This window comes from Oncorhynchus keta, chromosome 14 (assembly GCF_023373465.1).
Source record: "Oncorhynchus keta strain PuntledgeMale-10-30-2019 chromosome 14, Oket_V2, whole genome shotgun sequence".
Lineage (NCBI taxonomy): Eukaryota > Metazoa > Chordata > Actinopteri > Salmoniformes > Salmonidae > Oncorhynchus > Oncorhynchus keta.
The window spans coordinates 13,586,156-13,847,993 of NC_068434.1; the positions used below are offsets into that span (position 1 = coordinate 13,586,156).

At 42.9% G+C, this 261,838-nt stretch overlaps 7 protein-coding genes across 19 annotated transcripts in view; 4 read left to right on the forward strand and 3 right to left on the reverse strand.

Moving 5' to 3' along the window:
* LOC118370864 (semaphorin-6A-like) overlaps positions 1-2,792 on the reverse strand; it is a 115,683-nt gene extending 112,891 nt beyond the window's left edge. The window contains exon 1 of the mRNA XM_052461123.1: positions 2,430-2,792. The gene's annotated coding sequence lies outside the window, so the exon portion shown is untranslated. The remainder of the gene's footprint in view (positions 1-2,429) is intronic.
* Positions 2,793-34,791: 31,999 nt separating this feature from the next.
* Positions 34,792-87,601, forward strand: LOC118370862 (dmX-like protein 1). Of its 7 annotated transcripts, none has more exons than XM_035756066.2 (45): positions 34,792-35,104; positions 36,022-36,224; positions 36,630-36,755; positions 45,610-45,687; positions 45,856-45,934; positions 46,227-46,362; positions 46,500-46,566; positions 46,709-46,887; positions 46,970-47,177; positions 47,716-47,887; positions 49,670-49,849; positions 50,601-50,836; positions 53,380-54,067; positions 54,170-54,291; positions 54,417-54,506; positions 55,073-55,172; positions 55,282-55,401; positions 55,515-55,736; positions 56,252-57,940; positions 58,109-58,219; positions 58,502-58,671; positions 60,371-60,468; positions 60,580-60,745; positions 61,020-61,296; positions 61,404-62,416; positions 66,068-66,259; positions 66,580-66,656; positions 67,844-67,965; positions 68,693-68,944; positions 69,240-69,424; positions 71,121-71,269; positions 71,371-71,456; positions 71,684-71,885; positions 75,641-75,758; positions 76,127-76,189; positions 81,550-81,636; positions 82,263-82,384; positions 82,659-82,797; positions 82,923-82,983; positions 83,206-83,333; positions 83,611-83,688; positions 84,276-84,367; positions 84,656-84,708; positions 85,172-85,389; positions 85,688-87,601. In XM_035756066.2, exons 2-45 carry the CDS (start codon positions 36,138-36,140, stop codon positions 85,910-85,912), a joined length of 9,063 nt encoding a protein of 3,020 aa, XP_035611959.1. In that variant the 5' UTR covers positions 34,792-35,104; positions 36,022-36,137; the 3' UTR covers positions 85,913-87,601. The 7 variants fall into 7 exon arrangements, with proteins under 7 accessions (XP_035611959.1, XP_035611960.1, XP_035611962.1 ...); XM_035756067.2 differs by having other exon boundaries at positions 68,693-68,923; positions 69,237-69,424; XM_035756069.2 differs by having other exon boundaries at positions 68,693-68,923.
* A 64-nt stretch (positions 87,602-87,665) lies between these two features.
* Positions 87,666-101,380, reverse strand: hsd17b4 (hydroxysteroid (17-beta) dehydrogenase 4). Its single transcript, XM_035756074.2, has 24 exons — positions 101,175-101,380; positions 100,626-100,679; positions 100,396-100,503; positions 99,899-99,958; positions 98,349-98,370; positions 98,129-98,175; positions 97,640-97,724; positions 95,934-96,121; positions 94,675-94,766; positions 94,548-94,572; positions 94,342-94,470; positions 93,658-93,764; positions 93,149-93,385; positions 92,829-92,880; positions 92,662-92,733; positions 92,138-92,241; positions 91,942-92,007; positions 91,704-91,773; positions 91,378-91,484; positions 90,717-90,803; positions 90,486-90,572; positions 90,258-90,396; positions 89,899-90,026; positions 87,666-88,358 (listed from the first exon to the last, which is right to left on the reverse strand). Exons 1-24 carry the CDS (start codon positions 101,230-101,232, stop codon positions 88,269-88,271), a joined length of 2,214 nt encoding a protein of 737 aa, XP_035611967.1. The 5' UTR covers positions 101,233-101,380; the 3' UTR covers positions 87,666-88,268.
* A 2,163-nt stretch (positions 101,381-103,543) lies between these two features.
* Positions 103,544-119,053, forward strand: LOC118370865 (protein Largen-like). 2 transcript variants are annotated; one of them, XM_035756076.2, is made up of 3 exons: positions 103,544-103,827; positions 109,969-110,871; positions 118,083-119,053. In XM_035756076.2, exons 1-2 carry the CDS (start codon positions 103,690-103,692, stop codon positions 110,701-110,703), a joined length of 873 nt encoding a protein of 290 aa, XP_035611969.1. In that variant the 5' UTR covers positions 103,544-103,689; the 3' UTR covers positions 110,704-110,871; positions 118,083-119,053. The 2 variants fall into 2 exon arrangements, with proteins under 2 accessions (XP_035611969.1, XP_035611970.1); XM_035756077.2 differs by having other exon boundaries at positions 109,969-110,866.
* Positions 119,054-134,932: 15,879 nt separating this feature from the next.
* pheta1 (PH domain containing endocytic trafficking adaptor 1) lies at positions 134,933-138,085 on the forward strand. Its single transcript, XM_035756061.2, has 2 exons — positions 134,933-135,061; positions 135,719-138,085. Exon 2 carries the CDS (start codon positions 135,742-135,744, stop codon positions 136,582-136,584), a length of 843 nt encoding a protein of 280 aa, XP_035611954.1. The 5' UTR covers positions 134,933-135,061; positions 135,719-135,741; the 3' UTR covers positions 136,585-138,085.
* A 35,122-nt stretch (positions 138,086-173,207) lies between these two features.
* sh2b3 (SH2B adaptor protein 3) lies at positions 173,208-227,906 on the forward strand. 2 transcript variants are annotated; one of them, XM_052461129.1, is made up of 8 exons: positions 173,208-173,360; positions 188,234-189,211; positions 209,990-210,091; positions 215,127-215,221; positions 221,268-221,359; positions 221,678-221,892; positions 222,047-222,218; positions 222,607-227,906. In XM_052461129.1, the coding sequence occupies exons 2-8, from the start codon at positions 188,261-188,263 to the stop codon at positions 222,924-222,926; spliced, it is 1,947 nt and encodes a 648-aa protein (XP_052317089.1). In that variant the 5' UTR covers positions 173,208-173,360; positions 188,234-188,260; the 3' UTR covers positions 222,927-227,906. The 2 variants fall into 2 exon arrangements, with proteins under 2 accessions (XP_052317089.1, XP_052317090.1); XM_052461130.1 differs by lacking the exon at positions 173,208-173,360 and adding an exon at positions 173,361-173,507.
* Positions 227,907-229,184: 1,278 nt separating this feature from the next.
* Positions 229,185-254,298, reverse strand: LOC118370859 (ataxin-2-like). Of its 5 annotated transcripts, none has more exons than XM_035756053.2 (24): positions 253,643-254,297; positions 251,632-251,665; positions 251,292-251,351; positions 250,537-250,608; positions 249,841-249,991; positions 246,979-247,109; positions 246,430-246,521; positions 246,053-246,241; positions 245,604-245,767; positions 242,055-242,246; positions 241,333-241,512; positions 238,691-238,855; positions 238,413-238,520; positions 238,227-238,297; positions 237,811-238,118; positions 237,553-237,619; positions 237,304-237,435; positions 232,679-232,696; positions 232,042-232,108; positions 231,402-231,580; positions 231,047-231,173; positions 230,318-230,736; positions 230,030-230,204; positions 229,185-229,769 (listed from the first exon to the last, which is right to left on the reverse strand). In XM_035756053.2, the coding sequence occupies exons 1-24, from the start codon at positions 253,732-253,734 to the stop codon at positions 229,741-229,743; spliced, it is 3,222 nt and encodes a 1,073-aa protein (XP_035611946.1). In that variant the 5' UTR covers positions 253,735-254,297; the 3' UTR covers positions 229,185-229,740. The 5 variants fall into 5 exon arrangements, with proteins under 5 accessions (XP_035611946.1, XP_052317087.1, XP_052317088.1 ...); XM_052461127.1 differs by having other exon boundaries at positions 230,375-230,736; positions 253,643-254,295; XM_052461128.1 differs by lacking the exon at positions 242,055-242,246 and having other exon boundaries at positions 253,643-254,298.
* Between the last annotated feature and the right edge of the window lie 7,540 nt (positions 254,299-261,838).

Consider the following 261,838-nt stretch of genomic DNA (forward strand, 5'->3'; position numbering starts at 1 on the left):
GCGCACCACTGTAGCAATACTGGATTGTATTCCACACACGGATAGCCCACCTACAGTATCTCATCTCATCTTAACTGTTAGACCTTATCTCCATGGGCTAGTGAAGAGGATGGAAATGCATCAAATATTTTTTAGAGTGATTTCATGAAATAATGTATTGTATACTTTTTTCCTATCAATGTGTTTTTACAAGACACTCTCATCTTAAAAGTAATTCCCTCAAATATCATATATTACTGTAAAAAAAAAAAAAAAAAAAATATATATATATATATATATATATATATATATATATATATTTGTTCACAGGCATTTAGCCCTATTCCTTATGGTTTTGATGTTATCAACACAGGCCATGGAGCATCTATACACATTGAGAAACATCCCTTGACTAGAGTCCTTTTGCAAGTACAGCAAGCCAGACGTCTTCAAACTGGTTGAAGAGAGGGAGAAATGGCTGAGAGAGCCGAGGTGTTAGCAGCCCTGGGTGTTGCATGGGGCCTCTGTACTGCACCTAAACACAGCTTTCAGTATATCACTGTAAAAAGTGAGATGGCACTGTTGTTCATCTGAGGTGCTTTTATTGAATGGTGTGATCTAACGTTATGTTTTGGTCATTTTTTTTAATTTAATGAATGCTTCTAAATTGCTTTCGACACCTCATGCGCATGCCCATTGTATAGCGGTTGGGGCAATATAGCATTGGGGGCAATCAGAAGAGTTAGAGGCATGGCTTATTGGGGGCGTGGCTTTCAATTTGTTCTTTTTGGCCATCCCTGAGAGTGAATGTCATTCCAGTTAATGTGTTCTGTTGTATTCATCATACAAGATTAAACGCAAGGTTTCCATTGATACAATGATCATCATTTGGTTACAATATTGTGGTCAATAAATGTGACTGACTGGCTCAAATTGGTCTTATATAGCAAAATTTGAAATGACTAAGCTTGTAATTTATGTGAAGTAGTGACCTGTGACATATGCCTAGTTTCCTGAAATGCGTCACAAATATGAATGTTTTTTGTAAAGATTGTGTTTGGAGGTATTATTTAATGTTAATGAACAAACTTTTATGATTTACAGGGAATTTATTTATTTGCTTGTAACCCAATTTAAGAATTTTGGAAACGTCAAAGAGAAATTTCAACATGGAGCAAAATGAAAAAAAAAAAGTGTTATATTAACATGAAATATTCTGTTATATTTATGTTATATATTAGGTTGAACAAAGGGGGAAAAGTCATTATGTTGCACCAGCCATATCCCTTTCTAAAGGAAATACATTACATGTAAAACATATTTGATAACACGTGTGCCCAATGGAGCAATTACAGCAGTGACCCGCCCTGAAATGGCCTTTAAAGCCTGGAGTCACTCAACAAACCCTGTGTGGACAATCCTCACTCCTCTTCACTCTCTCTCTCTCTCTCTCTCTCTCTCTCTCTCTCTCTCTCTCTCTCTCTCTCTCTCTCTCTCTCTCTCTCTCTCTCTCTCTCTCTCTCTCTCTCTCTCTCTCTCTCTCTCTCTCTCTCTCTCTCTCTCTCTCTCTCTCTCTCTCTCTCTCTCTCTGTGCTAGCGAGTGTGTGAGAGAGAAGTGATGTAACTACAACCATATTACACCAGTTAAGACATTTCAGTCTCTGAATTGTGGGTAGATAAAAATGAAACGAAATTAATGAAATAGCTACAATTAACTCCACAGCCATAAATAATGTATGATTCGTGTTGAAGACAGATAAAAGCCTATAGATTGAAATAGCGTATTTTCCACCTGGAAAGACACAGGTGAAATATTCGTTTTGCCAACACTGAACATTGAAATGCCTGTCTGTCTTCTCACACATGAGAATTGCATCTCTACATTACGCTACCATGGAGGGGCCAACAACGAAGGGCAGTGCAAATTATCCAAGTAGTTTATAATGCTGAGTCCTGTAGCCTATCAGTTCACAGCACACTAAAAGCAACGGAGAGTTAGTCTCCATAAAGTCTCCATTCAGACGTTGAAATTATAAACGCTTTCATCACCTGGGGAAATTGTCGAAGAGTTGTCTATAATAACATATAGGCTAATTTCTGAAGCTTTGCAAGCACGCAGTAATTCTAAATGCAATGGAATGGACCTGATCCAGCTTGGATAAATACGCGTAAATACGTATTTACGCACAAACATCTCATATTTAAATTGCCAAAATAACTATTATCTTTACGAAATAATTGTACATTTCTCCAATGAATTGTTATTCATTAACTGCAACAGAAATAAATAATTATAAAGTTACTGAAGTGACGTATAGTTAGTTACCTTGTTGCAGGCGCCTAGGTGTGCACTTGTCCTAGTAGTGATTGGGAAAACATTATAGCCATAGGTTCCAAATAAATAGATTACTATTATGCACATACAAAGTTAGAGAATAAAAATACAATACCTTCAGCTCATGAATGGAAATGCCTTGGGGTAAATGTATCGTTCGTCCTTTTATTAATCCATTCAAAATAATGTTCCTAAAGCAGCTCAGACAATGATCATTTCGAAAAAACAATGCGAAACGCTACTTTTCTAAACCTCTTGAGATTTTTTTTTGTTACATGCCGCGCTTGTAGCCTACACAACTCTTCAAATCGGAATATCCATCGGAAATCCACTTGAAACCCAGCGGTTTTAAAAACTCCTTTGAGAAAACTGAGCAAGGCAAACTGGAATCCAATAACTAACAATTGAGGGTTCCGAACCATTCGTGGAAAGCCAACTCAGTCCCGCTACAAAAGCTGCAGGTCATCCTATTTCGAGATGAAGCCTTCTTACTAGTGCACAGCGATCCCAGCTGTCACCCGCTACACACAGGGAGGAGCTATACGCCCTAGACTGGAGTGTGCTAGTGAAACAGGATCTTTTGTTTCATGGGTGCCACTTTATGGACGACTGTATTTTTAGAATTTACATTGGTATGTAAATACACAATTCGAAAATACACAATTCCAAAAATAAACCACTATAGGCTAAATGGCTAAATATAATGATTGTGTAAGCTGTATTATTAGTTTAAAAGAGAAACAACAACATTTAATCCATATGGAAAAGTGAACCCTTTCTGGCTCACACACAAAGTGTCAGAAACAATATTGGGGTGACAATGATGATGCCCACAGTTACGCATTGGTACCCCTATTGCTTTGAGCCCAGCCAATGCGAAAGGGAATGAATGCAACCAGGTTCAAAGCCTCTCTTGTCTTCATCAATGGGAGACCCCACTCCGGTGGTCCCATCCTCTCCAGCCACTGCACAGTGTTTATAATCGCCCTTCAGTCGGTTCCACATAACACAGAAGCCGATCAGTTTTGGGCCCCTTATCAGAATAACAGCAAATCTTGCTGAAGTTGCAGCTACTTTTGTTTGGAGTCTTCTACACATAAAAAAAACAGGTTATACTCTGGATGGAAGCAAGGCACATTGAAATCAGGCTGACCATCTGCAACCAGAGGCTTACACTCTAAGAAGGACAAGGATTCATAATGGCTCATGCTCAGCATGGGAGTTGTTTGCTTTATGTAGGCTAATAACAGACCACCTGTGATGACAATGTTAATTGTGTCCCAGATAGCCACTAGTCCAGATGCTTACTGTAACAAATTGTATTATAGGCGTGCTATTATAATTCATAAACTGGGTACTTTGAACCCTGAATGCTGACAGCCGTGATATATCGTATGACAAAACATCCGTTTTTACTGTTTTAATTACGTCGGTAACCAGTTTATAATAGCAATAAGTCACCTGAGGGGTTTGTGGTATGGCCAATATTTGTAAACTATGTTGTACATAATGTTGCTGCTTCTGTCTCTTATGATGGAAAATAACTGTTTGACATCAAAACAGCGATTACTCACCACAAACTGGCAGAAGCTTTTTTTTTCCTTTAACGAGTCCGATGAGCCTGACGTGAATTACATACTGCTTTCCCGGGAACAGGCCCAAATCCCTGTCATTTGCGCGAAGAGACAACGGAGAAAAAGAGGACGGAGGTTGGGCTGCCTTCTGAGAATTCGTAGGCGATCAAATAAACCCCCCCTGCCCTCGTCCCCACAGTTCTACTAGCTAACGTGCAATCATTGGAAAATAAAATCGACAACTTATGAGGAAGATTAAACTACCAACAGGACATTAAAAACTGTAATATCTTATGCTTCATGAAGTCGTGGCTGAACTATGACATTATCAACATACAGCTGGCTGGTTATACACCGTCTCGGCAGGATAGAACAGCAGAGTCTGGTAAGACAAGGGGTGGCGGACTATGCATATATGTACACAACAGCTGGTGCACGATATCTAAGGAAGTCTCAAGGTTTTGCTCACCTGAGGTAGAGTAGCTCATGATAAGCAGTAGACCACACTATCTACCTAGAGAGTTTTTATCCGTATTTTTCGTAGCTGTCTACATACCACCACAGACTGATGCTGGCACTAAGACCGCACTCAATGAGCTGTGCACTGCCATAAGCAAACAGCAAAACGCTTATCCAGAGGTGGTGCTCCTAGTGGCCAGGGACTTTAATGTTTTACCAAAATTCTATCAGCTTATTAAACGTGCAACCAGAGGGAAAAAAACTCTAGACCGCCTTTACTCCAGACACAGAGACGCATACAAAGCTCTCTCTCACCCTCCATTTGGCAAATCTGACCATAATTCTATCCTCCTGATTCCTGCTTACAAGCAAAAATGTAAGCAGGAAGCACCAGTGACTCGGTCAATAAAAAAGTGGTTAGATGAAGCAGATACTAAGCTACAGGACTGTTTTGCAAGCACAAACTGGAATATGTTCCGGGATTCATCCTATAGCAGTGAGGAGTACACTATGTCAGTCATTGGCTTCATCAACAAGTGCATCGATGATGTCGTGGCCGAGACCTGGCCGTGTGGTGCCAGGACAACAACCTCTCCCTCAACGTGATCAAGACAAAGGAGTTGATTGTTGATTGCAGGAAAAGGAGGATCGAGCACACCCCCATTTTCATTGACGGGGCTGTAGTGGAGCAGGTTGAGAGCTTCAAATTCCTTGGTGTCCACATCACGAACAAACTAACATGGTCCAAGCACACCAAGACAGTCATGAAGACAGAAAAGATTTGGCATGGGTCCTCAGATCCTCAAAAGGTTCTACAGCTGCACTATCGAGAGCGTCCTGACTGGTTGCATCATTGCCTGGTATGGCAACTGCTCGGCCTCTGATCGCAAGGCACTACAGAGGGTAGTCCATACGGCCCAGTACATCACTGGGGCTAAGCTTTCTGCCATCCAGGACCTCTATACCAGGCGGTGTCAGAGGAAGGCCCTAAAAATTGTCAAAGACTCCAGCCACCCTACTCATAGACTGTTCTCTCTGCTACCGCACGGCAAGCAGTACTGGAGCGTCAAGTCTAGGTCCAAGAGGCTTCTAAACAGCTTCTACCCCCAAGCCATAAGACTCCTGTACATCTACTCAAATGGCTACCCAGACTATTTGCATTGCCCCCCTTTTAAGCCGCTGCTGCTCTCTGTAATGATCTGTGCATAGACACTTTAATAACCTACATGTACATATTGCCTCAATTGCCTCGACTATCCGTTGCCCCGCACATTGACTCTGTACCTGTACCCCCTGTATATAGTCTCACTATTGTTTTTTTTACTGCTGCTCTATAACTGCTTGTTACTTTTATTTCTTATTCTTATTCATATTTTTTAAACTGCAATGTTGGTTAGGGGCTTGAAAGTAAGCATTTCGCAACACCTGTTGTGTTCGGCGCATATGACTAATAACATTTGATTTGATTCGATTCGATATACCACGGCTGTATGCAAGCACTCCATGTTGCGTCGTATAAAACCACAACCACACTGGTGCTCAGGCAAGATTAATCAAACCCCTTCAATCTTTGGCTCTAGCCAAACGCTCGCAGGTACAGTGTTCGGATAGGCAAGCCTACATGATGAGATTATTATGGATAAAAACTAGATTATTTTTATTTGTCAAATGGTTGCCAGGGATCGATCTTCATGTCACCAGAGTAAGACCCTCAATATTCAATGGAAAAGGCGCATCTCATTACCGTGCACGTTCACCACCCTGTGATGTTCATCATAACATATTTAATCTACCTATATCTATCTATTTCATCTACAGTACATTTTGCAGTGTTAAACCAACTATGTAACTTAAAATCATAGAACGCTGATTCAATCAATCAATCGCATTTATAAAACCCTTTTTACATCAGCAGATGTTACAAAGTGCTCTAATGGTCAAATCCATTTGGAACAAATCTACATTATGCAAGTTGATAAACCTGTTATTATGTATGGTAATATTATTCATTCCATGTGACATAGCCATACCGTGTGACATAGCCATACCGTGTGACATAGCCATACCGTGTGACATAGCCATAAGGTGTGACAACCATGTGACATAGCCATACCATGTGACATAGCCATACCATGTGACATAGCCATACCGTGTGACATAGCCATAACGTGTGACAACCATGTGACATAGCCATACCATGTGACATAGCCATACCATGTGACATAGCCATAGCTTGTGACAACCATGTGACATAGCCATACCATGTGACATAGCCATAACGTGTGACAACCATGTGACATAGCCATACCATGTGACATAGCCATACCATGTGACATAGCCATACCGGTGGCATTAATCCAATATAAATAACATGCCAAATAATCCTCCAACCAAAACAAAACATTCGGGTGCCTTCAGAAAGTATTTACACCCCTTGACTTATTCCAGATTTTGTCTGAATTCTAAATTGATTAAATAAATAATAGTCTCACCCATAATGACAAATGATGAATACTCTATAATGACAAAGTGAAAACATGTTTTTAGAAATTTTTGCAAATGTTTTATAAATTAAATACAGAAATATCAATACTTTGTATAAGCACCTTTGGCAGCGATTACAGTTGCGAGTATTTGTGGGTAAGTCTCTAAGAGCCTTCTACACCTGGATTGTGCAACATTTGCCTGTTATTTTTTCATTTTAATTCTTCAAGCTCTGTCAAATTGGTTGTTAATCATTGCTGAACAACCATTTTCAGGTCTTGCCATAGATTCTCATGTAGATTTAAGTCCAAATGGTAACTCGGCCACTCAAGAACATTCACTGTCTTCTTGGTGTACTCCATTGTAGATTAGGACTTGTGATTTAGGTTATTGTCCTGCTGAAAGGTGAATTCATCTCCCAGTGTCTGGTGGAAAGAAGACTGAACCAGGTTCTCCTCTAGGATATTGCCTGTGCTTTGCTTTCTGTTTATTTCTGATCCTGAAAACTCCCCAGTCGTTAATGATTACACACATAGCCAAAACACATGATGCAGCCATCATTATGCTTGAAAATATGGAGAGTAGTACTCAGTAATGTGTTGTATTGGATTTACCCCAAACATAACACTTTGTATTCAGGACCAAAATCTATTGCTTTGACACATTATTTGCAGTATTACTTTAACGCCTTGTTGCTAACAGGATTCATGTTTTGTAATATTTGTATTCTGTACAGGCTTCCTTCTTTTCACTCTGTCAATTAGGTTAATATTGTGGAGTAAGTACAATGCTGTTGATTCAAGTCACCTTTGGCCTCCTGGTGAAATCCCTGAGCGGTTTTCTTACTCTCCGACAACTGAGTTAGGAAGGACGCCTGTATCTTTGTAGTGACAGGGTGTATTCATTCATTCATATTGAAATTCCCCGCTTGACTGAGGGACCTTACAGATAATTGTATGTGTGGGGTACAGAGATGAGGTAGTCATTCAAAAATCCTGTTATTACACACAGAGTCCATGCAACTTATTATGTATCTTGTTAAGCACATTTATACTCCTGAATTTATTTAGGCTCCTCACCATAACAAAGGGGTTAAATACTTATTGACTCAAGACATTTCAGCTTTTAATTTTTTATAAATTTGTAAACATTTGTAAAAGCCTAATTCCACTTTGACATTATGGGGTATTGTGTGTCGGCCAGTGACACAAAATGTCAATTTAATCAATTTTACATTCAGGCTGTAACACAACAAAATGTGAAAAAATTAAAGGGGTGTGAATGCTTTCTGAAGTCACTGAATGTATGCTCCTACTAGCTTGACAACATTTGATATTCTATAAGTGTTTTGCGTGGGTATGAATACACCCGGGTTATAGACTTGGGCTAGCTTGATTAGCTATGTATCAAAGCTGATCTCGCTGTGAAGATACAGAACACACAAGATTAGATACACACTAATCTTGTGTGTTCAATGGCCTATTTTGGGAGGACACAGCCACTGATGCATTGACCTGGGGCGGCAGGTAGCCTAGTGGTTAGAGCATTGGGCCAGTAACCGAAAGGTTGCTAGATTGATTCCCTGAGCTGACAATGTAAAAATCTGTCGTTCTGCCCTGAACAAGGCAGTTAAACCACTGTTCCTAGGCTGTCATTGTAAATAAGAACTTGCCTGGTTAAATAAAGGTCAAATAAAAAACGTGTCAGGGGAAAGATCCCAGGATACTGGATTTGTCCATTGTTTCTCTAAGTGGTGACTGGTAACTGGTTGCCCAGGCTTGGGATTTAAGTCTGGTGGTTAATTCCTTTTTGTTAACAGGAACCCTTTGCTGTTGTTCACCTGCTGTGGCAATGAGACAGCTAGTATGGAAGGATTGGGGCCCTGCCACATGCAATCTCAGCTACTGTATGTTCTATAGGAAAGGTATGGGGTCCTGCCACATGCAGTCTCAGCTACTGTATGTTCTATAGGAAAGGTATGGGGTCCTGCCACATGCAGTCTCAGCTACTGTATGTTCTATAGGAAAGGTATGGGGTCCTGCCACATGCAGTCTTGAGAGAGAAGAGAAAAGGTCACCCATCCCAAGAGACAGTTATTAATTCATACTATTGTCTAAGTTAAAGACGGCACAATAATGTTTGATCATCAATTACAACTTTTATATATTTTAGTATCCACTACTGTTGAACAGTTTATAATACTCTTGTTTTATTTCATAAGGGGATGTGTCAGCTTCCAGTTGACATGTACAATAAAAAAACATTGGAGCGTGGATGACAAGTTGAAATGGGCTTGTTAAGCATTTCAAGTGGAGGATCCTTTGAAAAGTCAGACAGACAGACAGACAGACAGATGCGTAAGAATGGCACATGATGATGACCAGAGCTGTCACCTCTTTCCGGCAGGAACATTTTTTTTTATTCTGTGGCATTGGAGAGGGCATGCAGTCTTTAACACCTTCTCTCTGTCAGGGAACAGCTTCACACTACTTAATTGGTCTCAGAGAAAATTGCAGTGAAACGGTTTTCTCATCAACACATAGGCCACCATACTCTCCGTAACTGTCACGTTCGTTGAATGGAGGAGACCAAGGCGCAGCGTGATATGAATACATGTTCCTTTAATGACGACGAAGAAACACATAAACTACAAAACTAACGCTAAATATATAGTGCAGACACAGGCAACTAACACATAGACAAAGACAATAACCCACGAAATACCCAAAGATGGCTGCCTAAATATGGTTCCCAATCAGAGACAACGATAAACAGCTGCTTCTAATTGAGAACCAATCTAGGCAACCATAGACATACATAAACACCTAGATAGTAAACAACCCCATTAACATACAAAATACCTAGACAGTACAAAAACACATACATCACCCATGTCACACCCTGACCTAACCAAAACAATAAAGAAAACAAAGAATACTAAGGTCAGGGCGTGACAGTAACATGTTATCAATATATAAATAAATGTATATTCAGGTAATAAGCGTTCCCTTTATTATATATTCTACTTAATTCCAGCAGTATCCTCTTCTTCTCTGAATCATAACAGCTACCCACTGTGTTAAAGTGATGTGTTGTAAGTGATAAACAGTAGGCTACTAAAATGACTCTGGTAGATGATTATCCAGAATAGGTTTTTACAATTTTTCTTACTGACCATGGTTTTACTGTTTGTAGTTATGCCAACGATTATATTTTGTCCCATCATCACTGTTTTAGAATAGTGTTGCAGTTTGCACATCAGCTCTTTCAGAGATGAGCTCTGAGCTCTGACTGAAAGCTTCAGACATCTACCTCAGCATATTCAATTAAGGTAAGCCTGGTGACTTATAATGGCAAAATGTTGTAAATCTGGGGTCGAGATTCACTCAGAAACCTGCAACTTGAGTCTGAGCCAGAGCATGCACCAAGGCTTGCTTAAAAGCATGAATAAATCAGTGTTTCTGTCCTGAGTCCCTATAGTGACGAGTGACAGTTAAAGAGCCCAGTGTTTTGGGCTTCAGTAGGCATCCGCCGTCATGTGCCTTTCCAAATGGACCTGGTGCAGCAGAGAGGCATCTGCTTCAGGCACGGGGTAACTGGACCAGGAACCCGTCCTGCCTCGGCTCTGTGAGTCACATGTGCGTCTTTGAGTCCCTGGTTTAGGAGAGGGTCCCATTAGCCCCATCAGCCCCATCTCTAGCCAGCTGTGGGTAAACCAGATGTTTTAATGGCAACTGTGCTCAGGTCCTGCTGAATAAATAATCCTGCCAGTGCTAACACATGATAGTGCTCATACATTTTTTAGCCAATCCATCTCTGTCACTCTCTCAACGTGGATGCGTATGTACACGTAAGGCGGGCGTATTTTTCTGCATATTTTAGCATCACCTGAACTCTCTATTGAGTCATATGTTTTTTCTCAGTGGTTTTCGGAACTTGTTTTATTCCATTACCTGCAGATTTGCACGTGTTTCCCATGGTGAAGACTGTGTGGAAAGCAAGGGTTTCTGCTCTGAAATCAGTGTATCTCCACCATGTTGTATCTACATGTATTGTTTATGAACAATAACAATGTTTTGATTAACTGAAAGGAATCAAGAGTAGAGGTCTGCAGAAACTGATATCCACCCATGATTAAACATCACAATCAGGCTTTTGACTTTCTAGTGTAGGCAGATCTGAATTTGAACTGATACATGATTGATGTGTTAGATGAAAGCAATGTAGGTCATTGTGGATGAGGATCCACATGCACAGCATAAATCACCTGGGATAATAACCAACTACCATGAAAGATAATGGCCCATCAGACCATTTCAGGTGCATTCAAGGTCCATAACTCAAACAACCGGTCTTTACATAGTCACTTATGTCTGGCACAGGCACATTTGTGATCTACAGTATTTAGGATATTAAACGTACATGTAATTTTATAGTGGGCTATTGATGTCAAGATTTACGGTGATGGATCAATATTCAATAAACAGACAACAAACAGTATGGCGCCAAAGGAAATCAATTCATATTAACTATATTTTAGATATTTTTATTCCCTGACAACGGTTTGCTATATCAGAAAGTAATGCCAGTTAATGTTGCTATTAATCAAATCAAATGTATTTATATAGCCCTTCTTACATCAGCTGATATCGCAAAGTGCTGTACAGAAACCCAGCCTAAAACCCCAAACAGCAAGCAATGCAGGTGTAGAAGCAAGGTGGCAAGGAAAAACTCCCCAGAAAGGCCAAAACCTAGAAAGAAACTGAGATAGGAACCAGGCTATGAGGTTTAACCTTTCCTCTTCTGGCTGTGCCGGGTGGAGATTATAACAGAACATGGCCAAGATGTTCAAATGTTCAGAAATGACCAGCATGTTCAAATAATAGTAATCACAGTGAACAGGTCAGGGTTCCATAGCCGCAGGCAGAACAGTTGAAACTGGAGCAGCAGAACGGCCAGGTGGACTGGGGACAACAAGGTGTCATCATGCCAGATAGTCCTGAGGCATGATCCTAGGGCTCAGGTCCTCTGAGAGAGAGAAAGAAAGAAAGAGAGAGAGAGAGAGAGAGAGAGAGAGAGAGAGAGAGAATTAGAGAGAGCATACTTAAATTCACACAGGACACCGGAAAAGACAGGAGAAATACTCCAGATATAACAGACTGACCCTCGCCCACCGACACATAAACTACTACATAAATACTGGAGGCTGAGACAGGAAGGGTCAGGAGACATTGTGGCCCCGTCCGATGATGCCCCCAGACAGGGCCAAACAGGCAGGATATAACCCCAACCACTTTGCCAAAGCACAGCCCCCACACCACTAGAGGGATATCTTCAACCACCAACTTACCATCCTGAGGCAAGGCCGAGTATAGCCCACAAAGATCTCCGCCACGGCACATATTCCCAAGGGGGGGCGCCAACCCAGACAGGAAGATCACGTCAGTGACTCAACCTACTCAAGTGACGCACCCCTCCTAGGGACGGCATGGAAGAACACCAGTAAGCCAGTGACTCAGCCCCTGTAATAGGGTTAGAGGCAGAGAATCCCAGTGGAGAGAGGGGAACTGGACAGGCAGAGACAGCAAGGGCGGTTTGTTGCTCCAGTGCCATTCCGGTCACCTTCACACTCCTGGGCCAGACTACACTCAATCATAGGACCTTCTGAAGAGATGAGTCTTTAATAAAGACTTAAAGGTTGAGACCGGGTCTGCGTCTCTCACATGGGTAGGCAGATCATTCCATAAAAATGTCTCTATAGGAGAAAGCCTTGCCTCCAGCTGTTTGCTTAGAAATTCTAGGGACAATTAGGAGGCCTGCGTCTTGTGACCGTAGCGTACGTGTAGGTATGTACAGCAGGACCAAATCGGAAAGATAGGTAGGAGCAAGCTCGTGTAATGCTGTTTTTCTTTTCAATAAGTACATTTACAAAATCACATGTATTTTCCTCTTATATATAGTAGTTATAAACACGTTCAACAAAGAGTATCTACTGTATCTACTGTATGTGGAAAAGGACATGCATGACATCTCTGCATACCGGTCTTTCATTCTCAACTAGGTTTCAGATGCCTTGGTGAGAGTACTCTGAGTGAGAAGTGCTCAGAGCATCTGCTTATGTCCTATTGTTAAATCATGTAAAAAAATATATACTCCTTTCCTCATTAAGCCTAGTTCACTTAGCATTTTCAGAGACAAGAGAGGGGCTGCCAAACAATGAGTGATGCAAAGGCTATACTCAAAAGGCATAGACTGTCATCATGAAAAGTGCCGTGAAATTAAGCTGTGTAACATTTATAATTCAATATATATATTTTTTACCTTTTAGGAACCAAGTTTGTGCCAAAACAAAGGTGGAGACCGAAATACATTTGACATCACTTTGCATAATTGAAAATGACTAGTTAACAAATTGTCCTCTTGACAGTTGACCTTACACAACATGCATACATTATAATGCTTCATTATACTACATATTGTTGTTCATTACCAACATTCAATTGAATTCAAATGTCAATAGCCATTTTCAGCAGCAAAACAAATTCATCAAATCATATGATGAGTTATTTATTTAAGTCTCAGTATTTTCGAAACACAGCCACAAGCTACCCAAAATAACAAAAAGAGTACACAGCAGACACTCCCTGAGCTCTCCTCTGTGAGAGAGAAAGCCACAAGCTACCCAGAATAACAAAAAGAGTACACAGCAGACACTCCCTGAGCTCTCCTCTGTGAGAGAGAAAGTACTGTAGTTCTGTTGTTGTCAGCATAACAACGGCAGGCATGCAGGTGATGGAAGGATAATAACTGTGGGAGGAGGCTACTTGACCCCTGGCAACCTCTTCCTGGATGCTGCTGCTGGGACACGATTCAGGAAGTGGGTGCAGTTAATGTGATGGGATTTCCTGCTGCTGCCAGCCCTTCTTCCTCATACAGTAATTAATTGTTCCCACAGTCCGAGTCACCTTTGCAGGATGCTGCAGTTGAAGCGCACACAGACACCTCCAGGTTACTCAACAGACACAGCCGAGGACGCTTTCACTCAGACAGACAGCGTTGACACTGCAACAGAGAAAAGAGGAATTCAAAACTCACACAATCTAACAAAAATGGCGATAACAAAAGCAATGTGATCATCATGGTACAGTTGGACTAGGAATCCCCTGAACATGCAGTAGCTGCTAAGAGCACAAAGCTTTATCTAAGTACAGTTTCACACATTTATGCCAAGAACAAAGCTTAGTGTTGAAAAGGTGTTTAAAGTACACTAATTCACCAAAATGACATCATTTCCCATTTTATGATTACTGGGGCCAAATGATGATGGTTTCCTCTTCAAATAATTTGTTGTTTTATTTGTCATTATGTGTCATTAAGGTTTGGTGCGTATGGCCTTCTCAGATATTTCGGTGGGCATTCTCTTGTTTGAAGGCTTGCATTTTTGTTCCTTGAACATCAAAGGATGGGCACACTGAAACAAGCACATTTTGACATTGCCCTCCCTCCTGTCTCTTACGCAGTAATTACAGCTCAGAAAAGACAACATTATTACCCATCAGGTCTGGATATAATAACACTACAAAACACTTTAGAGGGGAGGGGAAAGCCATGGATTATGCATTAGGAATTGTTCGACCTCTCCAAAGCTAATGGGAGCATTTGTATGTCAACCATAAAGAAGATTAACAATACCTTTAATAATATATTCTAGCTTGCTGTACTTCTCATACAATCATACAATTGTTAATTGGGCCAATGGTCTTTGGGGAAACCCCATTATGAACAACTTCCATAAAAAAACATTTTTCCATGAGAGAGTTATGGTTGTTACAAAATGAATATTCCATTAAGCATTGCATTTGTTTAGAAAGCCTTGACTATTTTGTAAAGCTAGGAAGTTCTCCTCACTGAAGTACTTTCATGTTTCAACACTGCCCTCTTGTGCATGATGTTTAACATGCAAATGTACACAATATAAATGCTTTCAATGTGCTCTTCATTTTTTTGTTGTCAGACATGATAATTATACTGTTGGAACATTCATTTATATAACAAAATTAGATCTTTGCTCACAAATGTGCTTTGTGTACGAAGGTGTATTGTGACAAACGAAACCGAGCCAGATCAACAAGAGCCATGGTCAACAACCAGACGTGGTCAACAACCAGACGTGGTCAAAAACCAGACATGGTCAAAAACCAGACATGGTCAACAAACAGACAGACAAGGTCAACAATCAGACGTGGTCAACAAACAGACATGGTCAACAAACAGACAAGGTCAACAAACAGACAAGGTCAACAAACAGACATGGTCAACAAACAGACAAGGTCAACAAACAAACAGACAAGGTCAACAAACAGACGTGGTCAACAAACAGACATGGTCAACAAACAAACAGACATGGTCAACAAACAGACAAGGTCAACAAACAGACATGGTCAACAAACAAACAGACATGGTCAACAAACAAACAGACAAGGTCAACAAACAAACAGACATGGTCAACAAACAAACAGACATGGTCAACAAACAGACAAGGTCAACAAACAGACATGGTCAACAAACAGACAAGGTCAACAAACAGACGTGGTAAACAAACAGACATGGTCAACAAACAGACATGGTCAACAAACAGACGTGGTCAACAAACAGACATGGTCAACAAACAGACATGGTCAACAAACAGACAAGGTCAACAAACAGACAAGGTCAACAAACAGACAAGGTCAACAAACAGACAGACAAGGTCAACAAACAGACAGACAAGGTCAACAATCAGACGTGGTCAACAAACAGACATGGTCAACAAACAGACAGACAAGGTCAACAAACAGACAAGGTCAACAAACAGACATGGTCAACAAACAGACATGGTCAACAAACAGACAAGGTCAACAAACAGACAGACAAGGTCAACAATCAGACGTGGTCAACAAACAGACATGGTCAACAAACAGACAGACAAGGTCAACAAACAGACAAGGTCAACAAACAGACATGGTCAACAAACAGACATGGTCAACAAACAGACATGGTCAACAAACAGACATGGTCAACAAACAGACAAGGTCAACAAACAGACAAGGTCAACAAACAGACAAGGTCAACAAACAGACAGACAAGGTCAACAAACAGACAGACAAGGTCAACAATCAGACGTGGTCAACAAACAGACATGGTCAACAAACAGACAGACAAGGTCAACAAACAGACATGGTCAACAAACAGACATGGTCAACAAACAGACAAGGTCAACAAACAGACAGACAAGGTCAACAATCAGACGTGGTCAACAAACAGACATGGTCAACAAACAGACAGACAAGGTCAACAAACAGACATGGTCAACAAACAGACATGGTCAACAAACAGACATGGTCAACAAACAGACAAGGTCAACAAACAGACAAGGTCAACAAACAGACATGGTCAACAAACAGACAAGGTCAACAAACAGACAGACAAGGTCAACAATCAGACGTGGTCAACAAACAGACATGGTCAACAAACAGACAGACATGGTCAACAAACAGACAGACAAGGTCAACAAACAGACAAGGTCAACAAACAGACGTGGTCAACAAACAGACAAGGTCAACAAACAGACATGGTCAACAAACAAACAGACAAGGTCAACAAACAAACAGACATGGTCAACAAACAGACATGGTCAACAAACAAACAGACAAGGTCAACAAACAAACAGACATGGTCAACAAACAAACAGACGTGGTCAACAAACAGACATGGTCAACAAACAGACATGGTCAACAAACAGACATGGTCAACAAACAGACATGGTCAACAAACAAACAGACATGGTCAACAAACAGACATGGTCAACAAACAAACAGACATGGTCAACAAACAAACAGACATGGTCAACAAACAGACATGGTCAACAAACAGACATGGTCAACAAACAAACAGACATGGTCAACAAACAAACAGACATGGTCAACAAACAGACATGGTCAAACAAACAGACATGGTCAACAAACAAACAGACATGGTCAACAAACAAACAGACATGGTCAACAAACAGACATGGTCAACAAACAGACATGGTCAACAAACAGACAAGGTCAACAAACAGACAAGGTCAACAAACAAACAGACATGGTCAACAAACAGACAAGGTCAACAAACAGACATGGTCAACAAACAGACGTGGTCAACAAACAGACAAGGTCAACAAACAAACAGACATGGTCAACAAACAGACAAGGTCAACAAACAGACATGGTCAACAAACAGACATGGTCAACAAACAGACAAGGTCAACAAACAGACAGACATGGTCAACAAACAAACAGACATGGTCAACAAACAAACAGACATGGTCAACAAACAAACAGACAAGGTCAACAAACAAACAGACATGGTCAACAAACAGACATGGTCAACAAACAGACATGGTCAACAAACAGACATGGTCAACAAACAAACAGACATGGTCAACAAACAAACAGACATGGTCAACAAACAGACAAGGTCAACAAACAGACATGGTCAACAAACAGACGTGGTCAACAAACAGACAAGGTCAACAAACAGACAGACATGGTCAACAAACAGACAAGGTCAACAAACAGACAGACATGGTCAACAAACAGACAAGGTCAACAAACAGACAAGGTCAACAAACAGACGTGGTAAACAAACAGACATGGTCAACAAACAGACATGGTCAACAAACAGACGTGGTCAACAAACAGACATGGTCAACAAACAGACATGGTCAACAAACAGACAAGGTCAACAAACAGACAAGGTCAACAAACAGACATGGTCAACAAACAGACAAGGTCAACAAACAGACATGGTCAACAAACAGACAAGGTCAACAAACAGACAGACAAGGTCAACAATCAGACGTGGTCAACAAACAGACATGGTCAACAAACAGACAGACAAGGTCAACAAACAGACATGGTCAACAAACAGACAAGGTCAACAAACAGACAAGGTCAACAAACAGACAAGGTCAACAAACAGACAGACAAGGTCAACAAACAGACAGACAAGGTCAACAAACAGACATGGTCAACAAACAGACAAGGTCAACAAACAGACAGACAAGGTCAACAAACAGACAGACAAGGTCAACAAACAGACAGACATGGTCAACAAACAGACATGGTCAACAAACAGACATGGTCAACAAACAGACAGACAAGGTCAACAAACAGACAGACAAGGTCAACAAACAGACATGGTCAACAAACAGACAAGGTCAACAAACAGACAGACAAGGTCAACAAACAGACAGACAAGGTCAACAAACAGACAGACAAGGTCAACAAACAGACATGGTCAACAAACAGACAAGGTCAACAAACAGACAGACAAGGTCAACAAACAGACAGACAAGGTCAACAAACAGACATGGTCAACAAACAGACAAGGTCAACAAACAGACAAGGTCAACAAACAGACAAGGTCAACAAACAGACAGACAAGGTCAACAAACAGACAGACAAGGTCAACAAACAGACAAGGTCAACAAACAGACAAGGTCAACAAACAGACGTGGTCAACAAACAAACAGACATGGTCAACAAACAAACAGACATGGTCAACAAACAGACAAGGTCAACAAACAGACATGGTCAACAAACAGACGTGGTCAACAAACAGACAAGGTCAACAAACAGACAGACATGGTCAACAAACAGACAAGGTCAACAAACAGACGTGGTAAACAAACAGACGTGGTAAACAAACAGACATGGTCAACAAACAGACATGGTCAACAAACAGACGTGGTCAACAAACAGACATGGTCAACAAACAGACAAGGTCAACAAACAGACAAGGTCAACAAACAGACATGGTCAACAAACAGACAAGGTCAACAAACAGACATGGTCAACAAACAGACAAGGTCAACAAACAGACAGACAAGGTCAACAAACAGACGTGGTCAACAAACAGACATGGTCAACAAACAGACAGACAAGGTCAACAAACAGACATGGTCAACAAACAGACATGGTCAACAAACAGACAAGGTCAACAAACAGACAAGGTCAACAAACAGACAAGGTCAACAAACAGACAGACAAGGTCAACAAACAGACAGACAAGGTCAACAAACAGACAAGGTCAACAAACAGACATGGTCAACAAACAGACAAGGTCAACAAACAGACAGACAAGGTCAACAAACAGACGTGGTCAACAAACAGACATGGTCAACAAACAACAGACAAGGTCAACAAACAGACATGGTCAACAAACAGACAAGGTCAACAAACAGACAAGGTCAACAAACAGACAAGGTCAACAAAAACAGACAGACAAGGTCAACAAACAGACAGACAAGGTCAACAAACAGACATGGTCAACAAACAGACAAGGTCAACAAACAGACAGACAAGGTCAACAAACAGACAGACAAGGTCAACAAACAGACAGACATGGTCAACAAACAGACATGGTCAACAAACAGACATGGTCAACAAACAGACAGACATGGTCAACAAACAGACAGACAAGGTCAACAAACAGACATGGTCAACAAACAGACAAGGTCAACAAACAGACAGACAAGGTCAACAAACAGGCAGACAAGGTCAACAAACAGACAGACAAGGTCAACAAACAGACATGGTCAACAAACAGACAAGGTCAACAAACGGACAGACAAGGTCAACAAACAGACAGACAAGGTCAACAAACAGACATGGTCAACAAACAGACAAGGTCAACAAACAGACAAGGTCAACAAACAGACAAGGTCAACAAACAGACAGACAAGGTCAACAAACAGACAGACAAGGTCAACAAACAGACAAGGTCAACAAACAGACAAGGTCAACAAACAGACAAGGTCAACAAACAGACGTGGTCAACAAACAAACAGACATGGTCAACAAACAAACAGACATGGTCAACAAACAGACAAGGTCAACAAACAGACATGGTCAACAAACAGACGTGGTCAACAAACAGACAAGGTCAACAAACAGACAGACATGGTCAACAAACAGACAAGGTCAACAAACAGACGTGGTAAACAAACAGACGTGGTAAACAAACAGACATGGTCAACAAACAGACATGGTCAACAAACAGACGTGGTCAACAAACAGACATGGTCAACAAACAGACAGTCAACATGGACAAGGTCAACAAACAGACATGGTCAACAAACAGACAAGGTCAACAAACAGACATGGTCAACAAACAGACAAGGTCAACAAACAGACAGACATGGTCAACAAACAGACGTGGTCAACAAACAGACATGGTCAACAAACAGACAGACAAGGTCAACAAACAGACATGGTCAACAAACAGACATGGTCAACAAACAGACAAGGTCAACAAACAGACAAGGTCAACAAACAGAAAAGGTCAACAAACAGACAGACAAGGTCAACAAACAGACAGACAAGGTCAACAAACAGACATGGTCAACAAACAGACAAGGTCAACAAACAACAGACAAGGTCAACAAACAGACAGACATGGTCAACAAACAGACATGGTCAACAAACAGACATGGTCAACAAACAGACAGACAAGGTCAACAAACAGACAGACAAGGTCAACAAACAGACATGGTCAACAAACAGACAAGGTCAACAAACAGACAGACAAGGTCAACAAACAGACAGACAAGGTCAACAAACAGACATGGTCAACAAACAGACAAGGTCAACAAACAGACAGACAAGGTCAACAAACAGACAGACAAGGTCAACAAACAGACATGGTCAACAAACAGACAAGGTCAACAAACAGACAAGGTCAACAAACAGACAAGGTCAACAAACAGACAGACAAGGTCAACAAACAGACAGACAAGGTCAACAAACAGACAAGGTCAACAAACAGACATGGTCAACAAACAGACATGGTCAACAACCAGACGTGGTCAACAACCAGACGTGGTCAACAAACAGACATGGTCAACAAACAGACAGACATGGTCAACAAACAGACAAGGTCAACAAACAGACATGGTCAACAAACAGACAAGGTCAACAAACAGACAAGGTCAACAAACAGACGTGGTAAACAAACAGACATGGTCAACAAACAGACATGGTCAACAAACAGACATGGTCAACAAACAGACGTGGTCAACAAACAGACAAGGTCAACAAACAGACAGACAAGGTCAACAAACAGACAAGGTCAACAAACAGACATGGTCAACAAACAGACAAGGTCAACAAACAGACATGGTCAACAAACAGACAGACAAGGTCAACAAACAGACAAGGTCAACAAACAGACATGGTCAACAAACAGACAAGGTCAACAAACAGACATGGTCAACAAACAGACAAGGTCAACAAACAGACAAGGTCAACAAACAGACGTGGTCAACAAACAGACAGACATGGTCAACAAACAAACAGACATGGTCAACAAACAAACAGACATGGTCAACAAACAGACACACATGGTCAACAAACAGATATGGTCAACAAACAGACATGGTCAACAAACAAACAGACAGGGTCAACAAACAGACATGGTCAACAAACAGACAAGGTCAACAAACAGACATGGTCAACAAACAGACATGGTCAACAAACAGACATGGTCAACAAACAGACATGGTCAACAAACAGACAGACATGGTCAACAAACAGACATGGTCAACAAACAAACAGACATGGTCAACAAACAGACATGGTCAACAAACAGACATGGTCAACAAACAGACATGGTCAACAAACAGACATGGTCAACAAACAGACATGGTCAACAAACAGACATGGTCAACAAACAGACAGACATGGTCAACAAACAGACATGGTCAACAAACAGACAGACATGGTCAACAAGCAGACATGGTCAACAAGCAGACATGGTCAACAAGCAGACATGGTCAACAAACAGACAGACATGGTCAACAAACAGACAGACAAGGTCAACAAGCAGACATGGTCAACAAACAGACAGACATGGTCAACAAGCAGACATGGTCAACAAGCAGACATGGTCAACAAGCAGACATGGTCAACAAACAGACAGACAAGGTCAACAAGCAGACATGGTCAACAAACAGACAGACATGGTCAACAAGCAGACATGGTCAACAAACAGACAGACATGGTCAACAAGCAGACATGGTCAACAAGCAGACATGGTCAACAAGCAGACATGGTCAACAAGCAGACATGGTCAACAAACAGACATGGTCAACAAGCAGATAGCACAATACATCTAACACATCCTGCTACTTACTGCTTCCCCTACAAATACAAGGCTGTTACTTTCTGTTTTTTTTATGTATGTTCTTAATTAATACATTGCACATCCATGATCCCTGTACACTGCACACTCCAGAATAATGAATCACCATTCTTCTTATACAACCCTATATACCCCAACTGTCCTCCTTGATACTTGTTAAGCAGGTCAATTGAGTATGAGGTTTTAAATCTGTTGGACCTGAGGAACATGAAGAACAAAATGATGTCATGATTGATGGTCAACCCCATTTAGTCCTTGGTGTGCCATATGGAAAGTACAGGTGAGATAACTCATGCTGGTGCTACACAGTTTGTACACACAGACCAAGGTGGATTTGTGAGTGTTGTACTAGCTGAGCTCAATCAGCAAGGAACCAATGGTGCCAGTTAGATGACGGGTGGGTTAAATGTCCACTGTCCAGCTGTTGCATTTTGGCATGTAGGATGTAGGGTTGGATGGTGTTGAAAGCGAAGGAGAAATCTATAAAGAGACTCTGGCGTTAGTCTTTGATCGATCTGTCTGTTTGAGGATCAGGTGCTGGCTGAACTAATTTCTGTAAGCAAATTGGTATGGGTCCAGCTTCATTTCCACTGTGGCAAGTAAGTGATGTTGAATCACAAATCTCTCCAATGTTTTTATCAGCACTGAGGCTACTTGGACCATGTGTTTGGGATGGAGATGATGTGTGATCTTTTCAATGGATGATATCTGGCAGATGGGTTGCCAGACAGATGATAGACGCGTCAGCGGCAACTATGAAATATAGAAATAGATGTCTTTAAAAAAAGAACGAGTCTATTGACGCGCCGGTGCATCAATCTAAGGAACATAATTTTAAAAAATCCCCATCAAAATCTGTCAGTTTAAGCTACAGATATCTGGGCTGCGTCTCAACCCACTGCCTTCTGCATCTGCAGTGGAAGGTGGCCGAACTACAGAGATGTTTGTCTGTGGAAGGATGAGACTCTCACAAACACGATGGTCGTCTCCGTTTTGTTCTACGACCCCCACCAAGTGTCACGGGACTCGTCTGAAGGTAACCAGTAGTGGTTTATAAAATGAATGGAAGTACGGAGGTAGTTTAGTGGCAACAAAAACAAGGGGTTAAATATGTGAGCTTTCTTATATATCCTAGATACAGGACAGACACTTCCAACCCTTATTCCTCATGATTTATTTGTTGGATGTCTTCGCCATTTCTGAATGTGTTATTCAATGTGTTTCTATTGGCTATGGTAGTAAAGGACAAATTCAATATTTTATCAAATCATTTTTTTAATATCTTTTTTTTGTATACTAATAGGGGTCCTACAATTCTAAATCAAATTGCTAAATGATCCATGTTATGATCATCTTAAAACAATTCCATATGTTAGCTTATATGCTAAATGATCCATGTTATGACCATCTTAAAACAATTCCATATGTTAGCTTATATGCTAAATGATCCATGTTATGACCATCTTAAAACAATTCCATATGTTAGCTTATATGCTAAATGATCCATGTTATGACCATCTTAAAACAATTCCATATGTCAGCTTATATGCTAAATGATCCATGTTATGACCATCTTAAAACAATTCCATATGTCAGCTTAGAACCCCCACCCCACCACCCACCAACGGATTAGACTCTTAAGATATAAAATCATATTTAAAAAATATATATATATCTTATTGCAACTGCAATTCTTTGCCATGTCAAAATAGAATATCTATTTTTGCAGAAGTCTGATCCGTGCACTCACTAACAAATTTTATTCCCGAAAAACAAGTTCATATGCAGATTACCTGACATAAAACACTTGGGGCACAGCTTTTCTCTAGCATTTTCCAGTCAGCGTGTTTCTATTCAAAGCCGTATTCAATGGGGGGGGTACTATAATGTACACACAGATAATGTGACATGTTTATACTGAGGGAGACTAAACCTGTGGTGTGTGCAGGCCCGTAGCTACATATGAGGACACAGGTCGTTTCAAAATAAATACATTTAAACAAAGTTTTTTTTGGTAGGAATTCTTGCCGTGTGTGTGTGTGTTCTAAGCAATGTAATATTTAGTGTGAGGCATGGACTGCATCTTTAATGACGTTGTGACCTACTTCTGGTCAGCACAGTCAACAGTTTCACCAACTGCCGTAGGAAACAATATATCCCTAAACCATCTTAATGTCAATGACATGTCAGACTTTTAATTATTCAGGAGACTGTCTGTCCCACTTATCTCTGCACTATTTAGCTGACCTTGAAATGACGTTCGATGCACTTCCACTGTGACGTTAGCCTTGACAATGAAGGCAGGCATACTGTCATTATGACAATACACAGTGATTAATAAAGCGATTCTTGACCAAATATCCCTGCGGGGACACACGTGGTAATAACACCAGACGGCCTGATAATACCACAAACCCACAACCTAGAGGGCTTCCAGGTGGGGGGTGGGGGGGATTCACTGATATGATGTTAATATGAAGACTTAATTTGAGGGTATTTCCATCCATATCGGGTGAACCGTTAAGAAATTATAGTACTTTTTGTACATTGTCCCACTTTTTAGGGAACCAAAAGTATTGGGTCAAATTCACTTATATGTGTTTTGAAGTAGTCAAAAGTTGAGTATTTGGTCCCATATTCATAGCACACAATGATTACATCAAGCTTGTGACTCTCCATCTGTTGGATGGATTTGCTGTTTGTTTTGGTTGTGTTTCAGATTATTTCGTTCCCAATAGAAAATCATTGGTAAATAATGCATTATGTCATTTTTGAGTTTTATTTATTGTAAATAAGAACAGAATTTGTATCTAAACACTTCTAAATGAATGTGTATGCTACAATAATTAAGGATAGTCCTGAATGAGTCACAAGCTTGATGTAACCATTGTGTCAAGATGTCAATCATTGTTCCTGTACTCAAGAAAGCGAAGATAATTTAACTAAATTACCAAAGCACTCACTTCTGTCATCATGAAGTGCTTTGAGAGGCTAATTAAGGATCATATCACCTCCACCTTACCCGACACCCTAGACCCATTACAATTTGCATACCGCCCCAACAGATCCACAGATGACGCAATCGCCATTGATTGCACACTTCCCTATCCCATCTACATTTGTAAGAATGCTGTTCTTCCACTACAGCACAGCCTTCAACACCATAGTGGGAAGAGGTCTGTCCATGATAGGGCGTTGCTTTGCCTTCTTGACATTTCAGTTGACCAGACAGGTCCTACAGGCCCTGGTTTGTCGCACCTGGACTAATACCCAGCTGTGTGGTCATGTGCAGAAAAGACATAGGTAAATTGCAGTTGGTCCAGAACCAAGCAGCACGTATCACACATTTGAAATTACCTGGATTTCTGCATAAATTGGTCATCAAATTTGATCTGATCTTCATCTAAGTCACAACAATAGACAAACATAGTGTGCTTAGACTAATAACACAGAAATGATTGTAGGTTTCTTGTCTATATTGATACATCATTTAAACATTCACAGTGTAGTTTGGAAAAAAGTATGTGAACCCCTAGGCTAATGACTTCTCCAAAAGCTAATTGGAGTCAGCTAACCTGGAGTCCAATCAATGAGACGAGATTGGATTGGAGATGTTGGATAGAGCTGCCTTACCCTATAAAAAACACTCACAACATTTTTGTTTGCTATTCACAAGAAGAATTGCCTGATGTGAACCATGCCTCAAACAAAAGAGATCTCAGAAGACCTAAGATTAAGAATTGTTGACCTGCATAAAGCTGGAAAGGGTTACAAAAGTATCTCTAAAAGCCTTGACGATCATCAGTCCACAGTAAGACAAATTGTCTATAAATTGAAAAAGTTCAGCACTGTTGCTACTCTCCCCAGGAGTGGCCATCCTGCAAAGATGACTGCAAGAGCACAGTGCAGAATGCTCAATGAAGTTAAGAAGAATCCTTGAGAGTCACCTTGTGGACTCCTTGAGGACCTGTGGTCCTTCTGTAGCTCAGTTGGTAGAGCATGGCGCTTGTAACGCCAGGGTAGAGGGTTCGATTCCCGGGACCACCCATACGTAGAATGTATGCACACATGACTGTAAGTCGCTTTGGATAAAAGCGTCTGCTAAATGGCATATATTATATTACCTAAAGAATCTCTGGAACACGCTAACATCTCTGTTGACGAGTCTGCTGTCCATAGAAAACAATTGCTGTAAGCCTGAAGTTTGCAAAAGTGTACCGGGACAGAAAAAAGGAACACACAACATGTGTGGAGGAAAAAAGGCACGGCACACCAACATCAAAACCTCATCCCAACTGTAAAGTATGGTGGAGGGAGCATCATGGTTTGGGGCTGCTTTGCTGCCTCAGGGCCTGGACAGCTTACTATCATCGACTGAAAAATGTATTCCCAAGTTTATCAAGACATTTTGCAGGAGAATGTTAGGCTATCTGTCTGCGAATTGAAGCTCAGCGGAAGTTGGGTGACGCAACAGGACAACGACCCAAGACACAGAAGTAAATCAACAGAATGGCTTCAACAGAAGAAAATACGCCTTCTGGAGTGTCAGAGTCCTGACCTCAACCCGATTGAGATGCTGTGGCATGACCTCAAGAGAGCGGTTCACACCAGACATCCCAAGAATATTGCTGAACTGAAACAGTTTTGTAAAGAGGAATGGTCCAAAATTCCTATTGACCGTTGTGCAGGTCTGATCGGCAAATACAGAAAAAGTTTGGTTGATGTTATTGATGCCAAAGGAGGGTCAATCAGTTATTGAAACCAAAGGTTCACATACTTTTCCCACCCTGCACTGTGAATGTTTACACGGTGTGTTCAATAAAGACATGAAAATGTATAATTGTTTGTGTGTTATTAGTTTAAGCAGATTGTGGTTGTCTACTGTTGTGACCTAGATGAAGGTCATAACATTTTATGACCAATTTATGCAGAAATCCAGGTAATTCCAAATGTGTGATACGTGCTGCTTGGTTCTGGACCAACTGCAATTTCCAAAGGGTTCACATACTTTTTCTTGCCAATGTACATGAAGGGAAAGTGTCAGTGTAACGGATTTCTTCCGTCGAAGGACCAAAATGCAACGTGGTTAGAGTTCATGTTTTTTAATAAGAAAAACTAACCATGAATGGTGCAGGGAACACAAAGACAGGAAACAACCACCCACAAATCCCAACACAAAACAGGCTACCTAAATATGGTTCCCAATCAGAGACAATGACTAACACCTGCCTCTGATTGAGAACCATATCAGGCCAAACATAGAAATAGACAAACTAGACACACAACATAGAATGCCCACCCAGCTCACGTTCTGACCAACACTAAAACAAGGAAAACACACAAGAACTATGGTCAGAACGTGACAGTCAGTAACATGCATATCAGTCTCTGCTGGCTCAAACTTGAAGAGAGATTGACTGCATCGCTATTGGTCTTTGTGCGGGGTGTTGTGTTGAAGGTACCCGAACTTTCTGTTCAAGTAGTTGGCACAAGGTTCAGACACTCATCGGTAAAACACAAGACATGCAGCCAGTCTCTTCACAGTCCCCAGGTCCAGAACAGAGGCTGGGAAACGCAAAGTACTAAATAGAGCCATGCCCACAACAACATGTCACCCTAGGTAACTCAAGCTAGAAAAACAATCAGTTTAAAAAAACAGATAAAACAACACCTTACTGCAGAAATGGGTCTGTGAAGAGACACAGTCATTTTATATATACTGTATTGTAATTTGCACTGTACTATGTATTAGACATACATATTGTGTGTATGTACTGATATATAGGCTATGTGGGATGTTTTAAATTTATGTATTTCAGTCCTTGACTAATAATGTTCTGCACTAAGTATTATGTCATGTTTCATGTGGACCCCAGAAAGTGTAGCTGATGCTTGTGCAGCGGGGATCCTATTAAATACCAAATAGTACCCTCCAAGCTCATCACTAAGCTCGGGGCCCTGGAGCTGAACCCCGCCCTGTGCAACTGGGTCCTGGACTTTCTGATGGGCTGACCCCAGGTGGTGAAGGTAGGCAACAACCCGGGGGCCCCACAAGGGTGTGTGCTCAGCCCCCTCCTGTACTCCCTGTTTACCCATGACTGCCTGGCCACGCACATCTCCAACTCAATCATCAAGTTTGCTGACGGCACAACAGTGGTAGTCCCGATTACCAACAATGATGAGACAGCCTACAGGGAGGAGGTGAGGGCCCTGGCGGAGTGGTACAAGGAAAATAACCTCTCTGGACTTCAGGAAACAGCAGAGAGAGAACGCCACCATCCGCATTGACGGGGCCGCAGTGGAGAGGGTGAAAAGCTTCAAGTCCCTCGGCATGCACATCACTGACAACCTGAAATGGTCTATACACCCAGACAGTGTGGTGAAGAAGGCATAACAGTGCCTCTTCAACGTCAGGATGCTGTAGAAATTTGGCTTGGTCCCTAAGACCCTCACCAATTTCTACAGATGCACCATTGAGAGCATCCTGTCGGGCTGTATCACTGCCTGGTACGGTAATTGAACTGTCCGCAAATACAGGGCTCTCCAGAGGGTGGTGCGGTCACAGCCCAATGCATCATCGGGGGCACACTGCCTGCCCTCCAGGACATCTACACCCGGTGTCACAGGAATGCCAAGATGATCAACGACCTCAGCCACAGCCTGTTCACCCAGCTACCATATAGAAGGAAGAGACCGTACAGGTGCATCAAAGCTGGTACCGAGAGACTGAAAAACAGCTTCTATCTCCAGGCCATCGGTCTGTTAAATCGTCATGAATAGCTACTGAAAAACGACTTCTATCTCCAGGCCTTCAGACTACTCTACCCTGCACCTTAATCACTGTTTCTAGAAGGCTACCACCCAGTACTCTACCCTGCACCTTAATCACTGTTTCTAGCCGGCTACCACCCGGTACTCTACCCTGCACCTTAATCACTGTTTCTAGAAGGCTACCACCCGGTACTCTACCCTGCACCTTAATCACTGTTTCTAGCCAGCTACCACCCGGTACTCTACCCTGCACCTTAATCACTGTTTCTAGCCAGCTACCACCCGGTACTCTACCCTGCACATTTACATTTACATTTAAGTCATTTAGCAGACGCTCTTATCCAGAGCGACTGGCTACCACCCGGTACTCTACCCTGCACCTTAATCACTGTTTCTAGAAGGCTACCACCCGGTACTCTACCCTGCACCTTAATCACTGTTTCTAGAAGGCTACCACCCAGTACTCTACCCTGCACCTTAATCACTGTTTCTGGAAGGCTACCACCCGGTACTCTACCCTGCACCTTAATCACTGTTTCTAGAAGGCTACCACCCAGTACTCTACCCTGCACCTTAATCACTGTTTCTAGAAGGCTACCACCCAGTACTCTACCCTGCACCTTAATCACTGTTTCTAGAAGGCTACCACCCGGTACTCTACCCTGCACCTTAATCACTGTTTCTAGCCGGCTACCACCCGGTACTCTACCCTGCACCTTAATCACTGTTTCTAGAAGGCTACCACCCAGTACTCTACCCTGCACCTTAATCACTGTTTCTAGAAGGCTACCACCCAGTACTCTACCCTGCACCTTAATCACTGTTTCTGGAAGGCTACCACCCGGTACTCTACCCTGCACCTTAATCACTGTTTCTAGAAGGCTACCACCCAGTACTCTACCCTGCACCTTAATCACTGTTTCTAGAAGGCTACCACCCAGTACTCTACCCTGCACCTTAATCACTGTTTCTAGCCGGCTACCACCCGGTACTCTACCCTGCACCTTAATCACTGTTTCTAGCCGGCTACCACCCGGTACTCTACCCTGCACCTTAATCACTGTTTCTAGAAGGCTACCACCCGGTACTCTACCCTGCACCTTAATCACTGTTTCTAGAAGGCTACCACCCAGTACTCTACCCTGCACCTTAATCACTGTTTCTAGAAGGCTACCACCCGGTACTCTACCCTGCACCTTAATCACTGTTTCTAGCCGGCTACCACCCGGTACTCTACCCTGCACCTTAATCACTGTTTCTAGCCGGCTACCACCCGGTACTCTACCCTGCACCTTAATCACTGTTTCTAGAAGGCTACCACCCGGTACTCTACCCTGCACCTTAATCACTGTTTCTAGCCGGCTACCACCCGGTACTCTACCCTGCACCTTAATCACTGTTTCTAGCCGGCTACCACCCGGTACTCTACCCTGCACCTTAATCACTGTTTCTAGCCGGCTACCACCCGGTACTCTACCCTGCACCTTAATCACTGTTTCTAGCCGGCTACCACCCGGTACTCTACCCTGCACCTTAATCACTGTTTCTAGCCGGCTACCACCCGGTACTCTACCCTGCACCTTAATCACTGTTTCTAGCCGGCTACCACCCGGTACTCTACCCTGCACCTTAATCACTGTTTCTAGCCGGCTACCACCCGGTACTCTACCCTGCACCTTAATCACTGTTTCTAGCTGGCTACCACCCGGTACTCTACCCTGCACCTTAGAGACTGCTGCCCTATGTACATGGTCATTGAACGCTGGTCACTTGTTTACATACTGTTTTACCCACTTCATATGTACAGTTGAAGTCAGAAGTTTACATACACCTTAGCCAAATACATTTAAACTCAGTTTTTCACAATTCCTGATATTTAATCCTAGTAAAAATTCCCTGTCTTAGGTCAGTTAGGATCACCACTTTATTTTAAGAATGTGAAATGTCAGAATAATAGTAGAGAGAATGATTTATTTCAGCTTTTATTTCAGTCATCACATTCCCAGTGGGTCAGAAGTTTACATACATTCAATTAGTATTTGGTAGCATTGCCTTTAAATAGTTTAACTTGGGTCAAATGTTTCAGGTAGACTTCCACAAGCTTCCCATAATAAGTTGGGTGAATTTTGGCCCATTCCTCCTGACAGAGCTGGTGTAACAGTCAGGTTTGTAGGACTCCTTGCTCGCACACGCTTTTTCAGTTCTGCCCACAGATTTTCTAAAGGATGGAGGTCAGGGCTTTGACCACTCCAATACCTTGACTTTGTTGTATGCTTGGGATCATTGTCCATCTGGAAGACCCATTTGCGACCAAGCTTTAACTTCCTGACTGATGTCTTGAGATGTTGCTTCAATATATCCATATAATTTTCCGCCCTCATGCAGCCATCTATTTTGTGAAGTGCACTAGTCCCTCCTGCAGCAGAGCATCCCCACAACATGATGCTGCCACCCCCGTGCTGCACGGTTGGGATAGTGTTCTTTGGCTTGCAAGGCTCTCCCTTTTTCCTCCAAACATAACAATGGTCCTTATGGCCAAACAGTTCTATTTTTGTTTCATCAAACCAGAGGACATTTCTCCAAAAAGTATGATCTTTGTCCCCATGTGCAGTTGCAAACCGTAGACTGGCTTTTTTATGGCGGGTTTGTAGCAATGGCTTCTTCCTCGCTGAGCGGTCATTCAGGTTATGCCAATATAGGACTTGTTTCACTGTAGATATAGATACTTTTGTACCTGTTTCCTCCAGCATCTTCACAGGGTCCTTTGCTGTTGTTCTGGGATTGATTTGCACTTTTCGTACCAAAGTACATTCATCTCTAGGAGACAGAACGCAACTCCTTCCTGACCAGTATGTCAAGTTCTCCCTAGGATAGGTGGGTGTGGAGAAAGAGCTAATTGCAAGAAAGGGTGTTTATTTACATGTCCAAAGAACAGGAACAGGACCACAACAGTAGCTACAAAACGACAGGAACGCAAGTCCAGAAAAACAACTGTTCAACAGAACAAACAAAAACGCAACCCAAACAAAATGACAGCTACATGAACAATCCCGCACAAAACCAAGAGGGTAGGGCAAGATTAAATACCCCCACTAACAACCTAAACTAGACACAGGTGAACAACAAGACAGACAAAACCAAACAAAAAAGAAAAGGGATCGGTGGCAGCTAGTAGACCGGCGACGACGAGTGCCGAGCGCCGCCCGAACAGGGAGAGGAGCCACCTTCGGTGGAAGTCGTGACACAGTATGACGGCTGCGTGGTCCCATGGTGTTAAAACTTGTGTACTATTGTTTGTACAGATTAAAGTGGTACCTTCAGGCGTTTGGAAATTGCTCCCAAGAATGAAAAATACTTGTGGAGGTCTATAATTTCTTTTTCGGAGGTCTTGGTTGATTTCTTTTGATTTTCCTATGATGTCAAGCCAAGAGGCACTGAGTTTGAAGGTAGGCCTTGAAATACATCTACAGGTACACCTCCAATTGACTCAAATGATGTCAATTAGCCTATCAGAAGCTTCTAAAGCCATGACATTATTTTCTGGAATTTCCCAAGCTGTTTAAAGGCACAGTCAACTTAGAGTATGTAAACTTCTGACCCACTGGAATTGTGATACAGTGAATTATAAGTGAAATAATCTGTCTGTAAACAATTGGGGAAAAAATTACTTGTACTTTTGGCAAGTCGGTTAGGACATCTACTTTGTGCTAACAAGATATTTGTGGAGTGGTTGAAAAATGAGTTTTAATGACTCCAACCTAAGTGTATATAAACTTCTGACTTCAAACGTATATACTGTATTCTAGTCAAGGCTCATCCAATGTAACTACTGCTGTACACAGCTTTTCTATTCATATGCTGCCCAAACAGTCTATTTCACAGCATTACATACATACATAATATATATACATTTCACAGCATTATATACATTATATACATACATTCCGGACCCATTCTGATATTTATTCATTTCTTTATTTACATTTTTTGGATGTATCTGTATTGTTTTGCATTGTTAGGTATTACTGCACTGTCGGAGCTAGAAACATAAGCATTTTGCTGCCGTTGCGATAACATTTGCAAAATTGTATTTAATTTGAAAACTATAATTTTGATATAATGTATATTCAGTCCTTGCATGCATAGCTCTGTCTATGAATTTGAGAGTGGTTACATTTCTCCAGGCCCCTCAGCTTTTGACTAACAGAGGTGAGGTAAATGCTTTGTTATTATTTCAATGAACTCTTCTAGCTTTAAAGATATAATCTGCCATATTTACAATGGTCATTCCAACATACAGTACATGTACAGTACCAGTCAAACGTTTTGGACACACCTTCTCATTCAAGGGTTTTTCTAGATTTTTTTTACTATTTTCTACATTGGTTTCAACTGAATCATAACGCAAAATGGAGTTATGTTTTGTTTGTAAATAGTGTTTTTGTTAACAAACCATTTATATCCCTATTCCGCATTTGCAGCAAACCAAGTTGCAAGGCTGATGTTAAGAATGAAGGAGTGAAATATTTCCCTTAAAAAAGGTCCTACATGTAAAATTTGTTTCCTGCAAGAATTCTCTTTTTTAATTTTTTTATTTACTTCTGAAGGTTGTCCCACAGAAAAATGCACTCAAAATCCTGTAGGACTTGTTGTAAGGGTTGAAAGAGGTAAGAAAACATGATAAACTTACCCGGCATGTGAGATACCTTGATCACCCAGGACAAGGCTCGTCCATTGCACTCAGGCCGTGCTGACTTCTGTGAATTCTAAAAATGTGGGAATCTCGACTGCATAATTTTAAAAAACATTTAATGTTCATACAAATTATAGGCCCAGATCAGCATCATTGATTTACCCATCGCTGTCAGCAGTGAGGAGGAGAGTCCGAGGAAAAGAGAAAATTAAAGAACTGTACAGAATTCTTGCCTCTGGGGGTGCTCTTGAGCCAAAAGGGGTCTGTCCCCTAAATGGACAGAAATATTGTCCAGAAATGACCTTTTTGGACATAAAGAGTACAACTCCCTTGTTGTTTTTAATCATTATTGGGGAATGACTTGGGAATTGGGCCCAATACACTGCATGCTATTTTAGTTGACTGTGTTATTTTTAAAATTTAACTAGACAAGTCAGTTAAGAACACATTATTATTTACAATGAGAGCCTACACCGGCCAAACTCTGAAAACACTGGGCCAATTGTGCACTGCCCTATGGGTCTCCCAATCACAGGCGGTTGTGATACAGCCGGGAATCAAACCAGGGTGTCTAGTGATGCCTTGAACACTGAGACGCAGTGCCTTAGACTGCTGTGCCACTCGGGAGCCCCAAGTTATGAAGGCATGAGGATATTGAATGGTGTAGCAAGTAAGGAATTATAATTTAGAATACTGGACATGAACCTTCTTCTGATGGTCTAAAGGTCAGCTATTTTGGTCAGGGAGTTGGTCAACCACGGTTTGCCAGTTCTGCGATAAGAAATTGTGTAAAGTAATGCATTTTAAGAATGTATTTGCACCATATATTTGTTAGTATTAACTGACAATATGCCAACATTCCATTCAAACAATGCAGTCAATACACAGCCATACATTGGCTGAAATCAGTTGATGGTAAGACTGATATTGTATCATATAATAGCACTCACAGCTTTCCAAGACAACACAATTTGAGACATTTATGATCTGTTTCCATATATTTTAGAGACTACTTATACATACAATTTGTATAAAACTGTATTTATAATTATATGACACGATTTTAGGTTGACAATAATTCTATTACACAATTTCTGATAAATCACAGGCCTTACTTTTATTTTCCTGTGGAAGAAAAATCTGGATTATGTTGTACAACTGACTAGGTATCTCCCTTTCCCTGGACTGGTTAGGATTTCTCCCTGACCAATATGGCTGCCATTTTCAAACCATTCTGAAACTTCGAGAGTTTATCATAAACACCTCTCTCTGCGTATGTAGAGGGCATCCGTAAAGGGCAAACACATTCCGCAAACAGCATCGTCATTGATGAAATCAATTACTACAATGACCACAATCCATAGCACGGTTTCATGACCGTCACACGGGAGAGGAGCGCCACTAGCTAACTCTATACCACAGCTAGCTAAATGGTTTAACGTGTGTATTTAGCATATTATTTGAAATTGTCCGTTATCTTACAAGAAGAATAGCTAGCAACCAACGTGACTGAATGACAGACTGCTTGCTAGCAGTCATATGATAGCAGGTCGCAATGCATTCATGAGTCAAACCAAACGACGAGAAGTAAGTGCATTTTGACACTAGGCTAGCTAGCTGTAACGTTACATTTCGGATTTCGCCCAATAGTGTTCTATACTGTAACGTAATATTTTGTATCGAAACTGCAGCTAACTCGTTCATTTAGTTGACGATAACTAGCTAGTAAACCTGTAGAGACGCAACAACATGGCTAGCTAGGTAGCTTAGCTATGGGAAACATTTGTAATCTATGTATTAGTTACAGTGACTCCCGATGTGTCCCAAAGCTAGGTAGCATGCTCGTGTCTTTGCTAGCTAGCGAGTTGGTTGTTGCGTGAATTGATTTGATAGTTGACCACTTGCTTATTGATACCTATATCTTTAAAAAAAATCACAATAATGGACAATATGTTGCTTTTATTTAGCTAAATGGGTTGCTATCTGTCATCTATTTCCGAGTGATGGTGTCACGTGAGTTGGCACACGGAACTTGCTCACCTCTTTCCAGTTTAGAAACGATTGTTATGCCGGTGTCCGTTCTAGTTTGCGGGCCAAACACCTCTACATTCAGGTTGGTTTTCCATGTAGAAGCGAGGATTTCATGGGATTATGGGTGTAAATTATCCAATGCACTTATGTGCTAATGTCTCAACATTGTCATTAGCTAACTAACTAGCTGTAATCTTTAGCTACAGCTAGCTACCTGCTACTGCTAGTTTGCTGTCATTGGCTAGCTAGGTATGTAGTCATTTTTGTTTACTTGCTAATCTAGCAATGTTGTACTGTACCAAGTTATCAACCCAGCGTTAGTTGTCTCACTAACTGACATGTCTGGTGATGTTTGCCACTGAAGATTGTCTTGCTGAGAATATGACATTGAGTGCGATGGCTACAAGTTACCTAGCTAGTGTCTTAACTGTCAGTAGCACAACTAACAACGGACATGTTTCTCTTTCTCACAGGGGAACTGACTTTATGATTTGAAGCACAATGACCACGTCATTGCATTGGTTTCTCATGAATTTGTCCTGGATCAAGGCCACATTGTGAGGGCAGGAAGACAGCGTTACAAAGGACCATGAATCTTCACCAAGTCCTTACTGGGGCCGTCAACCCAGGGGACAATTGTTTTTCTGTAGGTAGCATAAACAACCAACCATTCACGGTAAGATATTTCAGGCAGTCAGTCTCCCTACATTTTAAGCATGCTTTGGGAGTGCTCCGTGCTAGTCCAGCATCACTGTTCAGAGAAGAGAATCTGATACTATACCCACAGTCTTTCACTGAGCCGATCAATATCAGACTATTTTTGTGTCTGTCCTCTAGTGCAAGCAAAAGTTACATTGTGCTGCTTATGCCGTGTTGACAGTCTGTATTTTGTCCGTATATTTATTCATGGAATTAGTATGCATACTACAGATATCATCTGCTTGTCAGTGTCATGCAATGCAAAGTCATACTAGAAGTTCAACTTTCATTAAATCACACTTGACAGTTCTTTGTGATTATTGTCCTAACTGAGTGACATTCCTCCCTCATCCCACCCTCATCCCACCCTCTCATGTGATAGGCATATGCCTCTGGCTGTGACGTTGTGATTTTGGGCAGTGACTTTGAAAGGCTACAGATCATCCCAGGAGCGAAGCATGGGAACATCCAGGTGGGCTGTGTGGACAGCTCACTACAGGGAGGCCAGGTAAGAGACATTGCTTCTTGTAATACTTGTCTGGTGTAGTTACTGCAACTTATAGACAATGCTGTTTGGCGAAGAACCGGTTGAGTTTGCATGCTACTATGACCCCATTTGTATATCCATGTCATATTGTTTTCATGGCCGTTGCTTTGTATCAATATTGACCATCAATTTGCTATAGGCTATATTGTAGCTAAACCTTGAGCAATATTGAACATTTATTTGCTATATTGTTTCTAAGCAGCAAAATGTGTGAATTATGATGCAATATTACAAATGCAATAGATATCACAATATTTCAGAAAAAGGAAATGAAGAAAGAGAAACAAACTTAGCCAGCCAATACACGGTGGGAAAATGTTGTATGTTGTGACTCAGACTCACGAGTCACTACCCATGACATGTAGCTCTCCTGACTGTTGGAATATTGTCATTATTAGACACAACCTGTATTATCTAAGGAAGTTAGCCTATAGTTATTTTTGTGCCTGACTATGGACTACCTTGTTTTAGATCAACCAGTAACTTTCAGAGTTAGAAAGAGGCCAATATACTTGATTCCTATGTGTTAATTATTGGGTCTGGTGCATATTTCAAATTATGCGAAGTAGACATTTAGCTTGTGGTTAAATGCTTAACCCTTTACACTCATGGGAATTGGTCTATATGATAAGTTGAAATGTTTCTTACAGAATAAATATGAAAAGCATATGCATAACCATGGTAGCAATTGACAGGGAACAGTTTGAAGATTGTGGGAAGATTATTCGACCTAAGTTGAGGACACAACTGTTCACCTGACACGAGACTGAATCCGAACATTACACTGTTGATTTTATGTGCATTTGACATTTAATGTACTTTTCGCCGCGTTTGTTGATAAATCATAAGGTACTCTGGTTACTTTCAGTAACATGATAAGAATATTTATGGAGAATGTGGGATAGATGCCACATAAAACCATAAAATTCTCTCTCCTTTCTCTTCTTTCTTCTCTCTATTTTGATTTATTTACTCCAAAGAAAAGTCTTCAACTATAAGGTCTTTTTTGTTGTTGTTTACTCTCCAAGCATGCCGTTGAACTAGAGCAAGCACACTTGTAGTTGTTTTGTTTGGAACTCGACCCTGCATCCCCGCCATCACAATTACTGTTTACGTAATCCATGAACGGCCCGTTATAAATCGCAATCTGGGTCAAGCGGGCATCGTTTTGAAAGCTTGTTCTGTTGTCAACAGGACTAGCATGACGGTGTTAGGCTTTCACATTGCCATTCATAGAAAGTAGTCATGAGTGCATTCAGGTGCTTGAGAGGATCAAGTCTGTATCAGCGCAGTCCCTTTTATAGTGCAAATAGCTTGCTCTACTTACTCATTCATCGCTAGAGCTGTCTGCGCTGCATTAGCTCCCTAGTCCCCACATGCTGCACAGAAGTTAACTTGAATAATGCAACACGTTATGTTGTTATGTTGAAATGTTGAAACTGTTCGTTACTGTCTGCAAAAACAATGTCCATACAGGCTAGAACACTTACAATGCAAGACGATGCAGGTAGCTTCCAGCTTTAATTGTAAGCTGACTTTCCTTGTTAGTTTACAGCTGAATTCACTACCCTAGTACTTTGTTTGTGATAATATGCAAACCATAACGCCTTGTTGACCCTCCAACATTTTATTTATTCACTTTGTCTCCTTGCCACCAAAAACGAATTCAGTTCTTCATCTTCCTTTACCAAATCAGATTCCACAACCACATTCTGCCTAACAAATTGTCATTCATTTCTTATACAGGCACACTTAGAAAATAAGAGATTGCTTATCCTATAGAAGGGTTGGTTGTCTAGCAACATTTGACGCGTGCGCAATTATGGGGCAAATCAGATGCGGTTGGCTTAGATTGATGACATGTAAACTGTATTTCGTCGCCAATGTTTATTGAACACGTAAATACATTTGCACAATGAGCACTTGTTGTCAAATACATCTTTACAGTTGTTGTTAGTTAGCGAATTTGACCCATATTAGCGTAGACCTGAGGTCAGTCAAAATAAGACATGATATGAAGAACAAGCTGAAACGATTCCCCACATGACAGTTTCTTGTCGTTCTCGCCATCCAGAATCACAACAACACCCGGACCTCTGCCCCATAGAAACGTGTGCATTGTTTCTGTGACGTTGGCAGCTAACCCATCTATGCAAATGTTGTTAATCAGCACAATAAAGTAGTAAGTTATCTTATCAGTTGCCAATAAAATAGTCCCAAATGGAAGGGATTGTCATTTGTAGCCCAATGGAATCAGCTAAAACAAGCTCAATCAAATCAAAGTTTATTCGTCACGTACGCCAAATACAACAGGTAAACCTTACAGTGAAATGCTTACTTACAGGCTCTAACCGATGGTGCCAAAAAAAAGGTATGTGTGTGTTTATTTTTTACCTTTATTTAACTAGGCAAGTCAGTTAAGAACAAATTCAGGGGCAGGATGACAGATTTGTACCTTGTCAGCTCAGGGATTTGAACTTGCAACCTTCCGGTTACTAGTCCAACGCTCTAACCACCAGGCTACCCTGCTGTGTGTAGGTAAGTAAAGAAATAAAACAGTAGAAAAAAAGAGTAGCAAGGCTATATACAGACACCTGTTGGTCAGGCTTATTGAGGTAGTATGTAGATGTAGGTATCGTTAAAGTGACTGCATATATGATGAACAGAGAGTAGCAGAAGGGTAAAAAGAGGGGTTGGCGGGTGGTGGGACACAATGCGGTTAGCCAATGTGCAGGAGCACTGGTAGGTCGGGCCAATTTAGGTAGTATGTACATGAATGTATAGTTAAAGTGACTATGCATATAAGATAAACAGAGAGTAGCAGCAGCGTAAAAGAAGGGTTGGGGAGGGGTGGCACACAATGCAAATAGTCCAGGTAACCATTTTGTTACATGTTCAGGAGTCTTATGGCTTGTGGGTAAAAACTGTTGAGAATCCTTTTTGTCCTAGACTTGGCACTCCGGTACCGCTTGCCATGCGGTAGTAGAGAGAACAGTCTATAACTGGGGTGGCTGGGTTCTTTGACAATTTTTAGGGCCTTCCTCTGACACCGCCTGGTGTTTAGGTCTGGGGTGACAGGCAGCTTTGCCCCAGTGATGTACTGGGCCGTACGCACTACCCTCTGAAGTTCATTGCGGTCAGAAGCCGAGCAATTGCCGTACCAGGCAGTGATGCAACCGGTCAGGATGCTCTCGATGTTGCAGCTGTAGAACCTTTTGAGTATCTCAGGACCCATGCCAAATCTTTTTAGTTTCCTGAGGGGGAATAGGATTTGTCGTGTCCTCTTCACGACTGTCTTGGTGTGTTTGGATCATTCTAGTTTGTTGTTGATGTGGACACCAAGGAATTTGAAGCTCTCAACCTGCTCCACTACAGCCCCGTCGATGAGAATGGGGACGTGCTCGGTACTCCTTTTCCTGTAGTCCACAATCATCTCCATAGTCTTTGTTACATTGAGGGATAGGTAGTTATTCTGGCACCACCTGGCCAGTTCTCTGACCTCCTCCCTATAGGCTGTCTCGTCGTTGTCGATGATCAGGCCTACCACTGTTGTCGTCAGCAAACTTAATGATGGTGTTGAAGTCGTGCCTGGCCATGCAGTAGTGGGTGAACAGGGAGTACAAGAGGGGACTGAGCACGCACCCCTGGGGAGATCCAGTGTTAAGGATCAGCGTGGCAGATGTGTTGCTACCTACCCTCACCACCTGGGGGCGGCCTGTCAGGAAGTCCAGGATCCAGTTGCAGAGGGAGGTGTTTAGTCCCAGGATCCTTAGCTTGATGATGAGCTTTGAGGGAACTAGTGTTGAACCAAAGGCAGGTTGCCTTTGTGTTCTTGGGCACAGGGACTATGGTGGTCTGCTTGAAGCATGTTGGTATTACAGACTCAATCAGGGACATGTTGAAAATGTCAGTGAAGACACCTGCCAGTTGGTCAGCACATGCCTGGAGCACACGTCCTGGTAATCCGTCTGGCCCCGCAGCCTTGTGTATGTTGACCTGTTTAAAGGTCTTACTCACGTCGGCTACGGAGAGCGTCATCTCACAGTCGTCCGGAACAGCTAATGCTCTCATGCATGCCTCAGTGTTGCTTGCCTCGAAGCGAGCATAGAAGTGATTTAGCTCGTCTGGTAGGCTCGTGTCACTGGGCAGCTCACGGCTGTGCTTCCCTTTGTAGTCTGTAATAGTTTGCAAGCCCTGCCACATCCGACAAGTGTCGGAGCCGGTGTAGTATGATTCATTCTTAGTCCTGTATTGCCGCTTTGCCTGTTTGATGGTTCGTCGCAGGGCATAGCAGGATTTCTTGTAAGCTTCCGGGTTAGACTCCCGCACCTTGAAAGCGGCAGCTCTACCCTTTTAGCTCAGTGCGAATGTTGCCTGTAACCCATGGCTTCTGGTTGGGGTATGTACGTACAGTCACTAGGGACGACGTCCTCAATGCACTTATTGATAAAGCCAGTGAATGATGTGGTGTATTCCTCAATGTCGCCGGAAGAATCCCGGAACATGTTCCAGTCTGTGATCGCAAAGCAGTCCAATAACTCAATGCATGCACACACTCCTACTGAATAATATGCATTCACCTGTATTGTGAATAGACCTAGGCTCCATCTTGATATACCCAGTTTATCAATAGATATTTTTGTCATTTAAATAAATGATTACCAATATATTGTTTTGAAGTTACAAAGTCAAATTGATTGTATCATGTACTCAATTTATGCATACATGGTTGTCTCCAAAAATTTGACAATGTTCAAATGTAATGATATTGAACTAACGATTTAACAGAGCTGTGGCTGAGTTTATCTGGCTGGATCAAGTGCCATTCTGTGACTGGCTAATATGTAGTCTTTTTTTTTCTGGTATCATTTTGATATTTAGTATCGTGATACTAAACCTGGTATTGATATGGAAGTCAAAATTCTGTTATCATGATAACACTAGCGTGTGCCATGGTGAATTTTCTTAATAATAGACAGCCTAATTCGGCTCAGAACAACCCTTGTAAATGTACATCAAACATCGTGATCACAATCTGACACTGCATATTACATGAGTTGTATCATGTGGAAATGTGCACTTTTGGACTCACAGGTATTTGGCTTGCTTGTATGACATCATCGGGGTATTTATTATAATCCTAAATGTCTCATTTTTCAAAATACACCGTTTACATAAGAAAACCAGGTAGCCTAGTGGCTAGAGCGTTGGGCCTGTAACCCAAAGGTTGCTAGATTGAAGCTGACAAGGTAAAAATCTGTCGTTCTGCCCCTGAACAAGGCAGTTACCCCACGGTTCCTAGGCCGTCATTGTAAATAAGAATTTGTTAACTGACTTGCCTAGTTAAATAAAATAATAATAAAATGTAAATAAATTCATTAGGCCCTAATCTATGGATTTCATGACTGGGAATATAGATATGTAAAAAGGTAGGTGCGTGGATCAGAAAACCAGTCAGTATCTGGTGTCACCACTATTCGCCTCCTGCAGCACAACATCTCCTTTGTAATTGTGTTCATTATCTGTAGCTTACAGTGCATTCGAAGTATTCAGCCGCCTTGACTTCTCCCACATTTTGTTACTTTACAGCCTTATTTCTCATCAATCTACACACAATACCCTATAATGACGAAGCAAGAACTGAAATATCGCATTTAAGTATTCAGACCCGTATTCAGACCCGTTGCCTTAATCGACATTCACCTCTTCGGCGCCTGGGGAACAGTGGGTTAACTGCCTTGCTCAGGAGCAGAACGGCAGATTTTTACCGTGTCAGCTCTGGGTTTCGATCCAGAACTCTTCTGGTTACTGGCCCAACACTCTAACCACTAGAAGGACCTTTTGCAGCGATTACAGCCTAGAGTCTTATGTATGAAACAACAAGCTTGGCACACCTGTATTTGGGGAGTTTCTCCCATTCTCTGCAGATCCTCTCAATCTCTGTCAGGTTGGATGGTGAGCGTCGCTGCACAGCAATTTGAGGCCTCTCCAGAGATGTTCGATCGGGTTCAATTTCCGGCTCTGGCTGGGCCTCTCAAGAACATTCAAAGACTTGTCCTAAAGCCTATCTGGCTTTGTCTTGGCTGTGTGCTTAGATTCATTGTCCTTTTCGAAGGTGAACCTTCACCCCAGCCTGATGTACTGAGCGCTCTAGAGCAGGTTTTCATCAAGGATCTCTCTGTACTTTGCTCTGTTCATCTTTCCCTTGATCCTGACTAGTCTCCCAGTCCCTGCCGCTGAAAAACATCCCCCATAGCATGATGCTGCCTCAACCATTTTTCACTTTAGGGATGGTGCCATGTTTCTTCCAGACGTGACTCTTGGCATTCAGGCCAAAGAGTGCAATCTTGGTTTCATCAGACCAGAGAATCTTGTTTCTCATGGTCTGGGAGTCTTTAGGTACCTTTTGGCAAACTCCAAAAGGGCTGTCATGTATTTTACTGAAGAGTGGCTTTCTTCAGGCCACTCCACCATAAAGGCATGATTTGGTGGAGTGCTACAGAGATGGGAGAACCTTCCAGAAGGAAAACCATCTCCACAGAGGAACTCGGTGACCTTCGGATTCTTGGTCACCTCCCTGACCAAGGTCCTTCTCCCCCGATTGCTCTAGGAAGAGTCTTGGTGGTTCCAAACTTCTTCCATTTAAGAATGATGGAGGCCACTGTCTTCTTGGGAACCTTCAATGCTGCAGACATTTTTGGGTACACTTCCCTAGGTCTGTGTCTCAAAATAATCCTGTCTCGGAGCTCTACTGGAAAATTCCTTCGACCTCATGGCTTGGTTTTTACACTGTCAACTGTGGGCCCTTTGTATGGGCAGGTGTGTGTGCCTTTCCAAATCATGTCCAATCAATTAAATTTACCACAGGTGGACTCTAATCAAGTTGTAGAAACATCTCAAGGATGATCAATGGAAACTAGATGTATCTGAGTTTAATTTCGAGTCATAGCAAAGGGTCTGAATACTTAAGATATTTGTTTTTTATTTTTAATAAGCAAACATTTCTAAACATGTTTTCACTTTGTCATTATGGGGTATTGTGTGTAGAGGGGGAAAAAATAATTGAATCCATTTTAGAGTAAGGCTATAATGTAGCAATGTGGAAAGAGTCAAGGGGTCTGAATAGTTTACAAATGCATTGTCTGCCCATACCATAACCCCACCGCCACCATGGGGCACTCTATTCACAACATTGACATCCGCAAACCGCTCACCCACATGATGCCATACACGCTGTCTGCCATCTGCCCGGTACAGTTCAAACCGAGATTCATCCGTGAAGAGCACACTTCTCCAGTGAAGTCGACTACGGAGCCAAACTGCAGTCAGGTCAAGACCCTGGTGAGGTTGACGAGCACGCAGATGAGCTTCCCTGAGACAGTTTGTGCAGAAATCCTTGGGTTGTGCAAACCCAGTTTCATCAAATCAAATGTATTTATATAGCCCTTCGTACATCAGCTGATATCTCAAAGTGCTGTACAGAAACCCAGCCTAAAACCCCAAACAGCAAGCAATGCAGGTGTAGAAGCACGGTGGCTAGGAAAAACTCTCTAGAAAGGCCAAAACCTAGGAAGAAACCTAGAGAGGAACCAATCTATGAGGGGTGGCCAGTCCTCTTCTGGCTGTGCTGGATGGAGAGTAATAACAGAACATGGCCAAGATGTTCAAATGTTCATAAATGACCAGCATGGTCAAATAATAATAATCACAGTAGTTGTCGAGGGTGCAGCATGTCAGGAGTAAATGTCAGTTGGCTTTTCATAGCCGATCATTAAGAGTATCTCTACCACTCATGCTGTCTCTAGAGAGTTGAAAACAGCAGGTCTGGGACAGGTAGCACGTCCGTCATCACAGGTGAAGAAGCCGGATGTGGAGGTCCTGGGCTTATGTGGTCTGCGGTTGTGAGGCTGGTTGGACGTACTGCCAAATTCTCTATAACGAAATCTGAGGCAGCTTTGGTTACAGAAATGAACGCTAAATTATTTGGCAACAGGTCTGGTGGACATTCCTGCAGTCAGCATGCCAATTGCAAAGTGCAGCTGTGTAATGATCGCGCTGTTTAATCAGCTTTTTGATATGCCATGCCTGTCAGGTGACTGGATTATCTTGGCAAAGGAGAACTGCTCACTCACAGGGATGTAAACAAATTTGTGCACAAAGTTTGAGCGAAATAATCTTTTTGGAACATTTCTGGGATCTTTTATTTCAGCTCATGAAATATGGGACCAACACTTTACATGTTGCGTTTTATATTTTTTGTTCAGTATGCATAGGCCTGTTAATTTACAGCATTTACCTCCTTCAGACAGCAAAACATTTGCAGAAGTTGCCCAATTAGTGGGAGGGATTGGCTTGTCACCCAAGTTCTGGACATCTGTCAGTCAAAACCCATACACCGATGTGAACCGCAGAGCCAGAGTTCTGGCGTCATATAAAGCATGTTACTGTACAGCCATTTCATTCCAATTTAAAAATGTATCAGTGTCTTTAATCTATTATATTCAACCCATATACAGGTATGAGTTTTAAGGGCTACAGTGAAATTACATTATGTTTCTAAGGTTGCCAAGAAATGTTTTATAATTCATGTGGTTATTTACAATTTGTGAGGATGCTATTACCACAACTATCTTGAAGTCATAATTGCAGTACTCACATCTTTTAATCTTCTTCACTCTAACCATTAGGCTGCAGCTCACAGTCCTTTCAAAAGTCACAAGTATTGTGCTTGGTACTTGTTACGGTATAATGAGAGTGAGAAGGTCAATCCTTCACATTGAATAAAATGTCCCTTCTCTTCAATTGCTGCGGACAGGTTGCAGCTTCCTATGGAAGTATTGTCTGTGTCTTTGAGCCGGTTCAGCTCCTGAACCAGAAGGACAGGACATCAGCAGTAAGTGCTAATTGTATTGATTCTCTAATAGTAATTGATGCTTACTGACTGCACTGCAGTGTAACTTTCTGATACAAATAATATGTGAGGAAATGATTAATTTATCGTTCCTAATGACTTGGTATTAACAATTTGGATTTGATCGTTTGAATGCTTGTGTTCTTACAGGAACTGAGCTACCAGTGGCAGAAGAGTGGACAGTTTGTTTTGCAGTCCATAGTGCGTAACCTGGCCTGGGACCCCACAGGTAAATCCATTATTCTATGTATATTTGGTATCTTTCCAAATTCAAAAGGCACTCGAACATCTGAGCTATCTTTTGTTACAGGTGCATAGTAACAGTTGAATAACGTGAGAAAAAACAAGAAACCCACACACTGCTCTTGATCGTATCACTGCTCTGTAATAAGCTTTATGGATCAACGTTAAGATTACACACGGCTCTTGATACTATCTTTGCAAATTAAAACGTCCTGTGTTCTTTAAAAATAATCTTCTCTCTCCATTTGTCTGATTTTTGTTTTATATTTTGCACACAGGCACTCGTCTCTTAACTGGGTCCGCTAGCCTGCAGCTGTGGTCCAATATCAGCGATGGTTTTGATGAGGCAGGGGAACAGACAGACATGACACTTGGTGACCCTCAGTGTCCCTGGAGGTGTATCTGGCACTGCAAGTAAGAACTGCACTATGAAATAGTCCTAATGTAGCCTGTTTAGAAGAAGACAAAATCAAAAAATATTCCCCCCAAAAAAAAAAAAACATTCTCATGGATCCATCTGATGTATTGTTGTGTCTCCCTCATCTTAATAGAACCGCCTCCCCAATTCAGCTCATGAAGTTCTCTCCAGATGGAGAATTCTTTGCTACTGCCGGACAGGTGGGTGGCCTTTGGTGTCCATTCATGCGCATAAAGATGTTCCTTTTTTTTTAAATAAGTAAAGGCCTTACAGAGAAACGCATTCTAACAACAGCCACATAACCCTTTGTGTGCTAACTCCCAGTGATGCCGTTGTTTTCAGGACGACTGTCTGGTCAAAGTGTGGTACGGCACGAGCAAATGGCAGTCTGGCGTGACCAAGCTGTTCACCCCACCGGAGCACAACGCTCAGGGCGAGCTCGACTTCTCTTTTGTCTACCTGGCACACCCACGCACTGTAACAGGCTTCTCCTGGAGGAAGACCAGCAAGTACATGCCACGGTAAGGCCCATCGTTAAGTCTTTAGAATATGTTTCTCCATACCTGACCTGATGGAGTTGTCCTCTTGTGTTTTTCCCTCCAGGGGTTCAGTGTGCAATGTTCTACTGACATGCTGTAAGGACAGCGTGTGTCGCCTGTGGGCCGAGACCCTGCTTCCCAGTGACAGCTTGCTGTCCGGACACACGCTCAGTCACGTTAATAATAACGGACAGAGCAGCGACTCACTGAAATCGTCAAGCAGCAAGAAGACTCCCTCTCGTATCAAAACACAGGACAGGAATTCCCTGGAGGTAGGAAGAATGTTTCCACCGCGTAGTCTATCAGGCTGGTGAGAAGTTAAGAGAGCGTAACAGGCTTAGAGCTAAAAGGATATCAGGCAGGAAGCTCGTTTTCTAGGCTTCGCAGCCCTTGACAAGATCACAAAAAAAAATCTATTGTTTCTATACAGTACATCCGTTGATTAAAGTACGTCTGTTCATTTTGCGGACATGTATTTAGTTTTTTGTTGAGGTGCTCTAGTAACTAATTATATGATCAGATGCATTGCTTTCACTTTAGTTGTGTGAAGAACCTTTCCTTATTGGACGACTGTCATTACATGGTTATGCATCTTGCCAGAAAATATTGAGGAGCAAGGGACAAATTACATTGCATGAAAAATAGATATGCAAATGTATATTCAATGCCCAGAGGAAAGTCTGCTAACATTGCTGAGTTATTCATTAACATCACTGACTGAGATATCAGAGGTACTATTTTAGTTCCGGTCTGGTTTTCCAAAGCATATGAGAGCGAGATCCCTACTTAGGAGCTATTTTGTTGCTTCAGTTGAATCTGCAGGAGTCGTGGAGAGCCCCCTTGAGAGGTGTGGCCCAGCCCTCCCTAACCGGCCGCCTCCCGACCCAGCAGAACAGTCACCACAACCACAAGACCAACAGCGTGCCCCATGCCAACTCTCTCTGCCACTTCCACATCGCTGCCAGCATCAACCCTGCCACAGGTACCGCACACAAACAGTGGTTCAGTGGCATTAATTCAAGGATGTTTACATTGCTTAACAGTTGATTTTAGGATAACAGAGCCTGTCGTAAACCCCTTCTGTACTTCATGCATAAGAATGACAATGCAGAGGTTATGCTTAAGAGTCAATATTATAAGCCCATCTAACTGACCGTTAGTGATGGAGGGTGGAGTTGATACAGTTACATATCAGGATATTATTTTTGGCAATATATTGTATCGTTTTGACAACATCGTGATATTATTAGGCTGTACCTGCACCAAAATACCAGTATTTTTCCTTCATAGCTTGTACTCCCATCTTTTTTTAAATGGGGAGCTAATTTGTTTCCCACACTTTTATTTCCATGACTGATCAAAACTCGTTTTCTCATGGCTCTCGCTTCCCTCTGCAGCTGACATATTGTGAGCAGTGTTTGGACCATGGAATCGCAATAAAATCACAGTATTGGACCGCAATACGTATACAATCGTATCGGCACCTAAGTATTGTGAAATCGGTTCCCTGACATTATCGGACGATATAGCAGTGTCGGACGATAATTCAACCGTTAAACGATATTCAATAAATGGAATGGAAAAAGGGAATCTCATGTTTATCTGAACAATTGCAGCCGTATTCATTATGTCATTGTCACAATGTATGAAATCAACATTTTTAAGCATAGTTAATGGACAATTGCTCTTTTGGATGCCAATTCAGGAGAATTCAGTATGGAAAAATGACTCTTTTTCATTTCCCCACTATGAAACAGCATATCGGCAGATATATTGGTAGGGGTACGATTTGTCCCCCCCAAAAAATCGGAATTGATATCGGACCAAAAATACCACATCGGTTGGGCTCTAGAAAATATTCTATCGTGAGGTCCCTGGCAATTCCCAACTCTACTGATCATCACACATATTTAGGGATAATGTGACCTGCCCAAGAACAACCAGGTAGAGGATTTCATACTGCGCCTGCCCCCGCAGGTTTTTTTGCTGACATCCCACCTGCTCCCGCCAAATATCTTCCAGCTCCTGTACCCAGTCCCACAATGTTAAAATTACATATCTTCAAAACCTCTATCTTATGCATTATAATGTGCAATGAATACATGATTTCATAAGACATTTGCTGGTTGGAAAGTCTCAGAAAGTCCCTGTTCACCTTGTAAACTTCCAATTCCAATAATCTCAATTCAAACAGTCAGTAAGCAGATGGAAAGGCAACAAATAGGCTATTGATAGGCTGACTAGTGCCCGATCATAATAGCCATTATTTCATTACCTGTAGAAAATGATTAACAACATACTTTCCAGTGAGAACTGCAAGCTGATAATTGCTTTTATAATTCATCACAAGTGGCCACAAACTCAATCACATCACATCAGATAAAAAAGATATATATATTTTCCACCACTGTTTGAAGCAGGCGTGAGCCGGTTGTGTAACGAGCCTCAGAGGAGAGGAGCCAGAATGACTGAGAGGGATTCGTATGATAAGTGGTTTTATAACGGATCGCAGTGCTTTTAAACGGCGACACGGCCATTATTAAATAATTTGCAGAAATAAAATAATATTTCATCCTGAATTTGTCTTTCTGATCGTCCGCTGCCCGCCCCGCAGCATGAAACATTCCGACCGCGCCGCACATTTTTCTGTCGTGCGATATGGGAGGCCCAGGGTAATGCAGGGCTCTGCAACCAGGACCAACTCTGTGCACAAATGACTGTACACCAGTTAAGTGATCCAGTATGGGTGTGTTGTTTGGAGCAGATATCCCCCTGCTGCCCTCTATCACGTCTCTGTGTGGGGGAGATGACGAGGAGCCTGGCGGGCCCTTCACCGTGCACTGGCTCAACAACAAGGAGCTGCTTCTCACCCTGGCCATGGAGGTGTTCCTGCAGCAGCTCAGAGGCAGTGTGGAGCAGAACCACTCGGAAAACTCCCAGGAGGGTAGGTACTAGGTAGAGAGCAGGGGTGGATTCATTAGGACACAATGTTTTGCAACGGAAAATGCTTTGTAAAGAAAACAAGCTTTTTTTAATTGGACAAGTTCATGTTAGTACCTCAGAGTTTTGTCTGTTTTCTTAGGTTTGGTTCTTAGTGAATACACCAGGGGTAGGCAACCCTTGTCCCGGAGATCCTTACTAATTAGTGACCTTAATTCATCCATCAAATAAGGGTGGAACAAAAACCTGTAATCACCCGGACCTCCATGGAATGGAGGGAATTGACACGTGACCTAAATTATTTCATTCTCACACTTTACCAGATTGCACAACATGTCATAAAATAAAAAGTCATAGAGCAATATAATATACTTTTTTTAAAGAGGCAATCTGCAGTTGCTTCATCCGGAGTTAATGAAACGTACCCACTGTTTCTTGAACAATATAACATATTGTTTAACTGCCTCATGAGCTTAGTTCAACTGTCGTACCTCATCAGAACCCAATATAAAAGCTTGTTTTACTCCACTGTTTGTAAACAAAGTAAATGTAAAGAAACACTATATAGTCACAAAACATGGTTAAAACTGTAATTTTGTCATGGATGGTCAGCCCTTGCATCCGTAGCTCTATGAATTTGAGTGGTTACATTTCTCCAGCCCTATCCCTCAGCTGTTTAACGAAATGGTTGGGGAGATCGCTTTGTTTCACTTGCAGTCTTTGGATATGAGCTCTCCTGTCGGTCTGTCTCCCAGAGCTTGACTATGAGGAGGTAGAGGAGGCTTCTAGGCGAGCGGCAGAGGGAGGACCCGATGTGGCGTCCACCCAGCTGCCTGCTGCAGCGGTGGAGCACCAGGTAGAGGTGCTACTGGAGGACTGGAACAGAGGGGCAGACATGCTGTTCAGTATCCACCCCATGGATGGCTCTCTGCTGGTGTGGCATGTAGACTGGCTGGATGAATACCAGCCCGGCATGTTCCGGCAGGTCCAGGTATGTTATCTTCATCAGTAAAGCAACCTAACTGACATTTCTGTTGTTTTGCATCACAATACAGTGCCTTCGGCAAGTATTCAGACCCCTTGACTTTTTCCACATTATGTTACATTAGTCTTATTCTAAAATGGATTCAATTGTTTTTGTCCCTCTTCAATTCCCCATAATGACAAAGTAAAAACACTTTTTTCAAGATACCTTATTTACATAAGTATGCAGACCCTTTGCTATGAGACTTAAAATTGAGCTCAGATGTATCTTGTTTCCATTGATCATCCTTGATGTTTCTGCAAGTTGCAGTCCACCTGTGGTAACTTGAGTTGATTGGACATGATTTGGAAAGGCACATACACCTGTCTATATAAGGTCCCACAGTTGACAGTGCAAAAAGCAAGCCATGAGGTCAAGGAATTGTCCGAAGAGCTCCGAGACAGGATTGTGTCAAGGCACAGATCGGGGGAAAGGTACCAAAAAATGTCTGCAGCATAGAAGGTCCCCAAGAACACAAGTATTTATCTCAACGTCAACAGTGAAGAGGTGACTCCGGGACGCCCTGGGAGTTCCTCTTTCCAGTTTCTGTGTTCTTTTGCCCATCTTAATCTTTTGTTTTTATTGGCCAGTCTGAGAGATGGCTTTTTCCGTGCAACTCTGCCTAGAAGGCCGGCATCCCGGAGTCGCCTCTTTACTATTGATGTTGAGACTGGTGTTTTGCTGGTACTATTTAATGAAGCTGCCAGTTGAAGACTTGTGAGGCGTCTTTCTCAAACTAGACACTAATGTACTTGTCCTCTTGATCAGTTGTGCACTGGGGCCTCCCACTCCTCTTTCTATTCTGGTTAGAGCCAGTTTGCACTGTTCTGTGAAGGGAGTAGTACACAGCGTTGTACGAGATATTCAGTTTCTTGGCAATTTCTCGCGTGGAATAGCCTTCATTTCTCAGAACAAGAATAGACTGACGAGTTTCAGAAGAACGTTCCTTGTTTCTGGCCATTTTGAGTCTGTAATCGAACCCATAAGTGCTGATGCTCCAGATATTCAACTAGTCTAAAGAAGGCCAGTTGTATTGCTTCTTTAATAATATAATAATAATATATATGCCATTTAGCAGACGCTTTTATCCAAAGCGACTTACAGTCATGTGTGCATACATTCTACGTATGGGTGGTCCCGGGGATCGAACCCACTACCCTGGCGTTACAAGCGCCATGCTCTACCAACTGAGCTACAGAAGGACCACAGAACAACAGTTTTCAGATGTGCTAACATAATTGCAAAAGGGTTTTCTAATGATCAATTAGCCTTTTTAAATGATAAACTTGGATTAGCTAACACAACGTGCCATCTGAACACAGGAGTGATGGTTGCTGATAATGGGCCTCTGTACGCCTATGTAGATATTCCATTAAAAATCATCCGTTTCCAGCTACAATAGTCGTTTACAACATTAACAATGTCTACACTGTATTTCTGATCAATTTTATGTTATTTTGATGGACAAAGATTTTTGCTTTTCTTTCAAAAACAAGGACATTTCTAAGTGAACCCAAACTTTTGAACAGTGGTGTATGTAAACGTGATATTTCAGTTTTTTATTTGTAATAAATGATCTGTTTTTGATATAACATTATGGGGTATTTTGTTTTTAAGATTGGTGAGGGGAAAATCTATTTCATCAATTTTAGAATAAGGGTGTAACGTAACAAAAAGTAATGTGGAAAAAGTCAAGGAGTCTGAATACTTTCCGTAGGCACTGTATGTGATCGAACTGCATGTGATCTCTGATGGATTGACCTACCCTGTCATAAAAGTATCAGTAAAGTTGCATAACTGACATTTCTATGGTTTCTGCTTCACAATAGAACAACCTTTTCTGAGTCAATATCACTTATGCAGTCAAAAGCAAGCCGTGAATTACCGCTCAGAATTTATTTTATTTCTGTATTTCATTTTCAACAAATGTGCAAACATAAAAAATAAAAAAATGTTTTCACTTTGTCATATTGTGTGGAGATGGGTGAGAACAGATTGATTTAACCCATTTTGAATTCAGGTTGTAGGACAACGAAATGTGGAATAAGTCAAGGGGTATGACTACTTTCTGTAGGCACTGTGTTATGTGGTCTGACTGATTTCATTTTCGTTTCTTTTTTGTGTATTTTAATACGTGGAATATTAACATAAATCAACGTGCTACTAGTTGAAAACAACATTAGCTGTCTCCAAGAAACTAATCATTTTCACAGTTGCGTTGTACAGCTTACATTTTAATGGATTCTCACTGACGTTGTGTTAATTATATTATAATTAAGTCTGACATGATTTGAAATTGGAAATGCGTTTATCTGCAGTATAATGGTTGGGCCTCTTTTGATCCGTCAGTCAACGATGCTGATGGAATCTCAATGACATTTATTAGGGCTGGCTGCCTTCATTTGATAAAAATGTCAGAAAGCGTAATGCATAATAATATGCTAATTATCTTTGGTGAAGAAGTGAAGCAGCACCAACTGACCAATCATGTCTCCATTGTCCCGTGACAGGTGTCCTTTGTGTCCCGAATTCCTGTGGCCTTCCCCACGGGCGACGCCAACTCCCTGAGCCGCAGCGTGGTCATGTACGCCTGTAACAAGAACGTGGACCTAGCCATCCAACATGGCCGCCAGCGGCCTGCCGGCCTGCCACATTCCTCGTCGGTGCTGATTCCCTACGGCCAGAGCAAGGCGACCTCCTACTCCAGCAGCCTCCGCCTCAGCATCTTCACCCCCAACGTGCTCATGATCTCCACGCACTCCGATGGCTCCCTCAACCAGTGGGCGGTCAGCTTCGCAGAGGAGTCGGCCTTCTCCACTGTGCTCAGCGTGTCCCACAAGTCACGCTACTGCGGCCACCGCTTCCACCTCAACGACCTGGCCTGCCACTCCCTGCTGCCCCTGTTGCTCACCACCTCACACCACAATGCTCTGCGCACCCCCGACGTGGACAGTGTCCCCGCCCCCTCGACCACCCTTTCTCAACCCTTTGGGGGCGGGCCCAGCCGGGTGTCCCTGGGCGCTGTGTCGCAGGACCCCAACGCCATCTACAGCGAGCTCATTCTGTGGAGGGTGGATCCGGTGGGACCTCTGTCCTTCTCTGGAGGGGTGTCTGAGCTGGCCAGGATCAACTCTCTCCACTCCTCCGCCTTCTCCAATGTAGCCTGGCTGCCCACACTTATCCCCAGCAACTGCCTTGGTAATGATGGAGACCGTCAGTGGGATTTACCTTTGAAAACTCTGGTAGCTACAATATCTGTCAGCAGATGGCTTGTTGCAATAGTTTTCTTCTCTACTGCAGGTGTCTACTGCAACTCTCCCAGTGCCTGCTTCGTGGCCAGTGACGGTCACTCGCTGAGGCTTTATCAGGCTGTTATTGAAGCCAAGAAACTACTCAGTGAGCTCTCCAACCCAGATATTTCAGTAAGTCGACCACCAGCACAATGTCTTTTTTTGATGTCTCAGATCAACATAATTTTTATTTACCCTCACTATTCTCGATATCTAAACATTTACAAATATATATTTTTTTTTTTACTTTGTCTCAGAAATATGTCGGGAAAGTTTTTAACATCATCAGCCAGCAATCGACTGCTAAACCAGGTTGTATCATCGAGCTAGATGCCATTACTGACTTCGTAAGTATACGTTTATGGGAGAAGGAAATATGTTCTATTGAGTGCACACAGATTTTCACTGACCTTTTTCAGCACCATGATTGGGGTTTGCTAGGCATAGTAAGCTCAATCCAATATCGAATACATGACTGAATTCTATTTAACACATTGTTTAATGGCTTCTTGCCATCTTAATGAAAAGGTCAGGCATGCCGTAGGTGTTTTACACTGTAGCCTAGCCAGTAGGCCTGAAATCATGCGGAGCTACCACCAAGTCACAGCCTGGCCTTGGCATGAAATAGTTCACTTTTTGTGTGTGTATTATGATGATGATTATGCATGGTTAGATTCTATGTATTTATGTATGGAAGCATGAGCACACTCTTTAGTTGTTCAAGACACTTTTCCCCTCGGTGACAAAGTATATCCTGTCCTATTGTGTGTCCTGTCTAGCTCATTATGTAGAGCATGGTGCTCTACCAACTGAAAAAGTATAAAAATGTATGCACTCACTACTATAAGTCGATCTGGATAAGAGCGTCTTGCTAAATGACAAAAAATATAACTGGAAAATGTGTGTTCTGCAGCAGGGAAAGGAGACTCAGCTGCTGCATGTGTTTGAAGAGGATCTGATTCTGGGCAGTGAGCGGAGAGAAGCCACTCAGGAAGCTCCCCCTATAGAGACTGGTAGGATTAGGGGAGACACTCACTAATATAACCTTCACTTTACTCTCCAGGCCATCTCATTCAGTGTGATGTACGTGTCCTTGTGTTTGTTTTGTATTTGCTCCTGCAGCCTCCAGCCAGCCAGGCTTCTCCGCCCGCTTCTTCCTGGTGGTGGTAGAGTTTACCCAGACTGGCAGGTCTTTCCTGCATATGTGGCACCTGCAACTGGCAGCTGGCCAAATCACTATGGGTGTGTGACCTCAAGGATCCATTTCTATGTTACAGCATTGTTGGGCATTTTGTGCCAGCCAGCCAGCTTTAACCTGGCTCTAAAAAAACATTTGTTTTCATGTGTCTTTACAGACGAGACCGGCGCTCCGCCTGAAAAGGAGAATATGACCTCGTCGCCAATGAACAGCTCCTTTAGCTTTGAGACGTTCAGCTCCCCCTCGGCCCAGAAGAACAAGCCTTGCACGTCCAACCTGCAGAGTGCCAGTCGCCTCACCCTGGCCACTCACAGGTTGTACAGCCAGGAGCTAGCTCTTCCAGATGGTGTTGAGGTGATCAGTGTCACGCCCTCAGCAGGTGAGAGGGAACTGAACCACAGTCACACTGCCCTCCTCTCCTGTATAATGGGACAATCCTGTTTGTTCTTCCACAGGAATGTAATCAACTCACAAAGTTGGCTAATTCTATAGAATGGAACCAGTTCAACTGAAATTGGATAAGAGATCATTAACAGCCCTTTGTTTGGAAAGGTTTTGGGGGGTGGATGCATCTTTGTTACTTTGCTGGCATCAAACTGTTATATTTCAGCATAGATATAGCTTAAGTCAATTGTATTGAGTTTGTGTCTTTAAAAAAACTTAAACTTAAAAAAAATAAAAAAAATAAATCTTATTGACAATGACGGCCTTGGAACAGTGCCTCGTTCAGGGGCAGAAGACAGATTTTTACCTTGTCAGCTCGGGGATTCGATCCACCATCCTTTCGGTTACTGGCCCAACGCTCTAACCACTAGGCTACCTGCCGCCGCAAGTGTACAAGCCTACCCAGGAAGTATGGCTAAACTAACTAACCAATGATTGTTCTTGTTCCAGGTCATCTGAGCGCGTCCTCCCTGCAGCCAGCAGGTGGCGCTCCCTATCTCCTGGCCACTTCCTGTTCAGACGGGAAGGTGAGGTTCTGGAGGTGCAGGGTGGCTGCAGTGGAGCCAGACACCAAGGAGCTGACGTACACCTGGGAGGAATGGCCTCTATTGGTGGAGGAGGGGCTGGGCAACAGCAGTGCCGTGACCGTGTCAGGCAGACCAGTCACGGTCAGCTGTTGTCACACCAGCCGCATTGCAGTGGCCTACCGACACAACCCTAGCCCTCACCTGAGCCCTAACCCTCAGCAGGGTGTCAGGGAACCACTGGTCCATGTAGGGTTATTCCAGTGTGAGTCCACAGGTGGCTCCCACTGGGTGCTAGAGCAGACCCTCGTCCTGGATGCCTCCACTCGCACTGGTAACAACAACAATAACATGGAGAGTGGCGTCAAGGACCTGAATGTGGAGAATAATAACCTGGACATCTATCTGCCCAATGACGACTGCCTGGGGACCTCTGGTAAGAGTCTGGTCCACCTGGACTGGGTCTCCAGGGAGGACGGCTCCCACATTCTTACTGTGGGGATTGGTTCCAAACTCTACATGTATGGCCTGCTCTCTGGCAAACCTCCTGAACTGGGCCTGTCTGAGGGCCCCAGGGAGCAGAGCTCTTCCCGCCTGGTCCTCCTGCGCTCCGTGGACCTGGTCTCCTCCGTGGAAGGCTCCCTGCCCATCCCCGTCTCCCTGTCCTGGGTGAGAGACGGCATCCTGGTGGTGGGCATGGACTGTGAGATGCACGTGTACTCCCAGTGGCAGCCCCCGGCCCTGGCAAAGTCCACGGCCTTGAACACCACCACCACAGACATGGGCAGCGTGTCATCTCTCCTGGCTGCAATGAAACAGAGCCATGAGGAGGGCCTGAACCCCGTTCCTCCCAAGAAGAGCTTGACCAGGTCCATGACCAGCCTGGCCCAGAAGCTGAGTGGGAAGAGGACAGTGTACGACCTGCCTGCGGAGATGGAGGACTATGGGCTGTTTGAGGCGGCACACCACCTGTTCCCCACCCTACCCCAGTACCACCCGGTACAGCTGCTGGAGCTCATGGACCTGGGGAAGGTCCGGCGGGCTAAGGCCATCCTCTCCCACCTCGTCAAATGCATTGCCGGGGAGATTGTGGCCCTCAAAGACAACGGCACCAACCAAGACAAGCGTCTCCGCTCGCGCACCATCAGCGCCGGCGGCAGCACCTCCAGAGACCCCAAGCTCTTCAGCAAGGGCGAGAGCTCGGACTACACAGAGATCGACTCCATCCCTCCCCTGCCCCTGTATGCGCTGCTGGCGGCCGACGAGGACTGCTCCCCCAAGCCCAAGGATAAGGTGACCAGCTTGAGTGGAGACAGTGGCCACGGGTCCAGTCAGACGGACGCCTACGATGAGCTCTTCCAGAGCAGCGGGGTGGGTGTGGACGACCTGGAGCATATGGACAGCGACCAGGAGGACGGCTGTGCTAAGGTCATAGACCTGTCTCAATATAGCCCCACCTTCTTTGGGCCAGAGCACGCCCAGGTTCTGTCCAGCCACCTGCTTCACTCCAGCCTGCCGGGCCTGACCCGCATGGAGCAGATGTCCCTCATGGCCCTGGCTGACACCATCGCCACCACAAGCACTGACATCCGGGAGAGCCAGAGCAGGGGTAAAGGTACTGTATCTCATTTAACCCAACACAAACTGTCCTTTTTATAGTCCTTCTCCTTACAAAATGTTGTTCAATGGACTACTATGAACAAAGGGGGTGTATTTGTTTTATTCTAGTAGAAGGCCTGTGAGGAGGAGTACTGCAGATGGTCATGTTCTTTCCATTGACTAGGTGGAGAGACTTTGGATGAGTGCGGTCTGAAGTTCCTGTTGGCTGTGAGGCTCCATACGTTCCTGCTGACCACCCTGCCTCCTGCCCATCGCGCTCAGCTGCTTCGCCAAGGTAGGCAGGGCTGAACTCAACACAACTGAGCACAGCAGCCCACTGAGGTTCAGATGGCTAGAACATGATTCTTGTTGCAACACTAGACTTGTGGGCTTAATTCCTGCATGGCTGACCTATGCTGATGAGCCTATTTATTTTTGTAAAAAATACGTAAATTAAATCAATGTGGGTAAATTAACATATCATTACATAGTCAAACAACTCTAGTTCCTCCAGCCTGGTGCTGTGTAGACTAGTGTGACGTTTGATTGTCTTGACAACCTGTGTTTGGTCCTCCAGGTCTGTCCACCTGTCACTACGCCTGGGCCTTCCACTCGGAGGCTGAGGACGAGCTGCTCCACATGTTACCTGCCTTGCAGAAAGGAGACCCCACCTGGCCCGAGCTCCGCGCCATGGGCTTGGGCTGGTGGCTCAGGAGCACCAATAAACTCCGGAGGTGTATAGAAAAAGTGAGCCCATGTGTCCCATATACCTATTGCCATCATTTTTCCTCCCTTTAAATAAATATATACATGCATGCATACATACAATGCATTCGGCAAGTATTCAGACCCCTTGACTTTTTCCACATTTTGTTATGTTACAACCTTAATCTAAAATTGATTTAAAAAAAAGAATAATACATCAATCTACACACAATACCCCATAAAGCGAAACATTTTTTTTTAAATGTTTGCGTATTTATAAAAAATGTCAAACTGAAATATGACATTTCCATCAATACTCAGACCCTTTGCTATGAGACTCAAAATCCACCTGTGGTAAATTAAATTGATTTGGACATGATTTGGAAAGGCACACACCTGTTTATATAAGGTCCCACAGTTGATAATGCATGTCGGAGCAAAAACCAAGCCGTGAGGTCGAAGGAATTGTCCGTAGAGCTCCGAGACAGGATTGTGTCAAGGCACAGATCTGGGTAAGGGTACCAACATTTCTACAGCATTGAAGGTCCCCCGAGAACACAGTGGCCTCCATCATTCTTAAATGGAAGAAGTTTGGAACCGCCAGGACTCTTATTAGAGCTGGCCATCCGGCCAAACTGAGCAATCGGGGGAGAAAGGCCTTGGTCAGGGAGTTGACCAACAACCCAATGGTCACACTGACACAGCTCCAGAGTCACTCTGTGAATATGGGATAACCTTCCAGAAGGACAACCATCTCTGCAGCACTTCACCAATCAGGCCTTTATGGTAGAGTGGCCAGACGGAAGCCACTCTTCAGTAAAAGGCACATGACAGCCTGCTTAGAGTTTGTCAAAAGGCATCTAAAGGACTCTCGGACCATGAGAAGCAAGATTCTCTGGTCTGATGAAACAAAGATTTTGCCTGAATGCCAAGCGTCATTGAGACTGGTGTTTTGTTGGTACTATTTAATGAAGCTGCCAGTTGAGGACTTCTGAGGGGTCTGTTTCTCAAACTAGACACACTAATGTAATTGTCCTCTTGCTCAGTTGTGCACCGGGGCCTCCCACTCCTCTTTCTATTCTGGTTAGAGCCCGTTTGCACTGTTCTGTGAAGGGAGTAGTACACAGCGTTGTACGAGATCTTCAGTTTCTTGGCAATTTCTCGCATGGAATAGCCTTCATTTCTCAGAACAAGAATAGACTGACGAGTTTCAGAACGTTCCTTGTTTCTGGCCATTTTGAGCCTGTAATTGAACCCACAAATGCTGATGCTCCAGATATTCAACTTGTCTAAAGAAGGCCAGTTTTAATTGCTTCTTTTATCAGGACAACAGTTTCCAGCTGTGCTAACATAATAGCAAAAGGGTTTTCTAATGATCAATTAGCCTTTTAAAATTATTAACTTGGATTAACTAACACAACGTGCCATTGGAACACAGGAGTGATGGTTTACAACATTAACAATGTCTACACTGTATTTCTGATCAATTCAATGTTATTTTAATGGACAAAAAATGTGCTTGTCTTTAAAAAAATAAAGACATTTCTAAGTGACCCTTAACTTTTGAACGTGTGTAGATAGATAGATAGATAGATAGATAGTTAAGAGTTATTGGTTGCCTTTGAAATACAAAAGGAGAACAGAGTCAGATTTTGCTGCAACACAGAATTCAGTAATATAAATCCGAGAATGTGGAATGACCTATATACAAATGTGTTTTTCTACCTCCGTTATTCATCAGGTCGCAAAAGCGTCTTTTCAAAGGCAGAACGATCCTCTGGACGCCGCCATCTTCTATCTCGCTATGAAAAAGAAAGCGGTGGTCTGGGGACTGTACAGGTAACGTCTTTGAGAAGTTCTTGAATGTAATTTCCCATATCCCCTGAAAAGATTGAAACAATTATTTCACATTACAGATAGTCTAATGCCAACGTGTGTTGTTCCATCAAGGTCTCAGAAGAATGCTAAAATGACTACGTTCTTCAGCAACAACTTCAGTGAGGAAAGGTGGAGGAGGGCTGCCTTGAAGAACGCCTTCTCGCTGCTGGGGAAGCAGCGCTTCCAGCACTCTGCAGCCTTCTTTCTTTTGGCAGGCTCCCTCAAGGACGCTGTGGAGGTAAAAAAAGAAAAATGTCCTAATTTCGCTGTCAGCAGCTACAGTAGATATGAGGTCCACCTTTTCCAAAGATTTTCAGGAGAGAGGTATCTCTCTCTTTAAAAAATATATATAACTAAATACAAAGTTGTATCTTTGAGCATTTATACAATTTACATCTGGCCATGCAAAGGGTAGAGGTGACCTTATTTGATATTCCTGTGAGGTATTTTTCTGTGTTGCTACTGCAAATGCTTTCAACACTGTTGGATGAGGTATGGCCTGCCTTGTACAGGTTTGCCTGGAGAAGATGCAGGACCTGCAGCTGGCCCTAGTGATCTCCCGGCTCTATGAGTCCGAGTTTGAGACGTCCTCCACCTACAAACGCATCCTGCAGAGGCACGTGCTGGGCCAAGACCGCCAGCTCCCCGCCCACCAGGACCCCTTCCTGCGTAGCACGGCTTACTGGGTGCTGGAGGACTACAGCCGGGCCCTGGATACTCTGTTGGAGCAGCCTGCTGCCCCAAACCTAGCGTCCTCTACTCAGGCTGGCCACACAACTCAACCAGGTAGTAGTAAGAGAACGATGCTTTTTCCCTTCTTAGATTTGACGTTTGATTATTTTAAGATAAATTGATGATGTGAATGCCTGGGGAAATGACAGAGCTGTGATTTGCAGGTACCTCGTCCACGTCCCTCTGTAGCCCGGAGGTCTTCAACTTCTACACCTACCTCCGCACACATCCCTTACTGCTGCGCCGCCATTTTGGCTCGTCTGAGAAGACCAGGGTGGGTCTGACAGCGGAGGGTCGCATGGCAAACTCAATCAGCCTGGTGGAGAGGAGGCTGTTCTTCACCGCAGCCTACGCTCACCTGCAGGCCGGCTGCCCCATGCTGGCCCTGGAGGTCCTCTCCAAAATGCCCAAAGTCGTCAAAAGATCCAAGCTCCCCCAGGACGATACCACCAACCCCGACCTGAGCGAGACGAAAAAGGAACAGGCGTCAGATTTGGACTGGTCTCAGCCCGCGTTGAACGGCTTCGAGTCTGTGTCAGACAGCTTGTCCAATAGCCAATCAGACTCTGTGCTGAGTTTTGACTGGGGCCAGCCCTCTGTGTCGGTTCAGGATGAAGCCCTGGAGTTGAAATGGGACAGCGACAAGGAGGAGGAAGAGGACGACGACGACGAACCACAGGGCTTGGCCATGAAGAGTGCCGACAACACCAGTAGCGTCTTTCAAGATGCCATCTCTCCATTCACGGAGACGCTGCTGGACGAGGGTGACTTCCTCATGCCCTCTGAGGACATCCTGGCCGCTCAACTCAAATTCAGCGCCTGCCTAAAGATCCTGACCACGGAGCTGCGGACTCTGTCCACGGGTTACGAGCTGGACGGGGGGAAGCTCCGCTACCAGCTGTGCCAGTGGCTGGAGAGGGAGGTGGTGGCCCTGCAGAGGTGCTGCAGCTACAAGCCCTGCCTGCCAGAGCTGGCCCTGGGAATGGCAGGGCCGGGTGGAGAGGAGGAGGCCCAGGCCCACCCTGGTGAGGCTCAGCGCACCCGCAGACACTGGCTCCAGAGCAACCAGCCTCTCCTGCGCATGTTCCTCAGCTACTGCAGCTTGCACGGCTCCCACGGAGGAGGCCTGGCCTCGGTGCGCATGGAACTCATCCTGCTGCTTCAGGAGTCCCAACAGGTACAGCACACACCAACGCACACGCTGTATGTTGTCAATCTTATTCAAATGAGTAACAAATGGATACAATAGCCATATATAATGTGTACAAAACATTAGGAACATTAGCACCCCCTTTTGCCTTCAGAACAGCCTCAATTGGTCGGGGAATGGACTCTACAAGGTGTTCCACGGGGATGCTGGCCCATGTTGACTTCAATGGTTCCCACAGTTGTGTTAAGTTGGCTGGATGTCCTTTGGGTGGTGGACCATTCTTGATAAACACGGGAAACTGTTAAGCGTGAAACACCCAGCAGCGTTGCAGTTTTTGACTCAAACCAGTATGCCTAGGAATCTACTACCATACCCTATAGAAACGTAAATATTTCTTCTTGCCCACCCTCTGAATGGCACACATACACAATCCATGTCTCAAGGCGTAAAAATCCTTCTTTAGCCCGTCTCCTCCCTTTCATCTACACTGATTTGAAGTGGATCTAACAAGTGACATCGTTAAGGATCATAGCTATATTGGCCATATCACAAACCCCCGAGTTGACTTAATGCTATATATAAACTGGTAACCAACGTAATTACATTTTGCCATACCTGTGGTATACTGTGTGATATACCACGGCTTTCAGCCAATCAGCATGCAGGGCTCCAACCACCCAGTTTTATAATTATACTGAAATATAGAAATATAATATATAATATATGCCATTTAGCGGACGCTTTTATCCAAAGCGACTTACAGTCAGTCATGTGTGCATACATTCTACGTATGGGTGGTCCCGGGAATCGAACCCACTACCCTGGCGTTACAAGCGCCATGCTCTACCAACTGAGCTACAGAAGGATAAATGCAGCATGCAACAATTTCACATATTTTACTGAGTTACAGTACATATAAGGAAATCAGTCAATTGAAATCAATTAATCCATGGATTTCACATGACTGGGATTACAGATATGCATCTGTTGGTCACAGATACCTTAAAAATAGAAGGTAGGGGCGTGGATCAGAAAACCAGTCAGTATCTGGTGTGACCACCATTTGCATCATGCAGGGTGACACATCTCTTTCGCATAGTTTCTCAGGTTGTTGATTGTGGCCTGTGGAATGTTGTCCCACTCCTCTTCAATGGCTGTGCAAAGTTGCTGGATATTGGCGGGAACTGGAACACTCAATCCAGACGATCCCAAATATGCCCAATTGCTAACATGTCTGGTTAGTATGCAGGCCATGGAAGAACTGGGACATTTTCTGCTTCCAGGAATTATGTACAGTTCCTTGCAATATGGGGCTGTGCATTATCATGCTGAAACATGAGGTGATGGCGGTGGATGAATGGCACGACTATGAAAATGTCCCCGTTCGTCCATGGCCTACATACTAACCAGACATGTTAGCAATTGGGCATGTTTGGGATGCTCTGGATTGATGTGTACGACAGAGTATTCCAGTTCAGGATCTTGTCACAGTATCTCTTTGCATTAAAATTGCCATCAATAAAATGCATTTGTGTTCATTGTCCGTAGCTTATGCCTGCCCATACCATAACCCCATCGCGACCATGGGGCACTCTGTTCACATCAGCAAACCACTCACCCACACAACGCCATACACGTGGTCTGCGGTTGTGAGGCCAGTTGGACCTCCTGACAAATTATCTAAAACAACTTTGGAGGCGACTTATGGTAGAGAAATTAATATTAAATTCTTTGGCAACAGCTCTGGTGGATATTCTTGCAGTCAGCATGCCAATTGCACGCTCCCTCAAGACATCTGTGGCATTGTGTTGTGTGACAAAACTGTACATTTTAGAGTGGCATTTTAATGTCACCAGCACAAGGTGCACCTATGTAATGATCATGCTGTTTAATCAGATTATTGATATACCACACCTGTCAGGTGTATGGATTAACTTGGCAAACGAGAAATGCTCACTAACAGGGATGTAAACACAAAATCTGAGAGAAATTAGCTTGTTGTGCGTATTAAACATTTCTGTGATACTTTATTTCATCTAACAAAACATGGGACCAACACTTTACACACTGCGTTTATATATATTTTTGTTCAGTGCAGCATTAAAACTCTTCTAACAAAAAAGTATCTTTGTTGTAAACAAGACTAAGAAAAAGGCTCTTGCATTTCAGTACTTGACAGCAAGTTCTCTGAGGGATACGAAGGAATGGCAACACAAAAACTGAAGCAAAGAAAGCGGAGCTTGCCATTTTGTTTCAGCCTCGCGTTTGCCGGGCTGGGGTTTTGCTGATGGTTGGAATCCGTGACTTCTGTAGTAAGTGGCTGGCTGTCTGACAGACAAGACTGATTCCAATTCTCTTCTGACGTCTCGTCCTGCTTCTAGGGAGACGAGCATCGAGTCTCCAAACCAGGAACACACAAACACTGCTCTCCTCTGGAGTGTTAGGAACATCAGATGCTCTTGTCATACCACATGACAGTAACGCCTCTGTCTGAGATGACTTACTTTAAGTTTGACATCAAAGCATCTGATCTGATGAGTGAACTGCAGAATAGTAGCCAGGATGCAATTCTGTTGCATTTTCTTATTAGGGATGTAAAAATTTGCCGATACGCATCGTTTACTGGTTGAAATGTTTAAGATGCGAATGCATCGGTCCGCGGATCCCAAACTGAATCGGTAATGAAACCCAATCGGCTGTTCGTTAACGTGTGTTGTTCCTTATTTGTCCTGCCTTATTACGAAAATACCTCATGTTGTGACTGAGTTGATGCGTCCTCTCCTTCAGCCTATTGAACTTTTATACCCGTAACTGCGTTTGACATTGATCTAAAATTCAGATAACTGCGCACAGTGCAGGAGAAGCAGCTTCTCGCTCCAACGAGAAGTAGGCCGTCCCCCATCCCTGCTTCAATGTGTGTAGGCTATATCTGCCTCACACCTTCAGCATTCAGATGTTTGGAAAATGGCTTTTGCAATAATAAATCATAGACAATTACATTGGTTGTCCCTAAAGCCTATGTCATTGTTACCAAATTCGCTGTAGAAAATGGTATTTTACCAGCATGGCTGTGTAGTCTACCATCGTGGACACAACTCTCATCTTGCTGCTGATTGCACATTTAACTGATGATTGGGGCTTTTCGATTGCCAGGTTCACTATACAAAATATTTTTGGTAGTTCTGCTTCAAACAATCAGTGCATTTGGTCATTTTTAACTGAACAGGGTAAAGATGAAATGTCTTAACAAGGACAGCAATCATTTTTGCAAGATGCACTGGTCAGAACGGGAGAAGAGAGCGGCTCTCTCTAAAGTTCCAAATGGGGGTGAAATTCCCTGTTTTTGAGAAGGGTGAAATCCAAAGCTGCATTACATAAATTTACATAAATTGTCTATGTATGTCATAGCTCATTTCTAAAGATAAATATTGACATTACTAGCTCAAAACATTTTAAACTGTTATATGAGAAGTTACTTAGTTTAGTTGGTGATGATAATTTCAGATAAAAAGTGTGGGGGGGGGGGTAAAAAACAATGTTATAGTGGTAGATGCTCAGTCTGCCATATGGCTCAGCACACACACACAGTTAGCTCAGACAGATCCAGCTCAGTTGTTTATGTATTTTGTCTGTTAGTCTTGGAGCCACACTTCACGCCACGCTACTCTATGTCCACAGGATGACGGTGTCCAGTCAGCCGTCGCCCCCTACCTGCACCACGCCTCCATTCCTCTTCTGCTGGCCTGCACTGCCAGTGCCAAGACAGTTGTGGCCAACCCCATCGTCCATCTGACCAACCTCACCCACGACATCCTGCACACCATCAACGCACTGGACTCCCCGCCACACCCAGACGTCGTCAACAACGAGGTCAGACACACGTGCACCAGCCAAGGCTATCGTCATGCTGTGTGCTCCAAACAAAGAGCATGTTGAGAGATTAGAGTGGTACTTGTGTTGGTTGTGCTGGGTGGTTGTGGGGGGGTAATGTGCTGTGAATTTGACAGGGGCGGTAATGAGCTGTGAATTTGACAGGGGCGGTAATGTGCTGTGAATTTGACAGGGGTCATATCTTATCAGAAGTGTTTTAGTGGAGATATTGTGATAGATGGATATCACTGGTAATATAAGGTGAGTTGATGGTGCTGTTCTGCTGCTCTTAATGTGTCTCATACCTCCTGCTCTCCCAGATCTATGTGATGCACACACTGGCAGCCTCGCTGTCCGCCTGCATATACCAGTGTCTCTGCGACGGCCATAACCACAGGTTAGTCTGAATCCTAACACCTCCAACTTTGATCTGTGCTCCTGATCTCTGTACTAGAACGGCTCACAACCAACAGCATGCTGGGAAATGCACATTAGGCAACAGTTCAGACATTTCAACTGCACCATGCATCTGATTTTGAGAATCTGCCTGTCAGTGTATGTGTATGATAATGTTGGGATAATGATCATTAAAACCTTGTCCTGTTTTTTGATTCTCTAACAGCTGTACTACTACAAGGGGAAAAATGTATGACGTTAAAAAGTAGAGAAGGCTTTTTTCTTTGTCTCATCTAATAGTTGAATGACCTTAAAATAGGAATCACGTGACTGCGCCCGGCCCTCCGCCTGACCTTGGCATTTCAAAGCTCACAGATCTGTAAATGAGTAAGGACTTTGTTTTGAGCCGTGCCCAACAGTTCCCCCTCTCGTGTGGAGAATGAAGCGGTGCAGTCCGACTAAATTAGCTTTTTCTAATTCAACACTCCCCTTTTGTTATGCTAATGAAAACCCACGCCGCAGTCGTGCTAGAGGTTTGTCGAAACGTTGACTCTAAATTCAACTCATGGTAGGTGATTCCATCTGGCGACCATGTGAAAGGCTTCGAACGCTGGCTTTTCATGTTGCAGTTTCACGGTCCTTTTCAACCTGCCCTGTCCACTAAAGAAGCACTTTATGTTCTAATATTGCAGATTTAGCCTGTACACTTCCAGTAACTCAATTCTGTGTTATGTGACAGGAATCAGCTCTTTCATGCAAGCTTAATAGAGGACTTAGTAGATATACAATGCACTCTAATATACCCGTCAGTATACTGAAATAGAACCATCATGTTGAGAGAGCTATATATCCCCCTTGTGAGAGATGGAACTCTGCCTCCCAACTCATTAAATATCTAGAGACGGCTCTTTGATGTCAGAATACACTTCTGCGCTTCATCTATAGATCTCCTGAATTCTTTATTGTAACCAGAGGGTGAGGAGCCACAGCAGTGTATTAGTGTTTTATGTGTTAAATGGGTCTGCTGTTTGGATTCAGAGAAGTTAAAACATTTACAGTCCGCTCCATATAGGCCTATGTACACGTCACCGTTTCCCCTGGTTGATAATCCCTTGTTTAATGGAACGTCCCCTTCCTTCTTGCTAAATGACTGAGTGGGTGTACTTCCTTGTCTTTCTCTCCTCCCAGCCATGTGAACCAGTTCACTGGGATAGTGTACCAGAGTATCCTCTCCTTCCAGCACCACTCGGTACGCACTGTGAGCATGGAGGAGACTGTACTGCCCAACACCCACCCAGCACAGTGGCCAGGTAATCCCACTTTACTTCCACCAGTTTTCACTTCATTCCACAGAAATTGTACCCTGTTTGGAGAACCATTTGCTTGATTGCTACATTAAAGGGGCAATCTGCAGTTCAAATAATAACAAAGTGTAGACCCTGCTGAGGGATGGGTCTGGACAAATGTAACCACTCTCAAATTCATAGACAGCTATGGGATGCAAGGAATGACCATCCATGACATCAACATGACAGTTTCAACCATGGCTTGAGGCGATAGTGTTTGTTTACAAACATTGGAATAAAAAAACATCTATTTTGGCTTCTGATCGGTTAAGATTGTTGAACTAATCTTATGAAGCATTTCTAAATAATATTCTTCAAAAATCAATGGGTACATAGTATTAATGTAGAAGTCAAATGTATGTAGCAATTGCAGATTGCCCCTTTAACACCACAGTCCTAAACAAACAACTTGTAAAGGATCACTTTAAACACAAACACATTTTTGTATTTTGTTAATTACTATTTTGTTAATTACAATTAGTTAATATTTTGTTAATTAGTATTTTGTTCTTTCATTAAAAAGCAAAAAAGTGTGATGCCTTTTACATCAGTAAAAAAAAAGCATTTGTTGGGACTATATCAACAGTGGACTAATGAACAACATACTGAAATAATGTTTTTTTAAATAAAGTGATTCTTTAATTCTAGTCAATTCATTCACTCGCACTCCCTCGCGGTCTCTGTGTGTCAGGTATCAGTACCCTGATCCGCCTGTTGAACTCTGCTGGTGAGGAGAGCCAGCCAGGCCTGGCCGTGTTACTGTGTGAGATCCTGACGGCCGTCTTCCTCAGCCTGTTTGTGCACGGCCTGGCCACTCACTCCAGCAACGAGCTGTTCCGCATCGTGGCCCACCCGCTCAACAGCAAGCTGTGGGTGGCTGTGTTCGGAGGGGGGGCGCGTACCCCCATCACAGAGAAGCCCTGTAAGGACAAGTCACCTCCAGGTGTGTGTGTGTGTGTGTGTGTGTGTGTGTGTGTGTGTGTGTGTGTGTGTGCTCGTCAGATGTAGAGGCTGATGTAACTGTAACGCAAGGGTGGGCAACTCGGAGCTGTGTGGGCAGCCTTCACCCCTGATTCAAAGATCTGTTGAAGATTGTGATTGGTTGAATCAGGCGTATTACAGCTGGGCTGGAACAACAGTCTACACACACTGCAGCTCTTGTTTGTCTCAATATTATCCGTAATATTATAAGTCCAGTATGTCCAATAAATATGGCATGTGTGTGGTTGTCTCAGCAGCCAATGAGGAGTTCGATAGGAAGCCCAGGCGCTTCAAGCTGCTGTCGTCGTCGCCACGCAGTGCCTCCAGAGAGGGGCCAGAGACCTCCAGCCCAACCAGCCCTGTGGTGGAGCAAGAGACCTCCATCTTCAAAGAGCACTTTGTCCCCCCGGAGCTCAGCATCTGGGACTACTTTATCGCAAAGGTACCGTAGTAGTGTACACTTCCATGTTCATAGTTCACTTAAACCATGCCCCTCTAAAATACCCAGTCATTCAGCTCATTCTAACATGTATGTACAGTTGAAGTCAGAAGTTTACATACACTTAGGTTGGAGTCATTTAAAGCTAGTTTTTCAACCACTCCACACATTTCTTGTTAATAACAAACTATAGTTTTGGCAAGTCTGTTGTTTACAGACAGATTATTTCACTTATAATTCACTGTATCACAATTCCAGTGGGTCAGAGGTTTACATGCACTAAGTTGACTGTGCCTTCAAACAGCTTGGAAAATTCCAGAAAATGATGTCATGGCTTTAGAAGCTTCTGATAGACTCATTGACATCATTTGAGTCAATTGGAGGCTTACCTGTGGATGTATTTCAAGGCCTACCTTCAAACCCAGTGCCTCTTTGCCTGACATCATGGGAAAATCTAAAGAAATCAGCCAAGACCTCCACAAGTCTGGTTCATCCTTGGGAGCAATTTTCGAACACCTGAAGGTACCACGTTCATCTGTAAAAAATAATAGAACACAAGTATAAACACCATGGGACCACGCAGCCATCATCCGCTCAGGAAGGAGATGTCTCCTAGAGATGAACATACTTTGGTGCGAAAAGTGAAAATCAATCCCAGAACAACAGCAAAGGACCTTGTGAAGATACAAAAGTATCTATATCCACAGTAAAACGAGTCCTATATCGACATAACCTGAAAGGCCGTGCAGAAAGGAAGAAGCCACTGCTCCAAAACCGCCATATAAAAAGCCAGACTACGGTTTGTAACTGCACATGGGGACAAAGATTGTACTTTTTGGAGAAATGTCCCCTGGTCTGATGAAACAAAAATAGAACTGTTTGGCTATCATGACCATCGTTATGTTTGGAGGAAAAAGGGAGAGGCTTACAAGCCGACGAACACCATCCCAACCGGGAAGCACGGGGGTGGCAGCATCATGTTGCAGGGGTGCATTGCTGCAGGTGGGACTGGTGCACTTCACAAAATAGATGGCATCATGAGGGAGGCAAATTATGGGGATATATTGAAGCAATATCTCAAAGACATCAGTCAGGAAGTTAAAGCTTGGTCGCAAATGGGTCTTCCAAATGGACAATGATCCCAAGCATCCTTCCAAAGTTTTGGCAAAATGGCTTAAGGACAACAAAGTCAAGTTTATTGGAGTGGCCATCACAAAGCCCAAACCTCAATCCTATAGAAAAAATTGTGGGCAGAACTGAAAAGGTGTGTGCGAGCAAAGAGGCCTACAAACCTGACTCGGTTACACCAGTTCAGGAGGAAGGAATGAGGAATGGGCCATAATTCACCCAACTTATTGTGGGAAGCTTGTGGAAGGCTACCCAAAATGTTTGATCCAAGTTAAACTATTTAAAGGCAATGCTACCAAACACTTATTGAGTGTATGTGAACTTCTGACCCGCTGGGAATGTGATGAAAGAAATAAAAGCTGAAATAAATCACTCTACTATTATTCTTACATTTCACATTCTTAAAATAAAGTGGTGATCCTAACTGACCTAAGACGGGGAATTTTTACTAGGATTAAATGTCAGGAATTGTGAAAAAGTTATTTTAAATGTACTTGGCTAAGGTGTATTTAAACTTCCAACTTCAACTGTATGTCTGTGTTTACAGTGTTTTCTCCTCCTCCTCCCACAGCCTTTCCTCCCTCCGTCAGAGAGCAGGGTGGAGTACGACTCGGAGGAGAGCCAGGGCAGTCAGGACGAGGATGATGATGATGATGACGAGTTTGGAGACTTTGACCCCAACTCTCCTAGCCGAGAACATTCCAATCCCAACTCCTACAGGTACAGTCGGTGGGCAGCACTATCAAAGCAAATAGACGTTACTCTTGTCAGTGATGGTTAGACATAACAATGGTGATGTGTGTGTGTGTGTGTGTGTCCAGTTGGTGTCTGATGCGTCTGGCCATGGTCCAGCTGGTCCTAGGCAACCTGAAGTCATTCTACCCCATGGCAGGACACGACCTACTAGGTACCGTACACTAATGACAACTAGCCTTCACAACCACTGGACTAATGTCTATTTGTGGAGACTATTTTAGTTGGAAGCATTAGTGCTTGTGAAGTCCAAACAAAGAGAGGGATTTTGTGATATTGAACCAGACTCCCTTTTAGATAACTGCCTGCCCTTTTTGTGAAGTCTCAGGTCTCTGAATGTACTGTTGTTAATGTCACCTAGTGTTTGTGTGTTTCTCTTAGATCTACCTGTGGGCTCTCCTCTGTGTCACGCGGTGCTGAAGACCCTCCAGCGTTGGGAGCAGGTGTTGCTGAAGAGGCTGGAGATCTTCGGGGGGCCGCCCTCCAAGTACATCTCCACACACCCTCTGGACGAGACGGCTGCCTCGGGCCCCGCCATCCTCAGACACAAAGCCCTGTTTGAGCCCTCCATCACACCCTTCAGGTGAGTGCCAAACAGGAATTCTCTGTATATTGATATGTTTGCCATAACATTCTGTAAATCAGTGATCACCAACCGGTCAATTGCATTCGACTGGTTGATCATCAGGGCGCATTCCTAGTCGATCATCAAGGCGCATTCCTAGTCGATCTTCAAGGCGCATTCCTAGTCGATCATCAAGGCGCGTTCCTAGTCGATCATCAGGGCGCATTCCTAGTCGATCATCAAGGCGCATTCCTAGTCGATCATCAAGGCGCATTCCTAGTCGATCATCAAGGCGCATTCCTAGTCGATCATCAAGGCGCATTCCTAGTCGATCATCAGGGCGCATTCCTAGTCGATCATCAGGGCGCATTCTAGTCGATCATCAGGGCGCATTCCTAGTCGATCATCAGGGCGCATTCAGGGCGCATTCCTAGTCGATCATCAGGGCGCATTCCTAGTCGATCATCAGGGCGCATTCTAGTCGATCATCAGGGCGCATTCCTAGTCGATCATCAGGGCGCATTCCTAGTCGATCATCAGGGCGCATTCCTAGTCGATCATCAGGGCGCATTCCTAGTCGATCATCAGGCGCATTCCTAGTCGATCATCAGGGCGCATTCCTAGTCGATCATCAGGGCGCATTCCTAGTCGATCATCAGGGCGCATTCCTAGTCGATCATCAGGGCGCATTCCTAGTCGATCATCAGGGCGCATTCCTAGTCGATCATCAGGCGCATTCCTAGTCGATCATCAGGGCGCATTCCTAGTCGATCATCAGGGCGCATTCCTAGTCGATCATCAGGGCGCATTCTAGTCGATCATCAGGCGCATTCCTAGTCGATCATCAGGGCGCATTCCTAGTCGATCATCAGGCGCATTCCTAGTCGATCATCAGGCGCATTCCTAGTCGATCATCAGGGCGCATTCCTAGTCGATCATCAGGGCGCATTCCTAGTCGATCATCAGGGCGCATTCAGTCGATCATCAGGGCGCATTCCTAGTCGATCATCAGGGCGCATTCCTAGTCGATCATCAGGGCGCATTCCTAGTCGATCATCAGGGCGCATTCCTAGTCGATCATCAGGGGCGCATTCCTAGTCGATCATCAGGGCGCATTCCTAGTCGATCATTCAGGGGGCGCATTCCTAGTCGATCATCAGGGCGCATTCCTAGTCGATCATCAGGCGCATTCCTAGTCGATCATCAGGGCGCATTCCTAGTCGATCATCAGGGCGCATTCCTAGTCGATCATCAGGGCGCATTCCTAGTCGATCATCAGTCGGGCGCATTCCTAGTCGATCATCAGGCGCATTCCTAGTCGATCATCAGGGCGCATTCCTAGTCGATCATCAGGGCGCATTCCTAGTCGATCATCAGGGCGCATTCCTAGTCGATCATCAGGGCGCATTCCTAGTCGATCATCATTCTAGTCGATCATCAGGGCGCATTCCTAGTCGATCATCAGGGCGCATTCCTAGTCGATCATCAGGGCGCATTCCTAGTCGATCATCAGGGCGCATTCAGGCGCCTAGTCGATCATCAGGGCGCATTCCTAGTCGATCATCAGGGCGCATTCTAGTCGATCATCAGGGCGCATTCCTAGTCGATCATCAGGGCGCATTCCTAGTCGATCATCAGGGCGCATTCCTAGTCGATCATCAGGGCGCATTCCTAGTCGATCATCAGGGCGCATTCCTAGTCGATCATCAGGGCGCATTCCTAGTCGATCATCAGGGCGCATTCCTAGTCGATCATCAGGGCGCATTCCTAGTCGATCATCAGGGCGCATTCCTAGTCGATCATCAGGGCGCATTCCTAGTCGATCATCAGGGCGCATTCCTAGTCGATCATCAGGGCGCATTCCTAGTCGATCATCAGGGCGCATTCCTAGTCGATCATCAGGGCGCATTCCTAGTCGATCATCAGGGCGCATTCCTAGTCGATCATCAGGGCGCATTCCTAGTCGATCATCAGGCGCATTCCTAGTCGATCATCAGGGCGCATTCCTAGTCGATCATCAGGGCGCATTCCTAGTCGATCATCAGGGCGCATTCGATCTAGCATTCGATCATCAGGGCGCATTCCTAGTCGATCATCAGGGCGCATTCCTAGTCGATCATCAGGGCGCATTCCTAGTCGATCATCAGGGCGCATTCTAGTCGATCATCAGGGCGCATTCCTAGTCGATCATCAGGGCGCATTCCTAGTCGATCATCAGGGCGCATTCCTAGTCGATCATCAGGGGCGCATTCCTAGTCGATCATCAGGCGCATTCCTAGTCGATCATCAGGCGCATTCCTAGTCGATCATCAGGCGCATTCGATCTAGTCGATCATCAGGGCGCATTCCTAGTCGATCATCAGGGCGCATTCCTAGTCGATCATCAGGCGGCGCATCAGGGCGCATCCCTAGTCGATCATCAGGGGGCGCATTCCTAGTCGATCATCAGGGCGCATTCCTAGTCGATCATCAGGGCGCATTCCTAGTCGATCATCAGGGCGCATTCCTAGTCGATCATCAGGGCGCATTCCTAGTCGATCATCAGGGCGCATTCCTAGTCGATCATCAGGGCGCATTTCTGTAGAAAAGCCAACGATGCTGTTCCCCAAAGCCTTGCGCGCTATTTTTTTTGTTCTATTCGTCTTGCGAGGTTGATGGTAGGTGCACTTGATTCAGAGGCCCTCCGTGCTAGTTAGGCGAAGTGTTCCCATTTTGAACCATTTAATTTGTCTGAAGGGACAAACTCCGCCTACCAGATGGACCAGGAGAGCTAAATCAAGTGTGCCTACTGCTCTGGCCAGTCGGATAGCTCAAAATACCATGCCTACAGCTTTCACGACCCAACAGTAGAGTTTGATACTAGCTTACGTGAGATCTCATCTTTTAAAACCACGACCGGAGAGAGACTGTCAAACAATACAGCAAAGAGCTGCTGTTTTTCTAAGTGACTTCATGTTTACGTTTTTATTCAACACTGTTAACACTGTTTTTATTCAGCACTTTTACAGAACATAAAACGTGTTTCTCGCTACTTCCACTCACGCTACAACTAGCACTGCAGCTGCAGTACATGAGTAGCCAAGTGTATCGATGGGCCAGTATTTGTATTATTAGCAGCTCGTCGTGTATATTTTAATATCAAGGGATATTTCACTTTCTCTGGTCATAGGAACAACATGAATTTGTGCATGAGACAGAAATAATGTGGTGTGTCTCAAGTTGGGCCGTCAGGAGGAAGACAGTGTCTCCTCTCTCTGGTCAGTTTCACCAGAGAAAACGAGAGGACAGTGAGGGGTGGACCCTCTGCTTCTCTCTCCCACCACTGAGACTGACCATCAGTCCAGTAAAATAAAAAAGCTAATTATTTCAATTTATTCTCAGCTGTGCCTCCCAACTGATACAACAAATTATCTAATTTGTTATAAAAGATTGAGTTTTAAAATATAATATGGTCTGATAAGAACAATATTGGCAGGCCAAGCATAGTCAATATGCTGTGATAATGTATCAGTCCTACTGCACAAAACTTTCCTACAGAACTGTTTTTATTAAGTTAATGTTGCATATGCGCATTTACAAGTCCTTTTCTAAATAAATCTGGGTGTCAGATCTAGGCTTGCTTTTTGACATCGAAAGTGATCTTGACTCCGAAAAGGTTAGTGACCACTGCTGTAAATGTAGGTTTTCGGTACACACTGATATGATCCACACAACGTCATAAATGCCTTTTGTAAGTGATCTGTATAACTGAAGGGAGTGTTGTGTGGCTACAGGTCCAGTCACCACTCTGCCCTGCCTGTGAAGAGGCTGTGGCAGTACCTGGTCAAACAGGAAGAGGTGCAGGAAACGTTCATCCGCAATATTTTCACCAAGAAACGAAACCAAAACGAGGTAGCTACCGCTCCACTTCACCCGACCCACCCACCCACCGCATGCAGACAGCTGAGCAGTCTGAGCACTGACACATTGCACACTGTCACTAAATAACATCTCCCATTGAATAATACCTAAAACATCATTTCTAGTCCCAGAGAGCGTCATTCACTTTTTCTATCCCTGTTGACGCATTTGTGCTTTTGTTTTGCATGGTTCCTGTATTTATATCCTAATTGCCTTTTACTTTGTGGATTTCTGGTGAATAATATTGTTCTTAAACCCTGATAATTAACCGTGTAATTCTAGATTGTGTTTCCTGTTGACTCTGCATGATTCATCACATTGTTTTGTCTGATGTCTTGGGGGCTTCTCAAATAATTAAGTCGGTTGAGGACCTCAATGAAAATGACAAATGTTCAGGGATGGAGGAGCCTAGCTGTAACCAGGTACTGCTTTGGATAATTTTGGTGGTGGGGGTTTATGGGTTGTAATTATCATGCTCATTGACCAGTAAAATTATTTCATTTTTTCTCCCTTGTTTTTAATTGACACCTGTGTTTTACGCTGGGAAAATGTCACCTATTTCCGCGTCCACTTCCATGTCCGATTTTTCTGTTTTTAACTCGACTTCAAGATTATATCATGAAATTCATAAAAAACACGGTCAAAGTTTTGATATCTTCACTATTATTCTACAATGTAGAAAATACCAGTCAAACATTTGGACACACCTACTCATTCAAGGGTTTTTATTTTTACTATTTTCTACATTGTAGAATAGTAGTGACGATATATCAAAACTATGAAATAACACATATGGAGTAACCAAAAAAAGTTTTCAGTCAAAATATATTTTATATAGCCACCCTTTGCCTTGATGACAGCTTTGCACACTCTAGGCACAACCAGCTTCACCTGGAATGCTTGAAGCAGTTCCCTGAAATGTTAAGCACTTGTTGGCTGCTTTGCCTTCACTCTGCTATCCAACTCATCCCAAACCATCTAGGGTGATTGTATAGGCCAAGTCATCTGATGCAGCACTCCATCACTCTCCTTCTTGGTTAAATAGCCCTTACACAGTCTGGAGGTGTGTTGGGTCATTGTCCTGTTGAAAAACAAATGACAGTCCCACTAAGCGCAAAGCAGATGGGATGGCGTATCACTGCAGACTGCTGTGGTAGCCATGCTGGTTAAGTGTGCCTTGAATTCTAAATTAATCAGACCGTGTCACCAGCAAAGCACCATCACACCTCCTCCATGCTTCACAGTGGGAACCACACATGCAGAGATCATCTGTTCACCTACACTGCGTCTCACAAAGACACGTTTGGAACCAAAAAACTCAAATTTGGACTCCTCAGACCAAAGGACAGATTTCCACCGGTCTAATATCCATTGCTCGTGTTTCTTGGCCCAAGCTAGTCTCTTCTTCGAATTGGTGTCTTTAGTAGTGGTTTCTTTGCAGAAATTTGACCACGAAGGCCTGATTCATGCAGACTCCTCTGAACAGTTGATGTTGAGATGTGTTGAACTCTGTGAAGCATTTATTTGAGCTGCAATTTCTGAGGCTGGTAACTCTAATGAACTTATCCTCTGCAGCAGAGATAATTCTGGATCTTCCTTCCCTGTGGTGGTCCTCATGAGAGCCGGTTTCATCATAACGCTTCATGGTTTTTGTGACTGCAAATTTTCCGGCATTGATTGATCTTGATGTCTTAAAGTAATGATGGACTGTCGTTTCTCTTTGCTTATTTGATATGTTCTCGCCATAATATGGAGTTGGTCTTTTACCAAATAGGGCTATCTTCTGTATACCAACCCTACCTACCTCACTACACAACTGATTGGCTCAAACACATTAAGAAGGAAAGAAATTCCACTAACATTTAACAAGGGCACACCTGTTAATTGAAATGCATTCCAGGTGACTACCTCATGAAGCTCGTTGAGTGGATGCAAAGAGTGTGCAAAGCTGTCCTCAATGCGAAGGGTGGCTACTTTAAAGAATCTTAAAACAATCTAAATATATTTTGTATTTGACATTTTTTTGGTTACTACATGATTCCATATGTGTTATTTCATATTTTTGATGTATTTACTATTATTATTATTCTACAATGTAGAAAATAGTACAAATAAAGAAAAACCTTGGAATGAGTAGGTGTGTCAACTTTTGACTGGCACTTTATTTATTTATATGTATGTATGTAAACTCAGCAAAAAAAGAAATGTCCTCGCTGTCAAATGTGTTTATTTTCAGCAAACTTAACATGTGAATGAACATAAGAGTCAATAACCGAAACATAAACTGAACAAGTTCCACAGACATGTGACTAACAGAAATGGAATAATGTGTTCCTGAAAAAGCAGGGGATCAAAAGCAACAGTCAGTATCTGGTGTGGCCACCAGCTGCATTAAGTACTGCAGTGCATCTCCTCCTCATGGACTGCACCAGATTTGCCAGTTCTTGCTGTGAGATGTTACCCCACTTTTCCACAAAGCACCTGCAAGTTCGCAGACATTTCTGGGGGGAATGGCCCTAGCCTCTGATCCAACAGGTCCCAGACGTGCTCAATGTGGTTCAGATCAGGGTCTTCTCTGGCTGTGGCAGAACACTGACATTCCTGTCTTGCAGGAAACACCTGTCCCGCAGGTGTGATGTTCGGATGTACCGATCCTGTGCAGATGTTGTTACACGTGGTCTGCCACTGCGAGGACGATCAGCTGTCCATCCTGTCTCCCTGTAGCGCTGTGGTATGCGTCTCACAGTACAGACATGGCAATTTATTGCTCTGGTCACATCTGCAGTCCTCATGCCTCCTTGCAGCATCTCTAAGGCACATTCACGCAGATGAGCAGGGACGCTGGGCATCTTTCTTTTGTTGTTTTCCAGAGTCAGTAGAAAGGCCTCTTTTAGTTTTCATAACTGTGACCTTAATTGCCTACCGCCTGTAAGCTGTTATGTGTCTTAACGACCATTCCGCGGGTACATGTTCATTAACTGTTTACGGTTCATTCAACAAGCATGGGAAAGTTTTACGAATTATCTTCGAAAGACAGGAAAAAGGGACGTTTCTTTTTTTGCTGAGTTTATGTATGTAACACACACACACACACACACACACACACACACACACACACAGTGCCTTCTGAAAGTATTCAGACCCATTGACTTTTTCCTCATTTTAAGTTACAGCCTTATTCTAAAATTGATTACATGTTTTATTTATTTTTATCAATCTACACACAATACTCCTTAAGAGTAAAGCAAAAACAGGTTTTTAGAATTGTTTGCTAATTTATTACAAATAAAAAAAAATGATCACATTTACATAACTATTCAGACCCTTTACTGAGTATTTTGTTTGGCAGTGATTACGGCCTCAAGTCTTCTTGGGTATGATGCTACTAGCTTTCCACACCTGTATTTGGGGACTTCCTCTCTGCAGAGCTTCTCAAGCTCTGCCAGGTTGGATGGGGAGCGTTGCTGCACAGCTATTTTCAGGTCTCTCCAGAGATGTTCAAGTCCGGCCTCTGGCTGGGCCACTCAAGGACATTCAGAGACTTGTCCCGTAGCCACTCCTGCGTTGTCTTGGCTGTGTGCTTAGGGTCATTGTCCTGTTGGAAGATGAACCTTCGCTCCAGTCTGAGGTCCTGAGTGCTATGGAGCAGATTTTCATCAACGATCTCTCTGTACTTTGCTCCGTTCATCTTTGCCTCAATCCTGACTAGTGTCACTGCCGCTGAAAAACATCCCCACAGCATGATGCTGCCACCACCATGCTTCACCATAGGGATGGTTTCCTCCAGACGTGACGCTTGGCATTCAGGCCAAAGAGTTTAATCTTGGTTTCATCAGACCAGAGAATCTTGAGTCTTGAGGTGCCTTTTGACAAACACCAAGTGGCCTGTCATGTGCATTTTACTGAGGAGTAGCTTCTGTCTGGCCACTCTACCATAAAGGCCTGATTGGTGGAGTGCTGCAGAGATGGTTGGCCTTCTGGAAGGTTCTCCCATCTCCACAGAGAAACTCTAGAGTTCTATCAGAGTGACCATCGGGTTAAAACAAAAATAATGATTACATTTAACCATCATATAACGAGGCAATCAGTTAAGGACAAATTCTTATTTACAATGACGGCCTACCCCGACCAAACCTGGTCAACGCTGGGCCAATTGGCACCACCCTATGGGACTCCCAATCATGGCCGGATGTGATACAGCCTGGATTCTAACCAGGGACTGTAGTGACACCTCTTGCACTGAGATGCAGTGCCTTAGATCGCTGTGCTACTTGGTCACCTACCTTACCAAGGCCCTTCTCCCTCGATTGCGCTGTTTTCCTAGAGCTGGCCCCCCGGTCAGTCTTGGTGGTTTAAGAATGATGGAGGCCACTGTGTTCTTGGGGACCTTTAATGCGGCACAATCCTGTCTCGGAGCTCTACGGACAATTCCTTTGACCTCATGGCTTGGTTTTTGCTCTGACATGCACTGTCAACTGTGGGACCTTATATAGACAGTTGTGTACACTTAAAAAAAATAATAAAAAAAATAAATAAAAAAATTGAATACATTTTAGAATAAGGCTGTAACGTAAAAAAAATGTGGAAAAAGTCAAGGGGTCTGAATACTTTCCAGACGCACTGTATATCAAATGAAATTAGTGAATTAATTTACTTCAACCTAATGCATTTTATGAAGGTTTTACATTGCATTTTGTGCTTTTTGCACTTGAAGACCATTTAAAAAGCGGAACAAATAAAACACGGAAGTGAATGTCACACTTTCCCAGCGCATTATTCATTTGGCAAATTTCCCAAGTTGTTTGAAATAATTGAACCAATTAGTTAAGCAATTTGGCTCATTTCAAAAAGCTGCATTGGTTTTATTGAAATCTTGTTAGCATGAGCTAACAAATGCATGTGCATTGCTTTCATTAGGCAATCTGAGATTTGTATGAATTTTGTAATGAACAGCTTCATAAAGAACCAAACCATGTTTATACTGTCATGGTATAGAGCTACATGAGACATTGCCATGCTTTTATCTGAATGTTATACAGTAGACTAGATCTAAGACAAAATTCACTATGTATATGGTGTGATTTTACACTTTCAGAGTTTTTGGATGGTAAAATTATGACATAAAACGCATGTTCTGTACTCTGTGATAAAGCCTTTTCCTAGTCTATACAGTGATTAGGTTGCCATAGTTCATCACAAACTAATTCCACAGAATGTGCAGAGGAGAATAAGACTGTCATGAAGTCCAATAGGTTCTGATTAGCAGGCCCAGAGTGTCACGTTGAATGTTCGTCGGGTTAAGATGAAGTACTATGTGAAAATGGCAAGTCACCCTATTTAGATCTCATAGTCAAGCCGAACACTCTCTGAGAGGAAATGTGGTATTTACCATTTAATTAATTGTGATGTAGAATGTAATTCAACCTAATGTTCTGTGAAAGCCTCCATTCGGCGTCTCGTGTCAATACACCCCTTTTATATTATACAATAAGACGCCCATCTCAGTGGGTTTGCAGAGCCTCGTGTGCTGAGCATTGTCTCAAGAGGTTGAAAATGGCACTAATCCTGATAACTGTGGGTTCTTGATGCTCTAGTCTCCCACCCTGTAGCCCTGAGGCAAGGCTCTGTTAGAGATACACACCCTCCTACTGCAAACAGGCATGCATCGTCCATTCATCTCCCACCACTTCCTTTAGGTCACACTGAAATGATTCAGACGGGCAGAGACTGTATAATGATTCAGACATGCAGAGACTGTAATGATTCATGCATTGCTCTACAGAGCGAGGCAGATCTGGGCTACCCCGGAGGCAAGGCCCGGATCATCCACAAGGACTCGGACATCATTACAGCCTTCGCCATCAACAAGGTACTACACATGTTCTTCACAGGAGATGTCTGTTCTACGCATGTTCTCCACAGGAGACGACTGTTCTACGCACGTTCTCCACACGAGACGTCTGTTCTACGCACGTTCTCCACACGAGACGTCTGTTCTACGCACGTTCTCCACACGAGACGTCTGTTCTACGCACGTTCTCCACACGAGACGTCTGTTCTACGCACGTTCTCCACACGAGACGTCTGTTCTACGCACGTTCTCCACACGAGACGTCTGTTCTACGCACGTTCTCCACACGAGACGTCTGTTCTACGCACGTTCTCCACACGAGACGTCTGTTCTACGCACGTTCTCCACACGAGACGTCTGTTCTACGCACGTTCTCCACACGAGACGTCTGTTCTACGCACGTTCTCCACACGAGACGTCTGTTCTACGCACGTTCTCCACACGAGACGTCTGTTCTACGCACGTTCTCCACACGAGACGTCTGTTCTACGCACGTTCTCCACACGAGACGTCTGTTCTCCGCACGAGACATCTGCGTCGTTATGTTAGACTAGCAAGGTGTCACATTGGCTCAATAGGCTGTGGGAAGTGGAAGGACTGATTTTGGATTTCTCTCCTCTTTCTCTATTCTCTCTGTGTCCCAGGCTAATCGGAACTGCTTAGTCATGGCCTCCACTCATGACATCCAGGAGCTGGACGTGTCCTCCATCTTGGCCACTCAGATTCTGACGTGGATCGATGACGATACGGAGGCCGAGGCCAAAGGGTGAGCCCGGATCTCAATTACCCAAACAAGAAAATAAAGTGTCTTCTAGAGTTGTGTAGGACCTTTGAGTGTCCCTCTGTGTCCCTACCTGTGATTTGGCTGCTGAATACCTCCTATTGACCATATCAGAGATGTTTAAATTGGCAAGAAGTAAAAGCCTGAAGCTCTTGGTTGCAGTCAGCACTGTGTTAATACTGTTCTGTCTGGGGAGTGTCCTCTCAAACTCTTCTCTCTCTCTCTCTCTCTCTCTCACACACACGCACTCTCACACTAGTGATGACTTCCTGGTGATCCAGGCCCGGGACGACTTCAACACCCTCCACGGCACCACCCCCTATACCCACAGCAGCCTAGGGACGCCCATCAACATGCCATGGCTCGGGGGCCTGCAGACGGGGAGAGGCGCTGCCGTGGTGAGGCCGATAGAGCTTTTACTGCGGTTCCTTTTTCTTTTTTTTGCCACTGATATTGAGCACAATGCAGTACATTCTACTCATGTGTCTTGTTGAGTATCTTGTCCTTTTATTTCCTGGTGCAGCTCATCAAAAGGAACATCAACAACGTGAGAAGGATGACCTCCCACCCAACCTTGCCTTACTGTAAGTAGATGTAACTTCTTTCCTGCTTGTATACAATGACTGAAACTGCCACACATGCTAGTTATGTGTACCATGTCTATTTTGTTTAGACCTTGATGTTATCATCCTTGCCTTGTGCTAATATTCCAAGAAGATACACACATCCTTTTATTGTCAAGACTACATTGGGATTGGAGAATCCTATTGTTGTGGTTTTGTTTACCAAGTCCCTTCCTCCCTCAGACTTAACAGGAGCGCAGGACGGAAGTGTCCGGATGTTTGAGTGGGGCCACTCTCAGCAGATCATCTGCTTCCGAAGTCCAGGCAATTCCAGAGTCACACGGATACGATTCAACCACCAAGGAAACAAGGTGACTACATTTTCCTTCCCCATTTGCACCCTATTCCCAATTTCCCTTTATAGTGCACTACTTTTGACCAGGGCTCATAAGAATCTGGTTAAAAGTACTGCGCTGAAACGCATATTTAGTTTACATTTAATTATTCACCAAGTAACGTTTTCCCCGCCCAACTCAGTCCCTCAACAACATGGCTACTGCTGAGGAATGATGTAGTTGCTGGACATTACTTTTACTCCTTATTTGAATGATCTTCCTAATATGGTCATCTCTTGGCTGTGTTGTCCAGTTTGGTATCGTTGACGCTGACGGAGCCCTACGTCTATGGCAGACCAATACGACTGGGAACACCCCTAAACCCTACCTGGTAGGAACAAAAAGCGCCTCTCTGTCTCTGTCTACATGTAACTGCCAAAATAAAGGAAACGCTTGAGTAAATGAAGGATATAACATATATTGAAAGCAGGTGCTTCAACACAGTTGTGGTTCCTGAGTTAATTAAGCAATTAACATCCCATCATGCTTAGGGTCATGTATAAAAATGGTCAGAATGACAAATCCCAAATCCACACAGCAAGGGTGGTCACTGAATGGTTTGATGAGCATAAAAACGATGTAAACCATATGCCCTGGCCGTTTCAGTCACCAGATCTCAATCCAATTGAACTCTTATGGGAGACTGGAGCGGCGCCTGAGACAGCGTTTTCCAACAACGTCAACAAAACACCAAATGATGGAATTTGTTGTGGAAGAATGGCAGTTCATCCCTCAAATAGAGTTCCAGACACTTATAGAATCTATCCGAAGATGCATTGAAGCTGTTCTGGCGGCTAGTGGTGGCCCAATGCCCTATTAGTACGCTCTATGTTGATGTACACTTTATTTTGGCAGTTAGCTGTGCCTCCTACTGTATGGTAGCGTTGTTGTTTATTGGTGATGGTCTTCCCTCCACAGACATTGCAGTGCCATAATAAGACGGCTCACGACTTTGTGTTCGTGGGCTCATCCTCCCTCATAGCCACAGCAGGGCTGTCAACAGACAACAGGTACACTGGGGACCAAATGGGCTGATGTTATAGAGCCCTAATGCGCTGTAAGTAAATGCTTTGTTTTGTCTCCATAGGAAGCCCACTATTAACAGTCTAGTCGTGAGTCCTCCACCCTAACAGTCTAGTGCACGGTGAGTCCTCCACCCTGCTACAGAGCCCTGCTACAGAGCCATGTGATCAAACCTCTCAATCACTTCACTGGGGACCAAATGGGCTGATGTTATAGAGTGCCTGTTTCAGTTGGTCTAATGCGCTGTAAGTAAATGCTTTGTTTTGTCTCCATAGGAATGTGTGTCTTTGGGATACATTGGTGAATCCAATGAACAGTCTAGTGCACGGTGAGTCCTCCACAACACTATTAACAGTCTAGTGCACGGTGAGTCCTCCACAACACTATTAACAGTCTAGTGCACGGTGAGTCCTCAACAACACTATTAACAGTCTAGTGCACGGTGAGTCCTCCACAACACTATTAACAGTCTAGTGCACGGTGAGTCCTCCACAACACTATTAACAGTCTAGTGCACGGTGAGTCCTCCACAACACTATTAACAGTCTAGTGCACGGTGAGTCCTCCACAACACTATTAACAGTCTAGTGCACGGTGAGTCCTCCACAACACTATTAACAGTCTAGTGCACGGTGAGTCCTCCACAACACTATTAACAGTCTAGTGCATGGTGAGTCCTCCAACACTGGCTCTTTCTATTCAAGCCAGTACATCATCATCAATAATACAGAGAGTAGCCAAGTTAAATGTAGCTAAGTTGTTCCTATTTGGCCCCTCTCCTCTCTCTGCAGCCTTTAGTTGTCATGAGTCGGGGGCCACGGTGCTGTCGCTGGCCCCCAGGCAGCAGCTGCTGATTACAGGTGGCAGGAAGGGCTGGATCAGCGTGCTGGAGCTCCCCCACAGGCACCAGCGCCAGAGCTTCCAGGCCCACGACTCCCCTGTCAAGGCCCTGGCTGTGGACCCCACCGAGGGCAGCTTCATCAGCGGCTCTGCCGAGGGCAACATCAAGGTGCCCTCCCTCCCTCACTGACCACATAGTCCCCCTCACTGCAGCTGTTGAGTGTTTATTCTTTCCAGGTGACTGGGTTAGGATGGGTCAAAAACAACAGTTGTGGATCGGTATAGGGTAGGTTTATGGGTGGATTTTGGGAGGTTCAAGGGGAGTCGGAGCAGCCTATTGCAAAATCAGGATTACAATAGATATTTGGTTTCCCCCCTGTATAGCATGTTAAAGATTTACATTCATAAATCGTATGCAAAAATAACAAAAAGGTTGCTCCAACCCTGACTGTGGTGTGATGTTGCAGGTGTGGAGCCTGTCCACGCAGTGCTTACTGCATCAGTTCCCCAACGAGCACGCTCGCCAGTCCCTGTTCCGGAATCTGGGCACGGGCGTGATGCAGATCGAGGTGGGCCCGGCCAACCACATCTTTTCGTGTGGCGCCGACGGTACCATGAAGATGAGGATTCTCCCTGACCGCTTCAGCGTCAACAATGGCAACCTGAAGAACGACGTCAAGTTCATCATTTAGCTAACTAAGCACAGCCTCAGCTTGTGGTTTACGTGACCAAGACTGCCTTTGTTTGCACAAGTTACTGCAAGATGAGTGTGGAGGGACTGACTGTCTGTCTGCACAAGGAGAGGACACTCAAAAACGGACGCAAGCTTCCTCCTCTCACCAGTGATCACTTTTCTAAGGCAATCATCATATTGGAATCTTACATGTCAAGATGAGATGATCTGTGCAGTGTATGATTTGGGATGTCAGATGTTTCTACAGTGCTCTGCATCCATTTTAAGACTGTAAAATACTGACATCCCTGCTTGCTTGAGTTGTTAAGGCCAGTTGATATAAAGCACATTATCGAATCATAAGGAATTTGCTTTGTTTGCTCATAAGGTAAAATGATATGCAGTGCATAGTTTAGATCCCAGAGAGCAAGCCAAGCCTTAAGTATAATATTCTGTTTAGTATTGTTGTGCCCTTATAAATCTAACTCATACTGGTACTACACCCATTTCCCCTAGGTATTGTTGAGTGGTATTTACTTCTGGTTGAACCTTGTGTGCAATTGACCAAGTGATCTTCATTTTATTGAGGTACACACATAGCTTTAAGGACCCACTTATCAGGGAAACCCAATATAATTGGTCTGTTCTTCCCCTTCATTATTTGCTGTAACTATCAAGTAGCTCACCACGTAAGCACCCTATTCTTTAGCCAATAAGAGAAAGAGCACTAATTTCAATGAGTGTCTTGAGTAAGAAACTGTTTTATTCCAACACAGCACTTTCCTCCTCCCATCCCCAAATCAACCACAAATGCATAGATACGTCACTTAAATTGTGGATTTACCTTTGCTAACATGAAATTGACTTTACAAACTGGTTAACTAGCTTGTCAGTGAGGATGCATTTAGACAAGCAGCCCAATTATCTTATCCACTAATTGGTCTTTTGACCAATCACATCTGATAGGTATAAAAGGAATGTGGGTACTTGTGTGGTTTGAACAATAGCTTTTTATTTTTCAAAATGCATTGCCTTCAGGAAATGACCTTGTAACTTATAGATTGAATCTAGGCCCATGTATATTGTGATATCAATTATTCCCAATAACTTTATCCCCTTGGCATATTGTCACAGCTGCTGTAGACAAATCTATATTTGGGGTATAAGCTGGAGAAAAGGCTTTCTTAATAAAATAGTTATTGCATTCTGTAAATAGAACAAACTACACCTCACAACTTTACTGTGATGTTTTAGCAAGTCCTGCTTTATGAAGACAATTCTGTGAAATACCAGTAATATTTAAGGATTGTGTTTAAACAATAGTGCCTGATCATGATGCAGATATAATGAAAGTACATTGATTTATGGTTAGAGCATTGGGCCAGTAACCGAAAGGTCGCTGTGCTCTTGAGCAAGGCACTTAACCCTAATTTCCTCCTGGGGTACAGTACAACTATGGCTGTCCCTGTAAAACATTTCACTGCATAGTAATTGAATAAAATCTTTAATCAACGATGCGTAGGAGATGTTAAATTGCTTAGTGTAATATGCTATCGCAGACAAGGGATGAGTATTTAACTAGAACCATCATATACAATAGGGGTTCCATGTTTTTCTTCCTTTACACTGTGAATAAGCTAATTTTATGAATATGTTGATTAAGTCAGATTTACAAGTGTAATATAATAAAGCAACTAATTGTAATGTACACTTGTGTGTTTGGAACCTTGATTAAAGGGTATTAAAGTTTATCCCCATAAGAAGCCACATGATGAAAGTGCGTAAGATTTATTAGAAATTAGTGTAGCATGTTACACCAAGCCAACACTTGTTAATGTGGGTTACATTGGATTTTAGGGAAGTCAGGACACTTAAACTATGCCTAATCTGGGAGCACAAATGCAATTTTAGTGAAAAGATGGATCACAGCAGACAAATTCTGCTAGCCTTTTCATTGCCCTGGAATACAGCAAGCATCCCCAGTTAACACTATAGTATATTGTTCATGTACAGTTTGTCCCAGTAATTTATTGGCCCCATCATCTGACTTGACATTCAGCACTATCTTAACCATCAAAGCTGTTTAATAAACGTCCCTATACATTTCATCAGCGTCAAAGTAAAAATCACGATCCCAGCTAACACTCAGTGTAATGTGGCTACTTGTTGAAATAACATTTTAACTCTCATTTAGGTTATTTCACCGGATATGATGCATTGAAATCCAGGTCGAAGAGGTGCAATTTGGAAAAAAAAGAAAATAACATTGTGCTGATTTATTGGCTCTGTGGATGGTGTTAAAACAATGACGTGACTTCTGCTACCTCAGGTGAAACAAACATGTTAGACAACAGTGTTTCTCCTTTCGCTCAACCTCACAGTTTAGCATAGTCTTTAAGGATCACCTCCAGCTTCTGGCTCAGCATGATGTTCCCTCGCACTTTCAGCTTGCCTGCAAAGAACGCCTGGAAGAACAAGTACAAGTCTCGGGTCACTGAAAAAAATATGCTCTTACAACCCCATATTAAAACTGTCATAAGCTAAGGGCTTCCTGGAGCTACACTGAACAAAAATATAAAATGAAAAATATGAGTTACAGTTCATAAGGAAATCAGTCAATTGAAAAAATAAATTAGGGCCTAATCTATGGATTTCACATGACTGGGAACACAGATATGAATAGGTTGGTCAGATTTGTTTTGGTAGGGTCAGATCAGAAAACCAGTCAGTATCTGGTGATACCATCTCCTTTGCATATTTGCTCAGGTTGTTGATTTGTGTGGCCTGAGGAATGTTGTCTCCTTCATTGGCATGTGTGAAGTTGATAGCTTTTGGTGGGAACAGGAACACTCTGTCGATCCAGAACATTCCAAATAGACTCAACGGTGACATGTCTGGGGAGTATGCAGGCCATGGAAGAACTGGGAAATTTTCAGCTTCCAGGAATTGCGATGCTGAACTGCAGTCAGGTCAACACCCTGGTGAGAACGACGAGCACGCAGCTGAACTTCCCAGAGACGGTTTCTGACAGTTCGTGCAGTAATTCGTTGGTTGTGCAAACCCATATTTAATCAGCTCTCCAGGTGGCTGGCACGTCTCAGAACAACCCGCAGGTGAAGAAGCCTGGCGTGGTTTACACGTGGTCTGCGGTTGTGACATACTGCCAAATTCTCTAAAAATTATGACGGCTTATGGTAGAGAAATGAGCAATTCTCTTGCAACAGCTCGGGTGGTCTTTCCTGTAGTCAGCATGCTAACTACACACTCCCTCAAGACATTGTGGCATTGTGTTGTGTGAAGAAGAAAAAAAGATTACATTTTAGAGTGGCCTTTTATTTTCATGCTGTTTCCTCAGCTTCTTGATATGTCACACCTGTCAGGTGGATGGATTATCTTAGCAAAGGAGACATGCTCACTAACAGGGATGTCAACAAATTTGTTGAGAGAAAAGCTTTTTGCGCATATGAAAAATGTCTGGGATATTATTTCAGCACATGAAACCAACATTTTTGTTCAGTATAAAAATCAGGGAGGGGCAACTTTGATTGGGGTGGGAGCCACAAAAAAAAATCTTTACTCATGATGGGCTGCAGTGGCACACAGGCAGTTAAAGGCTATCCTAGCCTTTTGGGGGCCCTGAGTGAAATTGTTGAAATTTGTTGTGCATCAGCAGTTTCTCAAAACTGCAACTTGTGTATTCTACCTCAATTCTACCTCATTAAGTTGTTCCCTCCACCCCTCATTTTATTTTACCGAAATTGATCCGCGGGTCTACAGAAAGGAGGGCCGCCAGTTATCTATCCCTGGTCTAAAGTCACAAAACAATGAAAGGTGAAATGTAGCTCATTCCTGCCAAGAAAACCCACTCTTACTAGGATGTACTTAGTTTAAAAAAACTTTGGTGTGAATGTGCTACACATTGGCAGTTCTCTGCTGAGTCACCTTGCAGCTTTCTACAGTGTCTCAGATTTTGCCAGGCATGTAGGCTAGGGGGGATGTCTGTACCTTCTGAGGGTTGAGTTTTCCCTGCACTACTTCCATGAAGTCATCATCAGATACAGTGATGGTCACATCGGTTTTGCCACTGTATGGGCCCTTGTGCAAGGCGCCAGCTCCAGTTTTCAAATCAATGGCTGGGGGAGAACATAATGAAATTATGGTTGAGGCATTAACACTATGGGCCAGTTTCCCAGATCCCGATTAAAGTTTAGTAGTAGACTAAAGTGCACAATGGTAATTCTCCATCGAGAATCATTTTTAGTCCAGGACTTGGCGTAATCAGGGCCCAGAAAGCAGGCCGCATAGGTTCAACATGACTGCATTGATTGACAGGAAGGCTTGAAAAGCAACAAGGGTTCACTTACTCCACTGGGCTGCAATGTTTCCCCCCTTGGTGATCTCCCAGCCAAACACTGCATTGACCTTCTTCACCATCTCAGCCCCTAGGTCCTTAATACGACGGCCAATCTCAGCAAACACCAGCTCACTCTTGAGTCCCCCTGCCTAGAAGGGTTCAAAATAGGAGAAACTAGTCAGAGGTCATTTCCACCTTTGGGATTTTGCATCACACATGAATAGTCTGACTGATGTACCTCAGGAAGAATTTGTGGGGAGCCATCTGCAGCAGCATGCAAGTCCACATAGGCACCTGACAAAACCACAGCACCGCTCTCTTTGACCTGAGGAATAAGACATACCGAATATCCATGTAAAATTGATTGGGTTATCACATGGAAAGAGGTTACTGGACTTAATTTGGGTAATTCTTTCAATCTTAATGGGTCACTATTAACCTCTAGCACAACCATGATAAAACTGCTTACTTTGCACTGAATGTGAATTCGGTTTCCTTCTTTCCACATCTCAGTCTGTAGAGACTGGCCTGGTAGCACTGGCTTTACAAAGCGAACCTGAAGGATACAGTAGGAACCAGGAAAAAGTGGTTTAAAAACAGCTTATTACATTTAATTCTAGACATTCAGCAGACTCTTATCCAGAGTGACTTACAGTTAGAGCACCCATCTTAAAAAGGTAGCTAGGTGAGACAACCACATCTCACAGTCATAAGTCAAACCTTCCTCAAAGCAGCTATCAAAGTCAGTGATAGTCAAGAGACAAGTGTAAGAAAAGTTAAGAGCAGCGGTAGGGTGTTCTTATTTTTCTTGATTAAGTGCCAAGCTCCAAAAATATATAGGGAACTGTTAACAGGCTTGGAACCTCTAACCCCGGCAATTTTACCGGTAAACTCAAGGGTACACTCGCAATGGCTGCCTGGTTTCCATGGTAATGTAGAAAGTTAACTGATGTCGCTCATGCAATTCAATATATTTTTTGTAATGTCAGTTGCGCTGACTCAAAATCACAGCACAGATTGATGGGTACACTCGCAACGTCCGCCAGTTGCCCCATAATGCCATCATTGACTTGGAATGGGAACGGCCGTTCTATTCAGTCTATGACGTTACTGCCAAGATCGTGCTTCACCTTGATGGACTTGAATCTGGAGGCATCGTTGTTGGCATACTGCTTCAGCACATGCCTAGCCGCAAACCCAAAGGAGCACAGGCCATGCAGAATAGGGGATTTGAATCCTGAACAATGGAGAGAAGAGGTCTTTATGATTCAACACAATATCCTGCATAACACCGTGCAGTGTTTTATTCATATAAAAGAGTCAAAGCTTGGTGCCAGATCTGTTGGTGCCAGATCTGTTGGTGCAATCATGTCAACTCCTTGGCACTCTTTTTTTGGCATGACAAGGAGTTGACACGATTGCCAAAACAGATCTGGTACCAGGTCAGAAGACTCACCTCCCATTGCTGCAAAGCTGGGGTCTATGTGGAGGGGGTTCCAGTCCCCACTCAGACGATACAAGGCAGCCTGAAAGCGTGGAATCAATGTCAAGTCACTCCTTTTAGAAATATCCTGAGTCGGGCACCCGTTGAGCCATTATGGCTACTTATTTGATGATTCAACCTTTGTAAAAAATCCTAACAGTTTGGGCACTAGTAGTAAAAATCAGTGTATACACTAGATGGCACAACAAACCTGGTCCCTTGTTGTGGTGTCAGTCATCACAGCATCAGGAGTTCGGTTTGGATGCGCTACTGTGCTCTGAAAGAGTGAGATTAAGGTACGTTGAATGAAAAATAGTAAGAGTCAACCATTTTGTTCTGGAAAAAAATAATGGTAGCACTTCTGAATAGTTTGAAAGCATTGGTGTTGTTAACAGACTTCTTGTTACCATTGCTTTATCAGATGTTCTCTTTCCTCCAAAGCCACCAGCCCCCACGATGAATAGAGAGTACTGGTTGTAACACAACAGCTCTTTACCACTGTACGTGTGGACTGTGGAGAAAGACAATGTTGTTATCTTCCAAATGGTCCTCTGTAGATCAGTTGGTACAGCGTGGTGCTTGCAATGCCAGGACAGTGGTCTTCAAAAATGTGTGCAGATGATGAAGTCGCTTTGCATAAAAAGTGCCTGCTAAACGGCTTCTTTTTTTTTTCACCAATAATGAAACTTTAAAAAAAAAAAAACACATTCCACAGGAGAAAATAAAATATTCTTTCAAGTTTCTCTGAAAGAATCTTTAGACTGCATGTGTTCAATTTCCTTCCTTTAATATCAAGTCCATAACTAACTGTTAAAGTTCCTCTGCTATTTCTTTGCTCATCTCATGCAACCCTGTGGAACGTCACCTATAAACCCTTTTACTCTACCACACCAATTCTCAGGGACAAGGAAGTAAGCTTAACAAAACTAACCATCCAGGAGAATGACTGCACCAGATCCTTTGTCCAACACATCTGCGATTCTAGCCTGAGACGTCAGTGTTCCTGCAAATGCAGACAAATTATTTTCAGTAACAGGCTTTTGTAAGCAGAAAATGTTGTTCTCAGAGATACTTAGGATCTGTAATGGGCACACATACCGGAGGTGGGTAATGGTTTGAAAAGCTCCAGATACTGCTCTCCATGCAACAACTGAGTGACAATATCAGAATGAACAAAGGTGAGTAAATTGGTTATGGTTACAATAGCGGTTTCAGTTAGTCTTTGCTCAAAGCAAAATAAAATGTATTATTTACCCACTAAATGACATGTGTGAGAACAGCAACAGTTGCTTGCCACTTCTGTATGGGATGAGTTCTGAGTTTACTGCATCTATTTTCTATATAATGTATATAAACTGTAAATTCTACTGTACTTGGGGAAATAAAGATGATTGGGATTTATTTCCTGGAGCTTTTACCCTGGTGAAGTCAAAGTTGAGTCCAGGCACGGAACCTAGCCCTCCGTCCATCATGGCTGCCTGGGAGGGGATGACCCCGAAGGTGGGCAGACAGCTAAAGTCCTCGTGGCCCTCGTACAGGAACTTGAGGTGGTCGTCATCCTTGGTGGACATGCCCACTCCTAGGGCGTACAGGATGCACTGAGTTTGGGAGTAGCTGAAGGTCGACTCCGGAAGCTTCTGTCCCACCGCCTCCAGCTGAAGGGGAAGCACAGAACGAAGTGGACACAAGCCACGTCGTTACTAAGCATGCCTTTAGGTAGAACCAGGCCCCGTAGGTCAGCTAGGGTACATTGACATCAGCCTGCCAGGGACTGTTTGATTTGGAGCCATGGCCCCTTGGTGTCAAAGACACTCCAAACAGACATCTTTGAAGACATGGCCCACAGAGCATCATTATGAGACCATCTGTCACCAACATGTATGACTTCACTTCATTCCAGCCTAGTACTGTTGACCTCTCCACTCACAGGACTGATCCCAGATGCAGCAGTGGCCATAGCGCTGGTGGGGTTGGGGGCAATACCCTCATCAGTCTCCACTCTTGACAGCACCTCCACCAATGTGGCCACGGACTCTAAAAAAAATAAAAATGGGATAAGAGGAGATTCATTATCTTCACTCAATAAGGGTGTTGTGGAACAAAGACGGCCAAAAGTCCTCTAATAAGGTACAAATGAGGAGCACTACAAAGTCATGGTAATGAGGCACTCCTCTGGAGGCTGCCACCCCCATGCTGCTGCTGCTGCACATCCAAGGGCAAGCCGAGGGAGAGAATAATGAACCCTTGTCATGTTCTCTTCTGTGTCTGACCCAAAGGCGCTCCGCTCGATACTGTACTGTGCTCGTCATTCAAAGACGAGGGGGAAATACCAGTGGTGGAATTGACATTGTGTCATAACAGCACAAGCAAATGAGTTTGTTCACTCCTCTTAGAGGTTTGATCCCTGGTCAGCCACTCTGTTTACACTGCAGACCTTGTCCCATGAAATTGGTTGTTATTACAACACCAAAATAGTTCCAGCATTTACTGCAGGTGGACTATTGAATGTGTCACTGACACCTACCTAGTCAGTAATTTTCTGTAATGTATCTGACAGAGGCAAAATATGCCAGCATAGATGTTCAGTCTAAGGGCTCCTTGACTTGGTTACCATTGATGTTGGCAGGTTTGGTGGCATTGGTGAAGTCACAAATGTTGTCCCACTGGTCTCGTACAGTCTCAGGAAACATGCCCTGGTTCTTCTTCCTCACAATGCGGCCCTGGGAACGCTCCCAGCGCACTACACAAAACACATTGATGGAAAATATTGTAGAACGGTGAAAATACTCCCAAATGAGAATAATAAATTCAACTCACATTTTCCAATCCAGCCAGCACCAACCTTAACAGGAAGAGAACATGAACAGAATAATCAGAAAGGATTGGGAGTAAGGAGACACAGTTTAAGGCATAAGTGAACATTTCATACAGTTCTCAAACAAACCTCGAACAGGCCTCCATTTTCCTGACACTGGTCATGAGACAGCCACAGAACTAGGGGCGCCACGTATTCTGCTTTCAAGGACTCACACAGAACTACGACAAAAAAGCTACATGTTAAGTTGCTAATAACATGAAAAGGTATGCACATTGTGGGGATATGCTGGTATATCCATATATATGTTTTAATCTTCATAAACCATAGGACAGGGGTGTCAAACTCATTCCAGAGGGCCGAGTGTCCACAGATCTGTTTTTTCCTCTCAATGAAGACCTAAACAACCAGGTGAGGCGAGTTCCTTACTAATTAGGGACCTTCATTCAGCAATCAAGTACAAGGGAGGAGTGAAAACGCGAGACACTCGGCCCTCCGTGGAATGAGTTTGACACCCACGTCCTACAGTTTAAGATACTTCTTTTTTTTAATACCAGCAGAGGGGACCGTATCACACGACTTTCATATGGGATATGAAAAGGACATCACGTGGCAGACACCAGAGAAGAAAATCACAGATGTCAGCCAAGCCCACCAAAGCAATCTACGACACCTCATTAAATGCCCAACCCATAAATAAACATCATTTGTCAGATCGCATGATTAATCTCAGTGTTTACTCAGTTTGTGAGTGCACTAGTTTGACAAACTTTAGTAACACATTTACATGTCAATATTACATGATGCAACAGTGCTCGACTTAGGCAGATCACTAGAGCAGAGTACTAGAGCAGAGTACCGGCATCTCAAATGTTTTCTCCTGCTTGAGTTCCTGTATTAAACTGGGTGGTTTGAGCCCTGAATGCTGATTGACTGAAAGCCATGGTATTTCAGGCCGTATACCACAGGTATGCCAAAAATATGTATTTTTACTGCTCTAATTACGTTGGTACCCAGTTTGTAATAGCAATAAGGCACCTCTGGGATTTGTGGTATATTGCCAATATACCACGGCTCTGGGCTGTATCCAGGCACACCATGTTCAGTCGCACATAAGAACAGCCCTTAGCCGTGGTATATGGCCAATATACCACAACCTATTGCTTTAATAGAATATTAGCTCAAAAGTATGTAGAGCTCCTGCATCTAAATGAAAACAATACCGGCACCCACAATGAGTACAGGCACCCATCAGTACATGCCAAGCACTGGTAACTCGTCGCAATATTACACAACAGATCAACTGAAATCATTGAGTCTTAATAAGATGACCCAGTAATGTGTGCTGCTCAGCCTGTTCAGAGCAGTTCCTCAGCGGCTCCTCTGACCTGGGGGCATAACAGTCTCTGTGAGTCGCGAGCCTGCGGTCGGGGCGATGGTGTTGCAGTGGATGTTGTACTTTTGGCCCTCGATGGCTAGGGTGTTGGCCAATCCCAGCAGACCCAGCTTCGCCGCGCTATAGTTCGCCTGCCCAAAATTGCCATAGATGCCAGCAGCCGATGAAGTCATGATGATCCTGGGAACAGACAGGGCACCGTGGCACGTTGATTCAACACTGTGCACTGAATTAGACTGAAGCGCCAAGGCTATTTAAGGCACGTGGCAATAACAATAGTTAAGAAACCCATCCGCTTCACTGCCTGTCAAAAGCTAACAACAACCTAAAAACTATTCTAGAACATTTGAAGAACGTTTTCTCACGTATTCTTGGTGCCGATGCTGCAAATCAAGGGGTATCATAAGGATGATTTCTCAACATTAATTTAAGACAGGGTCCACCTGTGCTCAAACCTGAAACAGCTCTATACTCCGCACCGGCCATTACCTAACTGAAACAGCTCTGTACTCCGCACCGGCCATTACCTAACTGAAACAGCTCTGTACTGATTTCTCAACATTAATTTAAGAGCTCTGTAGGGCCATTACCTAACTGAAACAGCTCTGTACTCCGCACCGGCCATTACCTAACTGAAACAGCTCTGTACTCCGCACCGGCCATTACCTAACTGAAACAGCTCTGTACTCCGCACCGGCCATTACCTAACTGAAACAGCTCTGTACTCCGCACCGGCCATTACCTAACTGAAACAGCTCTGTACTCCGCACCGGCCATTACCTAACTGAAACAGCTCTGTACTCCGCACCGGCCATTACCTAACTGAAACAGCTCTGTACTCCGCACCGGCCATTACCTAACTGAAACAGCTCTGTACTCCGCACCGGCCATTACCTAACTGTTTGGAGTGTGTTCAGTATGAGAGCTGGATTGATTGGATGTACAAAAGGAATTCTGAATCCCTAGGCACTGCTTATGAGCTGAAATTATTGAGTGGGTCAAGGGGTTCTCAAACTTTTTGGGCCCTTGGACCGAGTCATCAGGGACCCCCCTCATAATCAGAACAACTTGAGTGAGATAAAAAATAAAATAGCATGCAGGGAGTTTTACTAGGACTTTGGCAGTACATGTCCGGACAAACCAAGTCCAGAGCAGGAACATTTTAAAGGCCCATCTCTTGGCATGGGTTGCAAATTGCCATTTTCAAGCAAATTTCCTGCAATTCTGCCCAATTTGTCATTGTGAATGTTGTTTTATGGAGTTGGAGGGGAAAAAATAAAGAAAAAGTACAATTTGTGGAGTACTGTGGACACCAATATCCCTGTGAGCCAACCAGGCCCATGTAGGCCAGAGTTGAGAACAGAAATTGCAGATTAGATCAAATGTAAATATATATTTTTTAAATAAAATAATAATAATAATAAGTGTGTGTGTGTGGGGGGGTCTAGCCGCAACCCCTGAAGTACCTCCACGGACCCCACTTTAAGAACCCCTGGAAAAGATGACAGCAAAGCGGTGGTGAGAATTCCATCCAGGCTATCAGAAGGCAATTACCATGTTGCTTATTCCTATCCAATCCACACTGATCTACAGGACTGCAGAGCCTGCTCTAGGGTACGATTTGGGATTCAGCAGAACAGTCAGCACTACTTCCTTATACATAGGCAACATGGTGCTGGGTCTGACCCTTGACATCACCTCCCAAACTTCTGCTTCTTCATGTGGTTCCAGGCAGCTCTAGTGACCATGAAGGACCCTCTCAGGTGGACTCTATGGATGAGGTCTGAAATACAAGCAAATGTATTTATAAAGGCCTTTTTACATCAGCCATTGTCAAAGTGCTGTACAGAAACCCAGCCTAAAAACACAAACAGCAAACAATGCAAATGTAGAAGCACGGTGGCAAGGAAAAACTCCCTAGAAAAGACCAGAACCAGGAAGAAACCTAGAAAGGAACCAGGCTCAAATGATGCATTACAATAACTATGTAGAGGTTATCCTGTTCTTGCAAATTACTACTCAGACTGTATTTGTCATTAATTTCTCTACGCTGAAGTCGTTGGAATTAAAGCTCTCCTCCAGCCTGATAGACATTTACTATTCATTACATAGGACTGTTTAATATGCAATATTCTCCTTCCGTGATGATTGACAGAATGAATGTGTACTCAGAAATAAACTCCTTACCCCAATCCAAATCACTCGTTCTGCCAAAGGAACGATCCCGAAGTATCCTTGAAATCAATAAAACAGGTTGTTGTTCACTTTGGCCTCTATTCTATTATATACATTGAGTAAAATGGAATAGTTTTCCATGTCACATATCCATCTGAAACACTACAGTTTATTTTGTAAAGAAGTGGTCATCAAATCTGATTGAAAGGATTGAGATAAATCACATTCTTACCCAGCATTATTAACAACAATATCTGGAAAAGATAAGCAACAGGTCTGTTTAAATCAAAATTCTTATCACCAAATCATGTACTGTAAGATGCCAAAACAAACCATTTGCACAATCAAGCCTGAACATACAATGCAGTCGGAAAGTATTCAGACCCCTTGACTTTTGTTACAGCCTTTTTCAGACCCCCCCAAATGACAAAGCGAAAACAGGTTAAATTGTTTGCAAATTTATATAACATAACTGAAATACCTTATTTACATAAGTATTCAGACCCTTTGCTATGAGGCTTGAAATTGAGCTCAGGTGCATCCTGTTACCAGTCATCATCCTTGATGTTTCTACAACTTGATTGGAGTCCACCTGTGGTAAATTAAATTGATTGGACATGATTTGGTAAGGCACACATCTCTCTATATATAAAGGTCACACAGTTGACAGTGCATGTCAGAGCAAAAACAAAGCCATGAGGTCGAAGAATTGTCTGTAGAGCTCAGAGACAGGATTGTGTGGAGGCACAGATCTGAGGAAGGGTACCAAAAAATGTCTGCAGCATTGAAGGTCCCCAAGAAATCAGTTCTCCAGCCATCTTAAATGGAAGAAGTTTGGAACCACCAAGACTCTTCCTAGAGCTAGCAGCCTGGCCAGACTGAGCAATCAGAGAAGAGCCTTGGTCACCTCACTGACGAAGAACCCAATGGTCACTGACAGAGCTCAAGTTTCTCTGTGCAGATGGTTGTCCATCTGGAAGGTTCTCCCATCACTGCAGCACTCCACCAATCAGGCCTATATGGTAGAGTGGCCAGAGGGAAGCCACATGACAGTCCCCTTGAAGTTAGCCAAAAGTCACCCAAAAGACACTCAGAAAATGAGAAACAAGTTTCGCTGGGCTAATAACCAAAATGTAACTCTTTGGCCTGAATGCCAAGCATCACATCTGGAGGAGACTTGGCACCATTCCTAGGGTGAAGCACAGTGGTGGCAGCATCATGCTATGGGGATGTTTTTCCAGTGGCAGGGACTGGGAGACTGGTTGGTCAGGCTCGAGGGAAAGATGAACAGAGAAAAGTACAGAGATCCTTGATGAAAATCTGCCTCAGAGTGCTCAGAACCTCAGGCTGGGGCGAAGGTTCACCTTCCAAAAGGACAAACCTAAGGACACAGTCAAGACAACAGGAGTGGCTTCTGGACAAGTCTCTGAATGTCCTTGAGTGGCCCAGCCAAAGCCCGGTCTTGAACATCTCTGGAGAGATCTGAAAAAAGCTGTGCAGCGACGCTCCACATCCAACCTGACAGAACTTGAGGGGATCTGCAAAGAACATCACACCTGCATTTGGGGAGTTTTTCCCCAAACTTGTAGCCTCATACCCAAGAAGACAAAGCTGTAACATAAAAAAATGTTTTAATAAGGTCCAAGAGTCTGAATATTTTCCAAATGCACTGTATAATCATGCTCGACTTAACACCATCAGCCATGCTATGTTTAAAATTGTTCAAATGTGCATTGTTGTTATTGGTTTTAAAACAAGGAAAACAGTTGTCTATATACGCACCTATTCGCCCAAAAGCATCCAGGGCAGTCTGGATCAATTTCTCACCATCTTCTACAGAATCTGTAGGGCATACATGACAATAATATAATAAAATAAATGCCTAATCAAGGTGTGAGGGTGGCAAAGAAACTCTGGGAAGAAAGAAATCAGTCTATGCTCTTCTGGGTGGCCAGGTAAAAAAGGGAAACGTCAAACAGTAGACAAATGTGCATGGCTTCTTTTCACAGCTGATATAATGCTCCTAAACAGTTCTGGATGTCTACAGTCGTTGTTTCATTGAGGGCTCAAAAAAAACATAAGGAAGTAAAATTGGGCAATGGAAGGATGGAATTTGAGACTATCAAGGCTGTGATTTTGCCCTGTAACCTGCCCACATAGGTTCAAGGCTAACTTCAGATTACAGGGCTCTAGACAGGATTTGGAAGGTTGGCCACACAAGACTCTTGAACCATGTGCAAAAGTTCAAATGAGTTAGATAACTTGGTCCATCTACCCACCATAGTTAGCCACTGCTTTGCCTCCCTTGGCTTTTATCTCTTCCACAACTTTATCAGCAGCATTGGAGCTCTTCCCTCCCCCTTTAATATCTCCTCCGAGGTCATTAACTGTGTGCAGAGAAAAGATAAACAATTAAACCAATAACTAAGCATTGAACAGCATATTTCCTGTATAGTTGCCAGCTTATTTAAAAATGTACATCTTAAAAATATACATTCACAATACTTACCAACTACTGAGGCACCCCTCACGCCAAAAGCCAATGCATATTCTCTCCCAAGTCCTATGGAAATAAGTTTAAGTTAATACTTGGTCAAATGAAAAAGTAAAAAATGAGACTTACGGTTGCAGCAAAGTGTCCAACACAGTACATGTTGTATTCATGCGTGGATGGGATGGGCTACTGGGCATTTTGTTGCAAGAATGCCCTCACATAAGGTATCTGGAATTAGCTAAATGTACTTTGTCCTGTGTGGCCGAGCGATATCAGATTCAAGTATAAAGTGTTGCAACAATGACAGCAGTAGCAAGCTGGCTACTTTCTGACAAATCGCATAGCCACCAAGCACTACTACTGGTTAGGATAGCTAGTTAGTTAGCCACGGTTGCTACCAGACAAATAAGAATACCCCTGGCCATAATCCTTACAATGGATTCACAACCATGTCAACCACCACTAAAACACAACACCACCTTGCACAACAAAACGTTAGCAATTAACAAGATGAGCATATCCCAATGAAGCTAGCTATGTTAGCAAAAGATAGCAGTCATTTACCTCCACCGGCCCCAGTGACAATAACAACTTTCCCGTCGAAAACTAAAGGCACAGACATGATGAAGTAGTTCTGGATTTTAACTTTGTGTCCAGATTCAAAACTGTGCTGGTAGTATGTGAAGACAGCAGGGTAACGACTAGAGTGTTAACAGCTATCAGGGTGAACTTTGCCTTACTTCCGCAAGAGGGGCGCTGGGTAATCAAAGGTAACAACAACCAATCACAGAGATCCAAGTACAAACCATTATAATTCCAAGATAATTTAACCTGTTAATTACTTAAATGCCCTCTGCTGAAAAGTGCTTACGTCTTGAGCTGAACCTTTTGCTATAATGATCCAGTGCTTATTTGATGCACAAATGAATTAAAATTAAAGGCATCGGATGCACAACAACAACAAAAAGAAGCTGGTCAAACAAATGTCACAACTCTCCAAACCATTGTGGATGGCACGGCATTGTCATAGAGTTCTCCAAGCAAACAAAATATATCTTAAGAAGGTTGTAGCCTAATTTAATACTAGGCTCAACATAAGTGATGATGACCCTGCTCTGACTCTGGCCAATAAGACATACAGGTGAGCACTTTTCAAAGGGCTCCTCAATCATGGGATCTTAGATAAATTCTTGACATACAACTAAGGCTACAGCACTACCAGCCAAATGACTTTGTTTGAGTGAGGAAGAATTATGACAATTTAGTGGGCGTTTGACTGACTCAACTTGGACTGATACATACTTGCAATTGTATGCCTTCAGCATTTTGCATTATTATGAGAAAATCAATGAAAAGCAGTGGGAGCATTTAAATGTCCTTTCATTTTTTTTCTCAAATTAAAAACCACAGCTTCACAAAGCCAATATCTCTAGTCTGTTCACATAGCCTACCGTATCATAGGGCCTATATGAAGTTATTCAAATGAAATCATTGATCACACCTGTCTCTGATCATATATGGCCAAAAATAGCCTAGGCATGTTTTAGGTCAAGGTTTGAGGATACAGACCAAACCAGAAGCACCCTTATTCCAAAATTGAACTAGATGTCCAAGTGGGGCCTAAGTATTATAAATGACTGCTTACCCTGGAGAAGCAATCCATGCCTTGTGTTGTGTGCAAGACACACACAGGTCAATGATGATGGATGTGATTGCTTAACTTGGATGTGAGATCTTCAAGAGTAAATTACCCTGCCCATTAAAAGCCTACAGTATTCCCGATTAGTATGGTTGGAAATATTATTTCATTACATCTTAAAGTTTGTCTATAGGCATAATCACCCAAAAAGCAGAAGTCAAAAGCTTTTCTCATATAAACATGCAGGCAATATAAGATGAGTTGTCCAAACAGAAGAAACAAGCCCATTGGGAAATATTCCAGGAACTTTATGAATGTTATGTAATAGTTAGTTGGAAAGCTTTCTATGTTGTTCCTATGTTAGAAAGTCTAAAGAGGCCGTAATATTTACCCCCCAAACAAAAGCATAGAAATGTGCAAAACTTTCCCAAACTGCTTCAATGCAGCCATGCTTTAACCCAGGAACCTGTCATCGGGAACCGCAGCCGTTCGACGAATGTGATCTAAAGGCTATTTCATCTAGTACACCTGATCCAACTGTAGTTGGCTACTTGAATCGGGTGTGCTAGTGTTGGAATAGATGACATAGCCTATGTGCTGGCTGAGGGTAATGACACGTCACGTGTACCGGTTCGGGAAACATTGTTTTAACCATAACACTATGGAAATAATGGTGAGTAACACGAATGTATCACTTTTCGAATCAAAACATGAAGAGCAGCCTAAGGTGACCTGCTTCTGCGGCGCGCGTGTCATGACACGCGCAGCCGTGCAGAGACCATTCTCTCCCCTGGTGTATGGGCAGGCTATCAGACACCACGGAGGCTTCGATGTAGATGCAATGTGAAGAAGGGATTATTATCACTTGTCATTTAAAGTAACTGCAGTCTATGAATATATTATGCCTGTCGTATGTAACCTATAGAATATAAATGTCTTTTTTAGAGACAATCCGTTCAATGGGGATGTCTGGCGCAGCCTATGGACCATTATGATTAGAATATTGGACTTGGATTGGATTGATGTGTACTATGTACCATGTTCCTTTTCATTCTCTTATTATTTCAGTCTGATTAAAATGACGGACCGAATATCTGACTAGGCATCTTGCCACAAGGAAATGTGACATATCAGCATTTGTATTTTTGACAGAAATGTTAAAAGGTAACGGCGGAATGATCACGAGTGACTGTCTAGAAACACCTCTTCAGCAACATTATTTTATTAAACATTTTTAAGATAATATTATTTTTGCTATGCTCTATTGCGCATGCGTGCTGGCCGGGACGCTGTCACCACGCTTCGCTACATTATTGCGTGATTTAGCCTGTATGGGAGGAAAGTGAAGAAAACAGAACATTAAAATGCATAGGCAAAGTGGTCTGACGGCAGCGGAAGGATTTACTTGTAATCCTTAAAAATACGTTGTGCCAACGAAGAATGTCAGGGACATCAAATGTAGAATCTGCTGAAGGAGTAGTCTCCAAAGTTAAAGTCAAAAAGCAGATCAAGACTATCGTGAAGGATTTGGAGACCATACTGGGAGACTTGAGGGATGTAGCCAAGGAACTCAAAGAGGTTAGTGGAATAGGTTTCCTATGTCTGGTTTATGTTTTGTGTTTTTTTATTTGAGATGAACATTGTTTTGTTTTAATGCAGGTATGTTTAGGATATATATTTTTTACTGATTGGGAAACTGATTGTTCTATAATAAACATCTGAAGGCTCAGATATAATTAAGTCCATGGCCTGTGCATTGCCCTTTCGTATGTGACCACATATCTTTATCAGTGAACATGAAAGACATATAGGACACGTTGTATGTGCGAAGGATGACAACGCAGCTGCGCCTTAGTGCGAACACTGGGCTTTGATCATTTAAGTGCAAACATGTATCATGATTAATCACGTGTAGTTCACCGGTATGGTTTTGCATTGCATTTCATCATCTAAATGCAGTCTAGCCTACTGTTTTTATTATAATTGTCTTCTGTCAAATTATACAGCAGCTCTCTTCTCGATAGGCACCTTGTTACAGTATCAGGATTGTGTCAGCGCTGTCATTGTGTCTAAGTGATATACAATTGTTAGGAATATCAATTTTAGAGCATTCATTCATTTAACTCATACTATATTTGTTTTCTGTTGATTTCACACATTGATCCTTGTGGTCTTCCATCGTCCCTATAATGACACGCAATCTAACCTGCTTTGACGCGTGGATGTAGCCTACCTAGATGCTTGTACGAAAGGAACTGTCCGGCCTGCTGGCCCTGAAATACCCACCCTTACACGACAGGTTGTCACTTTAGATGAAACCTACACTGTTCTTCTTAATTGATGGATGTAATGGATGGATACATGACACACATTTCCTCTGACATAATGCTGATCTTTCAACATTTTCAACAAGTATTTGAATTAAACACAATGTTATAGAAACATCAATCTGGGGCGGAAGGTAGCCTAGTGGTTAGAGCGTCGATCTAACCCAAAGGTTGCGAGATCGAATCCCTGAACTGACAAGGTAAAAATCGGTTCTTCTGCCCCAGATAAAGGCAATTAACCCCCTGTTCCTAGGCCGCCATTGTAAATAAGATTTTTTTTCTTAACTGACTTGCTTAGTTAAATAAAGGTTAAATAAGAAATAAAACATACAAATCAATATTCTATTTAGGAGAGTGTGCACTACTAAAACAACCCACCTCGGGGATTGTCAGTTCATTGTCAAAGTCAATGTTTCAGTAAATCCCATTTAGATGCAGTATTTATCTAGTGCAACTCACACACTTGAATTATTGGATTCAAGCCTATGTTTAAGAGGAGCTGAACCCAGATGCTTGGCACAGAGAGAACCATCATGCCCCTAAGCATGTTGCAATGGATACTGTGACTCTCTTTTGTGTCCCACTAAATGATCCATTTAAGACTGCATGGAGATTTCACTCTACATGAGCTTTTTACCCAACCTCAGTTTCATATTCCATTAAATGTGGATATGCTGATATTACTTCACTAGCGTCAATTACTTTAAAATATAATGACTTTTAAAATGGTATACTATGTGGATACTGTTCGCAGATATGGTTTGGCAAAGTATTGGATACCACTGAAATGTGAAATGATGGGCAACTTATACCATAGGTCTTAATTAGTAGGTATTGTGTCAGTAATAGATTACAAAATAACAAGTCATTTCAGACTCTCTCCATAATAGTGTTGAACATTGTGTATTTTATACATGCACATACACATAGAGTAATCAAGGTTTATTTCTACTCAAAACTAGTAAACATACCTAAGGGAAGATGTAGTAATTTGCTACAAAGAGATGTCTTTGCAATTTTCACTGCCTGTCATTTAGGTATATTATTATCACCTCAACCATGAATGTATGGAGGGGCCAAGTATGTGCTTTCAACAATTTCAATTTAATCTTAATATATCCAACACGTGCAAGAGCATACTCACAGAATTCATTATTATATAAACTGATCATGTATGTTATCAAGTTAATATTGCTATAGCCGGAGGGTCTTGCTTTTGATTTAGAGTCTTCATACAGCTTGGTGTGTGTTCTTTTCATTGGATTATCATGGGTAGGTTCTAGTTTGCCCTTACCTTACAAATACACGTCTAGCAAATTAATTAATCAAACACGACCTGCAATTAATCAGAGAATACTGTGTAATATTGTTGTGTTGCATGCGAATCTGGCTTGAGAGGACCATATGTCTACAAAGTTATTAGAATAATTCATTAGTTTAAATGCCAAATTAAGCAGTTTTTATTTCCATATCAAATAATTTCTGGTAACAATTAAGTACCTTACTGTGATTGTTTTCAACTAAAATGGTCAAAAAGAAGCAAAAATAGCTTCTCAGCAATGAGCAATTTCTCAAGCAAAAATGTAGCTATGACTGTCTGTGAGTGGTCTGAGTGGGCAGGGACGGAAGACAAGCTGTTATTGGAAGAGGTTTGAAAACTCTCTTATTGGTCTATTAACTAATTAACCACCTGGTGATGTCACCAGGCAGGCCAAAACTCCATCCCACCAAAACAGGCTGAAATTTCAGGCAGACTTTTCAAACAGCTCTTACACTCGAAGGACATTATCATCATTTTCACAATTTCACAATATTATTCCAACCACATAGTGTGGAAATATACATTATATACAGTGCCTTCAGAAAGTTTTTTTCTCACCCATCTACCCCCAATACCATATAATGCACATTTATTGAAAATGAAATACATAAATATCTAATTTACATACAGTACCAGTCAAAAGTTTGGACACACCTACTCTTCCAAGGGGTTTTCTTTATTTTTTACATTGTAGAATAATAGTGAAGACATCAAAATGATGAAATAACACATATGGAATCATGTAGTAACCAAAAAAAGTATATATCAAAATATATTTGAGATTTTAGATTCTTCAACGTAGCCACCCTTTTACCATGACGACAGCTTTGCACACTCTTGGTATTCTCTCAACCAGCTTTATGAGGAATGCTTTTCCAACAGTCTTGAAGGAGTTCTCACATATGCTGAGCACTCAATGGCTGCTTTTCCTTCACTCTGTGGTCCAACTCATCCCAAACCATCTCAATTGGGTTGAGGTCGGGTAAGTGTGAAGGCCAGATAATCTGATGCAGCACTCCATCGCTCTCTTTCTTGGTCAAATAGCCCTTACAGAGCCTGGAGGTGTGTTTTGGGTCATTGCCCTGTTGAAAAACAAATGATAGTCCCACTAATCCCAAAACAGATGGGATGGCGTATCGCTGCAGAATGCTGTGGTAGCGATGCTGGTTAAGTGTGCCTTGAATTCTAAATAAATCACTGACAGTGTCACCAGCAAAGCACCCCCACACCATAACACCTCCTCCTCTACGCTTCACTTTGGGAACCACACATGCGGAGATAATCCATTCACCTACTCTGCGTCTCACAAAGACACGCCTGTTGGAACCAAACATTTCAAATGTGGACACATCCGACCAAAGGACAGATTTCCACTGGTCTAAAGTCCATTGCTGGTGTTTCTTGGCCCAAGCAAGTCTCTTATTATTGGTGTCCTTGAGTAGTGGTTTCTTTGCAGCAATTTGACCATGAAGGCCTGATTCACGCAGTCTCCTCTGAACAGTTGATGTTGAGATGTATCTGTTACTTGAACTCTGTGAAGCATTTATTTGGGCTGAAATCTGAGGCTAGTAACTCTAATGAACTTGTCCTCTGCAGCAGAGGTAACTCTGGGTCTTCCTTTCCTGTGGTGGTCCTCATGAAAAAGTGTAATTAATAACTTCACCATGCTCAAAGGGATATTCAATGTCTGCTTTTGATTTTTACCCATCTACCAATATGTGCCCTTCTTTGCGATGCATTGGGAAAACCTCCCTGGTCTTTGTGGTTGGATCTGTGTTTGAAATTCACTGCAAGTCTGAGGGACCTTATAATTGTATGTGTGGGGTACAGAGATGAGGTAGTCATTCAAAAATCATGTTAAACACTACAATTGCACACAGAGTGAGTCCATGCCGCTTATTATGTCACTTGTTAGGCAAATGTTTACTCCTGAACTTATTATAACAAAGGGGTTGAATACTTATTGACGCCAAAAAATATCATCTTTGTAAAAATGTCTAAAAACAAAATTCCACTTGAACATTACGGGGTATTGTGTGTAGGCCAGTGACACAAAATCTCAATTTAATCTATTTTAAATTCAACACAACAAAATGTGGAAAATGTGTGAATACTTTCTGAAGGCACTGTAAAACAAGTTTTTGACTGCAGTGGGCCTTTATAACGCCTTAGAGTCGATGTCCACGTCTATGTCTCATTCTACCGCATCCACCAATGACGGCCTTCCGCATCTTTGGTGGAAGGTGGCCGAGCTACAGCAGTGTTTGTCAGACCTTGAGACATTCCAAAAATTGGTCTTCTCACGAAAACGTCTGCAGTAGCGTCCAAACTGTTTGGCTACATATGAATATGCCTCTATGAAAAGGTGAGACTCTCACGAACACATACACGTTGGACGTTTTGCTGACAGGTGTATAAAATTGAGGGCACAGCCATGTAATCTCCATAGACAAACATTGGCAGTAGAATGACCATACTGAAGAGCTCAATTACTTTTAACGTGGCACAGTCTTAGGATGCCACCTTTACAACAAGTCAGTTCGTAAAATTTCTGTCCTGCTATAGCAGCCCCGGTCAAAAGTGCTGTTATTGTGAAGTGGAAACGTCTAGGAGCAACAAAGGCTCAGCCGCGAAGTGATAGGCCACACGAGCACACAGAACATGATCGCCGAGAGTTAAAGCGCGTAGTGCATAAAAATAGTTCATCCTCAGTTGTAGCACTCACTACAGAGTTCCAAATTGCCTCTGAAAGCAACATCATCTGATCGTCAGGAGCTTCATTAAGTGGGATTCCATGGTAGAGCAGCCGCACACAAATCTAAGATCAGCATGCTCAATGCCTGCGTCACCTGGAGTGGTGTAAAGCTCACCGCCATTGGACTCAGTGGAAAGGCGCTCTCTGGAGTGAAGAATCACGCTACACCATCTGACAGTCCGACATACGTATCTGGGTTTGGCAGATGCCAGGAGAACGCTACCTGCCCCAATGTAAACTGCCAATTGTAAAGTTTGGTGGATGAGGAATAATTATCTGGGGCTGTTTTTTATTGTTCTGGCTAGGCCCCTTAGTTCCAGTGAAGGGAAATCGTAACGCTACAGCATACCTGTGCTTAGCTCTATTCCGACATTCTAGACAAGTCTGTGCTTCCATCTTTCTGGGATCAGTTTGGGGAAGTCTCTTTCCTGTTTCAGCATGACAATGCCCCCGTGCACAAAGCGAGGTCCATACAGAAATGGTTTGTCGAGATCAGTGTGGAAAAACTTGACTGGCCTGCACAAAGCCCTGACCTCAACCCCATCGAACACCTTTGGGATGGATTGGAATGCCGACTGTGAGCCGAGCCTAAATCGCCCAACGTCAGTGCCCAACCTCACTGATACTCTTGTGGCTGAAAGGAAGCAAGTCCATGCAGCAATGATCCAACATCTAGTGGAAAACCTTCCCAGAAGAATAGATGGCATAGGGGGGGCCAACTCCATATTAATGCCCATGATTTTGGAATGAGATGTTAGACAAGCAGGTGTCCACATACCTTTGGTCATGTAGTGTATATCTATATGGAAGTAGTTCAGTGCAAAAGAAAAATGGGGTAAATATGGGTAAAAAAAAATAATTACAAATCATTTCCATATCTTTCTTATATCTCTCAGCTATAGGACAGACACTTTAAAACAAAATTCCTTTGCACACATTTTTTGGACTATGTATGAATCTGTTATTCAATGTGTTTCTATGGGCTAATAGCAGTAAGGCCAAATTCAATGTTTGATCAAATATTTTTTTTATATACAGTATACATATATTTTTTGGTTATATACCTAAAGGGTTCCTAAAACTCAAACTCAAATGGGTAAATGATCCTTGGTATGACCATCTTAAAACAATTCCATATGTTAGCCTAGTAGAAGCCCCCTCCCCTGGCATAACTATTTACTAGCCAGGTTGCACAACAACAAGTGCTTCATATGGTAACATTTTGGCTGCTGCTGTATTTTCTACTCTATTAGTCTATTATATTTCTTTGTCTGTCAAACTAAATATGTTCTCCTTTTCTTTTTCTCCTGGTGCAGGTTGTGCATGAGATCGACTCCCTCACGTGTGACCTACAGCTGGAGGAGGAGATGACAGACAGTTCCAAGACAGACACCCTGAACAGCAGCTCTAGCAGCACCACCACCACCACCACAGCCTCCAGCATCGACAAGATCAAGATCGCCATCTTTAGGCCCCCATCTGTCAGCCACGCCATCCTGACCGTGATGAAGAAGCCCCACCCTCCGCTGCCCCCTCCCAGGCTGACACCTATCAAAGCAGAGGAGCACAACAAGAACCCACTATCAGGGAGCCTACTAGCCAAGGCTAACGGGACTCTTATGCGTAATGGTGTTTTCCCAGGGAAGCCAAACAGAGACTTATCGTGTTGCATCTCCAATAGTACAAAGGAAGAGAGAGGACGTATGCCTATGCCTTTGCTACGGCATGAAAAGACCAAATGCCCCCAGGCAACCCGGGAGAGGGTCCGATTCAGTGAAAAGGTCCAGTATCACGGGTACTGCCCTGACTGTGACCTGCAATATGACGTTGACAACACAGATATGCCCTTACAGACAGAATGTACTGATGACATGAGCCCTGTCCATCAGTGTTCCTCCTCCTCACCACCATCCCAGCTCACGTTAGAAAATGGCGGTCTAAGTGTCAGCCATAGTTTCCCTCCTACAAAACTGCCTTGTGTGCCTCATTCTAACCCTTCCCTGAAACCACAGAAAACCATCCTTCGAAAATCAACCACCACAACGGTTTGATGTTAATCACCCTTAATTTAAATATTTCTAAATAATTTATAGTGTTTTCTATTTCATGAGCACTTTCTACTCCAGTCAAACGTGGATTATCTAAACGATGAGGAAAAAAGAGCGCTAGAAGACGTGGCCTTGAGCTCAGAAATGCACAAGGAGAGAATGAACGGTGAGGTGAGTGAGTGGCAGCTAACAACTGTCCTGCTAGTGTAAGGGTTTGGCAGGATTGGTTTGAGAGATGTGAAGTAACATTGTATCATATTTTTTTAAGGGATGTTTTTAGAAACAAGAAGCTGTGTTAGAACATTTATGCTCTGGGTTAAACAACAAATCAATCTTGCCTCAAATCCGACCGCTGACCCAGATTCTACAGTACACCTCTGTGTATAGGGCTGAGACAGTAATACAATGATGGCATATACTATCTTTTGTCACCCGATATTGATTCACTGCCATACTTCACTTCTTGAGATGGGGAGGGTGTGTCACACTACTGAATCTAGAGCAACATCTACTGGTGGCTTAGGTTATAGGAAGATGTCAAATAAATATAGTCACATTGAGTTTAGCTTGCGAAGACGAACCATGTCAAATCTCCCATGGTGGACTGAACAGACACTATTCGAAAGCGTTTAACCTCAGATGTTTTGAGGTTAAATCTTAGTTAGATATATTACCATTCAACATATGTTGGTATTTTAAATCTTAATTTACCATACATGTATAGAACTGTAATTAAACAGTAGTGGCTGTGTGTGGGTGCTTCATTATGTTATCGTGTCATTCAGAAAGGAATGATCAAAAGGGTATGAAAGCATTTCAGTGCTTTGGAAGGGAAGAAATTAGGCATACCCTGGAGGTGGATGGAAATAGTAGCACCTCCTACTAGCAAGCCTTCTAATGAGCAGGATTAGGCTATTACTGTGCCGATAACACTATTTCATACTGCCTTTGTACCAACACAAATGTTGACAATGCTCTAAAGTAGACATGGGAAAGCGATGTGTGTGTAAAATGTGTGTGAGTCTGTGGGAACAAAGACAAAAAAGTGGGTTGTGAACGCTGCTGAGATTCAATGTCTTTGCTCTCATGGACAAGCTTACTAACCCGCATTCAACATTTAGATAGGGATTGGTGCTTATTCAAGCATTTTAAATAAACAGAAACATGAAAAAATGTAACAAACATGAGGAATGCCATGAAGGATGTAGCGATATCAGCTTATGCCCTGCAGGCTTGCTTCGCCTGGTCGCATTGTGGATGAGATTAGTAAAAAACATTTTATTCTGGAGAAATAACATAAATGTCTTAACCTTCATCAAGTAGTACAGCTCTATGTATGTCATATTGAATACTAACAAATTAAGCACAATTCCCTTGAAATACATAAATGCATAAATGTACTAAAAGGAAATGGGCATTGTAGGGTGATTAGAAAAGACTTCCACAAGAGTGTGCCCACAGCAGAACTATATATAGAGATATCTATCGCAATGATGAATCCCACCCACCCAGCTACAGTACATGTTCTGCATGTACCTGTGGGTGGGAAACTATTCTAGACATTTAGAATGCTGGTGTAAAACTTGTTGTGCAAAACTGATGGTTAAAAATTCTGCGTGACATCATCACTTGCCGACCTGGCAAAAAGGAATATGCATAAATGTGACACAATTACAGTTGTTTCAATTAACAATTAGCTATCATACTCTTCCATATCGAACTACAGTGTCAGACACAATTGTTGATATACTCAACATGTATCACTTGGTTAGGTCTTTAATTTCAATTGGATACAAGCTTCCTAAATTGAAATAAAGTGAAAATAAATTAAACAAAAAGGAAAGTGAAAAGACAAATAATACAGTTTTGTTCCAGAGGCGTTCCGTCCATAATGGAGATATCATGTTCACCTACAGTACATTATCAAAACATCAGAGTGCTAATAATACATCTCATACATATTGGGAGAGAGAGAGAGGGCATTTTTGAGAAAATTGTGAAGTAATCCAAGATTATTATGCTCCTTTGGAGACTATTTCAAGGAGAGACATCAGATTATTATGCTCCTTTAGAGACTATTAAAAGGAGAGACATCAGATTATTATGCTCATTTGGAGACTAAAAGGAGAGACATCAGATTATTATGCTCTGTTGGAGACTAAAATGAGAGACATCAGATTATTATGCTCCTTCGGAGACTAAAAGAAGAGACATCAGATTATTGTGCTCCTTTGGAAACTATTTGAAGGAGAGACGTCAGATTATTATGATCCGTTGGAGACTAAAGGGAGAGACATCAGATTATTATGCTTCTTTGGAGACTGAAAGGAGAGGCATCAGATTATTATGCTTCTTTAGAGACTATTTAAAGGAGAGACATTAGATTATTATGCTCCTCTGGAGACTGAAAAGAGAGGCATCAGATTATTATGCTTCTTTGGAGACTATTTAAAGGAGAGACATCAGATTATTATGCTCCTTTGGAGACTATTAAGAGGAGAGACATCGGATTATTATGCTCCTTTAGAGACTATGAAAAGGAGAGACATCAGATCTATTATGCTCCTTTGGAGACTATTTAAAGGAGAGACATCAGATTATTATAATCCGTTGGAGACTAAAGGGAGAGACATCAGATTATTATGCTTCTTTGGAGACTGAAAAGAGAGGCATCAGATTATTATGCTTCTTTAGAGACTATTTAAAGGAGAGACATTAGATTATTATGCTCCTCTGGAGACTGAAAAGAGAGGCATCAGATTATTATGCTTATTTGGAGACTATTTAAAGGAGAGACATCAGATTATTATGCTCCTTTGGAGACTATTAAGAGGAGAGACATCAGATTATTATGCTCCTTTAGAGACTATGAAAAGGAGAGACATCAGATCTATTATGCTCCTTTGGAGACTATTTAAAGGAGAGACATCAGATTATTATGCTCCTTTGGAGACTATTAAGAGGAGAGACATCAGATTATTATGATCCTTTAGAGACTATTAAAAGGAGAGACATCAGATTATTATGCTCCTTTGGAGACTAAAAGGAGAGACATCAGATTATCATGCACCTTTGGAGACTAAAAGGAGAGACATAAGATTATTATGCTCCTTTGGAGACTAAAAGGAGAGACATCATATTATTATGCTCTGTTGGAGACTAAAATGAGAGACATCAGATTATTATGCTCCTTTGGAGACTAAAAGGAAAGGCATCAGATTATTATGCTTCTTTGGAGACTATTAAAGGAGAGACATCAGATTATTATACTCCTTTGGAGACTGAAAAGAGAGGCATCAGATTATTATGCTTCTTTGGAGACTATTTAAAGGAGAGACATCAGATTATTATGCTCCTTTGGAGACTATTAAGAGGAGAGACATCAGATTATTATGCTTCTTTAGAGACTATTTAAAGGAGGGACGTCAGATTATTATGCTCCGTTGGAGACTAAAAGGAGAGGCATCAGATTATTATGCTTCTTTGGAGACTATTAAAATGAGAGACATCAGATTATTATGCTCCTTCGGAGACTAAAAGAAGAGGCATCAGATTATTATGCTTCTTTGGAGACTATTTAAAGGAGAGACATCAGATTATTATGCTCCTTTGGAGACTATTAAGAGGAGAGACATCAGATTATTATGCTCCTTTAGAGACTATTAAGAGGAGAGACATCGGATTATTATGCTCCTTTAGAGACTATGAAAAGGAGAGACATCAGATTTATTATGCTCCTTTTGAGACTATTTAAAGGAGAGACATCAGATTATTATGCTCCTTTGGAGACTATTAAGAGGAGAGACATCAGATTATTATGATACTTTAGAGACTATTAAAAGGAGAGACATCAGATTATTATGCTCCTTTTGAGACTATTTAAAGGAGAGACATCAGATTATTATGCTCCTTTGGAGACTATTAAGAGGAGAGACATCAGATTATTATGATACTTTAGAGACTATTAAAAGGAGAGACATCAGATTATTATGCTCCTTCGGAGACTAAAAGAAGAGACATCAGATTATTATGCTTCTTTGGAGACTATTTAAAGGAGAGACATCAGATTATTATGCTCCTTTAGAGACTATTAAAAGGAGAGACATCAGATTATTATGCTCCTTTGGAGACTAAAAGGAGAGACATCAGATTATTGTGCTCCTTTGGAGACTATTTGAAGGAGAGACATCAGATTATTATGCTTCTTTGGAGACTATTTAAAGGAGAGACATTAGATTATTATGCTCCTCTGGAGACCGAAAAGAGAGGCATCAGATTATTATGCTTCTCTGGAGACTATTAAGAGGAGAGACATCGGATTATTATGCTCCTTTAGAGACTATGAAAAGGAGAGACATCAGATTTATTATGCTCCTTTTGAGACTATTTAAAGGAGAGACATAAGATTATTATGCTCCTTTGGAGACTATTAAGAGGAGAGACATCAGATTATTATGATACTTTAGAGACTATTAAAAGGAGAGACATCAGATTATTATGCTCCTTTGGAGACTAAAAGGAGAGACATCAGATTATTATGCTCCTTTGGAGACTAAAAGGAGAGACATCAGATTATTATGCACCTTTGGAGACTAAAAGGAGAGACATAAGATTATTATGCTCCTTTGGAGACTAAAAGGAGAGACATCAGATTATTATGCTCTGTTGGAGACTAAAATGAGAGACATCAGATTATTATGCTCCTTTGGAGACTAAAAGGAGAGACATCAGATTATTATGCTCCTTTGGAGACTATTTGAAGGAGAGACGTCAGATTATTATGCTCCATTGGAGACCAAAAGGAGAGGCATCAGATTATTTTGCTTCTTTGGAGACTATTAAAATGAGAGACATCAGATTATTATGCTCCTTCGGAGACTAAAAGAAGAGGCATGAGATTATTATGCTTCTTTGGAGACTATTTAAAGGAGAGACATCAGATTATTATGCTCCTTTGGAGACTATTAAGAGGAGAGACATCTGGTTATTATGCTCCTTTCGAGACTATTTCAAGGAGAGACATCAGATTATTATGCTCCTTTGGAGACTAAAAGGAGAGACATCAGATTATTATGCTCTGTTGGAGACTAAAATGAGAGACATTAGATTATTATGCTCCTTTGGAGACTATTTGAAGGAGAGACGTCGGTTTATTATGCTCCGTTGGAGACTAAAAGGAGAGGCATCATATTATTATGCTCCTTTAGAGACTATTAAAAGGAGAGACATCAGATTATTATGCTCTGTTGGAGACTAAAATGAGAGACATTAGATTATTATGCTCCTATGGAGACTATTTGAAGGAGAGACGTCAGATTATTATGCTCCGTTGGAGACTAAAAGGAGAGGCATCAGATTATTATGCTCCTTTGGAGACTGAAAAGAGAGGCATCAGATTATTATGCTTCTTTAGAGACTATTTAAAGGAGAGACATTAGATTATTATGCTCCTCTGGAGACTGAAAAGAGAGGCATCAGATTATTATGCTTCTTTGGAGACTATTTAAAGGAGAGACATTAGATTATTATGTTCCTCTGGAGACTGAAAAGAGAGGCATCAGATTATTATGCTTCTTTGGAGACTATTAAGAGGCGAGACATCGGATTATTATGCTCCTTTAGAGACTATGAAAAGGAGAGACATCAGATTTATTATGCTCCTTTGGAGACTATTTAAAGGAGAGACATCAGATTATTATGCTCCTTTGGAGACTATTAAGAGGAGAGACATCAGAATATTATGATCCTTTAGAGACTATTAAAAGGAGAGACATCAGATTATTATGCTCCTTTGGAGACTAAAAGGAGAGACATCAGATTATTATGCTCCTTTGGAGACTAAAAGGAGAGACATCAGATTATTATGCACCTGTGGAGACTAAAAGGAGAGACATAAGATTATTATGCTCCTTTGGAGACTAAAAGGAGAGACATCAGATTATTATGCTCCTTTGGAGACTGACAAGAGAGGCATCAGATTATTATGCTTCTTTAGAGACTATTTAAAGGAGAGACATCAGATTATTATGCTCCTCTGGAGACTGAAAAGAGAGGCATCAGATTATTATGCTTCTTTGGAGACTATTTAAAGGAGAGACATCAGATTATTATGCTCCTTTGGAGACTGAAAAGAGCGACATCAGATTATTATGCTCCTTTAGAGACTATTAAAAGGAGAAACATCAGATTATTATGCTCCTTTGGAGACTAAAAGGAGAGACATCAGATTATTATGCTCCTTTAGAGACTATTAAAAGGAGAGACAACAGATTATTATGCTCCTTTGGAGACTAAAAGGAGAGACATCAGATTATTATGCTCCTTTGGAGACTAAAAGGAGAGACATCAGATTATTATGCTCCTTTGGAGACTAAAAGGAGAGACATAAGATTATTATGCTCTGTTTGAGACTAAAAGGAGAGACATCAGATTATTATGCTCCTTTAGAGACTAAAAGGAGAGATATCAGATTATTATGCTCCTTTAGAGACTAAAAGGAGAGACATCAGATTGAGACATCAGATTATTATACTCCTTTACAGACTAAAAGTAGAGACATCCGATTATTATGCTCCTTTAGAGACTATTAAAAGGAGAGACATCAGATTATTATGCTCCTTTGGAGACTAAAAGGAGAGACATCAGATTATTATGCTCCTTTGGAGACTAAAAGGAGAGACATCAGCTGCATCTCCTTTTTTAAGATAAACAATATTGCAATTGGGACTTGTTTGTTTTTCAAATTGTGATACAGCTGTACAGATCTACAGTCAAGAATTTGTCAAGCGGAATAATTGGTCAAGAGACTATGAAGAATGTACAAAACACACACAGTTCCTCTGTCTGCCACTTCCTCTGTCTGACACTTAAAATGCAGAAGATTTTATGTCACCCAGAAACTGTAAAGAAAGGGACAGTATCAACATTCTACTATAATGTGTAATCACAATTGAAGTAATCCATTTAAATTTGATGATTAGATAAAGATTTTTAGTCAAAGTACAAGGCATTCAAGTTGACCAACATCTATCTGTGAGTTTGAAAGTGTAAGGTTCCGACCACATACTGGATTATTGATGTTGGCTATTATGGTGTAGCTGCATGCACATCAAAAACATAAGAGAATTCACAATGTACTATTTTGTTCACCATTTTTGTGATTTTATGAACAAATAAGTTTAATGTAACCTTGAATGTACTGAAAGGAATTGTGAAATAATGTTCTGACCAAAAAAACATCCCCATCCTTTTATTTGAATTGTGGTCATGTTCTTTTTTAATCTGTTCATTCCCATGGCTACTGCTGTTATGCAAGTTCAATTGCATTTCCCTCTTCCTATCAGAATGCTCACATTAATGTGTTTTCCTTGTTTCCCCTGCAGGTCCTTCTGGGTAAAAGTCGAAACAGCCTTTACTGACATGAAACGGATCAATTTTGGTTCATCATACAGTCACTGAGAACGAGGCTCCCTACCGTTGACAGAATACCAAATCCTCTGAGCCAAGGCCAAATAATTCATCCTCATAGAGAATTGTAAGACATAGTAGCACAGTTTTATTCATGGGATAAGCATGGTAAAAGTTCAAATGTAATGCAAACATAAGATGAAAACATTGCATCCAAATGTGACTGGTTCATTTACAATTGAAATGGAGATTCTATGTATAATTATAGGCAGTGGAATTACTGATGTCCCCAGCATTCTGAGAACTCTTCAAGGGTGGGAAGTCTGCTTATAGCAGACATTCCTATTGAAAGTGAGAAAGAGAGAAACATAACCATGTTCATGTTACTTTCTTATGACATAATTTGAACAAGAACAGACACACTCAGTTCATAATTGTATGTGTTGGTTACAGGTTTTTGTGAATTGTGGGATATTAGACATAAACAGCCAGTAAAATCTGCTGGACAAGATGTGTTGATCTGCAGTGACTGCTCTTAATATACAGGAACATGAAATACATACATGTGTCGTATTGAAAATCCAACATACAATATGAGGCAAGTTAAATGGCTAAAATATAGGTATTGAGGATGTTCACTAATTTGTGTTCGGAATGCTATGTTGAGCGTATAGAAACCTATGTGTGATCAATGTCATGCAAGTTGCTTGCAAAGATATGGCATGCACTTAAAGCAAGAATAACATGCATTACATTTTATTTGTATATATTTATATATTTATAAAACCTTTCTAAAGAGATTGTAACATTTAAAAAGAGGATATTTTTTTTACTCCGTGGGATGAAAGGCGTGTTTTAAAGAAGGCTGTCATTCTTCTGAAAGTACATGCGTTTCTGCAGGGCATATCTGGATCATTTATTTATATAGTGAGACTATATATATATATATATATATATATATAAAAGCAAACTAGATTAAACCAAATACATTGTTGTGCTTATCAGAGGAGGAATGATACTGAATGAATGCATGACTGATTCTTTTTCCACTTCCTCCTGTCATCGCTGAGGTCTGCTATGCATTTCCTGGAGCGGCTGTTAGGATCCACCAACTGGAGTGCACCTCACTTCGGCCCACCCTTAGTCGATGCGGACTATGTAACTGTTCTCTCGGGAAATAAAAAAACATTGTCAATGACGTGTTGGGGAAACAATGTCCACATCTCTGGACATCATTTGCACTTTGCACTTATGTTAGTCTTTATACTTTGTTTTTCCTTTAACATGTTAATTACAGAATCATTTCAAGTATGTGTTGATTGTGTTGATTTGAAATGGTAATGCCTGCGTCTAAAGCTATTTGAAAGGTCAATGACCTACAGTATATCACCCCTCTGTAAGTCAAATGAAAAAGTTAGTATTAATGCTCATCCAAGCTAGTGCTACTGTCGTTATCTCAGATTTCCAGTGAGAGTCAAAAACCTATTTCAAAGTGAACGAAGATAAGAGGCAAAAGGAAGACAATTGATATCTGGGCTCCTGAGTGGCGCAGCAGTCTAAGGCACCGCATCTCAGTGCTAGAGGGGTCACTGCAGTTCCTCGTTCGAATCCAGGCTGCATCACATCCGACTGTGATTGGGAGTCCATAGGGCGGCGTATAATTGGCCCAGCGTCGGCTGGGGTAGGCCATCACTGTAAATAATAATTTGTTCTTAACTGACTTGCCTGGTTAAATAAAAAATGTAATCATTGTACCATGTAAGACCATCGTCCCAATTAGCTGAAGACGTTCAATGTAAAAAAACAAACATGGAATAAATATAATTATAATACCCATAGATTCTCCATTTGGAATCAAAGGAACTGGGTCAAATAGATCCCTCTGATAGTGGTCTACCTTTGTTCAAGAGCCCCAGCTGTTGCTTGAGCAGATTTTTCTGCAACTGGAGCACACTTCCAGAGGTGTCCTCCATGATACTACACTGTGTAAGAAAATATATAGCCTACACTATATATACATGTGTATGTGGACACCCCTTCAAATTAGTGGATTCAGCTATTTCAGTCACACCCGTTGCTGAACGGTGTATAAAATCGAGCACACAGCCATGCAATCTCCATAGACAGACATTGGCAGTAGAATGGCCTTACTGAAGAGCTCAGTGACTTTCAACGTGGCACCGGCATAGGATGCCACCTTTCCAACAAGTCAGTTTGTCAAATGTCTGCCCTGCTAGAGCTGCTAAGTGATGTTATTGTGAAGTGGAAACCTCTAGGAGTAACAACGGCTCAGCCGCGAAGTGGTAGGCCACACAAGCTCACAGAATGGGATCGGTGCGCAAAGAGTAAAAATCATCTGTCCTTCATTGCAACACTTACTACCGAGTTCCAAACTTCCTCTGGAAGCAACGTCAGCACAGTAACTGTTTGTCGGGAGCTTCATGAAATGGGGTTCTATAGGCAAGCAGCTGCACACAAGCCTAAGATCACCATTCGCCAAGCGTTGGCTGGAGTGGTGTAAAGCTCGCCGCCATTGGACTCTGTAGCAGTGGAAACGCGTTCTCTGGAGTGAGGAATCCTACTACTCCGGCTCTGACGCTCGTCGGATGTTGCAGGGCTGGAAAAATATTATGGACTACAGCCGCGAGCTGCCCAGTGACGCGAGCCTACCAGATGAGCGAAATGCCTTTCATGCTCGCTTCGAGGCAAGCAACACTGAAGCATGCATGAGAGCACCAGCTGTTCCGGACGACTGTGTGATCCCGCTCTCCGTAGCCGATGTGAGCAAGACCTTTAAACAGGTCAACATTCATAAAGCCGTGGGGCCAGACGGATTACCAGGACCTGTACTCAGAGCATGAGCGGACCAACTGGCAAGTGTCCTCACTGACATTTTCAACCTCTTCCTGACCGAATCTGTAATGCCTACATGTTTCAAACAGACCACCATAGTCCCTGTGCCCAAGAAGCGAAGGTAACCTGCCTAAATGATTAACGCCCCGTAGCACTCACGTCGTTAGCCATGAAGTGCTTTGATAGGCTGGTCATGGCTCACATAACACCATCATGCTGGAAACCCTAGACCCACTCCAATTTGCATACCGCCCCAATAGATCCACAGATGACGCAATCTCAATCACACTCCATACTGCCCTTTCCCACCTGGACAAAAGGAACACCTTTGTGAGAATGCTGTTCATTTACTACAGCTCAGCGTTCAACACCATAGTGCCCCCAAAGCTCATCACTAAGCTAAGGACACTGGGGCTAAACACCTCCCTCTGCAACTGGATCCTTAACTTGCTGACTGGCTACACCCAGGTTGTAAGGGTAGGCAACAACACATGTGCCATGCTGATCCTCAACACTGGGAACCCTCAGGGGTGTGTGCTTAGTCCCCTCCTGTACTCCCTGTTCACTTACGACTGTGTGGCCAAGCACGACTCCAACACCATCATTAAGTTTGCTGACGACACAACAGTGGTAGGCCTGGCAGAGTCCTGGCAGTGTTGTGCCAGGACAACATCCTCTCCCTCAATGTGAGCCAGACAAAGGAGATGATTTGGGACTATAGGAAAAGGAGGGCCGAACAGGCCCCCATTCTCATCGACGGGGCTGATATGGAGCGGGTTGAGAGTTTCAAGTTCCTTGGTGTCCACATTACCAAAGAACTATCATGGTCCAAACCCACCAAGACAGTTGTGAAGAGGACACGACAACACCTCTTCCCCCTCAGGAGACTGAAAAGATTTGGCATGGGTCCCCAGATCCTCAAAATGTTCTACAGCTGCACCATCGAGAGCATCCTGACCGGTTGCATCACCGCCTGGTATGGCAACTGCTCGGCATCTGACCCTACAGTGGGTAGTGCATACACATCCAGGACCTATATACTAGGCTGTGTCAGAGGAAGGCCCCAAAAATTGTCAAAGACTCCAGTCACCCAAGTCACAGACTGTTTTCTCTGCTACCGCACGGCAAGCGCTACCGGAGCACCAAGTCTAGGACCAAAGGCTCCTTAACACCTTCTACCCCCAAGCCTAAGACTGCTGAACAATTATTGTATATAGCCTCATTGTTGTTATGTATTTTTTTTTACTTTAGTTTATTTAGTAAATATTTTCTTACTTCTTTTTCTTGAACTGCATTGTTGGTTAAGGGCTTGTAAGTAAGCATTTCACAGTAAGGTCCTGTTGTATTCAGTGCATGTGACAAATACAATTTGATTTGATTTGAATCACGCTTCACCATCTGGCAGTCCGACGGACGAATCTGGGTTTAGGAGAATGCTCCCTGCCCCAATGCATAGTGCGAACTGTAAAGATTGGTGGAGGATGAATAATTATCTGGGCTGTTTTTATTGTTCGGGCTATGCCCCTTAGTTCTAGTGAAGGGAAATCTTAACGCTACAGCATACAATGACATTCTATACGATTCTGTGCTTCCAACGTTGTGGCATCAGTATGACAATGCCCCCGTGCACAAAGCGAGGTCCATATAGAAATGGTTTGTCGAGATTAGTGTGGAAGAACAGGGCCTGCACAGAGCCCTGACCTCAACCCCATCGAACACCTTTGTGATGAATTGGAACGCAGACTGCAAGCCAGGCCTAATCGCCCAACATCTGTGCCCGACCTCACTAATGCTCGTGGTTGAATGGGAATAAGACCCTGCAGAAATGTTCCAATTTCTAGTGGAATGCCTTCCCAGAAGAGTGGATGCTCTTATAGCAACAAAGGGGGGACCAACTCCATATTAATGCCCATGACTTTGGAATGAGCTGTTCGATGAGCAGGTATCCACATACCTTTGGTCATGTAGTGAATATTAACAACCTTATTGTTTTACTGTCAATGGGTTAAAAGCAAAACAAGAGTCCAGAAACAACACCTTACACCCACGTTGTGTGACAGACTGCAGACTCTCACTGCCTCTTCCACCCCTATAATGCCATTGATTTATCGGATTGGGCGTGTCTGGCAGGCTGGGCATGCCATGTGCTCTAGTTTAGAACCATTCTGCAACCTCCCAAGCGCGAGCGTAGCTGCGAACGTGGCCTACGGACGGTCAGTAACAAGCTGTATCTTTGTTTGTTTGTTCTGTGGCTGGGGTCGGCATGGCAGATAGATCAGATGGTAGCGTTAGGGCAACTGATATTGTAAATGATGATATGACCAGTGATGATCAGCTATTTACACCTGTTGTAAATAGGAGGAACAGGAGTAAGAGAGGGTGATGGAGGGACGAACACTGCTGGGGAAACCATGAGAGTGTTGAGAGTAGATCTGTAAAGCGCAGGACCACTAGACAAAGAGGTTGGAGTAGAAAGTTGTAAAGTCATGGTAGTGTTCCCAGAACCAGCAAGTAAGTACTTCCATCCTTTGCATTTGACAAAAAAATAATTTGGGAAGAGATTGGGGTTATTAATGACTTTCCGAGCCAACACTCTCTTTCCCTGAGAGACTATCATGCTATCAAATGTCAAATTATTCTTCAAAGTTTTAAAAGCATTATCACAATCATTGATGGCTTTATTACAAACTTCAGGCACCTTTTAACTATCGTCTACCACCTGTATACTTACAGTACCAGTCAAAGGTTTGGACACACCTACTCATTCAAGGGTTTTTCTTTATTTGTACTATTTTCTACATTGCAGAATAATAGTGAAGACATCAAAACTATGAAATATATTGGGTATCATATAGTAACCAATAAAAGTGTTAAACAAATTATTCAGAGTAGTTACCATTTGCCTTGATGACAGCTATGCACACTCTTGGCATTCTCTCAACCAGCCTCATAAGGAATGCTTTTCCAACAGTCTTGAAAGAGTTCCCACATGTGCTGAGCACTTGTTGGCTGCTTTTCCTTCAGTCTGACGTCCAACTCATCCCACACCTTTTCAATTGGGTTGAGGTCGGGTAATTGTGGAGGCCAGGTCGTCTGATGCAGCACTCCATCATTCTCCTTGGTCAAATAGCCTTTAGACAGCCTGGAGGTGTGTTTTGGGTCATTGTCCTGTTGATAAACAAATGATTATCCTTTGTCAGAGACTCCAGTCACCCTAGTTATAGACTTTTTTTCATTGCTACCACACAGCAAGAGGTACCGGAGTGCCAAGTCTTGGACCAAAAGGCTCCTCAACAGCTTCTACCCCCAAGCTTCTACCCCCAACCATTCATAAAATCGCCACTGGATAGTTTACATTGACACACTGACTCGGTACCGGTGCCAGATATAGTATATACTGTAGCCTCGTTATTGTTATTCTTATTGTGTTACTTTTTATTATTACTTTTTATTTTAGTCTACTTGGTAAATATTTTCAACTTCTTGAACTGCACTGTTGGTTATTAAGGGCTTGTAAGTAAACATTTCACTGTAAAGTCTACACTTGTTGTATTCGGCGCATGTAACAAATAAAGTTTGATTTGACTAAACGCAAACCATATAGGATGGCGTATCGCTGTAGAATGCTGTGGTAGCCATACTGGTTAAGTGTGCCTTGAATTCTAAATACATCACAGACAATGTCACCAGCAAAGCACCCCCATACCATCCCACCTTCTCCTCCATGCTTCACGGTGGGAACCACACATGTGGAGATCATCCGTTCACCTACTCTGCATCTCACAAAGACACGGCGGTTGGAACCAAAAATCTCAGATTTGATCTCATCAGACCAAAGGACAGATTTCCACCGGTCTAATGTCCATTGCTCATGTTTCTTGGCCCAAGCAAGTCTTCTTCTTATTGGTGTCCTTGAGTAGTGGATTCTTTGCAGCAATTCGACCATGAAGGCCTGATTCACGCAGTCTCCTCTGAACAGTTGATGTTGAGATGTGTCTATTACTTGAACTCTGTGAAGCATTTATTTGGGCTGCAATCTGAGGTTCAGTTAACTCTCATAAACTTATCCTCTGCAGCAGAGGTAACGGGGTCCTCCGTCTTTCTGAGAGCCAATTTCATCATAGCGCTTGATGGTTTTTGCGACTGCACGTGAAAGTTCTTGAAATTTTCCAGATTGACTGACCTTCATGTCTTAAAGTAATGATGGACTGTTGTTTCCCTTTGCTTATTTGAGCTGTTCTTGCCATACTATGTGTCAAGGTGTGCTACTGGTGGAGAAGTCAGGAGAGCAGAGAGTTGTGAACAGACGCACACTTTATTAAGGCAGAGGCAAATAAAACAGTCAGACGCCACTGCGTCCAAACCTCCAGCCAAAGGTAAAAGTGCTTATGGGCGAAACTGTCACAAAAAAATTACCAAATGCTGTACAATCAACATCCCTCGTGAAAAGCCACGTAATGGCCTGGCGCATACACACGAACATGTAACAAAAACAATTTCACACAAAGACATGGAGGTGAACAGAGGAATAAATATCTGCAGTGTGATTAGGGAATAACAACCAGGAGTGCAGGGAACAAGACAAAACTAATGCAACAATGGACAAATGGAGCGGCAATGGCTAGAAAGCCGGTGCCGGAACAAGGAGAGGAGCCAACTTTGGAGGAAGTCGTGACACTATGGACTTGGTCTTTTACCAAATAGGGCTATCTTATGTATACGCCCCTACCTCGTCATAACACAACTGATTGGCTCAAACAAACGCATTAAGAAGGAAAGAAATTCCATAAATTAACTTAACAAGGCACATGTTTTAATTGAAATGCATTCCCGGTGACTACCCCATGAAGCTTGTTGAGAGAATGCCAAGAGTGTGCAAAGCAAAGGGTGGCTACTTTGAAGAATCTCAAATATAAAATATATTTGGATTTGTTTAACACATGTTTGGTTACTATATGATTGATTCCATATGTGTTATTTCATAGTTTCGATGTCTTCACTATTATTCTACAATGTAGAAAATAGCAAAAATAAAGAAAAACCCTTGAATGAGAAGGTGTGTCCGAACTTTTGAGTGATACTGTACTTCAAGATCTATGTTGCATGTGACTGGAAAATGATCACTACCTATTGTGGATTCTATCTTTGCAATGTAAGATCTAAGCATGACAATGCAGCTTTAGTCACATTCATCCATGTCCCCCGAACATAATTTATACCAACTAGTCCCCTTCGCTCCATAAAGTCTTCAGCCACTAAACCATTAGCATCTGTGGTATTGCTGCCCCACAAACTGTTATGCACACCGAAATCTCCACACCATACTGTATCTCATTATCACCTTTACTGGATATCGCAACTAGATTCAGATATGGGTTTTACAACCCAGATACGGGTTTTCAGAGACAGGTTTACAAGGATTATGGTAGTATTAAACAATGTGATATTACCCCCTTCTCTACAAATCTCCAGTGCCACACATTCACGTTCTTTGAAACCATGAATCTCTCTAAGTGCTACATCTTCTTTAATTAATGAAAACCACCACCTAAAACACTAATTTCTATCACTTCTCACAGAGATAAACCCAGGTATAATAGAATCCAATTGAGATTTAAACCATGTTTCCTGTTTCACACATCACGTCCTGTAAAACATCTAAATCATATACACACTTCTTAAATTCTTGTCCATTGGCAATCAAACTCCTAGCACTCCATTAAACAACATGAAACACCATAATACTGTTACTATTATTATTAATACTATGTATTATGCTGATCATCAATTTTGGTTCAGCATCCAATGTATCATTTCTACATAACTTCAGAAATCCTCAGAATATCTTTGGCTGCCTTCACTAATTATTTTATTTGTGCAGTCCTGTTCTTACCTGGAGCAGTCATATTGATTGCCCTACACATGAAGGCCAAGAAGTGTACACAATCTTCTACCATGATCTTTCTATGTAATCAAGCATTTATGCTCGCATATCACATTAACAATCGGGCTGAGTTTCCACAGGCGTCCTAGGAGCGGCCACTATCTGCTAATGTGTTGTATTTGGAGTATTTTGAACACTAGGTTTGCTATTCGCTTTCCAAATAGTCTCAGCATAGGATACGTTGTTTGTAATTGTGTACCTCTGTGCTTCTATGGCTTTCTGTTGTACTTCAAATCTGTCCTCACAGTTATAACATTTAACTCTAGCATCAGGCCCACATTTCCCATACACGTGACCCTACCACACTTTGCACTTCTCATTTTACCTTTGCACACATTAGCAACATGCTCCATCCGTTGGCACTTGAAGCACAGAAGTGGAGGCGGCACGTACTCTCTAACCGGATAACTGAGGGATCCTAGCTGCACCCTATTCTGCAGCTTCCCTTCTAATTGTAACAGTACAGTTGTAGTGTCCACTCGACTGCCACTTCTTTTGCTTTTCATCCTTTTCGCGTCAATAACTTTTCCTCCTTTCAGGGAAGCCTTAACTTCTTCCATTTCCATTGGCATTCCAACAATTACTACTCTCATTTGAGACATAGTACTGGGAATGTGACATTCCACCCGACCCCCATTTAGTAGGTTCAATTTCAAAACTTTCTCTTGCTGAATTGTACTGTTTGCAGTGATCAGGACCTTCCCCTAACCCAGCGATTGGACATCCTTAAGAGCACCAAGAAAGGTGCATGGCAGGAATTCTGTTATTCTATAGGAAGGATAACAATTGGGGGATGTGTGGAAAATGTTAAAGAGGATGATGGGGAAAGGAAGACAGTACAGATAACTATGTTAGTTGGGGATGATGTTGTGGCTTTTTCAAACAAAGAAAAAGCAGATGCTCTAGGAAGAGATTTTGCAGCAGTGCAATAAAGTTCACAATCTAAGTGATGAAGAAAAAGCTAAGAACGCATGAAGATCTATACCGTAAGAAATGTGATTCTGGATTATCTCTGGATGCTGAATTCGCCACGTTTGAAATAATGAGGTCTTTGGTTGCACTGCTCCAGGTGAGGATTGATTATACAACATTTTGTTTAAATATTTGCCTACAGAAGATTTAGGAAATATTTTGATTTTATTTAACAAAATATGGAGGACAGGAGTGCTATCATCAGGATCTGCATATTCTTTTTGTGAAGCCTGGTAAAGATCCATCCAATCCTGCTAGTTATAGACCTCGACAACCACTGTGATTATTATTATTTGACCCTGCTGGTCATCTATGGACATTTGAACATCTTGCCCATGTTCTTTTATAATCTCCATCTGGCACAGCCAGAAGACGACTGGCTACCACTCATAGCCTGGTTCCTCTCTAGGTTTCTTCCTAGGTTCTGTTCTTTATAGGGAGTTTTTCCCAGCCACCGTGCTTCTACACCTGCATTGCTTGCTATGTGGGGTTTTAGGCTGGGTTTCTGTACAGCACTTTGTGACATCAGCTGATGTAAGAAGGGGTTTATAAATAAATTGTATTGATTGATTGATTGATTGATTGATTGATTGATTGATTGATTGATTGATTGATTTATTGATTGATTGATTGATAGTGCACTTGCATCAAATCTCTGTAAATTAATGGAAAAGTTGATTGTACGAAGATTGATGTATTATCTGGAACATAGGGGTCTATTAAGTCCACACCAGAGTGGATTCAGAAAATGAAGAACTAGCCTTGATGCATTCGTTAAACTTGGTACTGGAGGTGACCAAGGCTTAGGCAATGAAGGAAGTGATGTCAATAGTATATATATATATTTTTTTATTATTCATCCCTTTTTCTCTCCAATTTCATAGTATCCAATTGGTAGTTACAGTCTTGTCTCACCGTTGCAACTCGTGTATGGACTCGGGAGAGGCGAAGGTCGAGAGCCGTGCGTCCTCCGAAACACAACCCAACCAAGCTGCACTGCTTCTTGACACAACGCCCACTTAACCCGGAAGCCAGCTGCACCAACGTGTCTTAGGAAACACCGTACACCTGGTGACCGTGTCAGCGTGCACTGCGCCTGGCCCGCCACAGGACTTGCTAGTGCACGATGGGACAAGGACATCCCTGCCAGCCAAACCCTCCCCTAACCTGGACGATGCTGGGCCAATTGTGTGCCACCCCATGGGTCTCCCGGTCACGGCCAGCTGCAACAGAGCCTGGACTCGAACCAAGAATCTCTCGTGGCACAGTGTAGAGGCCTGCAATTTTTTAAAATCATAGGTACACTTCAACTGTGAGAGACGGAATCTAAAACAAAAATCCAGAAAATCACATTGTATGATTTTTAAGTAATTAATTTGAATTTTATTGCATGACATAGGTATTTGATCACCTACCAACCAGTAAGAATTCCGGCTCTCACAGACCTGTTAGTTTTTCTTTAAGAAGCCCTCCTGTTCTCTACTCATTACCTGTATTAACTGCACCTGTTTGAACTCATTACCTGTATAAAAGACAACTGTCCACACACTCAATCAAACAGACTCCAACCTCTCCACAATGGCCAAGACCAGATAGCTGTGTAAGGACATCAGAGATAAAATTGTAGACCTGCACAAGGCTGGGATGGGCTACAGGACAATGGGCAAGCAGCTTGGAGAGAAGGCAACAACTGTTGGCGCATTTATTAGAAAATGGAAAAAGTTCAAGATCACCCTCGGTCTGGGGCTCCATGCAAGATCTCACCTCGTGGGGCATCAATGATCATGAGGAAGGTGAGGGATCAGCCCAGAACTACACGGCAGGACCTGGTCAATGACCTGAAGAGAACTGGGACCACAGTCTCAAAGAAAACCATTAGTAACACACTACGCCGTCATGGATTAAAATCCTACAGCGCATGCAAGGTCCCCCTGCTCAAGCCAGCGCATGTCCAGGCCCGTCTGAAGTTTGCCAATGACCATCTGGATGATCCAGAGGAGGAATGGGAGAAGGTCATGTAGTCCGATGAGACAAAAATAGAGCTTTTAGGTCTAAACTCCACTCGCCGTGTTTGGAGGAAGAAGAAGGATGAGTACAACCCCAAGAACATCATCCCAACCGTGAAGCATGGAGGTGGAAACATCATTCTTTGGGGATGCTTTTCTGCAAAGGGGACAGGACGACTGCACCGTATTGAGGGGAGGATGGATGGGGCCATGTATCGCGAGATCTTGGCCAACAACCTCCTTCCCTCAGTAAGAGCATTGAAGATGGGTCATGGCTGGGTCTTCCAGCATGACAACGACCCGAAACACACAGCCAGGGCAACTAAGGAGTGGCACCGTAAGAAGCATCTCAAGGTCCTGGAGTGGCCTAGCCAGTCTCCAGACCTGAACCCAATAGAAAATATTTGGAGGGAGCTGAAAGTCCGTATTGCCCAGCGACAGCCCCGAAACCTGAAGGATCTGGAGGTCTGTATGGAGGAGTGGGCCAAAATCCCTGCTGCGGTGTGTGCAAACCTGGTCAAGAACTACAGGAAACGTATGATCTCTGTAATTGCAAACAAAGGTTTCTGTACCAAATATTAAGTTCTGCTTTTCTGATGTATCAAATACGTATGTCATGCAATAAAATGCAAATGAATTACTTAAAAATCATACAATGTGATTTCCTGGATTTTTGTTTTAGATTCCGTCTCTCACAGTTGAAGTGTACCTATGATAAAAATTACAGACCTCTACATGCTTTGTAAGTAGGAAAACCTGCAAAATCGGCAGTGTATCAAATACTTGTTCTCCCCACTGTATATTGATACTAAATATAAGAAAGTCTTAAATATTTTGAGGACAATAGTTGGGCATGATTGGGGGGGCAGATAGGCAATATTTACTGAATATTTAGATTGAGTACTTTGTATATGGTTCTGCGGCTTTTGCATCGCTGTTGCACCTTGATAGGATGCAAGCGAGGGCACTCAGGATGTGCAATGGTTCATTTAAAACTACACCGGTTGAGGCTTCACAAGTAGATACTGGGTAAATGCCACTATCCCTTAGAAGAGTTGAGCCAGCCCTGGCATACTGGATTGAAGGGTAGTATGGTAGACCATCATATACTGTCAGTACTGGAAGAGTGCTGGGAATATGAACAATATCAAAAGAGAGGTTTTGGCCCAGAGATTGGAAAAAGGGTTGATGAATATGGACTCAGATATGTTGTTATAAGGCCATCTGTGGCAATAGGAAATGTGCCACTGTGGTTTTATTCAAGACCACATGTTGATCTGAGCCTGACAGAAGAAAAGAAACAGTGGTGTGAAGAAGATAATGTAGGAACAATAGTGGGTCAATATAGTAGTAATACATTTTATTCTTGTCTTGCAGTGTATACAGATGGTTCAAAGGATCTCATGAATGGGAAGACAGGAGCAGGTGTATTCATTCCTGATTTCTATATTAATCTATGCAAGAGACTAACAAATGATTTATCTGTATATTCAACAGAAATGGTTGCTATAATTGTTGGAGTCCAATGGATAGAAGAGGCACAATCAAGAAGACTAGTAATATGTTGGGACTCTGCATCAGTTTAGTGTATTTAAGATCAGGAACGTGAGGATTTATGGGTAGAAATAATGATGCTGTTGGGCTTACAAAGACATGGTATTGAAATTCAGTTCTTTTGAATTCAGGCTCATACAGCAGTTAATGGAAATGACACAGTAGATATAATAACAAAAAGAGCAGTGAGAAAGAATATTGTGGATATAATGGTGCAGTTGGGTAGAGGGGAAAATAAAACATTGATTCGGGAAAATGGGTTTGATTGCTGGCAGAGACAATGGGATGAAAGTAGTAAGGGCAGAAATTGTTATAATACAATGAAATCTGCACGGGAGATAGTGTCATATAATGGGAACAGAAGGGAGGAGGTTATGTTGTGTAGGATGATATCAGGAATATGAGATTGAATTAATCCTTGAAATTGATAGGAAACATGGTCCTGGAATGTGTAATGGCTGTATGGTAGAGGAAATGGTTGATCATGTATTTTTATATTGTGAAATGTATGATGTAGAAAGTGAGAGGTTGTTTGATGGGGTCAGAGAGGTTGGATGGGAAATTGGAGTGGGTGGTATTTTGGGTGGGGGTAATGGGAGTTGTGAGGTTTGTTGGGAATTCTTTTTATTTTATTAGAAATTCTGGGTCAGTTAATTAAGAAAATATAGTGGTATAAATATAGTTGACGTTGGAAGTTTACATACACCTTAGCCAAATACATTTAAACTCAGTTTTTCACAATTCCTGACATTTAATCATAGTAAAAATGTCCTGTTTTAGGTCAGTTAGGATCACCACTTTATTTTAAGAACGTGAAATGTCAGAATAATAGTAGAGAGAATTATTTATTTCAGATTTTATTTCTTTCATCACATTCCCAGTGGGTCAGAAGTTAGCCTTCCACAAGCTTCCCACAATAAGTTGGGTGAATTTTGGCCCATTCCTCCTGACAGAGCTGGTGTAACTGAGTCAGGTTTGTAGGCCTCCTTGCTCGCACACTCTTTTTCAGTCCTGCCCACAAATTTTCCATAGGTTTGAGGTCAGAGCTTTCTGATGGCCACTCCAATACTTTGACTTTGTTGTCCTTAATAAGCCATTTGCCACAACTTTGGAAGAATGCTTGGGTCATTGTCCATTTGGAAGATCCATTTCCCACCAAGCTTTAAATTCCTGACTCATGTCTTGAGATGTTGCTTTAATATATCCACATAATATTCCATCCTCATGATGCCATTTATTTTGGGAAGTGCACCAGTCCCTCCTGCAGCAAAGCACCCCCACAACATGATGCTGTGATAGGTGAGAATTGTCTGTTCATTGAATGATTAGAATATTCCGGCCTGAAACATATAATTGTATGGAATTGATTAGAATGTATAAAATCATAATCAATAAATGTGTAGTCCAGTTAACCCACTGTTCCTAGGCCGTCATTGAAAATAAGAATTTGTTCTTAACTGACTTGCCTAGTTAAATAAAGGTTAAAAAATAACAAATTTAAACACAGACTGTCTGAGCTTGGTGCCGACCTGACTAGAGATTTGGGAGAGAACGGGGAGTACGTCTCAAGGACAAGGTCACTATCTCTGTCGGCTGGGTAGTGAGACAGACCGTGTGTGTGTAGCAGGACATGTGTGTGCATGTGTGTGTGGATATGTGCGTCTGTTTGTGTGAATGTGTGGGCGTGAGAAGTCAGTATAAAATGAATTGTTTTGTATTCTTGACTTCAGAACGTTCCGTGAATAAACCTTTTTGACTATTTAGCTGGGTCAAACGTCTGTTTCATTCGACCAGGATCTTACAAATTATGGTTTGCAGACAGAGAGTAATATAATGAAATTGGGTGATGTATCTGGAGAACATAATTCTCTTATCATGCTGCCACCCCCGTGCTTCACGGTTGGGACATGTTCTTCGGCTTGCAATATTCCCCCCTTTTCCTCCAAACATAACAATGGTCATTATGGCCAAACAGTTTTATTTTTGTTTCATCCGCCCAGAGGACATTTCTCCAAAAAGTACCATATTTGTCCCCATGTGCAGTTGCAAACCGTAGTCTGGCTTTTTTTATGGTGGTTTTGGAGCAGTGGCTTCTTCCTTGCTGAGCGGCCTTTCAGGTTATGTCAATATAAGACTTGTTTTACTGTGGATATAGATACTTTTGTACCTGTTTCCTCCATCATCTTCACAAGGACCTTTGCTGTTGTTCTGGGATTGATTCGCACTTTTCGCACCAAAGTACGTTCATCTCTAGGAGACAGAATGCATCTCCTTCCTGAGCGGTATGACGGCTGCGTGGTCCCATGGTGTTTATACTTGCGTACTATTGTTTGTACAGATGAACGTGATACCTTCAGGCATTTGGAAATTGCTCCCAAGGATGAACCAGACTTGTGGAGGTCTACAATTTGTTTTCTGAGGTCTTGGCTGATTTCTTTTGATTTTCCCACTTGTCAAGCAAAGGGGCACTGAGTTTGAAGGTAGGCCTTGAAATACATCCACAGGTACACCTCCAATTGACTCAAATTACGTCAATTAGTCCATCCAAAGCTTCTAAAGCCATGACATTAATTTTCTGGATTTTTCCAAGCGGTTTAAAGGCACAGTCAATTTAGTGTATGTAAACTTCTGACCCACTGGAATTGTGATAAATAATCTGTCTGTAAACAGATAATCTGTCTGTAAAAAATTGTTGGAAAAATTACTTGTGTCATGCACAAAGTAGATGTCCTAACCGACTATAGTCCTATAAGTATAGTTTGTTAACAAGAAATGTGTGGAGTGGTTGAAAAACGAGTTTTATTGTCTCCAACCTAAGTGTTTGTAAACCTCCGACTTCAACTTTCGGTCGTGACCAGACTTACCCTCCAGTTCAGTAGGTGGCAGTGTATGCACATGTCAGTTGGTTGTGATTTGCCAATAAAACTGAAAGAAGAACCTCCCGCACGGAGCGAGGGACAGCAAGTGTGCCTTCTGCTGGTTAGGGTGATGCTGTGTCGAAAAAACACGTGACTGAATCGGGGAAAAAGGAATGAAAGGCTAAAAAGAAAAAGGTGAAAAAGAGCTAAAACAACACTAAGGTATGAGAAACACTTGTGGAAATGGAACAATTGTATGTATATATATAATGTTATATATTTAAACGTCAGACATAGAATTAAGTATCCTGTTTTAAGGCGAGGAAACTGTATTTGCTGACGTTGGATAATTTTCACTGTCTGGACCAAAAACATTTAGCCAGCTAGCTAGGGGCATCAAGCTAGGTGTGTGTTTGCTAGCTAACGATAGCTTTATTTCAGTAGTTGGATTGGCTAGCTGGTACTATTTTCAAGGGGAGTTATTGGTAACGTTGCATCCTTGTGCTGGTGACGTGTCAAATCTAAGCCATTGAAAGTATAGCTGGCTAACGTTATTCCTGAAACATTCATTTATTGGTACTTAAAGGCCGTTTTTTTCCCTGTGGTGTGAGACTGTCCTTTTGTTTTCGAAATTACAGTGTAAGATTTGCGGTGTTTTTCTAGCTCCAGCGGAGGGAAAGGGGATGGTGAATTCTGACCTGCGATGCTGTTGTGAGATCAAACAGGCCTGCGGTAAAGGGTTCACCAACTGGATATGAGAGCGATCTGTGAGTACATCCCTAGTCTACATCCAGTCTTCGGCGCTATTGACTGAAAATGCTGTTAAATGTAAAACACTTTTTTTGCACCACTACCCTGTTGTGATACATAAAACATGTATCACTGATTAGACTTATCTGGAAAGGTTAAATATATATGGCAGAGCACTCACTTTTACCTGTTCAATCATTATAACATCGGTGCCAATACACCAGCGTTTCCCAAACTCGGTCCTCGGGATTTTAAAAATATATTGTTTTGCCCTAGCACTACACAGCTGATTCAAATAATCAAGTTGATGAGCTCCCCATACTGCTGACCTGGGCAAAAACCAAAACATGCACCCCTTGGGGTCCCCAAGACAGTGTTTGAGGAACGCTGCATTAAGCTAAGTTGCTCTAGCTAGCAGAGATCGTTACAGTGACCTCTTGCATGACCCCTGTCTTTGTTTGCAAGCTACAGTACTTGTAAACTACAAATGGGCAGGTATAGGACTTGTGAGCTGTTTAATTGGTTTACAGTAGGCTAATCCTAGATGCCTCTGACCTGTGTTGTGAGAGGTGTGTATACCTAAGCAATTAGTGAATTCATCTTATTGATGAGCTGGACTAGTACCCAAATGCTGTATTGTGATTTAAAATATATTTTTTTTAAAAATTTTTAAGAACACTCCTGTGGAGAAGGTGTGATGAAGCTGAATGAACGTAGTGTGGCTCACTATGCCACCTGTGACTCGCCGCCAGACAAGACAGGCTTCCTCTTCAAGAAAGGGGAGCGAAACACAGCCTACCACCGGCGTTGGTTGATCCTGAAGGGCAACATGCTGTTCTACTTTGAGGAGCGTGAGAGCCGGGAACCCATCGGCGTCATCGTGTTGGAGGGCTGCACCGTAGAGCTCTGCGAGTCAGCTGAGGAGTTCGCCTTTGCCATCAAGTTTGACTGCGCCAAGGCGCGTGTCTACAAGATGGCGGCAGAGAACCAGGCGGCCATGGAGTCGTGGGTTAAGGCTCTGTCGCGAGCCAGCTTCGACTACATGCGGCTGGTGGTGCGGGAGTTGGAGAGGCAGCTGGAAGAAATCCAGGAGGGGGCTGCTGGGCTGCAGGGCAGGCCCAAGTCCTCCAAGAAGGCTGGGGGGGTGTCACGCTCCAAATCAGGAGCATCATTCAGCGCTTCCCACGTGCCCTCTACCCAGGTTACAGGTGCAGTGCTCGCACAGGGTTCGGCTCATGCTCGCAGCCTTCAGGAGGAGGTGCAGCTCCCGTCAGGCACCTCTAAAGAGAACGGGGTGGCCTGGAGCAAGCCTTCTGCTCTGGTCAATGGGTTTGGTGAGGGCCCCCACTCTGGTGTGCCGTGGGAGGGAAATGGGAATGGAGGGGGCGATGGGTTCAGGCCTCCGCCCGTCCCTCCGCGCAGGAGGGGTGCATCTCTTGAGAGTCCTGTCTCCCCCGGGACTGGGTGCTTCTCCAAACTTCACGACTGGTACGGAAAAGAGGTGGCTGAACTGAGGGTGGAGTGGCTTCAGAGCCATTGAGGCGCCCCTCCCTCCCCCTCACCTCACAGCCCAGCTGTTAGCCATTATTAGAAAGGGCACTTGTCACTTCGCAGGATTGTTTCACCCCGAAATACCTTGATTTTAATGCCAGAGAGCGTGTCCTTAAAATTCCAAACCCTTGGGGCAGTCTGTGGAGCTGGTTGATTTTCTAAAAGCAGCACTTTCCTGGTATTTTTAGGTCTTGTGGGCCAGTGGGAATATGATGTGTTGTCCTATGACTGTCTGTCACTACATTTCTATGAGTCTATGGTACATTTTGGATGTTTATTTTAAATTTTTAAAGGAAAATCTTTGTATTTACTGTCTTTTTTGTTGTAGTTTTTTTCCAATCAGAAACTGATAACTTATCACTTTCTCTATCATTGTTGTGTTCTACCATTGTTATATTCACAAAAGAAAGGATGACCCCTGATTGTTACTGAATTGAGTGTCTTTGACACATAATAGAAATCAGTACATATACATAGTTGAGAAAATGCATTTCATTCCATTTCACCGGAGGTTTTGAAAGGGGGACCATTGAAGAAGGAACACCGGTGCATTCATTCTTTATACCACATTAATTTTGCTCAAGCAATGGTTTACATATTTAGAACATTCTTCTCTCTCTTTTTAACCTGTGCCTTATGATTTTCCTCCCAAACCTGTCGTTGACAGTAATCTAATAATAAGTGTAGGCCTACCCAATGCTTTTATCTGCCTTTCGTTTTTGCCAAACCACACCTTTAGTGCAATTTTTGTTCATTTGCGACAATGGCTCAATCCATTTGGCCAGATCTAACGCACAGTATTTTCATGAGTCACTTTTTTTATTTTTTATATATATACATTTACCGATAATGGCATAACCCAGTTTTAATGTTTTATATTTTTTAGGGGGGCCTTTTCTGTTTCCTGGTCATACCATACTAGACTGGTGGCTTTAGACAAGTCTGTTACTTGTGCCAAACATATGGTAGGACAAGGAATGGAAAATCAATTTGTGGAAAGCCAGTAAAGATCCTGAACAGGCTACAGGTGGTTGGTATAGATATGATTGTGACTGAGTGAATGATCAGTTGTATGTTATTAATTACTATGTTTAAAAAAAATCTGACACTAGGAGGACATTTTGTACTGAGTTACAGTTCCTTTTTTTTAATTCCATGACATGTGGAGTATGTCAAATTATTGGATGAGACATTGCACAGCATGACAACTCTATATCCAGTGTGCTAAAAATGGAATGATGACAACCCAATGCTTCTTTATACTTTTGTAATCTGTTTGTGGTCAACTTCATGGAAAGAACCAAAATATTTTAGTACACTACTGCCAGAAGAATGTCCTGTTTCCATGTGGCAAGATGGGATTGTGTCTCGAGACAGTAATGCAATTACCTTCAGCTGCTCACCCCTGAATGAATGAATGACTGAACTGATAATACTATGAGCATTACCTATAAGTAATTTAAACAAATCAATAAACAGCTGAAAGATTCTCTTGTTTTGTCCAGGTGTGTGTCCTTGATTTCAATGTTCGAATGAATACATTTGTTCATGTTGGGCTGTTTTCCTCTCTTGAATTGGAAACGTTTTTTCATGCTAAACTGATTCCAATTTCTGTGTTGGCAGCGTAGCCTAGTGGTTAGAACGTTGGACTAATAACCCGAAAGGTTGCAAGATCAAATCCCTGAGCTGACAAGGTACAAACTCTCATTTTGCCCCTGAACAAGGCAGTTAACTGTTCCTAGGCCAGTTAACCAACTGTTCCTAGGCCAGTTAACCAACTGTTCCTAGGCCAGTTAACCAACTGTTCCTAGGCCAGTTAACCAACTGTTCCTAGGCCAGTTAACCAACTGTTCCTAGGCCAGTTAACCAACTGTTCCTAGGCCAGTTAGCCCACTGTTCCTAGGCCAGTTAGCCCACTGTTCCTAGGCCAGTTAACCCACTGTTCCTAGGCCAGTTAACCCACTGTTCCTAGGCCGTCATTGAAAATAAACATTTGTTCTTAACTGACTTGCCTAGTTAAAGGTATAAAAATGTCTGTAGAATAAATGTGAATTTAATGTGAGTGAGGAAACTGAAATGGTTGGCATTAAATTCAACATCAGGTGACCAGTCCAGATGGGACAATAGGGTTGTGTTGTCTCTAAATGAATGCAAAATGCTTCACTACCAGATGTCGCTCCAAACTAATTTCTACTTTGCATTATTGTACAATTTCATAAAAACAAAAATGTGCTTTTGGGTCTTAATTTAAGGTTAGAGTTGTGGGTCAATTCATTTAGCAGTGGTTCATTTTAAGATTAGGTTTAAAATCACATTTTAAGAAGGTACATTGTAGAAATAGGGGGGTTTATGACTTTGTAACTACTGACGACCGAGTTGTATGGAATGGGTAGTCTGGCCTAATTTCTATTCCTTTTAATTTATCAATACATATATTATAGAGATGATTAAAACACTATGACCAAATATACATTGACAATTTATTACATTTATGTATTTATTAGTGTTACAAGGACTTATTGTATTTTTTAAAATTCTAATCCTCCGTTGTTGTTCCAGTCTTGAAAAAACAAGTGTCTTACCTGAACTACTTCAAACCTGTAGCGCTCACCTCGTTCATCATGAAAACCTTTGAGAGCCTGGTACTGTCCCCTCTCTAAACCATCACTGACGCCTCCCTTGACCCACTGCAGATCGCCTACAGACCTAACAGGTCTGTGGACAACGCTGTCAACATGGGCCTACACTACATCCTCAAACACCTCGATAACCCTAAGACATATGCAAGGATATTGTTATTGGACTTCAGCTCTGCGTCAATACCATCATCCCAGAACTGCTACAAAACAAAACTCCCAGCTGAATGTGTCCAGCGCCATCTGTCAGTGGATCACTGACTTCCTAACAAACGGGACACAACACGTGAAGATGGGAAAACACCTTTCTGACTATCTTTCAGCACCGGTAAGCCTCAAGGATGCATGTTCTCACCTCTACTGCCATGACTGCACCTCCAACAACGCATCTGTCAAACTACTCAAGTTTGCAGATGACACCACTGTTCGGTCTCATGACTGACGGTGAAAGTCCATGTACCGTGGAGAGGTCAACTGGCTGGTGACCTGGTGCAATAGCTTCATACGATATCATCCTGATCTCGCAAACTCGCATTCTCTTTCACTACACAGATGTAGCGAAATGGAATGTGAGCGTGCGAGATCAGGATGACCCGTGTAGCGAAATGGAATGTGAGTGTGCGAGATCAGGATGACCCGTGTAGCGAAATGGAATGTGAGTGTGCGAGATCAGGATGACCCGTGTAGCGAAATGGAATGTGAGTGTGCGAGATCAGGATGACCCGTGTAGCGAAATGGAATGTGAGTGTGCGAGATCAGGATGACCCGTGTAGCGAAATGGAATGTGAGCGTGCGAGATCAGGATGACCCGTGTAGCGAAATGGAATGTGAGTGTGCGAGATCAGGATGACCCGTGTAGCGAAATGGAATGTGAGCGTGCGAGATCAGGATGACCCGTGTAGCGAAATGGAATATGAGCGTGCGAGATCAGGATGACCCGTGTAGCGAAATGGAATGTCAGCGTGCGAGATCAGGATGACCCGTGTAGCGAAATGGAATATGAGCGTGCGAGATCAGGATGACCCGTGTAGCGAAATGGAATATGAGCGTGCGAGATCAGGATGACCCGTGTAGCGAAATGGAATATGAGCGTGCGAGATCAGGATGACCCGTGTAGCGAAATCGAATGTCAGCGTGCGAGATCAGGATGACCCGTGTAGCGAAATGGAATATGAGCGTGCGAGATCAGGATGACCCGTGTAGCGAAATGGAATGTGAGCGTGCGAGATCAGGATGACCCATGTAGCGAAATGGAATGTGAGTGTGTGAGATCAGGATGACCCGTGTAGCGAAATGGAATGTGAGCGTGCGAGATCAGGATGACCCGTGTAGCGAAATGGAATATGAGCGTGCGAGATCAGGATGACCCGTGTAGCGAAATGGAATGTCAGCGTGCGAGATCAGGATGACCCGTGTAGCGAAATGGAATATGAGCGTGCGAGATCAGGATGACCCGTGTAGCGAAATGGAATGTCAGCGTGCGAGATCAGGATGACCCATGTAGCGAAATGGAATGTGAGTGTGTGAGATCAGGATGACCCATGTAGCGAAATGGAATATGAGCGTGCGAGATCAGGATGACCCATGTAGCGAAATGGAATGTGAGTGTGTGAGATCAGGATGACCCGTGTAGCGAAATGGAATGTGAGCGTGCGAGATCAGGATGACCCGTGTAGCAAAATGGAATATGAGCGTGCGAGATCAGGATGACCCGTGTAGCGAAATGGAATGTCAGCGTGCGAGATCAGGATGACCCGTGTAGCGAAATGGAATATGAGCGTGCGAGATCAGGATGACCCGTGTAGCGAAATGGAATGTGAGTGTGCGAGATCAGGATGACCCATGTAGCGAAATGGAATGTGAGCGTGTGAGATCAGGATGACCCGTGTAGCGAAATGGAATGTGAGTGTGCGAGATCAGGATGACCCGTGTAGCGAAATGGAATGTGAGCGTGCGAGATCAGGATGACCCGTGTAGCGAAATGGAATGTGAGTGTGCGAGATCAGGATGACCCATGTAGCGAAATGGAATGTGAGCGTGCGAGATCAGGATGACCCGTGTAGCGTAATGGAATGTGAGTGTGCGAGATCAGGATGACCCGTGTAGCGAAATGGAATGTGAGCGTGCAAGATCAGGATGACTCAAGACTAATGGTACAGTCGCAATAACTTGGAACTCAACAGACAAAACTGTGGAGATGGTGGTTGACTTCAGAAAACACCCCCACCGTCTCTCCCCCCTCAATGTTCTCCCAAGTCATAGACTGTTCTCTCTGCTACCGCACGGTACCGGTACCCCCTGTATGACGCTTCATTACTGTTATTTTATTGTGTTAAACTTTAGTTTATTAAGTGAATATTTTCTGAAAACTACATTGTTGGTTAAGGGCTTGTAAGTAAGCATTTCATGTTAAGTCTATACCTGTTGTATTCGGCAAATAAAATTTGATTTGAAGATTGATGGCACTACTGAATCATTAAAATTCCTGGGGACCATAATCTCCCACAACTTCAAGTGGGAGGACAACCAAGAAGGCAACATCACAGCAGTCACCAAGAAGGCAACATCACAGCAGTCACCAAGAAGGCAACATCACAGCGGTCACCAAGAAGGCAACATCACAGCAGTCACCAAGAAGGCAACATCACAGCAGTCACCAAGAAGGCAACATCACAGCGGTCACCAAGAAGGCAACATCACAGCAGTCACCAAGAAGGCAACATCACAGCAGTCACCAAGAAGGCAACATCACAGCGGTCACCAAGAAGGCAACATCACAGCGGTCACCAAGAAGGCAACATCACAGCAGTCACCAAGAAGGCACCATCACAGCAGTCACCAAGAAGGCACCATCACAGCAGTCACCAAGAAGGCAACATCACAGCGGTCACCAAGAAGGCAACATCACAGCAGTCACCAAGAAGGCAACATCACAGCAGTCACCAAGAAGGCAACATCACAGCAGTCACCAAGAAGGCACCATCACAGCAGTCACCAAGAAGGCACCATCACAGCAGTCACCAAGAAGGCAACATCACAGCGGTCACCAAGAAGGCAACATCACAGCAGTCACCAAGAAGGCAACATCACAGCAGTCACCAAGAAGGCAACATCACAGCGGTCACCAAGAAGGCAACATCACAGCGGTCACCAAGAAGGCAACATCACAGCGGTCACCAAGAAGGCAACATCACAGCGGTCACCAAGAAGGCAACATCACAGCGGTCACCAAGAAGGCAACATCACAGCGGTCACCAAGAAGGCAACATCACAGCAGTCACCAAGAAGGCAACATCACAGCAGTCACCAAGAAGGCAACATCACAGCGGTCACCAAGAAGGCAACATCACAGCGGTCACCAAGAAGGCAACATCACAGCGGTCACCAAGAAGGCAACATCACAGCGGTCACCAAGAAGGCAACATCACAGCAGTCACCAAGAAGGCAACATCACAGCGGTCACCAAGAAGGCAACATCACAGCGGTCACCAAGAAGGCAACATCACAGCGGTCACCAAGAAGGCAACATCACAGCAGTCACCAAGAAGGCAACATCACAGCAGTCACCAAGAAGGCAACATCACAGCAGTCACCAAGAAGGCAACATCACAGCAGTCACCAAGAAGGCACCAGCAGATACATGTATTACCTACTTGTGACAGCTTAAAAAACTCAATGTCTCCTAGTCAAGCCTGACCTGCTTTTACGCATCAATCGTTGAGTCCATCCTCACCTCCTCCATCACAGTCTGGCTTGGGTCTGTGTCTGCCAGCTGCAAGGGCAGCAACGCATTGTTCTGTCTGCAGAGGGTCATGCACCTAGCTCCAGAGCAAGGAAGCGTGCAGGAAAGAAGAAAGAAATGAACCTCTGGCAGGCAGTTCAGGTCACTCATGACCAAAACCACACCACCTGAAAAGATCCTATGGACTATGCACTCTATGCTGCACACTGCATCAAGCATTCTCTGAACGGTAGCCTACACAGAAATAACTGTGCTATACTGCATTTGCACTTCTGCATTTAGATACATTCATATTGATACTGCACATTTGTACATCCACTGTATATCAACTGTGTATACCCAAAGTATATTTGTATATCTACTAATTCTCTTATATATCTATCTCTATCTCTTTGCTCACTCTACCTAGTTGTATATAATAAAACATTAAGTGAGAATAGGCATTGGTCTGAAGCCGAAAAAGGAAGGAAATTCACGAGCACCACAATGTCTATTCCATCCATGCTCTACCAAGGTTTTCCAGCACACAGCTTTGACCTACTACAGTAGCTATGTTGGTATTGTACTTCAAACCGTGTGTAGGCAGGTTGCTTAAGATTTAAACCTTCTCAAACAGCCTAGTTCATACTCTTAGAGGAGGTGTTTCCACAACAATGCCGTTTGTACTGCCTGCAAGGTAAAGTATTGGATTCCTCACACACCACAGTAAGACATTATCCCATTAAGCTACAGTGAGGGAAAAAAGTATTCGATCCCCTCCTGATTTTGTACATTTGCCCACTGACAAAGAAATTATTGGTCTATAATTTTAATGGTTGGTTTATTTGAACAGTGAGAGACAGAATAAAAACAGAAGACGCATGTCAAAAATGTTATAAATTGATTTGCATTTTAATGAGGGAAATAAGTATTTGACCCCCTCTCAATCAGAAAGATTTCTGGCTCCCATGTGTCTTTTATACAGGTAACGAGCTGAGATTATTCGCAAATGGAAGAAACACAAAATAACTGTCAATCTCCCTCGGCCTGGGGCTCCATGCAAGATCTCACCTCGTGGAGTTGCAATGATCATGAGAACGGTGATGAATCAGCCCAGAACTACGCGGGAGGTTCTTGTCAATGATCTCAAGGCAGCTGGGACCATAGTCACCAAGAAAACAATTGGTAACACACTACTAGGCCGTCATTGAAAATAAGAATTTGTTCTTAACTGACTTGCCTAGTAAAATAAAGGTAAAATAAAAAATAAAAAACTACACCGTGAAGGACTGAAATCCTGCAATGCCCGCAAGGTCCCCCTGCTCAAGAAAGCACATATACATGCCCATCTGAAGTTTGCCAATGAACATCTGAATAATTCAGAAGACAACTGGGTGAAAGTGTTGTGGTCAGATGAGACCAAAATGGAGCTCTTTGGCATCAACTCAACTCGCCGTGTTTGGAGGAGGAGAAATGCTGCCTATGACCCCAAGAACACCATCCCCACCGTCAAACATGGAGGTGGAAACATTATGCTTTGGGGGTGTTTTTCTGCTAAAGGGGACAACTTCACTGCATCAAAGGGACGATGGACGGGGCCATGTACCGTCAAATCTTGGGTGAGAACCTCCTTCACTCAGCCAGGGCAGTGAAAATGGGTCGTGGGTGGGTATTCCAGCATGACAATGACCCAAAACACACGGCCAAGGCAACAAAGGAGTGGCTCAAGAAGAAGCACATTAAGGTGCTGGAGTGGCCTAGCCAGTCTCCAGACCCTAATCCCATAGAAAATCTGTGGAGGTAGCTGAAGGTTTGAGTTGCCAAACGTCAGCCTCGAAACCTTAATGACTTGGAGAATATCTGCCAAGAGGAGTGGGTCAAAATCCCTCCTGAGATGTGTGCAAACCTGGTGGCCAACTACAAGAAACGTCTGACCTCTGTGATTGCCAACAAAGGTTTTGCCAAGTGCTACGTCATGTTTTGCAGAGGGGTCAAATACTTATTTCCCTCATTAAAATGCAAATCAATTTATAACATTTTTGACATACATTTTTTTGTTATTCTGTCTCTCACTGTTCAAATAAACCTACCATTTAAATTATAGACTGATCATTTCTTTATAAGTGGGAAAAAGGTACAAAATCAGCAGGGGATCAAATACTTTTTTCCCTCACTGTACCTTTTTAAAGCTTTTTTAAAATTAAATGAAAGCTAGCTTAGCTTTTATACTTACTGTCACATCTTCTCCTGCTACGCCCTCTGGTGTTCATCCGGTGTCTCCTTAACCTGCAGTTACTCCCCCTGTACACTCTCTCTCCCTCTCTGTGTGATTTGTGGGGTTGGAGACAGGTGTCAGAGCAGATGCAACTCGTTCCATAATCAAGACCTCTACAAATACTCAATCCTGCCACTTCCACTCTGCCAGATCGCAATCTCTGCTCAGTCAGTTATTATTCTAGCCATGTATGATTAGGCAAGATCCTGTTACGCTGTTGTGCCTGTTTCCCTGCCTCACATGGTTTATCCTCTCATTGCAGTTACCGCTCTCTCTGTCTCCTGTTCCACAACTACCATGCTCTGGATTTGATTCACCATCACTACCTTGGATTCCCCTCAGGACCTGTTCACCCTGTTCTACTCAGCCAACTCCAACCTCAGTCTCCACATCTGTTTTTCTGCAACTCATCTGAGCTTCCGCAGATCTGCACTCCATATCTCTCTGTGTAACAAATATTTTGGTTCATTCATCCCCGTGTCCTCATCTGAGTCTGCTCTTGGGTTCCCCCGTGTCGCTCCGCTGAAGACTTACAAGACCATCAGGCATGATTGAGCTGGTGCATCAGGCATGATTGAGCTAGTATTCTGGTGCATGGCTGTATTTCCTTAAACCTTTATTATAGCAATACATGTCATTTCAATAAATTATCATAACATCCTTTTTTGGTCAATAGGTGCCCAACATAACAGGTGGTAGGTAGTGTGTTGGAGACAGATGTCTGCTAGCTGTTAGCTTACCTGTGTAATATTGACAAAAGCTCAGAACCACTTGTGTTTCAAACATAGTCCTGTTTTATCAATTGCTGTACTGATCAATGGACTGTTCATTACCTCTGTCAATAATGTGTCACTTCAAGTTATATGTGTACTTTTTCTTTCTTCAATAAAGACAACGCAGCAATGCACATTTACAATAGGCCTATATCTAAAAATACATACAGCCAAATGTGGAATGCCTTGACACAGCCACTAACTGTGGTATATTGGCCATATACCACAAACCCCTGAAGTGCCTTATTGCTATTATAAACTGGTTACGTAATTAGAAGAATAAAAATACATGTTTTGTCATACCTGTGGTATACACTTCAACAGTGTTTACCAATCCTGGTCCTGGGACCTCAATGGTTACAAATTGTAACTATGCAATAGACTAGAATCATGATTTAACTAGTTAAAAGCCGATTTGTAATTCATATATACAGAAATCAAATACAAATTTAAACAGTACACCACTACACTTCCAATGTGTATCATGTAAATACTCGTAAACCAATTAATCTCAATATCTAATTTCCTTAATCTACATTTATCTGAGGACACAGGATAAGGTGTAGTATTTCATCAAATGAGAGACTTAATTTCAACCAGTAGAGAATGTGAAACGCCTTTCTGAACGACGTTCATTATCTAAGTGTTATAAATAGATAATACATGCATTATAAATATATTATAAATACAAGTTAAATATGTACTGCAATGCACATCTGGTGTGCATTATAAAAACCGAGGAAGAAAGAGGATGTGGTGATAGAGGTGTAAAAGACAGAAAGGGAAAGAGGTAAGAACAGAGGAGCAGGGAAGACAGGATATGATTAATGAATCACAGTGCTACCCTAATATTCTCCCAGTTCATCACAATTACATAGGTGTCCCTAGTGGCGTCTCCTAACCAGCCTTGGGCTCCCAGTCGGCCCAAAGGTTATTTTAAGAGCCGGTGAGGTGGCGATGACGGGAATGGGTGTTGGCATCCTCTCTCACATCAAAACATACCTGCACATGAGAGACAGATGGAGAGAGAGAGCATGCTTAAGCCTTGTTTTTAAAAATATTTTATTCTAACACTGTCAGTCATCATAATTATCAGGAGGTGAAATGCAAAACTGACCTTGGATCATTAACTCTGGGACTATTACATCTCTATCTAAAGCATCTCTTTAATAATATTTCCTGTTGACCCGACCAAGTGACCTCTGCTCATGCTATGCCCTCTATGTAGCCAGTTCAGAGGCAGGAGGGGTTTACCGTTGCAGCTGATATAACCTAGAGGATTTAGGGGGAAGTGGGGTGAAGTGAAGGAGAGAGACTAATATTGAGAATATAATGTAGTTAAAGAGACAGTGTTCAAAATGAATCTGTGTGTGTGGCCTCACCTGGTGTCCACACTAAGTGGCTGAAGGGTACCCTATACTGAAAATTGATTTTTGTTTTAGATTCCGTCTCTCACAGTTGAAGTGTACCTATGATTAAAAAAAATTACAGGCCTCTACATGCTTTGTAAGTAGGAAAACCTGCAAAATCGGCAGTGTGTCAAATACTTGTTCTCCCCACTGTATACACCTGAGTCTGCTTACCGCACAACACATTAATCAGATTGATACATGAGCGTGTAATAGGGTGTCTAATTGTTCTAATTATTTTCAATATGGGTGACTTAAAATAGCCTGTTTTGTTTTTGTACAGACATCAGCCTGACCTAAACAGCACACCCATCTGAAAAGTAGAAATCAAAGGGAGAGAAACTGGGAATTGAAATACTGCAGTTGACACAGCTAAATAAATGGAACAACACTCTTAAATATATATATATATAGGATCCACCCCTTTATTTTCAATTTTCACCTAAAATGACATACACAAACCTAACTGCCTGTAGCTCAGGCTCTGAAGCAAGGATATGCATATTCTTGATACCATCTGAAAGTAAGCACTTTGAAGTTTGTAGAAATATGAAAGGAATGTAGTAGAATATAATAACGAATTATTCAAGCCCAGGCGCAATTTAGACTTTGGCCACTAGGTGGCATCACTGTATGTGTAAAGTTTTAGAGTGATCCAGTGAAATCCTGCATATCTGTTCAAAATGTTGTATCAAGACTGCCCAAATATGCCTAATGGATAAATTAATGCATTTTCAAGTTCATAATTGTGCACTCTCCTCAAACAATAGCATGGTATTGTTTCACTGTAATAGCTACTGTAAATTGGACAGTGCAGTTAGATTAACAAGAATTTAAGCTTTCTGCCCAAATCAGATATGTCTATGTCCGTAGGCTAATCACATTAGCCTACGTTAGCTCAACTGTCCCGCGGACGGGACACCGATCCTGAACAAGTTTTTTGAAAGAGCCTGTGGTTGTGCATAGTGTAGTCTATGGTGTTGCCAGGGTACAGCACCCTCTTTGAAGATCTCCCACACACAGATTGCCTCTCTTGCCGTGTTATTGGACTAGCAAACAATCTGCAACACACACGATACAATACAATTTTAATAGCCTAAACCTAAAACCGGTTGCTAAACTGAAAATGGTCATTGGCGCCATTGGAACATTAGACTACAGTTACTCACGGGTTCATAGAAACCCCCTTGAAACCAATAGTTCCAAGGACGTTGCCTATTTATAATCCAATTGTCAGAAAGTGCCCTGCATTTATCCGAAAACCAAACCATCCTCCCCAGCTCCCGATCCGTCGAACCCAAACTAGCTCCCAAAGCAACTGGAACCTTCGTCAATCCACCCAAGCAGTAAGCGAATTGAGACGACTCGATTGCGAAGTTAAACTATACATTTACTTTATTTAAGGAGAGTAGGGCGCAGTTAAAACCAATTCAGGAAAAAAAAAATTAAAAAAATTTTGTACACAAAATGTTTTCCCACTTCACAAGAGTATCTCTCCCCCTTTTTTCTCTTTTTTTGTTGTTGAATTTTACCCCTTTTTCTCCCCAATTTCGTGGTATCCAATTGTTTAGTAGCTACTATCTTGTCTCATCGCTACAACTCCCATACGGGCTCTTTGCCAAAGCACAGCCCCCACACCACTAGAGGGATATCTTCAACCATTAACTTACTACCGTGAGACAAGGCCAAGTATAGCCCACAAAGATCTCCCCCACGGCACAAACCCACGGGGGGCGCCAACCCGGACAGGAAGATCACATCAGTGACTCAACCCACTCAAGTGATGCACCCCTCCAAGGGACGGCATGGAAGAGCACCAGAAAGCCAGTGGCTCAGCCCCCATCATAGGGTTAGAGGCAGATAATCCCAGCGGAGAGAGAGGAACCGGCCAAGCAGAGACAACAAGCTTAGTGAGACTATCATTTGTGTTTCAACACCTCTTAACCTCCTATTCCATTCATCACATAAAGGTGAGTCACCGAAGTTAAATGAAGAAGTAGTCAGCTTCTCAGGTATGTTATGCTTACTCCCCTCAGGGGCAGCAGGAACAGGAGCTACATCTACAGGAAACAGGTAAGCAATGGGCATGCCACTTTTTAAGGTTATCTCCCATGACGATACATTTCTGACTGTAACTGTTATTCTTCTAGATGATACAGGCGTACACCTCTGAATTTCAGCTCTCACAAGAAGTTCTTATGGAAACCGGGAATCTTCTGGACACTGGGATTCTTCAGGCCTATCTACCGAAATGGTCTGAGCACCAGGTGATCTATGAAACTTCTAAGTCCCGGTGACTCTTGGTAGTTCACCAGGGGGCAATGTTACAGGTTGTCTATGAAAACCATAAAGTTACTCTTTTCCGGTTTCCAACATCAGTTGGGATCTCTTTCTCTTTCAGGGTGCTCCTGAGTGGCGCAGCGGTCTAAGCATTTCATCTCAGTGATAGAGGCATCACTGCAGACCCTGGTTCGATTCCAGGCTGTTTCACAACAGGCCGTGATTGGGAGTCCCATAGGACGGCGCACAATTGTCCCAGCGTCTTCTGGGTTAGGGTTTGGCCGGGGTAGACTGTCATTGTTATAAGAATTTGTTCTTAACTGACTTGCCTAGTTAAATAAAGGTTAGAAATAAAACATAAAATGAAATCTCATAAGCCTCTTTGATAGCAGGATGAACTTGTAGTGTGCTCAGGAAGCCTTCACCTCCTTTCTCTTCCCAGGCCATCAGCCTTCTCACCACAGAAGTGTTTGTACCGACTAGGATAGAGACTTCATGGCCGGGTTTGGTAAACCAACACAAGTGCTTCTATGGTCTCCACTACACCTACTACTGATCCTGAAAACTTCAACAACAAATAGCCATCATAGGGGTGGGGATTGCACTGAGCTAAGGCTCCAAGTGTTCAATGGGATTTAATGGCGTCAAGTACGTTGTAAAAGGAGATGTAGGGTGATCTGAGACACGCTATCTAGCTTTAGCATAGATGCCTTCAATCTGTACAGAAACAACAGCGCTAGGGCCAACTCACCCGGTTAAGTACAGTAGTATATATTTGGCTTCTTCACGTTTCTTGTTGCACATGGTGAAACTTATCTTCACTGATGATGTCAGGCCACTCCTTCACTGGGTCCCGCTGTAGTTTCCTATAGTTTCTGGCTGATGAGACGCTTGTTGACTTTCCTCAGATTTTCTTCAGCCTCACAGTCTCGTTTGAAGTGTCCATCCTCTCCACATTTATAGCAGAAGATGCCAGGTCGGCCTTTATCCTTAGTGGGACCTTGAGATGGATCAGCGTTCTTCCTTCTGACTTTGAATGCGGAATCTGTCTTCTGAGTGAGCGTGTCAGGCTTACCTGTGGTGACAGCAGCAGACCTAAGACGAGTCATCTCAGTTTTCAAACCATTCAGTTCTTTCCTCAGCAGCTCCATGTCACTGACTTCTGTGGGTGCAGCAACAACTGGAGTGAGAGCTGATGACAACACTTGTGGGAACAGTCCTGTCTTGAAGCATATCTTCCTCCTCCCTTTCCTTGTGAAGCAGCTCAGAGAAGGTAGATGGATCAGGCAGCTTGTAGGTCATCCGTATGCGAAGAGCAACCATGTCATGTGACAGTGCACGTCTCACAACCTGTTCAATGCGGTTGCTATTCATCTCAGACAGTTAAATTACACCTTTGCATAGCACACTGTGCAGCAGTTTGTTCAATCTCAGCAGATATGCAGTAAGTTTCTCTCCCTCCTTCTGGAACATGTTTCTGAACCTTGCCATCAGACAAGATGCACTTTCAGTGGCTACAGTTAAGAGCATTCATGTAATTAGTTGCAGTAGCTGTGGGATTTCCAATCTTCAAAAACCTCACAATGACAGCAGCAGAACCTTTAGGCTTTCAAGTATTCTCTGCTTCTTCACATTAACACTACATTGCCATTCATCCAGCAGATGAGTGGTCTGCTCAGTCCAAGCATCATACTCCTCTTCTCCACTGGGAGTAGGCTTCACACCAGAGAACATGCGTAACTTTCAGTAACCTTGCGTCTCAGTAGCCGCACGGTGACATTTCTCCACCAATGAACTAATGGCACTAACCAATGCAGTGTTTAGATCAACAAAAGGGGAGGGACTTATCAGACCTGTAACATCTGTAACAGTCTTCCCTTCATTTCTCGGAAATGACAGCAGCTTAGACAGAAATCTTTACCCTCAGCAGGAGATGCAAGTGATGCAACAATGACACGCACAGGATGACACGCACAGGCCAGGGACCAACCTCTCCAGGTATCCCTACAACATCTGGTAATACGATCTTAGTCACATCCTGTGACCTCTCAACCAAGACATAGTGCTTTTTACCAGAAGCATACGAGCATCAATTGCGCACCAAAGCCTTCCCAAAAGGTTTGACATGACTGAGGGCTTCATTATCAGGTTTGACATGACTGAGGGCTTCATTATCAGACACTTGGCTGAAGAAATCTGTGTCAAATAACTGGATTTCTATTGATGGTTACACATTTTTTTGAATGGATTGGATGAGTAAAGGAGGAGGGGTTGCAATTTATGTGAAATACGAGTTTAACACCTCTGAAATGATCTCGATCACCAAAGCCAAACATTTTGAATTGCTTGCGGTTAAAACAAACATATATAAGGATTCCCACATCACTGTAGTCGGCTGCTACAGACCGCTCTCGGCTTCGGGAGATGCACTAAACTCTCTTTCTGATGTTCTGCACAAGTTAAATGACTGAATTCATTATTTTAGGAGATTTGAACTGGGACATACTTGCATCTGTATCAGACTCTTTAAACGAACTGTGTGACTCTCTGCATCTCACTCAATTAATTAATGCGCCTACAAGACCGAATACCAGAGCACCTGACAAATCAACGCTACTGTACATTGTTCTAACGAATACCCCTCAAATACACATCAACTGGGATATTCTGTAATGATGTCAGTGATCACTGTGCAATTGCTTGTGTTAGAAATACAAAAATGACCAAATCCAAACCCCGTTATATTTTTAAAAGACATTTTAGACAGTTTGAAGAGCAAACGTTCTTACATGATCGGTACCATAATATTGACAGAGTAAGTCTGATTAATATTTTTCTATGAAATTTGTGTCGATTTGTGATAAGCATGCCCCTGTGAAGAAATATAGAACCAGTTGAAGGGACAATCCCTGGTTTTCAGATAACTTGGCAGAATTAAGTAGAAAGAGAAATATCTATTGGGCAAAAGCTAGACATACAAATGCTCCTGTTGACTGGGCCTCCTTCAGAGGGCTAAGAAACAAATGCACATGATTGATCAGCAAGTCCAAATCAGATTACTATTTAAATGCAGTCACAGAAAACCTAAACAACCCTGCCAAGTTCTGGAAGCTAATCAAATCAGTGTCAGGTTATAATGTATCCTCTGGTCTTCCTGACCATTGATGGATTCTAATGAAGTGAAGGATAAAGCTGATATTGTAGGGGTTGTTAACAATCACTTCATATCTGCTGGTTCAGTTTGTTGATAATGGTGGGGTCCAGGCCTCTAATGTAATCTCCAGTTACAGTCAACTAAGATATAGGCCCTCATGTGAACCACTTTAACTTTGAGCCAGTTTCTTATACTGAGGTCTATGCAGCACTAAAGGCTATAGACACTAAAAAGTCTGCAGGTCCAGGCAACCTGGACTCCTACCTCTAAAAGATAGCAGATAGTGTTATTACTGAACCTGTGGCTCACATTTTCAACATGAGTCACTTGACCAATTCCATACCCAGCATTTTGAAATCAGCTTATGTCCTCCCGGTGCTAAAGGGAGATCCCTCAGATGCTAATAACTATCATCCTCTCTCTAAACTTCCTATCCTGGCCAAAGTCTATGAATCCCTAGTAAAAAAATGTCTTAATTGAAAAGAACATACTGAGCGGGGTTCAGTCTGGCTTTAGATCGGGACACAGCACCACAACTGCAGCTATAGCAGTGGCAAATAACATACTGAGTGGGGTTCAGTCTGGCTTTAGATCTGGACACAGCACCACAACTGCAGCTATAGCAGTGGCAAATAACATACTGAGTGAGGTTCAGTCTGGCTTTAGATCTGGACACAGCACCACAACTGCAGCTATAGCAGTGGCAAATAACATACTGAGTGGGGTTCAGTCTGGCTTTAGATCGGGACACAGCACCACAACTGCAGCTATAGCAGTGGCAAATAACATACTGAGTGAGGTTCAGTCTGGCTTTAGATCTGGACACAGCACCACAACTGCAGCTATAGCAGTGGCAAATAACATACTGAGCGGGGTTCAGTCTGGCATTAAATCGGGACACAGCACCACAACTGCAGCTATAGCAGTGGCAAATAACATACTGAGTGGGGTTCAGTCTGGCTTTAGATCGGGACACAGCACCACAACTGCAGCTATAGCAGTGGCAAATAACATACTGAGTGGGGTTCAGTCTGGCTTTAGATCTGGACACAGCACCACAACTGCAGCTATAGCAGTGGCAAATAACATACTGAGTGGGGTTCAGTCTGGCTTTAGATCTGGACACAGCACCACAACTGCAGCTATAGCAGTGGCAAATAACATACTGAGTGGGGTTCAGTCTGGCTTTAGATCTGGACACAGCACCACAACTGCAGCTATAGCAGTGGCAAATAACATACTGAGTGAGGTTCAGTCTGGCTTTAGATCGGGACACAGCACCACAACTGCAGCTATAGCAGTGGCAAATAACATACTGAGTGAGGTTCAGTCTGGCTTTAGATCTGGACACAGCACCACAACTGCAGCTATAGCAGTGGCAAATAACATACTGAGCAGGGTTCAGTCTGGCATTAAATCGGGACACAGCACCACAACTGCAGCTATAGCAGTGGCAAATGACACCATTAATGCACTTGATAAAAAGCAACATTATGCCGCTCTGTTTGTGGATTTATCAAAGGCCTTTGATTCAGTTGACCATGAATTGTTGCTAGCTCAGTAACATTGAGCTCAGTAAAAGGGCAGTAAATTGGTTTAGGAACTATCTTTCTGACAGAACGCAATGTGTTATATACTGACAATCACAAGTCTAACTTTCTTGAGATAAATAGAGATGTGCCCCAGGGTTCCATTTTAGCTCCTGTGTTGTTCTCAATTTTTATTAATGATTTGGGAAATGGGATGCAACCAGCAAAGTTACATCTATATGCAGATGATACAGTCATATATTCATGTGCTCCTTCTCTGGTCCAGACTGCTTTTCAGTCACTGCAGGCCTCCCTTTATGGTCTCAAACTGGTCTTGAATGTACAAAAAACTAAATTTATGACCTTTACCAGAGCTAGAACTCTGCCAGAGAACTTTAGCATTGTCACATCTGGTGGCTTATCCATAGAAAAAGTGTCATCCTACAAATACCTAGGTATGTGGTTGGATGACAAGTTATCCTTTAAAGTTCATGTGGATAATCTTGTGAAAAAGCTTAACTTTAAATTGTGTTTTTATTTTTGTAATAAGGCTTCCCGCTTATGGCTAGAAAGAAGTTTGTTCAGGCCACGTTTCTCTCTGTAATTGATTATGGTGACTTGTTGCATGCAACCTCCTCTGTCCTACAGAGACTGGACTCTATTTATTGCATCTTTGCACTATTACAAATGCCAAGTCACTCACCCACCATTGCACATTGTACCAAATGGTAGGTTGGACCTCACTTTATATGTGCAGAAAGATAAATTTGTATGTGTTATCTACAAAGCCCTTTATGGGAAAACTTCCTCTTTACCTCTGTAGACGGGTCTCCTTCACCACCAGCAGTTACCTTACCCGGTCTGCTAGGTGGTTGCTACCAAATGTCCCCAAGACATTCACAGTATTAGGCAAGACTGCCTTTTCATCTTGTGCACCAGATGCATGGAATAATCTACAGTCGTGGCCAAGTTTGAGAATGACACAAATATTAATTTCCACAAAGTTTGCTGCTTCAGTGTTTTTAGATATTTTTGTCAGATGTTACTATGGAATACTGAAGTATAATTATAAGCATTTCATAAGTGTCAAAGGCTTTTATTGACAATTACATGAAGTTGATGCAAAGAGTCAATTTGCAGTGTTGACCCTTCTTTTTCAAGACCTCTGCAATCCGCCCCGGCATGCTGTCAATTAACTTCTGGGGCACATCCTGACTGATGGCAGCCCATTCTTGCATAATCAATGCTTGGAGTGTGTCAGAATTTGTGGGTTTTTGTTTGTCCACCCGCCTCTTGAGGATTGACCACAAGTTCTCAATGGGAAGGCCATCAGAGACTCTGGGTTCGCGCCCAGGCTCTGTCGTAACCGGCCGCGACCGTGTGGTCCGATGCACAATAGGCCTAGCGTCGTCTGGGTTTTTATTTTTTATTTTTATTTCACCTTTATTTAACCAGGTAGGCAAGTTGAGAACAAGTTCTCATTTACAATTGCGACCTGGCCAAGATAAAGCAAAGCAGTTCGACAGATACAACGACACAGAGTTACACATAGAGTAAAACAAACATACAGTCAATAATACAGTATAAACAACTCTATATACAATTATGAGCAAATGAGGTGAGAAGGGAGGTAAAGGCAAAAAAGGCCATGGTGGCAAAGTAAATACAATATAGCAAGTAAAACACTGGAATGGTAGTTTTGCAATGGAAGAATGTGCAAAGTAGAAATAAAAATAATGTGGTGCAAAGGAGCAAAATTAATTAATTAATTAAATACAGTTGGGAAAGAGGTAGTTGATTGGGCTAAATTATAGGTGGGCTATGTACAGGTGCAGTAATCTGTGAGCTGCTCTGACAGTTGGTGCTTAAAGCTAGTGAGGGAGATAAGTGTTTTCAGTTTCAGAGATTTTTGTAGTTCGTTCCAGTCATTGGCAGCAGAGAACTGGAAGGAGAGGCGGCCAAAGAAAGAATTGGTTTGAGGGGGTAACTAGAGAGATATACCTGCTGGAGCGTGTGCTACAGGTGGGAGATGCTATGGTGACCAGCGAGCTGAGATAAGGGGGGACTTTACCTAGCAGGGTCTTGTAGATGACATGGAGCCAGTGGGTTTGGCGACGAGTATGAAGCGAGGGCCAGCCAACGAGAGCGTACAGGTCGCAATGGTGGGTAGTATATGCGGCTTTGGTGACAAAACGGATTGCACTGTGATAGACTGCATCCAATTTGTTGAGTAGGGTATTGGAGGCTATTTTGTAAATGACATCGCCAAAGTCGAGGATTGGTAGGATGGTCAGTTTTACAAGGGTATGTTTGGCAGCATGAGTGAAGGATGCTTTGTTGCGAAATAGGAAGCAAATTCTAGATTTAACTTTGGATTGGAGATGTTTGATATGGGTCTGGAAGGAGAGTTTACAGTCTAACCAGACACCTAAGTATTTGTAGTTGTCCGTGTATTCTAAGTCAGAGCCGTCCAGAGTAGTGATGTTGGACAGGCAGGTAGGTGCAGGTAGCGATCGGTTGAAGAGCATGCATTTAGTTTTACTTGTATTTAAGAGCAATTGGAGGCCACGGAAGGAGAGTTGTATGGCATTGAAGCTTGCCTGGAGGGTTGTTAACACAGTGTCCAAAGAAGGGCCGGAAGTATACAGAATGGTGTCGTCTGCGTAGAGGTGGATCAGAGACTCACCAGCAGCAAGAGCGACCTCATTGATGTTTACAGAGAAGAGAGTCGGTCCAAGAATTGAACCCTGTGGCACCCCCATAGAGACTGCCAGAGGTCCGGACAGCAGACCCTCCGATTTGACACACTGAACTCTATCAGAGAAGTAGTTGGTGAACCAGGCGAGGCAATCATTTGAGAAACCAAGGCTGTCGAGTCTGCCGATGAGGATGTGGTGATTGAGAGAGTCGAAAGCCTTGGCCAGATCAATGAATACGGCTGCACAGTAATGTTTCTTATCGATGGCGGTTAAGATATCGTTTAGGACCTTGAGCGTGGCTGAGGTGCACCCGTGACCAGCTCTGAAACCAGATTGCATAGCAGAGAAGGTATGGTGAGATTCGAAATGGTCGGTAATCTGTTTGTTGACTTTGCTTTCGAAGACCTTAGAAAGGCATGGTAGGATAGATATAGGTCTGTAGCAGTTTGGGTCAAGAGTGTGTCCCCTTGAAGAGGGGGATGACCGCAGCTGCTTTCCAATCTTGGGAATCTCAGACGACACGAAAGAGAGGTTGAACAGGCTTGTAATAGGGGTGGCAACAATATCGGCAGATAATTTTAGAAAGAAAGGGTCCAGATTGTCTAGCCCGGCTGATTTGTAGGGGTCCAGATTTTGCAGCTCTTTCAGAACATCAGCTGAATGGATTTGGGAGAAGGAGAAATGGGGAAGGCTTGGGCGAGTTGCTGTTGGGGGTGCAGTGCTGTTGACCTGGGTAGGAGTAGCCAGGTGGAAAGCATGGCTAGCCGTAGAAAAATGCTTATTGAAATTCTCAATTATGGTGGATTTATCAGTGGTGACAGTGTTTCCTATCTTCAGTGCAGTGGGCAGCTGGGAGGAGGTGTTCTTATTCTCCATGGACTTTACAGTGTCCCAGAACTTTTTGAGTTAGTGTTGCAGGAAGCTAATTTCTGCTTGAAAAAAGCTAGCCTTGGCTTTTCTAACTGCCTGTGTATAATGGTTTCTAGCTTCCTGAATAGCTACATATCACGGGGCTGTTCGATGCTAATGCAGAACGCCATAGGATGTTTTTGTGTTGGTTAAGGGCAGTCAGGTCTGGGGAGAACCAAGGGCTATATCTGTTCCTGGTTCTAAATTTCTTGAATGGGGCATGTTTATTTAAGATGGTTAGGAAGGCATTTAAAAAAATATCCAGGCATCCTCTACTGACGGGATGAGATCAATATCCTTCCAGGATACCCCGGCCAGGTCGATTAGAATGGTCTGCTCGCTGAAGTGTTTCAGGGAGCGTTTTACAGTGATGAGTGGAGGTCGTTTGACCGTTGACCCATGACGGATGCAGGCAATGAGGCAGTGATCGCTGAGATCTTGGTTGAAGACAGCAGAGGTGTATTTAGAGGGGAAGTTGGTTAGGATGATATCTATGAGGGTGCCCGTGTTTAAGGCTTTGGGGAGGTACCTGGTAGGTTCATTGATAATTTGTGTGAGATTGAGGGCATCAAGTTTAGATTGTAGGATGGCTGGGGTGTTAAGCATGTTCCAGTTTAGGTCGCCTAGCAGCACGAGCTCTGAAGATAGATGGGGGTAATCAGTTCACATATGGTGTCCAAAGCACAGCTGGGGGCAGAGGGTGGTCTATAGCAGGCGGCAACGGTGAGAGACTTGTTTTTAGAGAGGTGGATTTTTAAAAGTAGAAGTTCAAATTGTTTGGGTACAGACCTGGATAGTAGGACAGAAATCTGCAGGCTATCTTTGCAGTAGATTGCAACACCGCCCCTTTGGCAGTTCTATCTTGTCTGAAAATGTTGTAGTTTAGAATTAAAATTTGTGAATTTTTGGTGGTCTTCGTAAGCCAGGATTCAGACACAGCTAGAACATCCGGGTTGGCAGAGTGTGCTAAAGCAGTAAATAGAACAAACTTAGGGAGGGCTTGGCCAGTAGGGATGTTCTTGTCTCATCGCGCACCAGCGACTCTTATGGCGGGCCGGGTGCAGTGCGTGCTAACCAAGGTTGCCAGGTACACGGTGTTTCCTCCGACACATTGGTGCGGCTGGCTTCCGGGTTGGATGTGCGCTGTGTTAAGAAGCAGTGCGGCTTGGTTGGGTTGTGTATCGGAGGACGCATGACTTTCAACCTTCGTCTCTTCCGAGGCCCGTACGGGAGTTGTAGCGATGAGACAAGATAGTAGCTACTAAAAACAATTGGATACCACTAAATTGGGGTAAACAATTTAAATAATAATAAGTTCTCAATGGGATTAAAGTCTGGGGGTCTCCTGGCTATGGACCCAAAATATCGTTGTTTTGTTCCCGAGCCACTTAGTTATCACTTTTGCCTTATGGCAAGGTCCATCATGGTTTGAAAAGGCATTGTTCGTCACCAAACTGTTCCTGGATGGTTGGGAGAAGTTGCTCTTGGAGGATGTGTTGGTACCATTCTTTATTCATGGCTGTGTTCTAAGGCAAAATTGTGACTGAGCCCACTCCCTTGGCTGAGAAGCAACCACACATGATGGATGCAAATCAAATCAAATCAAATTTATTTATATAGCCCTTCGTACATCAGCTGATATCTCAAAGTGCTGTACAGAAACCCAGCCTAAAACCCCAAACAGCAAACAATGCAGGTGTAAAAGCACGGTGGCTAGGAAAAACTCCCTAGAAAGGCCAAAACCTAGGAAGAAACCTAGAGAGGAACCGGGCTATGTGGGGTGGCCAGTCCTCTTCTGGCTGTGCCGGGTAGAGATTATAACAGAACATGACCAAGATGTTCAAATGTTCATAAATGACCAGCATGGTCAAATAATAATAAGGCAGAACAGTTGAAACTGGAGCAGCAGCACAGTCAGGTGGACTGGGGACAGCAAGGAGCCATCATGTCAGGTAGTCCTGGGGCACGGTCCTAGGGCTCAGGTCCTCCGAGAGAGAGAAAGAAAGAGAGAATTAGAGAGAGCATATGTGGGGTGGCCAGTCCTCTTCTGGCTGTGCCGGGTGGAGATTATAACAGAACGTGGACAAGATGTTCAAATGTTCATAAATGACCAGCATGGTTGAATAATAGTAAGGCAGAACAGTTGAAACTGGAGCACATCAGGATGCTTTACTGTTGGCATGACACAGGACTGATGGTAGCGCTCACCTTGTCTTCTCCGGACAAGCTTTTTTTCCGGATGCCCCAAACAATCAGAATATCAGTCTGTCCCTGATGTTTTTCCTGGAGAGAAGTGGCTTCTTTGCTGCCCTTCTTGACACCAAGCCCATCCTCCAAAAGTCTTCGCCTCACTGTGCGTGCAGATGCACTCACACCTCAATGCACTCACACCTGCCTGCTGCCATTCCTGAGCAAGCTCTGTACTGGTGGTGCACCGATCCCGCAGCTGAATCAACTTTAGGAGACGGTTCTGGCACTTGCTGGACTTTATTGGGCACCCTGAAGCCTTCTTCACAACAATTGAACCGCTCTCCTTGAGGTTCTTGATGATCCGATAAATGGTTGATTTAGGTGCAATCTTAATGGCAGCAATATCCTTGCCTGTGAAGCCCTTTTTGTGCAAAGCAATGATGACGGCACGTGTTTCCAAGCACCACCCTCCTTTTGAAGCTTCCAGTCTGTTATTCAAACTCATTCAGCATGACAGAGTGATCCGCATTGTCCTCGTCAACACTCACACCTGTGTTAACGAGAAAATCACTGACATGATGTCAGCTGGTCCTTTTGTGGCAGGGCTGAAATGCAGTTGAAATGTTTTTGGGGGATTCAATTAATTTGCATTGCAAAGAGGGACTTTGCAATTAATTGCAATTGATCTCATCACTCTTCATAACATTCTGGAGTAGATGCAAATTGCCATCATACATACTGAGGCAGCAGACTTTGTGAAAATTAATATTTGTGCCATTCTCAAAACTTTTAGCCACGACTGTACAATCCATGCTTCATCTAGATATGTTAAGTGTCACTGAATGAATTTAAGAAAATGATGGGAGACTGTTACAGAGGAGTGTAAAATGCTTTTGTTTTTTTAGGCTGGATCATGTTGTATGTTTTAATTATGTAATGTATTGATTGTAATGTATTGATTGAACCTGCCTTCTTGGCCAGGTTTCCATTGTAAAAGAGACTATGGGTCTCAATGGGATTTTCCTGGTTAAATAAAGGTTCAATCAAATAAATACAATTCAGTTCTTCATCTGTGACTTCAGACACATTACTCTGTACAACAATATTGTGTGAAGCTACCTTCTGCTCGGTGCACCAAGCTACAATCTCATCAACCTCCATGTTGATGAGATCAATTGAGCGGGGTGGATTAGACATTTGGAAATTGCTCCCAAGGATGAACCAGACTTGTGGAGGTCTACAATTAATTCACAGCACTAACAACTAGCAATTTAATACAGTGACTCAGTGTAGAAACGTATTTGTTCGTGTTAATATGTATGCAAAATACACAATATCATTCAAGGAAAACAAATCAAATAATATCCCAGACGAGCCTCCAAAATGTAACACTCTTACCGAAGGCTCAGTTAAATCAATATAGTAGTATGGTGAAAAATACCTCTCAGTACATAATAAACCTGGTATAACTTAACTTGCGAGGGAAAAACTAAAGAGACCAGGGTTCTTACCTGCAGATAGAATGTTGATATAGAAATAATGAATTATGAATGATACACTTGCAAACAATCTGCAATACAAACACGATACAATACAATTGTAATAGCCTAAACCTAAACCGGTTGCTAAACTGAAAATGGTTTGGCGCAGTTGGAGCTCAAAAAAACATTAGGGTTTCGTAGAACCCCCTGGAAACCAAAAGTCCCAAGGCCGTTGCCCATTTATAATACAATTGGCAGAAAGTGCATGTGTAACAGTATAGACTTTATGTCCATCCCCTCGCCCATACCCGGGCTCGAACCAGGGACCCTCTGCACACATCAACAACAGTCACCCACGAAGCATCGTTACCCATCGCTCCACAAAAGCCGCGGCCCTTGCAGAGCAAGGCAAACCACTACTTCAAGGTCTAAGAGCAAGTGAAGTCACCGATTGAAACGCTATTTAGCGCGCACCGCTAACTAAGCTAGCCGTTTCACATCCGTTACATATGCACCCGAAAAATTATGTCCAGCTTCAACAAAGCATTCAAAGTCCCTCAGGCCAAACCGCCCTCTCCAGCTCCCGATCCGACGATCCCATGCTAGCTCCCAAAGCTACTGGAACCTTCGTCAAGCAGCATGCGAAATGAGACACGATTGCTAAAATATTAACCTATTCATCTTTTTTATTGAAGGTAAGTAAAGTAGGGTGCTGTTAAAACCAATTCGGGAAAACCTCTTTTAAATACACAACATGTATTCCCACTTCCAAATAGCATCTTTCACCCTTTCTTCTCTCCTAAGCATTAACGGAAAAACCCGTGAACCCTCTGCACACAACTCATAGTCCAACTTGATTGCCCAAAACGGACACACACTCTTCACATGAACAGAAACTGTCCCGAACATATTGAAAGTAACAGTACACAAGAATTTAACCAACATAGGCCCAACAGCGAAGGCTGTAGTAAAATGTTGCGCTTAGGAAAATAAAACAAATCTGATTAAATGTATACAAAGTATACAAAATATTATAACGACCCTGGGTTTATAAACTCTGCCGCTCCATCATGCTTTTTGGGCACAGGTGATAGCGCGCTGGACTTCGGGCTAGAAGGTTGAGGGTTCGGATCTGCTCCCTATAGGTTTCATTACAGTATACATATTATTATTACTTAAACCATAGTTCTAAATACAGTTGAAGTCGGAAGTTTACATACACCTTAGGCAAACACATTTAAACTCAGTTTTTCACAATTCCTGACATTTAATCCCAGTAAAAATTCCCTGTTTTAGGTCAGTTAGGATCCCAATTTTATTTTAAGAATATGAAATGTTAGAATAATAGTAGAGAAAATGATTTGTTTCAGCTTTTATATCTTTCATCACATTCCCAGTGGGTCAGAAGTTTACATACACTCAATTAGTATTTGGTAGCATTGCCTTTAAATTGTTTAACATGGGTCAAACATTTTGGGTAGACTTCCACAAGCTTCCCACAATAAGTTGGGTCAATTTTGGCCCATTCCTCCTGACAGAGCTGGTGTAACTGAGTCAGGTTTGTAGGCCTCCTTGCTCGCACACTCTTTTGCAGTACTGCCCACAAATGTTCTATAGGATTGAGGTCAGGGCTTTGTGATGGTCACTCCAATACCTTAACTTTGTTGTCCTTAAGCCATTTTGCCAAAACTTTTGAAGTATGCATTGTCCATTTGGGAGACCCATTTGCGACCAAGCTTTAACTTTCTGATTGATGTCTTGAGATGTTTCTTCAATATATCCATATAATTTTCCATCCCCATGAAGCCATCTATTTTGTGAAGTGCACCAGAACCTCCTGCAGCAAAGCACACCCACAACATGATGCTGCCACCCCTGTGCTTCCCGGTTGGGATGGTGTTCTTTGGCTTGCAAGCCATCCCTTTTTCCTCCAAACAATAACGATGGTCATTATGGCAAAACAGTTATATTTTTGTTTCATCAGCCCAGAGGACATTTCTCCAAAAAGTACGATCTTTGTCCCCATTTGCAGTTGCAAACCGTAGTCTGGCTTTTTATGGTGGTTTTGGAGCAATGGCTTTTTCTTTGCTGAGTGGCCTTTCAGGTTATGTCGATTTAGGACTAGTTTTACTGTGGATATAGATACTTTTGTACCTGATTCCTCCAGCAACTTCACAAGGTCCTTTGCTGTTGTTCTGGGATTGATTTGCACTTTTCGCACCAAAGTACGTTCATCTCTAGGAGACAGAACGCATCTCCTTCCTGAGCGGTATGACGGCTGCGTGGTCCCATGGTGTTTATACTTGCGTACTATTGTTTGTACAGATGAACGTGGTACCTTCAGGCATTTGTAAATTGCTCCCAAGGATGAACCAGACTTGTGGAGGTCTACAATTTTCTTCTGAGGTCTTGACTGATTTATTTTGATTTCCCCATGATTTCAAGCAAAAAGGCACTGAGTTTGAAGGTAGGCCTTGAAATACATCCACAGGTACATCTCCAATTGACTCAAATGGTGTCAATTAACCTTTCAGAAGCTTCTAAAGCCATGTCATAATTTTCTGGAATTTTCCAAGCTGTTAAAGGCACAATTAACTTAGTGTATGTAAACTTCTGACCCACTGGAATTGTGATACAGTGCATTATAAGTGAAGTAATCTGTCTGTAAATAATTGTTGGAAAAATTATTTGTGTCATGCACAAAGTAGATGTCCTAACCGACTTGCCAAACTATAGTTTGTTAACAAGAAATGTGTGGAGTGGTTGAAAAACGAGTTTTAATGACTTACATACACTTACGTTGGCCTAAGTGTATGTAAACTTCCGACTTCAACTGTACTGTCACGACTTCCGACCGAGGTTGGCTCTCCTGCCCGTTCATCATTGTCACCGTCCTACTAGCCACTACCGATCCCTTTTCGTGTATCTGTTGGTTTTGTCTGATTGTTTTCACCTGTGTGTTGTTTAGTTAATTAGTGTCTGTATATAATGTAGGTTGTCCCGCCCTTGTTTTGTGCGGGATTGTTTATTTTGTCATTTGTTTTGTCTGTCGGTGTTTTTGTGTTTATTATTCTCCGGTTAGTCTGTTATCCTGTTTTGGATCATTTCACCCTGTTTGTATTTGGGTTGACCGTGTTTATTTTGTTCACCGGAGAATAAACTTATTATCGCTATTTGCTCTCTGCACCTGATTCCACCCACCTTGATTAGACGTGACATGTACATGTTTTAACAGGGTATTACATGCATTTTGTCAGGATGTTTCAGCGTTTACAGCACAGTCAGAGCAAAACACTGGAGTAGTATAAATGTGCCAGCTTGGAGGAGGTCAGTAAAGCACAGAATGCCTCCCATGCGCGGTTTGACAAGTGTAAACTTCAGATCACTGCTAGCTCAGCAAAGAAGGTTCCTGTGCGCACCTCAGCAAATCCCGACAACTTTGTGCGGGAGTATTTCTTCTGAAGATAGAAAGGAGAACGAGCAGGTGGTCTACACATGGATGGAGAGCTGTGGGTTTAGTCTGGAGAGTAGAGACACAGTAGTGAGAGTCAAGGAGCCGTGTCTTTCTGAAAGCCCAGACGGAGTGTTAAACTCTCAAGAACTTATAGACATCAAATGTCCTGTTCTGAGTAAGAAGTGAAAGTCTCTGACTGAACTGTTTTCTGGCAAACTGGTGGATGGGGTTCCTCAGCTGCAACCTAATGGAGTTCGTCGGTACTACATGCAGGTCCAAATGGGCATGTTCTGCACAGGACTGGAGAGATGCAACCTGCTTGTCTGGGCTCCATCTGAACAGGTTGTTATTGGTGTGCCTTTTGATGTGAAATTCTGTGCTGATCTTGTCCCTAAACTGAAGGCATTCTATTTCACACATATGCTGCCAAGGATAGTGGATGAGTTAGAAATGTCCTTCTTTTTGAAATATTTTTTTTTTGTCTATTAAAATAACATACAATTGATCCAAAATACAGTGTACACGTTAATGTTGTCAATGACTATTATAGCTGGAAATCAAATCAAATTTTATTTGTCACATACACATGGTTAGCAGATGTTAATGCGAGTGTAGCGAAATGCTTGTGCTTCTAGTTCCGACAATGCAGTAATAACCAACAAGTAATCTAACTAACAATTCCAAAATGACCTTCTTATACACAGTGTAAGGGGATAAAGAATATGTACATAAGGATATATGAGTGAGTGATGGTACAGAGCAGCATAGGCAAGATACAGTAGATGGTATCGAGTACAGTATATACATATGAGATGAGTATGTAAACAAAGTGGCATAGTTAAAGTGGCTAGTGATACATGTATTACATAAGGATGCAGTCGATGATATAGAGTACAGTATATACGTATGCATATGAGATGAATAATGTAGGGTAAGTAACATTATATAAGGTAGCATTGTTTAAAGTGGCGAGTGATATATTTACATAATTTCCCATCAATTCCCATTATTAAAGTGGCTGGAGTTGAGTCAGTGTCAGTGTGTTGGCAGCAGCCACTCAATGTTAGTGGTGGCTGTTTAACAGTCTGATGGCCTTGAGATAGAAGCTGTTTTTCAGTCTCTCGGTCCCAGCTTTGATGCACCTGTACTGACCTCGCCTTCTGGATGATAGCGGGGTGAACAGGCAGTGGCTCGGGTGGTTGATGTCCTTGATAATCTTTATGACCTTCCTGTAACATCGGGTGGTGTAGGTGTCCTGGAGGGCAGGTAGTTTGCCCCCGGTGATGCGTTGTGCAGACCTCACTACCCTCTGGAGAGCCTTACGGTTGAGGGCGGAGCAGTTGCCGTATCCTTGTCTCATCGCGCACTAGCGACTCCTGTGGCGGGCCGGGCGCAGTGCATGCTGACCAGGTCGCTAGGTGTACGGTGTTTCCTTCGATACATTGGTATGGCTGGCTTCCGGGTTGGATGCGCACTGTGTTAAGAAGCAGTGCGGCTTGGTTGGGTTGTGTTTCAGAGGACGCATGGCTCCTCAACCTTCGTCTCTCCCGAGCCCGTACGCGAGTTGTAGCAATGAGACAAGACAGTAACTACTAATAATTGGATACCACGAAAAAGGGGGTACATTTAAAAAAAAAAATGTTTTAACCTTTTGTATTTATTTTATCACATCTGAAAACTGTTTTTCTGATTAAAGATGCAATAAAACTAGCCTTCTTTAGAATAGTTGAGTATCTGGAGCATCAACATTTGTGGGTTCGATTACAGGCTCAAAATGGCCAGAAACAAAGCACTTTCTTCTGAAACTCGTCAGTCTATTCTTGTTCTGACAAATGAAGGATATTCAATGTGAGAAATTGCCAAGAAACTGAAGATCTCATACAACGCTGCGTACTACCTTCACAGAACAGCGTAAACATTTTGAAATGAAGGATGAGGAGGCATGCCTAAGGGTTTCAAATGTGTTTTCAGTTTGATTCTGGGTTTGGTTTTCAAGGGAACAAATTAAGAAAACAGTGTGGCACTTCGTAAACAGTTTTCTTCCCTCTTGGTCTGTTAAGACATTTTGCTGTTGAAGAAAATGTATTTTAAAAAGATTGAAGAAGGCATAATAACAGCACTTATTGGATGCCTGTAATTATCAGGAACATGCAAAGTTACAGTACATTTCTAATGAAGGAACATTAAAATGATTCAGATTAAATCGGAAACTATATATACACACAGTATCTCATGTGGATGAAATGATAGTGTATAAAGTTACATTTCATATGTATGAACGTTCTCACTGCTCACTCAGCATCCTCATGGATGATCTCACCCTGCATGTTAACAAACGCTGCACTGATTCTAAGGACTGTCCATTTTGGGCGTCAGGTTGTCGGGAACAGTCTGGGAGAGGATTTTGAACACCTTGAGTCGTCTGATAAGTCTCTCAACATTAGCTATCCTTCTCGTGCTTGTGACATCCTTATCAGACAGCTGGTCTCCTTTTGAGTGAAGGCTGGTATGGCAAGGTTTAACTTCCTCTCATACAGCAGATCCCGGATGGTGAAGCCCCTGTCTGCCATAACTTATTCGCCAGGCCTAAGGTATTCCAGGAAGCCAGAGTTTTGGGTGATGAACTTGTCACTCCATATGCAGGAGAAATTAACATAACGAGTCCACATGGAGCAATGACAACCAAATACTTGGGAGTATTGCTGGAATAATAGTGTCTGTATGACTCCCTTCTGGAATAGAGATTATGTGCTTTCTGAAGAATGGTTTCAGAGCAGTTGATGATGCAAGTTGTGTTGGGGAACTTCACTATGAAGCACTGAGGCATTGTGTTCTGGATTGTCTCCCTCAGCAGGCATGGAATGTAGATCTTCATGTGCTCCTCCATTGTATCAATCCAGAAGGAAAGTATTCTGCTCACTACTCACTGGGACACAGCAAATCGTTCAGCAAGATCACCCTGGAGTAAATTCAGCTTCAGCTTCATCAAGGTTATCAGTATTTCATCAGTGATATGCATTTTGAAGTTAGCCGTGTAGAATTTCTCCAGAAAAGCTGCATGGTCAAAGAAAACACTAACACCCACATTGGGTTTGTTTGTGGCAGATGGGCTTGTTGACTGGTTCTCTTGACACATAGCTGTGATCAGTCAGTGCTGGAATCTCCCATTGAGTATCAGCATCTTTATGCTGCGGTGGTATTAGCACACTCAGATCAGAATCTGGCCGGGGAATTTAATGAAGGCAAACTTAAATCCGTTTTAACTCATTTCTTCGAACATGTTACATGTGCACCCAAAGTTTAAGAAAACTCAAAACCATCTTTACTCCACACACAGAGATGCATACAAAACTCTCCCCCGCCCTCCATTTGGCAAATCTGACCATAATTCTATCCGCCTGATTCCTGCTTACAGGCAAAAATTAAAGCAGGAAGTACCAGTGACTCACTCAATACGGAAGTGGTCAGTTGACGCGGATGCTACGCTACAGGACTGTTTTGCTAGCACAGACTGGAATATGTTCCGGGATTCATCCAATGGCATTGAGGAGTCATCGGCTTCATCAATAAGTGCATCGACGATGTCGTCCCCACAGTGACCGTACGTACATATCCCAACCAGAAGCCAAGGACTACAGGCAACATCCGCATCGAGCTAAAGGCTAGAGCTTCCACTTTCAAGGAGCGGGACACTAATCCGGACACTTATAAGAAATCCCACTATGCCCTCAAACAAAACATCAAACGAGCAAAGCGTCGATACAGAATTAAGATTGAATCCTACTACACCGGCTCTGATGCTCGTCAGATGTGGCAGGCTTGAAAACTATTATGGACTACAAAGGGAAACGCAAACGCGAGCTGCCCAGGGACGCGAGCCTACCAGACGAGTGAAATGCCTTTTACACTCACTTCGAGGCAAACAACACTGAAGCATGCATGAGAGCACCAGCTGTTCTGAATGACTGTGTGATAACGCTCTCGGTAGCCGATGTGAGCAAGACCTTTAAACAGGTCAACATTCACAAATCCACGGGGCTTGAGGGATTACCAGGATGTGTACTAAAAACATGCGCGGACCAACTGGCAAGTGTCTATAATACCTACATGTTTCAAGCAGACACCATGTGTCCAAGGAAGCGAATGTAACCTGCTTAAATTATTACCTCCCCGTAGCACTCACACCGGTAGTTATGAAGTGCTTTGAAAAGCTGGTCATGGCTCACATCAACAGCATCCTCCCAGATACCCGAGACCCACTCCAATTCGCATACCGCCCTTAACAGATCCACAGATGACGCAATCTCAATCGCACTCCATACAGCCCTTTCCCACCTGGACAAAAGGAACACCTATGTGAGAATGCTGTTCATTGACTGCAGCTCAGCGTTCAACACCATAGTGCCCCTGAAGCTCATCACTAAGCTAAGGACTCTGGGACTAAACACCTCCCTCTGCAACTGGATCCTGGACTTCCTGATGGGCCGCCCCTAGGTGGTAAGGGTTGGCAACAACACATCCGCCACGCTGATCCTCAGCACTGGGTCCCCTCAGGGGTGTGTACTTAGTCTCCTCCTGTACTCCCTGTTCACCCACGACTGTGGCCAAGCACAACTCCAACACCATCATTAATTTTGCTGACGACACAACAGTGGTAGGTAGGCCTGATCACCGACAACGATGAGACAGCCTAAAGGGAGGTCAGAGAACCTGGCAGTGTGGAGCCAGGACAACATCCTCTCCCTCAATGTGAGCAAGACAAAGGAGCTGATCGTGGACTAAGGAAAAGGTGTGCCGAACAGGCCCCCATTAACATTGGTGGGGCTGTAGCGGAGAGGGTAGAGAGTTTCAAGTTCCTTGGTGTTCACATCACCAAGAACTATCATGGTCCAAACACACCAAGACAGTTGTTAAGAGGACTTGACAACACCTTTTCCCCCTCAGGAGACTGAAAAGATTTGGCATGGGTCCCCAGATCCACAAGTTCTACAGCGGTACCGGTACCCCCTGTTACATTTTTTATTGTGTTACTTTTATTATTTTATACTTTAGTTTATTTGGTAAATATTTTCTTAACTCCTTTTTGAACTGCACTGTTGGTTAAGGGCTTGTAAGTAAGCATTTCATGGTAAGGTCTACACTTGTATTCTGCGCATGTGACAAATAAAGTTTGATTTGATTTTGAGCATCATAGCGCAACCACTTCTCAGGAAAAGGATGCTCTTGTCAGCCTCTTGTCCACGAAGTGTTGTGGCATCTCCTTACCGAACATAAAATGGCCGTTTTGCATGAATCCATCTTTGAATTTTTAAAGAAGTGATACTGAGTTAGTTAGCTAACACAGTAGTAAAATATAATTAATTTAAAGCATAGATTCTCTACGTTCCTTCTCCATCGAATAGCCTAATGGGCCAACTTTTAGCTTGCAAATTCGAGGTGAAATGATTACATTCATTATTTTTTTATATTCTTCCATCACCTGCCGAATAAAACTTAATACGGCCCTACTTCTGAAAAAGTTAATTGGGACAGATATGCTGAAGTGGACTCGGCCCGAGTACCATTAGCCGGAACCCAGAGTAATATGACTGCCGGACTCGGGAAGAGCTGAGCCCGTATGATGCCCCCAGAGTCCGAGTCGATGCCAAGTCCCCCGAGTCTCAAACGGAATAAGCCAGAACCCACCGTATTGACTGGGTACTTGGCAAAATATAGCTAGCTGGATTTCATCGCTTGTTGGTTAGCTACCTAGCCAAAATTAGCTCTCATCTGACTGGTATACTGTTACGTTAGCTAGCTAGCTAATCAAAACAAAACCACATTCATTGGTTAGTTACAGTGCCTTGCCTGTTTGTTAGCTAGCTTTTAGCTGACTGGTGTTAGCTAGCTGCAGAGGCTAGCTGCTGAACGTTGTACAAGCATGCTAACGTTAGCAATATAACATTAGCTACCTAGCTAATCAAAATATCTATTTTTATTTATTGATTAACCTCCGTTTGAATATCACCATATAGCTAGCTATATACAATAGTCTAGGTTTGTTCGCATAGACTTCTTACAACTGGCAGCATGGTGCAGCTGTGTTGTTGCCAAGCAACCAAACCTGTGTTAGAACTATGCGTTTCATCGGAAAAAGACCTTAGCTTTGTCACAAAAAGGTAGCACGCGAGAGCTATAAATTATATATTTAATAAAAAGAACTCTTGCACCTATACATTTAGTAAATCTGGGCTTTTTAAAATTCCAATTATCACTTTATGGACGCTGTAGTGTCGTCGTTCTAATCTGAAGTCTATAATTTGAGCTAGGTAGGTGCAAGAAATCGTAAAACTCAATCGCTAATGACACTGTTAAGAATTCCGGTATGTGAATCTTAGTAATGGACAGACGGCTCACGAGGAGAGGTGGAGAATGTGTTGAATACCTCCAATCAAGTTGCTTGCGATTTTTTAAAATCTAGATTGGTGTGATATTGGTTTAGATATGATGATAGGGAGATTTTAATTTAACACTGAGTTTCAACCAATATCTATGTAAACTTTGTTTAAATTCTGCTGTCTGTATTCTGACTTTAAATGTTGTCTATCACTAGCAGCACCGTATCACCAAGTAAATGGTTGACGAATAAAGGTGATTCTGACTTTTTAACACTAGTCTTAATTAACACTGTAGTCTAAATACAAATTCAAATAACTGCGTATCATACAGCATGGGATAATTATTGTAACTTTATTCTTGTACATCTCACTTGTTTTGTTTGCCCAATATATCAATACGAAATAAACTCAGCGTTTTATCAGCTCCTTTAACAATACAAGTTATATTAAATGCATAGGCTATCGTCTTCTTGATGTGCAACATCAACATGCACTCGACCGCGGCAATTTTGACAGCGGAAATGATGAAGACAAAACTTTTTTCCGCGTAGAGTTTCATCTGTGTGAAGCCAGCAAAGCCAACCAACAGCTTCTGGCAGCAAACATGCTACAATTTCTACAAGATCCTTTCAAAATATAAGTTCCGCGAATTAAAGGCATACAATAAAACAAAGGCCTTAGTATTGGAGTATTTTATGTTAGATTCTCATTTAACATTATATATACACAAAAAATATTTTTCAACTTTCATTCAATACCAACAATTGGTAATCGTTTTGGAGGATGTGCAGGTTTATCTGGTTCTGCAGGATTAAATAAAACATTTTTTTGACTTCTGTAGTAATACATTCTAAATCAAATCAAAGTTTATTGGTCACATACACAGATTTGCAGTTATTATCACAGGTGCAGTGAAATGCTTGTGTTTCTAGCTCCAACAGTGCAGTAATACCTAGCAATACAAAACACTACTACACAAATAATGCAAAAGTAAAAATAAAGAAATTAAGAAATATCAGAAAGAGCAATGTCAGAGTCCAGAATATATATAATGGTATGTATAGACAGTATGGATACTATATGAATAGAAAAGTAGTTATATAGGATGAGCTATGACTAGCCATGAATATTATTGAAGCCAGATGTCTGTGCCATAAGTCGATGATAGAGGTTTTGTTTAGAAGTTATATGAAACCCTACTGTCAAACCCATGCAATGCTATGAGTTTTCTGCAGGACCGCGTGCCCATGGTCCCCAACCTCCAGGGGGCCCCCATTGATTTTGTGCTAATGTTTGAGTCACTCAGACAGCATATGAACATGGCTTTGGCAAAATGTTTAGAATTTCAGAAAATTGGCTTTAAAACTGCAAATTCTTTCCCAGATTATCCACCCTGAATTGTTCCATGGGCTTGACACAGACATCATTTTGATTCTCTTTGAGGTTAGATATTGATTATGCAATAGTAAAATAAGTATTTTACTTAGGCTACATAACATTGTCAGTCATCATTTCCTGCAATAAAATAAAATACAATTGTTTTGGTCACATACACATATTTTGCTGATGTTATTGCGGGTGTAGTGGAATGATTGTGTTCCTAGCTCCAACAGTGCAGTAGTATCTAACAATTCATAATACTTTCCGAAATGTGTCGTTAAGACCTCTGGCTTCCTCATTAATTTGATTTCACTGACGTCATGTTCGTGCTTTTTTCTTTCCTTTAGTTCCGTACTTTTATTGTGAAGGTTTTTCTAAAACGTCACCCGGAACTAACGACCTCGATCTCGCCAATGTTGCTGGCTTCACACCAGTCAGTTTCGTTCCTGAAAACACATTCAACATGCGAGAGAAAGCAACGGGCTTTTGGGCTTGCAGGTACATTCTAAGTATTTATGTATTATTATTATGTGCCGAAGTTTGTTTTAGTTATTATAAATGTTTCACAACGCATATGGGTTATGCTACGTCCACGTTTTTGGTATGTCGTCGTGCTATGGGTGCACATCCAAGATAACAGAGAACGTGAGTATAGCCTATTGTCAAGAGTCTTGTGTCAAATTTGGTCTTGTTTCCGAAGTGCTCAAAACAGAGCGCCAATCGTTGGTCTAAGTGCCGTTAAAAATCAGCTTGCTTGTAGTTAATTGTCCACACATAGTAGCTAATTTCGGTAAAGTTTTATCATAAAGTCCAACTGTGTTTAGCTAGCCACTGTAGAAATGTGTAAATTTCTGGATTAAATTTAAAGGGCCGTTCCTCTCCATCCCCGACGTGACTTAATTACTGGTTTGCCACTTCTTTGGGTAATTTCTTGCAAAACATTTGAGAACTAGCAAAGATATTCTCAGGAAGACAACCACGTCAGACCACAAACGGAATTTAGTTAAAATTGCCAAACTTTGTGAATTGCGATGTATTACTGTTTTTACTGTCACACACCTGTGACCTGTTCAGCAAGTTAACGTTGTGTAACGTTAATAAAGTGTTATGTAAAACTAACATGCCTCTGACATGTTGAAATAATAAATAATGTATATCTGAAACGTTTGCCTACTGAATGACCTTGGGCTGCGTTCAGAAACATGGTAAATCTTTCAGTATATGGAATTGGTGTTGTTTTGAACACCTGGTTGGCATTAGTGAGTGAACATTGCAGATAGACATGGAATTATAAAGCCGGTACGATTCTTCCTTGTCAGACATGCATGTGTTCTAGTACATGTCTGTATACTGTACAAGATGTTGCCTTCCTGAATGTGGGCCCCTTCTAGCAACATTATGCAACTCTACTGAAGATAACCGAGCAGTAGTCAGCACAAAGTAGCCTGTACTTGTCCTTTGGTTTCTCAGAGGGTGGTTGTTTCACAATTTCTTAAAATATGTCACTTGCTGCTTGGGGGGCACACACAAAGATCAGAGACTTGGAATCCATACTGAATATCCCTTCGACCGGCTTGGACTGGCTATCAGTGTCCTTCCAAGAACTATGGGTGATCTTCGGCTGTATTTTCCCTTCACTAGAAGTAGCCTACTCTGTACAGTCTCCTCAAACCGCTTTGTGACTGCACTACACACTGCATTTATTTATGCAAGTGTCAGTGTTGTTTACTAAGGTGAACGCTTGGTGGGGTGTAAAACCAGCCTCAGCCTGAACCCCAAAGTGTTAGGGTTTGGATTAGGGAAATTCCATGGTAATGGAGCGATGCTGAGACTCAGATTTGTCACTTTAAAATGTCAAACAAAATCAATAATTGCAAAGTTAAACAAACCATACAACTCTATGCACAAAGTCTACGTTTAACAATTTCCAGTGAAATTGTTAATAGAAACACATTTACTTGAAGAACAGTGCAGATATAAAGTTTGGTAATAGAATGATGGCACAAACAGTCCAATGCCTGACAAATTCATTCACATTTGTTTTGCATAAGGCCAATGATTCTGACCATTCCGACGACAAATGTGTACAAATCAGAGGGCCGTTTTAAAAAAAACTTCCAGGCTATACCAAATAGGAGCAAAAAAGCCTAGAAAGTTGAAGAGCGGTGTGCACGGTTTTAGGAGAACGTGACATCAATACGTAGGCCTATCTTTTGCAGAATGTTCAATTATGTCACCATCATTTACAGTATGTCTGTATTGGTGGATTTTGGTACCAGCTCACAAAAACCTGTTTGGGAATATTTTTGTTCTTACATATGCTGGTTCCCAAAACTACTTGCTATAGCCCTATGTTTGAAATGTGTACACAAGCTCAATCGGCAGAATAAATGGCGTTCTGATGAGCTCTGTTGTGGGTGACTCGCATGGAAACATCAGTCGTACACATGATTACAGGATGCAGAAGAGAGGAACAATTGGGGAAGCTGGTGCTGTTGCACAATTCCTTTGTTATAGACTTAAATCAAAACAATAATTATCTCAGCAAACCTATAGGCCTAAGAGGTGTGTGTCAGAGCGTGCTCGTCTGCCTGAACCCAGCTTTTATACACAAAACAAATCTGAAGTTTTTCTCTTCAAAGTAGAGGTGTGCGTCTGGTGAGATGAAGTGATGAAAGGACTTCTTTAAAGTCTCTTGAAGGGCAAAGGGAACTGTATCACTATGTTCACCTCTGTTCTAAACCTGCCATGTGTGCAGGTTTGTATGTGTTCTAGTTGCATGTTGTTAGGCTATGATGTTTCTTGCATGCCTACATGTATGCTTGTCTGTTCCTGGTGCTTTTCACATCTCAACCCCTTTGCAGACTCTGAAACTTTAAGACCGTAAGCACACATGGATCAGCTTCTGCCATGCATGAATACATGTCCTTTTAAAGAGATGTTATCACCAACTATGCTTTCCGTTCCATTAAGCGTTAACAAGATTTCCATAGATTTCACTGGTGCACGAGCTCTGACCCTCATCGGCCCTACAGTAATGTAAGTGTAGATCAGTGTTTCTCAGCCAAGAGGCACTGCTGCCTAGTATGTTGCTGACCACGGTGACCGGCCCCTCTTATTAGGGCCTAAGCTAGTTTTAATGTAAGGCTGTCTTCTACCTCAAAGGAATGCCCTGGTACTTGAAGGTCATGAAACAAATAGAGTGAGAGCGAGAGAGAGGCTGAACTCCACACCCTCACAGTAAGTTTGGACCCCTCCCACAGGGGAAGAGTGTGTTATGATCTGAGTTGGTGATATGCAAACCCTCTTTCCAGCCCTGTGTGTTTGAGATGAGTGCTGCTCACTGGCAGACAGCTAGGGATGGTTGCTATGTGGTGTCTTTAGGCCTAATTGACAGATGCCTAGGGAAGGTTGCTATGTGGTGTCTTTAGGCCTAATTGACAGACGCCTAGGGAGGTTTGCTTTGTGGTGTCTTGAGGCCTCACTGACTTGACGGCTGGACAGGAGTAAAATGACAATAGCTAGACGGGGGTACAGAGTCAATGTGCATGGGGGACCCGGTTAGTTGAGGTAATATGTAGGTAGAGTTATTACAATGACTATGCATAGATGATAACAACAGAGAGTAGCAATGCAAATAGTCTGGTTAGCCATTTGATTAGGTGTTCAGTAGTCTTATGGCTTGGGGGTAGAGGCTGTTTAGAAGCCTCTTGGACCTAGACTTGGCGCTCCAGTACTGCTTGCCATGCGGTAGCAGAAAGAACCGTCTATGTCTAGGGTGGCTGGAGTCTTTGACAATTTTTAGGGCGTTCCTCTGACACTGCCTGGTATAGAGGTCCTGGATGGCAGGAAGCTACCCTATGTACTGCCTTGCGTTCGGAGGCCGAGCAGTTGCCATACCAGGCAGTGATGCAACCACTCAGGATGATCTCGATGGTGCAGCTGTTGAACCTTTTGAGGATCTGAGGACCCATGCCAAATCTTTTCAGTCTCCCCAGGGGGAATAGGTTTTGTGTTGCTCTCTTCACGACCGTCTTGGTGTGCTTGGACCATGTTAGTTTGTTGGTGATGTGGACACCAAGGAACTTGAAGCTCTCAACCTTCTCCACTGCAGCCTTGTCGATGAGAATGGGGCGTGCTCTGTCTTCCTGTAGTCCACAATCGTCCTCTTTGTCTTGATCACGTTGAGGGGGAGAATTGTTGTCCTGGCACCACACCGCCATGTCTCTGACCTCCTCCCTATAGGCTGTCTCGTCGTTGTCGGTGATCATCCTACCACTGTTGTCATCAGCAAACCTAATGATGGTGTTGGAGTCGTGCCTGGCCGTGCAGTCACGAGTGAACAGAGAGTACAGGAGGGGACTGAGTACACACCCCTGAGGCGCCCCCGTGTTGAGGATCAGCGTGGCGGATGTGTTGTTACCTACCCTTACCACCTGGGGGTGGCCCGTCAGGAAGTCCAGGATCCAGTTGCAGACGGAGGTGTTTAGTCTAAGGGTCCTTAGCTTATTGACGAGCTTTTGAGGGCACTATGGTGTTGAACCCTGTGCTATTCATTGACTACAGCTTTCTCACATAGGTGTTCCTTTTTTCCAGGTGGGAAAGGGCAGTGTGGAGTGCAATAGAGATTGCATCTTCTGTGTATCTTTTGAGGTGGTATGCAAATTGGAGTGGGTCTAGGGTTTCTGGGATAATGGTGTTGATGTGAGCCATGACCAGCCTTTCAAAGCACTTCATGGCTACAGACGTGAATGCTACTGGTCGGTAGTCATTTAGGCAGGTTACCTCAGTGTTCTTGGGCAGAGGCACTATGGTGATCTGCTTAAAACGTGTTGGTATTACAGACTCGGACAGGGAGTGGTTGAAAATGTTGGTGAAGACACTTGCCAGTTGGTCAGCGCGTGCTCGGAGTACACGTCCTGATAATCCGTCTGGCCCTGCGGCCTTGTGAATGTTGACCTGTTTAAAGGTCTTACTCACATCGGCTGCGGAGAGTGTAATCACACAGTCTTCTGGAACAGCTGATGCTCTCATGCATGTTTCAGTGTTTTCCTCGAAGCATGCATAGAAATAGTTTAGCTCATCTGGTAGGCTCGGGTCACTGGGCAGTTCTCGGCTGTGCTTCCCTTTGTAGTCTGTAATGGTTTGCAAGCCCTGCCACATCCGACAAGCGTCGTAGCATGTAGTACGATTCGATCTTAGGCCCGTATTGACGCTTTTCATGTTTGATGGTTCGTCGGAGGGAATAGTGCGATTTCTTATAAGCTTCCGGGTTAGAGTCCCGCTCCTTGAAAGCGGCAGCTCTAGCCTTTAGCTCAGTGCGGATGTTGCCTGTAATCCATGGCTTCTGGTTGTGGTATGTATTAGAGGTCGACAGATTATGATTTTTCAACGCCGGTACCTATTATTGGAGGACCCAAAAAGCCGATACCGATTAATCGGCAGATTTTTTAAAAAACAATTTATTTGTAATAATGACAATTACAACAATACTGAATTAACACTTATTTTAACTTAATATAATACACCAATAAAATCAATTCAGCCTCAAGTAAATAATGAAACATGTTCAATTTGGTTTAAATAATGCAAAAACAACATGTTGGAGAAGAAAGTAAAAGTGCAATATGTGCTTTGTAAGAAAGCTAACGTTTTAGTTCCTTGCTCAGAACATGAGAAAATATGAAAGCTGGTGGTTCCTTTTAACATGAGTCTTCAATATTCCCCAGTAAGAAGTTTTAGGTTGTAGTTATTATAGGAATTATAGGACTATTTCCATCTATACCATTTGTATTTCATTAACCTATGACTATTGCATGTTGTTATAGGCACTTTCGTATTGCCTGTGTAACAGTATAGCTTCCGTCCCTCTCGTCGCTCCTCCCTGGGCTCGAACCAGCAACACAACGACAACAGCCACCATCGAAGCAGCGTTACCCATGCAGAGCAAGGGAAACAACCACAGGCTCAGAGCGAGTGACGTTTGAAACGCTATTAGTGCGCGCTAACTAGCTAGCCATTTCACTTCGGTTACACCAGCCTCATCTCGGGAGTTGATAGGCTTGAAGTCATAAACAGAGCAATGCTTGCTTGACGTACAACGTAGAGCTGCTGGCAAAACGCACGAAAGTGCTGTCTGAATGAATGTTTATGCTCCTGCTTCTGCCTACCACCGCTCAGTCAGATACTTAGATACCTGTATGCTTGTATGCTCAGTCAGATTATATGCAACGCAGGACACGCTAGATAATATCTAGTAATATCATCAACCATGTGTAGTTAACTAGTGATTATGATTGATTGTTTTTTATAAGTTTAATGCTAGCTAGCAACTTACCTTGGCTTACTGCATTCGCGTAACAAGCAGTCTCCTTGTGCAACGAGAGAGAGGCAGGTCGTTATTGCGTTGGTTAGTTAACTGTAAGGTTGCAAGATTGGATCCCCCGAGCTGACAAGGTGAAAATCTGCCGTTCTGCCCCTGAACGAGGCCGTTAACCCACCGTTCCTAGGCCGTCATTGAAAATAAGAATGTGTTCTTAACTGACTTGCTTAGTTAAATAAAGGTCAATAAAAACAACTAAAATTGTAAAAAATAATAATAATAATAATAATTCGGCGCCAAAAAAATACATATTTCAGATTATGAAAACTTGAAATCGGCCCGAATTAATCGGCCATTCCAATGAATTGGTCAACCTCTAGTATATATGGTCACTGTGGGGATGACGTCATCAATGCACTTATTGATGAAGCCAGTGACTGATGTGGTGTACTCCTCAATGCCATCGGAGGAATCCCGGAACATATTCCAGTCTGTGATAGCAAAACAGTCCTGTAGCTTAGCATTTGATTAATCTGACCACCTTTTTATTGATCTAATCACTGGTGCTTCCTGCTTTAATTTTTGCTTGTAAGCAGAAATCGGGAGGATAGAATTATGGTCAGATTTGCCAAATGGAGGGCGAGTGAGAGCTTTGTATGAGTCTCTGTGTGTGGAGTAAAGGTGGTCCAGAGTTTTTTTTTTTTCCCCCTCTGGTTGCACATTGAACATGCTGATAGAATTTTGGTCAAACGGATTTAAGTTTCCCTGCATTAAAGTCCCCGGCCACTAGGAGTGCCATCTCTGGGTGAGCGTTTTCTTGTTGGCTTATGGCGGAATACAGCTCATTTGATGCTGTCTTAGTGCAAGCTTCTGACTGTGGTGGTATGTAAAACAGCTACGAAAAATACAGATGAAAACGCTCTCGTTAGATAGTGTGGTCTACAGCTTATCATGAGATACTCAACCTCGGGTGAGCAATAGCTCGAGACTACCTTAAATATTGTGCACCCGCTGTTATTTACAAAAATAATAGTACGCCACCCCTTGTTTTACCAGACGCCGCTGTTCTATCCTGCCGGTACAACGTGTAACCAGCCAGCTGTATGTTGATAGTGTCGTCGTTCAGCCATGTCTCCGTGAAGCATAAGATATTACAGTTTTGAATGTCCCATCTGTAGTTTAATCTTCCTCGTAGATCTATTTTATTTACTACTGTACACATGCATGGCAGGAGAGAAGACTATGATTTGTGTGAGCCTGTGTACTATGTTGGAACCCATGTGTTGAGGTGGGGGGGTCTTTGTGTGTCTATGGAAACAGTAATGAGAGACTTGTTTGTTTTTGTAAGTGGATATTGATTGTAGGCCTATAAGTAGGTAGTGTAGCCTACATGCAGTGCTGTTGTGGTTCACTTGAGTGTTGGGGCTCTACTCATTGTGAATGAGCTTGGAGGTTCATGCTTTGAAAATATGAGGAACTTCAATTGATAAAAGACAGAATCATTGAAAGATTTTGTGTATGTTTGGTGGGGGGTATCAAGACATGTCAGCAGCCTACAGGAAGTGGAGTGGAGAAGCGGAAGTAGGAACTCTCAAACATAGCTCAGACAGTGAGGGGGAGTGAGAGCAGGCATGTGCACAGACAGGGCTCTACCTGCCCAGTTACCCTTCCAGTCTCCAACAGACAGGGCTCTACCTGCCCCGTTACCCTTCCAGTCTCCAACAGACAGGGCTCTACCTGCCCCGTTACCCTTCCAGTCTCCAACAGACAGGGCTCTACCTGCCCCGTTACCCTTCCAGTCTCCAACAGACAGGGCTCTACCTGCCCCGTTACCCTTCCAGTCTCCAACAGACAGGGCTCTACCTGCCCCGTTACCCTTCCAGTCTCCAACAGACAGGGCTCTACCTGCCCCGTTACCCTTCCAGTCTCCAACAGACAGGGCTCTACCTGCCCCGTTACCCTTCCAGTCTCCAACAGACAGGGCTCTACCTGCCCCGTTACCCTTCCAGTCTCCAACAGACAGGGCTCTACCTGCCCCGTTACCCTTTCAGTCTCTAAAGTGCCATTTTCAGTGGCGGTATAATTTCCCCCAAAATTATATATATTTTAAAATACATTCTTTAGCATTGTTGTTCAACCCATTGCCCTCAAATCGTCCTTAAATTATCATCTATGCTTCAGAATCAAACAGTTGTGCGTCTTGATTGTTGACCATTGACCAGTCCTCAACATTGGTGCACAAAGGCAAGTGCGCATATCCAGATTATTGACCAAAAATAACTTGTTTCATTTCCTCCTGTTTTGCCTGCCAAAAACAGAGTAGGTCTACGTTTATCACCCATATAAAATACAGTTCAGCAATCTACTACTGACTCATCTTAGCCAGAGCAATCTACTACTGACTCATTTTAGCCAGAGCAATCTACTACTGACTCGTCTTAGCCAGAGCAATCTACTACTGACTCGTCTTAGCCAGAGCAATCTACTACTGACTCGTCTTAGCCAGAGCAATCTACTACTGACTCGTCTTAGCCAGAGCAATCTACTACTGACTCGTCTTAGCCAGAGCAATCGGCTACCTGGCGATTTGATTGATAATTTTTACATTTCAGAAAGGCCTAGCTTGGGTGGCTACTGGCTATAAATAAGCAGCCGGAACATCGCACCGCCTTCAATATTATTGGATGATATTTGTGAGGAAGAACTACCTGGCTGTCACTCTGCAGGCAGGCTGCCTTCCAAAGACATGACGCGGTGCAGACAGAACGTGCTTTTCTCCTCTACAAGTTGGCCGTGTGATTTTTCTTGCTCTGGACTCCAGAGAAATGACATGATATACAGTGCCTTCGAAAAGTATTTTTAAGTACTTTTACACATTTTCTTATGTTACAGCCTAAATTTAAAATTGATTAAATTAAGATGTATTTATATTTTTATCACTGGATTACACACAATACCCCATAATGTCGAAGTGGAATTATGTCTTTAGACATTTTACAAATGTAATAAAAAAATTAAATGTGTCTAAGTATTGAGTGTAAGTATTCAACCCATTTGTTAGCCTTAATAAGTTCAGGAGTACACATTTGGTTAAACGAGTCACATAAGTTGCACGGAATCACTATGTTCAATAATAATGTTTACCATGATTTTATAGATGGGTGAGGTTATTTAAAAAAAAAAAAAAATGAATTCAGGCTGTAACACAACAAGTGAAATAAGTCAAGGGGTGTAAATACTTTCTGAAGGCACTGTATCCCAAGCTGATATTGGCTGCTAACATGAATGACTTTCAGCTCTAAATGCAGCTGTAAAACACAGTTTATTTCTGTAGCCTAGATTGCATTTTGTAAATGCATTACTGTTTATGGCTGTAATAACAGGCTACATTTGCATAGGGATTGTGCGAGCATGTTTGCATGTTTGCAAGCTTTGTATCATTCCTTTTTGGGGGTCGTGGGTCAAAAAGTTTGAAAACCACTTGGATACATGATGGTGACAACAAATGGGGTTGGATATGGTCATGGTAGGCTACAGTATTTCTGACCATCTTCTACTTTGACTGGAATTGTGTTGGTCATTGGCAATAAGTGCAGAATTTATTCCAGTTCAAAATAGTTGAGCAAAATACTTTACTCATCTGATTACTGCTTTCCCCTCTTCTTGTAAGAATTGCTCAACTAGTGGTTCCTTGGACCAGTAGCCTAACAGATGGATAGGGAACCCCTGGTTTGACGTATGCTGACTACTCTGTTTGAGTTCTGATAAGAGTTGGCTCTTGGCCTGTTTCTTGGCATATGACCGTGTAGCTTACTTGGTGAGTGACTGATTTAATTTGCGTGGGGAGTGAAGTAACTTGTTTGTCTGGTAGTACTGAGCCCACTCCAATGACCTCCAACCACCAGGGCTGAGTCCACCCCAATGGCCTCCAACCATCCGTGCCCCAGGGCGTGTCTTTGATGAGGTGTGGGAGGTGTCCTCTTTCATTCTCCACTTGATTTGATAAAAAATTGTATCATTAAATGCATTATGAAATAATTACATTCAAATAATTTTTTAATGGACATTTCATAGCCCAAAATAGTGAACATTCAATTGCCAAAACAATATTCCATCGTCTCTGTCAGGTCCACGTTGGGTAGACATCACTAGGACATTTCTATGAATGGTACAATATTTCAGTTGTGTATATTACTTTATTATTTTTCATTCCTTCAAAGTCATCCTCTCATCTATGCTCAGGCAGCAGCAGTCAGCCAGACAACGTTGTCTCTGTTCTCCCCATACTGTACTGTCTTTGGTCATCTTATTTAACTCGCCTGCCGAAGTATGCTGCAGAGCTGTCTGGCAATCATTTTACTAGTTCTTCAAAGTAGATACGGCATACTTTCATGAACTGTCTCTATCCCTCTCTCTTGTGGTTGTGTACTTTCTTCTCTCTAATGCGGTTCGCAGGCTGCGTGCATTCTGTGTGCATCTACGTAGCAGGTGTAGAAGTGCACCCATCTCTGTCCGAGCCGGAAAGAACAGGAGCAATAGATTATGGTCGTTGTAGTTATCACGTTTCCGCGCTGAACTAGGTTAAACAACTCCCTTCAGCCCAGCGTCCCACATACTTCTTGACTTGGTTTTTCTCATGAATGATTTGATTTCTCTCTAGAGAAATGGCGCGTTTAGGTTTTCATGATGAATAAAGGGGTACTTGAGGTGAATCATTTAACCGGAAAGTACCTGCTTAGGTCAGATGGTTCAGTAGTAGGGAGGGGCTAAATCTACTGTCTTCACCAGTTCAGATTTTGCCACTTCCTCCAACCAAAGTAAACAAAGTAGCTAGCTAACACACACAAGATTTGCTTCAGCATTCCCAGACTAAAACTTTCATGGTGTTTGTTAGCATAGCATTAGGCTACTAGATATGCATGTGCTTGCTGAAGCATGCCAAATGTGCTTTTGTACTGTAGAACAGCTTATTTATTTTATTTTTATTGCATTTTTTTATTAGTGTACTTGCTGAAAGCAAAAACACTTGTTATTCGCCACACCTTTTGTTATTGGCCTATCAATTTTGCCTTAAACACCATAACAGTAAAAGCTGCCAACACCTAAACAACTTTCACAACCATAAATACTTCAGGACAAGCAAGCACACACACTTTCTTTAGGAAATGTTATTGTTTCTGTATAGTAAACTATTAATTCCATCAGTTCCCTCTCTCACCCCTACCTGTCTGACACAGGGAAATCCTTACTTGTTCCCTGCATTTGGCTTGGCCTTCCCTACTTCATTCTCTATTTTCTAAATCTGGGAAATTGTTGAGTTGTTTCAGTGCGTCATAAGAATAGCCGCATTGTGTTGTGTGGAGCTTGCATTGTTGTGAGTAAGCATGTTGAAGGACTGGGGACAAAGGTTAGGAATTATGGCCTTCTTCTGCCAAAGTGGAATCCACTACTTTGGTAAAGAAAAGCTACTAGAGGTAGAGCTACTAGAGGTAGAGAAAAGGTCCAGTTGCCGTTGAGATATAGGTTTATCCCACTAGAAGCCTATACTTTACAACCACTTTTTCATAATATATATACATTATTGCTTTACGCACATAAACAAAGTTGACGCAGAAAACAGAACAGCCTACACATCCCGGCCTATACCGATATGTATGCTCTGTTGCTGTGGAACGGCCAGCTGACAGACCCGTCTCGTTGCTATGGAACGGCCAGCTGACAGACCCGTCTCGTTGCTATGGAACGGCCAGCTGACAGACCCGTCTCGTTGCTATGGAACGGCCAGCTGACAGACCCGTCTCGTTGCTATGGAACGGCCAGCTGACAGACCCGTCTCGTTGCTATGGAACGGCCAGCTGACAGACCCGTCTCGTTGCTATGGAACGGCCAGCTGACAGACCCGTCTCGTTGCTATGGAACGGCCAGCTGACAGACCCGTCTCGTTGCTGTGGAACGGCCAGCTGACCGACACACTTTGTGTTTCAGCTTCCTATCTGGCTCAGGGTAGTGAGCTGAATGAGAGCTGGCTCCCACAGTTTCCAGGCCAGGGTACTGTAGGGTACGGTTTGTGTTGGAGACGGTTGCCAGGGCAGGGCAGGGTTTCCTGTTCCTGAGATTGCTGCCTTAGTGCCACTGGTCGCTAGAGCTTTCTTTTGTCTAAGTGAGTCTGCCACCTGGGTTCTCTCCCTTCCTTCGAGAGCCAGGCCAAAGCACATGAGGCTTTTACATGCCCACTTCTCTTGGTTCCCTGCTTGTCAGTGTTTTGTACTTCCTTAGAAACACCTTGCATTCAAACACCAAACCTGTGCAATTCAGAGAATCAACAACACTGTTTGGGATTGGACCAAAGTTATTGTGTGGTAATAGGGGATGGCTACTCTGACAGTTGTTCATGTATGCTAATAGTACAGGGGTTGTGGTAGATGTGTTTCTCTTGCCTAAAACAGCCTTAATAAAACAGTCAGGATTCTCTCTGTGTCATGCTGGGTTCAAGGTGAGTGTTTGTCTTCTGACTGGGATGAGCTCTTCACTGGGTCCATTGCAGCAGGCTTGAGGAGGGAGGGATCTTCTGTCTACTCCATGGCCTAAAGTAACCACCGTTCCCAATGGGGGTCACAAGGAACGCTGTTTATTGTGTGAGCACAGATACTAACCTATGAGATATAATTAGGTCCACTCTGTTTAGAGGGCTTCCACTAGGACAAGGTGAGGGTTGTGTTGCTGCTCTGCCTCCGGTAGGCCAGGGCAGTGTCACTGGAGGGTTAGGGCAGTGTCACTGGAGGGTTAGGGCAGTGTCACTGGAGGGTTAGGGCAGTGTCACTGGAGGGTTAGGGCAGTGTCACTGGAGGGTTAGGGCAGTGTCACACGGCTGAGCCTAAAGGAAATGCAGGGACAGACAGCCTAGGGCGAGGCAGGCACACAGTGAAGGAGAGGAAGTGTGTCTTACAGTGCTGGAGGCTGCTGAGTCATGGCTGGGCTGGCTACACTGATAGAAACAGCCATCTGGGGGCCAGCGGCAGGGGTGGGAGTACCAGCGGGAGCATGCGTACAGGGGCTTTGGGGGCGGAGAAGAATGGTAGTGGGACATTGATGGTTGGTGATGCAATATTTCTGGATGCTGTCAACGCCTGTGACGTCTCTGTCCACCGTGTGAAAAACGCATCACGTATGGTGGAGGTTTTGAGTTTCATCAGCCTTGGTCTTCTATCTCAAGTGAGGGAGAAGCCATAGAGAACAGCCTCGTGTGTTTATTGACACCATTAGGCCTTATCATGAGACCCTCCTCTTGAATAAGGAGAAGTCCCCAGTTGTAGCATCCATTTGAAAAATGCTGAAGCCAACTTCCTCAATCTGCCCTTCATTCACTCTCACATTACTATATTGGCTCCATTCATGTGGCCTTTTCCCTGTGTAAAGCGTATAAAACTGATCTGGGTTTAATCTAATCAGGTTTTTATTGCTCTCCTCTACCCCCACCATGCTGCTCCCTGCCTCAGCTCTCACTAACAGAGGGGGAGCAACAGAGATGTGGCGTCCCAGTAACAAGGATTACTGTTGTTTCTAACCCTCAGCAGGCAGCTGAACAGGGCAAAAGGCAGATCTCAGTTTTAGTTTTGTAATATTACACATTATTCAAAAACTAACAAAACTCAGTGCTGGAATTATGTACTTTCATGGTGTATTAAACAATCATTTCCACATTGCTGCAAAGTTGGGAAAATTGTATGTAGGGTAGGGTCTACTGGTAAGGAAGTATTTCACTGTTAGTCTACACCTGTTTTACAAAGCATGTGACAAATACATTTGATTATTCATAAGACAAATTCAATTTATCAGAATTAGGCCTATTTGCGTCATCAAATCACATGTTATTTGTCACATGCTTCGTAAACAATAGATGCAGACTCACAGTGAAATGCTTACTTATGGGCCTTTGCCAACAATGCAGAGAGACAATATATAGAACTAATAGAAACATAATAAATACACAGTGAGTGACGGTAACGGGGCTGTATACACTGGGTAGCAGTATCGAGTCTGTGCAGGGGTACGAGGTAGTGGTAGATATGTAAATATAGCTAGGAGTAAAGTGTCAAGACTCCTGTATCATCCAGGGTTGAGCCTTTTTAGTAATTTGTCTAGTTGAGGCATGACGTTCTTGTCAATGTAGACTACCTTTCCCTAATTAGTGTGCTAGCTCAAAGCAAGAATACTCAATCTTACATGTACTCTTAATATTATTTGCTTTCTTCCATAAGCTCCAGTGCTTGAACTGATAAAAAAATATATATTTAAAAAATAACTTTAAAAATAATTAAAAAGTGAAACTGCCACATCTGTTTGCGATATTACACCAACAAAGGAGTTACTGCAAACAAGCACCACTGTTTACCCCCTCAGACATCAATGCATGTGCGATAGAACAGTAGAATAGGTACACAAGTTTTCTTTCACAAGCTGCTCCGTCAACAAAAACAATAAGGCTCTGGGGGAGAACAGTCTCTACTACAGCCATATTCGCATTCAATTCAATGCATTTCGATGGCCATAGTGGTAAATAGACTTACATTGCTACAACCATAAATACTTCAAGACAAGCAATCAAACACATTTTCTTCAGGAAATATACTTTTATAGTTTAACTCAGGCTACTATAATCATTTGGTCTCTACATTAACTTTTTCTCTGGTTGATGTTCAGATTTAGAGCGATCTTCTTCATGATGGATGTAGTGTGTGTTTGGCCTATTTCCCAATAAATCATATGACATCATTATTAAGTGCAGCAGTTAGTTAACCTGTAATCAAATTGGATTTGTTGAAATTAGATTTATGGTAGATAAATCTCCTTCTCCGAATGTACGTGTGTTGTGCATGGTACTTTTCCCCTACTTTGGTCTTTGGTGTCTGTTAAAGTAGAAGGTTTTAAATTAAATTGGTCTTTGGTCTGTATCAATTGTTATATCTCAAATGTAAGTGAATGTATTAAAATGGCCCCTTTTAATAATATCTCTCTCTCTCTCCCCCCCACCAACACATCTCATTTATAGTGATTCTCAGCTGTTCTGGTTACTGCAATGAATGGTAACACTATCCATCAGGCTACGACCACAGCTTTGGTTGCAGTGCCTCGTGGCTGGAGGGACTTCTGTGAGTTGCATGCCATTGCCACGGCCCGAGAACTAGCCAACCACTACCGGAACTTTGCCAGGGAGTGGCCAGTGCACGATGTCGTCCCCCCGGACAGCTTCTCCAAGCAGTTCAGTGAGCTGTTCCAGCAGCACTTCCACAGTGAGGTGGCCAAAGAACTCCCTGCTTCGACCCCTCCCCCCATGATGGGCCGGCTCCGCATCACCACCTCCTCCGAGGCGCTGGACTACAGGGAGGCGGGCCGGTCTGGCGTTCTGGCCCCAAAGACTGAGCCCGTGCCGGTGAGCCGGGAGCAGGGGAACCCCATCCGGTGCTCGGCAGCCAACCCGGTGCTACGAGCTCGAGCTCCCATCCTGAGCCGCAGCCAGGAGGAGGTGACTGTGTCGGAGAGGCGGCCTGCGTCTGAACGGTACATCCCCACCTCGACTTCCTTCACTGCTGCTGAAGTTACACACTTCTCCGTCAGCCAGATCAGGAAAAGCGTGTGCCGTCTCTTTAAGAAGCCCCCGCCGCCCCTTCAGGACCTGCAGCCCAGCAGGCTGGTGGACAGGGGAATGGGTGGGGCGCTGGAGGAAGTGACGGCCTTATCGTCGTCAGCGCTGACTGGGAACCCCTCCCACGAGACCACGCCCTCGGCCTCCCCCACGTCGACCCACTTCCTAGAACGGCTGAATAGCAGGTTTGTCCGTAGGCAGAGTGGGAAGCGCAGGCCGCAGGCTGCAAGCAGCTGCAAGGAGGGCCAGCTGAAGTACCTGGTGGTTGACGACACTATCTCGGACACACAGCATCGCTGGCAGCGCTGCCGCCTGCTTGTGAGGAAGATCAGAGAGGGCCTGGCAGGAGAGAGGTTCCAGCTGGAGCTCTACGACCCCCCCAAGGTAAACTATAGCCACCTGATTCCAGCTGCTGGACTGGGCTCTCCCCTACCACTAAATTCATCTGATTCTTTCTGTTGGGCTTTTATCTTATCAAATTGGGCTTCACCTACTGTAGGTAATTGCTGCTTTAGGAGTGCTGATCATTTAACAGTGACGTTTCTGACCAGGGTTTGGTTGTCCCTGGTAGGTCCCCTACCCATGTCCTGTACCAATTTCAAAGGACTTCTATTATTCCTATCTGACGATTGTTTTGTTTGGTGACGATTGTCTTGTTTTGTGACGATTGTCTTGTTTTGTGACGATTGTTTTGTTTGGTGACGATTGTTTTGTTTGGTGACGATTGTCTTGTTTTGTGACGATTGTCTTGTTTTGTGACGATTGTTTTGTTTTGTGACGATTGTCTTGTTTTGTGACGATTGTTTTGTTTGGTGACGATTGTTTTGTTTGGTGACGATTGTTTTGTTTGGTGACGATTGTTTTGTTTGGTGACAATTGTTTTGTTTGGTGACAATTGTTTTGTTTGGTGACGATTGTTTTGTTTGGTGACGATTGTTTTGTTTGGTGACGGTTGTTTTGTTTGGTGACGATTGTTTTGTTTGGTGAGAGGTGCGTGAGAAATGAACATAGTTTAGGCTGCTCTACCTACACTGGCTGTCAAATGCAAATGATCCAAAGCTTGACATGAAAGTTTCAGTTCAGCTGACCTCCCACACTTTCCTGTCTCTGCTGCAGTTTACTTCTCTGGGCAGTAACCATGTTGGGCTGTTGTTTTGAGTGTTAACATTAGTAACTTCACAAGGTCTGTAGAGAAGCCTGATATGTAGCCTATATCAAGCCTCTGTACTGTCAGAAATATCATCTGCATGCTACGGAGCAGAAGTTTTACTGCGTCTTGTTTTGAGGTGTACTCGTCTGACCGGAAGGAGAGAACCATAGCTGGCCGGGCCAACGCATAACCCCAGAGAGGGCAGTGAGTGGGCAGGCTGCTGGATTCACACACCCAGTTTTACGTAGCCTGGGGGTAGTAGTCAGCCACACATAGCAGGCTGCCCATGTCAGATTGTCAGAGCTTGAAAACCAAGCAACCTTTTTAGAGAACATTAAAACCAGACATTTGTAAACCAGTCGTGGATGTAGACCCGAGAGTTTTTGGTTAAGCACAAGGCTTTGAAAAGGCTGTACTAATAATGTATATTTAGAAGGCAGCTCTGCCAGCATCTGGTGTTTTATCACAACCAAGTTCACATTTGTTGCTAAAGACTGTTTGAGAGATGTAATGCTGCAGCTCCATTAAGTCTTACACTCAGAAGTGTGTGTGTTTGTGTGTGTGTGTGTGTATAAAGGCCTTGCACTATTTCTGTGGAATCTTGGCAATGCTCAAAGCCAGAGAATATCTGTAGACCGTAGCACACAGACATTAACATTCCCTCATACTGTAGAGGCCCTATGAACTGTAACTCAGAAACATGTATATATATAACGTTCATATATATGAACGTTAAAGGATCACTTTACAACAACAAAACACGTTTAGTATTTTGTTCATTAGTCAACTGTTGATATGGTCCCAAAAAATTGGCCATGTCAGCAGGGATGTTATCAAATGATATAAAACGCATCATCACACCACTCACCATGCGTTCTTACCTGGTCATTCATATGTTTTTCTCTCTTGTGCTCTCTCTCTCTCATAGATAATAAACAGAATTTCTGATTTGTTATTTAACTTAATAGTAAACATATCACTCACAAAGTTTCAAAAGAATATAGAAATTTCAAATGTTATATTAATGCTATGTACAGTGTTGTAACAATGTGCAAATAGTTGAAGTACAAAACAGAGAATGGACAGATGCATATATACTGAACAAAAATGTAAAACCTGTGAAGTGTTGGTCCCATGTATCATGAGCTGAAATAAATGGTCCCAGAAATGTTTAATACGCACAAAAAGCATATTTCTCTAAACTGTTGTGCACATATTTGTTTACTTCCCTGTTAGTGAGCATTTATCCTTTTCTAAGATAATCCACCCATCCTCAAATCAAGAAGGGGGGGGGGGCACTTGACTGATTTCCATCTATGAACTGTAACTCAGAAACATATGAGAAATTGTTGCATGTTGCGTTTTATATATTTTTTTGTTCAGTATAGTTTATATTTACAATGTTTTTGCTTCACTGGGTTGCCCTTTTCAGTGTAATCTGAGGGAAATATGTCTCTTTTTAATATGTTCATACATTTGGCAGGAGGTTAGGAAGTGCAGCTCAGTTTCCACCTCATTTTGTGGGCACATAGCCAGTCTTCTCTTGAGAGCCAGTCTTCTCTTGAGAGCCAGTCTTCTCTTGAGAGCCAGTCTTCTCTTGAGAGCCAGTCTTCTCTTGAGAGCCAGGTCTGCCTACGGTGGCTTTGCTCACTGAGTCTGTACATTGTCAAAGCTTTCCTTAATTTTGAATCAGGGAAGGACATTCTACCAGCACTTACACAAATGACTGAGAAATTGATGATAAAATGATTGTGTGGGCTGTTTTTGTTAGACTTCAGTGCGGCTTTTGACATTATCGATCATAGTCTGCTGCATCTGTGTTATGGCTTTACACCCCCTGCTATTTTGTGGATGAAGAGTTACCTGTCTAACAGAACACAGAGGGTGTTCTTTAATAGAAGCCTCTCCAACATAAACCAGGTAGAATCAGCAATCCCCCAGGGTAGCTGTCTAGTCCTCTTGCTTTTTTCAATCTTTACTAATGACATGCCACTGGCTTTGAGTAAATGACTCTACACTATACATGTCAAAACTTAGCGAAGAGCGGCAGTTAGTTTCAGAGTGGGTGGCAAGGAATCATTTAGACCTAAATATTTTTAAAAACGAAGAGCACTGTATTTGGGACAAATAATTTACTAAACCCTAAACCTCAACTAAATCTTGTAATAAATAATGTTGAAATTGAGCAAGTTGAGGTGACAACTGCTTGGACTAACCCTGGATTATAAACTGTCATGGTCAAAACATATTGATAGAACAGTAGCTAAGATGGGGAGAAGTCTGTCTATAATAAAGCGCTGCTCTACCTTCTTAACAACACTGTCAACAAGGCAGGTCCTACAGGCACTAGTTCTGTCACACCTAGACTACTGTTCAGTCGTGTGGTTAGGTGCTGCAAGAAGGGACTTTGGAAAATTACAATTGGCTCAGAACAGGGCAGCAGGGGGGGCCCTCGAATGTACACAGAGTTAATTAACATTAATAATATGTCAATCTCCTGGCTCAAAGTGGAGGAGAGATTGAGTTAATCACTACTTGTATTTATGAGAGGTATTGACATGTTGTAGGCACTGACTTGTCTGTTTGAACTACTGGCACACAGCTCAGACACCTGCATACCCCACAAGAAGTGTCTTAACAGTCCTCAAGTCTGTTATAAGACCCCAAGTCCAGAACAGACTATGGGAGGCACACAGTACTACATAGAGCCATGACTACATGGAACTATATTCCACTGATGCAAGCAGTAGAATCAGATTTTTTTTTAATGATATAAATACACTTTATGGAATAGCGGAGACTGAAGCAATTCAAACACACACACGATTACATACGCACTAGACACACACACACACAGATTTGGTATTGAAGATATGTGGTAGTGGTGGAGTAGGGGCCTGAGGGCACACAGTGTGTTGTGAAATCTCTGAATGTTTTGTAATGTTTTTAAAATTGTATAACTGCCTTTAATTTTGCTGGACCCTAGGAAGAGGCAGCAACTAATGGGGATCCATAATGAATACAAATACAGTGGTCAGGCATTCTCCCACTGTGTACTCTCTGTTTAGGGACAAATATCATTTCAGTTTGCTCTGTTTTTTGGTTAGTTCTTTCCAATATGTCAAGTAATTATCTTTTTGTTTTCTGATTTGGTTCTGTCTAATTGTGTTGATGTCCTGGGGCTCTGTGGGGTCTTATTGTGTTTGTGAACAGAGCCCCAGCACCAGCTTCATCTCTCTATAGGTGATGGCTTTTGTTATGGAAGGTTTGGGAATCGCTTCCTTTTAGGTGGTTGTAGAATTTAACGGCTGTTTTCTGGATTTTGATCATTAGCGGGTATCGTCCTAATTCTGCTCTACATGCATTAATATATATTTTTTTGTACGTTGTACACAAAGGATATTTTTTGTAGATTTCTACGTAGTCTTTCAATTTGTTGTTTGTCCCATTTTTGTGAATTATTGGTTGGTTAACGGACCCCAGACCTCACAACTGTAGAGGGCAATGGGTTCTGCAGGGCCGGTGCCAGAAGGAATGAGATGGACGGGCATTTGATTTCTGTAGGCGGGCACATATTTTTCACTGGACCTCCTGTGTGCGCACGCTTGCTCATTCACACATTTTGTTCATGGGTGTTCGTAATGAAGTCCTTGTGAGTTTCAAGTTTAGGGAAACTTACCATTTTTTCTACCGATCTGGGTGCCAATTATGATTATTTTTAAATGTTGATTTTCGTGGAACGGTTTCATTCCAATAATAACACTTTCCTGTGGTTAGTCATAAAAATCGGAATTAAAATGATAAAAATCTAAGTTAAAATTCAACTAATGCAATAGCACCAGCCTTTTCCATATGGACACATTGATACACCATGTCGTTTAAAGACATTTGCTCATGGAAGTCAGGGCAGTGCAGCAGTAGGCCTATAACTTCCATTGTCAACTAGGCCTAAAGTTGACATAAAAACTGTAGAAAATATCCTGATGAAAATCCTGGATCTTTCAATCGCATTAATCTCTACTCTGCATGTCTGCCTGCCTTTCTATCTGTCTTGACTTGAGCTATCGTTAGTGAAGTGCATCATTGTATCAACTCAGCAGGTTGGCATCTCAGTTGTGTCAAGTAATTATCTTTTTGTTTTCTTATGATTTGGTTCCGTCTAATTGTGTTGCTGTCCCACTCCCTCAACTTTATCATGGCAGAAAAACGACACACATACTCATTGCTCACATGGAGCACTCCAAACAAAAGACAATGGGAAAAAATGGGTAACTCCTTAATGATTGTTGGGAGAAACAAGTTTTGATTTAATTAATAATTGTAGCAGGTTGTGAACTCTGCAAAGAACGTTTCCACTATGAGAACGATAAAGGATGGGGATTAACAACACGTCTACTAGGCCTACCGGTTACGTAGGTAATGAGGAATTGATCAAATAATCAATCAAAGGGCAAACATTACACACAATTAAACAATTTAATGTACAAGAATTGGCGGGAGACAGTGGGGCACATCCTGGAGAGCCGAGGGCATACATCCTGGAGAGCCGAGGGCATACATCCTGGAGAGCCGAGGGCATACATCCTGGAGAGCCGAGGGCATACATCCTGGAGAGCCGAGGGCATACATCCTGGAGAGCCGAGGGCATACATCCTGGAGAGCCGAGGGCATACATCCTGGAGAGCCGAGGGCATACATCCTGGAGAGCCGAGGGCATACATCCTGGAGAGCCGAGGGCATACATCCTGGAGAGCCGAGGGCATACATCCTGGAGAGCCGAGGGCATACATCCTGGAGAGCCGAGGGCATACATCCTGGAGAGGGATGCCCATATCTTCGTCACACTTCTCTTTCCTTGTCTCAACATTTTAAAATTAGACTCAAAACACATAATCTTCACACATTTTGATATGCTTTTCATTGACACAACCGCAACTCAATCAGCTAGGCCTATTGCCACGTGTGCTGCCCAAATGGCCTACTTCCTAAATAGGTTGTAGGCCTATGCACTAGTCCAGCTCTCTGGGAAAGTATTTGTATTTTATTTAGACAGGAGTAATTAAATAATATTGGCAAAACTTCTATTTACTTTAGGGGAAGCCAGCATCCAAACAGTGCACTGTGCAACCTCCAACTTTCCTTTCTAATTCGCAACTGGCTGAAACCAGAGATCTGTATATAATGACGAGATGCTCCTGTCTCTGCCCTAATAATGTGAGTCATTGTCCCAAAGGCTGAAATGCAAGCGACAAGCTTAGGTCTGCATATTATGCCCATAAAATCGCATTGTCTTATTTTGGACAGATTTTGGCGAGAGTGAGGTCTCTTGCTTCGCCTCTTCTGCTGAAACTAGCAAGTGAAACCGCACTGCTCTGTCTTACTGTATCTAGCCCATGTATCTGATGCTGTTTGTCCAGAAAGAGTATGACATGCCATCCGATACATGGTCTACACATAGGGAGACAGATGGGTGCTGTTTCTCTCGCTCTTGGTCAAATAAATTATCAATATTTCAATATTTTATTCGGATATTAGCCAAATCCTAAATGGGATGTCGAATTGTATGTTTGTTTTGATGACGTAGAAGGCCATTGTTCTCTTTCAGGTCGTTCACTGCTTTGTGGAAGTAACCTGTGGCGCTGATGTTTAGGCCAAGGTTTAGTTTTTTGTGTGCTCTAGGGAAACGGTGTCTAGATTGATTTTTGTGGTCTTGGCAACTGGACCTTTTTTGGAACACCATTATTGTTGTCTTACTGAGAGTCACTGTCAGGGCTCAGGTCTGACAGAATCTGTACAGAAGAGCTTGGTGCTGCTGTAGGCCCTCCTTGGTTGGTATTTTATTAGGATCTCCATTAGCTGTTGCAAAAAACAGCAGCTACTCTTCCTGAGGTCCACACAAAACATGAAACATGACATAATACAGAACATTAATAGACAAGAACTGCTCAAGGACAGAAATACCTGAAAAAAAGGCACATGGCCGACATATCAAAACAGAAGCACCAGATAGACATTTGACTTCGGATTCTTGTAGGGTGTGGCCTGGTGCTGCTGACTGTTCTAGTGCCCGCGCCAATTCAATAATGTTTATGTTGAAGAGGGTGGGCCTCAAGCTTCATCCCTATCTCACCCCACGGCCCTGAGGAAATAAATCTTTTTTTTTGCCCGTTTCTGTACACAGATTTTAAATGTTTTCCCCTGAACACTGCTTTCCAACTATTTATATAGCAGACCCTCGTGCATGAGAAGACTTGGCTTTGTTTTTGTTTGTCAATTAGGGTGTGCAGGGTGAATATGTGGTCTGTCAAATGGTAATTTGGTAAAAAGCTAAATTTGACATTTGCTCAGGACATTTTTTTTTACTGAGGAAGTGTAGGATTCTGCTGTCAATGATAATGCAGAGGATTTTCCCAAGGTTGCTGTTGACGCACGTCCCACAGTGGTTTTTGAGGTCAAATTTGTCTATTTTTGTAGATTGGCGGGGGGGGGGGTCCGTCCGTCCGTCCGTCCTTGGTTCCAAATATTGGGGAAGATGCCAGAGCAGTTAAAGAGTTGTTAAGAATGGGGAATTGGAATTTGTGCTCTCTCTTTTCAAATTTAATTTAGGCTTCTATCAACACTCATCGACACTATCAACGCCTTTTTGTGATTGAGGGTGTGTATTTTGTCCTGTAGTTCATTCAATGTAATTGGAGAATCCAGTGGGTTCTGGTAGTCTTTAATTGCTGATTCTAAGATTTGTTTTTGCTGTTTATTCTTCGTTATAGAGCCAAAAAGATTGCAGAAATGGTTTATTCATACAGCTCCATTTTGGATAGATTACTTGTTTAGTGTGTTATAATTTTCCCAGAAGTGGTTCTATTCTATGGATTCTTCAATTACACTGAGCTAGTTTCTGATGTGCTGTTCCTTATTTTTCCTTATTGTATTTCAGTACTGTTTTAGTGTTTCACCATAGTGAAGGTATCGACTCAGGTTTTCTTGGTTTCTGTGTTCTTGGTTGATGAGATTTCTCAATTTCTTTCTTAGGTTTTTGCATTCATCAAACCATTTGTCATTGTACATTTTTTTTAGGTTGTCTGCTTGACATTTTTTTTTATTTACATGTAAATACATGACATGTAAATGCATGTATTTAACCCCTTATTTTTGGCATTCAGTCTCCATATACAGTACATTTAGAAAGTATTCAGACCCCTTGACTTTTTCCACATTTTCCACATTTTGTTACGTTACAACCTTATTCTAAAATGTCTAACATTTTCCTCATCGATCTACATACAATACCCCATAATGACAAAGCAAAAACAGATTTTTAGAGAATTTACAAAACAATAAATTGAAATATCACATTTGCGTAAGTATTCAGACTCTTTATTCAGCACTTTGTTGAAGCACCTTTAGCAGTGATTACATCCTCGAATCTTGGGTATGACTCTACAAGCTTGGCACACCTGTATTTGGTGAGTTTCTCCCGTTTCTTCTCTGCAGATCCTCTCGAGGTCTGTCAGGTTGGATGGGTAGCGTCGCTGCACATCTATTTTCTGGTTTCTCCAGTGATGTTCAAGTCTGAGCTCTGGCTGGGCCACTCTAGGACATTCAGAGACTTGTCCCGAAGCCACTCCTGTGTTGTCTTGGCTGTGTGCTTAGGGTCGTTGTCCTGTTGGAATGTGAACCTTCACCCCAGTCTGAGGTCTTGAGTGCTCTGGAGCAGGATTTCATCAAGGACATCTCTGTACTTTGTGCCGTTCATTTTTCCCTTGATCCTGACGAGACTCCCAGTCCCTGCCGCTGAAAAACATCCCCACAGCATGATGCTGCCGTCACCGTGCCTCACCGTAGGGATGGTGCCAGGTTTCCTCCAGACATGACGCTTGGCATTCAGGCCAAAGAGTTCAATCTTGGTTTCATCAGACCAGAGAATCTTGTTTCTCATGGTCTGAGAGTCTTTCGGTGCCTTTTGGCGAACTCCAAGCGGGCTGTCATGTGCAGCACCATATTTAATAGATGTACTACAGCACCATATTTAATAGATGTACTACAGCACCATATTTAATAGATGTACCACAGCACTATATTTAATAGATGTTCTACAGTACCATATTTAATAGATATACTACAGCACCATATTTAATAGATGTACTACAGCACCATATTTAGTAGATGTTCTACAGTACCATATTTAATAGATGTACTACAGCACCATATTTAATAGATGTACTACAGCACCATATTTAATAGATGTACTACAGCACCATATTTAAGATGTACTACAGCACCATATTTAATAGATGTACTACAGCACCATATTTAGTAGATATACTACAGCACCATATTTAATAGATGTACTACAGCACCATATTTATTAGATGTGCTACAGCACCATATTTATTAGATGTGCTACAGCACCATATTTAATAGATGTGCTACAGCACCATATTTAATAGATGTGCTACAGCACCATATTTAATAGATGTGCTACAGCACCATATTTAATAGATGTGCTACAGCACCATATTTAATAGATGTGCTACAGCACCATATTTAATAGATGTGCTACAGCACCATATTTAATAGATGTGCTACAGCACCATATTTAATAGATGTGCTACAGCACCATATTTAATAGATGTGCTACAGCACCATATTTAATAGATGTGCTACAGCACCATATTTAATAGATGTGCTACAGCACCATATTTAATAGATGTGCTACAGCACCATATTTAACAGATGTGCTACAGCACCATATTTAACAGATGTGCTACAGCACCATATTTAACAGATGTGCTACAGCACCATATTTAACAGATGTGCTACAGCACAATACATTTCTCTCCATGTATTGGTCTGAATTCATGTTTTGGAAAAGATATGAAAGATTAACTAAAGGCTATAGTTGGATTTTGCTGAGGTCACTGTGGTTGTGTGTGTGTGTGATGCACTGCCTGCGCATAGCATAGCAGCAACCCTGTAAATATAGTAACATTTAATTGAGGGCTATGTGTATCTGAACTACAATGGCGACGCCAGTCGGGTCATTTTGCAGAAAGAGGAAGCTGGGTGTTAGCTGATTAATTTCTTTGCATGAGAAGCTCCATAGCAGGGGAGTCCAAACTTTTTTTTAAAGATGGTGTTTGTGTAGCCGATAAACTGGGCAGATTATCTGCTGTCAGATTTCACAGAAGTACATTATTCTTCTTATTTAAATGTAGGGTTAGCCTAGTTAAAGAGACGTACTGTTTGGCTCTTACTAAAAGTAGAAACCCGACGCAGCCTTTTTAAAGAACAGAGCAGAATATGGCTCATTTTAACACACGGCTCTGGTGGTGGTATTTTTAAGAGATAGACCCTTTTGTTTTAGGAGACAGCTGAGGTTCTGCCTAGGTTGCCAATGGATTAGAACACAAGGCTCTCATCCAGGACTAGATGTTTCCTGTTACCTTGCCCACGCTTTGTAATGCATTCTTGAGTAAACGGGCCCTCGTTTTTTGTTGCACGGCCTCAAAGTATGTTGTTTGATGTGTTATGGTGCCAGTGTTTGTGACTTTACAACTTAATCTTCACCACATGGTTTCACTGTGTGTGTGTGTGTGTGTGTGTGTGTGTGTGTGTGTGTGTGTGTGTGCATGACTGTTCCCTGATGGTAATGTTCCTGTTTGGATCTATGCACGTGTTTGTGCGTGTATATCGCATCAAGAGATGAGTAACCAAAAGTGAGAAATAGTTGCTTTCACTTTAATTGCTTGTCTTGATTTATATATATTTTTTAGGTGATCTGACCAAATTCACATAGAAATGTGAGTTGTAGATCTGTCTTTCTCATTGAAAGCATGTCTAAGAAGTGGTGTGTGTTCTATGTGCTCTATTTCTATGCTCCCCTGTCTGGTACATTCAGTTTTGTACACCAGCTTCAAACAGCTGAAAATACAATATTTTTGGTTTTGGAAAATATATTTTACAGTGGTTTAGATGGTACAATCAATCTCAGTGGTTTAGATGGTACACTTTTTCTCTACACTATATTTGCTTGTTTGTCACACAAAAATACATTTGAATTTTAGCTTCAAGGAAATGGCGAAGTGATTTCTGCATTGCATCTTTAAATATATTTCCCAGGAAACACTGGGGATGTTTTTTCGGTATGCTTTATCCAGATCAAAAGGATCTGTTCCCCATTTTGTTTTAAAAAATCATCTTAAGGGCAATATTGCCTAATTTTGCTCCACAGTTATTGCAGCGATAAAGATAAATTCAGGTTTAGCTTTAGTTTACTTATTGTTTGTATTTAAATCTATTACCTCTTGTTAACCCATGACAGAATGGAATTAAAATGGAATGGAAAATACCTTTTACTCTGCCAAACCTCATCGCCCATCTGTGTGTTGACACAGAGTATGTTTCAAACTTACCAAGCAACATGCAGCGTTCATTTCAGTCACCCTGTGCACCACAAGTAAGCATCTGAACATGTGGCCTGAACCAGCAAAACCAGTAACTCAATTAGCACTCTCCAGTTCCAGGAAACATGATGAGTGATGAAAGAACTTGCTTTAGTACTCCCTTGTTCTTTTTAATCAACCTTAAAGCTACTCAACGTTGTACTGTCTTCGCTTTGGTTGGGCTATTGCTTTGCAACCAGTGTACCTGTTGTTTAGGCCTAGTCACTACACTGTCATAGAACTAGGAATGTGTAGGACCTCAACAAAAAAAAAAAACTTGCCTGAAATTGTGGGATTCGTTCCACTATTATGCTACCTATTTAAAAAATGTTATTTTTTTAAAATTCTGCTTATAATGGGTAATTACATAGAAATAGTATTGGGCTGTTCCTAGGCCTTATTTTCCTTATGCTTTTATAAGATAAGCTATTCTCATCATAAAGGCCTAGACTACTTAGTGAAAGATTATCAACCGTGAAGAGAACTCATCTTTTTACTGGAACATAGAAATCAGAACACCTGCCTCTACCGCAACGCAGATGAATGGAAACCAATTTCTGGAGGCAAACTGACCTCTGTTTGGTACAGTTTTCACACTACATAATTATCCACCTCAGATTACTAAACATTAGTTTCAGTTTTCGTCACCCTCGTCTCAATATCAAGCTGTGTTTCTGCTACCAGGTTGTTTCTCGTGAACACCAAGCAATGTCAAACCTTGAAATGGTGGAATTATGTAAACTATACTAATGTAAACTTAAATGTAGCTGCTATTTCCCAATGCCAGAAACTCATATAATAGTAACTAAATCAGCTCTAAGGTCGGAAACAATCTCACAACCTCCCATGGCCAGCGGCATAAGTTGAGGAAATAAAAATCCATACTCACCCCTTAAAAAATACTCACTCATTAAAAAATGGACTTGTGGGTTAGTAGTATAGAGCTAGCTGGCAATTGCATTTTTATTAATCATGGTGGCCAAGCTTTGTGTGATAGCAGGGTGTAGAAACACTATACATATGTGAGTATGCCTCTATGGCCACTCAAATGAAACACTTCGCAAGACATGGGATACATTTGTGAAAAGGAGGCGGGTGAATTGTGCATCTACTCATCAATCTGTGAAGGCACATTTCATACTTGAGAGCTTTCATGGTATCAACAATGGAAGGAGGGCTTCAGTAAAATGTTGCTTTTCAATGTGGATGCTGTCCATACCAACAACGTGGCTTATGAAGTACACTGTCAGCCAATTGTTACTGACAGGTTTATAAAACGGAGCACACAGCCATGCGATCTCCATAGACAAATGAAGCGAAGTCCATACAGAAATGGTTTGTTGAGATCTATGTGGAAGAACTTGACTGGCCTGCACAGATCCCTGACCTCAACCCCATCAAGCACATTTGGAATGAATTGGAATGCCGACTGAGAGCCAGGCCTTATTGCCCAACATCAGTGCCCGACCTCACTAATGCTTTTGTGGCTGAATGGAAGCCACAGCAATGTTCCAACATCTAGTGGAAAGCCTTCCCAGAAGAGGCTGTTGTAGTTCATCCCCCCTTCGCTGCTATATGTTAATGCCCATGATTTTGGAATGAGATGTTCGACGAGCAGGTGTCTGCAGACAGGCAGGCATATGAGTGTATTATCTCCTGAGGAACACTTGGCCTAAATGTAGCCTAATGTAATGGCAAAGTATTGTGTTGGAGTTGACTCTGCTGTGTGTTTGTGTAGGCTGGTGTGTCAGAAAGCCGGAGGGCAACAGTTAACACACTGACAGTGTCTGTGTGTAAAGGATAACGTGTGGTTAATGTTGCTTCTTGATGTGCTAAATGAGGTGGATGGCTTTCCGCCATTTAAAAAAACAAACAATTGTAATTGAGCTTCTTAGCTTAGGATGTGTCCCAAATGCTATGGGCCCTGGTCAAAAGTAGTGCACTATATAGGGAATAGGTGCATTTGGGACGCAGACTTTGTAGATAGGCAAGTATTATCCGGTGTAAGTAGGTCTTTGGGGCGATGCACAATTGGCCTCGGGTTAGGGAGGGCTTGGCCGGTAGGGATATCCTTGTCTCATCGCGACTAGCGACTACTGTGGCGGGCCGGGCGCAGTGCGTGCTAACCAAGGTCACCAGGTGCATGGTGTTTCCTCCGACACATTGGTGAGGCTGGCTTCCGGGTTGGATGTGCCCTGTGTTAAGAAGCAGTGCGGCTTGGTTGGGTTGTGTTTCGGAGGACGCATGGCTTTCGACCTTCGTCTCTATCTTGAGACAAGTTAGTAACTACTAACAATTGGATACCATGAAATTGGGGGGGAAATTTAAAGAAATATATATTTTTTTAAGTAGGTCTTAATGTAACCTGCAATGCTTCTGTCAGAATTCTGTGTGCTGTCTGGTGCATGACGCAGCCGATTTGTTTTTGGTTAGTTAGCAGAATGAGGAATTAGCATGCTTGACTCCAATAGTTCTTAATAATACAAAGTATTTTAGGTACAGAGTTCAAAAGGCAAACTGAAAAAGAAAAACCCACACGCACTGTAGCCTAATAGTATTTGCTGTTGCTAAAAGACATTAACATGCAGAGGTCAATCCAGCAGTCAACGCTTACAAAGGCTGTTTCCACAACATGTTCCTTTGATTGAAAAATATGCATTAAAATGTAAAGACTAAATTAGCCCAATCTCCTTACACTGACCTCGGGACCAAGAACCCAGAATCAAGTAGGAAACATCCAGAAGCTGAGAGGAGCTCCCAGTTTTCAGTTCTGATCACAGGGAAAGAACATAGTCTAAACAACAACAAAACTATTTTGGGCTACCTTTTTTTTCTTCTTCTCTCTCTGCCTATTTGTTCTGTACCCCATCCTGTCTCTTACAGTACGTACACTCAAAATGGTTGAATAGAAGAAGGGTGAGGAAAGAATGTTCGTCAAGGTGACACAGAAAATCTAGAAGAGTCGATAGGAAGTCAAGTGGTTACCGTAGTCATGCAGAGTAGTGCTTGTTTGTTTTAAACCTTTCACTGGCTTTGATGCCCTGTGTGCGTGTGTGCACCTCTGTTGTGGGTAACAATGCTTATCTCTCTGTGATGGACCTGTAACCACAGTGTTAGTGCACCTGACCTTGCTCAGTTGCCTGTGGAAAGCCCCTGAGGGGAGCGACGTCTGTCATCTCTCTGGAACATCTCTTTCCTCTGGTCATTTTGTCACCTTTCCCCTCTCTGTTCTCCTTTTGCCTGTCTTTTCATCCCCCTCCCCTGCTCCTCTTTCTCTAATTGTCCCTTTTGCTCCGGCCCCCTAACCCTGTGTGTGTGTGAGACACGTGGTTCACGGTCTTCAGTGGACCTATGTGAATGCCTGTTCTGCCTGAATGGCTTTTCACAGTGCCAAGGCCAGTGTACACGGACAAAGTGAGTGACGGGCGGGCAGACGGAGTGGCAGGCAGACAGACGGAGTGGTGGGCGAAGAGAAGGGTGGGCAGGCAGCCAGAGTGGCAGGCGGGCAGGTAGACGGAGTGGCGGGCAGGCGGGCGGGCCTGCTCTCCCCTGTCTTTGTCCACTACTGAGCGAGCGGCTGGCTGGCTGGCTGGCTGGCTGGCTGGCTGGCTGGCAGGCAGGCAGACTGGCTGGCAGACACATGAAGGCCGACACGCATTCTGTGCTGCATCTCCCAGCCTGTTGGGTCAGAGGAAAAAACTGCAGAGCTGGCTCTTTTCTGTGGCCAGCAGTGAACGAAGACAGGGGAGAGCAAATGTCTCACTCAGACTCCCACTTTCACCAGACCGCCTTAGCTCCAATGGTTTACTTCTGTAGTTGCATGTGCATGCATTCGGAAAATACTCCTTGAAAACAGAAATATCACATGTACATAAGTATTCAGACCCTTTACTCAGTACTTTGTTGAAGCACCTTTGGCAGCGATTACAGCCTTGAGTCATTTTGGGTATGACGCTACAAGCATGGCACACCTGTATTTGGGGACTTTATCCCATTCTTCTCTGCAGATCCTTTCAAGCTCTGTCAGGTTGGATGGGGAGTGTTTTTCAGGTCTCGCCAGAGATGTTCGATCGGGTTCAAGTCCGGCCTCTGGCTGGGCCACTCAAGGACATTGAAACTTGTCCCGATGCCACTCCTGCGTTGTCTTGGCTGTGTGCTTAGTTGTCTTGGCTGTGTGCTTAGAGTCATGTTGGAATGTGAACCTTCGCCCCAGTCTGAGGTCCTGAGCACTCTGGAGCAGGTTTTCATCAAGGATCTTCCCCAGTCCCTGCCACTGAAAAACATCCCCACAGCATGATGCTGCCACCACCACCATGCTTCACCATAGTGATGGTGCCAGATTTCCTACAGATGTGATCCTTGACATTCAGGCCAAAGAGTTTTGGTTTTATCAGACCAGAGCATCTTGTTTCTCTGTTTTAGGTGACTTTTGGCAAACTCCAAGTGGGCTGTCGTGCCTTTTCCTGAGGATCGGCTTCTTTCTTGCCACTCTACCATAAAGGCCTGATTTGACGGCGTGCTGCAGAGATGGTTGCCCATCTCCACGAGGAACTCTGGAGCTCTGTCAGTGATCACCGGGTTCTTGGTCACCTCTGACCAAGGCTCTTCTCCCCAAATTGCTCAGTTTGACCTGGTGGCCAGCTCTTGGAAGAGTTTTGGTGGTTCCAAACTTTTTCCATTTAAGAATGATGGCGGTTCTTGGGGACCTTCAATGCTGCAGACATGTTTTGGTACCCTTCCCCCGATCTGTGCCTTGACACAATCCTTTCTCAGAGCTCAACGAATTAGTCCTTTGACCTCATGGCTTGCTTTTGTCTCTGACATACACTGTCAACTGTGGGACCTTTATAAAGAGAGATGTGTGCCTTTCCAATTCATGTCCAATCAATTGAATTTACCACAGGTGGACTCTCATCAAGTTGAAGAAACATCTCAAGGGTGATCAATGGAAACAGGATGCACCTGAGCTCAATTTCGAGTCTCATTGCAAAGGGTCTGAATACTTATGTAATTGAGGTATTTCTGTTTTTTATTTTTTATAAATTTGCTAACATTTCTAAAACTTTTATTGTGTAGATTGATAAAGAACATTGTATTTAATACATTTTAGAATAAGGCTGTAACGTAACAAAATGTGGAAAAGGTAAAGGGGTCTGAATACTTTCCGAATGCACTGTATGGAACACACACACACGGATTTGATGGGGAGGGGGTTGGGGTGAAGCTCCATGTCTGTGGCCTAAAACAGCTCACACCCTAGCCCCAGTCTCTGAGGACCTCAAGACCCAAGGCTCAATGTTAGACAGTAACAGGAAACACTTTTCTGTTTCACTTTCTCACCTCTATACATTTCTCAGTAGCGGGGGCTCTCGAGTGTTTCGGTGAAACTGCGGTTGTATTTCCAAGAGCAGGGCCAAAGGTCAGACTGACTGACGTTGTCATTGTCCTGATGTTCCACCTTCAGTGGAATGACTTCCAGACCAGAGTGGCTGTCATATTTTTAGCTGCATAGGCTAGCTATTATTACCATTGAAATTGCAAGATAATTGACACACAAGTCCGACTAGAAAAATGGTCTTGTTTGTATTGCCTATGCAGCCTGTTAGTATCTCTTTCCTATTGGCTGCTCTGTTTCCTAGAAACCTGTCATTTCTCAGTTTAATGATAGTGCTGCTGTCCCCACATCCTTGATGATGTCATATCTAGCTAGATCTGGTTCATATGGCGTTATCACCGTACTTGCCACTGCTCTCCTCAGACTGCTCACAACCGAGAACAGCACGCTCTCTTTCCTGTGACACTTCAGTTCCACTGCAGGGTTGTTTGATAAACCTGCTTCACCATAAAGATGCCGAGCTGGGTGTAAAGTCAAAAGGCAACCACCAAGGCTGATTAGCGTGTGGTCTAGGCCAGGGATCATCAACTAGATTCAGGAGTGGGTGGTCAGGGGGCCGGAACATAATTACAAATCATATGTAGGTTGCAGATTGACTACAAGAACCACAAACCGATATATTTGACTGGAGCATAATCATTTCAGAATGTTTATACAACCATGTGTTTCTGTTATGCGTGGAAATACTTGAAGAGATTTCCAAAATGGAAATCACTTGTGGCTGATTTCCTGGTGATTTTACAGTCTTATGTACAACAATGAAAATTCAACCCACATTTGTATCTTTTTTTGTTGTTGTTGTCAGAACTTGGGGATGGAATAAAACCACCTGTGGGCCACCAGTTGGGGAACCCTGACCAAGGCCTATTCTCCTATAGTACAGAATGTAATGTGTGGATGTGGAACAGGGACTATTATACAATATACAATTCTGAATCACCTTATGAGTTTGTCAACCAAATGAAATCTCAACCCAATAACTGTAGCGTATGAAGATCCTCCTGTATTGAGTAGTGTGTTTGTGTATTTGTACTGATGGGGAGCTGGAGGGTAACATTTGGGAAGTCTCTGGAGAGAGTCCTGATGAGGATGATGACCTCAGGGTCAGCGTAATGTTGGTGCAAAGTATGCTGGGAATCCTGCCCAGGGTGGACAGTGTCAGCTGTGAATATTTGTATTTACTTTGCCACACATCTGTGGGTTATATTGTCAATTTTCTCCAACCATATTACCAAATGTTGTGTGTGTGTGACTAAAGCTGAAACACGATGGTGAATGACTAAGATTGAAAGTGACCAGTGAGAAGTGAAATGGAATCGGAGGGCGTCACAAGCAGACCTCTGTAAATTTCCCCTGTAGTGCACTCAGCGTCATATTGAGCTTTAAAGGTGCCACCTGCAAACAACAGCAAAGCGGGCACCCCGCCACTGTTTTGGTAAACAGCTGATCTCTGGGATGAGATGTTGGGATGGTCGCTGAATGAGTAGCATGAGACTTTTTGCTTCACATCAAACTGTTGTGCTGCATCTCTCCCTCTTTGCTTTTCCCTTGTGGCTTCAGTGGCTCAGGGCATACCTTATTAAGTACACTAAAATGCTCTAAACATTCTCCAAGAGGGACAAACAATTTGGATGCGTTGTGTATACAGTCAAGGAGATGGCGTCAGGCGTTTCGAAGCAGACGGCTAACCAAATATGGCATTTGTCCAACATTTAGTTTTCACAGGCTTCCAGTGGCGTCACCCTACCAAAGCGTTCCTGTCACTAACTCTCAATACATCAGTAAGATGTAGCCTATCTAATGCTGCGTCCTGTTTCTTTTAAAGGTTGAAGAGCTCTGGAGTTTTTGTTTATGCTAGACCCTCGCTACATTTATTTGCCAATCTGTTCCACTTGTTTGAAAGTGTCAGTTTTAGTTGACATAGCCTAGCTATGGAGTGTCCACTGAACCGCCGGTACATTTGTTTGTCAGTACACAGGCTCGGATCTGGGGTGTATCATATTTGTGTAGGCCTAATTTATGATAGCTGGTGTGTGTGTGTGTGTGTGTGTGTATACTCGCCCACCCGCCCAGTGCTGGAGTGCTGTCTCTGTGTAGTGAGTCAGTGCAGTGCCAGTGGGTGGTGCAGCAAACTGGAAAGAGACCTGGTATTAATCTAAACAGGGGGAGATTCCTTCCTTCCATGACCACGTTTCCATCCACAGGCTTTATGCGAGTAAAGTCATGCAGTATACATTGCATTCGGGAAAGTATTCAGACCCCTTGACCTTTTTTCCACATTTTGTTACATTACAGCCTTATTCTAAAATAGTTTTTTCCCTCATCAATCTACACACAATACCCCATAATGACAGAGCAAAAACTCTGAAGTGCACGATATGAGCTTGATGCTCGTTTCCAATAAATATCCAGGGTCTTATTCTGGTGACATGTTGATCAATGATTAAAAATATTCTCACTGTTATCCATTTTAATCTCAAGCCTACCCACAGTGTATCTGCCAACTGTTGGCCATGTGCCAAGACCAGAGGAGGCACATTTGCTTTGCTTTTTAACGCAGCAGCAGTTTTGTCACAATCGGTAGAGTTAGAAATGCAACGGAAACACATTTTTATTCGCTACATGAAAAACTAAAACTCACTTTTTACATTTAAAAAAAATCTGCAACAAGTCAGTTTGGTGAAAACACCAATGATGGGAAATTGCACATTTTCTTCATGCAGATTTTAGGATATTTGCATGAAAATCTGTCACTAATTGGATGGAAATCTAGCTACTGAGTCAAATACTTCTAATTTCTCCTTAAAGCTGTTGGGAGGAACAAGGGCTCCATGTGATTCATTCATACTAAGACTCATGAGGACAGGAAACGAGGGGGAAAGGAATCTCCTTTTGATGTGCCCAACCTGTCTGGGATAAGCATGGGATGTGTTCCTAATGGCACCATATTCCCCAAGTAGTGCACTCCTTTTCAGCAGGGCCCATAGGCCTCTGGTCAAAAGTAGTGCACCAAATAGGTAATAGGGTGTAATTTAGGACGCACCCATAGACATTTCATCGGCTCACACACTGTGTCACAGGGTCACACTCATCCGCCTCAGCCCTCTGGAATCCACCCGTTTTCTCTCCCCCGCTCTCCTTTGTCCCCCGCTCTCCTTTGTCCCCCGCTGTCCTTTCTCCCCCATCTTATACTGTCTCGCTCATTTCCTTTCTGTCAGCCAGCATGTGGAACAGCTCACACATGACACACAACAGCAGAGCTATCATCAGCATACGACGAGCACTTTCCTTCTGCCCATTTTCTCCTGAAAGAACAGTGAGGAGATTAATTTTCAAAGGTGACCTTTGCCCTGTCATCCCATGGGGCTGTTGATGACTGGCCTTCCCTCCTCCCTCTGAGCTGGGCTGGAGACTGTGAGTGTGTTCCCGGAGGAGCAGCCTTCCTCTCTGGGTCTCTCCATTCTGAACTGGGCCTGGCCTGGAGGGAAGGAGTCCTGGCGCTCAGCCCAGAGAGTTCCACTGAGGGATACTCCAGGGGAAGAGCCAAGTTGGATTTTCAACAGCAAAGACTTGTACACACAGGAACACGTACTTTAGACACTCTGACACTGAGAAAGACCGACACACACACACACACACACACAGCCTGCATGTCCCAGTGGTTTTGCGTTTCCCACTATTTCCTCCACCATCTGGATCCCCTCTCCATCTAGTTTTGGAGGTCTTGTTGGAGAGTGCTGTAGAGCGAAAGGAAAACAACATCAAAACAGCAATGGATCAAATGAATGCATCCTGATATGTCTACTCCCTAAAAAAAAAAAAAAAATAACGCTCCTCACCACGAACACTCAGTCAAATGTTCAAGTAAAGCAGAAGCAAACTGTATCTTGAAACGTCTCTTAATGTGCCACAAACACACTAGTATGACGTGGTTTTTTGAAGGGAGTTGCGTCGAAGAGGATGTGGTGTGTTACCGGAACAGAGTGGTGTTTGAGATGGTGTGTTACCGGAACAGAGTGGTGTTTGAGGTGGTGTGTTACCGGAACAGAGTGGTGTTTGAGGTGGTGTGTTACCGGAACAGAGTGGTGTTTGAGGGGTCTAGGACATGACGTGCTGTAACAATGTCTGCTTGATCTCGGACCCTGTCTCTCTCTGCCTCTCTGTGTGTCCTCCAGGGCTCCAGTCCTAAACTGACAGCACGTTGCTCAGACATCCTGGAGATCCGCCGCTGCAACTGTCTGGAGATGCCGGACAACACAAACACGTTTGTTCTAAAGGTGAGGAAGAGGAGAGACTCTTCCTGTTGTTGGTGATCTAGCTTCATGCCTCATTTCTTGTCCTTTTGTCAACATCGCCTATTCACACACACGCAACCATACAGCCGAGCCAGTCTGTTCTCTGTCCAAAAGCACTCCTGTGGATTTATAGTGAGCATTGAGCTTCCACATGAATTGCACGCACTTTACATACACACACACACACACACACACACACACACACACACACATAGTAATATGGCGCCAACAGATATGGCTTCTAGCTCCTAAGCAACTTTTCAGTATTTTTCTTTCATTATTAGGCCTGAATATTTTTGTTGTTGTGTGTTATTACATACAGCCAGAAATAAGAGCAGCGGTAACTCACCAGCGTTACTACTAGGAATACGATATTACCAAATTGGATCCTTTGTTTCGTACCCCCCAGGGAAATTAAACTCATTCCAGAGGCTGCTCCAAAACACCACTGACGGAGAAGAAGTATTCAGAGTGGACTTCTAGTCCGACTCAGGAGGCGTGCACACCATCCACTGCTTCAGAGTATATAGTCTCTGGATAATAAAGTAGCCGAGCTCAAGGCGAGGATCTCCTTCCAGAGAGACATAAGTGATTGTAACATACTCTGTTTCACGGAAACATACATCCATACAGCCTGCTGGGTTCTCAGTACATCGCGCAGACAGGAATAAAGAACTCTCCGAAGAGAGAAAGGCGGGGGGGTAGGTTTCATGATTAACTACTCATGATGTTTCTGTATGTTATGATAATCACAAGTCCTTTTGTTCACCCGACCTAGAATACCTCACAATCAAATGCCGACCGTATTACCTCACAAGATAATTCTCTTCAGTTATAGTCACAGCCGTGTATATTCCCCCTCAAGCCGATACCACGACAGCCCTCAAAGAATTACAGTGGACTTTATACAAACTCGTAACCACATATCCTGAGGCGTCATTTAATGTAGCTTTGGATTTAAAAAAAAGCCAATTTGAGGAAACCGCTACCAAAGTTCGACCAACCCATTGACTGTAGTACTCGCTCTGGAGAAACATTGGACCACTGCTACTCAACTTTTCAAAATGCCTACAAGGCCCTCCCTTCGGCAAGTCTAAGCACGATTCCATTTTGCTCCTCCCTTCCCATAGGCAGAAACTCTTAACAGGAAGTACCTGTGCTAAGGTCTATTCAACGCTGGTCTGACCAATCGGAATCCATGCTCCGAGATTGTTTTGATCATGCGGCCTGGGATATGTTTCGGGTAGCCTCTGAGAATAACAGATACACGGATACGGTGACTGAGTTCATCAGAAACTCTATAGAGGATGTTTTACTCACTGTCTAATAAAACCTACCCAAATCAGAAACCGTGGATAGATGGCAGAATTCGCACAAAACTGAAAGTGTGAACCACCTCATTTAACCGTGGCAAGGTGACTGGGAATCTGGACGAATTCAAACAGTGTAGTTATTCCCACCGTAAGGCAATCAAACAAGCAAAACGTCAGTACAGAGACATGGTGGAGTTGCAATTCAACGGCTCAGACACGAGACGTATATGGTAGGGTCTGCAGACAATCACCGACTACAAAGGGAAAACCAGCCACGTCGCGGACACTGACGTCTTGCTTCCGGACAAACTTAACACCTTCTCCCGCTTTGAGGATAACACAGTGCCACCGATGCTGTCTGCTACCAAGGACTGTGGGCTCTCGTTCTCCATGGCCGTGAGTAGGACATTTTTAAGCATTTTTAGGACATGTTAACCCTCGCAGGGCTGCCGGCCCAGACTGCATTCCTCGCCGCGCCCTCGGACCAGCTGGCTGGAGTGCTTACGGACATATTCAATATCTCCCTATCCCAGTCTGCTATCCCGACATGCTTCAAGATGTCCACCATTGTTCCTGTACCCAAGAAAGCAAAGGTAACTGAACTAAATGACTATCGCCTCGTAGCACTCACTATTGTCATCATGAAGTTCTTTGAGAGGCTAGTTAAGGATCGTATCACCTCTACCTTACCTGATCCTAGACCCTCTCAAATTAGCTTACGGCCCCAATAGATCCACAGACGATGCTGTTGCACTGCACACTGCTCTATCCCATCTGGACAAGAGGAATCGAATACCTGTGTAAGAATGCTGTTAATTGACTATAGCGCAGCATTCAACACCATAGTACCCGCTAAGCTCATAATTAACCTCGGGGCCCTGGGTCTGAACCCTGCCCTGTGCAACTGGGTCCTGGACTTCCTGACGGGCTGCCCCCAGGTGATGAAGGTAGGAAACAACACGATGACTTCGCTGATCCTCAAAACAGGAGCCCCACAAGGGTGCATGCTCAGCCCCCACCTTTACTACCTGTTCGCCTCCAACTCAATTGTCAAGTTTGTAGACGACACAACAGTAGTAGCCCTGATGATCAACAATGACAAGACAACCTACAGGGAGGAGGTGAAGGCCCTTGGAGAGTGGTGCCAGGAAAATAACCTCTCACTCAACATCAACAAAACAATGGAGCTGATCGTGGACTTCAGGAAACAGCAGATGGAGCACGCCCCTATCCACATCGACGGGACCGCAGTGTAGAAGGTGAAACGCTTCAAGTTCCTCGGCGTACACATCACTGACGATCTGAAATGGTCCACCCACACAGACAGTGTGGTGAAGAAGGCGCAACAGCGCCTCTTCAACCTCAGGAGGCTGAAGAAATTTGACTTGGCCCCTAAAACCCTCACAAACTTTTACAGATGCACAATTGAGAGCATCCTGTCAGACTGTATCACCGCCTGCAACCACAGAGCTCTCCAGAGGATGGTGCGGTCTGCCCAACACATCACCGGTGGCAAACTACCTGCCCTCTAGGACACCTACAGCGCCTGATGTCACAGGAAGGCAAAAAAGATCATCAAGAACATCAACCACCCAAGCTACTGCCTGTTCACCCTGCTATCATCCATCAAAGCTGGGACTGAGAGTGAAAAACGGCCTCTATCTCAAGGCCATCAGACTGTTAAATAGCTTTCACTAGCCGGTTTCCACCCAGTTACGCAACCCTGCACCTTAGAGGCTGCTGCCCTATATACATATATTTGGAATCACTGGCCACTTTAATGTTTACATACTGCTTTACTCATCTCATATGTATATACTGTATTATATTCTACTGTATTTTAGTCAATACCACTCCGACATTGAGCAATCTAATATTTATATATTTCTCAATTCCATTATTTTACTTTTAGATTGGTGTGTATTGTTGTTAGATACAACTGCATTGTTGGAGCTAGGAACACAACGCTTTCGCTACACCCGCAATAACATTTGCTAAATATGTATGTGACCAATAGAATAAGATTTGACACACACACCCTCTGCCAAACTTGCCTTAGTTTCTTCCTGTTCCAGTTCTTGTGTGTCACGTCTGTGTGTGTGCGTGTCACGTCTGTGTGTGTGCGTGTCACGTCTGTGTGTGTGCGTGTCACGTCTGTGTGTGTGCGTGTCACGTCTGTGTGTGTGCGTGTCACGTCTGTGTGTGCGTGTCACGTCTGTGTGTGTGCGTGTCACGTCTGTGTGTGTGCGTGTCACGTGTGTGTCACGTGTGTGTGTGTCACGTGTGTGTGTGTCACGTGTGTGTGTGTCACGTGTGTGTGTGTCACGTGTGTGTGTGTGTGTGTGTGTGTGTGTCACGTGTGTGTGTGTGTGTGTGTCACGTGTGTGTGTGTGTGTGTGTCACGTCTGTGTGTGTGTGTGTGTCTGTGTGTGTGTGTGTGTCACGTGTGTGTGTGTGTCACGTGTGTGTGTGTGTGTGTGTCACGTGTGTGTGTGTGTGTGTGTTGTGTGTGTGTGTGTGTGTCACGTGTGTGTGTGTGTGTGTGTCACGTCTGTGTGTGTGTGTGTGTCACGTCTGTGTGTGTGTGTGTCACGTCTGTGTGTGTGTGTGTCACGTCTGTGTGTGTGTGTGTCACGTGTGTGTCACGTGTGTGTGTGTGTGTGTGTGTCACGTGTGTGTGTGTGTGTGTGTCACGTGTGTGTGTGGGTGTCACGTGTGTGTGGGTGTCACGTGTGGGTGTGTGACGTGTGTGTGTGTGGGTGTGTCACGTGTGTGTGTGTGGGTGTGTCACGTGTGTGTGGGTGTGTCACGTGTGTGTGGGTGTGTCACGTGTGTGTGGGTGTGTCACGTGTGTGTGGGTGTGTCACGTGTGTGTGGGTGTGTCACGTGTGTGTGTGTGTGTGTGTCACGTGTGTGTGTGTCACGTGTGTGTGTGTGTGTCACGTGTGTGTGTGTGTGCGTGTCACGTGTGTGTGTGTGTGCGTGTCACGTGTGTGTGTGTGTGTGTGTGTGTGCGTGTCACGTCTGTGTGTGTGCGTGTCGCGTGTGTGTGCGTGTCGCGTGTGTGTGCGTGTCACGTGTGTGTGCGTGTGTGTGCGTGTCACGTGTGTGTGCGTGTGTGTGCGTGTCACGTGTGTGTGCGTGTGTGTGCGTGTCACGTGTGTGTGCGTGTGTGTGCGTGTCACGTGTGTGCGTGTGTGTGCGTGTGTGTGCGTGCGTGTCACATGTGTGCGTGCGTGTCACGGGTGCGTGCGTGTCACGTCTGTGTGTGCGTGTCACGTCTGTGTGTGCGTGTCACGTCTGTGTGTGTGTGTGCGTGTCACGTCTGTGTGTGTGCGTGTCACGTGCGTGTCACGTGTGCGTGCGTGTCACGTGTGCGTGCGTGTCACGTCTGTGTGCGTGTCACGTCTGTGTGTGTGTGCGTGTCACGTCTGTGTGTGTGTGTGTGTCACGTCTGTGTGTGTGTCACGTGTGTCACGTGTGTGTGTGTGTCACGTCTGTGTGTGTGTCACGTGTGTCACGTGTGTGTGTGTGTCACGTCTGTGTGTGTGTCACGTGTGTCACGTCTGTGTGTGTGTCACGTGTGTCACGTCTGTGTGTGTGTCACGTGTGTCACGTGTGTGTGTGTGTGTCACGTGCGTATCACTACTTTCTGTGTGTCTGTGTGTACATTTCCTTAACCAGCAGTCTTGTCTCATCCCCAGGTTAATCACTATCCAGGTAGTCTCATATTTGAGACCGACAATGACCAACAGGTCAGCTCCTGGACAACAGAAATTAAAGAATGGATAAACAACAGGTGAGAGACGTGCCCCATCTAACCTAAATGTTACCACTATTTATCATGCTACTCTTCTCCCTGTCTACTGTCAGCCTTTTTCTTCATCTAGCTTTTTGTTGTGTGTGTGTGTGTGCGCGGAGCTGTGTCAGGTGCAGCCCTGTGAAAGAGGAAGCGTGGGGGAGGTGTGTCTCAGTGGGGGAATTTTCAGGACCTTTCTGCAGATGTCTGGATTCTCCATCTCACTTCCCGTTCTGAGGCCAACACGGTTTCAGCTCTGCAGCACCCATGTCCCAAGGGTTCTCTCTCTCTCTCACTCATTTTAGTCTCATGCATTTCTCTCCTGCAGTACTGACATCTAGTAGTTAGGATACTGCTATTAGGATTCCACATTTGTCTTCAAAATGGATATCCCGTATTAATTAAATGGCTGAAGTGTGCAGGGAATGATGAGCTACTGGAGACTCATGGCTTGGCCAGGCTTTCAGCATGTCTGTTATCATGCTGTTCCAAATCTAGCAGCATACAAGATTATATGACTGTGCATATTCATTAGTTTGCACGTGTGCAGCTATTTTTCATGTGTGTTTGAGATACAGTGCCTTCGGAAAGTATTCAGACCCCTTGACTTTTTACCCCTCAACAATCTACACACAATGCCCCACAATGACAAAGTTTATTTTATTTTTATGTTTGCTAATTAATATAATATAAATACTTTTACTTAAGTTTTCAGACCCTTTACTCAGTACTTTGTTGAAGCACCTTTGGCAGCGATTACAGTTTGGGTATGACGCTACAAGCTTGGCACACCTGTATTTGGGGAGTTTCTCCCATTATTCTCTGCAGATCCTCTCAAGCTCTGTCGTGTTGGATGGGGAGCGTTGCTGCACAGCTATTTTCAGATTTCTCCAGAGATGTATAAGTCGGGCTCTGGCTGGGCCACTCAAGGACATTCAGAGACTTGTCCCGAATCCTCTCCTATGTTGTTTTGGCTGTGTGCTTAGGGTCGTTGTCCTGTTGGAAGGTGAACCTTCGCCCCAGTCTGAGGTACTGAGCGCTCTGGAGCAGGTTTTCATCAAGGATCTCTCTGTACTTCGCTCTTTTCAACTTTGCCTCGATCCTGACTAGTCTCGCAGTCCCTGCCACTGAAAAACATCCCCACAGCATGATGCTGACACAACCATGCTTCACCGTAGGGATGGTGCCAGGTTTCCCAGGATGTTCAATCTTGGTTTCATCAGACCAGAGAATCTTGTTTCTCATGGTCTGAGAGTCTTTAGGTTCCTTTTGGCAAACTCCAAGCAGGCTGTCATGTGCCTTTTACTGAGGAGTGGCTTCTGTCTGGCCACTCTACCATAAAGGCCTGATTGGTGGAGTGCTGCAGAGATGGTTGTCCTTCTGGAAGGTTCTCCCATCTCCAGAGAGTTACTCTGGAGCTCTGTCAGAGTTTTTGGTCACCTTCCTGACCATGGCCCTTCTCCCCCGATTACTCAGTTTGGCCTAGTGGTCAGCTCTAGGAAGAGTCTTAGTGGTTCCAAACTTCTTCCATTCAAGAATGATGGAGGCCACTGTGTTCTTGGGGACCTTCAATGCTGCACAAATGTTTTGGTACCCTTCCCCAGATCTGTGCCTTGACACAATCCTGTCTGAGCTCTATGGAAAATTCCTTCGACCTCATGGCTTGGTTTTTGCTCTGAAATGCAGTCAACTGTGGGACCTTGTATAGACAGGTGTGTGCCTTTCCAAATCATGTCCAATCAATTGAATTTACCACAGGTGGGCTCAAATCAAGTTGTAGAAACACCTCAAGGATGATGACTGGTAACAGGATGCACCTGAGCTCAATTTCAACCGGTCTGAATACTTTATGTAAATATTTGTTTTTTGTTTTTAATACATTTGCAAAGTATTAAAATAAATATTATGGTGTATTGTGTGTAGATTGGTGAGGAAACGGTTTTACTTCATCCATTTTAGAATAAGGCTGTAATGTAACAAAATGTCAAGTTGTCTGAATACTTTCCAAATGCACTGTATAAAGTATCATAGAAAGTCTAAACCCCCTTGGATTTCTTCATTTTATTTTCATAAGGGGATAAAAATGGATTTAATTGTTGTTTTTGTCAACGATCTACTCAAAATACTCTGTCAGTGGGGAAAAAATTTGAACATCTTCAAAAGAGTATTGAAAAATTATACCTGAGATAAGTATTCATCCCGCTGCATGTTAGAAACCCCTTTGGCAGTGATTACAGCTGTGGATCTTCTTGGGTAATTCTCATAAGATCTTTGCACACTTGTATTGTGCAATATTTGTCTATTTTATTTTCAAAATACTAATAGCTCTGTCAAGGTGTTGGGGATCATGGCTAGATAGCGATTTTCAGGTATTGTCTTAGATTCTCAAGCAGATTTAAGTCAAAACTGTAACTTGGTTGCTCAGGAACATTCACTGTGTTTTTGGTAAGCAACTCCTGTGTACATTTGGCTTTGTCTTTTCGGTTGTTGTCCTGCTGAAAGGTGAATTGCTCTCCATGTTTGGTGTAACGCAGGTTCTCCTTTAGGATTTTGCCTTTGCTGTATTTTTCCCCAGTTATTGCTTTAGTGCTTTGTTGCACACAAGATGCATGTTTTTGAATAGTTTTATTCTGCGTTTTATTATTATTATTTTCACTCTGTCATTTAGGTCATTATTATGGAGTCACTACAATGTTGTTGATCCATCCTCAGTCTTCTTCCATCACCCATTAAAATCGCTAATGGCCTCATGGTGACATCCCTAAGCAGTTTCCTTCCTGTCCTGCATCTCAGTTCAGAAGGACGACTGCATCGTTGATGTGTCTGGGTGGTTTAATACATCATCCACAGCATCATTATTAACTTGACCATACTTAAAGACATATTCAATGTCTGATTTGTTATTGTTACCCATCAACCAATCACTGCCCTTCTTTATGAGGCTTTTGAAAAGCTCCCTGGTCTTTGTAGTTGCATCTGTGCTTGAAATTCAGTACTTGACTAATGGAACCTTACAGATGTTATATGTATGGGGGACTGAGGAAGGGGTAATATTCAGTACTTGACTAATGGGACCTTACAGATGTTATATGTATGGGGGACAGAGGAAGGGGTGATATTCAGTACTTGACTAATGGGACCTTACAGATGTTATATGTATGGGGGACAGAGGAAGGGGTGATATTCAGTACTTGACTAATGGAACCTTACAGATGTTATATGTATGGGGGACTGAGGAGGGGGTAATATTCAGTACTTGACTAATGGGACCTTACAGATGTTATATGTATGGGGGACAGAGGAAGGGGTAATATTCAGTACTTGACTAATGGGACCTTACAGATGTTATATGTATGGGGGACAGAGGAAGGGGTGATATTCAGTACTTGACTAATGGGACCTTACAGATGTTATATGTATGGGGGACAGAGGAAGGGGTAATATTCAGTACTTGACTAATGGAACCTTACAGATGTTATATGTATGGGGGACTGAGGAGGGGGTAATATTCAGTACTTGACTAATGGGACCTTACAGATGTTATATGTATGGGGGACAGAGGAAGGGGTGATATTCAGTACTTGACTAATGGGACCTTACAGATGTTATATGTATGGGGGACAGAGGAAGGGGTACAATTAAAAAATCATGTCAACCCCTATTTTAACTTCCATATCACTTTATTATGTGATTTGTAAAGCAACATGTTTCTTCTGAACTAATTTAGGCCTAAACAAAGGGGTTGAATACTTATGTAACGACTATTTTATTTCATTTTTATTAATTTGCAAAACATTTAGTATTTTTTTGTAGCTCAATGACAAATTACATCTATTTCAATCCTACTTTGTAACAAAATGTGAAAAAATGTCAATGGGTTGTAGACTTTCTATAGGCTACACCGAGCAAAAATATAAATGCAATATGTCCCATCTTTCATAAGCTGAAATAAAAGATCCCAGAAAGGCTGATTTCTTTCTAATTTTGTCCACAAATTTGTTTACATCCCTGTTAGTGAGCATTTCTCCTTTTTGAAGATAATCCATCCACCTGAAAGGTGTGCGATATCAAGAAGTTGATTAAACAGCATGATCATTACACAGGTGCAACTTGTGCAGGGGGTAATAAAAGGCCACTTTAAAATGTGCAGTTTTGTCACAACAGATGTCTCAAGTTTTGACTGCAGGAATGTCAATCAGAGCTGTTGGCAGAGAATTATTATTTTTTTCTCCACAATAAGCCTTTCTCCAACATTGTTTTAGAGAATTTGGCAGTACGTCCAACAGGCCTCGCAACCGCAGACCACGTGTAACCACACCAGCCCACGACCACCACATCCGGCTGCTTCATCTGCTGGATTGTCTGAGACCAGCCACCCGGACTGTGGGTTTGCACAACTGAAGAATTTCTGCAAAAACTGTCAAAACCCATCTCAGGGAAGATCATCTGCATGCTCGTTGTCCTCACCAGGGTCTTGACCTGACTGCAGATAGGCGTCGTAACTGACTTAAGTGGGCAAATGCTCAACTTCGATGGCCACTGGCACGCTGGAGAAGTGTGCTCTTCCCAGATGAATCCCGGTTTCAAATGTACCGGGCAGGTAGCAGACAGCGTGTATAGCGTCGTTTGGGCGAGCGGTTTACTAATGTCAACGTTGTGAACAAAATTCCCTATGGTGGGGTTATGGTATGGGAAGGCATAAGCTACTGACAACAAACACAATTTCATTTTATCAATGGCAATTTGAAAACAAAGCTACCGTGTGACAGATTTGACAGATTTTCCTTTTTTAAATTGTTAAAAAGGTAAATATGTTTGTTCTCTCTGTGTGTGTGTGTATATATACACCAGGCAGGATGGGGCAATGGACTCATGCTGCTTATGCCAAATCCTGACTCTGCCATCAGCATGACGTAACAGGATCCGGGATTCATCGGACCAGGCGATGTTTTTCCACTCCTCAATTGCCCAGTGTTGGTGATCGCATCCCCATTGGCGCAGAGGCTGCTTGTTGTTTTTCAGATAGGAGTGGAACCCGGTTTGGTCGTCTGTGCATTCTGAGATGCAGTTCTGAACACCACTGTACTGCGCTGTTATTTGTCTGCCTGTGGCCCGGCCCGCCTGTTAACTTGCACGATTCTTGCCATTTCTCCTTCAACAAGCTGTTTTCACCCACAGTGCTGCTGCTGACTGGATGCTTTTTTGTTTGTGGCACCATTCTCAGTGAACCCTAGACACTGTCGTGCGTGAAAATCCCAGGAGGCTGGTAGTTTCTGAGATGCTAGAACCGACGCGCCTACCACGGTCAAAGTCACTGAGGTGACTTGTTTTGTCCATTCTAACGTTGAATGGAACAGTAACTGGATGCCGGTCTACTTGCATTTTTGTGAACGGGTGGTGTACCTAATAAACTGGACTGAATACGTATGAGAAGTAAAAACTCCTGTCTTTCTGTCTGTCTCTCACACTCACAGAGAGAGGAGAAAGCTCGTCTTCCTGTTATTCAGAGTTCTCAGAACTGTAGTCAGCATTTTAAGCAGGATTTGATCTGTCTTCCTTCTCAACCTGGCTACCAAAGTGTGTGTGTGTTGAGTGTGTGGTGTTGCTTGGGGTGCGGGATTCATGTACAATAACGTGGCGTTCTCAAGACTTAACAAGACGCTTCCTGACCGAGCCCCGGCGCTTTTGTGTGCCATCCTGCTGCTTCCTGTAGACTCCATGGCCCCCAGCCCTCCCTCTTCCTTTTGTTCTCTTACTTTCTCCCCTAGTGTGAACACCCCACCAAAGCTCCCCTCTGTGGTTCACACAATTTAAATAATAATACATTTGTTTATTATTGTAATATTATACTAGTGTGATCTAAATAATTTTAGATTTTGTTTTATTTGACTTCCTTGTGAATAATGCCTAATTGTTAAAAGAGCAGTCGCACAGAGGCTGGAGTTGACTAACGAAGTCAATCGATGGCAGTGTCATTCCCAGGAGGCTAATGTTTCATCCCACTGTGGATGGACTGCTGCTAACTAAAGGCATTGTTTGTCCACAGGTCTGGAAGCGGGGATTTGGAACGCCTAACCTACCCTACAGATAATGCTGCGACGGCCAACCGGAGAGGGAGCTCCGAGTCAGGGAGTCAGGGTGGGTGTCAGGGACAGGAAGGGGCGGACCTTCTTTCCCATGCGTGTCGTTTCACAACAAGGAAGTGTGTGAATATCTCAGGATTCTATTGTAACTTGATGTTTAAAATGATGCAGTAGTAGTTACGATTGTCTGCCGCTTTAGAATCAGAGCATGGTGATTGTACCAGTTTGAGGAGTTGTGGGTGTGATTCCTGCATGGGCTGCATGTATGTAAATGAACATAGCGGTAATGAGCTAATTGTGGATCAAAATGTTTGCTAAATGACAATGTTATTACATTCTATTCTTACGCCTTGCTTGTCGTGCCCCCCACTAGGCTCTGCGACCTTTGCCCTCTCGGAGCAGGTGTACCATAAGACTGACCACTTCCTGTGTTTGTACCCATGGTTCCATGGCCCCATTTCGCGGGTCAAGGCGGCCCACCTGGTCCAGAACTCGGGCCTGGAGGGCCACGGAGTCTTCCTGGTGAGGCAGAGTGAGACCCGCCGCGGAGACTATGTCCTCACCTTCAACTACCAGGGCAAGGCCAAGGTGATGCAGACACACACACACACTAGAAGAATACCTTATTAGTTTTTGATATAATCTCCTCTATAAAGATGTCTGAATAGAAGCACCATCATCTTGGTCCCATGTAGTGATCCTTGTAAAATTGAAAGAAGACATTCTCTCTCTCCCTCTGCAGCACCTGCGTCTGTCTCTAACAGAGTGTGGTCAGTGTAGGGTGCAGCATCTGCGCTTCCCCTCCGTCATGGACATGCTCAGTCACTTCCGCCTCTACCCCATACCCCTGGAGTGTGTCGCCGCCTGCGACGTCACCCTCACCAGCTTTGTGGTGGCCAATTCTACCGCACAAGGCGAGTCTAAGTTACTGACCTCCACCACACGCACGTGTGTACGTATACAAACGCACGCACACACGCACGCACACACACACACGTACACACACACACACGTACACACACGTACACACACGTGCACACGCATACACACACACACACACGTACGCATACACACACACGCACACGTACGCATACACACACACGCACACGTACGTATACACACACACGTACGTACGTATACACACACACGCACACACACGTACGTATACACACACACGCGTACGTATACATACACACACACGCACACACGTACGTATACACACACACACGTACGTATACACGTACGCACGTACGCATACACGTACGCACGTACGCATAAATACTGTGATCCCTCTGTCTTCAGGTCAGAGTTCATCCGCTGTCCTGGTTCCATTCTCCCTGCACCGCTGGAGCTCCGAACCCAGCCTAGCCCACTGCAGCCCCAGCCTGCTCCCCTCTCCAGACCCCCTTCCCCAGCCCAGGCTCCCTCTCCTACGCCCTGCGCCCTTCCCAGACCTTTCCACCTCGGGTCCCCTGCGTCGGAGCGAGTCTGTGGGCCGCAGACCTATTCTGCGTCACCCCAACCCCCACCCACCCCTCCTCACTCAACGGGACTCCGACTACGAACTGGAGCCAGACAGAGGCCGCAAGCGGGCCATCGACAACCAGTACATGTTCCTCTAATTGGTGGACTCCCGGTCACAGCCGACCCAGTGGTGGCTCTGAGACTCCAAATGAGCGAAGGACAGACTCATGAGTGAACGTGTATGCCACAGTGGAAGTCTGTCTCGTGGGCTGGGTGTCAGAGGTCCGACCCGAGTGTCCATTGTGAATGTATTTTTTAGGAAAGTGTCTAATCTTATGATTGTCATTTTCTGAAGCGGCTGTCGTGGTCCTTCTAAGGGACGTTGCTACATGGGAGTGAGTGGCGCTGGTATGGAAGGTCTTCCCTCAGTCCCTCCCTTCTATAGGGGTCTGTTCACTCCCTCCACACATACACTCCATTTAAATGAATTCTGTTTTTTGATACCCTGTGTATTAGTGTATCTCAAATGCACACATTGTGTACTTTTAAACACTGTGTATTTTAGAACGCAGACTATTTTTGTAGGAATATGAAGGTGTTGAAAAAATAATAATAATAAAAAAACTTAACTGTGATGAGCTCAGGGCTGTAACAGTGACGAGTCATGACCAGTCAAATTCCATGCGACTAGCCTTCTCAAACTGCGCTCTGATGGTTAGTAGCCTACCAAACGTGCCAGTCGCTCAGCACTATTGTCCCTCTAATCACTCTTGACATCAATGCAAATCAAACACTTCATGAGAGCTCATGTTGCACAACATTTTTCTAGGCTATGCAATTGCGTGAGAAATGTTTTGATGGCCTCTAAAGAGTCACAGCTTTCTATAATCTAGGCCTACTATATTTCTCAACTTTCCTAATATTAAGCACATTGCTTCTCTTTACAACATGAGTATAGCCAAACTGGCTGTAATGAAAATGAACCACGGGAAAAGCAACCTCCATTTGCTATTTTAAGTGCGTAGATTACACATTCTTTCCCCCCCTCTTCCGACAGGTGCAAGATAAATGGTCCATCATTAAGTATAGGTAAAGACAAGATTAGTCTGATGGGTGACAATATTTGGTTATCACTCATGATGCCCAGGGTGTGCAATAAGGTAAGAAACAGAGCATGTTTTGTTTTTTTGCAACCTTTTCTAATCATAGTCGCACATGTCATGTAGCCTAGACCATTACCGTTCAAAAGTTTGGGGTCACTTAGACATGTCCTTGTTTTTGAAAGGAAATCATTCTTTTGTCCATTAAAATAACAAATTGATAAGAAATACATTGTAAATGACTTGTTTATGGAATATCTACAGAGGCCCATTATCAGCAACAAGCACTCCTGTGTTCCAATGGCACGTTGTTAGCTAATCCAAGTTTATCATTTTAAAAGGCTAATTGATTATTAGAAAACCTTTTTACAATTGTTAGCATAGCTGAAAACTGGCCTTTAGACTAGTTCAGTATCTGGAGCATCAGCATTTGTGGGTTAGATTACAGGCTCAAAATGGCCATGGGAGAAATTGCCAAGAAACTGAAGATCTCGTACAACAATGAACTACTCCCTTCACAGAACATTGCAAACTGGCTCTAACCAGAATAGAAAGGAGTGGGAGACCCTGGTGCACAACTGAGCAAGTGGACAAGTACATTTGTGTCTAGTTTGTGACAGACGCCTCAAGTCCTCAACTGACAGCTTCATTAAATAGTACTCGCAGAGGTGCGACCCCGGGATGCTGGCCTTCTAGGCAGAGTTCCTCTGTCCAGTGTCTTTTCTTTTTATTTGCAACTCTGCCTAGAAGGCCAGCATCCTGAAGTCGCCTCTTCACTGTTGACGTAGGTGTTTTCCGGGTACTATTTAATGAATCTGTCCGTTTCGAACTAGACCCTAGTCCTCTTGCTCAGTTGTGCACCAGGGCCTCCCACTCCTATTCTAATCTGGTTAAAGCCAGTTTGCGCTGTTCTGTGAAGGGAGTAGTACACAGCATTGTACGAGATCTTCAGGATTAGCTAACACAACACAGGAGTGATGGTTGCTTATAATGGGCCTCTGTATGTAGATATGCCATAACAAAATCAGCCGTTTCCAGCTACAGTAGTCATTTACAACATAAACCATGACTCCACTGTATTTCTGATCAATTTGATGTTACTTTAAAAATACATGTGACCCCAAACTTTTGAAAGGTAGTGTACATCAAAAGTAACATTGACAAAGTCATCAATATTTGAAAACACAGAATCCCCAAAAATGTTCAGAAATGTGAGATGTTCTCATAATTTACCATAAAAATGCACCTTTTTATAATAAAGCATTACATGTCTAATCACATTTGCAGACTTATGTAAGATTGCTTACTATTTGTAATGTGATGAGTACATAGTCATAATTTAGGCAAATAATAACTGAATCACTGTTGGTAAAACAAAAAAGACCGTTCAGTCCATTGCTGAGCACGTATAGCAGGCCAAGGCTATATAGGATACGTTTCTTCTTTGCATGTGAAAAATGGCCCTTTTATAAATGCAATTCTACTACACTTCATATGGCATCTTTTTTTAATAGGACAAATTAAAATGAGTAGCCTACTCAGCTGACAGTGACCATATTATAGGCCTATGAGAAGGGGTGAGACATGTCCATCCTAAACTGGAAATAATTTTTCAAAAACAAACTTAAGTGGCACTGACCCAACAATGTTCACTCAATTAAGTTGAGAATTTTGATAAGACAGTAAGTCCTTTCACTGTCTTCTCTTTACAGCATTAATCATTTGCTTTCCAAACTGTTTTCCCGCAATTGTATTTTGAAATATTGCTATATGCCGGGCTTGGCCTCTAATTTTCAGACATTCGCAACTCAACAAATATCTGCCTTTCCTTCCAAATATAGGCCATGCGATTTAAAACAATGTTTTATTTTGAATGATTATATTTATGCTTAGGCAAATTAGGCTATATAATTTTGGCAATTTTAATTACATTTCCTTTGGGAGAATCTTAGCTTCCCCTATGCTTGCATATTAAAAAGGTAACTGCACGCGACCTCCATATGCTGTTAGAGTGCAGGCTACATGGGTTTTGTGGGCCGTTCTAATAAAAAAAATATTACACATATTAGGCTATATGTAAAGACCATATTAAATTGAGAATAGGCTGAAGGGTGAGATTATCAAGTGCTTGTCAAATTGTGAGAGACTGAAGTGTGCAGCCTGCACAAGAAACAGAGCTAATGCCTTTCATGCGACTAAAAATAACATAAGCATATATGTTAACTACTCAACATAGACTAGCCGCATGTGCCCACTCCCTCAAGGATATTTTTATATATTCTTCATTCTATAAAATAAATGCCACGCAATTCCAAGCATATCTTGTCTGCTAAATTAACTAGTGTAGCCCACAGCCATATCAGGGTCTAACATAAGTACAACTCAGTATGCTATTCTGTTCTGAAATAGACATTTTCTTTATATGTTTCTTTAGAACTGTCTAAAATGAATAATGGATTTAATGTGATGGTGTAACAGGCATTACTGTAGAGACCAGCAGTTATTGGCTTGACACTCACCGGCTGACAATTTCATGATCTCCACAACCCTAAATGAGCCTTCCATGTAGGTTTGGAAGAGGCTCATAGTTGGGGTGTGTTGGTGCTAAACCTCAAGAGATGTGACTGAATAAAGGGTTTGGGAGGAGACATGAAACCCAACCTAGTCTTTGGTCCTCAACACACTCAGTTGTACAAAACCTTTTACACAATGGTTATAATATGACAGTTTGTCTACACAACCCTTGTGTAAAAATATCACCGTTGTAAAACCTGAATGTGTACAGGGCCAAAGATTAGCGTGTTAATTTCCTATCAGCATGAAACAGAAAGGTCCTTACCTGTGCTCTCCATCGCTACCAGGAAGTAACGGATAACTCATCCTGGTGCTCGTAAAATGTTTGCAGATGCTACATTTGAATGTTTGTCTATGGCTTCTTAATCATCGAGCTCTAGAAAGCAGCCCTCACTAAGAACCCATGTGGTGCCTTAACACTGTGTACGCAACCATTCTGGTATACATTTGTTTATTAAACACTTTCTCACTTTTCTGTATGTAGCTCTTTCCCCTTGCTTAACACTAACTTAGCAGTGACACTTTAGTCAGCGACTCATCAACCTCGATGTCATGCAGTATTTATGGTAATCATAGGGTTTCCTGTTTAAGAAATGCACAAAGGCAGGTTGATCTTAGACATGATCAGGATATTTTATTTTCATTGCATAATTGAGCTACAAATGTATCAAGGGTATCTTCCAAAATTTAAACTGACATTAAGTGTTTAGGTGGGGTGGGGGAATAGACAATTGTAAAGTACGGTTGGTCTCCTGCACTTAAGTTTAAACTAAACCCAAACGTCTGTTCTGCAAAAGGAAATCAACGGTATCAGTCCCTCTGACCTGTAGAGAGAGAGACTGCTTGACTGCCTCCGGGCCTGACGTTAGAAATTAGTGCAATAACAGATTTCCCATGATTTTTTCTTATTGAAAAACGCTTTATATTATGGCTGAATCTGTACACTGGAGAAACAAACAATTCATACTTGGCATCCAGCAATAAAGATCACCCCTACTTACGTCAGTGTCAAGCTTAGAGTGCATTCCATCACTGCAGACCTGGGTTGCTTCCTCTTCAACTGTCTGCACATAGGTTTGTTTTATACTCCCAAGGAAACAGTGCAAATGGATTGGCATCAAAACACATAGAAACCATGTTTGATGCCAATCCTCACCAATTAAAAAAGGTGCCTCCAACCTCCTGTGCTCAGGTATTAGAACATTTGCTTGCAAGCATTTATTTTGGCCCCTCAGCGACGCCTTGGCTGACATGTACATTTTGAGTTCAACTGATGAATGCACGTCTTCTCAATACTGTTGATTCTATTTATGTATTAGCACTGTAACATTCTATCACTAAGAAAACCACCCCAAAGCTTTTGTCGATCTTTGATCAATTGTTACATTTCCCTCAGTTATAAGCGTTCTAAATTTATATAAACTGTATATTTGACTTTTGGAAAATAAAGCTAACCAAAACACATCTACCTGCAACACATTTGTGACTGAAAAAGCTCCACACCTCCCTCGTGGTTTCATGTTTATCTACAAATATCACTTGGAGTCAACAAGTGTTCCCCGAAATGATTAAGTGGCTGCTCCACAAAGCCCTATAATGTCTTCACGTGTTTAGTCTGAACAGAGGGTGCTAGGGGTTCAAATAGAACTGGGTCATTAAAGGGTGTCGCTAAGGGACCTGGGAAACATTTTTCTTGAGCCTCATTGATACCTGGTGCTAAAATATGTACTGATCCTATCCATATTGAGACCGGTTTCGACAGTTCAGACTCACTGGGCACGTTCGAGCAGATCACGTTAGTCACTGCCTTTCAAAGTATGTTGCATTATGGGGATAAAAAAAATATATATAATTGTCCGACTTGCGCCTACATGTACTTTACACAAACCATGTGATTAAAGGTCATGAAGTTGCTCTTCAACGTCATCACCTCTTGTCAACCAATGAGGTGAATTGTTTTTGACAAACATGACCAAAGACGTGACTGAAACAGGAAACAACTTTGCTGCGTTTCATGTAAGACTAATGGATATTAACAAATTGTGATCTGAGGGTTACCAATTGATTGTATCATGTAGCCTACACACACACACACACACGATTTCAGTTTGTGTGAGATATTGGAGGTTGAGATGTTTACTTGGACAAATAAACTTTCATTAACAATAGCTTATGTTGATCTGAGCTTTGCTGTTGGAAATCTATAACGGTGTTCAGCTGTTGCAGATCCACTTGCCACGACTTCAGCCTCAACCGCTTAGTGACAGGTCAGGGGGTGGAGTTTATAGGTGAGTCAAATAAAGACAAGGCTCGTATGGAGGTAGGTTGAAGGGTGTTAACTTGGTCGCAACCCACGTTTGTCAGTTCAAATCAATGCGCTGTTTGTTTTCCAACCTTACCCAACTATTTTAAAATGTGATTTGTTGACTGAACAGCTTTATATCTGTGAAATAAGTGGTTCTGGCGCAGTTGACTAGGCATTTAGAGATCTGAAGGTCACAGGTTCTAATCTTGCAAATAGCCTTTCTAAAAAGACATCACGTGCAAACTGATCTGGATGGTCAAAGTACTTCAATTATACAGCCCTCTAGAATCACTTGGATAGGGACCCGGTCCTAATCTTGTCCATGACCTTGAGTGGTCATCTACTTTTTGACCAACTTAATTCATACATTTGTCAAGGTCTATACATTACTTCAAAAAATGTGATTAAACAGAAAGCTAAAATAAACAGACAGTTACCCAGTTTAAAACTTTTATTTTTTTCCTAATTTTTTTAAAATGGATATCTACAAAGTAAACTGTATTTTAACTTAAGTTCCATAATGGTCAGGTGGGAAGTGGGATCACCTTAGCCATCAATTCATAAATAATACTTCAGTCCTTTTAGCCAAACTTGTTATTAATTACAGGAAGATTTTAATTTGTTTTAGTTTGGTTTGAACCTGTTCTTAAGTCTTGAATGCAGCAATAGTAGCAGCAATTAAACAGTCACTTTAAAACTGTCCAAGTCGGAAGAATTTTCATATCAAGGCGCAGACATAATGCAAGCTCCGGTACTTTTTTTACATTCTCAATTCTTAAATTGGCAAGCCAAATCAAGTTCCACTTAGGTGTGTGTGTGTGGGGGGGAAAGGAGTCCTTTCTGTTATCAGCACAACTCTAAACTAATAAAACCTCTGAACATTCTGACTGGGAGAGGAACGCACATGTAGCATGATGAGAGCTGTGTGGATTCTCTGTGTGAAGACTCCGAGAGCGAGGGTGGTAGAGGGGTCCATGTTCTCCACAGTACCCTCTACAGCTGCTGCTGATGGTGCTGTTGTACTGCAGGGACAAAACACAAAATGGAACAAATCATTGATTGGCCAGTCGTGGTTAGATTAGATACAGCTGCATGTCAGCATTTATTAATATCCGTTTTCAACCAAAATGATCATTAGCAAAAAGACTGGGAAATGGGATCAAACATTGATGATGAACAACCTATTTGCCCCAATTTAAAACTTGTTTAGTTGAACAAGCCGTCAGGCGACTGGAGAAGTCCTCCCCGAGGCATGTAGGGATGGGGTTTCATATGGACGTACCTTGGGGGTGAGCCAAGTAAGAGAAGTGAGCAGTGGAGGACACTGGGATGGGGTTGAGGGCATTCTGGGCGAGTTGGGGTTGAGGGCCACCTTGCTGCTGGGTGGCCATCAGCATCATCTGAGGGTGGCCAGGGTTACCATGGTGGGACGGCACCATCCCAGACTGGATATGGGCCTGAAGAGGGAGAGAACAAGACAGAGAAAAAAGCTTAGTAGAAAAAGATACTTATAACTGTTACTGACTTTGATTCTATAAAAAAGATGTGTTTTGTTCCTGGGACCACTAACCTGCTCATATAGTATGTACTCAGAGTGAAGGGAAGGGCTTCTGAAGGTGGAGCTCACCTGCTGCATGTGGGCCATGTGGGAGGGGTTGTAGCCGTGCTGCATCTGCTGGGGGTGGAGGTAGACTGCCTGCTGGGCCGAGGAGAAGCTGCCCTGGGGGGACTGGGGGTTGGGCCCCGGGGTCATGGAGGGTGGGGTGGGGGCCAGGGCCTGGTACATCTGCTGCTGGGGCTGGTTGCCCATGTGCAGGGCCTGGGCAGCTGCAGCAGCCTGGTGCTGCTGGACGGGGCTGGGGGCCGGGTGGTTGCCACCGTGCTGCACACCCTGCTGGGACTGGCCTGTGGGGGTGGCCGAGGGCTGGGGGTGGGGATGCAGTGTGGTATTGGGGTGGGCGTACTGCTGCGGCATGGGGCCTTGTGACACTGAAACCCCCCCCAAACAAAGACTGGGTTATTGTCACGGACCAGACAGACTACACAGAAAGAACATGTCAACATGTTTGCTTTGCCAAAAAGAAAAATAATCTAACGTTTATTGCGCAATCGCACACCATTTATGCTTTTTACATGGAATTAGTGTGGCTATGCAACCGTATTACAAATCTCTCTACCACCGGTCCCAGAACCAAAATAGAGTCGCTGATTTGGTTATGGGTGGTGAGATGAGGTACATACACACAACCAGATAGTGGGAAGAGTAGAAAATGTGGTCTGACACACAGTGGAGTCTTACCGTACATGGTGTGAGTCTGTTCACCATACTGGGTGGTGGAAGAGACCAGCTGGCCAGGATGGCCGTGGGTGGGAGGGGCCATCATCCTGGCCTGACCCTGAATCACCGGGCTGAACACATGCTGGGCCTGGGGGGGAGATGGGGAACTCACTGCCTGCACGTGTGTGTGTGTGTGTGTGTGTGTGTGTGTGTGTGGTCCTATTCCAAAGACACTGCTGATGATTTTAAGGCATTCATGCACTCATTGGAGGAGTATTGGAATACCTTCTACAAGCCCTGAAAATCTATAGGGTCTTCTTTCCATTATCCATGGTCCATAGAAGTGAGTAGAGTAGTTATTTTGGCAGATTGTTACCTGTGACTGGTAGTGGGGCATCAGTTGCTGGCTGGTAAACTGCTGTGGGCTACACGTGAAGTACTGGGCTGAGTAGGCAGGGCTCTGGGCCACGATGGGCGGCCCCGCGGCCGGGTGCATCATGGTGGGCGTGCCCTGGGGGTGGTGCTGGTCTGACCTCTGCTGGGGCATGTTGGGTACTGCAGCAGACAGTGGCATACCACAACAACAACCGTTCAGAACACAAACATCCAGAATAACAGGAGATATATCTGGGTGGGCAACCTTTTAAATTCATTATTTGTCTACAATGCCAAATCCACCTATGAAAATGCTGAATTCCAAAAGCACTGTGAGTGTAGCTGTTTGGCTCTCCAGCAGACTAGACAACGCCGTCAAAAGCTCCACACATAAAGCAGCGCTATCACCCGATGCCTGCCGGCTGTTACGACTACAAAACAAATTAATATTTTACTGCACAAAGTCATGAGAATGTCTTCACTATGCGTTTGCAAGACAGCTTTGGCTCCATGTGCACGCATGTGTGAGGGCAGCATGTCTGACTTCTGGAAGCAGTCTTTGGCTGTTAATTTGGCAGATGAACTGTGCTATTGATGAGGACAGGGAAGACATGAGACAGCGTTGCCAGTCTCAACTTTACCTGGTCTGTAGGGCTTGGACTGGCTCAGCGTCATATGAGGCATCTGGACGTGGTACATGGCTGGAGACTGGCAGAGAAGGTCAGAAGAACACCAGGGTTAACACACTGATTTCTCAGCCCCCCTACCCTTTCAACTCTGACCTCATACACCCACAATCCATGTTCACAGCATGCCTTGTAAACTTGAAGAGAAGAAGGGTTGTCTGGTGTCATGCATACACCCGTCTGTCCACACTGGGCCCCCCTTCTATCAGCTGGATGACTGAAACATGCACTTAATATTCTACTTTCATCTGCACATTATCAATGCAGGCTAATCAAATGGCAACATATGCTCACATACAAATACGAGAATTGCTCTGCATTTCTTCAGTTTGTAAACTAAAAATGAAGACAGTCTTAGGTCTGGGAATAAAAAAAAATTGCTAAGGCAGCGAGACCATTAGTTGTCAAATGAACCAAAGTAAGCTGTTAAAAACAAAGATAAGATCGACAACTAGAAACGATTGCAATAAGAAATTGGCAAACCAACATCTGATGGGACATTTTCAAGCAAGCAAAACATCACATACGGATTTGGACATAAAAGGTAAGAAAAAAAAAAAAAAAGAGTAGAAAGCTTAAGAAATGCACAAACCTTCCAGATAATGCTTTTCTAATGGAGAGAGGAAAGGGAGAAACAACAGAACCATTCTTTAGTGGCTTGTTTGTGGTAACTAGAAAATGTTTCTCTCTCAAGTGACTAATGTTGGATCACCATAGCAACTTCAAGACCAAAATAGATTTATTTCTTACAATATCTGCCACAGAGATGTATTGTATGTGCTTTTGGAGACAGCGCATGTCCAGAGATCTCCATCACACAATTGCATAGTTCACAACGGATTCACTAGTCTCAAACTGCATTCTAGAGCTGGGCGGTATACCGTATTTTACTATATACACACACACACACACACACACAGGTATTTATGCACAGACCGGTTTGAGTTTTTACTTTACCTTCTATAGGGGTATTTGAATGTTTGGTTCGTTTAAAGTGATACACCGTGTGTAACGTTAATTTTTATAGTTTACTCCACTACTTGAGTCATCCCTCTCCATGCCGCTTCCACACAGACCTAGTCCAACCCTGTCACTCAAGGAGCGCATTTGTTGTTGCTTGACCACCAGACACTTTTGTTCAGGTCTGCATGGTCAATGCAGCACATGCAACAAATTTTCATTTTTGCTTATGGATTTAATATAAATCCACAAGCATACTATAATTACTTTGTGCTTCTTACATCTGCAAACAGCTAGTTTTTATTTTCTTAGCCAGTAATGCTAATTGCAAGTTGGCTGTATGAATAAAGATTTAATGTAGCCAAAGACTATAGGGTCCCCTTGGAAACACTGATCAACACTTTGGTTCCTACCCTGTCACAATAATACGTTTCATTCATTGTCATGTCACTGTATTCAAAGTGCCCACCATTATTTATATTCTATTTCTAAAAGTTCACCCAAGTGGTTTGATCTAAATCGCAATTGCAACATCTGGTTAAAAATAAGGCCTAGTATTTTTGTCCGCAGTGTGGAAATGATCTCAAATGAGTGCAGGAAATAATTTTAGGTTGAAGTTGAATTAAACAGTATAAAACAATCAGAATGGAGAATGGCCCATTGTAATCACTTAGAATGTATGTGTTGCCACCCTTGGGTCACACACACACACACTACTCAAAGCAAATGTATAACTTTTATTGATCAAAAACAAAATAACGTCAAATTGAAAAAATACCATGACATTTTGGCGATATGGCCCAGCCCTACTGCATTCACTCCCGAGTCCTACATTACTCCCAACTGACCTACACCAAAACAGGACTAGCATCAAGACAGTGCTGCTGTATACTGACAGGAGATACTCAGAAAAAAATAATAATTGAAGCTCGACTCAAACCCACCTGAAGTCTCCCGAAATGTCACAAACCAATACAAAGAAGCAGTAGGCTACTCTACATGAGTTCAGACAGTGAGTAAATGACTGTGGAATGGTGAAACGGTTCAGTTGGGCCAGTTGGGAGTAATGTAGGCCAAAGTAGGAAGAAAGGGCCTCTAACATAGGCATGCCACAACTACATAGAAGGACAGTTGGATCATACAAATACCCCCAAATAATTGAAAAGGTGATCCTTCTGGTTGGGAATGATACATTCCAGGGTTTTTTTCTGGGTCAAAATGGGGCTTAGGGGGTGGACGTGGAGGGGCCGTGGGCATGGTCACTGGTGCAGTCTCTGACCGGAAATGTTAAGAGACTCTCCCATTGTCCGCAGTGACAAAATGTAGCTGTTATATAGCTAATTTACTCCAATCTACACATCTTGCCATGGCTTATGCCATTTGTGTGACTCAAATGTAACAAAATCAATGTGGGCCCCATGTCTTGACAAAGATAGACCTGAATTAATTATTTGGGGATTTTGATTGTCCCCGACTGATCTTAAAATAAATAACAGCGCCATAACGTTTTCTACATACTGTACTTTATAGCTGGTTTTAGTAATTTAAGTTTACACTGAACCTTTACACACACTTTTTTTTCTTTACTGTTTGGACATAAGTGGCCTGAAACACTTAGACGGCCCACCTAGAAAAAACTACAGGTCGACCGATTGATTAAGTTTTCATAGCAGTCGGTAATCGGCATTTTTGGACACTGATCATGGCCGATTACATTGCACTCCACGAGGAGACTGCGTGGCAGGCTGACTACCTGTTATGCGAGTGCAGCAAGGAGCCAAGATAAGTTTAAATGCTAGCAAGCACCTTAAAAAAAAAAACATTCACATATTCACAAGTTAACTAACTACACATGGTTGATGATTACTAGTTTTTCTAGCTTGTCCTGCGTTGCATATAATCGATGCGGTGCCTGAGCCCTTTATCATTGAATCACAGCCTACTTCGTCAAAAGGGTGACCTTTTAAGGAGGCTGCGAATTTTCACCGCTTTTTGTTAAAAATCGAGCAAAATTTCAACGTCCTGCAACTCATGCAAGGAATATAGTATATGCATATGATTAGTATATGTGGATAGAAAACACTCTGAAGTTTATAAAACTGGTTAAATCATGTCTGTGACTATAACAGAACGTGTTTAGCAGGCAAAATCCCAAGGAAAACTGTTCACAAAAAAACAAAACAAAAATATCCCTCCGCCAGTCTCTATTGTCTATGGCCAGGGAAAATAGTTTACAATGCCTACAGCTTCCACACGATGTCGCCAGTACTGTCATTTGCTTTGAAGTTAATCCTTTCCTCAGATGAGAAATAGGCACTTCCTGTCATCAAGTACACAGCAGGAAGTTGAGAGAGAGAAAATGGACCATCATTTCAAAACGTGCTGCTATTGAATACAGATCGCCCCGTGATCAATTTTATTGATTATTAACGTTTACTAATACCTAAAGTTGGATTACAAAAGTAGTTTGAAGTGTTTTGTCAAAGTTTATAGGCAACTTTTTTAATTTAAAAAAATGACGTTGCGTTTTTGAAAGCAGTTTTTTCCTGATCAGACAGGCTTCATAAATGGACATTTTGGGTATACATGGACGGATTTAAATCGGGGAAAAAAAAAGACCCAATTGTGATGTTTATGGGACATATAGGAGTGCCAACAAAGAAGCTCGTCAAAGGTAATGAATGTTTTAGATTTTATTTCTGCGTTTTGTGTAGCGCCGGCTACGCTAATTATTACATTATGTCCCCTTTGGCTATTCTGGGGGTTGCATGCTATCAGATAATAGCTTCTCATGCTTTCGCCGAAAAGCATTTTAAAATTCTGACATGTTGGCTAGATTCACAACGAGTGTAGCTTTAATTGAGTACCCTGCATGTGTGTTTTAATGAAAGTTTGAGTTGTATCGAGTACTATTAGTTGTCACTCAAATTTCCGCTGATGTTGATCCCTGTACAGGGACAGCAGCCATAAGAAGTTTTAACAAGCGCATTCGTGAAAAAAAGCACTGTCGTTGCACCAATGTGTACCAACCATAAACCCCTTAAAATCATTACACAAGTATATATTTTTAAACCTGCATATTTAGTTAATATTGCTGCTAACATGAATTTATTTTAACTAGGGATATTGTGTCACTTCTCTTGCGTTCTGTGCAACAGAGTCAGGGTATATGCAGCAGTTGGGCCGCCTGGCTCGTTGCGAACTAATTTCTCAGATTTTTACATAATTATGGCATAACATTGAAGGTTGTGCAATGTAACAGCAATATTTAGACCACCAGTTAGATAAAATACGGAACGGTTCCGTATTTCACAGAAAGAATAAACGTCTTGTTTTCGAAATGATAGTTTCCGGATTTGACCATATTAATGACCGAAGGCTCGTATTTCTGTGTGTTTATTATGCTACAATTAAGTCTAATGATTTGATACCGCAGTCTGACTGAGCGGTGTTAGGCAGCAGCAGGCTCGTAAGCACTTTACTGCGTTTGCCAGCAGCTCTTCAAGCATCCCGCTGTTTATGACTTCAAGCCTATCAACTCCCGAGATTAGGCTGGCAATACTAAAGTGCCTATTAGAACATCCAATAGTCAAAGGTATATGAAATACAAATGGTATAGAGATAAAAAGTCCTATAATAAATACAACCTAAAACTTCTTACCTGGGAATATTGAAGACTCATGTTAAAAAGGAACCACCAGCTATAATATGTTCTGAACAAGGAACTTAAACGTTAGCTTTCTTACATGGCACTTTCACGTACTTCTCCAACACTTTGTTTTTGCATTATTTAAACCAAATTGAACATGTTTCATTATGAGACTAGATGTATTATATTTAGTTAAAATAAGTGTTCATTGTTCATTCAGTATTGTTACATTCAGTATTGTAATTATTACAAATATATATATATTTTTCTAAATGGCCGATTAATCCGTATTGGCGTTGAAAAATCCTAATCAGTCGACGTCTAGAAAAAAAATCAAATTTCATTCCGTCTTGTTGTACCACAACACACAGAGAGAGAGAGAGAGAGAGCGAGAGCGAGAGATAAGGGATGAGGTGAAAGGAGGGTGAACTAAATATTTTAGGATCCTCATCCACCTTCCATGCTGCTTAGCAACTGTGCATGCCAATCATACACCAATTATCATTTCATGGGGATGTCTCAGCTTCCACAAGTATTCTTATTCTGACCTGCCAGAGTTGTGGAGGCATGCAGGGGGGTGGAGTCTGTGTGTGCATGTGTCGTCTCACCTGGACTCCAGGGCTGACAGGGGTCAGAGGGTACATCTGGGGAAAGTAGACCTGTTGAGGCTGCTGCATGACGATAGAGGGGCTGGGCTGGCCTTGGGGCCGAGGGGGGGTCGGGGTGGTGGCCGGCTTTGGCTGCATACACAGGTACATATTACAAAGTCTTTTCATCTTCAAAAGGAATATCGATATCAAGCAGAGATATCAATAGCAGAAACAGAAGATGCAGCTTATGTGGGGAGTCAAACTGACCTGAGGAGTGAAGACCCTGGGTTTGAACTCGTGGGCATTAGGATTCAGAGTCGACTTCCTCATTTGACTGCGGAGCGGGGAAAAAGAATATATTAACATAAGACAGAAAATCATTTATTTCGGCAACGCGAGGGTTCCAGGATGATCAATTTCTCTCAGGTTGGCTGTTTAAAGCTGCACTCCATTTGTGCCTACCTTCAAGAGAGGCCCACTACAACACCAACTCAAATCTAACAGATGAATGGCCATGACACTCACTCTGCCTCATCCTCTTCCTTGTCTTCAGGCTTGGCTCCTCCGCTTAAGTTGGGTGCAGATGTCTGGACGCCCTGCGAGGTCACGTCAGGCCCCCTGTTCTGCTCCGGGGCGGGACAGAGGGTAGAGGACAGGGAGGGGGATGGTGCGCCAGGGCTGTCTGGCTTGTTGCTCCTGGCAGGGACCACAGGGCCCTCAGACCCCTCCAACCCCTTATCCAGAGGAAGCTGCTTGGACTTCTCTCCCGTGTCCTGCGGAGGCTTAGTCACCATCTGCTGAAACTGTGGGTCTGGGTTAGAGCTGGACTGCAACTGAGAGAGCGAGATGAGTTTTAGATGGCTGTACTAACAAAGATTATTTCTGTATTTTACTGTCAAGAGATACTTCTTCCTGAAGGCAAGTGAGGACACCTAACTTACCCTAAAATCTACACTAAATTTCTTTAAATTGTCTATTTGTTTTCTGTGGTCTGGTGCCATGGAGGGGGGTCCTGCAGAGAGAAAGTGAAAGATCATGAGACATTTCACCAATACAGAAATAGAGATGCATTTCAGACAATACAATTGGATCCTCCTCAACATGTGAGCTGTGTCCACGCTGCAGACCTTTAGAGAGTGGTCTGTTGATACTAGGGGGGCTCTCCAGGGGTTTCATGTTCTCTTTGTTGACCGTAGGAGAGTTCTGTCTCGCCACCTGGACCCGAGAATCTTTCGCTATATTAAGGGAAGAAAGAAGGGGCAAGTAAATCGCCAAGTGCCTTGTTTCAGACGGCGCTTGATTGACTGCTTTTAATATGAAAGTGACAGATTCTTACGTTTGTCACTGCTTCAGAGTATAGCCAGAAAACAATAGGAGTATGGATGTCGATGGCAAGCAGACTTACCCTCTGCTGAGGAGGTGGCGGCCATATTGGGGGCAGGGCTAGCAGTAGGTGAGGAAGCTGACATTGGCGTGTTAACAGGTTCCACGGGAGTGGACCCAGTCTGGGGCGAGGGACCAGGAGAGGCCCCGCCCATGCTGTTCTGCCGAGGGGATCGAGGTCTGTGTGCTATAGGAGAGCAACAAACACCGTTATCCTACACACATCCAAAAGAGATACATCCCTTACACTAGATAAGATGAGAACATTCCATTGTCCAATAAGTTTACACAGAATGGAAATTTGTCTTAGTCTATCTAGGGCTGTCGCAGTGACCGTATTACCGCCACAACGGCGGCCACGAGTCATAACCACAGTCAAATTCCCTGTGACCACTGGTCAGGGTAAACCCATCCAAAACAGCGCAAATGACTGGCCCTGAATGGTAGCCTACCAAACTTGCCAACAAACCTCTAATCGCCTCATACTCAGCACTCCATTGTCCCTCTAAATCACTTCATGAGTTAATCATCTGAATGATGAGGACAATGGGGATGGAGTCAGAGCTCCTGTTCTGAAATGGACAAGAAAAAGCCCAGGACCCAATATGCATACATTTATTTGAAAACCCAAAAGGATCTGAAGGACAACCGGTCTGATGAGAATGAGGGAAGCAGTAGAAGACATTGTTTTGCTACCTTATTAAACCGGAGCCTTTACAGAAAGAGAGAGAGAGAAAGAAGCACAGAGTGAGCATTGGTGTGGTAACTGAAAGGTCGCTGGTTTGATACCCCGGGCCGGCAAGATCCTTGAGCAAGACCGGGGAGAGCCCCACCCCTCTAAAAGTCTGCAGCCTGGACAGAGCTCTAAAATGTGAGGCACGGGGCTAGTAAGGAAAGGGGGATACCTTGTCAGTTGCACAACTGAAAGCATTCAACCAAAATGTGTCTTATGCTTTTAACCCAAACCCTCAAGAGAGAAGCAGGTTGCTGATGTAACAGGAAAAAAAAAAATCAAACAAAATCCACTAATTCCTTCAATTTACAGTGTTAAATAACTAATGTGTGAGTACAATGTTTTTGGTGAACAAATGTTTAGTTTTGGCATTATGATAAATGTGGGTAGCAAAATGTAAAATCTATGGGGAAATCTGTTGCAGCTCAAGTCGACTACAAAATCCACAATGCAATGCTCTCTATGGGCTGACTGGCTAGCAAGCAAATGTAGCTACACACAATAATAACAAAGACAATATCAGCATGTAAAGTAGCAAATTGGGATCCAACCCGGGTCTGTAGTGATGCCTCTAACACTGTGATTCAGTGCCTTAGACTGCTGCGCCCCTCAGGAGGCACAAATATACCTTTGAGACATAAAACAAATCTTTACCAAGATGTGAGATAATTAAATTGCCATCTGTAGTATCGTATAGCTTTTAATCGTGACACTACGTACTTGAGGAAAATAGGCATGTTTCTCAACATATAGACTGAGAAAGGGATTGCGTGACAATTAGTTTAGCCACCCACCGCGTGACGCAGCATGACAACGTGAACGGTTGACAGTATGCTTGATCGGGGCATTATATGTTCCCATCTCTTTTCTATAATCTCTTTTCTATCTCTAGCAACGGCACAATGCATCCTGGACTAAAGAGGCAGACAAAAGGGGAAAATGTTCTAGGCTCTCTGTTAAATGACATATTTCCCAAGGTACGAATACCGCAAAAAATATGATCAATGGCTCATTCGAGAGAGAAAAATCTTCCCGAGTCAAGACATCAGCCGGTAGTGTGTGGGGGAATGTGAGAGTAGGACACAGGACTCAGGAGGCTTGGAGCACGAAGGGAGAGACCGCAACTACTGTTCTCACCCTGGAATAACTTGCTAGTTTACCATCCCTTCGGATTACATTGTACCAGTCTGGACTGCATCAAACCGAGAGAAGCTAGCTAACTTGGCTACTTAAGGCTAGCCATAATGTTACTTTGCATCTCACTATCCTACAAGTTAAGACACATCACGACTCCATTCAAATTATAGCCTAAATACAAGCCTACCTGTTGGTTTTTGGTTGTTATAGCCTTTTAATTGTCATTTTAATGCCATCTTCTATTGATTACATATCCCCTAACTTGCTTGACACACAAGCAGATTAACAATGCAATCGTCTCGCCGAGGGAAGGATGAGCACATGCCTTTTTATGAATTTTTTTTCCAAATCATCCAGTCTCATGGAACATTTGTTTCGATATCTAAGACAGGCCTATAAACCTGGGAATATCACAATTTGTAAGTCGCTCTGGATAAGAGCGTCTGCTAAATGCCTTAAATGTAAATGTAAACAATGCATTTTAATGTGACGGTGTAGGCTATATTAAATGGATTCATTTGACTTGTTAAAATGTAGATGTTCCATAGGTACGCATCAGCAGCTCGTATGTGTGGAAGCCAGGAGATGCTAAACATGTTATGTTAATTAACAGCGAGATACCGGCAGTCATTTGCATGACAATTAACGGCTGACAATCTCATGACCGCCACAACCCTAGGCATACCATTTGTCAATGTAATATAACCACACAGTGGCTATATCTGTAACAATCCAAGCTATTTTGCCAGGTGTCCTTTCCACCCCAGTCCTGAAGGACAGATGGGGTTTCTTACCTCCGCTGACCACTGAAGACCAGGTGCCACCGGATGAGCTGCTGCGGGTAGCCGGGGGCACGGGCACCTCTCCTGGAGCATTGTGGGGCATGAAGTCTACTCCCGGGGGGACTCTACTCCCGGGGGGAACTCTGTGGGTGCGAGGGGTACGCTGGGTCTTTGGAGACATCCTGGGAGGGCCTGGAGAGAGATAGTTGTGACACAACATAATTTAGCTAGAAGGAGCCCAGGTAGAGACTTGTGAGCCACTAGTACCACAAACTATATGCAACTAGGTGGACAATACAAACAGCTACTTACCACAGACGATATTACAAAATGATTGAGGAACGGTGATGAAAAACAGCATGAATACATACACCATCTTTCCTTCACCAATACAACGGTCATCAATGCACCCAGTGCACGTAAACACTGACAAGTCTGACTAGTGCCTCCTGCTTTCAATGCCACACCATGGGAGTGTTACTGGAGAGCGTGACCAACACCACACAATTCACAATGCAATGTGTGCAAGGAGAGCGAGAGAGAGCAGGAGCGAGAGAGACAGGAGGAAAGTGGAGGTAGGGCAAAGAAGAAAAAACATCAAAGTCCAAAGCCGTTTCTCAATTGAAAAGCAGCGTCTTGAAGCAGGAGATTAGAGACAGCGGCAGCAGCACAGCCAGCCCAGCAGTGCACATGGCTCTGTGTGTTCACCACTCTGTTAGGAGGGAGGTAGCTACCTTCGGAGGACATGCGTCTACTGGGTATAGTGGAGATGGGAGCTGGAGAGCCGTGAGCAGAGGGGTGAGACGGGGGCCGGGAGGGCCGCGAGGGGGGTCTGGATGGAGGCCGGGTGGGCGTGGCCGCCCTGGGTGGGAGAGGGGAGGGGCCTGACTGGTAGCGGGAGGAGGGCGATGGGCAGGAGGTGGCACCTGATAGGACAAATGACAATGAGCAGAGGAGGAGAAATAAGGAGAAGCGAGAGAGCAAGGACAGAAAGAGGACTGATAATAAGGTGGAGCGAGGGGTAAAGATGAGGGATGGGTACATAAGGAAAAGGAGGGTGATTCAAGAAAGGCAGGAAGAGGAGACAGGGTCAGCAGGTTGAAACTAGAGGTCGGCCGATTAATTAGGGCAGATTTCAAGTTCATAACAATAGGAAATCGTTATTTTTGGACACCAATTTGGTTGGGCAGAATGACAGATTTTTACCTTGTCAGTTCTGGGATTCAATCTTGCAACCTTACAGTTAACTAGTCCAATGCTCTAACCACCTGCCTCTCACTGCACTCCACGAGGAGACTGCCTGGTACGCAAATGCAGTAAGCCAAGTTAAGTTGCTAGCTACCATTAAACTTATAAAAAAACAATCATAATGACTAGTTAAACTAGTAATATCATCAACCATGTGTAGTTATCTAGCGTGTCCTGCGTTGCATATAATCGATGCTGTGCGTATTCACAAAAAAGGACTGTTGTTGCTCCAATGTGTACCTAACCATAAACATCAACGCCTTTCTTAAAATCAATACACAAGTATATATTTTTAAACCTGCATATTTAGTTAATATTGCCTGCTAACCTGGCATCGTTGCGAACTCTTTAGACTACTTCTTTTTAACAAAGACAGCCAACTTCGCCAAACGGGGGATGATTTAACAAATGTGCATTTGCGAAAAAAGCACAATCGTTGCATGACTGTACCTAACCATAAACATCAATGCCTTTCCTAAAATCAATACACAGAAGTATATATTTTTAAACCTGTATATTTAGCTAAAAGAAATCCAGGTTAGCAGGCCAATATTAACCAGGTGAAATTGTGTCACTTCTCTTGGGTTCATTGCACGCAGAGTCAGTGTATATGCAACAGTTTGGGCCAACTGGCTCGTTGCAAACTAATTTGTCCGATTTTTACATAATTATGACATAACATTGAAAGTTGTGCAATGTAACAGGGATATTTAGACTTATGGATGCCACCCGTTAGATAAAATACGGAACGGTTCCGTATTTCACTGAAAGAATAAACGTCTTGTTTTCGAGATGATAGTTTCCAGATTTGACCTTATTAATGACCTACGTCTCGTATTTCTGTGTGTTATCATGTTATAACTAAGTCTATGATTTGATAGAGCAGTCTGAGCGATGGTAGGCACCAGCAGGCTAGTAAACATTCATTCAAACAGCACTTTTGTGCGTTTGCCAGCAGCTGTTTATGACGTCAAGCCTATCAACTCCCGAGATTAGGCTGGTATAACCGATGTGAAATGGCTAGCTAGTTAGAGCACCAATCGCATTTCAAACGTCACTCGCTCTGAGACTTGGAGTAGTTATTCCCCTTGCTCTGCATGGGTAACGCTGCTTCGAGCCCAGGTAGGAGCGAGGAGAGGGATGGAAGATACTGTTTCACTGTCAATACTAAAGTGCCTATAAGAACATCCAATAGTCAAAGGTTAATGAAATACACATGGTATAGAGAGAAACAGTCCTATAATAACTACAACCTAAAACTTCTTACCTGGGAATATCGAAGACTCATGTTAAAAGGAACCACCAGCTTTCATATGTTCTGAGCAAGGAACTGAAACGTTAGCTTTCTTACACAGCACATATTGCACTTTTTTTCCCCCCAACACTTTATTTTTGCATTATTTAAACCAAAATAGTCGGTATCTACTTTTTTAGTCCTCCAATAATTGGTATCGGCGTTTAAAAATCACAATCGGTCGACCTCTAGTTGAAACGGATAGAAACAGCGTAGCAAAGAATAAACTCCAGAGATTTACTGATGAAAACAGAATAAACTTGAAAAAAGGTCAAAGAAAGTTAGGACGCAGAACAAGATGACAACTCAGCAAATGAAACTGAACTGACATTCAAATTGTTAATGTAGAGAGAAACATGCAATTGTGTTTTTTGGATGATAGGATGATTACCGAGTACTGATGTCTGAAAGTCAAGGCCAAACTCGCCACGGCAAGTTTCCCAGACAAAGATAAACATAGGCCTGGACTTGTCAGACTAACAAATTCTACATGTTATCTGACAGTTGTGGTCTAAATACCAGCTAGATTATACAATACAAACTACGAGATGAGCATACAACTAAAAAGAAGAACGTTTAACTAAAACTAGGGATTGGATAAATTCAGGACAGATGAGCTCATTCAAAAATAGCCAGTCATGTTCACACAACTGATCTCTACAGGATGCCTGTAAAAACCCATCTAGGGGTGGTCTGACGCAGAGACATCCTCTGACTGACAATAGTGCCTTTCATTCAGTCATTGTGTGGTGCCCTCGATTTACTGGGGGAGGTTGGGTAATGGAATTATGTGCACGAGCACAAAACATCACATCTGTCATTTTAGTCCTTTCTGAATCTGCCATGTCAGCCATTTTTATCTGGCAGGAGTGTAACAATTCCATCCAGAATATCCTACTGTTGGCGAACTCCGAGGTCCTCTGATAACACTAGTCCCGTGCGAATCGACATCCCTGTGTTTTGAGAGAACCGTCTTGAGTTTGACAGGTGTTGCTTGCGGTTTGAGCAAGAAAACAATAACTGATTGGATGATTTGAACTAAGTGCTGCTCATAGCCTATATATGAAGGGTCAACATGTATCAACTTCCACAGTGAATGCTTTGGTTGATGTTTTGTGTGTGTGAATATTGCCAAATGCATCAGTGAAACATATTGCTCCTATGTAATGCAACCCTTGCTGTTAATAGATCACAAAGCAGCATACAACTGAGCAAAACATTTGGAAATGACAAAGTAACTCATCTACAGCCTTAAAACACACCTCAAGTGCAAGTTAACTGTTTAGCTCCCATCTGAATGCTGGGGGGCATTTAGGATGCCTTCTACTGCGGATCATTAAAATATTACACTTCGTTAATTCAAATATTATATATCAACACAAGACCTAAAAGATGGTTTGGAATGGTTCAGAAAGTTGGAACCAAGCTCAATATATCAGTGTAGCATATTGTCGCCTGGATTTGTTGAAATATCTTCACGCCTTCAAAAAACTCATCCAGACTTCCATCCCAAAAATGACAGGGACAGTGTCTAAAATGTTTTTTTTTTATTTTTTTATAAACTAATCTTGGCAGAATCGTCCTCTGGAATAATTGACATTCTGGGGTAATAAATACATAACCAACGTTCTCAAGTAATACTAGCCCAATTACAATAGGACTTTAGCTGTTGTTTAGAAAGGATGTGACAAATAACATGTGATATTGTTCCATGCTTCAGGATGAACCAGGGTGCCCTTACCTCCGTTGACAACCCGCTGGTCAGCTCCAGAGCTGGGGGTGTAGTCGTGAAGACCTGGCCGGGGAGGTCCACTGCTGCTCTGGACCAACCTAGGGGAGTTCTGACGACCCGCTCCCCATGACATCCCCTCTCTATTCCTCTGACCCGGGGGAATGTACTTTTCTCTATGGAGAGATCAGTGACCCAGGAGAACAAGTTAAAAACTAATGCAACTACCACAATGTGAAACCAGATGTACGAATTGGCAGCGGAATCCTGCAAACATCCTGCAAGCCTACCTCTGCAACGTCCACAACTGAACGAGCGCTTGAAGACACTGCAGTATGCCAGTATGTTAGCCATACACGAGGCAAGTCGCAGCTGAACATGGGATGCGAGTGACAGACAAACATTCAATTTATGGATGCTAGCATCAACTAATGGATTGTGAAAACCCCTCAGAGACCCACCTGTTGAGTGTGTGTTGCTCCCTTTCTCCCCTCACCACGGCAGTGTACTTCTCCTCCTCGCTGCGCTCGTCATTCTCCAGGGCCACGCGGGACTTGTAGGTGGAGCTGGCCTCGATCTCCTCCGCCAGTTGGGCCGCTCGCGCCTCCCGCTTCAGAAACTCCTCAGAGTTATCCCGCTCCAGGGCAACCCTGCATAGCAGAGCACAGCACAGGGCAAACCTTAGACACACACACACCCCTGTCCCCAAATAGGGGTCACACATGCAAAGCAAAGTAGGTGCAACACATTGTTAGTGGATGAGCTCATTTCCTACGTGATAAACCCGGCTGTGCCTGTATGACGCATGAGTGGACAGAGAGAGGCAGGAGTAGCTTACGTGTAGGTGGACAGGCTGCTGTCGTAGGTGGACTTGATGCCATACTGCTCTTCATTATACTTGAACATGTCATTCGGGTCCCAGCCATTTGACTAAGAGGAGCAAGAGAGCGAGGCAGAGGCTTTTGGTCAGATGATATAAACTATGAATGGAGAGTAAAAAACAACAATACTCTGGAGTGAAGTGCTACCTAGCTCCAGATTTAGGATCAGCTTCCCCTTCCCCAATCCTAACCTTAAAGGGAAAATTTGGGATTGATCTACTTCCCCGGAGTTAGGTGCTACTGTATGTAGACTTCCAGTCATTGCGCTAACGCTAGTTGGCATTGGCTGCAAAACTACCTCCAATGTCTTTCATACTGGACGCAGAGAGAAAAAGGAGTTCATCGGACTCTGGGGAAGTAGACAAAGGACCTCATTGCCAAAATCCCAAAGTAACCCTTTAACCACTAAGGTGGAAAATAAACAGATACCAGAACAGCATCTAGAGGCAACTTTGCCCACAGCAGCAGATATAGTTCCATGCAAAGCACTAAATGGAAAGCAATACCACGTCTGTGTCCAGAGACTCCAGGCTGCCTGAGACCATGTGCTGCTGCCGCCCTCCATCCCACGGCTCCAGGTCCTTCTCCTTGTGTTCCCCGTTGATTCTGCCGCCCACTGCAGTGTCCGTGAAGTTATCTACACATTACAACACACATTCATAGTTATATACTGCTGACAGACATGCATGCAAACACGGAGGGGATCACACATACACACGCAGGCACAGGTAAATGACTGTGCAGGTGTGGAGAAGGCAAATAGCACATGATCTGCCTTTCTAAGAACCAGGTGCACCCTTTGCTTTGGCAGTGATCATGTCAGGATAACCATTAGAGACAGTCACAACACAGAAGTAGCAGAATCAGTGTTAACATTAAGGAGAACGAGTACAGAAATTAATGGTAAGCAAAATAAACCTATAAATAACATGCACTTAGATTAGTCATAGCATGAAAAATATGACTCCAGGCAGGTCAGACAATGTGGTTACACAGAATAGATTGAATTATAAAAAGGAAAATTTGAGACGGCACTTGTCATTTTTAAACGAGATATTTTAGCACAATTCAACATCTTTGTAAGTACTTTTGTTTCAGTTGCATTTATTCGATAGAGTCAACCAAAGCTCTTTAGAGAATCAAGCCATTTGAATAGGTCCCCCAGAAACATGTATTTTAATGACAATGGGGTCTGGCTGAAACAAGCCAAATATGAGGATTGACCCTTATAATATATGGCATCTAGCAGACACTTCATTCCAAGAAACTTACTGTCATGGGTGCATATATTTATTTTTTACGTATGGGTAATGTTCCCTCAAATGTTGTCCGGCGCTGAGTAAATTTCAGGTCTGCAGTGCAAACTTCCAACATTGTGAAAATTCTGTGCAACTCCCAATGTGAGTTTACAGTGAACACCGAGTTACAGTTTCAGACAGTGGTCAAGTAGACCGTTAACTCATGTTGGCCTATCAGTGGCCTACCATCAGAAACAATGGAGAAATGCACACCATACCATTTTAACATGGAAATAGCTGTTCTATCATTCAGCCTACAGTAGCAGCCAATGTGTGGTCAATGTAAGCCTACATTCCATGATACTTTTTAACCTGCTTATCCGCTTGTCTTTCAGACGAGGTGACTGAAGATGTGTTGTTTGACACAAGAAACCACTTTACAAAATAAAACGCATCACTCCAATTCCCTTATTATAGAGAATCAGACAAACCCTACGTAGCTTATTCAAGACATCTCAAAACACAACACTGCCCCTTTTAAGACAAAAAAAAGCTCTTCAGCTGACTCACTTTTCAAAGGTCTGGAAATGTACACGTTTTGTGCTCTTGTAGGAAGCAATCACTGCCCCCTATTGCCGACTACAAATGATCTATAACTGGGCTAATAAATCACTAACGAGCAAAGGATATGAACAAAATGTGCATGTGGATACATGCAACTGTCACATTGATCTCAAAAAAAGCGCATCTACTCACAACCACTCATGCTGTAAACACAGTCCAGTTCAACGTGAACGGCACAGATTCACATGGCAATGGTCTATTTGCATATAGGCCTACCGCAGCTCTGATTGCTTATGCCGCAAAGGTCTGTGTAGAGTACGGGCTGAGTCGTGCGTGTCAACGCAAAAGAATAATACGGCGATGCGTTTGGCCTACAACAGAATCTCTTGCATAGTTGTGTTTCAGTATGTTGCATTGAAAGTGGCTAAAATTGTGTTGATTCAATCACAATTCCCACAGTAAAGGGAAACTTTGATAGTGTTAACTAAAAAGGGGAAAACTCTAGAAGGTTCAGTGACAACCTTGAGTGTACAGGTGCTTCTCTGCGCAGGCTGATATAGTCCCGGGGGAGCTGCTTGCAGCATAGAGGGAACATTGCGTATGGGTGGTCCTGGGAATCAAACCCACTATCCTGGCGATGCAAAAGCCATGCTCTACAGAGGACCCTAACACTACTGCATTTCCTCAAAACTATTGAGGTTTTACTGTTTACCCCCTTACCATCAAAATTAACATGTGTATGCGTCAACAACAACAAAAAGGTGCAAAAACAGCATATTACCTGTGTCAGTAGAGACTACACCCATTTGAGGAGAAACACATGGAAGAGAGGGTCAGTTGAGAGAAGACAGGTAGCCTAACCCTGGGGTTCCTAACCTTATTCCTGAAGCGCCACTATGTATATGCTAATGTTTACATTCCAACCACACAGCTACATTTCTTTCATCTACAAAACAAATGGGTTTTCTTGTGCATTACCCGAGACTTAGCCCAGTGAAATATCTTGCACATGACAATGAGATACTGTATGCATTTAACATGTGGCCTTTGCTATTTGTCTGCTAGAAACTGGGTTGGCTACAACAAGAACCTGGGCACCCAGGGATGCTTCAGGAATGGTTGTAGGGAAGCACTGATCTAACCCACTTCACACAGTAACACTTCACTAGTTGATTTGATTGCAATGCTAACTAGCAGAGTCTATTGTTGCTCACTGTGCAGTGCTTGAGTCCTGACAGGTTAGAGGTAATATAGATATATTGGATCACAACCTTATTGAGTACCCCTGCAGTGCCTAGGAGACATTCGGAGCAATCAATATTTCACATTATTACTCAATGACTGGCCACAGAGGGAGCATTCAGTTCAGGCACATGATCTAGCCCTTGGCTCTGCTTCTAGACATGATAACAATTCACACAGGAGGGATGGGCTATCTTTGTATTGGCCAATAAATAGGCATTTCCTCATTCATCCAACCAACTCAAGTTAAAGACATAGCTACACCTACAAAGTTAAGGGGCCAGTGACAACCTTGAGTATACAGGTTTTGACATAAGGATGTACCTTTTCTGGCATAATTGAAGTCCACGTCTCTGAAGTGCACCACCACCACATCGGAAGCCTTGAAGATAATGCTGTCCACGAGGTCTTCCTGTCGCAGGCCCACACTGGGCCCAGGACTCTTGATGTTGGCCGCATCCAGAACCAGGTCACACTGGGGGACGGACGACAGAGTTGTGAAGTAGAAAGAGCTCCATCAAGTATCACTGTAAACGCTTAGGTTAGACTACTCCCCGAAGGGAATACATGTATTTTATATTTGGGGTTTGTGTGCGATTTGAGATTATGAACACTGCATCAGTAGGTGAGCCATGTAAAGCATTTTCCCTTTAATAAATGGAGAACAAGGCTGTTAAACTTGAAGCATATGTTGCATGTAAGGCCCACTGTGCGTAACCCTCCTTTTATGTTACCAAGAAAGATAGAATATCCTTGGCCTCAAGTATTATACTAATAATAATCATTCAGCACACGATTTTACCTAAAGCAACGTACAGACATGCGTGCACACATTATACGTATGGGTGGTCCCAGGAATCGAACCCACTACCCAGGCACTACATGCACCATGCTCTACCAACTAAGCTACAAGGGATCAGGTCATACAACACAGCTCTAGCCATAACAATTAAAATGTACTTATTGTCACCCAATAGAAAAAAACTTGGCTTTGACATTGCTTTATGTGATTGTCCTTACCTCTGGGCTGTATGTTTTAAACACTCCATCATAAACCATTCCATTTTTTACTTTCAGTTCACAATTGGTTCCCTGCAAATGAAGGGAGAAAAAAAGATATTACTCCATCATCATACACACAAGATGTACAATTACGTTCCAACTCAACTAAGACCATTGACTTGCTGCTAAGAAGCATCTCCATTGGCAGTCTGAACAACACATTTAAACAAAGTTCACTCCTAAAAACATATACCTCTTAATTAAAACAATCTGTCAATCACAGATGACTTAATTATCACAAGGGAAGGTCTTTGGGAAAACAACATGTGGTAGATGTCACTGTTGCTTGCTTGATATGCTTCAACGAGTCAACAGCACGGCATCTCAGTGCAAGAGGCGTCACTACAGTTCTTGGTTCGAATCCAGGCTGTATCACACCCGCCCGTGATTGAGAGTCCCATATGGCGGTGCACAACTGGTCCAGCGGCTTCCGGGTTTGGCCGTCATTGTAAATAAGAATTTGTTCTTAACTGACTTGCCTAGTTAAATTAAGTTTACATAAAAAAATTACATGTGTAGTGTGCTGTCATTAGCTTTCCAGTGACATAAGATTTTTAAAAAAGCTTTGTTCAGGAGACACATCCAACATACACAGTATCTGGCTCTACTACCTCAGTCTAGAGATCGGTTATGAATTAGTTTCAAATCATAAAATGTATTTGGTGTTGCCTGATCCTCACAGCCTTAATGCATCAAGTGATCGAGGAACATACCACTAATGATGTCAAGACATGGACCATCCTCATGTTTGCATATACACCATTAGAGACAACCTGAAAGACAAAACGTATTGATCATGCAATTCAAACCTGAGAGCCCAAAGCAAAATAACACCAAAGAATATTTGTGCAAACATTATGGACAAAGAGTGTGACAAACAGACAACTGTGTACCAGTATGCTGGGGGGGTTTTCTCCCATAAAAAAACAATAGTAGATATGATACCCTAGATAGTGACAAATCATCATTAGCTGCCAACTTCACGTGCCTAATTCAAACAATGGGACAGAAAACCAAATCAAACAATGATAAATAATGAAGCTGTTCACTTACTGCTGCTGAAGGTCCTTTGGCACTATGCCGTCCCCTTAAAAAATAAAAACAATAATTGTCAATATCATTATAATCCTCAATGACTCATTACTGATTCTGTGACACAAAATATATAGATAAATGCAGTGTTTGTACTCCACTCAATATTTATTTTTGGCTTAACTACACTGCTTGTAATGACTATATGCTGTCTTCTTATACATGTACCACCTCATAGGATTTAGTTTTATTTTGTGTATGTGTGAGTTAAGTTTTGTTTTGTCCTCTAAATTGGCCATCCCATTCAACAGTACAATGAATGTCATTGTTAGTATTGCTGTATTTTTTATTAGATTTTTTATTGCAAAATAATAAACATATTATTTTAAAAAAATTAAATGCAGTGTTTGATGTCTTTCCACAGTCAAATAAACACTAAGCATATTTAATGAGTCCTGCATGCCCTGTAGTGATAATGATTCATATGGGTTAAGTTTCACCTGAAATATGACTGGCTAGATATTTTCACTAGCTGTGCAGTGAATACTTCACTTTCCCACACACAATTTCCTTCTGGATTAGGAAATACATTACTGAAATAATTTAATTTTGCGCCTGCCTCCCTAACCCATATGATGACAGTTTATATATGCATGGCTGGTTTAAACGTCTATGATGCATGGGTCAGGACTCCGAAGTGTGGAATATGACTTTGTTGTTGACCCCCCAAAAAAAAAAAAACACATGCAACGCTAGGACGTACTGTCCTTACCGTCAAAATAGTTTGCTATCAAAATATACTGATATGTTGCTCAAATACAGCCCTTCTGGTTAACGGTAGTACTTACACAAGCCATGTTTCAAGGGCACAATTTTACACAAGCAGCTAAACTAAAACGTCAAGGTTGAAAGTCCTTCGTCTGTCTTTATTATATTATTTAAATTATATCTTCGCCACAAAACACCGCCACGCCCCCTTTTCTTTTGCAGACTTGCACGCACTTACAGGTTAAAAATTATTGCAACATCGTTGCTGTGACTCCGACTTCAAAACAAAAAAAGGTAGCAATTTAGTTTGGCAATATGACTTGCAATCGCCAGTGTCAAAACTTCCACCACGCAACAGTATTTAAAGACAAAACGTTGAGTGGTTGTGTTCTGCCCACCTTTACTATACTGACTTATCCATGACGCCGATGGCATGAATTAAATTAATGAATGATAGAAAGCGTCAACTGGTTAACAGGGTAGTAGCCTAGCTTATTCTAAGTTCAAAGGTATAACTAGCTAGTTAGCAGTTTGATTTCTAGCTGCATATGCATCCTCTTAACAGGATGATCCATCGAAGCAAGTGGCACAGGATACAATCCACTGATAGCTAGTATTGAGAGCATAGCTAGCTAACTTAAACATGGCGCTACCAAACCAAAACTAGCTAGCTAAGTACGGCATTACTGCGGGAACATTCAGTACTAGGAGACCGTGTCCAGCATCATTCGTAGGCCTAATTTGCTAGGGTCCGTGCTATCCGGGATCATCGGCGTCCCTTACCCGTTGAAATGTAAAATGGTTACAGTAAGGCTAGGGTTAGGGACATCACAATGATTCCGAATAGTATGGACCAAGTTGCTAACTAGCTGGATAGAAACTTGCCTACCACAAAAGACGTATGGTTAGTTTAGTAACGTTAGTCAGATAAGCATGAGCTGGCGCAGATCCCGATACAATTATTTCGTGTAGAGGTGCAGACTAACGATGAAAAAACTATTTAAAAATAATAAGTCGCACACTTCACATATATATAACCTCCCAGTAATCAATAAATGACTGAGGTTAGAGATCGTTATATGGAGTGTGCGACTCTGTTTTTATAGCTTATATTATAGTAGTCAGGGCGACAAACACGTTGACATTAATCGTGGAAATATCAACTCATGTAATTAAGAGCATAGTCGGCGATTGATCATTTCACAGCGTTGGCATCATAATAATAATATGGTTAGCTAAAATGTCGACTGAATAAATCACCTACCTGCCCAAATTCTGTCGTCCGCCACTTCCCCCGGCACCAGAGGCAGCGCCACTGCCGGGTTTGCGATTACCACCGGCCTGCTTCATTGACATGATGAGCCCATAAACGACGTGTGTGGTGTATTCCTAAAATCTCAAAAATAATATACACTGCAACCAAATGACGACTGGATAATATTTAGAGATAACTAGTTTTTTAAAAACTTGATAACGTCGCTCAGCTACTCCGCGCATGTGATTCCAAACCTATGAAAAGTTAGCTAGCCAACTTAGCTAGCTGTGTAAGTTAATGCCTTTTAAAAATATAAGTAACGCTCTTTAAAAAAAAAATACAATATTTGCCGATTACACTTGTAACAAATATGTTAATTAAAGCTCCTGTCAATTTGTTTTTCGATTCTGAAAATGTATTTTAATTCCGTCAAACGGGATTTTCAGCTATGTCGGGTTCTCTCTTCGTTGCTACCAGCGAAAAGACCAAAACCAGTCTTGAAAGGAGACAAAACAGCGGAGGGATATACCGATTTCCGTCACACTATGATCCCACCTAAATAAACTGCTACTTGACTTTTGACAACCTTAAAATGTTCACGTTTCGAATAAAATAATAATTATAAACCCAAATGAGTGACTGGAGGTCATCCACAGTCTAACCGGCAGGTATTTTTTTCGGAGATATAAGACTTACAAATTGCACTATTTACAGGAAGTCAAGAGATCCTCCGCAGCGGTAGCAAAGATTTGGCGGTACCATGGCATCCACGTGAGCCGGGTGCTAGAAGATCTTTGATCTTGATGACACCCATTCATAAAAGAAACAGCTCAATTCATGTTAAAGACATCTTGAATAATGAAAAAATTGCATCAATAAATCTTTCCATTTCAATTTAGTTTTGACTGTCAGAACGTTGAACCACAGTCAGAGATATAATTTGATCTCTATGGTTTGAGAAGTTGAGAGGTGAAAGTGAGATAGATGGCAGTGTAGCAGCTAGTTGTAGGCAATGGTAAATTTGATTATTTATTTATATGGGAAAAAACATCCATCTTGGTGAAAGGGCTTTGGTTCCACTTCACTTTTTATATGCATAAATCAATGAGATAATGATTGGAGTTGGACCTCTGTTTGATCAACTGTGGTAGTGCCAAAAGCCCAGAACAGTGCTATCCCAGGACATATTCCTGAAATCGAACTGCTTATTGGTGGGGAAGTAACAGTATTTCTATTCTATAGCTCGGTATAGGGATCACTTGTATCTCTCACATGGAAAATAAATAGATTTCTTTGATTAGGTTTGATTAATTTTAGTAATCTGATGCAGATCATGTCCAAATAATTTAGTGACAGTTTCACTGACACTGATTAATGAGGCTATATCAAACTTTTGCCACAGGTTTTTTTGTTGTTGACAAAAGTGGTCCTTTAAATGGACATAGCTATATTTTGCAGAAATGACTTAATTCGACAGAAAGGGGTACACTTTGGCACATCACCAAAATCATATATTGTTTGCTTAATTTGGGTGGCATCATGAGATAAGAAATTGATTAATTGTATTGTAATAACTTCTGCCTGGGAATGGTGGTTAAGATCTACCCTATTGGAGCGGTGGTTTGTGGTTGAGTTCCGATCGGACTACATTGTAAACGAATCTCATATCTTACAATGCCTGAATAGGTATTTAACAAATCAGCTAACCACATCATATGATATAGCAATCTGATGCCCGACTGTACAGTTGATGACATAGCATTTAACCAATGGTTGATGCAATGCAACGCCAGCACATCTTGTTGGGCAACTCAACCCCTGAGTTTGCCCATGGGTTGGGAGACCAGGATCACGTTCCTTGAAGGCACAATGTGCACCATTTATAGATCTGAATGACCAATTGAAGAATGATTTACAGTACCAGTCAAAAGTTTGGACACACCTACTCATTCCAGGGTTTTTCTTTATATTTACTATTTTCTACATTGTAGAATAATAGTGAAGACATCAAAACTATGAAATAACACATACGGAATCATGTAGTGACCAAAAAGTGTTAAACAAATCTAAATATATTTTACATTCTTCAAAGTAGCCACCCTTTGCCTTGATAACAACTTTGCACACTCTTGGCATTCTCTCAACCAGCTTCATTAGGTAGTAACCTGGAATGCATTTCAATTAACAGGTGTGCCTTGTTAAAAGTTCATTTGTTTCAATTTCTTTCCTTCTTAATGAGTTTTAGCCACCCAGTTGTGTTGTGATATGGTAGGAGTGGTATACAGAAGATAGCCCTAATTGGTAAAAGACCAAGTCCATATTATGGCAAGAACAGCTCAAATAAGCAAAGAGAAATGAGAGTCTATCATTACTTTAAGACATGAAGGTCTGTCAAAGCTGAAAATTTCAAGAACTTTGAACGTTTCTTCAATTGCAGTCGCAAAAACCATCAAGCACTATGATGAAACTGGCTCTCTTGATAGTCGGATTTCTGCAAAGAAATCAATACTAAAGGGCACCAATAATAAGAAGGGACTTGCTTGGTCCAAGAAACACAAGCAATGGACATTAGCATGAAGGAGGAGGTGTGATGGTGCTTTGCTGGTGACACTGTCTGTGATTTATTTAGAATTCCAGGCACACTTAACCAGCATGGCTACAACAGCATTCTGCAGTGATACACCATCCCATCTGGTTTGCGCTTAGTGGGACTATCATTTGTTTGTCAACAGGACAATGACCCAACACACCTCCAGGCTGTGTAAGGGCTATTTGACCAAGAAGGAGAATGATGGAGTGCTGTATCAGATGCCCTGGCCTCAAGGCAAAGGGTGGCTACATGCACTGAATACAACAGGTGTAGTAGACCTTACAGTGAAATGCTTACATACAAGCTCTAACCAATTGTGCAAAAAAAGTTATTAGGTGACAATAGGTAAGTAAAGAATTAAAAACAACAGTAAAAAGACAGTGAAAAATACAGTAGCGATGTGCCTTATATACAGTGCCTTGCGAAAGTATTCGGCCCCCTTGAACTTTGCGACCTTTTGCCACATTTCAGGCTTCAAACATAAAGATATAAAACTGTCTTTTTTTGTGAAGAATCAACAACAAGTGGGACACAATCATGAAGTGGAACGACATTTATTGGATATTTCAAACTTTAACAAATCAAAACTGAAAAATTGGGCGTGCAAAATTATTCAGCCCCCTTAAGTTAATACTTTGTAGCTCCACCTTTTGCTGCGATTACAGCTGTAAGTCGCTTGGGGTATTTCTCTATCAGTTTTGCACATCGACAGACTGAATTTTTTTCCCATTCCTCCTTGCAAAACAGCTCGAGCTCAGTGAGGTTGGATGGAGAGCATTTGTGAACAGCAGTTTTCAGTTCTTTCCACAGATTCTCGATTGGATTCAGGTCTGGACTTTGACTTGGCCATTCTAACACCTGGATATGTTTATTTTTGAACCATTCCATTGTAGATTTTGCTTTATGTTTTGGATCATTGTCTTGTTGGAAGACAAATCTCCGTCCCAGTCTCAGGTCTTTTGCAGACTCCGTCAGGTTTCCTTCCAGAATGGTCCTGTATTTGGCTCCATCCATCTTCCCATCAATTTTAACCATCTTCCCTGTCCCTGCTGAAGAAAAGCAGGCCCAAACCATGATGCTGCCACCACCATGTTTGACAGTGGGGATGGTGTGTTCAAGGTGTTGCTTTTACGCCAAACATAACGTTATGCATTGTTGCCAAAAAGTTCAATTTTGGTTTCATCTGACCAGAGCACCTTCTTCCACATTTTTGGTGTGTCTCCCAGGTGGCTTGTGGCAAACTTTAAATGACACTTTTTATGGATATCTTTAAGAAATGTCTTTCTTCTTGTCACTCTTCCATAAAGGCCAGATTTGTGCAATATACGACTGATTGTTGTCCTATGGACAGAGTCTCCCACCTCAGCTGTAGATCTCTGCAGTTCATCCAGAGTGATCATAGGCCTCTTGGCTGCATCTCTGATCAGTCTTCTCCTTGTATGAGCTGAAAGTTTAGAGGGACGGCCAGGTCTTGGTAGATTTGCAGTGGTCTGATACTCCTTGCATTTCAATATTATCGCTTGCACAGTGCTCCTTGGGATGTTTAAAACTTGGGAAATATTTTTGTATCCAAATCCGGCTTTAAACTTCTTCACAACAGTATCTCGGACTTGCCTGGTGTGTTCCTTGTTCTTCATGATGCTCTCTGCGCTTTTAACGGACCTCTGAGACTATCACAGTGCAGGTGCATTTATACGGAGACTTGATTACACACAGGTGGATTGTATTTATCATCATTAGTCATTTAGGTCAACATTGGATCATTCAGAGATCCTCACTGAACTTCTGGAGAGAGTTTGCTGCACTGAAAGTAAAGGGGCTGAATAATTTTGCACGCCCAATTTTTCAGTTTTGATTTGTTAAAAAAGTTTGAAATATCCAATAAATGTCGTTCCACTTCATGATTGTGTCCCACTTCTTGTTGATTCTTCAGAAAAAATACAGTTTTATATCTTTATGTTTGAAGCCTGAAATGTGGCAAAAGGTCGCAAAGTTCAAGGGGGCCGAATACTTTCGCAAGGCACTGTAGAGTAGCAAGGATATAAAAGTAGCTAGGCTACATACAGACACCGGTTAGTCGGGCTGATTGAGGTAGTATGTACATGTAGATATGGTTAAAGTGACTATGCAAATATGATGAACAGAGAGTAGCAGTAGCGTAAAGGAGGGGTTGGTGGGACACAATTCAGATAGCCAGGTTTGCCAATGTGAGGGTGCACTGGTTGGTCGGGCCAATTGACGTAGTATGTACATCAATGTATAGTTAAAGAGACTATGCATATATGATAAACATAGAGTAGCAGCAGCGTAAAAGAGGGTCTGGGGAGGCACACAGTGCAAATAGTCTGGGTAGCCATTTGATTACCTGTTCAGGAGTCTTATGGCTTGGGGATAAAAACTGTTGAGAAGCCTTTTTGTCCTAGACTTGGCACTCTGGTACCGCTTGCCATGCGGTAGTAGAGAGAACAGTCTATGACTGGGGTGGCTAGGGTCTTTGACAATTTTTAGGGCCTTCCTCTGACACCCCTGGTGTAGAGGTCCTGGATGGCAGGCAGCTGTGATGTACTGGGCCATATGCACTACCCTCTGTAGTGCCTTGCGGTCGGAGGCCGATCAATTGCCGTAATAGGCAGTGATGCAACCAGTGCTCTCGATGTTGCAGCTGTAGAATCTTTTGAGGATCTCAGGACCCATGCCAAGTCTTTTTAGTTTCCTGAGGGGGAATAGGTTTTGTCGTGCCGTCTTCACGACTGTCTTGGTGTGTTTGGACCATTGTAGTTTGTTGGTGATGTGGACACCAAGGAACTTGAAGCTCTCAACCTGCTCCACTTCAGCCCCGTCGATGAAAATGGGGACGTGCTCGGTCCTCCTTTTCCTGTAGTCCACAATCATCTCCTTTGTCCTGGTTACGTTGAGGGATAGGTTGTTATTTTCTTTGGTTCCTACATGTAGAAATAGTAAAAATAAAATAAAAAAATACTTGAATGACTAAGTTTGTCCAAACTTTTGACTGGTACAGTATGTCTATGGTTATGATTACGGTGGCTTAGAAAGTAATTGTGTGTGGAGTGCTGCTGTACCAGTTTTACTATTGAAAATGGTCACACCCATATCGATCAGGTCATACCCCGCTATACTCACCAAGCAAACATACTTTGAAAACTCTTGAAGAATGTTTCGCACTAGCCCAATAATGGACTAAAGGATCCTAATGTTACTCCTTATAGTCCAAGGAACTTACATGTTCTGTTTAGAAGCAAATTGGCAGCCAAATCAGCCAAATACTCCATCTAAATATGAGTCGATTCTCAATTGAGGTACGGTTCTAGAAACATAAAGCCTTCTACTTTTGTATCTCATCAAAATCATTTCAGTCTGTTTTCTGCAAAACACGCGCTGTAACATGGACATGTCGCCTTGTGGTCACACTAATATAAAAGTATAGTAATTCAACCTTTTGTTTAAAAAAAAAGGTATTTCTTGCTGTTATGAAAGATACATTCCTTATTGTTTTCAAAACCCTGAGGGCTCCTGAGTGGTGCAGTGGTCTAAGGTCCTGCATCTCAGTGCTAGAGGTGTCACTACAGTCCCTTGTTTGAATCCAGGCTATATCACATCTGGCTGTGATTGGGAGTCCCATAGGGTGGTGCACAATTGGTCCAGTGTTCCCCGGGGTAGGCTGTCATTGTAAATAAGAATTTGTTCTTAAATTACTTGCCTAGTTAAGTAAAGGTTTACTAAAAAATACAAGCGGTGCATGTTAATTTTTAAAGCAAACGTTGGGGCTCTGAACAAAACTCCCCTGGGCCAGAAGATACTATCGTCAATAGGCGTTAAAAAGGTAGTTAATATATGCCATTTAGCAGACGCTTTTATCCAAAGCGACTTACAGTCATGTGTGCATACATTCTACGTATGGGTGGTCCCGGGAATCGAACCCACTACCCTGGCGTTACAAGCGCCATGCTCTACCAACTGAGCTACAGAAGGACCATAGTTAGTGTCTATGAATGGGTTAGATGCACACAGTTGTGAGAAAACATGTCATTCAGTACATGTCACGAAACGTAGTAAATCATTGAATAAACTGAATGCACCCCAGGCTTCAAGATCCACAAGAGAGCTTGCACTGCTGCCATTTGCTACGTCAAAAGTGGGATGGTGCCCTTGAGACCATTGGAAAGGTGCATATTTGAGGGTCCTGGTAGGGACATGCTCTCCTGAAAGCGAGGGGATAGTACACTGCTCAAAAAAATAAAGGGAACACTTAAACAACACAATGTAACTCCAAGTCAATCACACTTCTGTGAAATCAAACTGTCCACTTAGGAAGCAACACTGATCGACAATAAATTTCACATGCTGTTATGCAAATGGAATAGACAACAGGTGGAAATTATAGGCAATTTGCAAGACACCCCCAATAAAGGAGTGGATCTGCAGGTGGGGACCACAGACCACTTCTCAGTTCCTATGCTTCCTGGCTGATGTTTAGGTCACTTTTGAATGCTGGCGGTGCTTTCACTATAGTGGTAGCATGAGACGGAGTATACAACCCACACAAGTGACTCAGGTAGTGCAGCTCATCCAGGATGGCACATCAATGCGAGCTGTGGCAAGAAGGTTTGCTGTGTCTATCAGCGTAGTGTCCAGCACATGGAGGCGCCACCAGGAGACAGGCCAGTACATCAGGAGACGTGGAGGAGGCCGTAGGAGGGCAACAACCCAGCAGCAGGACCGCTACCTCCTCCTTTGTGCAAGGAGGAGCAGGAGGAGCACTGCCAGAGCCTACCATAGTCCAGGTCTGCTACTACAAAAATTGGATACCACGAAATTGGGGAGAAAAAGGGGTAAAAACATTTTTTTTTAAATTAAAATACACTATATATACAAAAGTATGTGGACAACCCTTCAAATAAGTAGATTTGGCTATTCCAGCCACACCTCAACAGGTGTATAAAATCAAGCACACAACTATGCAATCTCCATAAACAAACATTGGCAGTAGAATGGCTTTACTGAAGAGCTCAGTGACTTTCAACGTGGCACTGCCATAGAATGCCACCTTTCCAATAAGTCAGTTTGTCAAATTTCTGTCCTGCTAGAGCTGCCCCGGTCAACTGTAAGTCAAATCAAATCCAATTGTATTTGTCACATGTCCCGAATACAACAGCTGTAGACCTTACAGTGAAATGCTTACTTACAAGCCCTTAATTAACCAACAATGCAGTTTTCAGAAAAGACCCCCAAAAAAGTATGATATAAGAATAACAAATAATTAAAGAGCAGCAGTAAATAACAATAGCGTGGCTAAATACAGAGGGTACCGGTACAGAGTCAATGTGCGGAGGAACCAGTGTCGAGGTAATTGAGGTAATATGTACATGTAGGTTGAGTTATTAAAGTGACTATGCATAAATAATAATAGAGAGTAGCAGCAGCATAGAATGGGGGCAATGCAAATAGTCTGGGTAGCCATTTGATTAGCTGTTCAGGAGACTTACAGCTTGGGGGTAAAAGCTGTTTCGAAGCCTCTTGGAACTAGACTTGGCATCCCGGTACCGCTTGCAATGCGGTAGCAGAGAGAACAGTCTATGACTAGCGTGGCTGGAGTC

What these genes read in the sequence shown, in the direction of transcription:
- LOC118370862 (XM_035756063.2), top strand. Translation starts at nt 36,138, where the DNA reads ATGAATCTTCACCAAGTCCTTACTGGGGCCGTCAACCCAGGGGACAAT. An exon ending in TCTTTGCTACTGCCGGACAG is followed by an intron (nt 46,567 to 46,708) that starts GTGGGTGGCCTT and finishes CGTTGTTTTCAG; the next exon opens with GACGACTGTCTGGTCAAAGT. An exon ending in AATGAACAGTCTAGTGCACG is followed by an intron (nt 84,709 to 85,171) that starts GTGAGTCCTCCA and finishes CTCTCTCTGCAG; the next exon opens with CCTTTAGTTGTCATGAGTCG.
- hsd17b4 (XM_035756074.2), bottom strand. Translation starts at nt 101,232, where the DNA reads ATGTCTGTGCCTTTAGTTTTCGACGGGAAAGTTGTTATTGTCACTGGG. An exon ending in CTGCATCTGGGATCAGTCCT is followed by an intron (nt 93,386 to 93,657) that starts GTGAGTGGAGAG and finishes CTTCCCCTTCAG; the next exon opens with CTGGAGGCGGTGGGACAGAA. An exon ending in GAAAACTCAACCCTCAGAAG is followed by an intron (nt 88,359 to 89,898) that starts GTACAGACATCC and finishes TTGTTCTTCCAG; the next exon opens with GCGTTCTTTGCAGGCAAGCT.
- LOC118370865 (XM_035756076.2), top strand. Translation starts at nt 103,690, where the DNA reads ATGTCAGGGACATCAAATGTAGAATCTGCTGAAGGAGTAGTCTCCAAA. An exon ending in TAGCCAAGGAACTCAAAGAG is followed by an intron (nt 103,828 to 109,968) that starts GTTAGTGGAATA and finishes CTCCTGGTGCAG; the next exon opens with GTTGTGCATGAGATCGACTC.
- pheta1 (XM_035756061.2), top strand. Translation starts at nt 135,742, where the DNA reads ATGAAGCTGAATGAACGTAGTGTGGCTCACTATGCCACCTGTGACTCG.
- sh2b3 (XM_052461129.1), top strand. Translation starts at nt 188,261, where the DNA reads ATGAATGGTAACACTATCCATCAGGCTACGACCACAGCTTTGGTTGCA. An exon ending in CAAACACGTTTGTTCTAAAG is followed by an intron (nt 210,092 to 215,126) that starts GTGAGGAAGAGG and finishes TCTCATCCCCAG; the next exon opens with GTTAATCACTATCCAGGTAG. An exon ending in AAAGAATGGATAAACAACAG is followed by an intron (nt 215,222 to 221,267) that starts GTGAGAGACGTG and finishes GTTTGTCCACAG; the next exon opens with GTCTGGAAGCGGGGATTTGG.
- LOC118370859 (XM_035756053.2), bottom strand. Translation starts at nt 253,734, where the DNA reads ATGTCAATGAAGCAGGCCGGTGGTAATCGCAAACCCGGCAGTGGCGCT. An exon ending in GTCCAAGCCCTACAGACCAG is followed by an intron (nt 231,581 to 232,041) that starts GTAAAGTTGAGA and finishes TGTCTGCTGCAG; the next exon opens with TACCCAACATGCCCCAGCAG. An exon ending in TGCCCCACTACCAGTCACAG is followed by an intron (nt 231,174 to 231,401) that starts GTAACAATCTGC and finishes TCTCCCCCCCAG; the next exon opens with GCCCAGCATGTGTTCAGCCC.